Genomic DNA, 282,843 nt, shown 5'->3' with positions numbered 1-282,843 from the left:
GCCTGCCCACACAGAGCTTACGCGCTACGGGGAGAGATGGACCCTGGACAAGTAACTACAAGGGGGATGAAGAGGGGGATGAGACATGTAGACCAGGAAGCCTGGTCTGGATTAGGGGTGTAGGGAAGGCCCCAGGAAGAAATGAAATTTAGCCCGAGATCTAAAGGATCACAATGAAAACTAACACATGGATGACGGACTATGTCACATATATGTGATGGAAACCACTCTGAGGGCTTGACGTATTTAACTCATTTAATTCTCACAAAGATCCCAGGAACTACAATAGTGTTATGGTCCCATTTTAGAGATAAGGAAGCTGAGTACAGAAATGTTGACAAACAGGCCCAAGGTCACACAGCTTATAAGTGGAAAGGCCAGCATTCAAACGTGGCAGTCTGGCTGAGTCCACACTCTTATCACAGAATTAGTTGGGTAAAGGGGAAGGTGAGGCATACCACCTTAGGACAAGAGGTGAGGTTGGACATCAGGGCAGGGAATTTATCCTAAAATCAATGGGAAGCCACTGGTAGTTTTAAGTAGGAAATGAGCACGATGAGTTTGCATCAGAGGGATCAAAGTGGGAGGGAGGGGGAGAGAGCAATTAAGAGACTGTGAACACGGACCATGGTGGAGACAAGATGGCAGCTTGGACGAGGCTGGCAATGGTGAAGAAGAAGAAATGGGGTTGCATTAGATTTTATAAAAATCTGGAGGCAGAACCAATGGGACTGGCTCTTGGATGGGATGCAGGGACCAGGGGCTGGTGTCAGATTTCTGGACTGGACATGTGAGTTGGGGACACAGGAGGAGGGGGAGAGGCAGATCTGGGTGGAAGAAATGAGCTCAGCCTCTGACTTGCAGAGTCGGATAAAGGTGACCTTGGGACAGCCAAAGGACATATCAAGTAGGCAGTGGAGAGGCCACCTGGATCTGAGGAAAGGATCTGGGCAGGGGGAGTTGTCAGCACAAAGACAGTCTTTGAGAGGTGTGGGTGGATCCTGAGGGGATAGGGGAGCAGGGCATCTCAACAGTCTTTCTCAGAACTTCCTGGGGTGTGGTTAGAAATGCAGGTCAACTTCACTTCGTCCCATGGAGGCAAATTCCCTGGGTGGGGCCCGGGCCTTGCCTCCTTACCCGCTTTCTGGGCGACATTGAGCTGGAGGTCTTGAGGCCAGCTTGGTGAACAGCAACTCTGAAGACGTGAAAAAGAGTAGGAAGAGGTAGCTCTCGGTGATGGGGAGTTACCCCAGCTCACTCCTGCCCCCCCCCCAGTGGTTTGGATTTGCATCATTGATGAGATGTTGCATCTCAATCAGCCTGGGCAGGAGCATGATGGCTCTGTGACCTGACTGGCCTCCCTTCCCCTCGACCCTCCCACAGCATGGTTCTTCCCACCTCCTTCACCTTATAGCCTTCTGGCTCCTCAGGCCCTAAAGATAATGTCCGATCTGTGGAGCTTCTCCCAAGAGGTCACCTATAATCTGCTCCTAAGCTACCTCTCCAGTTTTCTTGCTCAGTCTTTCCTTCCTGCTACTTCCGCCCTTCTCCTCCTGCCCCCTGCCTCCCACCCATGCAACACTCCCCTTTTCCTGAGCACTTTCAATGTGGCCTTTGCACAGGCCGTTCCTTGCGCAGAGCATGTCCTTTTCTCCACCCCAGTCTCACCCATTCGTCCTGTCCTGCTCTGACGCTGGGTCTCCCAAAAGCTCCTTCATTCTGCTCCCCTCGTGCTGTAGGCCATAGCATTTGCCCTGGGCCTCCCCAGCAGGCCCCCAGCTTAGCCAGCCCCTGGGCACCGGGAAGGACATGCGGATCATCTCCGAACATGCCTATACACTTCCTGAGTGTAGGCGCATGTCTCTTTCAACCCTGCTTCTCCCTTACCAGGAGCTCTGTGCCTGGCACAGAGAAGATGCTCACAGGGCCTCCTGTGGATGGAAATGGGCTTCTAAAGCAGAGATTAGCATGAGTAAGTTTCTAGGGGGCTTGTTTAACCTGCCTGAGACTCAGGGCATATTCAAGGACTTTCAGATCATTGACGACAAGAACATAGATTATAAAGGATACTTTGCTGGTGGATGCTGATTTCCTTGGCCAAACTGATGGCAGGGCTGGAGTAGGCACTAAGAAGTTACAAGCCCCTCTTTGAACATGGCCTGCAGTTTGGGCCCAGGACCACCACTATTAGGCTCATTCCTATCTGATGGTACTCCATCCAAAGCTGTCACTTGGGCACATCTAGAAGTCAGGAACCCAGTCCCATCCCCCAGCATCTCTTCTTGTTCAGGCTGAGTGTCTTTCCCCCTCTGAGACAGGAGTGGGCTGGCTGAAAACCCCTCCCCCCAGGACAAAGTTGCCCTTTAGGGGAATGGGAATGAGTCTCTCCTATTGTCATGGGTCCAGTTTGGCCCTTCTACCTCTCTTGGCTCTGCTCTGGTTGCTCACGTGCTTTTTGAACCTGGTTCCTACAGTTAATTGTGAGCCTCAGAAGATCCTTAGGAAACTACCAATCTACTGTTTTCCAAATTCCACATCATTAGCAAGTTCCTGAAGGCTCACTAAGCCCCCCCCCTTCCCCTGCCCCATCTCTCCTTATTCCCGTTGGTTCAGAGAAGGCAAAAAGCCCCTCTGTCTAGAGCAGTCAGATTTGAGCACAGACTCCACTCAGCTCTCTATGAAACGCCCAGAAATCATCTCATCTCTCTGGGCCTCATTGTCCCCAATCATTTAATGAGGACGGCCACTATAGTCTTGCCTAACTTGCAGGATCCTTGAGATGGTTGAAATGACACCAGGGATGGGAAACTGAGGCTCAGTGGGAGAAGAAATCTGTAAAGGTCTTCCACGCCTTCATCTGCCAGTTCTGGGCCAGGCGCTGGGGATTCAGCTGGGAACAACTTGTTGGGGGAGATGACATTCTAGTAAACAATGAGACCAGTAAATGAACCAGATAATCACGATAAAGGAAATAAAGGGGTTTTCGAGAGTCAGGGCAAAGGTGGGGTGGGGTGGGGTGGGGGTCACTCTGGCAGAGACCTGGTTGTCGGGGGAGCCGTCTGGGGAGGCCCTGGAGGGTTGTCATAAGCCCAGCGGCGGCACAGCCGGGAGGCCCCCCTTGGCCCGTCCAGGGCGCTTCCCGGGGCCCCCGGCGGCGCGGTGGGCGCGAGTCTTTGTCTCCCTCATTTTCTCAGGAGCCTCCCCGACCCCCAGCGCTGTTCCCTCTTTGACCTCGAATAACTTGTTGGCTTCCCCAGGGCTTTGTTTCCCCGGGGGTCACCGCCATCCGGACGCCCGGCAGCCGCCCGGGGCCCTCGTGGGTCCCGCATCTGACACCCCCTCTGGCCCCCGCCCCCTACCCGCTCGGAGACAGGGGTCAAAGGCAGCCCGCGTCACGTGGTCGCCGAGCAGCACCGAATCGGCCGGGAGAGCCGAGGGAGAATCCGGGTGGAAGCCGAGAAATCCAGCCCCGATAGCGGCGCCCGGTCCCGCCCCGGCCCCCGCCCCGGGGCGCTCGCCGCACGCCCGCCGGCCTCCCGGGCCTCCGGAGCCGATCTCGGGCGGGCACCCACGCTCCATCACGGGATCGAACCCCGCTCCCACGGCCGCGATTCGGGGAGGTAGGCGCCGCGGCGGGCGAGGGGAAGGGGAGACGGGCCGGGGGCCCTGGGCGCGCGGGCTCGCCCCTCTGTGTCCGACCGGCCTGCGGGGCGCGGGGCAGCGCGCCCCAACTTCCAGTCTTCGGGGAGACCCCCACCTCCCCGCCGCGGGACCGCGAGGCGGCGGGGGGGGGGGACTGCGAGCTGCCCCAGCGCAGTGCCGGGGGCCGGGACTGGGGGCTGGGCACCGGGCGGGAGGGGGAGGGGGACAGCGGGCGGGAGGCTGAGCGGGCGGTGGCGGCGGCTGCGGCGTGGAGCGGGGGTGGGAGCGACGGGTGGCGGCCGGCGAGGGGTTAACCCCGGCCGGGGCCAGAGCCCGGCGGCGCCCGCACGGCCGGGGGGTGGGGGGACCCAGGCGTCCCGCGGCTCGCCGGGAGCGCCTCCTGCCCCGGGGGGCGCCCCAGCCTGGGCAGGTAAGAGGCTGGGAGGGCCGGGGCCAGCCAGTCCCCTGTCGCCGGGCCGGCGGGGCCCGAGCCGGGCGTGCAGGCCGCGCGGGGCCCAAGCGGCCGCCGGCGCAAGTTTAGTGCGGGCGGGCGCCGGGCGGGCGAGCCAAGTCTGCCGGGGCCCCGCGCACCGGGGTGGGAGGACAAAGGGGTGGGGGGCCGCGCGGGGGCCGGGGGCAGGCTAGGGTGCGGGCGAGGGCAGCGCGGCAGCTGTAGGTCACGGATAATGTCACTCACGAGGAATGCCCCCTCCCCCTCCCCTCCTCCCGAACAGGGGAAACTTTTGTCTGGCGAGGGAGGGGGGTTAGAGGCCGGGTCCCCGCTCGGGGCAGGGGAAGGCAGCCGGACCGGTTTTCTCGGGACTGTGCGCGGCCTGGTCTCTAACTCCCTTCCTCCCTCGGGTTCTCGGAGCGAGGAGACTCCGTTTTGAACGCTGCTCTTGAACACCCTGGGACGGGGTGAGGAGGGGGCGCCGGTGGACGCGTGGGCTCTGGGACAGGCCGGGAGTCTGGGGACTGGCCTCCTGGCTCTGCTTTCCCGGATTCGAGCACACGGGTCAACCAGGAGCCACGCCAGGCCCAGGAGATCCCGAACCCCACCCCCCGTCTAGCCCCAGCGCCGTGCTCCTCCCCGCCAACCCCCAGTCATTCAGAATGGCCTGCCCCCTGGTCTGAGGTGCAGACTGCCCTGGGTGTCTGTCACTTCCCGGCTCTGTGACCTTGGGCTGGTTCCTTACCTTCCCCTCACCTCAGTTTCCTTACCTGTAAAATGGGGAAAATATAGTATCTTCTAGAATAAGGGTGAAATGAGAACCTGTGGTACCTCAGTGAAGGGTGGCCTGTTTGTATTCAACAAGTATTTACTGCCTGTGTACTGTGTGCCAGGCACTGGGCCAGTTGCTTTACATACATTATTTTACTCAATTCTCCCCCGTTACTATTAACCGCATCTCATCAAGCGCGCAACTGAGGCACAGCACGGTGAAGGTCACACAGGTGGGAAGTGGTGGAGCTTGGATTTCGCTCTCCTCCCCCAGCCTGAGTCTCAGCTACAGAGCTCTAGAAGGTCCTGCTGTGACTGAGCTCACAGTGTCATTTTCAGTTCAAATTATGAGGACACTTGTCCGCTTTCCCCATTCCCCTTACCCCTAGGTGATGCTCCTTCTGCCTGGTACTGGTGAGGGTGAGATCTGGTGCCCTGGCCCTTGTTATTGCGGGCAGCTGGAGCAGAAGGGAAGTCCACTGGCTCCCGGGCCTGGAGCTCTGCGATGGTCCAACTTCTGTTGCTGGCTGGGTCCATGGCAGGAATGCTTTCCCAGTGCGGGTGGTGCAGGGAGGAGCCGGTCTCCCTGGCTCCAGCTAGGGACAGCTGGTGGCTTTGTCAACAGGCCTCTCTCCAGCACCCAGGGGACGGCAGAGCCTTTCATCTCCATTCAGACCAGGTCACTTTCGGATCAGCAGGGGGCAGAGGTAGGGCCAAGAAGTGGAGCCCTTGGGGCGACAGGAGACAGAAGGCCAAGGGGTTTATATCCCAGGTGTCCTCTTGTGTGAATCATCAGTAGGGTCCTTATTGATAAACTAGTGTGCTGTTCTAGGTACTCCAACCCCAAAAGTCCCTGAAGACAGGCATGGTGGGTGGACTTTGAACCAGTGTCAGGATTACAGAATCCTATTGGAAAATGAATGTGTGATGGGGTTTCTGAGCCTGGGACACGTGTAGGCCCGTGAGTGAATGTGTGGGGTGACCCAGACTCCCACTGGCTTTAATGCCCTGTGCTGGCCCAATCTTTTAGTTGGGGTACCATCTCATGACTGCCGATCAGGCTCTGACTGTGGGATGCCAGTAATTTTTTTTTTTAACAGAAAACAACTTGCTGGGTAATAAATGACATCTTAAAGCAATGGAGTGGGGTAGGTAACAAAAGTTCTTAGGAGATGTGAGTTCGTGCGTTACCGTTCTAGCTGCCCTGAGGGCTGTGCCAGCACTGTATCTGGGATTTGCAGGGTCTGTAGGCCTTTGCTAGACTTCACGAACAGGGGGCCCTCTTGGGCGGACAGATCACTGTTAGCCTGTAGGAACAAGAGTGGAAATTCCCCTACTAGCTGGACTTTGAGGGGACTCAGAAATGTGGGGCAATGAGTGGAGGGGCTGGATGGCTGAAAGGAGTCCTGAGGAATGGAGATGACCCGTGGCATGTGGCCAGCTGGTCCTTATCGTCATGATCACAACAGGAAGAGAGGCCTCAGGGAGAATCAACAGGTGAAGGGATGGAGCCAGGAAGCAAGAAAAGATGGATAGTGAACCTCTTGTCAACAAGGGGCATGCAAGAAACAGTTTTAAATCACAAGTTGAGGATGTGGTCAGTTATGGAACCATAGACTGGGGGTTGGCCCAGTGGCCAACTGAGAGACTCTGCATCTGAGAAACGTAGCAACGGTCTCTAGTCTCAGCAGCCCTGAGCTGTGTCTGCCCTGGGCTTTGGGTCTGCTCGACCTGTCTTCCATGCTTTGGGACCAAAGCCAGGCCTGCAAGTCCCTAGAGATTGGGCAGACTTCTGCTGGCTTGGAATTTGGTTTGGGGTATGGCTTGAAATATCTGAACTGTTTGGAGGACTTGGACGTGCTTTACGTGAAATGGAACATTAGGGTAATTTGTTAAATATGTATGGAAACTGTCTGCGGAGTGGGGTGATGGGGAAATGAAATGGGGTGAGGTGCTGCTTGTTTCTCAGTAGAGAGGCTGCTGGTCTGATGGGGGAGGGAAGATGAGGATCTGGATCTGTGATGGTAAAGAGGCAGGACGTGGTCAGTGATAGATGGGTTTTGGAAGGTCAGTAGAGGGGAAAAGCTCTTTTGGTTGTTAACGTCGGCAGGGCTTCCTGGGGGAGGAAGTGTTTGTGAGGATGCAGGCTAGGGGAAGGGGGGCAGTGGGAGGCAAGATTGGGTTGTGGGGTGTTTGCATCATCCTGCTCAGGAGTTTGGATTTTATTCTGTAGCTGGTGGAGAGGACAGAGGGTTGTAAAGCAGCTCGTTGAGTTGATGCCTGTTACTGTGTCTCGTGCCAGGCTCCTTACAGACGCTCCATCGAAATCTCACAATACCCCTGCAAAGTAGCTGCTGCCGCTGGGAACCCCCACCCCTGCCCCATTTTCAGATGGGGAAATGGAGGCTCAGAGGGGTTGAGTCACTTGCAGAGCTGTTTGGAACGCAGGCCGGAACTGTTTCTGCCATAGTGTGCTGTTCCTCTCAGAGGTCATTTGGCCAAAGATGATGGCAAGATGGGTGGCGTTGAGACCCGCTCAGAGGTGATGGTAAATTGTGGTCCAGCGGAGAGCTGACCAAAGCCTGACGCAGGCCATGGGGCTGAAGAAAGGAGGAGGAATCTGCAGGACTTAGTAGCTGCCTTGGGGATCGGGATCATTACGGGTGACCGAAGGTTTGGGGAAGGACCCTTAAGTGGCAGTGTCACCGCTTTGGAACCCCTGCAAGGCTCTCTGTGGGCAGAGGGCACAGCCTTGTCCTGTGCCTCCCGAGGCCAGAGACAGCACCAAGGGTGATAGGAGGCTGGGGAATAGGATGGGGGGAATAGGACGCCTGGGGAGGAGGGAAAGTCTCCATTGCTAAAGGTATGCAGTGAGATCGGAGAGGGGGAGAGGGTGCCGAGGGCGTGTACCAGAAGGGTCAGGCCTGGGTGACCGCTCTCAGTTCAGCTGGGGTGGTGCTGGGCCCACTTCCACCCCGTTTTTCTCATAGCTCTTCAGGGCTGCCCCTTCCCGTGCTTCTTGGGAAGTTCCCCATACTTGCCTGGCCTGCAGTGCTCTGCCTGGGAGAGTCCTTATCCCGTGGAATACACTCAGCACAGCTGACCTTCCAGGGGCCCCTCGGGACGTCTGGGTCAGCTGCCGGAGCCCAAGCTGCCGGGAACTGTGGTTTCACAGACGACTGGAACCTTCTGCTTTCCATTTCCCAGTCTGTGAAATGGGTTCAGTCTCTCTTTCCTCAAATGTGTGGAAAGAAGGCTGAATTATGAATCAGTCTGAATCAGTAGGAGTTGGAGGAGAGGGCTTGTGGGTTTGAAAGTGAGGAGTGGGAGGGCGTGGGTGGGGGCAGGACCGTCCCCCTCCTTCCCTGCAGTAAAGGTTAAAGCAGGGTCTCCTGGTCTGGGGTGGGGGGTCGTCATCAGCAGAGGCACTTTATCCTGCCTGAGGGGCTCTTAGAAAGTTCTGCCCTTCAACTTCAGCTTGGAGCCTTGGAGCCTGGTAGAAGGGATGGACAGGAATGTCTAGGACTGTGTGGCCTCTGGACCAGAGCCAGTCTGCCACCAAAGGAGACACAGAGGGGACCAAAGCTCTTTTCTAGATGGAGGGGAGTTTATATTAAGTTGCCTCCTAGCCCTTTCTATTTCTCCCTGTTCTATTTCTTGATACAGATTGGATTAATCTAACTTTAAAATATACATAGCAAAAGAGCATTTATTTATTTGAGGGCAAGGTCTGGGGAGTAGCCCACGATGTGACCCTGTGCCCCATCTCCATTCCCCCCTCAGCCCTCAAGAAGAACCTGCCTCTTTTCCTCCCCTGCGTGCGCCCGTCCCTTCCTGCCTGTGCATCTCTGCTCCTGGTGAGGATGTGGCCTGCCGGTCACGTCCCCTCATCACCCCCCGCCCCCAGTCCTCCCCAACCAGGGCCCAGCTCCAGTGTTACCTCTTCCATACAGTCATCCCCAATGCCACAGAGCTGGCATTACCTGCTCCCTGCTTTTACATGGGCAGAGCCTGTTATATGGTCCCCTCGCTGGGCCCTTGGCACACCTGGCTTTGAATTCTGACTTCTTAAGGACACGTCTCATTTCTTCTAGGCTCCATGCTTTGGAGGCAGGCCCTGCACGCGGGCCATTTCTATACAGTGGGGGTGGGTGGCATTGCAGAGTGGAGTCAAAAGTTGTGGGTTCGAATCCCAGCTCTGCCACCATTAGCTGTGAGATCTGGAGCAAATTACCTAAATCTTAAATCCCTTTTGGGCATTGGTTTTCTCAACTGCAAAATAAGGATAGGAATCGTCCTGTTTTGCTAAGAGAGTTGGACAGATCGATGCCTTACCCAGAGTAAGAGCCCCGTCAGTAAGAGCTCTTCAAGGATAATAGTGGGGATTATTATTGTTTATACCCAGGGGATGGTCTGTCCTTTCAGAGACGGAGGGAAGAATCCTTGGAGTTTGAGTTCCTGAACTTTCTGTTCTAGTAGCCTGAGGAGGCTTGTTCGGAAGAGGAAACCGAGGTCCAGAGAGTCAGGGCAATTTGTGTGGGGTGTGGGAGCTGGCATTCTTATCCAGGAAGCCCGACAGGGTTTCTTCTCTTACACCTGTTGTTCCTCTTCCCCCCTTTCATCAAGGTTGAGGTGCTCAAGTTTCGTAGGCCCAGTTTCCTCTCTGGTGGTCATGTGGAATGGTGGCCAAAACTCGTGTCAGATAAGTTGGCCTGGCTGGCAGATCCTGCGGCCATCCTCAAGAAGAGGGGCCCATACCCCAGATTGTGCACACCGTGCGCTGGAGCCTCCAGAGGCCTCCTGCCTAGGCTCCCTGTGGCCTGGGAACGGGGCTAGGATGATGGCAGGGAGAGGCGACCCTGGGGTAGGTCTTGAGGCAGCTGAGTAGGATACAGACAGAGCAGAGGCTGGAGCCGGATAGTCTGGGTTCAGACCCTTGCCGGGCCATCTCCGACCCGTGAGACCTTGGGCAAGCTCTTTAGTGTCTTCATCTGTACAACGGGGATAGTAATTGTCCCCATCGCGTAGCATTTAGAAAGATAGTGCAGGGAAAGCGCTTGAGTGCAGGCTCAGTCCGTGTTCGTTATGATTGTTGTTGTAGTTGGCGATGCTGTTTTTGCCCATGGAGCTCAGGTCATCCTCCCAGCCGCCGCAGGAGGGAGGCGCTAGTGTCACCGCCCTGTGAGATGGGGCGGCGAGGGCTTGGCGAAGCGGATGGCTCAGCCTGGGGAGGTGAAGACTCCGGGAGTGACCATCACAGGGCTGGTTTCGGAGGGGCTGCTCCGGCCAGCCGCCACTGACTTGTTCTGGGAGGCCCGGGAAGTGTGGAAACACTCAGAGCCAGCCAGGATGGAGGGGGTCGGATCTGGAGGTGTGGAGCACCTCCCAGCACTGGGAGACTCTGGCCTCCTGCACACCTGAGGCCTGGCTGTAAGAGGCAGGGCGGGGCTCCTCATCTCCCCTAGGCCGGCCATGGGTCGACCTGTCTGGGCAGGTCTTGGGTGGCGGGCGGGCAGCAGAGGTCTGCTGTAATGACTCAGTGGCAGCCACCTCTGGTCTGCGCTACCTGCCCAGGCAGAGGCCAGGTGAGGAGAAATGAGTGTCATCATCCCAGGGCCTTCACTCATGCTTCCCTCTCTGCCCAGATTCCCTTCCTCCTCTCCTTACGTCCAGGCAGCTCCTGCTCTTGCTTTCACAGTCGTCTTAGTGTCGCATACTCGTGAGAGCTCTTCCTGATTCACCTGCAGGTGAAGTCAGTGGCCCTCAAAGTTCCTATCTGGACTGGTGGCATCAGCATTACCTGGGAACTTGCCGAGGATGCAAATTATCTGGCCCCACCCCCGACCTACTGAATCAGAAACTGGGATCGATGGGGAAGGAGGGAATCCACAGTCTGTTTTAAGAAGCCTCCAAGTGACTCAGGTGCATGCTCAAGTTCAAGAAACACTTGGTTAGATCATTTTTTTTAAGATTATTTATTTATGTATTTGACAGAGAGAGAGAGAAAGTGAGCACGTGTAGGCAGAGAGGCAGGCAGAAGGAGAGGGAGAAGCAGGGAGCCCAATGCGGGGCTCGATCCCAGGACCCTGGGATCATGACCTGAGCCGAAGGCAGCTGCTTAACCGACTGAGCCACCCAGGCGCCCCTGGTTAGATAATTAAAAAAAAAAAAAATGCTTCTGTCCTTGGGCTCTCAGCGTACTTCGCCACCCTTGGCAAAGGTGGATGCCAGGAACAAGGCAGCTGTGTTCTGGGGCTGGAGTCAGGCAGAGTGTGGGTCCTGCTTCAGAGAAGCTGTGTGTGGGGGGGTGAGGGCACATGCATGTGTGTGCGATTGCCGTGGTCAGGCGTGGTCTGAGAGGGGTAAGGGGCCTTAACTGTCACCAGCCCTGCAGTGGTAAGCATCTCAGTAATTTTAATGACGATGATCATGTAATGGCCACTCAGCCTTTTTTGAGAGCTTATCAGTGCTTACTAGGCATAACCCTATAAAGCAGGCGCTATTACTGTCACCATTTTTTAGATGAAAATACTGAGGCCTTACAGCCATAAGGCGGTAGATCTAGGAATTCTACAGACTTCTGTAGGGCAGAAGCACAATCTCTTTGGAAGAAGGGAGGTGGGGGATTGTCTTGGAGTGTTTGTTTAGCTGGGGCAACGTAGATTGGTTTAAAGATGCAGCAATGTATATACTATCAAATGAGTGACTTAGGTTTTGGTGGAGGTGATAGGAGTGTGTTGGGGTGATTAGGGCTGAAGCCTCCACATTGGGGCCTTCACTGCAGACGCTGTCATTTTTCTTGTGGTCTGGACGGCCATTTGAGGGACACAGAGACTCACTCAGTGCTGAGTTCAGGATCCCACAGCTAGGGCAAGAGACAAAATCAGAGAGAGAAGAGTGGGTCTCCTCTGGTTCTAGCAGAAGGGGTGAGAATGGGGGTCAAGGTCAGAGCCCACTGTGTAGCCTGCTGTTCTTTTCCACCCCGGTGTCCCCAAGGAGCCCAGGAGCTGGAGGGCTTTCCTGACACAGTGTGGGAGCCTCTTCATTTCTCAGTGGGGAACCAAGGAGCGGGGACTTGCCCACGCAGGCCACACACGGTGTCATGATTGGGACCAGAACCCAGAGCTGTCTCTGTTCTGACCAGGGAAGGGTTTGTTTCCCGAACACTGTCCCTGCCCCCACCCCATCTCAAGCAGTCTGGGTAGCCATTGCCCTCAGGGTGGCCCAGAGCAATGCTGGGGGCAGAGACGGGTGTGTCCTGGGGAGAAAGCTGCCAAAGAGAGGCGGGGCAGCGTTCAAGGGAAGAACACCAAGAAGCCCAGACCCCAGACGGAAACCAAGTGTGTTTTCTAGGTCCTGAGAGGATATCTGGAACAATGGAAATAGGATGGGGGAAGTTGGACTATAAAAAGGGCTTCTTGATATCCTTTATAAAAAAAAAAGTGGTCTTTAGGTTTGACTTTTGTTTCTCTGAAGGATGTTTATGTAACTTCCTGAAAGCAGGATCCCAGGGCTCCGTGAAGTTTGTCATGCTGCTGTTTATATACTCCGGGCTTTGAGCTGGGAAGGACTTGATAGGGTGGGCTCCCCATTTCACAATTGGTGGAACTGAGGTTCTGAGAGGTGGGAGGGGCCTACGTAAGGTCCATGCAGTGAGACAGCAGAAGATTTGGCCCTGGAGCCTTGGAGTCTTCTGGTGCCTTGCAAAGGGGCTGTCGTCTTGACTTCCGACTGCCTGGGCTCTGGCTGGCCTGGAAGCTGGGCAGGGGCTATGGAGGGGTCCCCTTAGGAAACACTCAGAGCTATGGAGTTAGGACAAAGCCAGGGCTGGTGTATAGTGAGGTGGGCTCACGGGGGGCTGACTTGGGGGTTGGGCAAGAGGCTGGGCTGGTATGCTTAGTGATGCCACCCCCGTCCAGATGCTACGGCCCAGCTGTGCACCGTCTGCCCAGCAGCTGGGAGCTGTGAGTCACACCCAGTGGGTGCAGAGGCGAGGGCTATTGTATGTCGTGATTTCTCCGCTTCTCCCAGCCCTGAAGGGATGGCGAGGCCCTGAGCCCGGCTTCGTGCCCACGCCTATGAACTTAACCAGCTGTGAGTTTAGGCTTCATGTTTACAGATAGGAGGCATCCCGAAGGGCTTGGGGGAGTCCTCTTCCTCTGCCACCTCCTATATTTCTTGATCCTGTGTATCCTATGATCTTGACTCATCCGTTCTCACCAGTGCAGGAGTCTGTGTGCCCCTGAGATCATGCACCACCATGTGTCGGCATTCCTCTGCATTCTTTTTCTGCAGAGAGAGTCTGGAGGTTTCATCAGGTTGTCAGAGGACTCAGTGTCCCCCCAAGTGCTGACAGGAGGGCAGGAGGCCACGAGCCTGCACTGCAGCGAGCAGGTTGCTGACGAGGCCGCGAAGTCGGAGTATTCCAGGAGACGGTAGCCCGCGGCAGGAGAGCACCACGGTTCAGACTTTAGTCTCGCAGGCCGCTGTCGGGTTCTGAATCCTCCCCTTAGGAACTGTGTGATCTTGGATAAGTGGCTGTGTCCGTGCTTCCGTTTGCCTGTCTGTAAAATGGGACAAATAATCATAGTTATCGCATGGTGCTACTGGCTCTTAAGATAATCCGGGACGCCTGGATGGCTCAGTCGGTGAAGCGTTTACCTTCGGCTCGGGTCATGATCCCAGGGTCCTGGGATCGAGTCCCGCATCGGGCTCCTTGTTCAGCGGGGAGCCTGCTTCTCCCTCTGCCTGCTGCTCCCCCTGCTTGTGCTCTATCTCTCTCTCTCCCTCTGACAAATAAATAAGTAAAATCTTTTAAAAAATGCAGTTTTAAAAAAAATAAGGTAATCCATGTGAAGGACTTATCCCAGTGCCTGATACAAAGTAATCACTTGGTAAAACTGTGCTCTTATTATTAGTTCCAGCTCTGCCATCCTGTTAAATGCCTTCTGTCGGGATCCTAGTTTCCTCCTTTGGCTCTGTACTCTGTGTTGGGCTTTCCAGGAGCTGCGAGGCAAGGCGGGAGAGTAGGGGTAGACAGGGAGGGAGGAAGAACCCTCTCTGTGTTTCTGGGACTCTCTAGCCCAGGCCCTCCCTGGTGCCTTGAACGTGGCTTTGTCCTGAGGCAGGCTTATGTAACCAGCCAGGCCTGGCCAGGCAGGACACGATTCTTAACCTCGTTTTGTCCTCCATTGTCTCTTCCTCTGATGGAGCTGTTGCATTAGCTGACCTGTTCCTCAGGCTCCAGGGATGAAATCGAACCTGTGCTATGCTGCCGCCCCGTGATTGAATCTGGAGGCTTGCTGGGTAGGTGGCCCCTCCTCCTGCCACCTGGGGACAGACAGAGCTGATGCCTATTGCCTGCTTTGGGGACAGAGACAGGGACTCCTCTCGAGGGGGAGAGGCAGCCCGTGGGCTAGGGGGCCCTTGATCCATGGCTGCTGTGTTTCCAGCGGTGGTGCCTACCCTCCCCAGGATTCCCTCCCAGGAGTTCTCTCCCTATCCCGCAGCCCACACCCATCCTTCTCTCCCTGGGAGCCTGCCCGGGGACCTCAGCTACCGGGAAGTTGGCTTCCACTGAGCTTCACAGCATGTTCCGTGACACAGCATGTCCCTTTCAGGAAAGCAGAGGCCACAAACTGGCAGGCCACATCTGCCCCACGGGTGGTTCTGCTTAGCCCATGCCGAAAATTGAGCTGATTGCCAAGAGGAGATTTTACCGAAAAATCCCGATTTCTGGCTTTACTTCACAAATTTGGAAGATCAGAAAACCTGGAGCCTGAGTTCTTCGCATAGTCACCTGGTCTTTCTGGCCATGTAGGTGTTTGAGTTTGTAACCCTATCCTGGCGGCACAGCCTGCTTTCTCTCCTGTTTTATGTAGCGTTGTTCCTGGTCTGTCTGCTTTGTGAGCTCTCTAAGAATGGCGGAGGGTGGGGGGGCTGGCTCGACTCTGCTCAGAGCATTGTGCTCAGGCTCAGGGCCGTGTATACAGCAGGAGCAAATTAAATGTTTCTTTTATGAACGAAGGTGTGGCCGTGGTGGTGCTCCCCGCTAGCTGCAAAGGTTCCATTTAATCGAGGCCTCTGGATCAGCCTGCCCTGTGGCCCTCGAATCCTCCTCCCAGATAAGCTGTGGCTGCTTAGCCACTGACCCAGGCAGCTTCTTAAGGTGTGGATAAACAGTCACCGAAAGTGCTGTCCCCACGCTGCGATATCACCACGGAGGGGAACATTTCACCTGTAGCCGTCCCACGTTTCGCTCTCCCAGGTGGCTCAGAGGAGCTTGGGGGGAGAGAGAGGCAGGGATCAGCAGCCTTCAGACGGCACCAAGTCCAGACCTCTGCGTCCTGGAGGGACAAGAGAAAGGGAGGTGGCATCAGTTCACGTGTTTACTTGACTGGGCCCTCTTTCTAGCCTTTCTCTGCTTTATTCTGCTCCTAGAGTGCATGCTTTCTCCATCAGCTCCTTTGTCCAGCTGTCTGTCCGTCCAAGGTTTGTTTCATTCTCTCAGTTGAAATCCTGACCATCCCTAAGCTGTCTCCTCCTGGAAGAGGTCTTGGCTGAGAGGTTGCTGTTATTCTGGTTACAAGAAAAAGCTGGGAAGCTTATAAAAACTGCATGTAGATTTCTGTCCCTCATCTTTGGTTCCTTCAGTCTCAGGTAAAACCTCCCTCTCCCCAGAAGTTCAGACGTGGGATTCTGTAGCCGGGTTTTGAGGACCGTGTCTTAACTCATGAAGCCCAGGGCTGGTAGGGAGGACCCCTGGGTGGCAGCTATGCTGTGTGATGTCAACATGCCCCTTTCCCTCTCTGGGCTTCTCTTTTGCCCTCTGTGGGGTAACTACTGGGTTCTCTTTAGTAGTCGTGGCTGAAAGGGCCTTATGAGCCATCCTCGGAGAAGATGGCAGAGGGGATCGGCACAGGTGCCGGTGTCTGGCTGGGGGTGAGGCCCCCTGTCACTGGGCCAGGCCCAGAGAACTTTCACATATTTCAGGTCATCATGGGAAGAGGGAGGCCCAAGCTCTGGTTGTCAGGCCCCACAGGGAGGACCCGAGCCCAGGGAAGTTGAAGGTCTAGCCTGTGTGGCCCAGTGACCAGGCCACAGGCTGAGAGGTGCCTCGCTGTGTGGTCCTATGGCAGGCAACCCAAGGCTTCAAATGCAGGCCTGGATAAGCTATTACAGATGGGTAAACTGAGGTACCTAGAAGAAGGGCCTCTCCCAGTGTCGCACACAAGAGCATAGAAAGTCAGGCCCAGATTCAGGTCATCTTGACTCCCAGGCAAGGCTACACTCCTCTGTCCCCACCTCCCTCTGCAGGGTCAATGCCAGATCACCCAGCTGGGACAATGTCTGATTGTCTGTGTTGACCTCGGCTAGTGCCTGGAAAAGTGAAGCCACCATCATCACAGCCACCCTGGAGGCGTGAAACCGGTTGGGTGTGCAAATTATCCCTCAGGCATTCTCCATCCCATTTTTTTTTTTTGTTTTTCCTTAAACTGTCTCTGATGGGCCAGCCCCCTTGGTACCCGTTTCCGCCTGGCACTGGGCTTCGTGCTCTTCATTCTGAAAACAAAGCTTCCTTCTGATGGCCCTCCCGCTGCAACAGGAAAAGGGCAGGCGTGGCACTGGGCTGTCCTCCTCCGCCTCCTCTTGCTGGGAGCATGGGGCAACCTTTGTCAGATCCCGGACCCGGGACCCGGCCGTGCTGGGGGGCTGGGGGAGCGGGTAGCCCAGTCCCTGCTCCTGCTGGTGGCGGGATCCGCCCCTTGGGCCCAGCTGTCAAGGCCTCCCCCTTGACAAAAGGGTGGGCAAAGGTACCAGACAAGGACCAAGGTGCAGTCCTGCCCTGGTCCAAGCAGTCAGTTGTCCCAGGACAGGCTGGGGATTTGGCCAGGAACTGTTCATGTGACAATCATCAGGGTTTCAGCTGGCACAGGTGATCGGCCTGCAGGTGACACTGGTCTCTGGGGGCTACAGAAACCAAAAGATGTGTTCAGATGAGGGAGGCAATAAGCCCTCATTCAACAATGTCTTTTTCAAGCATTTACTTTGTTCAGGCACTTTTTCTTGTCCTGGGACATGGCAGTGAACAAAACAGACCAAGTCCCAGTGTTGGATGTGGGGCTGACGTTCTAGCCGTGGGGCAGAATAAACAAAGCAACAAATATTAGTTCAATACTGGCTACTCGTCAGGTGGCAGGAGGTGCCTGGAGGGAAAATAAAGCTTGGTTGGGGGTAAAAACAGTGGCTCGAGCAAGTGGCTCTGCTGTGTTGGGTGGTGGTGGAAAGTCTCTGGTGAGAGGGAGAGCAGGCCCCACGAGGGAGGGGGAAGCCACGGTGTATCTGGGGAAGAGCATTGCAGAGGGAACAGCAACACAAAGGCTTTGAGGCAGGAGGATGTGGGGCATGTTTGAGGGGCAGGAAGGAGGCTGGTGTGGCTGGGACAGAAGGAAGAGCCATCTTGGTGGGAGATGGGGCCAGAGGGAGCCTGGAGGGGCAGACTGCAGGGCCCTCTGGCTCCTCTTTGCTGTTTAGCGTGAGTAAAGGGGAAGCTGCCAAGGGGCTAGGGCTGAGGTCACACTCGCTTCCGTGCACATCTGGGAAGGATCGAGTGGGCCACTGCCTGAGAAGAAGCAGGTTGACCGGCCAGGAGGCTTCTGTAGTCACACGGGTGAAGAACGGCTCGGTGTGAGCACCGTGCGGGAGGCAACCAGGTCAGATTCTGGATCGATTTTACAGGATAAGCTGATGGATTAGGCTTGGGGTGTGAGAGGAAGAGGTTGTCTACAGCAAGGGCTCTGGCCTAAAGGACTAGAGGGACAGCGTTGTCATTTACTGAGACAGGGAAGGCTGCAGGACGAACAGGTTTGGGGAGAGACATGGAGATTTCAGGTCAGATGCATTAGGTTGGAGCATTGGCTGGAGTGGAGGGACACATGGGTAGAAGTTGGTCCTGGGCCTGCATACTCCTGTTGTCGAAGGGGCAATTTCCGCACAGGTATGAGGGGTACCGAACTCTGACAATCTCTTAAGAGCAAATGTTTCCTGGGCCCTTCCTGTTCTTTTCTCTTCGCAAACCTGCTTCTGCTTTTCCCCTCTGAGGAAGAAGGCAGATTCTGACGATTCACTGTCATGGTGGTCCCAGCCTTTCCGCCCAGCGTGCCTCCTATGGAAGGTGGAGGGGAGCCCCAGAGGCCTCAGGCCTCGTCCTGGCTCTGCTACCGGTAGGGAGAGCTTTCACTCTGTGCCTTGGTTTCCCCTCTTGTACACAGAAGGGTTGAGCTGGCCCCAGGGTTCTGAGGGTGGCTGGGTGTCCTTGAGGGTGCCGCATCGCACAGTGGTTTAGAACCCGGGCTTGGAGTACAGATAGGGGTGTGAATCCTTGCTCTGCCACTTGGCTGTGAGACTCTGGGCCAGTGATTGAATCTCTCTTAGCCTTAATTTTCTCATCCGTGAAAATGGGCCCACCATAGTACCTTGTCAGCGTTGCAGTGAGAGTTAAATGAGAACATCCACACAAAACGCTTAGCGAAGGCCCTGGCACATCTCATACTGTGTTAACACAGGCTCTTAGTACCAGTGACCTGGGTGGTGGGGCAGGGTAAGGGTTTTGCCTGGTGGCGGTAGGAGCCATGGAAGGTTACAAAGTAGGAGCATGTTATATGTGTGATTTGAGGGCAGCCACGAGTGTGGGGACTTGGCCTGAGTTGTCTTGGTGAGTCCCTGACCCCCTCCTACCTGCCAGAGTGAGAACTGAGGGCTGGCCCCACCGGACTTGCCTGCCCTTCCTCGGCTGAGGCCTTCACTGCCGGCGTGAGCAGCCTCCGCCTTGCCTAGGTCCCTGGGGGATGGAGTGGTCATTTCCCTTAAGTTCTCCTCAGGACCCCTTATCTGTACTTCCCAGTGGCGGACCTTAGCAAATGCGAACGTGGGGCTTTGAGGGGTGGGTGACACTGAGGGGACTTGAGTTACATGGAGGGCTCTGGACAGGGCTGATGGAGGGGGGGAGGGCAGGCCGGGAGTGGCATTCCACTGGGCACTTGACTGTGCCCTCGGTTCCTGGTCTAGGTCCAGGCTGGGTGGTGCTTGCTCCCTTGGAGCCGTGGAGAGGTTGACAACGGGCTGAGGAATGTGGCCCCCTCAAGACCCACACTTCACTGGTGCCCAGGCATGCCGGCTGAGCCCTGGGCTTCTGCAAGCCTGTGTCTCAGCAGTTGAGCCATGCCAGGACAGCCAAGGACATTTCAGAGACCCCAGGGCTCACAGCCAGGCTGTCACCAGGCATTGCTTGTTTTCCCAGGGTCCAAGCGTTTTTAGGGATGGAGGGGGCCTCTGGAGGTATTCCAGGGACTTTTCTTACAGTGGGTAAATTGAGATCCAGAGAAAGCAAGGCACTTGACCAAGGTCTCACCAGGCCGCCTCCCTACTATCTGTCACCTCCCTCTGTTCCCATGTCCTTTGCTTAAACTCCTGGCCTCCTGCCCGGATGTTTGTAACAGCCTCTGTCTTGTGGGCTCTCTGAGAGCTTTGTTTGTCTTCCTATTATCCTACTCTTGCCATAACCTGCCAGGCGCACATGCTGTTTGAGTGTGTCTGGTCTCCTTTCCCCTCGGGTCCCAGACAGAGCAGCCCAGCAGAGAGGTTCTGGGCTTCGGCCCCAGCCAGAGCCAGCACTGCCCCTTCCTAGCGTGGTGACCTGGGGCGAGGTACCCACGTTTCAGAGCCCCAGTGTGTCTGTGAAATGAAACCAGTAGTACTTCGTTTGTGAGTATGGCAAAATGAGATAGCATGTGACGCGCTGGATATAAACCGGCGGGAGTGAGCTCTCAGAAATGGTCACTGTTCTAAGTGCTGCTTACTGAAAGTCAAGGGCATGGAGCAGTCGACAAAGCTCTGGACCAGGCGGCAGAAGAGGTGGGCTCCAAGTTCACTCTCAAATACTGCCTCACTGTGTGCATTTGCGGATGTCACCCCATGCCCTGGGAACCCCGTTTTCCTCATTGGAGAAAGGTGGAAGAAATCACTGTTGTGTTTTTATGAGGTTGTCCTGTGATGCTGAAACGATGGCTGTGAGAAAGCTTTGCATTTGTGTAATGATTTAAAGATGGCAGGGCGGTGGCCGCGGTGTGCTGTTGGCCTTGAAGACACTGCAGCCGCGGTGGTGGACAGCTGGCTTGGCCGGAGCCTGGTCTGTCTGCAAATGCTCTGCGCCCACACGGGCTTCTCATCCCTGCCCGCGTGCTCCCGCCCTCCCCCCCCCCCAGCCTGCCTTTCACATTAGCCTCACCACTGCACACTCGGGGGTGTGGGAGGTGCAAAGACCCGCTGGCATCCTCCAGGCCCTAGTGGGTTTTGGGTTCTCTGTGGCTGATGCCATGGAATGTAGGATTACAGCCAGACACCGGTTCGAATCTCAGCAGAGCACTCGCCCTCTGGGAGCCTTAGCAAATTGCTCCCCTTCCGTGAGCCTCAGTTTCCATACTGGTAGGATGAAGCCCTAATGAAGTGGAGGCCAAGCTTCCAGCAAAGGGCCCAGCACATGGTTATACTGGGGGGTTGTATAGTGTGTTTTCTGCCTGGAGCTTGGGGACTGTTGGGTTTGTGGATGGTGGGGAGTGGGGGCCATTGTGCCCATTTCTGGGGACGAGCTGCAGAGGTCAGTTGCCCAGATTGGAGCCAGGAGGGCCTTTGGAGTCATCTGGAACTGTCCGTTTTGCTGGTGAACAAAGCAGGTCCTGGAAAGGAGCAGGTGCTTGGCTGAGGTCCCTGGCAGGTTAGAGGAGGACTGGGCCTGGGGTGAGGCACCTAGAGGTACACCGTAGGGAGCCCTCACTCTCAGGGGCCCCTGGGAGATGGTGCCCACTCTCAGCACTGGGCAGGTGCACAGCAACCCCTGAGAATGGGTGCCTCCAGCCCGTTTGTGCCTGCTGCCTCGCCAGCCTCACCCTCGCCCGGGCTAGGACTGCACCTCCAGTCTCCTGACTGCAGGAACTGATCCCCAAGCCTTGGAAGTGCAGAGACACCTGTGAGGCACCTTCTAGGCAGCTCACTGTGGCCTCTTGGGCCCCTTTAAAAGGAATCCGCAATAAGTAGGTCACCGGGTGCTTTTCACTCGGTCTGGGCTCTCTAGTTTCTGAGTTCCAGAGCAAGTGAGGCCCTCCCACCTGCCTGCCCCCCTCCTGCCCCTGTCCTACCAGCTGTGCCTCCATGTAAGCATGTGGGTGGGGGGCTCCTGTCGCAGTGGCAAGTCCCAGCAAGTCTAGAGGAACGAGGCCACTTTCATGCGTGCCCTGAGTGAAGCCTCCTTGGTCTCAGCAGGCCCGCGCTGTGCCCACCAGGCTTCCAGGAGATTAGGGAGAGTCTGCAGCTCTAAGCGACCCAAAGCTTTCCCTTCCTCTTTGTTGCCCCAGCACATCCGGCTTCCCTCCGCTCTGGCTACAGGGTCTGGAGCCTTTTCGGTTTCCCTAAGGCTTTCCTGTCCTGTGGGCAGCCTAGTCTGGGGATGTCCATCCGGGGCAGTTTCCCCATCACCCCTGCTGGGCCTGTTGGCTGGGCCTTAGGTGGCTGTGAAAAGGTAGCCAAGGCCTCTGCTCCCTCCAGGGATTCTCAGGCTTTACGAAGGGCTGGGAGGGTCCTGGGCCACCCTTGTGAGGGGACACGAGGGGACTTGGACAATCAGCCCAGTCTCCTTCCCCGGGCCCACACATATAAACACTCCATCTTTTTTCCCTACTGCAGCTCTCGGGGCCTGAAATCCTGCCATTATCGTGCTTTCCTTGGTGTCCTCTGAAAAGGCAAATCCCCTCGTAGGTGGACAGTGTCACATGTACGCTGTTGCAGAGTAAAGCCAAGCTAGCCTGGCCCCTTTCCAGCTGTGTGTGTGACCGTGGCCTAGTTGCTTCTCCTCTCTGGGCTACGTCAGGCCCTTTTTACCCAACACCTCAACACGCTGGCATGGCGTTTGCGCCTTCCACCCTCTGGCAGCCACCCTGCTCTTCCTCTGCCTGACCGGGCCCTGGGAAGGCCTCGCCAGCTGAGTCAGAGTGGGGCAGGGCCCAGAAGCCAATGTCACAAACCCTTTGACCACCAGCTGGCCCCGATGGAGGATATCAGGCCTTCTTCCTCTTCTTCTCAGGACACGTGGGGAAACTGAGGTCTGGAGGGGGAAGGGCCTGATTTGGATCACATGGGAAGCCAGGCAGAGTGGCTGCCAACGTGGGCTCCTCCAGTATGGGTGGCGTCTAAAGGGCCCAGCAGCCTGAGGGCCAGGGACATGGAAAGCACTTCCAGGCAGGGGCTCATGCCTGCTGTGGGGCCGAACCCAGCAGGACATCCTCTTCCCGAAGTCCGGGAGGGAGGGGCCGGTGGCCTCCAGCAAGGAACACGTTAGTGAGGGGCCTGGAGGCTTCCGCAGGGATCTCTGTTGGTGGCTCAGCTCAGGGTGCCCTAGGGCCACCCCTCCCTCTCTCCCTCTCTCCCTCTCTCCCTCCCTCCCTCCCTCCCTCCCTCCCTCCCTCCCTCCCTCCCTCCCTCCCAGGGAGGGGGCTGGCGCGAGAGTAATGCCATTTGTCCTAGCTCTGGGATTAGGTGCGGTCTTTAAGTGAGGAGTGTACAGCCATGAAGAGGACGGCCTGAAGGGAAGCGGAGCCCAGCGCTGCGGCCTGGAGGTCTGGTGGGTCTTGGCGTTCTCTCCCCGGCTGTCCCGTACCCTCCGACCATGGCCCCTAGGCCCGTCTCTCCTGTCCAGTCCTCCCAGGTCCATCTGGACGTGTGTGCCTGCAGTGCCCGCATGTTCACGGCCATGTGGGAGGGGGCCGGGGTGCAGGGGTGGGGGCGGCCTGGCCCCCAAGCCTGGCACTGGATCCTGTCTGCATTTAGGACCAGGGCCAGGTTCCTCAAGTGTCCCAGCCCCTGGGGCCGCCCCAGAAAGATGGCTCAGGGCTGACCGGGCAGATTCCTGGTGGAGTAGAAGGAGGTAGTGGCCGAGGGATGGGAAGGAAGGGCTCAGTTTCTTTCGTAGCTTCTCTTGAGCTGGACAAGTCCATGAACCCCCTGGAAGCCAACAGGTCTGAGAGTTGAAGATTTATTGCAAGGCCGTGGGGGGTGGCTGGAATGGTGAGGTCCCAGGGTGGTCAGGAGTCACATTCAGGACTTCGGTCCTGTCTACACTGTGAAAGCCAGGGCATGTCAAAGCCATGAGGACCCCTAGAAAGTTCTCATGTTCTTAATTTGCTGTATGGTGCGGACCGATCACGCCACCCTGAATTTGTTTGGAATGTGGTATCTGCCTGGGGGAGCTCCCTAAGAGCTTTTGTAGATTCTCAGAGGGTTCTGTAACTCCAGGAGGTCACAGCCTTCTGATCCAGTCCACACCCCTCCTTGTCCAGTCAAGGAAACAGAGGCTAGAAGTAGGGAAGGGTCTTGTCCAGCGGTGCAGAGGGAGCGAGTGGAGGGGCTGGGATGCTGATACGGACTCCAGGCCCACGTGGATTTTGGCTTTTGCATCTGTGAGATGGAGCGCCCCCCCCCCCAGGATGCCTGTTTCTTGGAATCTTTCAGGGGGCATCCGGTGACCTGGGGTGTTCAGGGTGTTCTGCTTCATTGGGAAGACATGGTGAATAAGTAGGTCATGATAGGACCTGGTGTGCACCAGACCCATGAGGCATGCTGGGCGCCGTTACCCTCCAAGTTCACTCTCGAAGTTGAGGTCTCTTGCTTCTTACCCGCACTCCTGCCTCTGTCTCTTCTTCCCTCACATGAGGCCTTTCCCTGGGGCCTGGAGGCAGCCCCCCCGCCTCACGTGGACACCTGCTTGTCAGAGATGACAGAGACCCCCCGGGACAAGGGAAGGTGAAGACCCTCTGGCTGAGGTCTTGCCTTGCTGGGAATCTGTGGTGTCCTTCTCCGACAGTGAGGGCTTTCCCATCCCTGGAGAAGTTGGGTCAGCCTGTGTTTAGGCAGCGGGAGCTGATGATCTGCGGGAAGCCTCTCTCTGGACATGCTCTAAGCCACAGAGCTGGGTTAAGAATGGTGTGGAACGCTAGACATGAGGACTATATAGGTGTTACAAACAGGGGCCCCAAGGTGGGCTGGCTTGGGGTAATCCTAAGCTCTGCCTCTGCCCAGCTGTGTGACCTTTAGTCAGTTCCTTACCCTCTCTGAGCCTGAGTTTCCCCATCTGTAAAGTGTACATATCATTGACCCCACCTTTCAGGGTGTGAGGGTTGGGTGTGACAGATGAGGGAAAGCTCTCAGCACAGTCCCAGTGTGGGGCTGGTGAGTTACCAGGAGCTCAGCCAGTGCTGGCTGCTGTCAGTGAGGGAGGTGATGCTATTTGCAAGGAAATATTCCATTCCTTCGGAGTGCCTACGATCTGAGCCTAAGAAAAAAAGGAATGGATTTGACTCTGTCATAGATGGATTTGGGGGTTGAGGGGAGCACGCCCTCTTTGGGGCAGCTTCATGGGCTAGTAAGAAGCATGCCGGGTGATGGGCCTGCCCACACCGGTCCGTGTTAGGAGCTTTGGTGGGACTGGAGGGCGGCTGGTCCTGACCTGTCTTGTTCCTCACTCTGCCCCTCCCCTAAGCTGTCTTGTCTGTTTGCTCGGTAAACCCTTTCTTCAGAGGTGGTGCAAAGGTGAACTCTCGCTCGGGCTCTGTTGGAGGAAAGACAAATTCTCAACAAGTGGGGTCTAAGTTCTTGAGGTTTTTCTGTCGAGCGTTCCCTGCTGGGGAACCCAGCGCAAATCCCAGGCGGGGAACCTGGGCGTGAACCCACACTTTATGCTTTGTTTGCGTGTTGACTGATGGACGATTCGTGAGTCTTCTTCCAAGACGGAGCGTGAGAGGCTGCTTTTGATGTTAAAACACACGTAAAATGGGTGAAAACAAAAACAGAAAGAGCACCATTCAGAGGGAGCAGAGAGTGGGATGTGCGGAGCAGTGGTGAGAGCCGTGCCGGGTGAGTGTGGGGGGGCCCCGTGTGGCTGAAAGCTGACGAGCCGGGTGGCCTGTGTGGGATCCCAGTCACCCCCTCGTCAGCTCTGTGCGCTGGGACAAGTCGCAGGCCGCCTCCGGGCCTCACTGTCCTTGTCTGTCACGTGAGGGGAAGGTGGGTCGTGGTGCTGTGGTAAGGGTTAATAGCGTGGAGTACAGACATATTTGTGTCTAATAAATGAAGGGTCATATTATTAATGCTGCTTGAAGATTTCTCATAGCAGATCCAAAAAGGGGAAGGTGATTGGCAGGGGCCTATCTCTCTTGAGCACCTGCCACGGGTAGGAGAGCGCTTCTGTTCTGGAGAGCTTTTGGTGAAGCTGGGGGACCAGCGTTGTGGGGGGAAGAGCAGCCGGCATCCTGCAGCATGCGCGCAGCATTGCATGGTGGGACACGAGCGGGGGAGCTCACCTGGGACTTTGAAATACAGCCATAGCCAGTGGAGCCCCACTCCGGGCTGAGGCTGGCTTTGGAGGAGGATGGGCGGTGTTTCAGTGGACAAGAAAATGGGCCCAGGTAGGTGGGGGTGGGGGCAGGGGGTCCTTTCCTCTCTCGGGGTCCCCGTGTCCCCATGTGCTCACTGAAGGGTGGGCGGCACACTCTGCAACCCCGAGACTCAGAGCCAGCCCGCCGGCAGTCCCTCGGTGGCAGCCGTGGGCTCCGGGGTGAGTGACGGGCAGCAGCTTGGCCCGCGGCCAGGCAGCACTGCGGGCCTGTGGGGGATGGGGTGTGCGGTGAATTCCAGCAGAGGAAGGGATTTGCTTCTGGTTCGGCCTCCCAGGGGTGTAATTGGGCTGGAGAGACTCCTGCACAGCTGGGAAGCAAATGTGGAGGATTTTCTCTGCGGCGCTGTACGTGGTGGGTGGGGCAGGCTGAGGCTGGGTGGCTGGTGGAGCTGGGTGGCTGTGGGGTGTGGTGGGGTGGTGGGTGGTGGTGTGATTGTTCTGGGGGTGTGACAGGCTGGGAGGAGCTGGGTCAGCTGTGGGGAGTGGCCCTGGAGTGGCCCTGGGATTGCCTGTGGGGCTACCAGCAGCCACCCCTCCTCCCCCAACCCCGGGAGCCCATTCACAGACTTTTGAAGCTGTTTGTGCCTGTGGCCCAGATGGCTGTGATGACACCACTTGAACATACCGGCACCACGTGAGTTGGCCTGGGCATTCGTGTGTGTGTGAATATGGGGATATGGGGACAGGGTCAGGAATGCCCCAGGCGGGAAATAAAATCTGGGTTCCGTGAGCTTGTGGGGCTTCAGGGACCTCCCTGTGTCTACCCTGCAGCAGCGTCACGCCCGAGACACAAAACCTTGGGGCCCCCCAAAAACCTACATCTTCAGTGTCCAGTGCAGAAGGAGGGGACTGGGAAAGGGCCATCTGCTTGTTCCCAACTTCCAGTATGCTCCCAAACCTCACCTCCTTTCTTCTCCTTCTGGATCCACTGTGAACTGGATCTGTGGTCTGGGGCCAGGTCCTTCCCCAGCCTCAGTTTCCAGATCTGTGAATTGGCTAATCATCGTATTAGCCTCTATCACTGTGTGCCCGGCCCCACGCTGTTCGCCACACATCCTCTCCTTTAGTTTTGGCAGCAACCCTGTGAGATAGTAAGTGGTATAAAGCCGGTTTTACACCTGGGGAAACCAAGGCTCAGAGAGGTTGAGGGATTTGCTCAAAGATCCCAAGGCTGGTAATTAATAGGGGCAAGGTTCAAGCCCAGGCAGGCTGGCTCCACTCGGAGCCCTTCACCGTAATGCCAGCAGCTAGCGCACCACTGCCTCTCAGATTGTTGGGATGTGGCAGAATGACACGTGAGCCCTTCGCGGGAGGTCTGGTGTGCACAGTAGACACCGAGGACTTGAGCGCTGCTGAGTAGTGCGCCACCCCAGGAAAGGCACCGGAAGCGCAGCCTCGGAGAGCTCTTGCTCTCCTCCCGGAGCCTACCTGTCCAGCCAGGGCCGGGCCGGACCCTCTCCCCAGTCCTGATTTCTAGACAGCTTGGTCTCTGGAAGGCCCCTGACCTCTGCCTCCTTTCTCTCTAGGTCCTAGAGAGGATTGTGGGGGAAGCAGAGCATTTTGGAGTGTGTGTGTGGGGGGGTGAGGGTAAGGAGTGACTTTCAACTCCAAAGCAGTGGCCACAGTTACCGTGGTATTTCCCGAAAGTGCAGCGTTGCCATGGCATCTCCATGACGACCAGAGCATCTCATTCATTATCCCCAGCACCTTGGCAGGGAGAGCTGGGCCTGGGGCTGGGAGAGCACAGTGGGAGCCTGGCTGAGGGCTCGAGGCCCTCAGAGGCTGAGGCCCCCTCCTGCGCTCCCCCATCGCAGCCAAGGTGTCCCTGCCGGGCCCTGGAGCTGCTTCTGTCTCCTGGGGTCTGGGTTCAAATTTCAGCTCTGCCACAGACTAGCTGTGTTGTGTTTGGGCAAGTGACTTAACCTCTCTGAACCCCTTTCTCCTCAACTATGAATGTAAATAACGACAGGAGTAGTTAAAAGGCTTAAATGAGGTAAGGTGTGTAGAAGTGCTAAACACAGTGCCAGGCTCATGATAAGTGCTTGAAACATGTAGCAGTAAAAATAACGATGATGATGAGCATATGGTATCACTGTTGCTGTTATTTTTATTATAGAACCCCCTTGGAGGGACTCCCCATGGAGGAATGAAAGACCAAATTTGAAGTTTCAGAAGGAAACCTATTTGAGTCAAGATTTAGCGGTTTCCCATGTGACTGTGGCAAGTCATTTCACTTTGGAGCCTCAGTCTCCTTATCTGTAAATTGGGAGTAATAACAGCTCATTATGATTCATTCATCTCCTGAGTACTCAATTAGGACCTATGCCTGCGGAGAGCGGTGGGGGCTTCCACGATGAATCAGACTTGCCCCTGCCCTTCGGGGCAGCCAGGCGTGTGGGGAAAGAGAAGGAATGAAATTAGTGTTTGTGGAGGGCTTCCGTGTGCCAGCGGCCAGGGGTCAGGCAGGGCCTGCCCCGCAGAGGTCTGTAAGCCCTGGTCCCACCCCGGGATCTGGAAGCTCCAGGGTGCAGAGTTGTGTATGCAAACACCTGAGTCTGCTCTGCATGGCCCTCACGCTCAGGTGCCCCCAGGGCCTGGGCAGGAAGCCAAGTGCAGGAAGGAGGTCGGCTATGGGACTGTGTTAGCCGGAGAGCACGTGCCCCAGCCGGTGGTGGCCTCTGGGGATGAGTGCCCAGTGTCAGCAGAACATGCTCCTTATAAAGAAAAGTTAGAAGTTCTAACTTTCATGTGAAATCTCCTGGTTTTGAAATATTGATAACAAATCTCAAATTTAAGAAAAATGCTGTGCAAGCCAAAGAATTCGGCCTGAGGGTCCTGGCTTTCCGGTTCCACCCTCTGGAGTGGGGATGGGGCCGGCAGAAGCCTGAGGAATGGGACTTGGGGGCAGGAAAGGGGGTGGTGCATGGGGATGACTTCAGAGAGGTGATGACATTGGAACTGGGGTCTTGAAGGATGAGTAAGTGTCCCAAGGGGGAGGGGGAGGCATTCCAGCAATGGGAACTTCATTAGCAAAGGCCTAGACGCATGACCAAGATTGGTGACTGGTTGGGCGAGGCTGGAGTTTAGGAAAAGTGCTGGCAATGTCGGCAGGACCCAGGCAGGCCCAGGGCAGCAGGGGAGGGGCGGGGGCGTCGAGGCTTAAGCCTTCAGCTGACCTGGAGGACTTTGTGGCTCCAAGGGGATTAGAAGCCCCCCAGTTCTCCATCCTTGAGCCACAGGGGCTCTGGAATGCAGGTGGGTGTGGAGGGTCTTGGATGGCTGGCTCCAGGCCTTCGAGGGGGTTGCGGTGGGGGGGCGGTGCTGGAGGCCCTCGTGCCAGCACGCTGGTGGCTGGCGCTTTATGCATGAAGCAGCATCTCTCCCTCCCCCAGCCCCCACCGCAGAGTATTTGGCCTTCTCTGGGGACAGGGGCTAGCTGGCCCACTCTCTTCCTCCCTTTACCCTCTCCTGGGCCTGGGCTGTGCCATGTCTTTCTCCCTGGCCCCTAACCATCTGGCCCCTTGCTCATCCATCCGGCTCCAGGGAAAGGCCAGGGCCTCTGAAAATGGGCATTTGGGCTTCTGAGGACTGGCTGTCAGAGACTTGAGAGAGAGCATGGAGCTGGCTTGGCCGTGCTTTGCGGGCTCAGTTCTTGCCCACACTGTGCCTATGCATGCACGGTGAGAGTGGCTGGCCCATGTTTGGTACTGGGTGCTAGGCATGGTCTGTGTGCTTTATACGTATCAACTCATTTAATTTTCACAACTATGGGAGCATGTCAAACTTCGCTGTTTTACAGATTAGGAAACTGGGAGCCCTGAGAAGTTAAATAACTTGCCCAAGGTCACACAGCTGGTGGGAGGTGGCGCGTGGGTGTGCATGAAGCTGCCTGCTTCCAGTCTACGTGTAACCATAAGGTTTTCTTACTGTAGAGCTTTAAGGTCCATGGGTGGGTTTGAGAGCACGGGGTCTGGACTCCTTGAAATTGTTACAAGATTTTCCAGCGTATAGGCATATTTTTTATGGGAAAATGTTGTCAGATTCCCACAGGGGTCTGTGACCCCCAGGTGCCTGAGACGGCTGGTTGCATCATTAGCACGTACACTGAAAGTCTCTTAATGCAATCGACCAAGGGCCAGTGATCACAGCACTCAGGCCTGCAGGGGAAGCATGGTTGGGTGGCCGAAGTGGCCAGGTGCCCCCAGGCGTGGCAGACTGGCAGGCATCATCCAGGCAGCTGTACCTCTCCACCCACTGTGCTCCAGTCCTGGCCCCAAGGCCGAGAGGTGGGGCTTGCTGTGGCCGCAGGGCAGACGGCTGCCCTTATCAGTGGGAAATGGGATGCAGTTGCAACCTGGAAATATACAGGACTGTCACCCCAGCCCTCCAGGCTCCGCCCAGGAAACCTGTTCCCTCTTGCCCTACTCTCAGCTAGAATTGCGAGGAGTCCCTGGAAAGCTCTGCACGGTCCCTTATCTCCAAGCTGAGGCATGTGCCCCTCCCTATTCCTACCCCAGGTCAACCCACCCTTGTTGTTCTGGTCAGTTCAGGTAACACTTCCTCCAGGAAGCCTTCCTTGATCCTCCCCCTCCAGGAGAGTTAAGTGCCCGAGTTCTCTCAAACATCCTGCCCCCACTATCACACTCGTCCCCCTGCATTGTAGGTGCCTGTTTTCTGGGTTGCCTTGGATTCCCCATGGTGCTGGCACATAGTAGGGACTGAATTGCAGAATATGGGAGGTGGAAGAGCCCCCCGAGATTGGTGCAAGCTCCTCTCTCACAGGCAGGAAGCCCAGAGAGGAGCTAGGGTGTGCTCCGAGTCACACAGCGTGTCATCGGCAGAACTGGCAGCCGCACTGGGGTCTGAGACATATCCTCATTTCACACTCCTGCCTCTTGCTTCTGAGCACATCTTTTAAAAACATCTTTTTTTATTTTCACAAACATAGTAAATGATTATTGTAGAAAATTTAGGAAACAAAAGGAAGAAAATAAAATAATTCGGAGATAATCATTGTTAACATTTTGGGGTTTTTTTGGTTTGGATTTAGTGCCAGTGTCTGGCTTACACATAACAATTTTTAACAGAAATGTGACCGTGCATACTTTTATAAATGTTTTCCACTTCAGCATCGTGTGTGACAATTAGATTTCTGTGTCAGTAAACGTCCTTCTTCCCCATCTTGTAGAAGTTGTAGGTGGCTGCCTGGGATTCTAGCTGGTGCTTGCAGCGTAAATGCTAAGGACAGTCCACTATTGTCGGGCATTTGCTATTATAAACAGCATTGGGATTCGGATTCTGGCCGGGAAATCATTACACACTTACTTCAGTGACCACCCTAGGATAGTAAGTTCCTAGAACTGCAGTTGTTGGGTCTCTGGTATGTGGCGCCAACACTCAGCGCACCAGATCGTCTTGGGCCTGGGAGGGATTTTCAAGATCTTCTCCCCTAAGCCTGGGTTGGAGGCCTCTGTTCGCTCCCTGGCTGTGCCCACCCAGACCCTCACACCTTCTGTCCCTGTCCCCATCCCTGTCTCTCTCCTGCTAGCTTTCAGCGGCTGCTTCCACTTGTGTGTAAGGGGACTGGGGGCTGCTATTTGGGGTGAGGAAATTGGAACTTTAGTGGGTGTGGGCGTGTGGTCTTCACGGACTTTCCAGTGAGACCAGTACAGGTGGCCTGCTCTGGGTGGGGGATGGGGCCGAAGGGGACCCAGGAGCCCCAAGTTCTGGCTGCCTGATGAGGCTGCTCAGCCCGTTCAGGGAGAGAAATGGGGGGGCTTGCACTGGAGGGGGGAGGAGACAGTGAGGATGTGGTGTTCAGCTGTGATTAGAATTCCACCTCTAGCTCCCAGGTCTTGCCAATGTTCATTTCACTTTGTCCTCCCTGCACCTGGAGTTGGCGTCGTCTAGCCTTAGACTCTGGTAATAACAATAAATAGCAGCCACTGTCGCAGACACCATATGATACACATTATACACATTAGGCTGAGGGACTTAAGCCCTGAGCCTCTTGTGAGGCAGGTACTGTTGTCAGCCCTGTTTCACAAGTAGGGAAACTGAGGCTCAGAGATTACAAAGCAGGTGTGAAGTCACGCAGCCAGGTCGGGCAGCAGCACCTGAGTTTGGGCCCACCGAGGTCGGGTCCTGTGTGTCCGCAGTCAGCAGACCCACACTCTGACTTCTCACCTCTGGCTCTCCTCTTCTCTCCACAGCCTTGGCCCCGGGGGCCCCACTGAGCGAGCGGCATGCGGCACCCCCGGGCCTGCCCAGTGTCCTTCGGCCCACTGCCCAGCCCCCCCAGGAGGCCCTGACGCCCTGGGGGCACTTCTGCTGTGCACAGGACCACGTGGGGGTTTGCCATGGTGACATAAAGGGGCACGGAGGAAGGAAGGAGCGCGACCGGCCTGCGGACCGTGCCCCTGGCTGGGAGGAAGGGCCGGGGGCCCGGATCCTCCCCTCCTGCTGCCCACCGAGGGCCGCGCTTGCTAAGTGTCTGTGAAACTGTTGGTCAGTGGACGACTCTGGTATCTCCTCCTGCGTGGGGCCTGGGGGTGGCCAGGGCAGGCGGGCCTCCGGCGGCCGAGGTCTCGGGGGCCAGGATGCCCGCCCTGGCGCGCCTCCGGAGGCTGTGTCGGCACGTGTCCCCGCAGGCTGTCCTTTTCCTGCTGTTCGTCTTCTGCCTGTTCAGCGTTTTTGTCTCGGCCTACTACCTGTATGGCTGGAAGCGGGGCCTGGAACCCTCGGCGGACGCCCCTGAGCCTGACTGTGGGGACCCGCCCCCGGTGGCCCCCAGCCGCCTGCTGCCGCTCAAGCCTATGCAGGCGGCCGCCCCGTCCCGCACGGACCCACTCGTGCTGGTGTTTGTGGAGAGCCTCTACTCCCAGCTGGGCCAGGAGGTCGTGGCCATCCTGGAGTCCAGCCGCTTCAAGTACCGCACGGAGATCGCACCGGGCAAGGGGGACATGCCCACACTCACCGACAAGGGCCGTGGCCGCTTCGCCCTCATCATTTATGAGAACATCCTCAAGTATGTCAATCTGGATGCCTGGAACCGGGAGCTGCTGGACAAGTACTGTGTGGCCTACGGTGTGGGCATCATCGGCTTCTTCAAGGTACGCAGGGCTTGGGCTCCCCAAGCAGTTCATAGCTCTGGTGGGTTTGAATCCCTTTTCTACACTCATGAGTGTCTGACTCCTCTCATCTGTAAAATGGGTACAATGGTAGCACCAACCTCCTAGGATGGTCCTGAAGGGTAAGTGGGTGAGTATATGTAAAGCGCTTGGAGCACACAGTGCCTGGTGTCTAATAAGTGCTTTTTAAATATTTAGGGGTGCCTGGGTGGCTCAGTCAGTTAAGCGTCTGCCTTCGGCTCAGATCATGATCCCAGGCTCCTGAGATTGAGCCCCACCTCGGGCTCCCTGCTCAGCGGGGAGTCTGCTGCTCCCTCTCCTTCTGCCCCTCCCCCTGCTTGTGCTCTTGCTGTCTCTCAAATAAATAAATAAAATCTTAAAAAAAATAAATATTAGCTTTTATTAGGAGCACATGGCAGGGGATTGCCTGGCACACAGCAGGCACTTGCCTAAAGGAAGCCCCGGGAACGGGTGTGAGGTAGGAGAGGCTTGGTCCCTTGAACGTCATGGCAGCCTTCCCAAGGGACGGGGTGTGCCCTCATTTTGCAGATGGGCAAAGCAAGGCTTAGGAGGGTTATGTATCTGAGGCTAGGTAGCCTGCAAGTGGGAGAGCCAGGATTTGAACTCAGATGTAGGCAGTCTGGGCTCTGGATCGTGTGCTCCTTCCCCTTGGCTCTGGTGGGCTGTGGCATTTAGACATCTCCTGCACAGAACCATTTTGCATTGGAGGAAAGAGGAGAAGGAAATCCCAACGGGCAGGTGAGCTGCTCTGGGCTCCGTGGGCACCCAGGATGACTGCTGGATCAGAGTCTTTGCTGACAGTGTCGTAGAGAAGCTGTCCGTGGGGATCAGCTGGATGGGGGAACGTAGAGGCTCTGGCCTCAGGATGGGCAGTAGGGACTGTACCGGTGTTTGGGGACATTTCGTTTCTTCGTTCAGCAAATATTTACTGTGTGCTGACTGTGTTCCAGGTCCTTTGCTAGGCACCGGGGACACAGTAGTAATCGGAGTGTGCCGGGTCACTGCTGTCATGGAGCTGACATTTCCGTGCAGTGGGGTGGGGTGGGTGACAGGCAGTGAACAAGTAAACATACCATGTGGCAAGGGGTGATAAGGACAAGAAGGAATAAAGCCGGGAAAGGGCACAGGGAGTGATGGGTATGGGCAGTTGCTGCTGTTTTTGATAGAATGGCCACTTTGACAAAGTGACTGGAAGGAAGGGAGACAAGGAGCCGCATAGCTCTCGGGACAAAGGGCTTTCCAGGCAGACGTGACAGTAAGTGCACGGATCCTAAAGCAGGTTCTTTTCTGGCATGAGCTGGGAGAGGAGCAGGAGTGGGTCAGAAGTGGCCCATGTCTGGCGGGGACCCTTGTGTCCCCAGGCATTCGTGGGCACCCCGGTGCCCCGGGCCCTGTGCTCAGTGTAGGGAGAAGCCTGGTCCAGATGAGGGGTTCCCACCGTGTATGCTTTCATGCATTAATGAAGCAGGATGCTCTGCCACCAGAAGAAGGTTTTATGGGCCAAGAAATTGAAGGCCCTTAGAAGTCCTGCAGTAGAGCAACCTGGTGAGATTTGTTCCCCAGCTGGCTTGATCACAAAGCCCTTTATTTCACAGAGCACCCTCTGGGAAATGCTGGCCTGGTTTCTGGCTCTTCAGTGGCATAACCTCAGACTGCCTCCATTGTCTGTTTTTTCTTTTCTCCTGGACTCTTCCATTCCCTGCCATGAACTTCATTAAGTTTGATTCAGAGCCCCAGGCCTGAAGATCATCACAATGGCTGACATTTATTGAGTGCTCACCCAGCACGGGCACTGTCCGTGTGCTTTGTGTAAAGAATGAACTCACCTGGCACCCACCAACCAGCCTTTAAGGGAGGTGGATATGATCCTGATTTAAGAGAACAGGAAACTGAGGCAAAGAGGGGTGAAGAAATGTGCCTCCACTCATCTCTCTAATAAGCGCAGATCCAGGGTTTGAACCCAGGAAGTCTGGCTGCAGAGGCGGTAGTAGTAACCACTGTGTGATGAGTCCAGGGCCTCAAATGCCGCTTACGTAATAGAATTTACATCAGCGCACAGCCCTCCTGTAGTCTCTGGGGACCAGGCCGTGGGCACAGTTGGTACACCAGAGTTTGGATCCTGTCTAGCCCCAATTCTTGGCTCCCAGGGAGCAGGGACAGGCTCACTGTCTCACTGCGGGGTCAGCGGAAATTCCAGTCTTCGTGCTCTTCCTACCATATTGCTTAAGACAAGACCCCTCCTTGGTCTTGAGCAGGGGTGTGTGTGTGTGTGTGTGTGTGTGTGTGTGTGTGTGTGTGTGTGTGTGTGTGTCTGTGACTTTCTGCTCAAACAGAGCCCTCTGGTGGTCACACTCCATCTTTGGCTCTTTCCGCAAGGCTGCATCAGCGCTGGGCTTTGGGTTTGTCAAACCCAGAGGGTTTATGGACTCCAGAGGGCTGGAGACACTCACTTTCCAATTCCCACAAGCGCTGGTTCCCAGATCAGTGTAAGAGCCGGGGCTGAAAAGTCCACACCCTGGTTCAAACCCTTCCGTCATTTATAAGCACAGTGATCTTGGGAAGGATCTTCAGCCCATCTGTAAAGTGGGGCCCATCACAGCACCTGCCTCACGGGGCCATGTTGAAGATGACAGTGGGCGGCACCCCGAGCCACCCAAGAAATGGCAGCTGTCTTGCTTTGTCATCTCCGTGTTCAGCAAACAAGCGGGTAGTCGCCTTTGTCTGTCTTGTGGCTCTGACCAATGTGCGCCCCTGTGCGGTCCGGGAGGGTGGGGGTGGGTCTTCATCTATAGCCCTGGTTCCTGCCGTTGTGACTCCAGGGGCCCTGGGGCTGGCCACATCCCGGCAGGGGACAGACAAGGGCTACCCAAGCCTGTTTTATTGCACACTTACTATGTGGCGGACACCAAACTCATTGCTTTGCAGGCCTTGTCGTGTGCTATTCTCACAACCACCCTGTGAAGTAGACGCTTGATTTTCAGGGAAGAAACAGGGTTGGAAAAGTGGAGGAGCTGTCTGGAATAACCACACTCATGCCTTGCAGCCCGGCCCCACACGAGCGTGTCAGCGCAAACAGACGGACAGATGAGGGGCCCAAGACCCCCAGAAGGGGTACCTTGGGAACCTTGGGGGTCCCAAAGTCACCCAGCTAGTAACTATCAGAGTCTGTATTAGGTCTCCCAATTCCCGGGTCAGGGCCCTTCCTCCCTCGACCTGTATGACTCCATTGGGAGATTTGATGTCTCCTGAGTGGGTCGTCAGTGCTGAGGAACAGGAGGGGTTCCCCTCAGGTGGGCGGAGGCCTACAGTAGGGGTCAGTCTCTGTGATGCTGAGGCCTCCTCGCCATTCCCTGCCGCAGTTGGCTCCTTTTCATTGCCCACTGGCTTTCTCCCTTCCTCCACGTCTCCCAGCTGGGCAGCTGGTTCTGCTGCCAGCGCCTGGCAGTCAGCTCAGGAACAGGGCTTCGAAATGGGATCCCCCAGGGCCTGAAATGTCGCTGGGCCCTACTGCTTTTGCCTGCACGTAGCCTACATAGTTCCCATCCTTGGGCAGTGCTGGGCGGAGCGGCCTCTCAGACAGGGCCTCTGCATTGGGACTCCAGAGTGGAGGCTGGCTCAGGACAGGGTGGGGCATTGGCAAGTATGGGTGTGTGTGAAGTGAACGAGGCCAGAGCTGTGCAGAGCCTTTGTGGGGATTAGAAACGAGCACTCCTGAGTGGCAGCTGTTAGCAGAAGACACCCTCTGGGCAAAGGCATGTCCACGTGGGGCACGTGGCTCAGTCGTCAGTGGAGTGTCCTTGTGCAGTGCTCACCTGGCCGGCTCTCCTGGGTGGCCCTGTGTAACCCCGCTACCGTCCTCTCCAGACCCATTGGGCGCCCTTGCTTTGCCCCACCCCAGTCATTCTCCTCACAGCAGCCAGATGGATCTTTTTAAAATGCATATTGGAACGTGTCATCCCTCTGTTTGAAGCCCTTTGATAGAGTCTTTGATGGCTTCCCGCAGCCCCTTCAAGCCTCCAGGGTCCCAGGTCTGGCCCCAGCCGACCTTTCTGCCCCATCTCCTCCTCTTCCTCTTCATCACTCTGCTGGCCTCTTGCCATACCTTGAGCCCTCTCTTCCCTCAGGGCCTTTGCCCTTGCTCTGCTTTGAATGGGGCCCCTCCTTTTCCCTAGTTGCTACTCAGTCTTTAAATCTTAGCCCCTTCTCTGGGAAGTCTTCCTTGAGTCAATTGACTATGGCCAGTTATTGAGTCTTCCAGAACTATGAACTTGCTCTGTGTAGCATATGCCCCATTGAAGTTTTGTATTTATTTCTGTGATTTTGATTGCTGTCTCTCTTCCCTACTTGACTTTAAGGTTCATGAGGTCAGGAGCCGTGTCTGTTTTTCCTCGCTGTATCCCTTGCACTTAACATAGTGAACAGCTGTGGAATGAACAAATGACACCTGTATTGAATAACTGTCGGGTGCCAGGTACTAGGGATCTGTCTTTTCCTTTTTATTCTTTTTAAAAATGCGGCTAACTCGTGGCTCGGTCCTTTAGGCATCCGACTCTTGATTTCCACTCAGGTCGTGATCTCAGGGTCGTGAGATCAAGCCCTGCATCTCTCTCCCTCTCCCTCTGCCCCTCTCCACCCTCCCAGATAAATAAAAATAAAAATCCAGTTAGCTCATCAAACATGTATTTGCTCCTTCTGGGTATCAAGCCTGTTTAGGGCATCAGGGATCCAAAGGTGGAAATGATAAAGCTCCTGCCGTCAAGCGGGCAGACTGGTGGGAGAGAGACCCTGAACAGATAAGGCCAAGGCCAAGGTGAAACGTGCTGCAAATGGGGCTCTAACCTGGATCCAGGGAGGCCAGTGCAAAGAAGAGGGTATTTGCATTGGGTTTTGAAGGATGAACAGGAGTTTGCCAGGTGAAGAAAACAGAATGGAACTGGCACAGGGACAAAGGCCAGTTGTACCATATCCAGAATCAGGTGGCTGGGGAGGGAGGGGGATGGTATGAAGGAGCGGGGGCTGTGAGTCTAGGAAAGAGGAGAAGGGGTGCTGTGGGTACTGTCTGCAGATCCCAGGGAGCTGGGCAGCACCGGGCCCTGGGAGGAGAAGGCAGACGGAGGGAGCTGGGTTCCTGGGAGGGGGTGGGCTTGGGGGTGTTAGGTGCATATGGAGGGTTGGGGACGCTCTGGGGCATCCCCAGCAGACACCTCCTGTTTGATCTCTTCTGCACTGGCATTCACCTAAGATTGCTCCCAAGGAAAGGATGGGGCAGCCAGAGCCAGTTGGGAGAGCCCAGGCAGGGAGCCTGGTGGCCAGGTGTGTGGCCTGCAGGGGGAGATCGTCTGCTGGTCACTGTGGCTCCTCCTGACCCTGTGTGACCAACCGAGGGCAGCCTCAGTGTCCTCCCCGATGAAGTGGGGATAACACAGGAACTGCCTCCTGCGGCTGGTATGGGGACTGCATGAGCGTTTGTGATGCCGCCGGCCCGTCCTGAGCACTTTGCAGGAGGAACACTCATCATCCTCTACCACCCCGTGAGGAACATTTTACAGCCAAGGAGACGGAGGCACAGAGAGGTTACATAACCTGCCCAAGGCCAGGCAGTCTGGTGGCAGAGTCTGGGCTCACAGCTGCTAGACTTTTCTCTGATTTTGGGCATTACATAGCCTCTCTGGGCCTTAGTTTCCTCATCTGTAAGATGGGCATGACAGTGATGCCTCTGTCGTGGGGTCACTGTGAGGATTAACAGCATCCCTGCATGCCAAGTGCTTGACCTGGGTTCCTGGCTTTGGTAATAGCGTGGTGCGCATGGTGCGTGTTTGCTGGAATATTGTTGGGACCAGCGCAACTGGGTTTGCACAGGACCAGGGATGTGATAAGGCCTCCGGGAACATTAGAGAATCCTGTTGACACTCCTGTTATCAGTCCCCACCTGAGATTGTGCCCGTTCCCCTGGGGCTTCTGGATCTGACAGCTCTTCTCCCTTCTCCCCGCCCGCCCCGCCCCGGCTACAGGCCAACGAGAACAGCCTGCTGAGCGCGCAGCTCAAGGGTTTCCCCCTGTTCCTGCACTCAAACCTGGGCCTGAAGGACTGCAGCATCAACCCCAAGTCCCCGCTGCTCTATGTGACGCGGCCCAGCGAGGTAGAGAAGGGCGTGCTGCCCGGCGAGGACTGGACCGTGTTCCAGTCCAACCACTCCACCTACGAACCTGTGTTGCTGGCCAAGACGCGCTCCTCCGAGTCCATCCCGCACCTGGGGGCGGACGCCGGCCTGCACGCGGCGCTGCACGCCACAGTGGTCCAGGACCTGGGCCTCCACGACGGCATTCAGCGAGTGCTGTTCGGCAACAACCTCAACTTCTGGCTGCACAAGCTCGTCTTCGTCGACGCCGTGGCCTTCCTCACGGGCAAGCGCCTCTCGCTGCCTCTGGACCGCTACATCCTGGTGGACATCGATGACATCTTCGTGGGCAAGGAGGGCACACGCATGAAAGTGGAGGACGTGAAGGTATGGCCCGGGGGGGGGGGGTGCCCGGCAGGCCGGGCGGGGCCTCGCCACCTTCGAACCTTGGGGTGCCCCATGGTGACTTCGCTGTCTGCCTCTCCCCAGTGCTGTGCCTGCCCCCCCCCCCCGCAGCCAGGTGGTTTTAGTAATTGTCTTACTAGATAAAAGCAGCACTGGAGATTACATTGAAGCATTGAAGATAGAAGAATTTTGGAGTGTGGAATTCAGAAATGTATCTGTGGGGAGAGAGAGACTGTGTCATTGAAGCCCAGGGATGGGAGCTGTGCAGGGTTACGTATCTGCCTTTTAATCCAGACGCGATTTTTCACTCTCAGAAATGTTTATGTCAGTACCAGAGCTCCCACGAAACTTTTAAAACAAGAATTAGAGCTTGAATCCTACACAGGCATATTTTAACTGAGGTCTGTATAAATAGTGGAATGCATGTGTTTATTTCAAAAAGTGTTTACCAAACTAAACTGCATGTAAAAGCGTTTTGCAGACCACTGAAATTTTACACTCATGCATCCCTACTGAAGAAAAGCCTACAATTGAAGGCCATTAAGCAAGCTTTCAAATGTACTTTTCATCTAGTCTCTATTTGACTCAAGGTTCTTTGCAAAGAAAACGACATCACTAGAGTAAGTGGGGAAATCAGTGCCGGTTGCCATAAATAGAGAGCAGGCGCAACAGTAGATCCAGGGAAAACAAAACCAGGGGATTAAATTCTGCAGAGAGACTGCTGCCTGATGACCCCGTCCTCCCTTAGGAGATTAGCAAGCGTTAGAACCTATTAGCACCAAATCCAGACCTCGCTTTGATGTTCCGGATGGCAAAAGAGACTTCTAAGAGGAGTGCTTTCCTCCCAAGTGAGTCCCCTTAGTGGGCGCTGTGTTCCCTGTCCTCCTGAGGTCACTGTTGGGGTTGGCCCTGGGGCCTGGGAGGGAGGCTGTGGGTCAGGAGTGAACGCTCTGCTCTTCCTTACACCTCCAGAGGAGAAGAGCCAGCAGATGGTGTTGGGGGCAGGCACCATGTGGGGAGTCAGGACCCGTTTGGCCCTACATTGACTGGAACTCGAGGGCGAGTCCCTTCCCATGTCTGAACCTCGGTGGTGAACTGACAGAGGAGCCGATGGGAAGTTTTCAGGCTGCTCCCCCACCCCCGGGGGTTTGCAGAGGGGCCTGTGCAGACGGGCCACGCTTTGAGCTGTCCCAGCTCGCATCTCCTGGGACAGGGCCGTGTTGCTTTGATCTGCTTTACACGTTGTGTTTGCTCCTGAGAGCTCACCTCCTGAAGGGCTGTCCCGTTGAAAGCAAGTGTTAGGATGATCCCCGTTGAGGTTTTCCAGCTCTGAGGCTTCGTGCGATGCCATAACCGACCTCTAACAGAGTAGACGGCTCTGTTTCTACTTAGGGCGCTCTCTACTGCATTAACCTTAGTGCTTGCTGCCTGTCCAGGTGAGTCCTTGAGACTGGTGCAGGGTTGGTCCTACAAGGAAACCAGGCTGCCAGGCTCACTGTGTCCCCCACGAGCCCTGAGGTTGCCCTCCTTGCTTCTTGTTTTCCCCACTTTTACAGTGAGAGGGATGAGAGCAGTCGGGAGCTATTTCTGTCGAAGAGTACTAATCGCGACACCCTCTTCCGCGCGCTCAGCTCCGTGCAGCCTGCCAAGTGCTTCGCCGGCCAGGGTCCCATTTGCCTTAAACATCCTTGTGAGTCTGAGAGGGCAGAAGTTTTCTCCCTCCCCCGTTCCTTAATCCCAGGCACAGGCTGCAGCTAAGCCTTTCTTTCAGAGACACGAACGTTGCCTCGTTACCGTGTACAGCGCTGGCTGCAGAGTGCCCTTTAAATCACACGGACAGCAGCTGCCTTTTCAGGGCTTGGCACGTCCCAGCTCTGTGCTTAGCCCTTTCTGTGTATGGCCTCAGCGGATCCTCATAGCAGCCCTGTGAGGGGGGGTATCATCATAAGTCCCATTTCACAGAGGAGGCCACTAAGGCTCAGAGAGGTGACGTAACTTGCCCAAGGCCACATGGCTAGAGCGTGTGTGTCTGTCAGATAGGGTCTGGCCTTGGTGAGATGCTGGTGGTGGCCCCAGGAGGGCCAGCACTGTCTGTTTGCAAAGGAGTCTGACAGCAGGCTCTTCTTGCAGGTGTCTTCGAGGCCTTGTGCTCTGTGTGTAGGGCGGGGGCTTTTGGAGTCCTGACTCCAGAGTACAAGTGTGTGTGTGTTCTATCAGCATCAGCCTCCCTTCGTTGGCTTGCCCAGTATGGGGTGTGCATGGCTGGGGACATTGCATGGCCGGGGGATGCAGTATGTCTTTGGAAAAGTCACGATCCTGTGACACCAGCCTTGTGCTCACTGGGAGAGACCCTCCACATTTGACAGGCGAAGAGCCGAGGCTCACAGTGGCAGTGACCATGGACACAGACATACCACCATTTTACAGTACTTACCAAAGTGTCTGGTGTTTCGACACGCGAGGTCTCATTCAGTCACCCCAAGAGAAATTATCTCCATTTCACACTTTGGGAAACGGAGGCCTAGGGCAGTCACAAAGCTTTCTCAAGGGCGCATAGCAGAGCCGGGCTAGCGTCGGGTCTTCTCTGGCCAGAGGCCCAGTGCAGGTGGCAGCTCAGGGCTGGCTTCATGGGTGTGGGACCCCACACTTAGAAGGGGCCTGTACAAGGTTAGTGCTGTGCCGTGGCCTTCTTGATAATTTAAATGATTTTGGAACAAGGGTCCCACATTTTTATTTTTTGCTGCACCCTACAAACTTCGTAGCTGGTCCTGCAACAGTAGGATTTTTCTGGGTCCTCACTGGGAAGAACAGGGAGCTCCCAGCTTCCCCCTCACCCGCTTCTTCCTCCTCTGCCTGTCCTAGGCCCTGTTTGATACGCAAAATGAACTACGCACACATATCCCAAACTTCACCTTCAACCTGGGCTACTCAGGGAAATTCTTCCACACAGGTAAGTGGGCCTGGCTCTGCCCCCACGAGCAACTTCCAGGGGCCCTTGGCTCTGGATCTGTGCAGTGCTGTGCCGCTGGGGCAGCAGGTGGGCTGACGGGCCCACATGAGGGCCACATTTGACCCTGGTGTCCTCCCCCTGATCCAGCAGCCCACAGAGCAGTTACAGCCCCCGGCAGAGGGCATGTGGGGACAGCAATGAGACAACGGGTCTCTCCTTGTCCTTCAGGCTGTGCTGTCTTTGGGGGCATCTTCTCCCTCTTGTCTCCCCCTTTCCTCTCTCTTTTGAAATTATTTGTCCTATGTCTGCTTAAAAAAGTAATTGGTTGAATTTTAAGAACACTGCAGGAATATATAGCATAGAAAGTGAGAATGCCCTATAATTGTTCCTGCCCGGAGATGGCCATTGCCATTTCATGTTCAAGTCTTAAGTGTCGAGGTTGAGGGTGTAGGTTGCATGGTTCATGCCTTCCCTCCTCGTTTGGGCTCTCCCAAGTTCCTCAGATGCTGCCCTTCTGGGCCGAGCAAGAGGGATAGACCCCTGAGCTGTCATCTGTAGTTACGGTTCCCTGTAGCTGCCTTCTGCTTGGGCCACTGCGTGGAGAGCCGCTCTTGAATTCTAGAAAAAACCCTAATACTCTGCAATTCTGGGGGGAGATTCTGCAGCATGGTCCCAAAGCCAACTAGGAGCAATACTGGGTTGTCTATGTGCATTTTTCATATTCTCGGCGCTCCGCATATCAGAGGTAGTTTGAGTTATAGTATGAGACAGGGTTAGATGTCCTGTATATATACAAAGAGCTTCTGAGATGGTTAAGTAAAAGACAGGTGACAAATGGCCCAATAGGAAGACAGAAAGCGGATCAGAGCAGGCCTGTCAGAGCTGGGAGAAGCCGTTGGGATCATTGCCTTTGAACATGGATTGCACACATGGGGCCCGAGGGCCCAGAGAGGAGGAGGACTTGTCCAAAGTCACCCCTTGAGCGAAGGCCACACTCTGGACTAGAACTCGGGGCCCTGGATGGGGCGCTGTCTGCTCCCATGCGGTGGTTGGGTAACTCTCACGAGCAGCTCCTGGGTGGGCTGTGTCTGCACACGCCCATCCCCGGGCACCAGCCCAGGTTGGAGAGCCCCATGGTGGCGGGGCTGGGCGGGGCTGGGTGGGGCTCAGCGGCCCGTGCTTTGGCTGCAGGTACAGATGCTGAGGACGCTGGGGACGATCTGCTGCTGTCGTATGTGAAGGAGTTCTGGTGGTTCCCCCACATGTGGAGCCACATGCAGCCCCACCTTTTCCACAACCAGTCGGTGTTGGCCGAGCAGATGGCTCTGAACAAGAAGTTCGCTGTCGTGAGTAAGATTCCCTACAGGGCAGAGCTGGGTGGGCCAGGGGCGGGGGGTCCGGATGGCTGGCCTCTCGCTGCGGTTTCGCAGTTCCGTCTGACGGCATTTTGCTAGTATCTTTACAGCCACTGTCTCTCTGAAGCCTCGCAGAGACCCCGAGAGGTGGTTATCGATACTCTCCCTTTTAGATAAGACACGGAAGCGCAGGGAGCCCACACCAGCTAGGAGGAGGGCCAGCCAGGACTTAAATCCAGGCCAGTTTATTTCCTGAGCCCAGGCTCTATCCTCAGGCCAGAGTGGGAGGCTCAGGAAAGCTGGAGCTGGTCCTCGGGAAGAGGGAATGAGGCCCAGGTACGGGCTCAGCCTGGGCCCACCAGCCAATCAGAGGCCAACACAGGCAGGAAGAGCCCCCGTCCTTGCTCCTCACTCCGGGGTGCCGGAGGGCATGAACCCCGGGCTGAGAGTTAAGAGTCCCCAAGCTTGATCACTCCCTCACTTCGAGACTCAGGGTCCATCCCTTTCCCTCCCTGGGCCTCAGTTTTCCCATCTATACCATGAGGGCGTGGACCCACTGCCCTGCCCTTCTAGCCTCTGATTTCTCTCTCCCATTCTGCAAAGGGGAAATGAGACCCAGTGGGGAAGGAACCCGTGCTCACCCTGGCCCGGCCCTCCTCTCCCCAGGAGCACGGCATCCCCACGGACATGGGCTATGCGGTGGCCCCCCACCACTCGGGCGTGTACCCCGTGCATGTGCAGCTGTATGAGGCCTGGAAGCAGGTGTGGAGCATCCGCGTCACCAGCACGGAGGAGTACCCCCACCTGAAGCCGGCCCGCTACCGCCGCGGCTTTATCCACAACGGCATCATGGTGAGCAGACCCCGCGGCCCGTGAGGCGCGTGTGCATGCACTGGGGCAGCGTGGCCTGCGTGAGCGGGTTAGGGGTTGCGGGCCAGGCTCGCCTGCCCCCTCTGGCATCCAAGGCTCATCATCCCAGGGAAGGTGGCCTGCTGGTCTGGCCCTTTCCTGAGCCCCTTTTCAGCTTTTGTGACGGGATCAGGGGCTGAAGAATTTTTAAAGAGGCCTCTGGTGAGGACTGGGAACAGGCCTCTGTCTTATTCATTTGCTTATTTAAACATTTTCAGTGAGCTTCTACTGTGTGTCTGACTCTGTTCTAGGCACCGGGGATACAGGAGTTTATAGAACGAATGAAAGTCCCTGCCCTTGTAGATGTGACGTTCTAGTGGCAGGAGACAGTGCACTCACAAATGTGTGACATGTGTAACATATGGTCAGATGGTGATGGGGCCATGGAGAAGAGTCAAGCGGGGAAGGGAGATTGGGAGTGCCAGAAGAGAGGAGAAGCTATTTTAAATAAGGCTAAGATTAGGAAGGGCCTTCCTAGGAATGAGGCATGCTGCTATGTGAGGAAAAGCATTCAAGGCAGAGAAAACAAGTGCAAAGGCCCTGAGGTGGGCTTGTGCTAGGTGTGTTTGAGGACCAACTAGGAGGCCAATATGGCTGGAGGGGAGCAAGTGAGGGGGAGATGAGGTCGGAGGGGTGGTGGGCCAGATCCTGTAGGTCCACAGAAGGTCATTGGATGGACGTTAGCTTTTTTTCTGAGATGGGAAGTTTTTGCATGGAGTGCTGTTGTGATCAGACTCATTTTTTAAAAGATTTCCCTTGTTCTGGCTGCCGTGAGTTTCGGAGACTGCAGGGGACAAAGTGGGAAGCTGGGAGACAGTTGGGAGGCCACTTCAGTCTTCAGACGAGAGAGTGGTGGTTCCATCGGGGTGCGACGTTGCGATGTGATCAGGTTCTGGACCTACTTAGAGGTCGAGCCGGCAGGATCTGCCGATGAGTTGGAGGCAGGGTGTGGGGGAGAGAGATGAGTCAGGATGACTCCAGGGTTTTTGGCCTGAGCCACTGGAAGGATGAACTGTCGACAATCCAGATGGGATTTGTGTGGGAAGGCCAGATTTATGCTTTCCTCTGTCCATCCGTCCATCTGTCCGTCCCTCCTTTCCTCCCTCCCTCTTCTCCCTCCCTCCCTCCACTGGCCTCCTCAATACCAGCCATTCATATTCTCTCTGGGGATGAGGTGGTGACCAGACAAGCAAGTTCCCTGCTCTCTCGGAGTGCAGTTTTATGAGAGGAGACCCAGAATCAACAGTTAAACCAGTATGTGATTGGGAGCCCTCCCAGGCAGGTTCTAACGCTGTGAGGGGGTTGCGAGGGTGACCGGGAGGACTGCTTTGCAGATCAGGGACCCTCGCTGGGCAAACATTCTCATTGCCTATCTCTGTTATTCTGGGGCCTGCTCATTTTGTTACAGAGGATAGTGGCGAAGCTTGTAAAATGGCAAGCAAGGCCCCGTGAGCTCCCTTGAGGGAGTGTTGCCGGCTGCAGGAGGTCCCTGGGGGAGAAGATCCCCAAGAGTGGGGGCTGTGTAGTCACACAAGAGGCTGCCTTTCTGAGGAGACACCCTGGCCCTTCTCCTGAGGAAGGGTCTTCTGCCGCCGTCTGTGCCTGCAGATGCCATTGCTCTCCCCTGCCCCTTCCCCAGGTCCTGCCGCGGCAGACCTGCGGCCTCTTCACGCACACCATCTTCTACAACGAGTACCCTGGTGGCTCCAGCGAGCTGGACAAGATTATCAACGGGGGCGAGCTCTTCCTCACCGTGCTCCTCAACCCTGTGAGTGCTCCATGGCCTTTGGCTGGGGGTGGGGGCCGCTGCCGGACAGCCTGTCTGCTGTCAGGGCTGGCTTTCCTGGGCCTGGGGAGGAGAGGGTGGCAGCCGGTAGGAGGGCCTGCAGTGGGGAAACCCGCTCTGCACCCCTGGCCCCGGCCCTGCTCTACTGTGTGACCTTGGGAAGGGAATCGAGTTGTCTTTCCCTTTTCCTTTGAGAATCTTGTACTTAGTGCAATCGTGTGAGCATTTTCGTCTGGGTTCTTTCCAGTCTTTGTGTGTGTGTGTAAATATGTGGATGGTATGTGCTAACATACAGAGTAAGTCACTAATCTATAAACCATACATGGATAGCTATTTTAAACTACATGTATTTTAAGCTATTCATCTGAGCTTTCTGACCCTCTCTTTCCTTATCTGTAAAATGGAAATAATCATCCACGCTTTAATACTATCGAGTAGATACCAAGTGGTGGTGTCATTCAGCTTTACGGGATAACCGAGCACTCCTTGTCCATGACACCCCACCAAGAAAATACAGAAGAACACCCGAGCGACTGCGCAGTGGGTCAGCTTCCCATTTCAGGGCTGTGATAGTTGGTGGCCAGTCAGACCTGGGTTCACCGGGCTGTGCCTGGGCCAAGGTCACACAGCGAGTCGGTTTACGGCCCCGGTGAACCTTGGACTGGTCACAGAGTGACTCCGCAGGCTGCGGCAAGACCGAAAGAGTCAGAAGTGGGGTGGCAGGGGGCTCAGCTGCTGACCAGCCCTGCCCCCCACCTCCCTTGCCCTGGAGCAGATCAGCATCTTCATGACGCACCTGTCCAACTACGGGAACGACCGCCTGGGCCTGTACACGTTCAAGCACCTGGTGCGCTTCCTGCACTCCTGGACCAGCCTCCGGCTGCAGACGCTGCCGCCCGTGCAGCTGGCGCAGAAGTACTTCCAGATCTTCTCCGAGGAGAAGGACCCGCTCTGGCAGGTGGCTGGACGGGTGGGGTGGTGGCCTGGGTGTCTTGTCGCAAAGGTGGAACCCCGCCACTCGAGGCACACATGCCAGACGTGGGCTCGGCCCTCACACCCTCTCAGTCTCTCTTGAGTACAGACTCAGGTGCACACTTGCTCCCCAGCATGGGCACGCTCGGTGGTTCTCACAGGCATGTATGTACACACCGCCCACGCAGACGTGCAGATGTGCACGCATGCGCACTCGCACGCACCTTCTGAAGAAGCATTACAAAACTGTCAGCAGAGTGTGGCTCGAGTGCAGATCAAGGCAAGTGCCTGGCCTGGGTAGACTTGCAGACAGTCCCATACGCCCCTTCTCACACTAGCAGGGTCTGTACCATGGGAGAGGGGACTGATGGGAGGGTTTGTGGGGGCAGTTCTTGGGGAAGTCTTCCCCGGGGGTTACCAAAATCTGGAAACAGAGCGAAGCTGGAATGGAAGAAGTCTCATAGTTCAGACCAGGGGCCCACAAGCCATGGCTCGTGAGCCAAATCTGGCCTGCTATCTGTTTTTGTAAATAAAGTTTTATTGAAACCCATCCCCACTCATTCTTGTATGTACTGTTTATGGCTGCTTTCATGCTGCAGCAACAGAGTTGAGTAGTTGAGACAGGGACCAGGTGGTACTCAAGCCTAAAGTAGTTCCTCAGCACTTACCAAAGATTTACTGACCTCTACAGACCGAGTTTGCTGACCCCTGGTCAGCTCGTCCAGGTAAATGCAGCAAGTGCTCGTGAGCTGCTGTCACGCGCCAAGCTCTGAGCTGAGCGTTTTGCTAGAACCAACCAGAAGTGGTCCCTGCCTGCTAGCAGCTCAGTGTCCTGAGGTGGGGATGTGACAAGGACACACACAGTGACTCTACCTGGCAGTGCTGTAAGAACCACGTATCCATGTGCAACGAGAGTCCGTTCATTGGGTTTGGGGCCTCCCCTAACATTCCTTCCACTGTTGTTTTAGGACCCCTGTGAGGACAAACGCCACAAAGACATCTGGTCCAAGGAGAAGACGTGTGACCGCTTCCCAAAGCTCCTCATCATTGGCCCCCAGAAAACAGGCAGGTCTCTCTGCTCTTGGCCAGCGTGCCCCACTGCCTGCTGTCTCAGCCCCAAAATTCTGGAGACCACCTTGCCCCAGTTCCATTCCTCAGTAATCTGTCCCCTCTTTCCCAGGAAGTGAGAGTGAAGTTGGGATGGACATGAACTGCCTGTCAGTATGGAAGTGGGGAGGGAGTGGGGGGTAGGCCTAAAATTTTCCTGTCTGTCCTGAACCACAGCCTCGGGGAGCTCTCTTCCTGGGAGTCTCTGAGTCTAGGCAGAGAAGCCCAGATCAGCTGTTCTGCACATTTGAGCAGTGCCAGGCAAAACTGGTTTAGTGCAAAGAGAACAGCAATCTATTAGTCATGTCTGCCAGAGGTGCAAGAGGGAGGAGCGGTGATGTGCTTGCTAAGTAATTGCCATCCACACACACTGTTAAGCATGCATGGGTACTCCCATTTTACAGATAAAAAACTTGAGGCTCAGAGAAGTGAAGTGACCTCCTCTGACACATTCAGTTAGGAAATGATAGGTCCAGGTCTTGAACCCTTATCTCTCCGACCCGCAAGGTTTATACTCTTTAGGAAACTCAACTCTATAGTCTCCTTCTCTTCCAAGATGTCTCATTATAGCATACAAACCATAGACGTACACGCAGGAAAGGAATGAACTCTCTAAAGGAGGGGGTACGTCCTGTACCGTCAAGTAGGACAGAGAGTGTGAGGGAAGGGCACCCAGAAGGAGAAGGCATTTGAGGCAAATCTCTTAGCCCCTCATGAATTTCACATCAACAGACAGCAGGGTCTGGAGCTCGTCCCACGTGTCGGAGGACAGAGGCCCAAACCTGGAAACCATCTAGTTCTGGGATTATGAGAAGACGCTAATGAACTGGGCATGGCTGCTGGAGTATAAGGGTGGGAAGGCTTCTGAGGCCAAGTTTTTGTTTAGTGTTTAGAATGCCGTGATAGATTAGTGATGTCTGCAATGGATGCAGGAGTTGGGGTGCCCATACGCGTGCCCTGTATTTGCTGTCCTGGCTTTGGTAAAATTCTTTTGTAGAAACCAAGCCCCAGAGAAGGCAAGGGACTTTCCCAGGATCTCTCAGTGAGTCACGGAGAGCTGGAGTCAGAACCCAGGATCCCAGACCCCGTCTCTGTGTTCAGGGCTGGGCCCTGGTCTCAGCCACCTTCCATCCCTGCAGGCACCACTGCCCTCTACCTGTTCCTGGGCATGCACCCCGACCTCAGCAGCAACTACCCCAGCTCAGAGACCTTCGAGGAGATCCAGTTTTTTAATGGCCACAACTATCACAAAGGCATCGACTGGTGAGTGGCCCTTGGTGTCCAGAGCTGGAGGGGAAAGGCTGTCGCGTTGTAGTCTGTCCCGGGGGAGGTCTGCTGTGCTCCCGGCAGGAGGTGGCGGGCACTTGCTCACAGGCAGCTGAAGTTCTGTAAACAGGGACAAAGCTCGGTGACCCTTGAGTCATGATGTTGGAGCCTTGCACAGGCGGGCCATTTGATGAGGAAGCCCTTTGCCCCTTTTCGTCACCGCCTGGGTTCAGAGACTGCTGAAGTGGGAGCCAGCCCCTCCCTCGCTTACAGGAAAACAACCCGAGTCCCAGAGAAGGATAGGGACTTGCCCAAGGTCCCAAGAGTTGGGGACAGGGCAGGGGCTAAAATCCAAGTGTTCTGACCCTGGGAGCTGGCTGAACTCTGCTTGCCTGACCCAGGAGCAGAAGGTGTTCTTGTGAGCCCTTCAGAGGGGGCTTGCTAGCCCCTGGGGAGTTGCCTGGGGAGGGGGTGGGAATTGTAGCTTCCTTCCAGAACCTATCACCGGAGCTGCGTGGGGATAGTTTTACACTCCAGTTATTGCAGTTTGCAACTTTCTGTACTATTGGCCTTTTCTTACCCTATACATGTGTTACTCTTATTATTTTCATGCCAGTGGTTTACCTGGGTGGATAGATTATGGCCCTTCTTCTGTTTGTTTCTTTCTGTACTTTTTCTCTCTTTTGTCTGTCTGTCGTCTGCCTACCTAGCTGCCTGCCTGTCTATCTCTGGTATGTGTACTCTCTTGTCTAAAACCCAGTGTAGCCAGCTGTGTCACTGGAAGTCGCCTTCTCTCAGGTTTTAGGGAGGTAATAAGGTGTGGCACCATACACTTAGCAACACTCCCAGCGGGGTCTGGGGCGGCACCCCATTACAAGTACCCCAGCAGCAGAGACACACATTAATATGTCTAGAGCAAAGTATTGCGAGCATTTACACTAAGATGAGTACGTCAGGTTTTGCTGCCAAATGGCTTTGCTTGAGGGGACATTTGAGGGGCAAAGCTTCTGTTTCCAGAGCTTTCTCAACTTAGGTGTTACAAACATTGGACTGTGGGTGTACAGATGCTATTTCATAAGGAAAATTCAGAAATACACTTGAAACTGATAACAACGCTATATGTCGACTAACCAGAATTTTAAAAAATAATAAATAAGAAAAAATAAATAAAATTCAGAAATAGGAGGGAGCTAGCAATTCCTCAGCCCCATTCCCAAGATTTTGATTTTGTAGGTAGGTGTAGGGTGGAGTGAGGAATCTCAGAAGCCCCAGGGTGGTTCGGATAAAGGGGTTTGTGGGACCTCCCTGGAGGAACCCTGTCTCCCAGGATACAGTAGGGATCCTACACCCTTACCTAAGGTGGGCCTGTGAGTTTTGTTTCCCACGAACCCCTGAAGTTGTACGTCTATTTTGTATGAGTAGGTGCCCCTGGGAGGCTCTGGAGTGTTCATTTAGCTTCCTGAGGTGTCCTCCATCCAGAGCTGGTCCCAAAGGGCTAGTGTGGGCATCCTTCTGGGTGGGATAGGGGAGGTTCTTCTGGAAAGCTGTCTGGCTGACGCAGGTGAGGCCAGGGAGGGGTGTGGCTGGCAGAAGGTGACACACTCCCCCTCTCTTTGTCTCCTGGTCCGCAGTGACAGGCTAGAAATGGCCATCCGAAGTCAGGAAAGAAACCCTGTACTTGGGAGGCAGGAGAGGGCATCCCTCGGGTCCATGCTGTCTCTTCCCAGGGTCCAGGGTGTCCCAGTCCCCCCTACCCCCAGAGGAGGTGAGTTAGGGCCCCATCACTTTAACTGGGAGCATCTTGTTTAAGATCCAAAGACACCCCCCCATCCCATGCTTTACAACCCATATCATTTCCGTAAGTCTTCCTATCCTCCTGACTCCAAGGTCCCCCCTGAAAAGGAATGAATTTGACGAAGGTTGACTGCCAGGCCATCTAGAATCCCTGCCAGAAGCAGGTCCTTGGGATCAGTGTGCCTGCTTGCTTTCTGAAGTTCTACCCCCAGCGACCCTCACCCTCTCATGCTGCACTCCCCAGGCCCCCTTGTCAGGAGTCTTGCCTGTGAGCTCTTCTCTCTGGGCTTCCTGCAGGTACATGGAGTTCTTCCCTATCCCCTCCAACACCACCTCTGACTTTTACTTTGAGAAAAGCGCCAACTACTTTGATTCGGAAGTGGCGCCCCGGCGGGCAGCTGCTCTGTTACCCAAGGCCAAGGTCCTGACCATCCTCATCAACCCAGCGGACCGGGCCTATTCCTGGTACCAGGTGAGCCGGGGCTGGGGTGGAGCCCTGGGTAGGGACATGGGGCTCTGTCCATCGCTCAGCTACTCGTACGTTCATTCAACAGATATTTCCTGAGCACCTACTATGTGCCAGCCCTAGGCTAGGCTTCTGGAATAGAGTAGTGAGTGAGAATAGAGTCCTGCCTCCATAGGGCTTCTAGCCTAGTGGAAGAGACAGGCAGAAATCGACGTTGCATCCCGGCCAACGGTTACCTGCCCACCCTGTAGTTTCACTGAGGGTCCCGCCTCTGATTCTGACACCAACAAGAGGTGGAGGCCGGTTCCACCTGGATGAAAGTGAGATTTGGTGAATACTAACTGGCCTCCTCACTGGACACGCACTGGGTGGGGTGGGGGTGGGGATTCAGAGAAGGATAAGGCATAGGACTCCCCATTCATAGGAGAGTATACAGACCCCTGATCAGGTAAAGAAGTTACCTGACTGTTGTTGTCTGTGCCAGAGAAGGTAGGACTCCTAATCCCCACTCGACTATGTAAGAACTAGAACTTTCTTTAACGTCAATGACCTGACTTAATTTCTTCTGAGCACCGTTCCACTAGGCTTACAGGAAAGCCTGGGCTCAGGCCTTCTGGGCAGTTTCTTCCCCTGCCTGCCAGTCTTCCTGGGATTCTGATCCAGTGCCAGAGTATGAAGGGAGCTCGTCTACCAGCTGGTCCAGGAAGACCTCCTCGGGCCAGGCCACGTTCAGCAGCTCCTGCCACCGTCTGAGCCTGTCCCTTCCTCTCTGGGGCATCGCTGCGTCGGCAGTGCCGGCAGGGGGCCGGGTACAGATGCTGCTTGCTCTCCGGTCCCCACAGACTGCCCTGTCTCTCACTGCCCACCCCGAGCTGTGTGTGAGGCTCCGTGCAGCTGTGGAGGCTCGAGAGAGTGAGCCCTGGTGGGCAGGCTCCCGGTCTCTGGATGCTGATGGCCCATGGCCTTGTCGCAGGTGGCTCAGACATGGCATTTCCCCCTTTCTGACTCTTTTCCTGCTGCCTTAGTCTGCTCGAGCAGCCATAACACAGTATCGCGGACTGGGGCTTAAACAACAGGAGCTTATTTCTTAGTGCTGGGGGCCAGAAGTACAGGATCAAGATGCCAGCAGATTCGGTTCCTGATGAGATCACTCCTCCTGGCTTTTCAACAGTTACTTTCTCACTGTGTCCTCACAAGGCAGAGAGGGAGAGTGGGAGAGAGAGTGCGTGAGAGAGTGGGAGTACCCGCTCTGTCTGGTGTCACTTCTTCTAAGGGCACTAACCTCATCGTGGTGGCCCCACCCTCATGACCTCATCTACCGCTAATTACCTCCCCAAGGCCTCACCTCCAAATGCCATTGTATTCTGGGTTAAGGCTTCAACATATGAACTTTGGGGAGGGGACACACACATTCAGTCCATAACACCTTCTATTTCTATGAAGGACAAATTCCTAGTTTAGTGTAAATGGCTCTTAAGTCCTCTGTAACGTTGCTAAGCTCTGTTTTCAACAGAGTGCAAGCCCTGGGCTCAGGACCTGTAACAGACGTTTGTACTTGGCCGGCATTTGAGAACATTGCTTTATTTTTATTGTATTTATGAGTGATTACCTTCTTTATGGGACAGCTGATTCTGGTATGTATTTATGGAAGCCGTAGTGAGTTTTATTTTGAAATAGCTTTATGTGAATAAGGAAGATGAGTCAGTGTAAATCAAAGTGTGTGGACCTCCTATGTGTATAGGAGGCTTCTGGATACGGGAGACATCAGAGAAGTGCCAGGCAGATGACCAACATTTGGAAACTCTGATCTAGTCCCACTCCTGTCTTGCAGAGATGGGAAAACTAGGGCTCTGAGAGGCCATGACTTCCCAGAGTCAAAGAGCAGTGAGAGGCAGAGCCAGGACTTGAACCCACGGCTGCTGGTTGCAGCCAGGGCTTGGGCCACTTCACAGCTGCTGAAGAGAGCCTCTTCCTTTGTGCCCACTGACCCTGCCCCCTTGCCTGCAGCACCAGCGAGCCCACGATGACCCAGTGGCCCTGAAGCACACCTTCCACGAGGTGATCACGGCTGGGCCTGACGCGTCCTTGAAGCTGCGGGCCCTCCAGCACCGCTGCCTGGTCCCCGGCTGGTACGCCACCCACATTGAGCGCTGGCTCAGCGCCTTTCATGCCAACCAGGTAGCTGCTGTCCCTGACCCTTGGGAGGGCACTCACAGTTCTGGCTTGTGGCAGCTAGTAGAGAGCCTCAAATCTTCTTTTGTCAGCCCTGGGGCCAGAAATGTCCTCACTGGCGAGCTAGACCTTTGGGGTCCTTGGAAGTTTCATTCTTGTTTATCCCAAGGCCGATGTGTGAAAATTCCCTAAGCTCTCGTCCTGTCACCAAGCTCGAGGTCCCTAAGGAGACCCCCAAAAGCCCTGGGGTAGGCTATCTTCCTGGGAGTGGTGTGGTGACGTAGGGAGAGCCTGGTCAGAGAGGTCAGAAAGGGCCAGATCACATGAGGCATTTAGGGAAATCCTTGGAGGGTTGAGGCAGGAGAGTAATGTTGGGCCAGAGGCTTGGAGAGAGGCAGAGAGGGGTACGGTGGGGTTATGAGGGGCAGCAGGAGTGGAGTGATAGCTTCATCTCTAGGACAAGGAGGCTGGCAGAGAGCAGGGAGTTAGACTGCAGAAGCCTGAGGTATGGGGACACCTGCCGCTCAGAAGTGGAAGAAGAGACAGAGACTATAGAGTGAAGAGTCCCCAATTTGTAACCATGGCTGCTGACTAGAAGACGGGGAACCTGTTTGACCCTGGAGTACACACAGGTTATCATCCTTCTCCCTTTTCTCTTTTCTCCAGATTCTGGTCTTAGATGGCAAACTGCTGCGAACAGAACCTGCCAAAGTGATGGACACAGTGCAAAAGTTCCTTGGGGTGACCAACACTATTGACTACCACAAAACCTTGGCGTGAGTGTTGCCTTGGCTTTTCAAAAAGGTGATATTCTGAGCAGGTACCTGGACCAAAAAGCCAAAGGCTTGAATGATTATGGAAGAGATTCAGATAAATTAGAGTTAGAAAGTGTGCATATTCCTGATGGCTGTTTAGCAGAAAAGCTAATATTAATATGATTTGAGTCATATTAATAAAGGTATCAACTCAAGGAAAAAGGAGGTGGTGAATATGTTCTACTCTGGTCAGTCCCATCCCTGGGGTTTTCTTTTCAGTCTGTGCTGAACATTTTCAGAATCAATAAAAACCGAAGTAAGTTAGACTAACATTAAGCAGCCCTAGTTCCCATAAGGGTTTCTTAGCATTAGATCACGATTTAAGTATAATTTCAGGAAAAGGAAACTACAAATATTGTCATGGCTAATAATCCCACTCACTCAGAATCTGGTACAAATGCACTGAGAACGCCCTCCCAAGACGCGTAGAGGCCAGCCTGTGTGGCAGGAGCTCAGGGCTGGGGAGTGGCGTCTCCTAGCGCCATGTTACAGACAAGTGACTCATGCAGCTGGATGGGGTGGGAGGGGGTTCTCAAGAGAGGTAGGAATAAAGACACCTTTCCTGGTTACCCTCTTGGGAAAGTCATGCAGCAAGAATGTTCCCTTCTCACTGTCGGGAGGTTAAAGGTGAAGAGAAGCAGTCAGTTTTGCAGTTTGTGCCTTGAGGCCAATAGGAGCAGCCACTGAAGGTGTTGGGCTCTTGGCAGCAGAGATGCCTGGGTTAGGAGACCCATTACTTCTTTAGCTGTGTGACCTTGGACAAGTGTCTTAGCGCCTTCAAACCTCCCTTTCCTCATCTGTACATTGGGGATAAAGGTTTTGACTCCTACCTCCCGAGGGTCACTGTGTTGCATGCAGTGTGCATGCGGGGCTCTTAGCTCAGCGCCTGGCACGTACTACTGTTCAGAAATCACCTTCATCATCATCATCTTCCTCCTTCCTGCCCGCCCTGGGACCCATTCAGAAATCCGGTCCCACACCTGCCGAATGGGAATTCTGTTTCTGGCTGTCCTCACGCCCGAGAAGCTCTGATGGTTCCTGATTGGGGGTGGGATTCTGATGCCACTGTGCCTCCCCTCCCCTCGGCAGCTTCAGAGCTCATCTGCCCCCCACCCCAAAACCCTCTGAAGGCCCAGCATGACTTCAAATCCTGAAGGCAGTCTTGCTCTGTCGTTTCTGAAGTTTACTCCAAAAGCCATAACTTCCCAGTGGTGGACATGCTGAAGGACAGCTGCAGACACTGCGTTTCTGGAAAAACAGGCAGTTCATTAAAACACACACCCAAAAAATGCCACTAAGCTTTTTCTTCCCTGTTTGGGTTCTTGGGTAGAAAAAGTTGCTCGGCCCTGAGGAGGAGCGTGCTCAGGAAAGGCTTCCCTGAACCCTGAAGGGTGGCACGCGTTCCTGTTCTGGGTTGCTGGAGGGCTCGGGCTGCCCTGCTGGGACAAGAGACTCCGAGCACGCGAGCTGCTCTCTGCTAGGAGGAAGGGGGCAGGTGTGTTTAGTGTAGCCCAGGGCCGGCAGAAGCAAATCCCAGCCCCGCACGTCTGTCTGTGGGTTCCAGAGTGTGCCTAGGGGAGTGGGTTTCATGGGCTAGGCTCTGCCACTCCTGGGGTTTGTGAACCTTAAGGTAGGGAGGGCACGGGCTGGGCCAGCTCCCATCCAGAGGCTTTCCCCACCTCCACAGGTTTGACCCAAAGAAAGGATTTTGGTGCCAACTGCTCGAAGGAGGGAAAACCAAGTGTCTGGGCAAAAGCAAGGGCCGGAAATACCCAGAGATGGACCTGGACGTAAGTGGACACGCTGCCCGTGGCAGCTGATCACCGCAGGGGTCCCTGACTGGCAGGGATCGTCTCTCCCCTTTACCCTGCACTCCGCACCTTAACGGCCTTGGCCATTCTTAGATGGTGTTCTTACAAGGAGGAAATAGAAGCTGGGACGTGGTGGGTTCGAAGCGATTTAGTCCAGTGAGTCTTTATTACCTTCTGCCTAACGTTGCGTGCTGCGGGCTTTGAGGCTGGATGAGACGTGTTCTTTGCCTTCAGGGGACTCCTAGTCTGGGAGGGGAATGAGTCACACACACCAGGAAGGATACAAGGCAGGGCACGCTTCATGGAGTAAGAGAGCTGCACAGGAGTGCCAGGGGGTCTCAGAACCAGAGATGCTACTTGGAGCCGGGAGGGGCCCTGGAGGGGAAGGACTCTGGGGCTGGGCCTGCGAGGACAGGGCAGCATTTGGCCCAAGGTGTGGACGGATAGGAGCCCTGGCGGGAGGGAATGGCTTGTCCAAAGGACAGAGGGCAAAGGTCACACGCATGACTTTCCGTCGTCCTGATTTTAATTCGTTCCTTCTTTTCTCCCTATCACAAGAATTTTGACCTTGTGTACTCTGTTTTGGTGTCCTGCCATCTAGCTTTCTTTGGAGGCTACCAACGAAGATGGTGAATAAACGATGGGTGTGTGGGTTGACGCTGACAGAGTGGTGGGGTTACAGAGGGGAGGGTCCCTCTTGAATCGGCACATCCCCAAGATCTGAACTCTCCTTCCTGTTGCAGTCCCGCACCTTCCTGAAGGACTATTATCGGGACCACAACATCGAGCTTTCCAAGCTGCTGTACAAGATGGGCCAGACACTGCCCACCTGGCTGCGGGAGGACCTCCAGAACACCAGGTAGCCGCGGCCACCGCAGCCAGACTGAACGTTTGTGACGGCCTGGACGGCCTGCCGCGTGCTGAGCCAGACTGACCTGCAGAGTGGGGAGCTGGGCCTGGGCTGGCCAAGCACTTCGAGCAATACTCAGCTGAGGCCCAGGCAGGGCCAGGAGAAGAGCCCAGGCAGGTCCACAAACGCCTCAGAGCATCCAGCGCTGGGTCTGTGGCCTACAGGACCTCCCTAGCCACCAGAGGTCCATTCCGTTCACGGCCTTCCGTGGGGAGGCCACTCCCTGTTGGTGGAAGGCCACTTCCTGGTGAGAGGGAGTCCGTGAGACTCCCTTTTCTGTCCCTCACTGTGTTCTACCAACCATGCCCTGCCCTTCATCCCATCACGCCCTGCCCTGGCAGGGTATCCCCTCAGTATTAGCTGCCATATTTTCCCTGTCCTCCAGACAAGAGGGAGAGGAGCCCAGCTGGGCCTTTTGCCAAACAGGGGAGAGAGACTGGATGCTTCCCTGACTGTTTTGAGCCAGGCACTTCAGAGGGTCAGCTGGGTACCCAGAGTCACTGGGCTGGATGTGGGGGTGGCCACCTCAAGAGAACGCTGAACCTCTACACACATTCTGGGTAATACCTTCACATCTCACTTTCCCTTTTGGGAAAAGAATTGCTGATTCCTACAGTATCCACCCAGTCCTCGGGGCCTCCTTCAGGACCCTGGGGCACTGCTATGCCATTTGGACCCAGAGACCCGGGCCTCCCTACCCGTTCCTCACCCTGGGATATGACGTGTGGTATTTCCTGTGGTAAAAGACTGAGGCGGTTCAGGAGTCTGCCAGTATACATGCCCCAATGTACATACGTTGTCCCCACGCCCAGCCCCAACCTTGGCCCCTGGCAGACACTGGGCAGAGTGGGTGAGACTGCCATCCATGGCTTTGCCCCAGCTACCTGTGGCCAAGGGCTCCTAGAGACCCCCTTAACCGCCCCCCCCAAATACTAAGAAGCTAAAGTATTTTAATATTTTGTTTTTTTTCTTGGTGCCAGAGTTTATACCCTGGGTGCTGGGGTCGCACTGTGTTATATATATATATAATGTGTATATATATATATATTATATTTTTTTTGGTTGGGTTTGTTTTTAATTCAGTCGTACAAAATGGTGGCAAGCCCCAGTGTCCTATCTCAGTGCTAGAGAATGAGATGGAAGGGAGGGGAGGGCGTGTCTTCGTGTGTCTGGGCCTCAGGGAGACAGTGTGGAGGTGCCCCTTGGAGAGGTCTGTGTTCCCTCCCCAAGTGTCGCGGCCTCCCTGGGGCCTCCTGCAGCTGAACAGAGGTGGTGAGATGCACAGGGAAGACCTACTCTCTCCAGGAAACCTGGCTTCAGGAAGCGCAGTGACCCTGGAGGAATTTTGGCCAAAGGAAACAGCAGGGCTGGGGTGGGAGGCCAGGGGGCTGAAGGCTGGCCTGTCCCCTCCCCCTCACATGGTGCTAGGTTGGGAGCTGCCCTGGGAGCCGGGCTGCCCGCCGGGACCCACAGAACTGTCTCCAGGCCCCCTGCAGACCACGGGATCTCGGGGCTGTTTTCTGGTTAGGGTCTGCTCCTACCCCCTTCTTTAACAATGTGAAGTGACTAAGGCTGGGTGTCTCTCCCCAGCCCCTCCCACTGCCAGTTCAGCTTCCAACCGACATCCAGAAAACCCTTTCTGGAGAGCCTTGTCTTGTTTGGAAGACTCTAGCATCTTGGGGCTGGAAGGGTCCTTTGATGGGTACGGAAACAGGTCCAGAAAGGCGAGGCGGCCTCCTTGGCCGATGTCTCAGAACTGGGCGCGAGCAGGGCCGAGAATTAAACCTGAGGCTCCTGATTCCGAGTCCAGTGCTCTTCTTCCAATGCCACACTGCCTCTGAGCCCATCCTGGGGACCCTACTCTGTGCCAGCTTCCTGTCCCTCCCTCATTCACACCCGTGGTCATTCCAGGATAGGGGACAAACCACTCCTTCCCAGCCAGGGTGCCTTTGAGCCTTCTCCGTTCCTGGTCTGCACGTGCAGTCCTGCCTTGCTCTCCCTGAGAGGTCCTCCCCCTGTCTGTGGGGGGGGGGGGCCAGGTCTGTCTGACCTCTCACCCTGACCCCTTTTCTCAAGTTCTTCACTGGCAGTGAGAAGAAAGGCGGATACTCAGCGTGATAGCTGCGTGTGGGTTCACTGTCTTCCGAGAGAAGCCTTCCAGTCATGCTTCTCATTGGGGCCTTTGAGCCTGGGAACCCAGTGTCAGGCCCACGGGGCGAGGAACAGAGTGTCTGGGGACGGGGTGGCGTGCCTGCTTGTGTGCTCCTGCAGACTTGCCAGTGCCGTGAACCACTCGCAGAAAGGGGCAGTGACTTCCATAGTGCAAGCCCCGGGCCTCCCACTTTGCGGCAGGGGGCTTGGGCTCCGTGGCCTGGGCCGACCTTTACAGCCCCCACGTGCGGAGATCCGCCCTCTGTGTCTGGACGCCTGCCCCCATCTCTGGGAGCTCAGAAGGACCCGTGGGCGGGCAGCTCCGTTTCTCTCTGCCTCAGGCAGGTTCAAGACCCCGTGGGACCCTGTGGGAGCAAGAGAAATAGTGGGAAATGTTGTCCAGGCCCTTCTGGAAGGCTGGGAACTTGACCTGTCACGTGTTCTGAGTCTGTCTGGTCCCTGCTGCTGCTTCCCTTCCCACTGATGAATCTTGCTGGAGGACCTGCTGCCAGGACGTGTAGACATTGGGGCGGGAGACAGACAGATCCTGCGAGGGGCTCTCAGCTGCCGAGCGCACAGATCCTGAGAGGGCAAATGAGAGGGCAGTGGGTACAACATCCCTGCATCTCGGCGTTCGCTCATTGTGTTTGGCCAGAGAGAGAGAAACAGAAAGAGAAACAGCTTAACTCCTGTAGGGGACTCCGCCCTCCGTTCTCCCATCCCTCCCCTGACCTTTGCCTGGGGCGGTGCAGGTGGGCCGGTCGCCTGCAGGGCCTCAGCCCCTCGGGTTCTGGAGCTGCCGGAGCTGCCGTAGCGCAGGCGTGTGGCTCTTGGAGGATGAGTCTGAAGTTCAGAGAGGGGCCTCTTTGGAGCCTGTGAGGAGGAGCAGCCGTCTGCTCCCGATGGGGGACAAGTAGGCTGACCCACAGACGCTGGCGGTCACCGTCGGGAGCAGGCCCCACCGGTTCGTGAGCGAAAGAGCAGGTGAAGACCTGTCGTACTGATCATTTTGTCACAAACGCCTCCTGCCCTCCCTCTAGGGTTAAAACGAACACTTTGCCGCATTTGATTTCTCACTCGTTCTCTCTGTACGTATATATTTTTTCCAAATTAGTTTAAACATAAGTCGCAAATATCATGAGACTTGACCAAAATGCCTCCCCCGCCTCCCCTGAGAGTTAGGACGTTGTCCTACGTATTGGTCTGTATCACACCCGAGACAACAGTGATTTCCCAAGAACATCTGCTTTACAATCCATGTTCGCTTTCCCCCCAGATAACTTTTACGCCTGGTTTTGGAATCAGGATCCGGTCAAGGCGTATACATGACATCTTGTATCTGCGGTTTTTGTTCAGTCTCTTCAATGCTGAGAAGCCCTCTCTCTGGTCGCTTTGGCTGTTAAATGATGTTGATGAGAGCAGGCCTGCTGTCCTGTCGAAGTCCCACATTCTGGATCTGTGTGACCATTTCCTCATGGTGTCACAGAATGTGTTCTTCTAGCCCCTGTCCTGTCAAGGCTGATTTCGGCTGTGTGGATTTCTGCCTTTTGTGCTGACTTGACAACTTCGCTGCAGCCTGAGATGCCCCTCTCCCGTTCCCTGTACCAAGTGCCAAACCAGCAGAAGGACTAGGTGGAGCTCCAGGAGCTCAGGGGAGGGCAAAGGAGGCAGCATTGCAGCTGGGCCTGGGCCCCTTTGGAAGGAGGAGGCTGGGCCCGTCCATGCTGGGCCTGCTGGGAAGGAGATGCCTCTGGCTCAGAAGAGCCTGTGCCGTCCCCTCTGATCCTGGCGATGGACCACAGGGCACCGAATAGCATTTCTCTCTCTCTCTCTCTCTCTCTCTCTCTCTCTGTTCTGTGGCCTCCTGGTTTTTACTTCCTGGAGGCCCATGGTCTGTGTGCACTGGAACAGAGCCAGGCCCCTGGGATGCACCAGGGAAGGGCCTAACTGGGGAACTGCCTCCCCCAAGCTGTGGTGTGAGGAGAAGAGCCCTGGGCTGGAGGCAGGAGATGTGAAATTTCATCCCAACTGGGTACATTTAGTAGCTACGTGACGGTTTCCCCCCCAGGGCCTCAACTTCCCCATTTATGGGATGAGCAGATGGGGCTGTTATAGCAGGGGTTTTCAAATGTCAAAGAAGAAAGCGGGTCTAGTCAAAGTGAGGATGGGGGGCCCAGACCCCTGCCCTCAGGGCAATGCTGGGTGCCTGGTTTGCAGCCCTGGGCCAGCTGCCCCCCAGGGCTCACCCTTGCCAGCTCAGACAGCCAGAGATTGTGGGGGGGGGGGCATGGGCTTTGTGAGGGGTCAATGTCAAGGGCCTGGGGAGACTCTGGCTGTGTTTTATCTTAATAAGTTCATCCCTCCCTCCCTCCTTCCTCTCTCTGGCCCTTGAGGAGAATGAAGGAGGAGAGGGTTTTCTCTGACCGTGCTAGCTGTTAATATCAGCAAGAGGGCTCCTTTTGTAATTTGTGCATGAAATTCATGTCATTTCCTGGGGAGAGGAGAGGGCTGACTGCAGAGGGTGGGGGGCACGCTAGGGGAGCAGACAGGTTTCCTTCCCTTGTGGGGGTGGGGAGAGGGGGGAAAGGGGGTGCTACCCAGCTCACCTGATCAGGGCTCTCGAACCAGCCGTTTTGGGTTGTGTTAAAAGTGGGAACCTTCCTCCATTAATGTACAATCTCGAACTAACTGCTAATAAAGTGGGGTTCTATTTGTACGCACTGGTCATGTCTGTCTGTCTCTGAACTTTAAGAAAGGCCCGCAGGGGAGGGTGGAGATGGGGAGGTTCGCACCACAGCAGGTGAGGCCACCACTGCGTAAGGTGGGAAAGTCATCTTGCTCTTTGATCCTCAGTTTCCCTCATCGGAGGGGTACGGAGGAAGCTGGACTCCGTTCAGTGGCTGTTCCTGGAGAGTTTGCAGCTCCCCAGGCTGCACTTGCAGAGCCAGCTCCGGCAGGTGTGGGGTAGGGGCCCAGCCATCCGCATTTCAGCCTCTCCACGCTGAGGCCCCACGCTTTGGGAAACCCTGGCTTTGCTTGACGAGTCCTGTGGGTTCTCATTAATTCAGAGAGTCCCACTGTCCGAGGAACCACAACTTTGGTTAAAACACGTCACTCTCCAGCCCTCCCAGCCTGATTGAGGGCTGAGCTTGAGATTTGCCAGGGAGGGGCAGAGCAGAGAGGCCCCGGTCCGCTGTCTGCAACACAGGCCTCCAGACCTGCACCCTCAGGACCCCCTGTGAAGCTTTAAAACAATGTACGGCCCTGGGCTCCCCGAAATGCAGTCTTTCAGAACCTCTGGGAGCGGGACCCAGCAAAGTGCACTTTAACAAACTCCCTGATACACAGGAAGATTCCGGAACACTGAACCGGGCCACGGAGTGCGAGCCAGAGAAGGTGCGCAGGAACGTGGACCGCGGCTGAGGGCCGTGCGAGGACACAGCTGGGAACACCAGTGCGCCAGCCCCCCCCCCCCCATGCACGGGGAGTGCTTGCAGAGACCTTCACGGTGCGTCAGCTGGGAGCCTGGGGCGGGTCCTGTGGTATCACCGACGCTACGTGGCTGGACACTGCGGTCATGGGAGCAGTTCCGGAAGGCGTGATACAGAAGGGTTCCTGTGCCAGTTAGGGGGTCCAGCCACATCAGAGATTTTTGAATTTTAAAATAGCTGGTATTTGTTTTTAAAAGAGAAAATTGGAAACCAGGTAAAGGCAGGCAGGGGTATTCTGGTTGGAGTGGGGTCAAGGTCTGGACTCTCACCAGCCAATTCCTCCTCTCTGTCCTCCATATTATCTTGGAACCCTAAAACTCCTTGAAACACAGTGTGAAAATCCATCCCAGCTGCTCTCAGAGGTCCCAAGAGTCTGCATTTCCTTTTTTTTTTTTAAGATTTTATTTATTTATTTGTTTGCTTATTTATTTATGAGAGAGAGCGAGAGAGAGCATAAGCCAAGAGGAAAGGCAGAGGGAGACACAGACTCCCCACTGAGCAGGGAGCCCGATGTGGGACTTGATCCCAGGGTCCTGGGATCATGACCTGAGCTGAAGGCAGATGCTTAACCGACTGAGCCACCCAGGTGTCCCAAGAGTCTGCATTTCTAATAGGTTGAGTGAATAAAGGCCCATGAGACTGTCCTCATCCCCTAATTGAGAGGAGCCCACTCAAGGAACCCGGTACTGCAGGAACAGTCCAGGCTCCAGAAGTAGGCCTCCGGCAGAGAAGCCATGGATCGTGTGCATGGGGCAGTGTGTTCCATAATAGCAAACTGCTGGGAACAACCTAGATGTCCATCCATGGGGGATCGGCTCCATAGCCGCCAGTGTAGCCACACGCTGGTACATGAGGATGCAGTCGAAAAGAATGAGCTCAGTCTTCACGTCCTGCCAGGGCGATCTCTCTGAGACTGACCTACAGTGCGACCATTATTGGAAGGAATGCTACGTAGGGTGTATTTTTCCCGGGAGTGTAGATACATACCTCTCACACCAAACTGATAACTGGTTACTTCTAGAGGAGGAAGAAGAGACCGGGAAGAGGGCAAAGGTTCAAAGGGGACTTCAGCTTTGGTTGCAACACTTTTTAAAAAAACAAAGGAATGAAAGTCTTGTGGAATGAAAGTCTTAATAAAAAACAACTAGAAATGGGTGATGCAGAAAGGGAGCTCTAGACACCGGACTGGTGTACGGATGACGCCATGAAGGCGGCACAGGTGTCCTTGACCCAGCTCCCGGGCTCCCATCAGAGCTTGGGGCCGTTGGCAGGGGGCAGGGGGAAGAATTCTCGCCTTGCCACAGCTGTCCTAAGCACTCGTCAAGGTCCCGAGCTGACTGTCTTGTGAGATCGTAGGCAAGTCTCCCCTCCCTCTCTGGCCCGCAGAGCCCAGCTCCCACATGCTGACAGTTGGGGGACTTAGAGCCTACATCGTCAGAATGGGACAACCTGACGTGGTATGAGACGGACCCAGCGGAGCGCCTGTGAGGTTTCTGACAAAAGCGTCACATGAATCCAGCCGGCAGATACATCTCCGTTGAGAGACAGTTTGCAAAATAACTGGCCCGAACTCTAAAAATGTCACAGTCGTGAAAGATAAAGGCTGAGAAATGGTTCCAAATTAAAGGAAAGTGAAGACATCTGGCAATCACATGTCATGTGTGACTCTGGAAGGGGTCCTGGACCAGGAAACGGTCAACTCTAAAGGACACCGGAGGGACCACTGGCAAAATGCGGATAAGGACTGTGTGGATTGAATAGTGTTGTATCAGTGTTAAATTTCCTCATTTTAATAATTGTACTATTATTTAAGAATGTAGAACTTTTCTTAAGTTCACGCTAGATATCTATGGGGTGAAAGGGAGGAAATGGAGCTTGAATTTGAACTTACCCAGTGCAGTCTAGAACTTGTCCAGCAAGGGGCAGTGTGCCCCCAGCTTCTTGCAGCTAGAGTCCCTGTGACCCTCTCCACAGAAGACTGGGCTGGTGGTTAATGGTGGGGGGGGGTAGTAATATTACAAATAGTACTATCAATCAATTAAATTATATGAATACTAAAAAGCATGTCTCACTGTCAGGCAGGCCCTCTGCTTGTCAAAGACTACCTCTTTTAATCCTTACAACGAACTCTCTGAGGTTAAGTATTAGTATCATTCCCATTATATAGAGGAGGGATCTGGGGTTCGGAAAGGTTAAGTAACTCCGCCAGGATCACACAACTGGGAGTCCTTGGCCTGGGAGACTCCACAGCCCGAAGCCCCCTGGGCTGTACTGTGCAGGTGATCGGGCATGGAGCAGGATGGGAGAATCTACCCTCCCCCACATTCTGTCTCCAGCCCCTGGCGGCTCTGGACCTCGGGTTCCCGAACACCCGTCTGAGCCCGACATGGCCACTTCTTGCCTCAGAATCAACTGAGCAGGTTTTTAAAGCAGATACCTGGCCATGTTGCTCCAGATTCTGCTGCAGGAACTCTGGGAAGGGCCCAGGAGTCTGTTTTACAAGTTCCCCAGGTGTTCTGTTCTGTAACTAGAGGCGGCCGAGCCTCGGTCACTTCAGTGCAGCGTGTTTTCTTCCTGCCCTCTACAGCGCCAGGCAGTGTGCTTCCGGGGCAGAACACACACGGATCCCCCCAGACAACTTCCCAAGAAACACTGTAAATTCCCTCTCCTTCAGGACTCTCCCTTCTCCTCCATTATGGCATTTTTGGAGGCTTATTTCCTCTGCCTGTCAAATCCACAGCCCTTAAATCTCTCTTCGTACAGGAAGTCTTCCTGGTTTGCCTCTACGTACTCTCTGATCACAGGTATCTGTAGATGGTCACTAAAAATATATATATAATATTAAAAATTAGCATACAAGAACACATAACATGATGTATTGGTTATATTGTAGATAATTTTATTATAGCATAAACATATGTTTATGTTATTAAATGGTATGTATTGTTATTATACTATATTAAGCGTATATTATAGGCGTTTAGTCCCAGTGTATACATTCAGGCCTGACATGGTAGAGCTAAGAAGGCCCATTTAGGGGGCTCCTGGGTGGCTCAGTCGGTTGAGCATCCGACTCTTCATTTTGGCTCAGGTCATGATCTCAGGGTGGTGAGATTGAGCCCCATGTCAAGCTCCACGTTGAGCCCCATGTTGGGCTTCATAGCGTGCAGTCTGCTTTCCCTCTCCCTCTGCTCCTCCTCTGCTCACGCTCTTCTCTCTCTCAAATAAATTAATTAATTGAATTTTTTAAAAAGAGAAGGCCCAATTAGTCTCTTGGTTCTTCTCTTCCCCATTTTACAGATAGGTAAATTGAGGCCGAGGGGCAGGTAATGGGACTCTGGTGACCTTGAAGATCCTTGGTCCCCATACTGCCTCTTCATGTGGCTATAAGCTCACCCAAGACTGACCCCCCAACTCTCTACCTGGCTTGTAGCAGCTTGTGGTCTAAGGAGGGGAGGCAGAGGGAAGTCGTCAGTGGCCAGCCCAGCCCCCATCCAGGCCCTCGTGTGAAGGAGGGCCAGGGCCATCTGCACAAGCTGGAGTCAGTTCCCCAGCTGTTTATGGGTCTTTGCCTCTGGTGTTTATAGTTCCGCCTTTGGGTCTGTGTTGCATCCCCACTAATTAGAACAATACTCCAGGAGGCGGCGCGGGGTGGGGGACCACTGACGGGGAGCGGCGGGCTGGACCTGTGCCCTGGCTTCTGCCTTGCCTCACTCCAACGAGGATTTCAGGCCTTTTTCAAGGACACAGAAGAGACAGCAAGATGGCATCAATTAAAATCAGGTGAGAGAACAGGCTGGTTTGGGGGGGGGGACAAAGTGGAGGCAAGACAAAGGCTAAGAAATGCAGGCAAAATTTGGGGCCAAATCCTTCCTTTTAAGAAAATATACCTTTTTAAAAAAATCACAAAAATGATGGATGTCCATCGAGGAAAATTGAGAACATACAGACACATGAGGAGAAAATTTTTAAAAATGTGTCCCACCACCGCTCATATTTTAGGACTTTGCCCTTCTGTCTGATGTGGGAGGTTGTTTTTGTAGAAATGAGAATATACTGACATTCTGTTTTGCAAACCTCTCTTTAATCCTAAAAGTTGTCAACGTTTTTGCGTGTTAGTAAACCTTTTTCTACTACATCGAATGATGTCATTTCCACTTTTATCATGATGCAAGATTGTTGTGAAAAAATCGGAATCACAAGAGAAGTGCACAAACGCCGAGGTGTAAGTGTCCCTCTTGGTCTGGTCCCTGGGGTGACTCTTCCAGCCCCTCGGTGGGACTCCTCCACACACGGGCCTATGCGCGCCGTGGAGGCTGATCCAAGTTTAGGTAAGTGATCCCCTCGCCCTGGACATGGAGGTTAGGCACCCCGCTGTGGCTGGAAGCCCAGGCGGCCAGTGCGTTTCCGGGAAACCTCCTGATACCAGAAGCAGATCATCTTCTCCCAGGGAATCTCCTCAGTGCGTCCGTTCCTGACGTCCTCAGGAACATGCTGGAAAACTCAGAAATGAGTTCCATGGGGCTGCTTCCTTGTGCGGTCATGTTTGTTTATGTATTTTTTTAATTGATACAAGGAATTCACATTTGCTGCAGAAATTTTTAACAATACAAAAAAGCCAACCTAAGAAAATGAAAATCACTCAACACAGCAATCAGCACTGCTGTGAGGAATCGTAAGCGCTCCTGTTTACCGGACGCTTGGTCTGTGCCAGTCTCACCGCGCTCAGGCCTAGCACGTATCAGAGGACCAGCGTCCTCCCCACCTGACAGATGACTCAAGTCCAGCATTTAGGTTTGCAGACTTGTCCGTTGTCTCCTGGCTACGGGGGGCCAAAGCTTGCCTTTGGACCCGGGCCTCCTTTCTTTTTTTTTTTTTTTTAAGATTTTATTTATTTATTTGACAGAGACAGCCAGCGAGAGAGAGAAAACACAAGCAGGGGGAGTGGGAGAGGAAGAAGCAGGCTCCTAGCGGAGGAGCCTGATGTGGGGCTCGATCCCAGAACGCCGGGATCACGCCCTGAGCCGAAGGCAAACGCCCAACGACTGTGCCACCCAGGTGCCCCTGGACCCGGGCCTTCTAGTCTCCGAGTCTGCGTCTTACCCTACAACCCTGCTTTGTTTACATATCTGCCTGGAGGCTGTTTTTCTCTTTCAACATTATGTTTCATAATCTGCTTTTTTCCTCCTAGTGATAAATGATGACCATCTTCTGGTGTCATTAGCAATTCTTCTCCATGGGCTTGAGTCTGTGAACGTACCACACTTCATTTAATAGTTGAAAACGTGCATTATTTTAGATTTTTAGTCTCCTAAACAAAGCCACACCGAACATTTTTGCCACTTGACTCTTGACGATGTCCACGGTGATTTCCACAGGGCTGCTTTCCCTAAGGGCCCTCCCTGACCCATCACACCAAAGGGCAAGGCGGTCGGGGTGACCGGGGAGCGCGCAGGGAGATGTGCGCACCCAGCTCCCGGCTTAGCTGGTGCTGCTTGAGAGGGACGTTCTGTCTGTACAGAAGACAGCGGGGAAGCCTTGTTCTTTAACCTGCGCTCCAGAGATGGCTTCTCAGTGGAACCACTAAAAGGCTAAGAGCTAGACATGAACCGCTTAGTGAATGACCCACACGTAGCCACGCTAGTGCGTTTCCCTTGAATCCATAGACAGTTGAATCAGAAAAGGAACAAGAGAAAACCAGTCTGAAAAAGTGCCGTCCCATCTCCAACGGACAGGACAGGGAGCATCTCCTTCCTCCGCAGAGACAGATTAGATTCTGTGATTTGGGGTCAATTCCAGAGACAGTCCATGAGGCCCTAGGGTTCTGCACCCAGAAACACGTGGGAGGATGCTCTGGAGCCCAGCGGGGCAGATTGGGCATCCTGGTGCACCGAGTGCTTGGCTGGGTTTTGGAGGGCTAGCTAGCCAGGGCCGGGGAGGACAGGGTCCCAGGCAGGTGAAATCATGGGCATAGCCTGGAGGTGAGAGACTGAGAGCCAAGGGCTGCCGAGTACCTGAGGGACCTTAGCCTGGAGAGCGGAGAATGAGGGGGGCGGGGTTGAGGAAGGGGGGCTGATGAAGCTGGAGGCTTTTGCAGGGTCCATGGGCCTTTGTCCAAGGGGTAAGGAGTCTGCACGTGACTGTCTGGTGGCAGGACCCGCATCCTGGTTCAGTACAAAGAAACATGATGAGTTTTTTGCCTCTCCCTGACACTTCCTCCCTCCCTCCATCCCCTCTTTTCTCAAAAGCCCCAGAGGCCTCTTCTCTGTGCCGGGCTCAGCCTGCTGGTGGGAGAGAGGTGGGGAGGAGGACATGGGTCCTTGGGACTGGGTCTGTGGAAGCTCTGTGGGTGAGGAAAGAGGCTGAGCAGGGTGGCCAGGGAGCGCTGCCGCCACCAGCCAGCCCTGTCCACTGGAGACCGGCAGAAAAAGAGCTCTCAGCTCCGCAGATGGGGGCCCGGTGCCAGCCACCCAGGCAGCCGCGGGGCAGAAGGCAAGAGCCTGGGCTCTGGGGCAGCATCGCGGGGCCTCACGCCCCAGCTGTGTGGCTGCAGCCTGGTTGCTTTCCCTTTCTGAGTCATAGTTTTCTTATGTGTGAAGTGGAAACATTAATAGAAGGAGGCAGAGGATGAAATGAGACCATGCACGGGACCCGCGGAGCGCAGCGCCCAGGAAGTGCTCAGTAGACACGAGCTCTGGCTGGGCTGGCTACCCTGAAGCGCTCCTGGCAAGAGAGGTGGGGCGCTGGCTCTGCCCCCCTCATGGAGCCGAGGCCTGCTTCTAAAGCTCCCTTTGGAAGGCCCCTCCGAAGTGTGGAGGGAGCTGGTGGAAGCCGTTGATTGCCGCCTTCCCCCTTGGCAAACGAAGTTGCCTGCTCTAAGCAGGGTCCTCTTCCTTCCCCATTAAATGGAGTTTGTGAGCCTCCTGCCCCCGCGTCCCCTGACAGGTCGGGCTGGACTCTAGGTAACAAAGTGCCCGCTGGGGGCGCTGGGCATCATGTCACGGAATCCTCACACCCCTCGAAGGGGGCTCATTCCTCCCCTTCCCCTGGAGCCCAGGCCTGGAGATGTCTGGTGAGTTGTGGGTGGCGGGGCCAGGACCCCACTCTTCCCTGTCTGACCACAGGCCCTGGCTCCTGAGGGCTGTGCTGTCCCAGACCCCAGCTCAAACCCTACCCGAGGTCCCCCCCGCAATCCCGCCTCCCCGAGGCTGTCCCACCTGGCTGTCCCGCGCGAGCTGAGCCCTGCGGAGCTCTCACAAGGCACCATTCATCCCGCAGGCTGCTGATTGAAACCATGTGTGGCGGAGCCGGCCAAGGTGGCGGCAGCTCCGGAAGCCGGGCCTGGCCCGGGGCCTGCGGGCCCTGCGAGGACTGGGGGAGGAGGTCCAGCCGACCGACAGGCCTGCCCGGCGGAGGGGAGCTCCAGGGCAGGACTGACCTCCGCCCCCACCGGTGCACACACCAGGGGGACCCTGACCCCTCGGCCCATACTGGGGACCTCGGAGGCAGAGAGGCCCCTTCCAGGTGAGGGGGGGTCCTGCGCCTGGATTGTCTCGGGGCCCTTTCCAAGGCTGTCCTTGGCAGGGTCGGCTACTAAGGAAGGTGCATGTGTGTGTGTGTGTTTGCACATGTGTGTGTGCACGCATGTGACCATGTGTAAGTGTGTTTCTGTGCGCTGAAATCTACGCAGGGCACCCTGAGCCCCGGGACTCATTGTCACTCGGGGATTTCTGCAGGGCAGTCTGGTGCAGTGATGAAGACCGTAGGCTCTGGAGCCTCACAGACCTGGGTTTGAGTTCCACTTCTCCTGCTTCCTAGCTGTGCGACCAAAGGCAAGTTGCTTAACCTCTCTAGCCCTTCTCATTCACCAAATGAGGACTAAGGCCTGGTCAGAGGGTCTGAGCAAAGACAGTGGTTGCGGTGGGGTTTTGGGTGTTCGTGGCTGTTTCTGCTGAGGCGCCGTCTCTAGGTTCCCAAAGTCATTCTGGCCCTAACTCCTGACTTCTGAGCTGCGGCCTGTCTGGGAGTTGGGAGCGTGCTAAGTGTGGGGTGTCTGTGTTTCCTCCGAGGCCTGAAGGCTCCAGTTAGTAGAGGTGAGCCGGGGAGTGTTGGATCCCCAGCTGGTGTGAGGTGCGGCCGAACTAACCGCCCCCTCCCAGGCCAAGAACAGAGCAGGACATTGTTCACGGGGCCGCCTCCCTGGCACTGAGGCCCCCACAGGAAGGGGTGTGCAGGCCAGGCTGTGGCCAGCACTGACCACAGTCTTGGCTGAGCCAGGACCCTTCAGGGGCCTGGTGTCCCAGAAGACGTTCTGGTTTCCCAAGGAATGTGCTTTCTACTGGGCAACTCAGGCCTTGTCCAGCCCGAGGCTGATGACCGAGACACTTTGAGGGCATTTGGTCCTGGCTGGGTGTCTCCCACTGGACGGCCTTGGGACATCCCCAGGGGTGGGACTAGCCCCAGAATAGGAGCTCCCTGGAGACAGGCGTCCCTGGCTGGGATCCACCCTGTGCTCCAAGGCATCCAGACCCTCCAATGTCCAACCCAAAAGAGCCTCGTCCCTCCTTACACAGGACAATGCTGAAACCAGGAGGAAGAGGGTGCCCGTGACACAGAGAGCATTCAGGTGCAGAAGGTCAGCATTCTCCTTGGTGGTGGACAGCTGAGGTAAGGGCAGTGAGAAGGTGGCTGTGGAGAGGAGGGGAGTCTGAACGGGTGTGGAACAGCCCTCCACTTCCTGGCTGAGCGACCAGGGCGGCCACCTGCCTCCGTGAGCCTCCACCTGCTTCTAAAGCAGAGAGAAGGAGCCTCCAGAGCGCTGTGCGGGCTGAGGACGAGCCGGTAGTGGGGCGGAACCGGGGGTGGGGAAGAGCCTGAGCTGGGAGCCACCTGTCTTCAAGCCCCAGCTCCTTCCCTCTCTGCCGCGTGACCTCGGACAAGTTGCTTGCTTTCTTTCCTTTCTTTTTTTTGGGGGGAGGGATTTATTTATTTACTATTTTAGAGAACAAGAGAGAGAGAGCATGACTGGGAGGGGCGGCGGGAGAGGGAGAGAGAATCTCAAGCAAAGCCCGACGTGGCGTTCGGTCTCACGACTCTGGGAACCTGACCTGAGCCGAAACCAAGAGTCAGATGCTCAACCAGCTGTCCCAGCTAGGCGCCCCAAGTCACTTTCTTCTAGAAAAAAGAGTTTTAAAAAAATCTTCCTCGTGGGACTGTTGGAGAAACGAATGCACGGACACGTAGCCATGGGCTTGACATCCCATTTGGCCCATGCTGTGTCGGTCAGTTTTATGGGCCAGCGCTAATCTGGGTGTTACCAGGAGGGTATCTTACAGATGTGGCTGTAGCCCATAATCAGCTGGCTTCTAGTGAGGACGGTTACCCTGGGTAATCTCCATGGGCCTCATCAAATCAGGTCGGAGGTCTTCAGAGCAGAGCCCACGGGTCCCTGAAGAAGAGATTCCACCTACCGTTTCCGTGTGTCCTTCCTGACAGTCTGTCCCACTGTATGCGGCAGGGTGCCCCAGAGAAACACAACCAATAGAACGTATGTGTGTCCGTGTATGTATACGTTCTACTGGTCAGGTACGGGTACGTACCCTCGAGGTGAGTTGGTAAGCTGCTGGTGTAGTTCCAGTTCGAGTCCCAAGGCCTGAGATCCAGGACAGCTGATGTTTCAGTTCACATCCAAGGGCCGGAAAAAGCCAATGTGTCTGTTCAAAGGCAGTCAGGCAGGAAGAATTCCCCCTTACACCCAGGAGGGTCAGGCTTTATGTTCTATTAGCCCTTCAACTGCTAGGATGAGGCCCACCCACATCAGGGAAGGGAATCTGCTTTCCTCAGTCTCCTGACTGAAATGTTAATCTCATTCAAAAACATTCTCAGGGAAATACCTGGAATAACGTTCCACCAGATATCTGGACACCCCATGGCCCAGATAAATTGACATAAAATGAACCATCACATACAGATTTCTGACTTGCCTAGCCAGTCCCTACAATTGTACAAGTCAGTTCCTTGCAATAAATCTCTTAATGTGTTCCTTACTGATTCTGTTTCTCTGGCTGAACCCTGACCGATACATATAGTAAGCTGAAATAAGAATAACGATCATTATTATTGTCATTCTCTCTGAGAAGTCCCCAGCAGTGGGCCTAAACAAAGTAAGCCCTTGGCAAACACTATGGGAGCAGAAGTCATCCCAGTTTCTTCCATGACTTCTAAGAGATCCAAGGAGCAAGGACAAGTCCCTTCCCAAGACCCCAGCATGGGCAGCTTCATCGCCCCCCACCTCGCAGCTTCCCAGACAACCAGGCTGGCATCTATGGGTGCCAAACCCACCGAAGAGGAACCAGTCACATAGCTCTAACACACACCTCCACTAAACACTTCACATATTAACTACTTTGATTCTCACAACAGCCCACTCCAGGGGCTAGTAGAATTCTTCCCATTCTATGGAAGAGTAAACTAAGTCACAGGGAAGCTCATTGTGCACCCAAGATCCCACAGCTGGGAAGCAAAGGAACGGGGGCCCAAGCTGAATCAGACTCTGTATCCTGCTGCTTTTATGACAGCTCTGAGCCTGCCGCTTCTAGAAACTGAAAGAGGTTTTGGTGTGACGGTAATGTTTTACGATTCCCCCCAGTTATAAGATGACAGTGTGGGTCTCCTTGAGCTTTGATCTCAGTTTGAGTTCCAGCTTTAACCCTTCAGTGTCTGATCCATCTATATATCCTGGGTATCTGGTACATAGTAGGTGCTTAATAGATGCTCATTGTTACATCTTTTTTCTGGGTCTCAGTTCTGTAGTGGGGATCATGATGTACTCCTTGAGCTTTCAGATAACCAATACGTCAACTTCCTTCTTTCTCATTTAATTTTTGCCACTTACCTTCAAAAAAAGGGCATCCAGATTGGAAAGAGGGAAGTAAAACTAATCTTTATTTATGGAGGATAAGACCTTGTACGTAGAAAACCCTAAGGAACCCACCAAAAAGCTATTAGACCTAATAAATGAGTTCATCAAGTTACAGGACACAAGAGCAATATACAAAAATCAGTTGTGTTTCTATACATCTGCAACGAGCAATCCAAAAATGAATTTGAGAAAACAGCTCTTTCACAATAGTACCAAAATAAATAAAATACATACAAATCAATTTATCAAAAGAAGTGCAAAACTTATCTCTGAAAACTACAAAACATTGTCGAAATAGACTGGGGAAGCTCTAAATAAATGGAAATATATATATTCGTGAATTGGAAGGCTCCATTAGTATTATCAAGATGGCAACACTCCCCAAACTAATCTACGGACCAACACAATCTCTATCAAAGCCCCAGCTGACTTCTTTGTACAAATGACAAGCTGATTCCAAAGTTCATATGGAATTTTAAGGGATCCAGAAGAGACAAAACAACCCTGAAAAAGAAGAATAAAGTAGGAGGACTCACATTTCCCAATTTCAAAGCTCACCATAGAACAACAGTGAGCAAGACAGTGTGGTACCAGCGCAAGGCTGGACATCTACATCAGTGGAATAGAATGGGGAGTCCAGAATTCAATCCACATCTCTGTGGCCAACTGATTTTCAACAAGGGTGCCAAGGCCATCTAATGGAGAAAGAATAGTACTTTCAGCAGGAAGAGAAGACCCGGGAAAGAGCTTGGGTTTGGAGATCAGGCAGACTCGGCCTTGCTATGTGATTCTGCGCAAGTGAGTTGACCTCTCTGAGCCTGTGTTTTTTCATTTGTTCACATGAGGATAATGAGAAATCGTTCATTTCCCAGATCTGGACACACAAAACCCCTACGTGAAGTGCTTACCTCGGATCTGGCCCCTTGTACAAACCCACAGGCAGATGGAAGTGTAGGGTGGGACATACCGGTGAGGGTCAGGGTCTGGTGTTCCTCCCAGGACCCCCTGGGGAACCCCTTTCCCCAGGAAAAGTCAGGGCTGGTGGGGTTTCCATCTGCAGACTGAGCTTGGCGGAGCTCTGTGGGTTGGTAATAAATAGACAGGAAAGGAGATTCCATTACACAGGAATGTCTGGGGAGGGGGCGGGGAAGGCATCGGCCCCCCTCCTAGCACCAGCCAGCCCCGCAGCCTTGATGGATGTGCCTCGCACCACAGCAGCAGGGCCTGGCGGAAGGAGGCCCCCTCCGCCGCCACTCACCCCTCCTGGAAGGAGGCCAGCAGCCAGATGTTCGTGGCCTTTGGGGAGCTGCGATGGGGGCGGGGAAGCCCGGCAGCAGGCGGGGGGGGGGGGGGGGCGGGGGGCAGCCGCCCAGACCTTGAGCCTCTACCTCCTTTTCCTCCGCACCTGGGCTCAGGTGGCTTCGGCTCTGCTGTTGACCTTTGGCTGTGGCCGTGTCTCCCTGGGCCTTGACTCTGCTCGGAGCTGGGGGTGGTGGGCCTCACCCACCCTGTCCTGCTGGGTGGGGCACGTCGCTGCCCAGAAAAGAGCTTTTGGCTCCAGAGAGGAAGATGTCTGACCTGCCTAAGGCTCCTGTGTTCTTCTGGTCAGAGCCAAGGTCCAAGAGGGGCCCCTGGATTTGTGGTCTGGGGAGTAGATCTGAAGGCAGAATCTGGGTGAGGAGGCGGTGTTCCACCAGCAGGTGCTAAGATCCACCCAAAGTTTATTGCCTCACAGGCCCCTCTCAAGAACCATGATCGGAACAGAGAGCACAGCGTCGTCTCTGGCCTTCTTTGATTTTAGCATTAAATACTTAATAATTAAAAGAAAACAAGAAAAAAATACATATGTAAGGAAAAACAACAACAACAAAGAGAACTAAACATTACCCCAAGATTCACCGTGTATGATGGGTTAACTGCTAACAGGGTGTAAATGCATCTGTATTTAAATATTCTGAATCTGTGGATATAAATATTCATGTATGCTTTTTTTTCAAATAAGCGGGCTCGCCATACACGTCTAGCCTTGTAACCTGCCTTCTTCTCCGCGCAGCACGCTGCGAACATCTGCCCACATTCAGAGATGTAGATCCCACGTCAACCTTGTTGCTCCTTTTCATTATACAGCTGCCCCGTGTCATTACCTTTTGGGACAATTTTCAGACTTTCCCTAAAATGGACAACGCAGCACTGAATCTCTCTGTGCCTCCACCTTTGTTCACATGTAGATGATTCCCGTATGATACATCCCAGGAAGTAAAATCAGTGGGGTTGAAGAATGTCGTATGGGGCTTTGAGGGACATATGACCAAACTGAGCCTGAACCAATTTGACTCGCACACGGGAGCCCTCCCTCCCCCAGCTCCGCTCATGCGCTTCACCCTGGAGCCTGCCTGCCGTGGCCACCCTGCCCTGGCCCCACCTTTGGAGGAAGGTGGTTGGTACCCCACAGGGACACCTGGCTGGGACTGCAGGCACCCGGGGACACATCTTTCCCCGATATTTTCTAGAGGACCCCAAGGAGTGGGGAAGTCCTGGACTGGAACTGAGGAGACCTTGGATAAATCCCGTCTGGTCCTCACTTTGCCCATCTACAAACTGGGGGAGCTGGCATCACGGTTCTCTCCAGTTCATAGGGACCATGACCGACCGATAGTGCCTCTTCTAAAATCCCACCGAGTGGGCAGGAACTTCCGTGACTGGCGTGGGGACTGTGGCGGGCACTAATCTGTGTGGGGACAGGCCTGCTTACCACTGGGCAGCCGCCGGAAGACCTGGCTTGGGTGAGTGGCACAGCCTCGGAGCCACAGAGCCTCCGCCTCCTTGGGTCCCTGGGGAGAAGGATGTGTGACCATGCAGCCCACTGAGTTGTGACCTGTGGGAGAAGTGTTGGGGGAGGGGACTGGGCTTGGAGGTGACCCTTCAAGGGTTTCCGGCACCCGAGAATCCCATGAACTGCATGGAACCAGCACCTTTCTTGGCATTCACACGTACACACCTGTTCAACTTCCCATGCAAACCCACACGTCAGCTACTCCCGACAACATTCCAGCATTCTCTTCCCTTTCACACAGCCCCCGCCCCAAACTGAAGCCTGCCCTCGGCCTCATACACACTTGGTCACAGTCGGATACGCAGTACTAATAACAGGATCACAATAATTGTAAGAGCACATTTATTGAGCCTTTCCTAGGTGCTGGGCCCTTCCCACGCACCATTTAAGGCCCCCAGGAGCAGGGCCGATCATGAGCTCTGGGGCCCAGAGGAGGTGAGGTCACTTGCCTAAGGTCACAGAGGTGGTGAGCAGAGAGGCCTGCCCTGGGCACAAAGGGGCCCCTCTCCCGCACTCGTGCTCGCCTGCAGACACACCCAGGCCCACTCGGGCTCCCGGCCACTGCGTTCCTGCCCTGGTTGCGGCGGCCACTGAGGGAGCGCTTGCCGCCTGCGTCCCTCCAACCTCACCCAGCCCTTGGTACACAGTTGGACAGACCAGGCTTGTCCAGACTCAGGCGGCTGGAGACACAGTGAGGCCAGGCTGTAAACCACCGTCTTGGTTTCTCACGGACAACCGGAGCTTTCCCCAGACCCATGTTTCTGAACTGGAAGGGGTGGCACCCTCCCTTCCTCGATCGCCCCTCTCCACCCCTTCATCCCCCTCTTTCTCCCCCTTTGCCCTCTCAAGCCAACCTTGAGGACCTACTTCCTTGGGCCTAGCACCGAGGTTAACACTGGGCCTCGGTGGGGAGAGTAGCCCAGGCTCCCACGCTCGAGGGAGCAACAGCTAAGCCGTCCTGTGAGGCCCAGAGGGCCGGCTTGCTCAAGGTGACCCGAGGAGTGGCTGGCAGAGCCAGGCCTAACAGCCCAATCTCCTACGCCAAGGCCAGGGCTTTTCTTGGGGAGACAAGCTCAGGTCCTCCACGCGAGTAATGGCTGTTCTGTACTCTGTGTGCGTGGCTCGGACGTGGAACCCTACAGGACGTGGAATTCTACGGAGCAGCGTGAACATAACCGTAGCGCCATTGGCTACAGTTCGTGCCGTGGGCACCAGGCATTTTATACGCCTTCTCTTCTTTACTCCTCTTGATAACCCAATCAGGTAGGTACTATTATTATCACCTTCCCCCAGTTTGCAGGTAAGGAAACCAAGACTCACAGCTAGTCAGAACTCAAACTCAGGGGCGCCCGGGTGGCTCAGTTGTTAAGTGTCTGCCTTTGGCTCAGGGCGTGATCCCGGCATTCTGGGATCGAGCCCCACATCAGGCTCTTCCACTGGGAGCCTGCTTCTTCCTCTCGCACTCCCCCTGCTTGTGCTCCCTGTCTCGCTGGCTGTCTCTCTCTCTCTCTGTCAAATAAATAAATAAAATCTTAAAAAAAAAAAAAAAAAACTCAAACCCAGGCCTGTTTCTCCAAAACCCGAGCTCTCCTGTGAGGCCACACTGCCTTGGATGAAGAAGGGACTAAAGCACCCCACACGGGAAGGCTTTGGCAAGCTGGGCTTGTAAAAGGATGGGAGGAAAGAGGGGAGCATCCTGGGAGTTGGGTGCAGCTTAAACCTATGAGCCCCAGCACCAACAAGAGGACAGACCACTCTGAGGGGAGCCAGGTAAGCTCTTGAAACCCCTCTGGTCCTTTCTGGAAGGAGGGACTAATGGGTGGATGTGGCCCCACAGCTCTGGTCCAGAATGCTCTCGAGGACTGTGCGGGGTTGGCCCCAGAGAAGCCACAGGAAACCTTGAGCCGGGCAAAGTTCTCCTTGGCGTCATTAACCAGGTGCCATGGAAGGAGGAGCCAAGAGGTCCCTAGTGACTGTGCCATCCCAGGAGAGGGACACCGGCAGGGCAGGTGCAGGAACCAGACCCCGACCATCCTCGGGACCATGGGCATCGAGCTCCCCGGCGAATGGGGCAACTGCAGGCCGGTGCACCGGGCAGGCAGGTGAGTCCCGGGCAGAGGCTGGCAAAGGGAGGAGGGAGACGGGGGGCCCCACTCTGTCTCTGTCTAGGGTAGGAAAGGCAGCTGAGACCAGCTTTATGACATGTTCAGTCATGTCCCCAAACCATAGGAGTTAGAATCCAGCGCACTGTAGCAGGAGCAGGGAATGATTATGTCAGGAACCTCCGAACACACAACCCTCCCCTTTCCATTCCGCTTTCTGGTTCACCGCCGCCTCCTCCTGCCGCCCTCAGCTCAGGTGACCCCTCCTGAGGGAAGCCACCCCGATATCTACCCTCCAGCTCCTACCACACACCAGAGGTGCAGTCAAACTCCTTTGGAATGGCCCTTCTAGAACCGGGGCTTTGCCTAGCATAGTTTGTAATTATGTTCTCATTTGTGGGATTATTTGATGGCTATTGGGCCCCTTCTAGCTGTGAGCGCCGAGAGGGCGGGAGATGAGTCATTCACAGTCACCGGTGTCCGCAGGCCCCGGAGTAGAGTAAAATCCAAGAGCCATTTGTTGAATGCATGAGTGAGTGCGCGGGGAGGGGTGTGTGTGCGGGTGCGTGTGTGTGGATGGACAGATGGGTAGGTGAGTGGAAGGGTGAGTGTATGGACGGAGGTGTTCACGAATGCATGTTGGGTGGGTAAGTAGGTGGAGGGTGGGGGGGGGACAGCGCGAGTGAAAGGATGGCTGGGTAGAGCTTTGGAGTGTTAGACTGTAAGAATATTAATAATCATGAAACTCTAGGTTGCTGAAGTCCTACTTTTAAAAATTGCATTATCCTGTTCGAATAGAACGGCTCGACATCCTAGTTAGAAGGGGCAGTTACAGAGCTCAGCTCCCTCTTATAAGAGATGAGCAGACACTCAGAAAAGTGATGTAGATTCATCCGAGACCACGCAGCAAATTAGGTGACCCCCAGACCCTGCTTCCTAACCATTGTGCAAAGCAGCTTCTGGGGAAGGGGGGCGCTCAAAGTCTTGTGGTCCAGTCCTTTCTCTCCCATGGTTTCTGTGTGACCCGGGACAAGTCATTAGGCCTCCATTTCTTCTTTAGAAGAAGAGGTTACAAAATCTAGGGTTTTCTTTGCATTCTTGGGAAGGCCAGCCTCACTGGACTTTGCCAGATGTGGGTACAGATACCCTCGCACACCTTTCTCAAAGGCTAGTGGAGCTGTCAGAGTGGATGCCAGGCCCCTGGGGTGGAGGGCTGGTGAGGCTTCAGATTTCGAGTGCGAAGGCCAGCCTCCATCTCCCTCGTGAGCCAGCCTGGCCCTCAGCTGTGTCTCTGGGCCTGGTTCTGCACTCTCGGGTGTGCCCCAGGGAGGCGGCTATAGGGCCCTCAGTGAGTTTCTGGCTCCACATCCCTTGGCTGGAACTCCTTCACCTGCCTGGACACCTGTAATCCCAGCGCCTGAACCTGGGGAGGGGTGTGTTTAGTCGGGAGAACCCCTTCGGGGGCAGCCTTGGGCTGTTTGTTCCCAGCCTCGAGGAAAAGGGGTGTTACGTGTTGGCAAGGAAGGGAGGGAGCTTTGTGGTGGCCCTGGAAGAAAGTAGAGGTTAAGTGTACCCAGAGGCCCCAGACACAAGACTGTGGGAGTCAGAAGAGGAGGGGATTCTGGTGTGTGTGTGTGTGTGTGTGTGTGTGTGTGTGTGTGTGTGTGTGTATCAGAGACAGAGCTAGAGACAGGCAACGGCCCCATGGCCGAGGTATGGGGTGGGGTGCGGGAAGGGGGCAAAGGACAGAAGAGGAGGCTGGGGTGGCAGTCACAGGGACTCCTGGGGCCATAAAGTCAGGCTAAGTGAGGCCTTTGGACTTTATCCCCTAGAAAGTAGGGAAACTTTTTTTTTTTTTGTTAAGGCTTTCACATTTTTTTGGACACTAAAAAAATTCATGTTGCATGTTCATTGCAAAAAAAAAAAAATCAAATGGTACAACCGAATGCTCAGTAAAATCTACATTTCCCTTCCCCCTCCCCCAAGTTCCCTCCCTAGAAGTGACCCTTTTTGCTAGGTCTTTTATATCCTCCGAGAGATAGTCCACGCTACATTTATTCAATGTATCCATCCCTCCTTTTGACCCAGTGGAAGCCTATGGCACACACCGTTTTGTTACAATGTATGCGTTGCAGGTCGTTTCTGAGCGCGGAGTTCACTGCAGAGCAGTGTGTGGACACTCTGCACTTCATGACCCCGTCCCTACTGATGAACAGTGACATTTTTTCAGGGCCTTTGGTGCCGCAGACAATCCTGGGATGAATAGACCCTTGGGCGTCCACCTTTGAGCTCTCGGGCTGGCACAGTCCTAGAAGTGGTCGTGCAGGGTGGAAGGGAAGCAGCCCTCGGCACTCCGTCCACAGCACCAAGCTGCCCTCCGCGAGTTTTGACCAGGAGTTAACAGGCTTCCAAGGTCTGGTTGTTTCCGAGGGAGGGGGCGGAAAGAGCAGGCTATGTGATTATGAGACTCGCAGTCTCAAGGTCGAGGGGGTGCTAAAGGATCCTCAAGTGAGGGTTTCTTGGGAGCCCCTGCGAACTCCGGGCCCTGAGGCTCCCTGCAATGCCTCATGGAACCTGGGAGGAGGGGGCCCCGGTGGATGTGTTCCTTTGCTGTGGGGGAGGCCCCCAGGCCCATGGCCAGGTCCGGGACTCGCATCCCCCATGGGGGCCGCGAGCAGCCTGGTGGAGGGAGGACAGGCTGTCGGCAGCTGTGAGGGGCCTGAGTTCAGCCAAAACCCGTGCAGAGGGCGGCCAAGAGTCTCTTCTTTTCATTTCTCCAAGTCTTGTGCTTTGGGCTGGGGCACAGTGTCATCCTCATGTTTCCTATTACTTTACAAGACTCCCATCAAAGCGCCAGGCCAGCCGTGTGGGCCCTTTGATGTCTGGGCCGAGCCTGCCTCCGCCTTGGGGGAGAAGCGTCTTTGCTGAGGATCAAGAGGGGAGTCAGGCTGAGACGGTCCCCAGGCCTTCCCCACCTGACGTGCTCCCCCGGCTCCAGTCCCGCTGGGACCACAGGCTCCTGGAGGGGGAGTGGAGAAGCCATCCTGCCTGGCCCAGGTCCCTGTGATAGAGCCCAGGAGGGAACCAGAGGCCCAGAGGGGGCAAGGGGCGACCCCAGGCCGCACAGTGAATTGGCGAAGTGCCCCCTCTCCGATGCTGTCCAGACTCGGGGTTGGGGGGAGGCCGTGAAGGGGATTTCTCCTGTGATTGAGTGAACCTGGCAGCCTTTTTGATCTCTCAGCTCCCCCACCTCGTTTCCTAGAACCCTCCTGGTGCCAACAGGCTACAGCTGAGGCGGGAGGGGCAGTTCCCCTGGGAGGGTTCAAATCCTGGGCTCAGACCCTGGGAGCTGTGTGACCTATTTTAAGTTACTTAACTCCTCTGAGCTTCAACTTTCTCCTCTGTAAAACAGGGTGATGACATTCCCACCTCAGAGGGTCCTTGTGAGGGGAACTGAGAAGATTCCTGCAAGTACTTAGCATAGCGTTTAAGAGTCTTGAGAAGAATAGCTCCTACCACGGTTGTTGTTGGTGATGGGGATGAATAAGGCGAGGGGAAGGGGTTTCTAAGCAAAGGGGGCTTGTGTGGAGTAGCCCTGCTGATATAGGGCCCCACTCCTGTCCAGTCGGGCTCAAAGCCTGGGCTGGGGCCATCCCTGCCTCTAGGGACTGAGATCCTTCTACGCTTCTCCCCTCACTCCCCACCTCTGATTTCGAGCCTCCTCATCTGAGCCTCAGCTGAAGGGTGTGGGGGTGGATGGAAACACCGTGCCAGGCGTGGGGTGGGGCACCGATGGGGCCTGGGCCAGGAGGCTCAAGAGGCAGGGGAGGGGCGTCTGGGAGGATGTGGCCCTGCAGTCCTCGCTCCTGGAGGCAGCCAGGGTGGGAAAGGGGGGGTTGGTTTCCTGGCAAAGCTGAAAAGCTTTGGATTTGACTTGGAAACACATTGAGAAGTCCCTGGCGGCTCCCTCCTCAGAAACAGCCTCTCTGAAGTTGAGCCCAGGCTGGGGAGGCTGGTTCGTATAAAGGGGCTCGGGGGACCTCAGTGATAGAGGACAGGCTGAAGCTTCTCCCCAAGAATTGTGACACATGCCCCCTCTACTGAGCCTCCCTGGGGTTCTGGAGACTTCTAGGAGACAGGGGACAGGAAGTAAGGGACCCTGCCCTAGGAGCTCACAGGTGGGGAAGGGGGTAAGCACCTTCTCGGCTAGTCCCTTGGGCTCTACCTTCCTGGTCTTTTGTCATATCTGTGTTTAGCCTGTGACTTCACTTATCTAACATTTTTCTTTAAATTAACTCCTTTTTAAAACTTGAATACATTTCTTTAGAAAGGAACTTTCTGTTGCTATTGTCAATGCAAGACTTCTATCCCTTGCCATGCAGAGTAACCATATTAAATCAAATAAAAGCAAAACAATGTTGTTCAGTTCTAGCTAGTCTGAGACGTGCTCTCTCTTTGATAAAAACAAACGAGATTAGCCGATGTGAGAGAAAGACAGGCTGGCACCCAACTAAGACCGCCTCCTTGATCAGAGCTGTCAGACAAAATACAGGATGCCCGGTTAAATTTAAATTTCAGATAAACAATGAATACTATTTTCATATAAGTATATCCTACATGTTGCATAGGTTTTACTTATACTGAAAGAAATTTGTTGTTTATCTGAAATTCAAATTTGACTGGGAATCCTGTATTTTTATTCACTAAATTTGGCAACTCTTTCCTTGATGAATGAAAGACAGCTTTTAAAGGAATAACTTTCTCCCTGCTAGGAGATTAGATGTTTCTATGCAGGATCCCTGTGCCACCGAAAATAATCTTGAGAAAAGCTGTTCTGATTCCAGGTGGAATGAGAGCAAGCCACAAGCACACCAGCTTGGGGATTTGGAGGTGGGGAAGAGCAATGCCCTTGGGGGAAATTCTGAGAGGCTCCATGAGGAAGAGGGAGCTGTGGGGTCTGGGTCCTAGTCAGGGACCAGTGGATGCCGTTCTGCACACCCTTCCCTCACTGACCCCCAGGGCTGGAGGGACAGAGGACACTCTGCAGGGGTGCAGTCTTAACCCTGCTCGCAGACGACAGAGGGGCATGTGTTTCAGTAGCTGTGGCTTGGGAGCATGAGTGACTGTGTGTTTGCTCAAATCACACCCTCTCAGGACACAAAAGGGCTTTTGAGGGAGTCTCCAACACCTCCCCCAGCCCCTTGCCTTGCCCCAGATGGGAATCTGAAACTGACTTGCATTTCTCCAGTAACGGGGTGCTCACTACCTCCTAAGATAGCTCTTTCTGTTGTTAGGCAGTGCTGACAGTGAGAAAGCCCTTCCTTAGCCTTGAACAGAAACCTGCCTTTCCGCAGAGTCTCTGCAGATTCACTTCGGCCCTCTGAACAAAGTGGTCCCCTCCGGCCCAGGACAGTCCTTCAGAGATCGATCAGTCATGAGGCTAGACCCATTTCTTTGAACTCTACCTCTGACAGCTTAATTTCTGACTTCCTCATTGGCAGGGAAGCGGGTTAGGGCCGGGGATGGGGACACTGCTTGGGGTGGCCCTGGCTTGTGTACTATTCTTAGTCAGGGAGCAGGGAAGAGGTTGCGGGGGGCGGGGGGTGCACACGCTGGGAGCAGAGGTGAGGATAGAACCGGGATGGGAGGGAAGTGTCCTTCTTGTAGAGGCTCAGCTTGCAGGAATTGCAGGAAGAGCCCTGGACCCCTGTGGTCTGTCCCTGCTCAGCCCCTAATTCGCTATGTGGCTTCAGGCGAGCCCCCTCTCCTTTCTGGGCCTTCGCTCTGCTTTATACACCAGGAGCACTTGATCTGTTCTTACAGGTAAAAAGGCTGTGCCTGTTCTGATTGATCGGTGCTCTGCCCCCTGGGGTTCCGTGAGGGAAGGGTTTTAGGCAGTGCCAGGTTCAGTGGGGAAAAGGGCAGCGCCTGGACCACACAGTGGCAGTCTGGGAGCTGCGCCTCCAGGGGGCCCGCAGGCTCTGGCCCTGCTGGCTCTGGAAGGATAAAGCAGGACAGAACAAGGTGATCGTGAAGTCAGCTATGGGGGCGGGGCGGTCCCTGCTGGGAGCCAGGAGGCACCCTGCGTGGGTAAGCTGGCCCCTGCGTTACTCCAGGCCGCAGATTTGCACGTGTGTTAGCCCACACCCTGCCACCCAGACGGCCGGAGGACAGAGGTGCTCTGTGGAGTCCTGTGAGCAGGCCAAGACTCACGGCCTGAGGGGGTGGGGAGGGGTGGGGGTTGGGGGGTGGGGGGGGGAGGCTGGCTGGGCGGGGCTGGGGTGCAGATGGGGCTTCTCTGCCAGGGGGAAGGTCTTTAGGAAACAAAAACACAAGTCAGAGCTGGGGCCTGGCGGCAACACAAAGGGGCTTTCTCCCTGTCCCTGCCCTTCAGGGCCGGCAGGCTGAGTGAGGGAAAGCTCAGACGGCTCATAGTCCTCCAGCTGGGCAGGGTCTCCAAAAACCAACACGTCTGCCCCCTGGCCTTCGGACGGGCTGTCCTCACAGACGGCACATGGCCAGAGAAGGGGGTCCTGCCGCTTCCCCAGCTCTCTCCTTTGGCCCCTGTTTCTATCTCGCTGTGTGACTTTGTCCCTGCCCATCTCTCTGGGCCTCAGTTTCCCCAGCCGCGCGAGGAAGGACCAGGAGAGATGGTCTCGCTGAGCCCTCCAGGCCCCACATTTGCAGCCTCCTGAGTTGTCAACAATAAGAAGCTCTTACAGTTTACAGAGCACTTTCCTATGTCCCGCTAAGTTTACCTCCCAACAGCCTGGTGGTGAGTGAGGTGGGCGTGGTGGGCACCACCCCTCCAATTTTTTTCAGATGCCAAAACGGAGGCTCAGAGAGAGGAAGGGGTCCTCCAAGTTCACACTGTGAGGTAGTGGCTAAGCCAGGCTCTCGTGGCCGCGTCCAGACCTCCATCCACTGCCCTGGTGTTTTGCACACTCCTGGAATGCGGTGGGGGGCGGGGGGCATGGGCCAGAGCAGGCGCGATCGCCTCCCTTGCCTGTTTTCCACGTGGGTTTCTGTGTAGGAAGTACTCCGTGGGAACAATATCTGTATCTAAAGAGGAATGAAAACCTCGTGCGCTCCTTGGGTTCCTCAGGTGTGAGCTGAGAAGGACCCCTTCCCAGCTGCACGAGCTCTCGGTTGCATAGCTTCACCTGGGGTTCAGGCAAGAGCGTCACGTGTCTAATGGAAATGAAGGGGATTTGTATGTTTTTTTAAAAGAAAGTTTTATTTACATTTAATTAAATAAACATATAGTGTATTATTAGTTTCGGAGGTAGAATTTAGAGATTCATCGGTTGCATATAACACCCAGTGCTCATTCCCTCAAGTGTCCTCCTTAATGCTCATCACCCAGTGACCCCATTCCCCCACCCGCCTCCCTGCACGTTTTTGTTGTTGCTGTTGTTGCTGTGTTATCAGAGACATTTAACATGTGATGGTGTTTGGGTGGAGGTTAGAAATTTTCACAACGCGTAGAACCGCAAAGTATGAAGATGTTAGTATCACCAAATATTCACGATGGAAGGATCTTTAGAAACCATCTGGTCCATCCATGCCTCCCTGCCCTTTACTGAAGGGGCACTGAGGTCCAGAAAGAGGAAGGTATTTGGCCCAGGTCACCCTGCCTCAGTGGCAGAGACAGGACTAGAACTTGGGTCTCCTGACTTTCCCCACAGTTTCACCACAAGCCACTCTGGGGAGGGGAAGGAGAAGAGGGGGCTAGGGGCCTGGGGACAGTCAGACAAGAGGTATGTGGGGTCCAGCCGCCTGCTGATAAGAGACCTACAATGCCATTCCAAAGGGATATTTTATCAAGATGTCATTTTTCCCACTGTACACGATTTTCTTTCTCGCGCAGACTAGGCTGGCCTTTGCGATAAGGCGCCTAGACATGTTCACACTAAGGCAGCCAAAACATGAGGCAGGAGGAAAAAAATTCCCTTCTTAATCTGCCCCCCCCCAGCCCACTACACCCCCCTCATTTCCTTTCATTCTCTGCAAGTTCTCATGCCCCCCCCAACCAACCCACCCGGCTGGCTGGCCTCTTCCTGCTTTCCAGTAAGCCAGCCCAAAGGAGCCAGGAAGGTATGCGGCCCTGAGGAGGTCAAAGGAGAGAAGTATGGAGGGGCTTCCCCTGGGAGAAGAGGTGCAGGCCACAGACTCTCCCACCACCAGCAAGGGCCAGGCGGGGTGCAGGGGGCATGTTGTTTACGGGCTTGTGCCTGGAGCCTTCTCCCTCCCTATCCCCCAATCCCTGCAATGAAACACAGAACTCTCTGGTTGGGGGTTTAAGATGGAGGCGACTACAGGTTTCCCCACCTGCAGATTCCCCACTTCATGACCCCAGTTCCTGACCTCCTGATCCAAGGGCTGATGGGAAACTCTGGGGAAGAGGCTACTTTGCTTCCTTCCATCCATCTAAAAACTCCCAGACTTAAGAAATCTGGCCAGACAGGAGATCTAGGACCAACCAGCCACTGCTGGACCAGAGTCTTCTCCTCTATAGGCTCTCCACGCCTCAGTTTCCTATCTACCCACTAAGGGAGGGGTTTAGATTCATATCCTGGCACTGAAATTCTACTTCTGGCTCTTTCACAAGACGATGTTCTAGCCCAGGCCTTCCGGATGCTTGGCAAGTTGGCTGCATGGCCCCCATGTATCAGTACCCCGCCCCTGCTCTGCTCAGGAAGTCTGCCCCGCCCTCCACATCTGGATGGAATTTACCCCCCAAAGCAACTCAATTACCGGTGATCTGATCAGGACGGCTCATGTGTCAGAGGGGGCCCTGGTGAAGGTTGCTCTGCCCGAGATGAGGGTTCCTGGATATGTGGCCCACCCTTCTCACAGCCTGGAGTGCCCTCCTGGGGCCGCAGGGAGGACAGGGCCTGGTGAGCAGTGTCTTGCTGAGCAGGGGGTTGGCGATGCGGAAGGAAATACCACCTCTTGCTCTGTCTCAGGCCCCCTGTCCATTTAAGACCTGAATCAGCACAGAGAGGCTGGAAGGTGGAGCAAGATGGTGTTCGAGTTTTAGACCAACTGGTCTGGCTCGGTGCTCAGCCATGGAATCTGCAAGGATGGTAGCCCTTATGACTCCTCCTTACGTTCCACTCCCCAGCAGGGAGCCTGGATGGTAAATGCTGGTGCTGACTTGCAGGGCTGCAGTAGCAAGGGTCAGCCATGGAGTGCTGTGGCATCGGATGCCCCCCTTGGGAAATTCAAGTGATCCCTGCTGTCTTCCTGTGGCTTCTGCGAAGTTGGCGAGTGGGGAGCAATGGGCTTTGGGGTTTCCTGTTTCTTCAAGTCTGCATTGAAAAAATCTCATGCTGAGCCCATTGCTAAAGAACTGTGTTCCTGGACATCAAGCCACCCCACCCCTCACCGTCCACATACACAGGAGGGTCACTGAGCCCAAGAGGTCCGGGCTGGAGTGAGCTGTGCCCATCAGTTTAGTGACCTGCCCGGAGTCAGGGGCCACCAGATTGCCCGAAGGATAGGAAACAGAGCGAGTCACGCTTATCCGTAGCGGAATCATGCCTATGCGCGCCTACTGCCCTCCAGGTGACCCCCCATGGTCATGGGCTCCACGTGAGCTGGGCTGGGCTTGCCAGGCTGGGGGAGTAGTGCGCACATGCGCACACACCCACGCCCCCCTCCTGGCATCGCCGAATCTCAGCAGGACTGCTCCAGCGTTCAAGACAGCAAATACTCACTACTGCCGATTCAGAACAAAGCACTGCGCTCTGCTGTGCGGGGAATGAAGCGTCTGAGGCCAAATGTCGCTCCCCCAGGGGCTCCCACTGTCGATGGGGATAGAAAACACTGACCAGAGAGCCAGTTACGAGCATGAGTGGAGCCGGGCGGGCAGGCCAGGCTTGAATACCAGCTCTGCCGCGGACACGCGGGGGCTTCGGGCAAACCGCTCAGCCTCCCGACCAGCCTCAGAGCAAGCAGGCCATGCGTGCTACACGCCAGCGTGGTACCTGGCACAGAGTCAAGTGCTCCACGAACGGCTGCTTTATTATGTCCTATAAAATAATTAGCATTACGACAATAACCTCTCACTTCCCTGGAAACCCTCCTACCTTGCAGAACCCAGCCAAGAACTCATATGAAGCTGCCCTTCTAAAAAGTCCTCTGAAGGGCACGGGTGGCTCAGTCGGTTAAGCGTCTGCCTTCGGCTCAGGTCGTGATCCTGGGGTCCCGGGATGGAGTCCCGTGATGTGACGGGGCTCCCTGCTCAGTGGGGAGTCTGCTTCTCCCTCTGCCCCTCCCCCTGTTAGTGCTCTCTCTTTTTCTCTCTGTCTCAAATAAATAAATAAAATCTTTTTGGAAAAATTTAAAAAGGTCTCGGAGCTGTCACCCATGGAGTAGCAAGTCCGTGCACCAAAGCTCAGGGGGCTTTCTCCTCAGTAAGCTGATGACAGAGGTGAGGGTGATGCTAGTTTAGATGGCTGGGGGACGGGAAGGCTTCCCGAGGCCTGAGGGTGCCGGGCTGACATAGGTAGAGAGTCTGGATTGGGAAAGAGTCGGGAGGCTGAGGTGGGGACTGGGTTCCCAGGAGTCTAACTCATTGGCTGCCCTGGGGCAGTGGGAAGGGCAGTGGGGTCACTGTGGGGGGTGGCAAGATGCAAGGCCTCCTTCAGGAAGCTGACTCGGGAGGGCTAACGCAGGTTCCGGTGAGCGACACCGGCTGGCAAGGAGGCCAGTCAGGGCCCGTTGGAACCCAGACAGGATTTAATGCCAGGATCCATCCACAGCGTGAAATTCCAGACAGGAAAATCACCACGTACTTGGTAAAGCCCCGCTTCACATCCTTCATATCACATGATCTTCATAATTCAGCGAAATGGTTACCTCCACCTTGCAAGGAAAGTCGAGTCCCTAAAGAAGGGACCTCCCCTCACGGTTAGTGGCACAATGAGGCCAAGAGCCCAGGCCTCTAGCTCCTGCATCAATGCCCCCTTGCTGTGAAGGGTTTGAGGGGCCTCTGCCTGCCTACGCTTATTAAGTGTAGAGGCTTTCGAGAACAGCAGAGCTCTGTAGTCTTGAGACCAGGGTTGGGGCCAGGTGACGAGTGAGCCCCTGGGGGTTACAAGCACTGACTCTGGAGCCAGGGAATCCTGGTTGGAGGCTCAGCCCCATTACTTACCAGCAGTGTGGCCTGGAGAAGCATCTGAACCTCTCTGGGCCTTAGTTTCCCCTCAATGTGGAGCTGTCCGCCTCAGGGGATGCTCTTTCTCTTTCATGAGCCCTGGGAGGGAGTAGGCTTGTCTCACAGTAAATGTCACAGCCCCCACACCTGGCACGGGGCTCAGAGGACCATAGAAACTCAGTCAATGTCATCGCAATCAATCGTTCGTTTTATTATGGGCACTTCCTCTGTGTCAAGCGCCGCGTAAAGTACTCAACTAAATGGATGGTGAGACCGTTGGTGAGAAGGGACTGAACTCTAACAGGCGTGGGGAGCAGAGGCCACTGCTGGGGGTGAATAAACATCAGTTGGAGGGGGCACTGTAGAACAGGAGGAAGGGGCCCTGACTTGGGGGGAGCTGGGGAATAGCTCACCAGCAAAGCATGCCAACAAGCACAGGGTCTGAAAACCCCGTTCAATTTCCCACTCGGCTGTCATCTTACCATGTGACTCTGGCCAAGGCCCAGCCCTCTCTAGGCCTCCGTTTTTCCTCGGGGAGAACAGATGGAGGGCACAAGGGACTGGGAACTGAGCTGTCAGGGAGGGAGTCTCCCTCACCTGAGGCCTCAAGGCCTGTTGGGATCTGCCGACCTGAAGGGGATTTCCTGGGGCCGGCCCAGTTCCCAGCCCTGCTGACGTCTCCGTCTCCGCTGGATGCGTGCCCAGCGTTGGGGGGGGGGGGGGTGCCCAGAGCAGCACTCCAGTGGGAAAGGCAGGCAGGCACGCTCCCAGCCCATACCTTGTCCCTCCTTCTGGGGCCCTGGGGTCTCCCCACCCCCAACCCAAGATAGGGAAGTGGGGGATCCCTTCTATTGAAAGAAGAAGGCACTGCCCCTTGGCTCAAGATCCTGATTTGCTGTGTGACCTCAGGCAAGTCCCTGCCCCTTTCTGGGCCTTGGTGCCCTTTCTCAGAAATGACAAGGCAAAGATTTCTAAGGTTTTTTGGAACTCTGACACTCTGGGATCTTGCTGGGAGTTGGGGGGAGGGGGGTCCTGGGAAAGAGAACTGGGGTGGAGGCTGGATTCCAGGGGCTTGCATCGCTGCTCTGAGGTGGAAGGTAGAGGGGTTGCAGGGAGGGTGGTGGGAGAAAAGGAGCCCCAAGGCCTCCAGGCGGCTGTAAGAGGGACAAGGAGAGCCTGAGGTTTTGGAAACATATTTATTTTTAAGTGTCCGGTGTCACCGGGGGCTTTCTCTTTGGGTTTTGAAATGTTTCAGAAGTCAGCACTCTGCGTGTGCGTGTTTGCCGAGTGGAATATGGACTGTATTTATTCTTCCTTTAGCCGGAGCCCTTAAAAATATAGACGGCTAATGTCTTCAGTATGTATGAAATATCCCATATGCTCGGAAACAAAAGGGGCTCTGTTATTAAAGTTTCATTTCCACACGCCCCCTCCCCTCCCTCCCGCCCGCCCCCCTGACACCCTGCCCTCCTTCCATCCCGCTCAGCCTGCTCCGTGACAGAGCGAGAGCGAGGACGCAGGCGGGCAGTCGTGGCCGGAGCCCCGGGCATAGCTGGTGCCTGCACGAGTCGGTGCGGATTCTGGATCCAGGTGAGGGGGAGACCGTGGGAGAGGAGAGCGGGGTCCTCCAGGGGAGAGGGCCCTCTGGGGTCCCCGGGATGGCCCGTGGAGGAGCGGGGGTCAAGGTGGCCCTTCCTGTGGGCGCCTGTGGGGCCGAGGCCCTGGCAGGGCCCGGCCGTCTGGGACGGAAATGCCCGCTCTGCTGCTAACTGGAACCACATGTGTCTCCCAGGCAGCGGGACAGAGACGCCGCCAAGCCTGGGGCTGGGGACTGGGGGGTGGGGTGTGGGGGGCAGGGAGGAGGCAGGCTGGCCCCGCTGTGTGCCCAGGGTGGGTGGTGGGGTCAGAAGGCTTGGGGGCATTTGCATCTATACAAATGAGAGCATGTCAAGAAGGGTGTGCGCGAATGTTTGAGTCTGTGTGTGTGCATGTTGCCCGGATGAGTGTGTGTGTATGTGTGTGTGTGTGTGTGTGTGTGAGCATGTCTGTAGGGCGGTGTGGCCCCGTTCACAGGGCCAGACTGGCCTCCCTCTTGGCCTCCTGTGGCCAGAGTCCTGGACAGACTCCTACCTTTCTCCCGGCGCCTGGGAGCCTGCTGGCTGCCTCCTGGAGGGGTCCTCTGGGGTGAGGAGGCACCCGGCTGAGTTGGTGCGCGTCCTTCTATGCAGGGACACCCCTGTGGCCACCATCCTCTTTCCTTTAAAGAAAGAAAGCCCAGTTCAGTCTCTCTCACCCGCAAACCTCTGCCTATTTCCCAGAGAGAAAGGCGGAGGCACAGAGCAAGGGGTCGTTAGTGGCCTCTTCTCTCACGTCTGTTGTCATCTTTTTCAGAGGGCTCACTTCCAGGAGCATGGCATCGTCACTGTAGCCCTGGAAGGGGAGGAAAGCAAGCCCAAGAGAGGGGACAGCTTTCCACAGCATCAGGGAGACGGTAGTGGGGGCTGGCAGCTCCACAAGGGGTCAGAGGAAAACTGGGACAAGGGCCAGGCCTCAGGGAAGAGGCCGGAGGCTGTCCTCCGATGCTGTGGCCAATGAGGGCACCTGGGGGCCCCGGCGACCTGAGTCCTGGGTCTTCTCTCCCTAAAGAGTGAGACTTGCTGGGAGCAGGGCTCTGGGTTCTGGTGGTGGCCCCATGGCTACCTTGCTGTGGATGTTGGACAGGTCTCTTCACTTCCCTGGGCCTCAGTTTCCCCATCCCTACAACGGCAAGTTTGGGCCAAAACAGTATTTCCCCAAGTGCGGAATGTGCCTCCCTGCCGGCTCATGAGATGATGCCGCGTGGACTACTCGTTTTCATTTTAACAAGGCTTGTGTGTTATTTTCACCTACATGAGGGAAAAATACATAAAAATACCTTAGATAAAAGTATAAACTAGCCAATGAATGAAGACAAGGAGCTGCTAGAAGGTTCCTGGGGTTCTGTCCATTCTGGCAACAGGCTTTCTTGGTGCTTCTCCCATTTTAGATGTCTAGAAGAATGCTGGTTCGGGTGGTCTAGGACCCAGTCGGATCTGCTTGTAAACCCCTTTTGGCCCCACAAATTAGCAGTTTTATAATTCTGTGATTAGAGTGAAAAGCCCAGTTGTCACGCACACACACACACACACACACACACACACAGGCACACACTGTGTGTGCGTCCTTCTGTGTGTGTGTGTGTGTGTGTGAAGGCACAGGGGATGGAATTGGCAGAGCTGGGGAAAAAGATCAACCCATCCCAAGGTCGGGGCTGGGTGCCCAAGGTCAAAGGCAGGGAATTTGGGAAAGAGATTGTTCCCTGACTGACATTTTCAAGTGTTTTATCCGGCCTCAGCCTTGCTTTGAATCACTGGGCTGGGCGGGTAGGCGAGGGGCCACCCTGGCTTCAGCCTTCCTGCCATTCAGCCTTGGCTCCCTGGCTACGTGGCTGTGTTTTATGTGCCAACCCAGGACTGCCCCCAGGAGGGGTGCCCTGGGGGGATGCAGGGGGTGTGGGGAGCCCCTGGGTAGAGCCCCTCGATCACTTCTCCAGGCTGGGGTGCTTCGAGCTAGTGTCATTACGGATGTGCCCCCGCATAGCCCCTCCTGCTCCTTGCTGGTGCTGTTATTGTGACTCGTGACAATGACTGTTTGTCCATGGACCTTGGTGATTTGTCTCATCACTGAGTCTAGACAAGCGCGACCCTGTCCGGCTATAGGCACAGCTTTGGTGACTGTCCTTTCTTGTCTCATCCTGCAGCAGGCAGAGGGCACCACACGTCGGCTCAAGGATGTGGACAGCACCTTTGGGTGGGGAAAGATTCAGGACCCCTTCTTGGGGAGGCAGCAGGTGCAGAGGAAGGAGCCCAGGGGACGTTCCTTGCACTCCCAGGGCCTCAGTGTCCACACCAGCCTCAGGAGGCATTGTCCTCAGCAAGGCTGCAGTCACTCCCCAGCTCTGTCTGGGGATGGAGCAACACCCATCTACTTCTAGGGGGTTCTTGTTCCTCTAGAAGGTCGGGAGTTTTAGGGTTGGGCTCCCTGGAGCAGGAGTGGGCCACACAGAGTTGTCCACACTCCTTAGGACCAGGTTCCCTTGTGGCCTGGACCGGCTGTTTCGAATCCTGGAGAAGCAGCTGACCAGGGTCAGGGGCACAGTCCTGCTTTCGGAACTTATCACATTCCAGGTGGCCTTCAGTGGCCTTGTGGGTCTTGCGGAACTACCATCAGCTACACCCAAGGCCAAGGGCAAACAGAAGCCCACTTATGATGCACTGGGCAGCTTTATGGGCATCGTTATAGAGAGATCTGCCTTGCCAGGGAGTGGATCTGCTTTGTTGGGAGGAATGGGTTGTAAAGAACAACCCTTCCTAAGGTAACATTGCCATTTAGAAGACGAAACTGTTCACGCGACCAGCGTCCACTGAAACACAGAACCCCTGCTGTGTGAAGCGGTGGGTTCCCACGGAGGCGGAGGATTCTAGTTAAACCTAGCCCCAGGGATGCCCTGGGTGCTCCACTTCCTTAGTTTCACCTCAACTTCTGGAGGCAGAGTGTGGAGAAGCAGCGAGGGACTGTCCCTGCGGAGTCACACCCAGGCCTCCCGGTGATGATACCGGCTTCAGGCAAAGGGAAAAGCCGGCATTTGCTGTGGGGTTAGGAAAGCAGAGGAGGAAGAGAAGTGGTCTTGTGGACCGGCACTCCGCCCCTGCTGCAGCTGAGGGATCTGCCGGGTCGCTGCTCCTCTCTCAGCCCTGCTTTCCTGATCTGTAAAATGGGTTGTCACCGACCTGAGATGACACAGAAGCCCCTGCACCCGCTGTGCCTGGCGCCTGAGACACAGCCGCTCAACACAAGAGGACGGTGTCGCCACGGCCTCATGGAGGACGGGGCGGGACTGCCAGTGACTGCGGAGATCCCCCACTCTTTCCGAGCCTCAGACTCCAGGCACAGCCCTGTCGGTATTGGCTCTGTAACTTCGAGCAGGCGCCTGACCTCTCTGAGTCTCAGTTTCCCTGTCCGTGAAACCGGGGCAGGGACAGCCCCTGCCTTGTAGGGTGTCTGTGGGGGTTCAGTGAGCCAACCCGGCATGTAGTAAGTGCGTCGTGACCACCGCCCCAGCTGAATGGGGACCTGGAGGCCTGAGACCTGGGCCTGGCAGGTCTCAGAATGTTCCCAAATAGTCACTCTTGTCCCTGGGCAGGGCCACGGCCTTTATAGGTAGTAAAGCTGGGTGGCCGGAAGCTCAGGGAGCCCCAGGACGGCTTCTCCCTAGGGACTGGCCTTGGATCGAGCCACAGACACTACCAAAAACTCCTCCTGGGGGAAGGCTGCGCCCCATCCCGGGCAGCGGGAGGGCGCAACAGTGCTCGTAGTAGCAGGGCCAGCAGGATGGTGGGGAGCCTTCCTCCAGGAGGGAGCGGGAAGACTGAGAACCCCTTCAGAGAGGGAAGGGGCCTGTGTGGGGCTGTAGCAGGGAAGCAGGGGCTAGAAAACCTTGTGAGGAGGGGGAAGGGGAGGGCCCTGTGCCTACCCTGCCAGGGCCTCCCTCCAGCTCTGCTCCCTGGAAGCAGGAACCAGTTAAAGGGGAACCGGAAAGGAGAGAAAGAAAGCAAACAGAGTCAGAGAAAAGCCTGGAGCTTGGAGCACTGTTTGGTCTGGCGGAGCCAGCTCCTGGGCCACTCACAGCAGCACTGCACATGGACTCCACAGGCGCCCCACACACGTGCACACACACGCACACACACAAGCACACACACATACACATAAGCACACACACATGAACACACACGCAGATACAGACACACATACACAGCTGCACACAGGCATGCAGACACGCACAGATATACACACAGAAACACACACATGCGTATAGTCACACAGACATACACACATGCACACAAGACAGACATACGCACACATGCACACACGTGGTGCGGCAGCTCGAGCCAGAGGGCAGGTGCTGAGATGGAGGGTTTCTGGAACCCCTGGCTCAGCCCTTCGCTGCAACCACAGTAACACGTACCGTGTACTTACTGGTGAGCTCGAAGCCCTTTACTTACATGAACTGGTTTAAAGCCTCACAGCAGCCCCGTGAGGTGGGCACTGTCATTAGCCCTGGTTTGCATATGGAAAAACAGACTCAGAGAGGCAAAGTAACTCAGCCAACGTCATGCAGTTTTTCCAGCGACCCCCCCAAAGCGGGCACCCAGAGCACAGGCCCATCGGCGGAGCGCTGCCCCGCGCTGTCTCTGCGGGCGTGAGGCCCCGGCTCTGTGCCAGGCGCCGCGTTCAGCACTTCGGCCCCCACTGCCCCTGCCGTGTGAAGCAGCGACCTGAGGTTGCCCCTTTCTCAGGCGCAGGGGAGGGAAGTGCCCTGCCCGTGGCCACGGAGAGCAGGAGTGGGCTGGGTGTCTGTGTGTGCTGAGCCAGGCTTCAGGGGAGAGGGGAGGCGGGGGGTCAGGGAGGGACAAACCACCGCATCTGCAGTCAGCCGCCGCCTCCTCCTTCGGCATCTTCTGCCACAGCTCCCTTTCCCCCACTGGCCCGACCCCAGCGACTGTACCTCTCTCCCCTAGACCTGCGCGTCCCGCGCCCCACGCCCCACGCCCCACGCTCGTTCAGCCAGCCAGCCATCGCCTCGATAAGCGTGCTCTGAGTTTCCTTAATAATAGCTTTGGATAACTGTTGACAAAACATGTTTCCCTTCCATTATTTTATGTTATCCTGTATGTGCGTGTATGTGCTGGCGGTGGGGGGGAGGGGCTGTCCGTGGTGATTATGATTTTCTTTTAACTTGACTCCACCACTCATAGAGAATCCTTTCCACAGAGGGTCAAACTAACTAAAACACGGATCAGAATCCTCCACTGGGCTCAAAGTGTCAGCAGCGCAGGTCCGGGGTGTGGGAGGTGTGCTGTGATAGTAGCAGGTAGTAAGTGAGGCCTTTGGGATCCACGGGGACAACACGACCCAGCAGAGGCACCACTGTTGAAAGAAATAGGAAAAAAGGCTAATGGCGGCACTGATAATGATAGAATGCCCGAAGCGAAGGCGGTGACGGTCTTGCCATCGGCTGTACTGGTCTGGTTTTTCTGGAATATGGGGGTCGGTTCACTTCTGAGAATCTGACAGACGGGGCTGACAGTAGAGGAAGGTGAACAGGGTAGGAAGGGGTCAGAAAATTCTTTCCTGGGTGGAATGGTTGAAGGGACTGAGGTTTAGCTTGAGGGAAGGACTAGAAAAGAGGGTTCAGGTAGTTCCATCACGTTCAGACGATGGGATTACGATCAGTGGAGTGGTGTGGAGGGAGCTCCGGGAAGACAGGTTTCACCTCCACAGAAAGGGGCACTCAACATGGAAGGAATGAACTTCCCCTGGGGAATGTGAGGCCCCGGACTCAGAGGGGAACAAGCCGTGGCTGGGGGCACTGAGGGAAACGGAATTCAAGAATCAGGCTCCCTTCCAGTTCCAATATTCGGCCACTGTACACCAGTGTCTCCTGACTTTGGCTCCTCCCACAGGTGGTGCTGAAGACGAGGGGTCCCGGGGTGGGGGGGAGCTGGGTATGTTCCCTCAGCCAGGTGTGTCCATGGCCTCTGCCGCTCCCCCACCCACGGCCCTCCAGGACCAAGACACAGAAGCTTGAATGGGGTAGATCCAAGACTTACCAGAGTCGAAGGAACATCTTGGCAAGCATCTTGTCCAACCTCCTCACTTTATGGAGGGATAAACTGAGGCAAGAGACGAGAAAAGGCTTGCCTGAAGACTTCTAGGAGATGGCAGATCCTAACTCTACCTTGAACCCGGGTCTCCAACCCTGGGTGCCGGCTTCCCTGCCCTGCCAGGTGGTTGATGGACTGACAGTCCGATTCCTCCATCAGAGAAAGTTTCCAGGTGGAACAGTCCACTCCTTTTCCACACCCCACAGTGTCCCTCATTTGAGATCTACTCGGAGCGCATTTAGTGAGCACCTACTGGGTGCCAGGCACATGGTCCCAGGGATGAGAGCTGCCGCACTAGAGCCGAAGGCTTCCCTCTATCATTTACAGAGTGCTTCTCGCCATCTGCAATTACCTGCGTACTTATTCGTCTCCTGGTTTATTGTCTGTCTTCCCTGTCCTACCAGGCCCTGCCCTCAATATTTCCAAGTCCAGGAGTGACTTGTCCTGTCTGTACTCCCAGCTCCCAAAGCAGCCCTGGCTCATAGCACGTGCTCCAAAACTGCTTGCTGAATGAATGAGTGAGTGAAAGAAAGAATGAATGAATGAATGAACGAACGGTAAGCAAAACTGACAACCCTGTGGCACCGAAATGATGACCAACAGTTCCTGAGCTCATCCGTATGCCCGGCATGGTGCCCAGTGCTTCTCCCACAGCAAGTCCTAGAAGGTGGTTCTGTCATTGGCCCCATTTTACAGATGGAGAAATGGAGGCTTGGAGCGCTTAGGTAGCTGCTCATGGCCCTTGTCACCTCCCACCTGGTATTATAAATATCCAAGCTCCTGCCTCAGGCTGGACTGCTTGTAGTCAGGAAGCACGTCTGCTTTACCTTCGTTTTCCCCCACAGTGTCCTGCAGGACGCTGGCTCCCAGGGCACCTCTAAGTGTTTATTATATTCCGTTGGGTTGAATGAAAATTTGGGAAAGGAAAGGATATGGTGGAGCAAAGCGGTGTCAGAGCCAGGAGCCGCCTTCAAAGACCATGTCAGCCAGTGCCTCCCCCACCCACATTCAATTTTCTGACCGCCTCTGGAGCAGCCTGCCAAGGAGTACCCCAGTCTCTGCCTGGTTACCGCCAGTGACAGGAAGCTCGGCACCTATCGAGGCATGAGATAATCCAAGGAGATCACTTAGCCGAGGGCCAGATGGTCCCCTGATGGCTGATTTTTAATGGGTTCTTTGTCCGTGCCAGGACACTAAGTCCACACCAAAGTCCCAAGAGGTAATTATGATTATTATCCTAATTTGACAGAGAAGGAAACTGAGGCACAGTTATAGAACTTGCCCAAGGTCTCCCAGCTGGTAAGTGGCAGAGTATAGAATAGGATTCAAACCCCAGGACGGCGGCACTGGAGAGTATGTCCTCCTGACCTCCGTGCTGCACTGTTTACTGAAATAATTCAAACACAAACGTAATTTTAAATTTTCTAGCAACTGCGCTACACAAGTAAAAAGCAACAGGTGGGGAAAAAAGAACTCAGGGAATTTGTTTTAATAACACGTTTATTGAAGTCCACAATAGCCATCACTTTAACATGTAATAAATCTTTAAAAAGTTATCAATGAGACATTTTACATTCTTCTCTGGGTACAAAATCTTTGAAATCTGGTGGTATCCTTCACTGATAGTGCGTCTCAATGGGAACTTGCCGCATCCCAAGGGCTGGGGAGCGCGGGCGGCTAGCGGCCCCTGGATTGGAGAGCGTAGCTCTCTGCTGGACTGTCAGGTGCTTATGTGGTGTATGCTAGGGCACGGGAAGAATCCAATACAAGTGGGCCACGGTTATGCTTATTTTTACTCCTGATTTTCATTGGTGGTGGTCCAGGGCATAGCTGGGCTGTGGCCCCAAGCCCTTGGCATAAGCACTCATATCTCTATTCTTAATCTGAGTCTTCCAAGTCGGCAGCTTGCTGTCTCCCAGGCTAAGCCAAGCTTCATGGATCCTTGGCCTGTGGGTTGAGAAGAGCCAGCCTGACTCTTTCTGGGAGGGGAGGGAGAGGCCTGGCTGAGGCCTGTTCATCTCCCAGCTGGCCAGCTGCATACCAAATGGCGTGAGGCCTCCTTGGGGTGTATACACTGTGTCCGTCTGCTCCAGACCATGTGGGGTGTCCAAGAGCACATCTGGAAGGGAGAGGGCGAAGACCCTTCTTCCGTGGTCCCTCGAGGCAGCATCTCCTGCACACTTTAGGCAGACCGGGCCTTTAAATAGAACAAACAAACAAAACTCCCCACCACTGGCCCCTTCTCTCTCTTCGTTCCTGGACAGTGGCTGAGTGCTTGCCAAGAGGCAGACAATGTGAGCCAGTGGTTCCCAACCCTGTCTGCATGTTGGAATCACCTGGGAAATTTCCAGATACACTGGGGCCCGGGTCCTACCTCCATAGGTTGTAACTGAATTGGCCTGGGGTGTGGCCGGGGCTTTGGCGTGTGTAAGAAGTCCTTTGGGGATTCTAACATGCAGACAGGTTTGGCAACCACGGTGCTAACCCTTCGGGGAACAAGCTAGCCTTATAGTAGCTATGCTGTATGCGTAGTTATGGTTCCCACTTTACAGATGGAAAAATGGAGGCTCACAGAGGTAAGATAGAGCACTGGCCTGAGTTCAACCAGCCAGGAAACAGGCAGAGCAGGGATTTCACTAGCCATGGTCGTACGTAAGCAGTGGTGTGCTGATAAATGTTAACAATTGGGTCTCTGGGGTGGGGGCAGGGGAAAGCCTGATTCGTAGCATGTGCCCATCTCTGCGGTATAACAACTCCCACCACGGCCAACTTCGAGCTATTGAAGTTATGTCACCAAGTGTGACTTGGGAAGGGATTCCCACGGCCAGCTGTCGGGTCAGTGCGGCAGGCTTCAGCACCGGATCGGGCCCCGCTGCCTGGGGAGGAGTCCTGTTGAGGGGGAGGTAGATATGGGGAGTCGTTGCCTGAATTTTTAGTCATAGAACTCTTTCTCAACTGAAATTTTTGAGAACCCCAATATATAGCAAGATAAAAAGCAGCATGTTGTAAGGAGAAGCTTATTTTATGAACTTAAATCATAATACATGGTCAGACTGGGAGAGCGGCGGGGCAGGGTGAGGGGTATTCATGAGCAAGGACAGTAGGTGGCGTGAGGGGCAGCCTCTACTCAGAGCCTGGAGCCTTGTGCTCCATGCCCACCTCAGACCCTCACTGCCCTGTGGCCTTGGGCAAGTCTCTGCCAACCTCCGCCGCCCCCCGCCCCCGCCCCGGGGCCTCAGTTCTCTTGTGTTTCCAGGAGACTGGACTGCACGCAGGACCCTTGGGGTGTGGTTTCCCAGGCCGGCCTTGACCCTGCGGCATCCCCCACCTGACCCCAGACAGCCTTGGCCTTGTATTTATTATAGCCATGACTTCAGTCTCTCCGGTTCTGCCGAAGCTGGCTCCCTGGCCCACATATTTATAAACCCAGCAGCGCAGAAATAGATGTGACGTGCATGGGACTTGGCTGATTTTGTGAGCAGGCTGGATTTGGCGAGTCCATTTGGAACGGGCTCGAGTCCTCCAGCATCCTGGGTGCTGGGATTCACGGGCAATCCACGGCAGGAAAGCCACTTGGAGCTCCCAAGCTCAGCCCTATAATTGTGTGGTAGGGGGTCACTGAGGCCCGGGAGTGGAGGGATGTGGCCCAGGTCACAGAGGGCATGGCAGAGCCAAGGCCAGAATGAAGGTTCTTTGCATTGACCCTCAGGGAGCCCCCAAGTGGCCAGCTCAGGTCCCAGGCCCTGTCAAGTCCTGGCTAGTTGTTTTTCTGCTCTGGGACCATGGGCAGACTTATCCTCCTGGCCTCCATTCCCCCCATCTGTTAAATGGGGATAGTAGTAGGTGCCTGATTCATAAAGTTATTGGGGGGAACAAATAAGATCATAATTGATAGACTGTATGAATTCAGTGCCCAGTACATAGTCAATATGCAATAAATGGTAACTTTTGTTCTGATTATATTCCCAGTCACTCCTAAACAGAAATAATGATTTCGATAGCTGCATCTTATAAAGTACTCACACACGTTACCTGATTTAATCTTCACAACATGTGAAGATTATGACATCAATATTGTTATCCTCCGTTCATGTTTTACATGGAGGAGACACTCTCAAATTAATGAACTTGGAAAAGAAGGTTTTCAAAGAGATAATGTTAATATGCAAAATCATATTTTTATATCCAGGATTATAAAAATACTCAACCCTAAACGATAGATTTGTTTGTAGTGGAAGATGAAATGAACAATTGCATAATCAGAATATTAGCATAAGAAGTAAATCTCCCAGAGGTTTGCGGGGCTTATGTTCCCGAGTTTGCCACCTAATGTTGATTTTATGTATTTATAATTGCATATGAGAATTTAACGTCATTGTGAGCTTGAAATACATATGCCATAAAAACACAGAATGGCATCTGTCAAGGTTTTTCATATTAATATCCCTGTTTTCTCTGTCCTCCTAATACACAGCAGTCCTTGCTTCCCTTTCCTGCTTAATTATTTTTCCATTGTACTTATCACCATCTGACATGCTTTCTTATTTATTTATTATCCATCCACCCCAACTAACATGTGAGCTTCACGTGGGCAGGGCTTTTTTTTCTTTTTTGTTCAGTGTGTACCACCAGGGCTTAAAATAGCCGATGGCACATCGCTGGCATTCAGTGAGTACGTGTCGAATGAATGAAGGAACAAATGAATGACTGAGTCGCCATTCTACCAAGAAGGCAACTGAAATCCGGTGAGATGATGTGACTGGTCCGTTTACCCAGCTATTGTGAGGCTGAACTGAGGTCCGGCTGACACTCATCTCTCCTGAGACCACCCAGCATGCCCAGCTTGGGGGGCTCTTCCCAGCCCCTCACCCCTCACCAAGGGATGGTTTCCTGATGCCTCCAGAGCTCCCCCCAGCTTCACATGATGCTCCCCTGGCACTGGCTTCTTCCGCCCCAGGAGGTGGACGGGAATGGAGGGGAGGAGGGAAGTAGGGAGGAAGGAGGAGAGGTCGGAGCAGGCTGGGCAGCCAGGGCAGTGATGGCTGGAGGCTGAGGCAGGAAGGAAGGAGGACAGGATTGGCCAGTCTGTCCTGCAGCCCTGGAGGGAGGGGTCAGTAATGTGTGGTCATGCTTCCATATCCTTCTAGAACTGACTTCACTCACTGGTAAATGCCGGGACAGGCAAGTCCAGGGAGGATTCAGGGATTGTTTCAATCTTGGCGGTTTCTACCCCCACCAACCATTCTGCCCAAGGCCTTTTTCTGCTGGGGAAACTGAGGCCCACTGTAAGGAAGTGACTCTTCCGAGAACGTATAGCAAGATAATTGTGAATGCTGAGCTTCCTCATGCTCCATGTTCTAGAGGTTAGAGGGGCTTGGGATTCCCCCTTTGGAACCATAAGGAAGAAAGCCCCTCACCGTGGCACCCACCGCCTCGTTGGGAGAGAAGCTGTAAAGGCAGGAACATAGCCTCAGCTCAGATTCTTGAGGGTAATAGAAGCTCTTTCCAGTGACAGGGGGAACCCAGCCTCGGACAGGCACACTGCCCCCCCCACTCCTGATGCTGAGGTGGTCAGGCAGGGGTGCGGTGGGCAGAGGTACTTCTGACTGACTCCTTTCCCCACGGGAACCCCATTTTTGCCCCTAGGCTCTGTATATAGTTAAGGCCTCAGTCACCCTACATTCATTACTCCACTCGATAAATATTTATTGAGTGACTACTATGTGCCAGGCAATGTACCAGGTGTTGGAGATAATCTCCTCCCTCTCTCCTTTCCCTCCTCCCATCCTTCCCTCTCATTCACTCAGTCGTTCATTCATTCATTCGTTCATTCGGTAACTAGTTACAGTACTAAGGCAGTAGAGCCTATGGGTAAGAGTGCTGTTTGGAGCTAGGCTGGCAGGATATGAACCCTGACTCAGCCACTTACTAGCTGTGTGAGCTTGGCGAGTCACGCAAGCCCGACTTCCCTATCTGTAAAGTGGGATAATAATAGCACCTTCTTTATAGGGTTGTGATGAGGATCGAATGACTTACTGCACACTAAGTGTCTGGAACAGCACCTGACATAGTAAACACTTCATAAACATCAGCTATTATCATTGTTACTGTTATTATGTGCCTGGCACTGTGCCAGGTGTTGAGGAAATTGCTCCAAAATGTTCCTCTGGCAGGGATCCCTGCACGCCAGCCCTCATTTCAGCTTCCCACCTTCTCCTCCCGGCCCCACCCCTAAGACCTGGGCCTTGCAGTGGCTCCCCTTGTCCTATCACCTCTCGAGCCAGGAGGAGAGAGTCCAGGCAGCTGAAGCCTGTCACGATTTTGTCTTTCAGCCCTTACTTCCCTCTGCCCTGCCACACACGCCCTAGCCTCAGCCTATCCAGGCCATCGTGTTTCTCCAGATTCACCCCCAAATGGTCCTGCCTTCTTGCCTGCACTGGGCCTTGATGGACGGAGTACCTTCCGTCCATCAGAATGCCAAGCACTTCCTGTCAAGGTCCTTCAAATCCAGCTGAAGCGTCATCATCCCCAGGAAGCCCTCCTTCCTTCCCCTCAGCCAAGAATCATGAGACCTGCCTTTGAATCTGCATTTCCCTTTGTTTGCAACTGTTTTTTTTTATTCTGTGAGCGATGGGGAGCCATGAGGGGTCCTTGAGCAAGCAAGCAACATATTCAAAGCCGCACTTTAGACGAATGGAGTAGACCGGGTAGAGGGTGGAGATGGGAAGAGACTGCAAGTGGGGAGGCCGGGTACGGAGGCTTCTGGGGCAAAAGGGCCTTCAGAGGAATGAGGGTCTAGTCTTTCTGGGCGGCTTCTCCCCTCTCTGTCTACTTCCGTCTCCCCACAGGAGAATCAGATCCTGTGACTTTCCCCACCTCACTAAGTCAGTGGGGGGTCAAAACTGGGACCCCATGCCCTGTCCCCTTGCAATGCACCTACTTAAGCCTGATCTTCACCACCCCTCACTCCGTCTCCCTTCCCCTGGGGCAGGTTGTGGGCCCTGCGGATGGGAGTCAGGGAGGCCGGACTGGGCTGTACTCTTACCCGGCTCGACATTCATCCCCAGAGCCCAGCAGCTGAGCCGCACACTCTGCTCCCTCATTCCTTGTGGACGGAAGGAATGAGCCTGTGTTTTTCAATGAATCCCTACGTCAACCCTTTGAAGTAGGCCCCATTTTAACCCATTCAGCTGGAGAACCCGAAGTTCAGGAATATGAAGAAACTTGCCCAGGGTCAGTCAGCCACTGAATGGCAGAGTCAGAATTTGAACCCAGATCAGATTCCAAAACCAGTGTCCTTCCACCATCACGTAGAGAACAGCAGAAGGAACATGAGGCTCCCAAGGCCATGATCCCTGGGCCCACCCTCGGGAGATCTGGGCAGGCCCCCAGACTCATGCACAAGGACTATAGAGCACCAGACCCTCAGCTCAGCTCAGCTCGGTACCTGGAGGTCAGGGGAGGGAGGAGGGAAAGCTGACCCCTCAGGGTGGAACAGGGTAGCTGGAGGCAGGTGCCTGGGGGCCTGGGTCCTAATGCCAGGCTTGCATCTGCCTTGCTGGACAACCTGGGAGAGACCTCCCAGGCTCTGGGCTCAGAGTTGTCCTCTCTGAGAAGAGGACAACAGGGTTGTGCCTTCTGTGTCAGCCCTGCCTGCCAAGGCTCTGTGCCCTTGGAGCCTGCGGTCAGATGAGGGATGTGGAGCCAGAATTAGAGGACCCCCCACCCCCCGCTCCTGTTTCTGCTGAGGTTGGAGCAGGCTCTCTCCTGCTCATATTGGAGATGTGACCCCACAGGCAGGCCCCCTGTGGGGTTCCTGGAGTTAGTCTGCAACCACTGAGAGCAGAGGGTAAGAGCACAGAGCCCAGCAACTGGACTCACGTCCTGCTCCACCGCTCAGCACTGCTGTGCCTCTGGATTTGGAATTTCTCTCTCCTTGCCTCAGTTTCCTCATCTGTAGGCAGCACACACACACCTGCCCCCAGGAGCACTGGGTAAAGGGCTTGGGCGCACACTAGCGGATGCTCAGTAAGGGGCAGCTGCCATTCCCGTTGTGGGTCCTGAGCACCCTGCCCCTGCCCCGGGCTCCTGAGCTTAGTGGGTGTTCCAGGGCTCAGGCCGCAAGGGGCCTGCTCAGACCCCCCAGCTGGGTTGGGAGTCCTCCCTCCTCGGAGGGGGGGAGACTTGCATTGGAGTGCTCCTGCCAACCCCTCCCTCCTGGCTTGGCAGCGTGAAGACAAAGCCGGCCAAAAATATTTGTGTGGGTGGCGGAAAGTTAACTCTTCCGCTTCTCTCTTCTTTCCTGGAAACCGTGGCCACCGTCAAATACAGCAAAACAGAAGCAGAGAGAGCGAGGCGAGGCCCCTGTGGGGCGTCAGAGGGAGCCCTGCCCCCCACGCCCACTGCTGCCTGTTGCCATCTGGCTCTGTGATGGTGTGGGTGGCAGTGGTGGTGGCGGGTGGTGGGGAGTGGGCCTCCAAGGGCTTAGAATCACGGCATCCTGCAACGCCAGGGTTGGATGGGCCCTGCGGCCTTGTCGGTCTCAACCCCCCCATTGTGCCTTTGGGCAAACGGACTCAGGGTCACACACGGCACCTGCCCAAGGTCGCACGGCCAGTTAGGTCTTGTGGAAATTCTACTGGCTCTTGATGAGATTCTCAGATTCTGTGACACTCTGGGGTGGAAATCCGGCAGCAGCTGGTGAGTGAGAAAAAGCACAGAGAGGAGAGAGGCGCTAGAGCCATCTCTTCTGTGTCTCTGTATCCGTCCTCACGGTCAAGGTGGCAGAGCTGGGTTCAGATGCAGCCCTGCCGCTCACTAGCTGTGCGACTTAGCCACAAGTCCCTTTGCCTGTCTGAGCCTCAGTTTCCTCACTTCTGAAATGGGTAACACAGTACCTCTCTCGAAGCGTTGTTGTGACAATTTATTCTGACAACCTAAGTGCATAACCCAGTGTGGAACAGGTGTTCAGTATTGCGAGTGCCCATTCTTCTCTGGGCAGAAGGTTGGCTTCTTTCTGCTCATTTCCCTGCCACCGAGGCTGCTGTAACAGGTGCCTGCTATCTCTGTGATCCTGACGCTTGTTTGCCTTTCCCTGGTTGGCGCTGATTTGCCCCAGGGCCTGGTAACGCACTTATCTTTCCTCTTGCCTACCACACTCTCCTGGCACAGCTCCAACAGAAGCCGAGGCCTTGACCCAGCTTGCTGGGGTGGGGGATGGGAGGGCCTGACCCCACCTGGGGGGTGGAGGAGTGACCTCCAGGTTAAGTACCGCGGCAGGCGAGGTCAGTGTAAGCCCTGAGGTCACTAGTGTCCCCAGACTTTCATCACAGGATTCTCACTAGTCATGGCCAGCCTGTGTGTGTGTGTGTGTGTGTGTGTGTGTGTGTGTGTGTGTGTGTCTTGGGGGGTGGTTCTTCCCTCCCCATTTCCCAATAGGATGAGATTCAGAGAGTGCATCCTTGCCAGAGTTATGGAGCTAAGCGGTGGTGGAATCTGTTAGCCAAGATCTATAAATCCCAGGGTTTCCTCTCCATGTACATGGCCACTAGCCCTGTCTTAAGCTCTCTCTGCCCATCCTGGGGCAACTTGTCCACCTCCTCCCTGGGCCTCCGCACATGATTTTCAAGACTTGGTCTCCAGCCTGGAGCTCTCCCCTGCTCTCCAGGCCCCTACGTGGAGCTGACCACACTCCTGTCCCTTGGAAGCCCCCAGTCAAACTCATCTCCTTCTCCTCTGGACACCTTCTCCTTCCCCTGTACTCCTGATCTCTATTAACAAAATCACCCTGTCACCAGAGTGACAAACCTGCCTGCAGCCTAGACTCCTCCCTCTTCCTCCACACCCACTCTCCATCTGCCTCCCAGCCCAGCCAGTTCTTCCGCCCAAGTTCCTCTCCCACGCATCCTCTCCCTGCATCCCGCATACCCTATGGGAAGCCTCGTCCCCTCTCTGAAATCATCATCATTGTTAACATTTATAAATAATCTTACCGTTATGATTACGGTTCTTGTTATCATTCACAGCTCCCCCCACCAGACTGTAAGTCTTCAGGAAGCCAGAGTACCATATCTTCTCTATCCCCATTGTATTCCCACTAGCTTGTATGGTGTCTGCCATGCAAGGAAAGCTCGAGACATTTTCGTGTAATAAAAGAATAGCCAACATGTATTAAATGACGTCTCAGAAACCATCCTGAGTCCTCTGCATGCATTTTCTCACATTGGAGATATTACCGTTCCTATTTTACACATGGGGAAGCTGAGGTTCAGAGAGGCCATGTGACTTGCTGCCAGCTCCACAGGCGGCAGGGCTAGGGGTCTCGCTCAAAGCCTGGGCACAAAAGCTCACCGCTGCCCTGTCCCCCTTGGGTGGGGGGTGTCCTCAGGGTGTCCCTGGCCCCAGCCTCGCGTCCTCTGCTCCATTGTTCCTGTGATTCCTGTGGTGTATGTACCTTTGCTGGCGTGTGAGGGAATTCTTTCTAGGCGGTGCCCAGTTAAGTATTTTTTAAATAACTAGATATTTATTTAATGTGTATTAGGGGGGAAACGACTTAGCACAACATACTTGCGGTTTTCCTGCAATTATTGCTTAAGATAAGCCTGAAGTAATAGAAGTGAGTTATTTAAAGTTCATTTAGGGAAAAATATTAAGCAAATAAGGTGTCAGGTGGCATAAGGATATGGTGGAAATTTGGGATGTTGAATGACTGAAGCTTGGGACTTTCCCATGGGTGTGTGAGACCCGTACCCCAAATCCCAGCCAGTTCTCAGGGCCCCCTCAGGGTGGGCAGGTCTCAGAATCTCAGCCTAGAACACCCAGCAGACTGTCTCATGTGCTGTTTCTTTTCTCCCGGGCAGGTAGGTCATCTTGAAGGAGGGCCTCATAGACCAGACACAGGTTGAAAGAAGGGCCTGGGGGTCTACCACACACCCAGCCCAGGAGGGCCCCACGGTTGCACCTTGCCCCAGCTCTGGGACTTGGCTGAGGAAGACAAAACTGCAGAGAGCCAGAGAAGAGACCCCCAAGAGGAGCAAAGACCAGCGCTCACTCAGGTGGTGGCCTGGCCCCAGCTTCTCTGCATCACTAAGGAGAGGCAGCGCCATGCTGGGTCCCCACCTCCCACCTCCACCCCGTGGACTCAGCGAAGACAGGCCTACCCCCTGCAACTTCCGGATCCCTGATGGGAGCTACAGGTGTCTGGCCTTGGAGGCTGAGGAGAGCAGTGGCGAGGAGGGCCTGCAGGGAGAGGCCGGGCTCATGAACTTGGAGGAGGACAAGGTGGCCAGCAGGAGTGGGGACAACTTGGCCTGCAGAGCCACCCAAGGGGCACCAGAGCTGCCCAAGGCCCTGGGCATCCAGGCACCCAGCTGCTCCAGGGCAGCCCGAGGGGAGCCCCAGCATGATAGCAGGACCAGCCAGGACTGGGACATGGTGAAGGCTCAGCAGGTGATGTCCCCCAGCCCCCGCCCCAGCGCTGGGCCCACGGTTGCCCAGAAACCAGGTAAGCTCACACCCCTTTTCTCTTGGACTGCCGGAGTCCGCCGGGGCCCCCACAGGTCTCCTGACCATACTTTCCCATGGTACATAACGGCCCCCACAGTCCCACGGACACGCCCCAATTAACAGCTGTGAGGAGACGGCTGGCGGGGGTGGGGGGTGGGGTGGGGGGAGGGGTTGCTGGGAGTTCCGTGCAGTTCCAGCTGTGCCACGTCTATGCCAGCTCTTTTCTCTGCTGAAGAGGGCACGTGAGAAGTCCGCGAGAGAAAGCCCTGTGAGCATGCTTGGCTAAACAGAAGTCCACCTCTCACTCTTGTTTGCCCTTAATCATCCGTGGCAACAAATGGCCTTGGATTCCAGGCAATGACAGGGCAGGACTGCCTCACTGAACATACAGAGTGCCGGCTGCTCGAGGGTGCTGGGGACACAGCCCTGGGCAAAGCAGATGAGGTTCCTGCCCTCGGGTTTTCGAGGTACAGCCTGAAGCCTCTGATCCGGTCTGACCTCTTAATTTTACAGGTGGAAAAACTGAGGCCCCGAGTGGGGAAGAGACTGCTCCAGGGTTCTCGGCCTACTGGTGCCTGAGCTGGGCCACATTCCTCCCCCAGGCCCCAGTTTCCCATCTGTTAGAGACTGAGGGAGGCAGGATCTATGTCACCTGGGCTGCAGGGAGGACCCAACGACAGCTTATAGGGAAGAGCTCAGGGTGCACTGCCAGGGAGGGAGGGAGGGAGGAAGGAGGAAGGAAGGAAGGAAGGAAGGAAGGAAGGAAGGAAGGAAGGAAGAGAGGGAGGGAGGGGGGGAAGGGAAGGGAGGGGGGAATGACGGAAGGGAGGGAGGAAGGAAAGGAGGGAGGGAGATGGTTTCCCTGCAGGCTCCAGGGACAGCAGAGCAGGGCAGGACAGGGAAACCCACACTGAATCACCTTCATTGCCCGGGCCCATGGAAACGCTGAAGTGGGTCCAGATGGGGAGGACGTGAGCGCAGCCATGCTTGCTGAGGCAGGAGCCGCTGCCAGCAGATGCTGGGGGCACAGGGCACATGGGGGACACAGGCCTGGGAGGGCTAATGCGTCAGGAAACTGGAGGAACACCTTGTTTCTCTGCAGGCATGGCTGCCGCCCTGGCTGACATCCCGTCGGCCGTCCCACCCACTCTCCTTTCTGAAATAATTCTCACCAGACTCTGACCACCCCCCATGGCCAGCATTGCCCCCCCCCCCGAAAGCACACACACTGCCCCACTCCCCCACACTTTCACACAGCGGGGAGCTGGGCAGGATCCAGCAGATGCCTTCAATGCATCAAGCGCAAGGAGAAGGAGGACCCCAGGAGGGCCCAGCAGCCTTGAACTTGGAGATGGGCCCTCATACCAGAGTCAGCCCAAACTCAGGTCCCCAGGAGGCTTCAAGCCCCGGGACCTGCTCCCTTCCCACTCACAGACCCTGGCTGAGGGTCAGGAGCCACGGTGCTGGTTCTGGACCTGATACCAACTGGCCGCACCCCAGCTAATGGCTTTCCCTTGCTGAGTTTCAGTTTCCTCATTCGTGGGAAAAAAAAATTAAATAGGAGCCCCCTCTGCCTCACAGAGATATTGTGAGGCTGCAATGATCATAAATTAGGGTAGTGTTTTGGAAATTTTAGAGGGATCACGTGATGGACATTAATAATAATTAAAACGATCATCACCGACTCAGCAGTATGAAAGCTATTATTTAAGTAAGCCCTTATGTGCCAAGCCCACTGGGCTAAGAGCTTTACGTGTATCATTTCACTTAACCTCATAGCAATCGCCATGAGGGACATACTATGATTATCTCTGTTACACGGATGAGAAGATTGAGGCTCAAAGAACATAAATGACTTGTCTAAGACTCCTGACTAGTTAGCTGCTACGCCATGATTCAACCCGGGTTTTCTGAATATGGGGCTGTGTTCTTAGCCACCACCGTATTCTGGAGTTACAAGGGGACAGTGCTGTCTGTGACCTCCTGGAGTGGAAGAGACCATGAGTGAAGGGAGGAGAGGGGCCACCTCGAATGAATCCTGTTGGCTCCTTACACAGAGCTAGGTCATTTTGTAGTATCCCATCCTCGCCGATCTCACTATATAGCCTTTCAAGGCAGGTATTAATCTCCCCATTTTACAGGTGACACAACTGAGGTTCAGAGACCTAGGTCCCTTGCCCAAAGTCACATAGTCAATGTGGGAGCTGAGACTACGACCATGTTCTTCTTCCTCGCAGTCTGGCTCCTTTCTTCCTTTAATGTCCAGCCAGATAGCCTCCAGTTCTGTCCTGAACATTTCTAGGGACGAAGGGGGCAGGAGTGGCCTCAGGACGATGTCTCAGGGAGGTCTTCTCGGAGGCGGAAGCGGGAAGGAAGCTGGGTCTTGCAGGAGGGGAGAAATCCGGGTGGTCTTGGGTCAGAGCCCACTCTGGCCTTTCTGCTCCCCCGGGAAAGGGAGCGGCCAGAGTGCCTTCTCTCTGCCTGGAGACCCGGAGGGAAGAGGCCTGTGGAGCTGCCAGGTTATTAGCGGATTAGGGCTTCCTTTCAATGCTTCCTCCCAGGACCGCCAAAGGATTATAAGCACCTTCAGACAATTACACCCATCCTTCCGCAATTACACCTGCCTCTCATGAGTGCCCCCCAGCAATTTTAAGGATGGGTCATGGCATCTTCTGCCTTGGGCACCCACCACCTGGGATGGGTGGGTACTGGTGCCCTTTCTCTAAAGCCTGAGTACCAGCTGAGCAGGGCAGAGCGGGGTCCTCGGCAGGCTGGAGGGGCAACGGGTGCAGAGAGATGAGGTGGGCAGCAGTCTGTGGCTCAAGTTTCCTGCCATCAGCAGAGAATATATGTGGGCAGGGAAGTGTCGGGTAGGGCTCATGATCGGACCTCCACCAGCAGTAGCCGGTCCACAGCTCCCCGAGAGAGCCAGGAACTGCTGCTACAGTCCTCGCCACAAAGTCTCAGCTGCTCATAACCGGCAGGGCTGGCTGAGATTATTGTGGAGATAATCTTGAGGAGACTCTGAAGCCCAGAGATGGCAAGCAGCCTGTCCAAGGTCACACAGTACGTTGGTGCGAAGCTAGAGCTGGAACCCAGGGCTTTTGCCCCCCCCCGCCCCGCCCCGTTCAGCTGCCACATACTGTCCTAATTGCTTTGTACGGGCTACTTCATTTCGTCCTCCAAACAACCCTATGAAGTTCATACTTTTCTTATCTCTGCTTCACCGATGAGGAAACGAAGGCACAAGGAGTTTAAGGGACTCGGCGCCAGTCTCAGGCCTGTGGGTGGTGGAGCAGAGATTTGAACCCTAGGAGGTCTGGGCCCATGCTTTCAACCACCTTCTGTGCTGCCTTGTCTCCATGGAAACGAGGCAGCAGGCTGTGTTCTTCCACCCACCTAGGGCTGGAAAAAGGTTGTTCAAGCTCTGGAGGATGGTGGAGGATTCTGCCAAGCCATATTTCACCACCCCCCCAGCCTTGGATACACTTAGGGAGACCTGGGATCCGCCGCTGAGCCAGCCCCCCCTGCATCTGTGGCCTGGGGAGAGCTACCTTCCCTCCTCTCCAGGCCATTTGCTATTGGGAGTCCAGGGTATCTAAGGACTTGGAGGCCTTTCCAACTCTAATGGACATGGCTCTAAGCCTCTAAGGTGGGGGTGTGGGTGTGGATCTGGCTTGTCAGTTGCACCCTGCCCTTGGCCATGACTGTACTGTTGAGGCAGAGGAGCCCCTGGCCATGGTAAGAGCTGACAGGGGTCACTGGGTTGAGGCCAAGGCCCCTGCTCTTTAGGCCTGTGGGAGAGAGGGTAGACAGGGCAGGAGGCTGGGCCGGATGCCAGCCACACCCCCTCTCACTTCCACCCTCCACAGGGACCAGAAAGGAGGGCAAGGCACACGGGCTCACACGTACCTCATGCATGCACTCACACACATGCTCTCACCCCCCAAATGGGGCGTATATGGACACGGCAAATCCATACCCTGTTCTTGGGCAAATGTGCACATGTATATACTCACATCTGCACACGCGTGCACACGTGGGCCCGCCCTCAGACACCTACATATCCACGCGTGGGGCGTACCTAGTACACCCTCCCACACACACCGCCCTCACTCGGGCGTGCCTACCTTTCCCCTGTGGACACATGTATCGGATTTGCACACACAGCTACAGTCGCACCTGGAAACGTGCAAGCACACATATGCCCTTCCTTACATACAGGTTAAAAGCATGTTCTTTTCTCCATTTTCTTTTGCTCACATACCTACACTTTAAATCTCTCCTGTACGCACACCTTCTCTCCTACAGGCATATCCACTCTTGCACACCCGCTGTCACACACCTACATACAGACTGAACCACTTTCTGTCCTCCTTCCTCTTCCCCATCTCTTTCTCTCTCATACCCACCCACACAGTAATTCTAGCTTCTCTCCTCCCTCCCTCTCTCTCTCTCTCTCACCCACACAGTTTGTTTCCTGGTTTCCCACAAGCTGGGCTATAGCCACTTTTCTAGCACATGTACTCTTCAGCAGGCAGTCACTTACCTGGTGCCAATCCCCAGGACCCCTCCAGGTTTCCCACCTCCACTTGAGACAGCCCCAGCACAAGAGCCGCCGCAGGGCCAGAGGAATTCTCTGCAGACCCTGAGGCCCACCAGAGAGATGGGAGCAGCCAGGGAGGGTTTGCCCCTCTGTCATCTGACCTCTGCACGCTGAGCCCACCCACTGGGGACAGGGGATGCCCAAACCCAGGCCACCTGCAGCTCTGGGTGGGGTGGGCTCACATCAGCACACTTCTAACTTCCTCTAGCCACAATCTAAACACAGAACCTTGATATGAAACACAAATGAAAGTGGAACCACCCTGGGTGAGGGGTGGGGTACTTGGAACCCAGGGAAACTTTGGTGAAAACCCAGGCCAACGTTTTTCCAAGGGTAGTTTTGCTTCAAAATTGGTGGGAGTGTGATGGGTGCTTGCTCTCAGTACTGTTCCCAAGCCCACCGCCTCCTCACCGCTGGGAGGGTGTGCTGGAAGGTGTGCATCTGGACTAACAGCATCCCCACTTGACTCGTGCACACTGACCACGGCCGAGGGGCTCTGCTGAGCTCAATCTGAATGGCATTTAGTTCAATGAAAAGATGGGGAACTGAAACCCAGGAGCCACACAGCGTCCCTGCCCTGGCTGCTGCTGACCCACCCGTTAGCCCGGGGAGGGCCCCAGGCCAGGGGGGGAGGTGGCAACCTTCCTCAGTCCCCATTTGCCTGAGTCCTACCGCGGTAGACAGTTATTGTAGTCACCAGGGCTGAGAAGGGGGAGGGAAGATGGGCCTGAGGGGTACAGCATCTGGGTCTGAAAGGAAAGGGGCTGGGGAGGTGGGGACAGTTATGTTATGTCAGTTATGGGGCCAGAATCACAAAGATTGAAAAGGTTGGAGGGATAGAGAAAAGATGGGGAGACGGGAAGAACTGGGTGAAATGAAAGCAGAGGGATTTAGGGACCGACCTCGAGATACAAAAAAGGGGGAGGAAACAGAGAGACACAACGAGGCAGCAGAGTGCGGCATAAGGGAGGAAAGCCGGAGAAAAGGGGGACCGCCGGGATCCCGGGGCCGAGCCCGCAGGGGAGGGAGTCGCCCCTCCGGGGGCTGGGCGGGGCGGCGGGCGGGGCGGCGCTAGGGCCCCGGGGAGCGGGCGGCAGGAGTGCGGCTCGCCCGCCCGCCCAGCCCTCCCGGCTCCCGGCTCCGGGTCCCAGAGCAGCCCGCTAGGAGGTGGTGGCGGCGGCGGCGACGCGGAGGGGACGCCCGGGGCGGAGCGGGGACCGCGGGGGTCTCGGGGCGGGGCGCACTGACGGACGCGGCCAGGTGCGCAGAGGCGGCGGCGCCCGTGAGCTCAGGGACCGCGCGCGGCGGCAGGAGGTGAGTGAGGGGCGCTGGCGGGGCAGGGGTGCTGGCGCCCGGCGAGCCTCACCCCTTCCCACCTGTGCGGTTCCCCGCGCCTCCCACCTGGAGGTGGCACATCCAGGCTCCAGTCCCCGCGCACAGGGTGACCTTGGCCGAGTCGCTGCTACACTGTGGACCTCAGTTTCCCCATCTGTACCGTGGCGGGGGGGGGTGCTGGAGAAATCTGGAATCTCTGGAGCAGCCCCGGAGCGGGAGGACGCCCCCGAAGCTACTTCCCGGGGCTGCGCGGGGGCTCCGGCCCTCAAGCCCCAACCCGCGAGCACCTCGGGGGCGGGGGCAGCAGGGTCTGACGGGTGGGACCCGCCGGAGGGGTCTGCGGACCCCAGCCGGCTCCGGGAAAAGCGGGCTGGGCGCGTGCCGGGTTGACCAACATGGGCGCCCGTGGGGTAGCAGAACGGCGTGTGCTGGCCTCGCGTCCCCCTTGCCGCGGGCGGGGCGGCGGCGCCGGGCTGTGGCGGGGAGGGCGAGGCATGCAGGACGCGGGACCTTCCGACCGCGGGGACCACCGTCCGAGGCCCCCTTGGGAAATCGAGGCTCTTCCTGAGCGCCTACGGACAGAGGAGGAACTGTCTTAAGGGCTGTACAGCAGATACTCACAACACCCCGACCACTACCCCGGTTGCCAAGGTGAGAGCCCATGGAGGTGGAGTGAGGGGAGGGTGGGGCTCCTTCGGAACCCCTACACTGCAGAATCAGGGGCTCCAGCCAGCCCCTGACAAGACCTCTCTGAGGACTCTGGGGAAAGGTTCTCCTTTTCCCTCTTCCCCCACCCCAAGTTATGGGCTTACTCTGGATTGGGACAGGGACCCCCTGAGTCCCCTGTCTGGGTTGTCTACAAGGAACAAGAGTGAGCAGGGAAGCACCAGACACCCCATTCCCCGCCCTATCCTGAGTGACAAGCGGGACTGCAATAAACCAGCTTGCTGTGTGATCTGGAGGCAAGCCCTGTCCTCTCTGGCTCCCAATGAGAGGTGGGCAGAGTGACCCCTGAGGGGACAACTGCATTGGAGACAGCAGGGACCAGCTGGGTGAAGGGACAGTCCGAAGGTGCCCCACCCCTGTCATGTTGCAGGGTGTGGGATGAGATCAGATGCTGATCGGAGGGACTAGGGTATGCTGGGTAAGGGACTGGGAGTCTTGCTGGTGCCCACCAGTCTGTCACCATCCCCACGCCCGCCCCTGTCCTGTGTCAGGGGACAGAGCCACAAACAAACCTCCGTATTACCTCAGGCAGTGGGATGGGGCTCCTCGAGGGAGTTGAAAATGCCATTTGGTCCCCTGCTTGTGTCTCTATGTGAGACCTTGGTTTGGCTCTTCCTTCTCTCTGGTCCTCAGTTTTGCCATCTGTACAACAAGGGGAATGGACTAGAATCCCTCTAGTTTGATATTCAGAGAACTTCCGAAAGGCAAGTTTTTTGTTGACCTGCTGCCCCAGCTCCCACTTTTTTCAGGGTGGCCCCCACTTTGCAGGCCGTGGGCTAGCTCCCCCCATCTCCCAAACTAGCACCTAAATTAAGCCGTGGTTGGAATCAGCATTTATGGTTAAAATAAGACCTCTAACCCCTGCCCTCTCTTGTTGGCTGTTGCCCTTCCCCTAAGGTGAAAAAAAGGACACAACCCTGTGGCATTCAGGTGCCCGCTTCCTACTTGATCCCCAGTCTCTTTGGTCAGCATTTTATCTAATCTCCCCATTCTGCAGTTGGGGAGACTGAGGCTGGGGAGGGCATGAGATCTGCTCAGGGTAGTTTTGTGAGTAGAAGGCAGCAGAACCCCCTTTCCTTAGGACAGAGCAGCTCCTTCATAAGGGGGAGGGGGCAAGTGGCCGAGGAGCATCTGGAGGAATGGGAGAAGCACAGGAGGAAACTTTTCAATGTGTCCTTTTCCCCCTGGTCGTGCCCTATCTCCGTAGTTGACACCTGTCACCCTGAGCCTAGGAGGTGGACAGGGCAAGGGTCAGTACACTCCCTCCACCTGCCAGCACTGCCATCCCATGGGCTCTACACACCTGCAGGTCTAGGGGCCTGGCCTGGGAGGCACCTTTTCCTTCGGGGCAGCTCCCAGGCTTCCAGACATGAGCTCATCAGAGCTGCTGATGCCAGGAAGGGAGGGACCGAGGGGGGAAGCAGGCAGGGCTGCCCGGCTTGGGGCGCTGCAGGCCCCCGGGGAAGTGGAAGGGCGCCTCCATTGTGGAGGGTTTGTAGGCTCTGGCCCCCACTGTTGTGTGGAGGCAGGACAAGCTGGGCCAGCAGAGGGTCAACGGGTGTGGGGGTGGGGATGGCCAAGTGCCCAGGGCTGCAGGGCAGGGACCTGGGTGTTAAGCCGTTCTCTGCTGCTTGCTTGCTATGTGACCTTGGGTGAATCCCTTGCTCTTTATGGACCTCAGTGTCCCTGGCTAGCTACAGGATGAGGTGGGTCCTTAGGCACCAGGGTTGCAAGAGTGAACAAGACAGATGGGTCCCTGTCCTCGAGGAGCTTGCATTTTGATTGGAGAGATAGACAAGAAAAAGGATGGCAAAGAAATAAACAAGATATTTTCAGATAGATAAAAAATATATATATAAAAGCCATCCTGCTAAGACGGAGAACAATTGGAAGGGGCTACTTTGTGTTGGTGGTGAGGGAAGTCCCCTCTCACTCCAGTGGAGTGGACACCTGAATATTATTTGAAGGAGCGGTCATGGCTGGCTTCATGGAGGAGGCATGTCCAGGACCTGGGTCTAGAAGAATGGGAGGGATTTGGTTGGGAAGAAGGGTGTTTCAAAGAACAATAAATGATTTAAACTAGGAGCTGGGGTGGGGGTACAGGTGGGGGTAGCCACTGGCTGTGGATTATGAAAATGCCTTTATCCCCCGTGGCTTCAGTCTGCAGAACCAAAGGAGCCCCAGGCCTGTGATCGGTCAGAGTGGCTGGGCGCTGCTGCGTTAGGCCTGTGTGCATGTGAGCTCATAGTCCTTTGTGAACTGTCCCCGGACACTGGGGCTCAATGGCTACCCAGTGTGGCCAGAGGAGGAATCAATGTGGGGACAGCCTCCAGGCCCTGTCATTCCAGAGGCTTACAAAAGCCCTCTCTCTCCAGAATGAAATCTTTACCAACTGGCCACCGCCTGAAATCCCACCATCCTAGCTTCATCTTTTCCACTCGGTGAAGCAGCATAGTATAGGACTGTGGCAACCCTCTCCTCCACCCTCTCCTCCCCTGCCCAGCCTCCCAGAGCCGCTGCAGGTGAAGCAAAGTTCAGGCTACTCCTGTGTGACCCGCCTCCTGCTAACCCGCAGATTCTGGGGCTGGACCCCTGGGTTCTCCTCCTGGCTAGCTGGGAGATCTGAGGTGTCTTATATAACCTCTCTGGGCTTGCGTTTCTTCATCTATAAATAGAAACAATAATAAACCCTATCTTTACTGTTGTTTTGAAATGAAATGATGATAAATGCTAAAAAAGATACTATCGGTTCTTAAATAGTATTGTCATGTTTTGACTCTGCTAAAACAGCAAGCCTTTGAAGAGATGGACCCCAGCTCAAAACTCACATCTCAGTATAAGCTGCTTTTTGATGTTTGGCCAGGAACAACTTTTGATGGCGGGAGGATGGGCACAGCACAGTGGAAAAGGGCCTGGACCGTACTTCTGGAACAAATACTTGAACCTCCAGTCTTAGCTAACTGGCTGGTGGTCTTGGACAAATCATTTGTTTCCCCTGGGGCTCAGGCTTCGGTTCTGAGCTGCGATGAAATGGGGTAGGAAGGACGTGAGGGGATCGTGGGAGTTAAAGAGCTCAGGGGACACCAAAAACATGGGGCCAGCAGAGGGGCTAGGAAGGGGCAGGCTGAATGAGCCCCACAGACAGGAGAGGAGGCTGACCTGAGACTCACACATCTAATCTTCTGGAATAAAATCTCTTGGAGACTAAAAATGTTCGATAGATAAAAACCAAAGTTCTTGGGGAAAAAGTTAATATTTATTGTTACTTACTCTGTGCCAAGGGTATCTTAAGTTCTTTACATGTCAATAAGTCCATGAAGTAAGTGCTATTATTATCAACACTTTACAGATGGGAAACTGAGGCACAGAGAGGTTAAGTGAGCTTCCCAAAGTCATACAGCTGGTAAGTGGCCAGATTCAAACCCAGGCAGTTTGGCTCCAGAGCCTGTGAGCTTAACTTCTACACAATCTCTTCTACTTTAGATGGAATGCCAGAGGCTCAGAGAGGTCAGGCCACCTGCTTAAGAACACACAGCATTCCTTTTGATCCCCCTCATCTCTGTCCCTCAGGTCCTGGAAAGAGGAACCTGAGGTCTGGGGTCTGGGGTTTTGAGGTTGGCCCCTGAGCCAGCTCAGCTCTTTTCTCCCCACCCCCCTCCTCCCCTGGGAGTAGGTCAGGGAGGATCAAGTGTACCCTTGGAGGGCCATGGGCACAGAGGCTCTGCCAGGCCCTGGCGAGTGGGTGTGTCCTGGAGCTTGAGTGGATCCCAAGAGCTTGAGTTATAATGAACTCCTGTGGAGTCTGGCAGGCCTCCCCTCACCGTACGGATGGGGAAAACGGAGGTTGAAGGGTCCAGGGACCAGCCCAAGGTCACACAGGTAGGAGGGGCTCTTCCTCGCCAGCCCGCCTGTCCTGCCTTTAGGGATGCTTAGTATTTGTGGGCTCCATGGAGCGATGGCACTTGGGGACCCTCCCCCTGGTCCCCAAGGTGGCCCTGGTCTCAGCCAGGACATGATTCCTGATACGGGGCCCTTTGGGAGGGTACATGGAGTTGGGGGGAGGGTGCTGATTAAAAAATAGACTGTCACGCGCACGGGGAACAAGCATGCCACCACCCAGCAGGCGCCAGTTGGCTCCCCCAGGCCCAGCTGCCAGGCCCCGCTCAGGCCTCCCGCTGGGGGCTCCGCCCACCCCACCCTGGCACTGGGCCTGAGGCTGAATGCTCTCCCTCCTCCACCCCTGCCCAGCCTCCAGGCAGATGGCGCTCTCACTGAGCCTGGGTGGGCCTGAAGCTCAGCCGTAGGCTTTAAGCTCTGCCAGTGGGATCTGGCGTCAGCACAAGACACTGGCTGTGTGGCCTTGAGGGAGGCTCTTTCCCTCTCTGGGCCTCAAACACACCAGAGTAATGCTACCAATGAAGGCTCTTGACAGCTTCCAAAGTCTTTGCCAGATTCCATCGCTCATTTCAACCCAACAGGCAGCACTAGAGACCCACCACCTCCGAGAGCCATGTGCCCTGCGAAGCCCACTCAGCTGGAGAGTAGCAGAGCAGAGGACTGGACCAGGGAATCTTGCAAACCCCAGTCCCGTACAACTTCTTCAGGGTGAGCAGGGCCAGAAAACACAGAGGTGGGGAGACTTTGCAATAGTGATGTGAGTCGTGCTTTTATCCATTTATTCCTGCACTCAGCCGACAAAGGTTTACTGAGCCCCAGCCATGGCCTTGCACAGAGGCAGGGACAGAGCAGAGGAATGACAGCCAAGATCCCTGCCCTTCAGGGCTGCTTACTGTCGTCAGTCAGGGCAGACTGACGCTTAGAAAAATATGATGGAATTACAGATCTAATGAGAGTGTGGAGGAGAGGCAGAGGAATGCGACCTCCGAGGGCAGGCAGCCCTCCCTGAGATCCAGAAACAGACCTGAAGGGTGAGAAGTGTGGTCAGAAAGGGGACAACCCAGGGGGTAAGGAAGAAAGCATCTAGGCTTTCTGAGCAGCAGCTGATGCCAAGGCCCTGGGGTGAGGAGGTGCTTGGGCCCTGTCTGAGTACTTGAAGGAGGGCCAGCATGGCTGGAGGGTAGGGCGGTGAGGCACCATGGTGGGGGGGGGGGGCGGCTGCAGCGGGGGCACAGGGGCAGCGGCGAGGGTCATGCAGGGCCTGGAGCCTGGGAAGGGGTTTGTGGCCCATCCTGGGAAGGAGGGGTGGCTCTCAGGGCTGGTCTGGGAGGCTGGTCTTGCCTTCTCTCGTCTTTCCCTTGGATTTGCACCCTGATAGAGCTGCCACGGGGTCCTTGCACACTCCTCCAGCCTCCTTACCCAATGTCTGGGTCTTGTTTGCAGCTTAATGCCCACCTGATTCACCCTGCCTTCCAGGAGGTTCTGGTGGTCCATCAGGCCCGAAATGCAGGCTGGTGAGGCCATGTTCTTAGCCACTCACTCGGCTGAGTGCCTCTGTTCCAGATAATTCTTACTTCCTTTTATTCCTGTGAGAGCCTGTGGACGCAAGGAGGTTTGGCCGATGGCTAAATAAAGGCCTGCCCCTGGACTGCCTGCCCCTGCCTGTCATTGCCGCCTGTCCCCTGTCCCACTCCAAGCACCGCCATTCGACTCCAGAGCCCCTCAGGGCCAAACCCTAGGAGGAGTTGGGGGGCCTGTGTTCTGAGTCCAGCTCCGCTGTACGCTCTTGGGCACATCCCTTCTCCTCTCTGGGCCTCAGCCTCTCCGTCTGTAGTGCAGGGAAGTACCCCAGTTTTCTGTGCTCAGTGTGCGGCCCGCGGACGCTCTATCGGCATCACCGGGAATTACAATCACATTATGTGTGAGAGTTTGAGAGGCCCTGCTCTAGGTCAGTCACTTAAACTTAAACATTTTTTAAAATTAAAAGCTATAGAATTTTCCTCTCTCTCTGAAGTTTTACATATGAAGCACATAAGGGGGAACCACCCACTGTATATTTATTCATCGCAGGAATAGGGAGGGGAAGGAGTGTGGAGGGGTGGTTGAGGCCTGGCCGTATTAGGGCATCAGAAGGGAGGAGGAAAAGATAACAGGAAGAAGGTGGTGGGGGGGGTGCCCCACCTTCTCAGGCTTCTTCCTTTTCCCTGGAGAGCTCCTGACCAGGTGCCTCGAAGAGCCTTTTCAGCCCTGACATCCAGGGTCCTTTGTGTCCCGGCTTTAGAAAGATGGGCTGGGAGGGAGGGCACTTGCCCATCAACAGCCTAGCAGCCTCGTTCCCTGCTTGTCCCCATCTTGGTGTCCTGTTCTCTTCCCTGTGGAATTCCTGAAAGGGTAGCCGCTGCTATTCTTAGCGTGACAGGATAGTGAGGAGAGAACATGCTAGTACATTATTTATGCCTCTGAGTCAACAGGATCACATCCAGAGCTCCAAGAGCACCACCCTCCCCGGATGGCCATCATTGTCACTGTCTTGGCAGATGGGGGGAGGCACTTCCCATGACCCATAATGCGCCCCTCTTGGACCTGACCATTCCTCCTCAGAGCCTCCAGCCCCCTGGCCGGGAAGTGGGTCATGAAATAGAACGGTAAGCTAGGACTAGGGCAGAGTTGCTCTGGAGACATCATTCATTTCTGTGCTCATTCAGCACGTATTTATTGAGCACATACTACTCGTGGGAGGGGTGGGTACTCTGGTGAATGAGACAGAATCCCTGCCTTCCAGAAGCTCCCGCTTGAGCCTGTGAGTTCATGGTGCTGTGTCCTCGCAAAAGCATCTGTGCCCAGGCCTGATGAGGGGTGCTTTGCACCTCCAAGACCTAGTCCTCACAATTGCCCTGCAGGGTAGGGATTAGGAGACCCCTTTATGAAGGGGGATGCTGGGCATGGCATTTATAAGATGTTCTCAAGGTAGTGATGTGCTCAGCTGGCATTTGGACTCAGGTTGATGGGAACAGAAGGACCGCTTCGGATCAAATGGTAGCACGTAACGTTAGGAATTTGGGGAGCCCCCGCGTGCCCAGTGAGAGGGACATTATGGCTAGAAGGAACTTAACTGTGTGCGGTTGTCCTGATCTCAGTGAACCCTGAGTTACTGGAGAAGCCATGCGTGTCCAGAGTTTTTGTAAGCCTGCAGGGGAAGGACAGGTACACCGTGGGCCAGAAGTCAGAACCATTTGGGATGAGGTGATAAGGCCACAGGGTGGCAGCTCTCATGAAGCGGAGCTGGGGTCCCTGGCTGGCTCTGGCCGCTGAAGACTTGCGTTCCAGGAGATCCCAGGCAGACCCCTTGGTCTCTCTCTGCTTCAGTTGTCTAGTCTGTAATATAGCGTAGCAACCCCTGCTCTGCTTCCGTCTCTGATGGATGCGAAGGTGCTGGTAAAACTGTAAAAGTGTGCATGGCCAAGGGATGGCCTGTTACGTAAATAAATATATTTTAAGTGTATTTTTTGTTAACACTGTGTGGTCTTACTATATACCAAACTATGTTCCAGCTTTTTCCCATACGATAACTCACTTATAAACACATTAATAAAATCATGCACTCCAAAGCCCAAGGGGTCCCCAACTTGGCAATGCTCCAGAACCCCTCAGGGGGACTGTTAAGGTGGATAATCTGTGATCTGGGGCTGGAGTGGAGCCCAGGAATGTGCATGTGGGACACACTTCCTGAGAGACCCTAGAGCACCTGCAGGTTTCTGCTCTGGCCAGAGAGGGGATGGGATTTGCTCCAGGCCTCACGAGGAGCTGGGGACCAGACTGAAACTAAAAGCCAGACCTCCTGCTCCCTGTCGGGCCCTTTGCTCCTCCTGTCAGCTGCTCCGCACCGCCCCCTCACCCCCCAGCAACCTGAAGGGATGAAGCCAGGGACGAGGATTGTGACATGCAGTGGCGTGGGGGGCAGCTGGTAACATTTACAGTGCCGCGCGAGGCATTTTACGTGGCTTTTCCATTTAATGGCAGTATGGGTGGAAAAGGGGCATTCTTCACAAGGACAAAACCCACCGGCACATTTGAGTATCACGTGGTAGATTTTTACATAACCTTGGAAAGAGGAACCCATGACCGAGGGGCAGCGAGGCTGGAGAGGGGAACTTGAAGTCAGACCCGCAGCGCCCTTAGCCCTCAACGCTCTGCAGTCGCATGTGCCCTCCAGGCAAGAGCTGTCTGGGGGCTCAGTTCCCTGCAGACAGGGGGGGCTGGCGGGAGAGAGCCGCGCTGCCCTCCCACCAGCTGTGCGCCTGCTGCCTGTGCGTCTGGGCCCGACGGCCACCGAGGACCTATGTGTGTCCTTGCCTACGTGCGGGTGCCAGTGCACACACATTCGCGCGAAGGTTCTGCCCCCTCCGTGGGTGTGCAGGCAAGCCGCGTGCACTGCAGGTGTGAAGCAGGCAGCGCCTCCGTGTGCTGGTGTGCGGAGGTCCCGCTGCAGACCAGGCTCTCGCCAGCATCCAGAAGCTACTGAGAGCGCCTGCGTGTTGCAGGGTGTGTGTGCATGTGCACGTGTGTGTGTGTGTGTGTGCTCACACAAATGACCACAATGCAGGGGGATCCCTGAAGGGCAGCGGGAGGAGGGCCGTTAGAGAACTTGGTGTCTTCATCGTGCCCTCCCCCTGCACCTTACGTCGCCATCCTCAGACCTGCCAGGTGCGAGCCTGCCTCAGGACCTTAACACCAGCTGTCCCCGCCGCCTGGCCTCTCTTCTCCTGGACATGCACGGGCCTCACTCCCTCGCCCGCTTCACTTCTTGACTCAGGTGTGACTTCTCAGGGACTTTGATTACCGTATTTACCTTTGCAGACCCCCCCCCCCATGCAGTCAGTATGTGTCTCGTCCCTGCTTTATCTCTTTCTCTAACATTTACCTTCTGACTTACTGGTGTGGTTACTCATATACTTATTATCTTGCTCGCCTACTAGAAGGCAAGCCGGGGTCTGTGTTACTCTTCATGGCTGCGAACAGTGCCTGGCCCTTAGCTGGGGTGCAGAAAATATCGGGTGAATGAATGAGTCCATGCTCCACCCACACTTCCTTCTTTCCTTGGAAGTGTCTCACTCTCATTACTGAAATACCTGCTTTTCCTGAAGCCGTACTGTCCTTCACAGGCTTGACGTGCTCCTTATGCCCCTTTGCCACTACACATGTGACACCTACCTAACCATGACGATTGCAGGTCTCGGGGTCCCCCTCAGATCCTTCGGCTTCCACTAGAGGTGTGGGGGCACCATACTCTAGGAATCGCTGTTCCAGTCCAATCCCTTCTTTGAACACTTGGACAAACTGAAGCCCAAAGACGGTCAGGAACTAGTCCAATGCCTCACCCAAATTGTGACAGGAGCTGGGGCCAGATCCCCTGGCCTGTAGTCCTCTGTTCTCTGGCAGTGTGAGGGGCAAGGGGCGGGCGGGGCTGGGTGGTCCAGCCTCTCCTCTGGCAGCACACTCCTCCTGCTGGGGGGGAGCCAGACAGGCCTGGTCACTGGGGAATGGCATGTGGGCATGGCAGGGTCGGCAGCCTCCAGCACGCCCCAGGCCACGGTGCCCTCCCGGCTGCAGGGCCGTGCACCAGGAGGTGGGAGCCAGCCTTGGCTGAACCTTCCCTCCTCGGACTCTTAGGCCTGGGGTCACTCTCTAGGGGCCTGGACACGCACATCTAGCAAGGGCCAGACCTGGGGTTCAAACCTGGTTTTCTCTGCTACAGCAGGTTGGCTAGAGATTGACGCTGGGGTGCCCTTGTGGAGAGGATGCTGGGAGAGGAGGGGTCTGAGAGTAGGGGAAGTTGGGCTGTGCCGGTGAGCAGAAGAGCGAGACCAGACCCAGAGAGGGCCAGGGAAGGGAGGAAGAGAGACAGACAGGCAGAGCCTGAGCCCCGCAGAGTTATGCAGAGGTGGGTTGGTGCGAACGGCTGAGTTAGGTCCCCCTCAGGCGTGTGCGGTACTTGATACCGTGGAAACCATTTCTGCGTCTCATTTCTGCAGCAGTGACTCTGCAAAGCAGATATGATCATGCCTGTTTCACTGATGAGGAAGTCGAGACCCAGAGAGGTGGGGTGGTTTTCTAAAGGTAGCTGGCGAGTGGTACAGGACGCCTGGCTGAGCAGGGCATGGGAGGAGAGCAGGCCGCGCCCCTGGCCGGACTTGGACTTGGTCGAGGAAGGCTTTCTGGGAAGGGCCGGCGGGCTGAGCGGATGTGGGAGTGAGAGGCAGCCGTGGAGACCTCACACCACCAACTGGCCAGATAACCTTGGCAAATCCCCAAAACCTTTCTGAGCCTGTTTTCCCATCTGTCAAATGGGTATAACGGCACCCCCAGGCCCCAGCTTGCGAAGAGAAAATGAAACAGCATCATAACATCCTGATGATACTTAAACCGAATGCCTGGAACTTACGAAGTTCCCAGGAAGCTGCAGTCTGAGTGATAAAAGTGCAGTGTGTCCCGCCCTGACACGTTTGCCCTCCGCAGTCACCTGCCCTGGCCAAGGAAGGGATTCCCAGAGCCTTCTGTGGGCAGATGTGAGCATGCCTGAGACCTGAGAGTTGGCATGGCCCGGGGAGCCACCAGGGGAGGCAGGCGAGCAAGCCTCCGCGACCGGCAGCCTCCAGGGTCAGACAGCCTCCAGGGCCCGGCAGCGGCAGCGGGTCCACCCCGGCTCCCCGCGCTGTTTACCCCGGGCAGGGACTCCGCCGAGCCCGCCGTCATTATCATTCCTGCTGCGTTCTTTCTCCCCGGCTATTTATTTTTCTGTGAGGAAGGAATGTGGGGAATTTACCACAGGGCGCTGGCCTTCACTTTCGCTGCCTGGCCTCTTCTCTGAGAGGGAAGCGGCCCAGACAGATGGTGGAGGAGGCGAAGGCGAAGGCGGAGCAGGGTCCGGGCCGAATCCAGGGCCCGCCGGTGGGGCGCTTATGTACCCATCCAGAGGGCCCGGGCAGGTAGCACGGTGCCGCTGGTCCCCGGGTGGGCGCTGTGTAAGGTCCACAGCTCCGGTGGAACTTTCCCTGGAATACCCCATTCACCGTCCAACTCCGGGCCAGCCCAATGGCAGTGTCCCTCTCCAAGGTGCCTTCCTCCGCAGCTGGGTGGTGGAGAGGAGTGGGGTGAGGATTGCCTTGAGCCTTCCCGCCCCTTTGGGGCTGGCCCTGGTGCTTGGAATGCCTCCACAGCTCTATCTTTCAAGATCTTGAGCATATGCTACCCCCTCCAGGAAGCCTTCCGGGATTCCTTCATCCTAATTAATCTCTCTTTTAGGCTTTTTATTGTCTCAGTGCTTCATGGAATATTCTACCTCTTAGGTCTAACACTGTGATTTGAGGTTTCATATCGCTCTTCACCCACAGACATGTTGCTGCCTCCCTCCTTCCTTCTCCCCACTTCTTCCAGGAAGTACCCTCTAGAGCTCTGATCTAGAATCTGGATGAATCTGAGAGCTAGAGGTATCTAGAAGTAGTCTCCCAGGACGAATGGTGGGGCAAACTGTGAAAGTGGATTTGCATGTGGGGGGGCTGGTCCTTCAGTCGTTAATTTCCTCCACACTTAGTGAACAGTGCGGCCTCTGCTGGGTGTAGGGGCATTTAGAGAGGATGGAGACCTGCTCTGGCCCCAGGTTGCTACAGGGCCCAGAGAAAGGGCTGCATCTTTGTGGAGGGCCCAGCGCGCCAGGCCCTGGGCTGGGAGCGGGAGACCCAGAGATGGACTCGGTCCACCCACGGCCCTGGCACAGGCAGTTCAGGGGAAGCCGTCTCTCCCCACGCTGGCTCACCACCTTTCAACTCCTGGAGGAAACATTCCGTCTGGAAGGGCAGGGTGTGGCGGTCCCTTCTGTACTCCCGAGGCTCCCAGGGCTGGGGTGATGGAGGCTGGTGCAACAGGAGAGGACTGGCTGGGCAGGCCTGGCTTACCAGGGCTGGACCGGGAAGCGGGAGCCCGCATCTGAGCTTGGTGCTCTGTGAACCCATCCTTTCCAGTGCACCGGGGGCTGAGCCTGCCTCTGTCTGGGTCACCATGTTCAAGTCCCTGAAACTCTAATTGTAGGTTAGTGTTTAGGCCAGTAGAGCAGGCAGGAAAGAGGTGGTGGCTCCTGGTCCTTGGCAGAGAAGGCCCTGCAGCCAGGTCTAGCAGTGAACAGTGCTTGTGGCCTAAGGGGATAGCTGCCAGCTAGGGCCCACAGAGCCCTCTTCTTAGGTTCCCCCCAACCCACCCACCCTGCCTGCAGGATCACAACCCGCTTCCAGCTCAGAGATACCAGGAGTTGGGCCAGGCCTGCTTCCCCTCAGGCTCCTGAACTTTCTCAGTCTGTTGTTTCCTCTGACCCCCTTCTGCTCTGAGGCCCCCCGGGGCCAAGCTTGAGCAGGTGTGGAGCCCTGATCTCAGGAGTCTGGATGGATTGATGAGGGCTTCCTGGAAGAAGTGGCAGTGGGCTGGGCCTGGAACAGTGGGTGGGGAAAATGAGCTCTTCAGAAGGAGGGGGCCCAGGCTTGGAATCCACTCCCAGCTCCAGTTCTGCTCTGCCTGCCCCTTGCTGGCTGTGAGACCTGAGGTGAGCTCTCTAATTCTGTGGGTCTCTTTTTCCTCAACACAGGCCACGGAGCCTCTCTTATGAGCTGCTGTGAGGTTTCAGTGAGAAAACACATGCCCACCCCTTCGCTCAGCAGCAGCTGGTGCTCCTCACATGTTGGCTATTGTCATCCCTATTGACTTCATTGTTATTCTTCAAGCACGCGTGGAAGGTGTGGGGGGCAGGGGAGAATACAGAAGGGAAGCCTTTGAGGCCCCAGGGCTGGGGGGGGGGCTCCTGCAGTCTGGGGGGGGGAATAGACCTAGATTATGATTGCTACAGAACGAGACCTTGGGGGGAGGCAGTGTGGCCCCTGGGATGGGTCCTGGACGGGGCACTGGGCCACCCTGTTTGAATTCCAACTGTGCCCCTGCCTAGCTGGGCCGCCTCGAGCAAGTCACTTCACCCCTCTGAGCCCGTGTCTCCTTAACACGGAGATGAGGGTACTGCTGACCACAGGGGTTGCAATTAATGAAGCAAGGACCTGGCATGCGGTGAGCATGCCCTGGAGGGTTGTTCTCACTCCTGTGAATAATACGCAGAGTGATGAGGGCATTATGAAGCGGAGCGGAGGGCGAGGCTTTTCGGAGGGAGTGGTGGCATTCGAGTTAGGTGGGATGGCTGGGGTATGGAGAAAGGATGGGAGGCAGAGGCGGGTTCCAGGTAGAGGGGTCAGGTGCAGACCACACAGGGGAGGTGGCGGATGGGAAGCACGAGCCATTGGATTTTCCCTGGCCGCTGCTGAGGGCACAGAGAGCAGGTCAGCAAGCTCTCAGGCAGGCTCTGGCATGAGGGGCCCTGAATGCCAGGATGAGGACTTGCTGTTTGATCTTCCACATCCTGGGGAGGCAGGAGAGAGGAGTGAGCGCAGCCAGGCAGAGGAAGATGAATCTGGCAGCATGGGGCGGGTAGATTGGCGGAGGAGAGACTGGGGGCGGAGAGGCCATTTAAAAAGCTGTTGCAAAATCGGTTTTCCTGATAAAGAGCTGGGCTGAGTCATCTGTGGAGGAGAGAAGTCACATCCAGCTCCTCCGTTGCCTTCGAAGTGGGATTTTCCTCTCTTTGTCAGCGGGGCAGTTGGCTGCCTTTCCCGGAGGCTTTGAGAACCGAGGCCGGCTCAGCATCCAGGGGGAAGCTGGGCTGCAGGGAGGACCCAGCTGGAGTGAGTAAGAGGAGCACTCGGCAGTGCCTTTGTGCTTTGGGGTGTGTGGCTTAGGGCATACGGCGTCCCTCTCTGATCTCAGTTCCCCTCTGGGCATCAAGAGAAGAGGCATGTGATGACTTCTGCCAGCCTGTTAGTGGCAAGCCTGGCGCTAGGTCTGGGGCTCCCCATTTCTGTTCTTATGCATCTCCCAGGTCCTGGCAGTCCTCCTCACCTTAGTACGAATTATTCTCCTCCCAAGAGGAGGGCTGGCGGCCTGCCGAGATTCAGTCAGGTTGCACTCGCTGGGACTTTGGCATGGATGGAGAACTCCCTAGGGAATAGAGGCTGTGTCATTTCCTCCTTGTGGCCGGGAGGATATGGGGCAGGGGCTGGCAAGGCGGCCAGGCCATTACTCAGGCCCAGTTCATCTTCCTGCCCCCCAGCCGAGCCAGAGGTTGTGCAGCGGCCAGCCATTGGTTCCTTCCTGACCCCAGCAGGGGGGCAGTTTACCCAGCCTGTTTACCTGTCCCACTGCCAAGACTCCCAGGCGGCCACAATGGGCTGCCTCCAGCCAGTCTGTATTCCCACCTCTGGCTCCCTGGCCCACTCCACCCTATGTGGGGCCTGGGTACTCCCATTGACGGCAGCCGTGTGAAGAAGCATTTCCTTGAATTCTCTCCCTGTCCTGACCTTCTGCTCTGGCCTCCCTTCCCCTGCCCCACCTCCTTCCTTCAGATCCTCCATCCAGACAGGCCTGATGGTCAGCAGGCCAGGCAACTGCCTACAGAGGTGATAGGGGTGAGAGAAAGGGCTTATCCCTGCCTAAGCACAACTGGAACTCAGGTCTCCTGACTCCCGATACCATGCTCTTTCCACTCCACTGGTCTTTCATCTCCTGGCAGTCATTTCTACCTCAGTAAGAATGAGTTCTAGTAACTCTTCTCCTGAGAGGAAGAAGGGAGAGAATGCATGGGTTGTTGTAGGCAGCCGACAGGGGAGAGGGCACTGCTGGGGACATGGACCATGAGATGAAGAAGCAGGCCGCACTGCAGCGCCTCGTCCAAGAGCTCCGGAGCCTCTCTTGGTGTCCCACCCCCCAAAGTCTGGGTCTAGAAGGCAGAATGGTTAAGAAATGAGACTCAGCAACCAGACTCAGAGTTTTGAATCCCAGCTCTGCTACTTGCAAGTTGTATGGCCTTGGACAGGTGTCTCTGAGTTCCAGTTTCATCTGCAAACTGGGGAAAGTAATAGTGCTGACCCGTCAGAGTTTGGGGGAAGAGCTAAGTAGGACGATACGTGTCCAGTGCGCGGCCCCTGGGCCATAGTGGGGGCCGCACGATTGCTGCAGCCATTGTGGTCCTCATTCTGACAGCTGCACTTGGGGCTTCTTGCCCCCCCTTAGGGAGTTACCCCTGTTGGACCCAGGTCTCCTGACCCCGGGCAGCTCTTCCTGGTGTCTACCCTCACCCCTTGCTCTCCTGAAGGCCTGTCTTCAGAGCTGCCGATCCATTGTCCAGAGTGGGTCCTTCAAGGGCCAGCACCCCGCCCTGAGAAGAGGGGACATCATGGCTGACACAGGCACAGGCCGCAGCCATGCAGATGGGGGGCTCAGTTGAGGTTCCTGTCCCCCGTGGCCCTCGGCCCCTGGCATCAGGGAGCCCCATCTTGGTCCTGGCCGGCTGGGGCATGGCCAGGGGCACGGCCAGGGGCACCCCAGTTCCTGAGTCTGCGGGATGTTGTGTGGAACCACCTCCCTTTGTGCCCTGAAGTGCGGGATTCTGGGGGGCCTGTGGCTGGCACAACCCCCCCTTCTCTCAGCTTTGTTTGTGCAGGGTGGCAGAAATCGGCTGGATCGCTGGCAGGGTCTTGCCCAAGCCTCCTGCCGGATTCCTTTTCCGTGGAGTCACTGCGGGCTGGGGGTGGGGGCCCGGGAGCTCCCTCAGAGGCAGGGCTCTCTCACCCCTCGGCTTTTTCCACTGCCCTCGTCTTGTCCCAGAACAGCAGTGTGTGTGTGTGGGGGGGGGTGAGTTCCAAGCCCAGCTGGGGGTCAGCAGACAGGGTCCTGGCCTGAGGCCTACCCTGCCACCCTTTCCCTCTCTCAGCCTCCCAGGCCCGCTTAGCCCCCGAGGGCCCTTCATGCTCTGACATTTTGGGCATTTTCGAAACCCATGGCCTTTAGAACCAGTCTGGGAATAGGATGGAAGCAGAGAAGTAAGGAGAAAAACAGGCAAGTGCAGAGACGTTGGGAGGTCAGGACTATTCAAACCCTGAAGCACTTTCCGTGAGCCTCACGCTGTGGGAACATGTTAGCCAGAAAGCTTGGTGTTTCTGGAGTCAGGGAGAGCCAAGCGTGAGCCTGCTCCACTACTTTCTGGCAACTCACTTTACCTCTCCGAGCTTGGTTTTCTCATCACTACAAAGTGGATAACAGTACATGCTTCGTGGCGTTGTTGTGGAAATTAAATAAGATAATATATATAATCAGCGTTAGCAATTGTGTCATAAGAAACACTGGTGGGACGACGGATGTGTATCCTGACCGTGGCCCACGGGGACGTGATTTGTGTCTGTGAATCTCTGCAGGGCTCTCAAGTTGCAAAGAAAAAGCTTTTTGTCTACGTGGCAGTAGAAGTTGGGAGTTAGTGTAAGGAGTGACTTTATAGCAAAGGAGCGTTCATCAGCAGAAGGCAGCTCTTTAGGGTAGTGAGCTCCCCATCAGTGGAGTGTGCAAACAGAGACTTGTAACTCAGGGGCGTGGCTTAGGACACAGGAATTACGTGGGCAGTCGGACCCAGTGCCGCCATCCCCGAGACTCGGAGGCTCTGTGGTTTGGGGCAGTAATCCCTGCCTCTCCATAACGCTGGCATGACCTTAAGAGAGTCACATTCCCTCTCAGGATCCTGCTCTTGGGAGTGAATCTCCTTTGCCAGGAGAAGCTCTGACCCCTTCCAGGGAGTAGAGTAGGGTCACCACTGAACGGCTCCTCCCAGGGTGGCCTGAGCCCTCTGCCCTGTCCCCCGGGCTTGATGACAGTGGGAGCTGCTGGCATTCATGACCTCACTGCAGCCTCTCGGCCCTAACGTCAGGGCTTTTATCTCTTCTTCTCAGTTAAGGAAACTGGCTCCGAGAGGTGTGGTGACTTGCCAAGGTCACACAAGTAGCAAACGGCAGGGCCCGGATTCCGGCCAGGAGTCCCGGTTTCTAAGCAGAGCAGAGGAGGCGAACATCACAGGAGCCCAGCAACCTCTCAGGGCCCTCCTGTATGGCCAGCTCGCCCCTCCCTGAGATCCTACCCCCAGGCAGCAGCCTGGCCAAACCTGCAAATCCTTTGTCTTTCATAGTTGGGGTGATCCAGGCAGGAGAGGAGCCCTAGCAGGAGGTGCACGGGGTGTCAGGGTGCACGGGGCAGGCTCTTCTGGACAGGTGGGCGCAGGTGTGTGTGGGGGAGGGGTGCCAGATCCTGATGGGAGGAGGAGAGAAGGAGGTGGGGACCAGAGAGCTCTGTGTGGGCCTCCCTGCTGACTCCCTGGGCCTCAGTTTCCTCATCTATACAATGGGGGTAGTGGTCAAATAGCTCCTCTGTAAGGGCCCTTCCAGCTCTGGGAGTCCATGAGTTCTGAGCCTCGCTGGCAGGATGCCTGGAAAGACTGTCCCTGGAGACCCATTCAGCCTGTCATGGCCAGTGCTAATGAGGGCATGGTAGGAGGGAGGGCAGGGTCAGATTCCTCAAGAACTAATTAGCTTCCCACAGTAGGGAGGGGCGGGGGGAAGATGACAGAGGGAGGAATTTTCCCAGCCACTGACGGAGCTGTTAACTGTGGCCACAAGCTCTCTTACCCATCTGTCCACTGGTCCTTTTGTTCATTCATTGTTCAGTAAGCATCAGTTGAGCACCAGCGGTGTGCCAGCTGGGCACTGGGGATGTAAAGAGAAGTGGTTGCCTACAGTGAATTTGCAGATTAACAGGGGCCTGACCGTAGCCTAATCACCGACCTCAGGCCCCGGACTCCACAGCCCTAGATTGAGCCTGCCCCCCACCACTGACTGGCTCCTGTACATTCCAGAGGGACCTTTTGGGACAAGTGGGCAACTTAGGCATGGGTTGTGAACCCAGAGAGAACTGGTTTTGACCCCAGTCTCCGCTCTTTGCTGTGTGACTGTGGTGAGTTACTTACAAAGCCTCCGGACCTCTTTTTCTGCTTCTGTGAAACAGGGACAGGTAATGTTTGTCTCCCAGTGTTGTTGTGAGGACAACATCAAGTAATGCAGTGTTCCAGTAGAGTTGCTGCTGAGATTAGCCCAATGCCTTACTCTCATGATATTCAACTATGAGAATTTTAAAATGATTATTTAGATAAAAGTGAGAAGAACCTCTGCAAGAAGAGACTGGTCGCAGTTGTTACTGATTTGTGGTGGGGGTGCTCAGGGGTGGAGGGACATTTTTTTACTGAATACTTTGGGTTTTTTTAATTTTTGAATTTTAGACCATGTGAATGCATTACCTATTCTAAAAAGCGGAAGTGTTACTGTTAGTGTTAGCAAAGATTATACTGTGAGTCTGAAAGTGTAAAGGGCCCTAAGACAGGCACATAAGAAAGTGTCCTAGGGGTTCATTCTTGCATCCAGTAATGCCTACTGAGTGCCCACTCTATGCCAGGCACAATTCTAGGGGCAAGGGACAGAATGATGACCAGGTCAAACAAGGTCATTGCCCCCTTAGAACTTGTATTCTAGGTGGGGCGACTGATGATTAGAAGAAAACAGTTATTCCAAATTATGGTGAATGCCATGAAGAAAATAAAGAGATGGGAGAGGAGAGGGGAGGACTGATTATAGAAGAAGACCCCTCCAGAGAGGGAACATTCAAGCGAGTCCCACATGGCAAGAAGGAACCAACATGGAATGCCACCTGGGAAAAGATCATTCCAAGCAGAGAAAAGAGCAAGTGCAAAGGCCCTGGGGCAGAAACAAACTTGGTATTTTCAAGGAATTGAAAGAATGCCAGCGGGGCAGGGCCTAGTGAGTGGAAAAGGGCGGTAGGGGATGAGTCAGGGATGCAGTGGGCCTCTACTGCTAGGGTGAGGTGTTTTTGCTGAGTTTGATAAAGAGCCAAATGAGGGGCCGGTTCATCCTGAAAGGGTAATCGGGAGGTTTTACATAGGTGGTGGCATTTGAGTCGGGCCACGACTGTTGGGTCAGGGATCTTTATGAGGAGACGGGATTCCAGGACACAGTGAGTAAAGATCAAATTCCAGAGGGAGAGCTCATCAGTAGGGGGGACACGGTGGCCGTCTGTCTGTCTGTCTCTGTACCCCTGACTCTGCATTCCCATTCGCTAACTGGACCTCTGTCCCCCTCTACAGCATTGGGCCAGAGCACCAGCATCGAGAGAGATCTGAAAGAGGCCAAGGCCCGGAGCCGGCAGATCGCAGCCCAGCTGACCACCCCTCCCAGCTCCAACTCCCGCGGGGTCCAGCTCTTCAACAGGCGCCGGCAGAGGGTGAACGAGTTCACCTTGGAGAACCACGGCCGGAGGGGACAGAAGCCCAGCCAGGAGTCCCTCAGGGTGCCCCCTGCCAGCCCCACGGGCTATGCCTCAGGGCTCAGCTTGAGTCCCACCTTACTCCCTGAACCAGGCCCTCCAAGGAACGCCGACAGCCAGAGCCCTGACATAGGGGTCCCTGCTCGCAGCATGGAGGGATGCTCAGAGAAGGCCAGCCTGCTGCGGCACTTGGAGAAGGTGGCCAGCGAGGAGGAAGAGGTACCGCTGGTGGTGTATTTGAAGGAGAACGCAGCCCTGCTGACGGCCAATGGGCTGCACCTGTCCCAAAACCGAGAAGCCCAGCAGAGCCCAGCAAGCCCACCGACGGCTGAGGTCCACAGCCCCGCTGCAGATGTCAACCAGAACCTTTCTTCCCCCCCCGCCGCCCTCATCACACCAGCCTCTAACAGCAACCACAGCCCGCCGGCCGCAGCCATCAACCAGAACCCGCCGGCACCTGTCACTCCGCAGAGCCTGCCGCTTTCAAACAGCCAGCAGCCCTCAGAGGCCCAGCTCCCTCCCAATGGCTCCGTGTCAGATTCCAAACCCGGCGCCCTGTGTTCCGGCGGGCAGCCTCCGGAGCCAGCCGCGGAGGTGAGGTCCAGCACGCTTCTCATTGACAAGGTGTCCACTCCACCTAGCACCACCAACACCTTCTCCAGAGAAATGACTCCGCTCTCCAGCTCCGGGACCCCAGCCCCAGATTTCATGTCCAGCTCCCTGCTCATCGATGTACAGCCCAGCGCCCCAGCGGCGTCAGCAGAGCAAGAGACGTCCGGGTGGGCAGCCACGCCCACGCCCGCCAAGCTGTACAGCGAGGTCCACTTCACACTGGCCAAGCCCCCATCAGTGGTCAACAGGACCGCCAGACCCTTCGGGATCCAGGCGCCAGGGAGCACCAGCCAGATGGAGCGGAGCCCCATGGTAGAGAGACGACATCTCGGGGAGAAGGCCCTGGCTCCCCAGCCCCCCAGCATGGCAGACAGGAGCCCTCGGCCACAGAGACACGTGATGTCCCATAGCCCCATGGTGGAAAGGAGGTCTGTGGCACAGCGAAGCCCTGCCTTGGAGAGGCGGCCCTTGGGGAACTTCACCCCACCCCCCACCTATGCCGAGACCTTGTCCACGGCTCCCCTGGCTTCCCGGGTTAGGTCTCCTCCCTCCTACTCTGCCCTTTACCCCAGCTCCGACCCCAAGCCTTCTCATCTGAAGGGCCAGGCAGTTCCTGCCAGCAAGACGGGCATTTTGGAGGAGTCGATGGCCCGCAGGGGCAGCCGGAAATCCATGTTCACCTTCGTGGAGAAGCCCAAGGTGACCCCGAATCCAGACCTGCTGGATCTGGTACAGACGGCCGATGAGAAGCGGAGGCAGAGGGACCAGGGGGAGGCAGGTGTGGAGGAGGAGCCCTTCGCGCTGGGGGCCGAGGCCTCCAACTTTCAGCAGGAGTCAGCACCCCGGGACAGGGCCAGCCCTGCGGCGGCAGAAGAGATCCTCCCGGAGTGGGCCTCGTGCCTCAAGTCACCGCGCATCCAGGCCAAGCCGAAGCCCAAACCCAACCAGAACCTGTCCGAGGCCTCGGGGAAGGGGGCTGAGCTCTACGCCCGCCGCCAGTCCCGGATGGAGAAGTACGTCATCGAGTCCTCGGGCCACACCGAACTGGCCCGCTGCCCTTCGCCCACCATGTCCCTGCCTTCATCCTGGAAATATTCCACCAATGCTCCTGGCAGCTTCCGAGTGGCATCCCGGAGCCCAGCTCGGACCCCGCCCGCCTCCCTCTACCATGGCTACCTGCCTGAGAATGGGGTCCTGCGCCCCGAGCCCACCAAGCAGCCTGCCTACCAGCTGCGGCCCTCGCTCTTCGTCCTCTCGCCCATCAAGGAGCCTGTCAAGCCCTCGCCGAGAGCCGCCTCTCCCGCCAAGCCGAGCTCCCTGGACTTGGTGCCCAGCCTCCCCAAAGGGGCCCTCCCGGCGTCCCCGGCCCTGCCTCGGCCCTCCCGCTCCTCACCGGGCCTCTACACCGCCCCCGGCCAGGACGGCCTCCAGCCCACCGCAGTGAGCCCGACCTACAGCAGTGATATCTCCCCCGTGTCGCCCTCCAGGGCGTGGTCTCCCCGCGCCAAGCAGGCCCCCAGGCCCTCCTTCTCCACCCGGAATGCTGGGATCGAGGCTCAGGTGTGGAAGCCTTCCTTCTGCTTCAAGTAAAGGACCCCACAGGGATCCCACTGCCTGGCAGGATCCCCTCTCTGAGGGTTGGATGGAGAGCAGATGTGGCTGGAAGTGGCACCGAGCTGAGGGTCAGGAGTATGGGGACTCGGGGCGCAAAGGCTCATGCTGCCACCAGCTAGCTTTGTGACTCTGGGCAAGTCACCTCCGCTCTCTGGGCTGCAGCTGCCACAAGGGTCATTAGACTCCATGTCTGAGGGATTTGCCTTCTGATACTGGGTCGGGGGGAGGGTCACGAAGACAGGACTCCCTTGGCAGGCCGAAGTCAGGCTGGGGGGCTTCCTCAGGCCTTTGTGAGCTCTAGGGATGCCAGCGTCTTGCTGGGAAATGGCCTAGAAGGGGACCCTAACGTGGGCTTCTGGAACACACAGAGCCGGCCAGTGCCTCCGTGCAGCCAGCCAGCCAAGGGTCCGCCTCCTCAGCTGCCCCAGCTCCTGGCATCCTTCTGCCTGTCACTGGCTTCCTACCTGCACTGGTCTGTCTCCTCCACCTCTGCCTTCTGGACGCCGTTTCCTCTCCGCTTCTTCAGAGAGCTTTGCCTCGGCCGCCACGTGTTCTCCTCTCATGGGTTCTGCTGCTGGATGAGGATTTAGCCCGCCACTGCTGTCTGACGCTTTCCTTCCTGCCCCTCTGCTCCCCTGCCTCCCTGTCCTCTCCAAACACCTGGCTCCACGTTAGGGACCAGACCTCGGTCCTGGTTCCACCTGGCTCGCCCTCCACTTGCTGGGGCTTGTGAGGTCCCAAGGAGTCCCCGAGAGAAGGAGGGCCCTGTGGAAGGATGTGCAGGTGTGGGTGTGCAGGGAGAGAGGCCCCTGGCAGTGTATCCATCGGCTAGTCTGGCTTCAACCTCAGCCAAGTTCTCCCCACTAAAAGCAGCTATCTCTGCGCAGTGGAGGGGGCCACGGGGAGAGAGGCTGGAGAGGAGGGTCTCGTCCCATCCCAGCCTCCCTCTTTGATGTGTGAGTCTGGCCAAGTCACTTTCCCTTTCTGGGCCTCAGTTTTCTTATTTATACAGTCAGTGCCCTTCTAGCTACGGCTGTCTGTGAGGATGAAGAGGATAGGCTGGTGCTTTGGGAGAAAGGCCTTGTAAGTGATAAGACAGTCCCCTGGGAAGAGAGGGGGGAGGCAATGGGCTGTTGCCATAGAACCATTGGAGATGAGAGGTCTGTGAGGGCGTCCTGGGGCGGGTGTGGCTGGAACAAGCGCTGGCAGGAGGCCAGGGGATCAGAAGCCCAGGCTGGGAGGGCGCAGGCTCAGGATGGCCTGGAGACGGGAGGAGCATAGGAAGCCAGGGCGGGAGCACAGCAGCTTGGTGGGATGGAGGAGGAGACCTCAAGGTTTGGAGGAAAAGGCTGGGATATAAGAGATCTGGAATCCAGCGGCTTAATTCCGTATGTATGCTTGGGTCTCAGTTTCCCCGTACAGTGAGGGCGTTGAGTCAGGTAGCGTGAGATCCTCACCACCTCTGACATGTTTGATGTGACGCAGCCCCCAAACCAGGCTTTGTGGGGAGGGGGCGGTGAGAGAATACAGACGCAAGAGGAAGAATTCAGATGGAAGCCTCCCAAGGCTGGGGGCCGAGCACCACCCACTTTCTCTTCCCCAGCCCTATTTCTGGGCTCCCCAGCGGGGCGAGGGGTGGTGGAGGCGGTGCCCATGCTGGGCTGAGCCTGCAGTTTTCGTGAGCTCTGGGCTCGTCTCCATGGGAACAGGGGGTGCCTTCCTAGTGAGTTCATTCTGCCCGGAACTTGGGGGCATGCGTGGGGGAGCCGTAAGTACACGCAGCTTCTTCATGCCAGGCACCTCCCAGGACAGAGTGAAGCCCCCACCCCAGACCCCTGATCCCTTCCACCCCTGAGGGCCAGCAGTGGACGAGCCCACCCTCCATCCTGCAGCTCCTGCGGCCAGGCTGGCCGAGCTCTTCGCCCAACTTTGTTTTCTCTCCTGTTCTCAATACACTCAGCCTCAAATCTGTCTTGCTTCTTTCTTTCTTCCGCGCTCCCTGCCTGGTGGTGCGGGCTCTCCCACTGTCTCCCTGATTCCGGCCTGGGAAGGGGGGTAGGACTCCGCCGCTACGGTGTGTGAATGTGTGGTGTGTGTCTGCGTGCTGTTTGCCACTGCTGTGCGTCTCATCTGCCATGGGTACAGGTGTGTGACGGCCTGGAAGCGAGGGCTGCCTTCTCTATTCCCTGGGTCAGCACTTAGGGAGCCATACTCCTGTGGAAATCGTTCTGTTTTCTCCTTCCTCCAGAGTTTGGCGAAAAAGCCCATAGAGCATGGGGAAAACCCACAGCCCCTTAAAGTCCGGGTTTGTTTGAATTCTTGAAAAGTGGAATGTAAATGCCTTTAGCCAGTGGGTATGCTCTCTAGTTCGTTCCCTCAGGCCCCCTCCCCCTCTCCCTATTATCTTTATCTGGCAATTTCCCATATTCGTCACCTCCGGGCTCCTGAAAACAGTTTCTGCCCCTGGTGGAGAGGAACAAACTGCCATCAAGAGTCACAAGTGGGTTGTAGTCCCAGATCTGCACCTGACTCCTTGTGTGACCTTAGACAACCCCTTCTCACCTCTGGGCCTCAGTTTCCCTTGCATACAAGGAAAGGATCGCAGAAGGCTATCTGGGAGCTAGCTCCATTTGGTCTTGGATAGTTCCTGTCTGACTGCTCTGCCCAAGCCTTCACCCCACGCACGTGCCCTGCAATGGGGCTGGTGCTGGGTTAAGTGGGCGCTGCTTTCTGAATTTTCACCCCTGTGCACTTCCAGGGAGTTCTGGCTTATATAAGACATTGAGAGCTTTGTCAGAAAGTGAACAGTCCTGATTTCTCACAGCTTTTTTGTGTTGTGCACCCCACCTCCCCCACTGCACACACAGAGTCAGTACCCAGACATGGCAGTTCCGATGAGGTCAGGCTCTGGCCCACCTCCAAATGATGAGGAGCTGCTTACCACTGCCCAACATTCCAACCCAGGCTTGGGAAGTCAATTCTGTTACTCCTTCCACTGGCTGGCCCCAGCCTTCCCCTCGTGGCCACCAAGGGCAGAGACAACCCTCAGAGATTTCTGACAGGTATCATAATTCCTCCTGCCCCAGCCTGCCCTTTTCCTAGCTGCAGAGCCCCGGTCCTTGTGCCCCCACACTTGTTGATGGGCTGGGATCATGAACTCTTGGCCCCATTTCCCACAGCTGGGCTGACTGAAAGCTTCCTGGGATGTGTCAGAGAGAGCAGTCCCCAGTGTCTCTGGCTCACGTATACACAACTCTGATCCTGGGAGTGAAGAGGGGTGGATCCTATACTGAGCTTTAACTTTTCAAATTGATGACTGGGGTCTTGGATGTCCCCAGGAGGTCCCTAAGGCTCCCTCCAGCATTACCATCCCATTAAAATCTCCTATCCAGACTGCTGTTTAAGGGACCCCATTCTGAGTCAGCGCATCGAGTAGCTGTTGCCCTGAATGGAGACAACATAACACTTCCCTGCTTTCTTTTGATTGGGAGAAATCAGATTCTGATTGGATGAGAGGCTGACCGGCTTGACTGTGGCTGATTACTGATTGGATGAAAGAATGGATCTCATGAATGGTTCTAGATTTTGATTGGGTAGGAGACGCTGAATGGACTGGCTAGTTCTGGACGCTGAGGAATGACTGCTGATGAATCTGGATTGGATTGAAGGCTGAGTGGAATGGTTTACTGCTGGAATCTGATTGGATGAAGAGTTGGAGGGTTTAGCAGATACAAGCTGGGCATGATTCTCAAGCTCTGCACTTTCAAACCAGTTCTCCATTCTGCTTTAGCATGGCGTAGCCTTTGAGCCGGAGGTAGTCACACACACACACACACACACACACACACACACACACACACACACACTATATCCTGGTGGGGCAGAACACACGAGATAGTTATTTACACCTCTGAACTTCATTTTCAGCCTTGTAAAATGGGTGTGATAATGCTAGCCACCTCATCAGCATGTTGTGAGGATCTAATGAGAGAGAAAGGATGACATGGAAATCTGTAGAGGGGAAAGTCCCTAAATAGGTAGGAACCGGGTAGAGTAGTGTATCGCAGAGCAGTGCTTTATCACCTCGAAGATGTTCACCAACTCGGCTTCACCGAAGCCACACTCCCTACCCCATGCTGGCAAGAAGTCCTATTAGGGGACTGTGCTGCCTGGGGCACAAGGACCCAACTACATTTTGTGCTCCCATCTGTCAGTGGGAACTTCCTCTCTGCTCAGAGTATGCAAGGAAAAATTAGGAGGTGACCATGGCAACATGGCAAAGGGGGTTGGGGCTAAGAGGGCCTTTCCCTAAGTGCTTAGTAATAATGATCAATATTTTTGTTTTAAATTTTTATTTATTTATTTTTAAAGATTTTATTTATTTGAGAGAGAGAGAGGGAGCACAAGCAGGGGGAGCAGCAGAGGGAGAAGGAGAAGCAGGTTCCCTGCTGAGCAGGGAGCCCCACACCGGGCTAGATCCCAGGACCCTAGGATCATGACCTAAGCCAAAGGCAGACACTTAACCTACTGAGCCACCCAGGCACCCCTCGTTTAAAATTTTTAAAATAGATAATACATCCATATCTTTCAAAAACCTAAACTAATATAAAAAGTAATACATGAAAGCTTTATTCCCACTCCTGTGGCTGCATACCTTGCCCTGTTGGCCCCATTTCCCAACAGCGACCCACTTTGGTTCGTTTCCTGTGTAGCCTTCCAGTATTTCTTTATGCTAAGGAACATCTCCTCCGGGGACTCTTTGAATACATGTAATATTCTTTTATATGAGTCATCTCCTTTAATCCTCACAACAGCCCCATAGAGTACGTGCTGATATTATACCCCCATTTCACAGAGGCTTCCGGTTGCTTCGGTTGCTGAAACAACTTGCCCAAGTTCGTTCAGTAAGCAGCCCGGTCTGTCTCGGAAGCGAGCGTTCTTAACCACCAGTCGCCTGTCTCCCTGTTAAGCGCAGGAGCGGGCAGCAGGGGCTTTTTCAAGCATGTGCTGAGGGCGGGGGCACCCTGCGTTCTACTGCGGGGGGGCACTACTTCCCTGACTTGGGTCGCCGCCCTCCCGACTCTGAACAATGACAAAGCAGACGCAGTCCCTCCCGAAACCCCGGTCCAGACGACCCCAGCACTAACGCCTGCCCCGCCCCCTGTGCTCTCTCCCCAGGACCGCCGGGAGAGCCTGCCCACCTCCCCGCCCTGGACGCCGGGCGCCTCCCGGCCCCCCAGCAGCCTGGACGGCTGGGTGAGCCCGGGGCCGTGGGAGCCAGGCCGGGCGAGCAGCATGAGCAGCCCCCCGCCGCTCCCGCCGCCGCCGCCCATGTCTCCCTCGTGGAGCGAGCGCTCGGTATCCCCGCTGCGACCCGAAGCCGAGGCGCGGCCTCCCAGCCGCCAGCTGCAGGCCCTCCTGGCGCGAAACATCATCAACGCGGCCCGGCGCAAGAGCGCCTCCCCGCGGCCGGCGGGCGCCGAGAGCCTGCGGCCCTTCTCCCCGCCCGGGGCGCAGCCGCCGCCGCCGCCGCCGCGCCTGCGCTCGCCGCAGCCCGCCCGGCCCGGCCCCGCCGCCGGCCCCGGGGCCACGTTCTCCCCGATCCCGCGGAGCCCGCTGCCCGCCGGGCCCTCGCCCTGCGCCAGCCCCCGGAGTCCGCTGCCCGCGACGCCCAGGCCCTTCCCCTACCGCCGCTCGCCCACGGACTCCGACGTGTCCCTCGACTCCGAGGACTCCGGGGCTAAGTCGCCCGGCATCCTCGGCTACAACATCTGTCCCCGCGGGTGGAACGGCAGCCTGAGGCTCAAGCGTGGCAGCCTCCCCGCGGAGGCCTCCTGCACCACCTAAAGCCGCCCCCGCCCCCGCTCCCGCTCCATCCCCACCCCGGGAGGGTTGAGCCAGAGGAAGAGTTGTGGGGCTTGGTACATCCCAGCATCACGTTGGGGAGGGGGGGGGGGTGCGGCTGAGATCTGGCCGCTTTGGACAAGGGGTCAGGGGAGGAGTGCTCTGGGCTTGGGGCTGGGGTAGTGATCCAAGCTTGGCTTCTAGCCCTTATTCTATCATTCAGTCATTGTGTGACCCTGGGCACGACCCTTCCTCAGTCCGACCCTCAGCTTTACCATCTGTTTAATGAGACTTTGGCCAAGGCCATCTTCACAAGTCTAAATTTCCCCTCCCCTCCCATCAATACACATACACACATGCGTGCGCACACCTGCCTTGAAAGAGTCAGGGTGTTGTGTATATGGACCCCTAGACTCGCTCCAGTTCAGGGTTCCATACTCCTCCCTCCCTTCCTGGCTCTGTGCTCTGGAGTCTGGCAAACGAGGGGTGTATTCACAAGCTCCTAGGCCCAAGTTCCCTGTCCCCGCCCTGGCTTGACCATCCGCCTCCCTGGCACCAAGTCCCAGGCAGGAGCAGCTGTTTTCCACCCCTTCCCAGACAAGCTCTATTTTTACCATGGTGACCTTTAGAGAGGTCTCCCAGGCCAGCTCAAGGTGCCCCGCTGGCTCCTCGGGAGATGAGACGTGGAAAGATTCCTCCTCCCAGATCCCTCTCATGCTTTTCCTGCCCCCGCTCACACTGCCGAGGCCTCTTATCTGCGGCCAGAGGGGAGAGCTGGAAGGTGATGACTTACATCCCCAGCCCCAGGACTTGGGCCTCCGGGAATGCTAAAAAAGGTGCCCCCAACCCATCTATCTCTTCGGGGCCCTTTCATGGCAGGTTCCAGGCTCAACACTGAGCTGGGGAGAGAAGAGTTGATATGGGGCTATCTGCTCTCCTGTGACTTTACCTGATGGCCCTGAGTTGAGGTTGCCCACTTGGAAAAGGGGAGGCAAGAGTTCCTTGTTATGGGAGGTATTCAGGCAGTAGCCTGGATGCATAGAGGAGATTCTAGTAGGAAGTGGATTGGCTCAGATGACCTCTGAGGGCTCTTCTAGTCCTGACATACATTGCATGGGGTTAGGAAGGGAGGCGGATGGTGGTGGAGGATTGGCTGGGCAGAATTTGGGGAGAGATGAGCATGGGTGGGTGAGTGAGGGCTTAGACTAGAGTCTGCCTCTGTTTCTGGTTCCTTAGGAAATACCCCATGCTTCAGTTAGGCCCCAGTATCCACATCATACCCAGATGAGTGGGCACTGTTCTGCCCCATCTCTTTCCCGTTACACTCTGGTCTAGCTGGTGTCTGGTGCCCAATGACCTTGAGGAGCCTGGCTGCAGGCTCTGGCCTGTCACTCAGACCTCGGTGGTCCTCATTCCAATCCCCAGGAGGGACATGGGAGGAATGTGGCTAAATTCTGTGGTTTCCAGAGTTGGCTGGTGGTGCCCTCTAGAGGTTCAGAATATCAGCTTCAGGATACTAAGTGCAGAAGAGGGTGGGGTGGGGCGCGGGCATCGGCTGAGGATTAGAGATGTAGGAGAAAGGATACCAAGGATGTTGCTAACAGTGAGGGACCGAGTGTGATTTGAGCTGACTCACCCATCAGGTGATGTTAGACCTGGAACCCCTAAGTAAGGCTAGGGAAAGCTGGGGTTAGGGTGGGAGAGAATCAGTGGGGGTCTTTGGAATTAAGGAGTGATACCAGAGGGTGCCTAGGGCCTAAGGATGGGGAACACAGGCCCTGACAGTGGGAAAATAAGAGAGTGTTCCTGCTTGGTCAATGATGAGTTGACCACATTTACTGAAGTCCTCACCTGCTTCAGGGTTCCTTGTAGCATGGAAGACTGGGGCTAAGGGCCGCTTTCACAGAAGAGATGCTATTAGGCCACTGGTTGATGCTGTAGCCTAGAAAATCCACTTCTGCCTGCATTTCCCCCAAAGAGCCAGCAGGAGACAGCCCTGGAATGCTGCAGTTCTGCCTGGCTGCTCTCCCTGTCACGGCTTTCTCCCCCCATCCTCTCCTCTAGCCCACTAGACCCTGCCTGTGTTCTGTCTCTTGCCTCCTGTAGAATTCATCTCTGGCCCTCAATAAATGCTTCCTGCATCCTTCCGCCTCCTGTGTCATTTTCAGCTGCGTCTAAAGCTCCTCCCTTCTCCCCATGGAACAGTCCGAGGGGTTCCGCGGGGCTTGAGAAGGTTTGACACAGTTGGGATGGGAGCTTGGGGCATAGCAACCATGGAGGGGCACAGAACATGGAACCATGTTCCATGGGGAACAACGGAGCAACTCCAGGCATAGATGAGGCCCCAGGATTGAAGCCCCGACCCTGCCTTCTACTAGCTGGGTGGCCCTGAGCGAGCCCACTGCGTATCCAGCCTCAGCTTCCCTATCTGTGCAGAGTGAGTTGGGCTAGGGAATGTTTCAGGGCGGTTTGCCCTGGTCCTCACCACAAGCCACTGTCGCCGGAGCAGGCAGGGCCAAGCTGGGACAGGGCCCAGTGCTGTGGGGCGGTTTCCTCGTGGCAGGTGGGGGCTCCATGCAGGAGGAGAAGCCCGTACAAGGGGTCCTATCTGAGTCCAGGTAACCCTAGTGAGCTCGGGACCCAGACTATCAGGTGAGGACACCCCCTCATCTGATGGCCTTGTCCTTTGTCCAGAGAAGGGGATTGTGGCCCTACTCCCAGGTGAGGCCAAGCCTGCCCTGGAAACATCCCTCACCTTCCTCTCTAAAAGCTCAGGCCCAGCAGAGGCTGGGCACAGGAACCTAAGGGGCAGAACGTGGAGCTCCTGGGGTCCTCAGAGCGCAGGCTTCTTCCTAAGGGCATGTCGGAAACACGCCCTGGGACAGTCTGTCCCGACATACGGGTGCAGGTTCTGTCCGCCCTGGACCCAGCACCTTCCTGCCAGCCCCACCCTTCCCTGCAAGTGAGCCAGACTTGATCTTCAGCCAGAACCCCCCCCCCCCAGCACACATCCCCTCGCCTGCTGGTGATTCCATCCCTGACACCTCACATCACGTTCATCCCAAACTGAGCTCAGTAGCCGCCCCCACCCCAATCTGTTCCTCCTTTACCTTCCTCAGTCACTCAAGCCAGAGCGGCCTTTCCTGCACCCCCACATCTAATCTCTGAGCAGCACCTTGTGATTCCCCAGCCACCCCTCAGGTCCTTCTCCTCCTCTCCATGGCCTCTGCCCCTGGTCCGTACAGCCTCCCCATCTCTCACCCGACCACAGCCAAATCTTCCTGCCTCCCGTCTGGCCCCCTCCAACTCATTTTTCACCTGGCAGCCCAGAGATATATTTGGAAAATGCCAATCTGACCACTCCGTTCCACCCCTTTAAACTCTTCAACAGCCCTTTATAAAGCACACTTCCCTCTCGAAAAGCCTGCTGTGATCTGGCCCACCTGTCCGGCCTCCTCTCTCAGCCCCACCCTGCCCATCTCCGCTCTGTGGGCAAGTTCTGGCTCCGCTCGCAGAGCCCCTACCATCGCTACACACAGCGCGGCCTCTGCCCGCAACGCCTGTGCCCCTCTGCCCGGTGAGCTCCCACTAGCCTTCCAGGCCCAGATCAAATGTCTCCTCTGAGAACCACCTTCCCCCTCCCCCCATCCGCAGACAGAGCTGGTGGCACCCTCCCCTGGGTACTCCCAGAGCATTTCCCATCATGCACCGCAAAGGCTTATTTACGGGTCTGACTTAGGCCTGGCTGAACTCCTTGAGGACAGAGCCCTGCCTTATTTATCTTCTGTCCGTAGAGACTCAGTGTGAGAAGGTGGAGGGCGGGGGCAGGGGGGGAAGCAGAAGGAAGAAAGAGAGGCAGGAAAAAAAGAGGAAAGAAGAAATGAACAAGTCAAGCAAGGATATCAGGGGAAAATTCATTGATTCATGCATCCGTCCATCCATTCATTCATTCAACAAATACCTATTGAATTCCTATCAGGCCCCGTTCTAGGCACTAAGGATACAATTAGCAAGCTCAAGTGACTGGCAACTGACCCTCAGCGTTTCCAGGTGACTCTGCTGTGTGTGTGTGTGTGTGTGTCTGTGTGTGTGTGTGTGTGTGTCTGTGTGTCCATGTGTGTGCGAGCCCTTCTGTCTGCAAGGGCCTGCTGCCGGGGCACCTGTCTTCCCCGGGGCCTGGTGCTTTTAGCATCTGTCCCAGGATCCTGTTGCAGCCCGAAATAAGGCTGTGAGCCACAACAAGGCAGGAACGATTCTTGATTCCCGTCAGCTGAGGCCGGAGCTGGCTGCAAGGGCGCCCCCCCGCTCAGACTCCACCGAGGACCGCTAGCACCTACGTGACTACTCCGCTCTCAGCTTCCCGACAGCAGTGTTAATCTTGGGGGTCTGACATTCCCTCCTGCCCACTGTGGTCCCTCCACTCAGGTACCAGGATGCTAGGGGAGCTTGAGGAGCTATGGGGTGTGGGCAGAGGAGATGAGCCAGCTGCCAAAGCCCTAGTCCCCAAGCAGAGGAAGGGCCCTGCCAAGGGTCGGGGGAGCCTGGGGCCTCAAGGAAGCCTGTGCCTGATTTGGGACGGGAGGGAGCTGAGCTCTAGGTCACTCTAGGTTAACTGCGGAGGGGTGGCTGGGATTCAAGGTGGAAAGAAGCAATGGCTCTGCGTAGGACTTCAAGGTCTTTAGGCTGCAGAGGGAAGCAGGGCCCCTGATGGTAAGACGAGGGCACGTCCCAATGTCTGTGCATGTCTGTAAGGTCAGTGTTTCTCAAGAAACAGACCCGTGCACTGTGGACTCCTGAGCGGTCGCGGTTGGAACATTCTCTGTCAACTCAGGGTCCTCACCCCAAATGCAAGCAGACATGCTCAGATCTGGTACAGTTTGCGGGGTGGGGGACTGTGGAGCTAGCCCGACCTCCTTATGTTCCAGAGGCACGAGAGGAACTTAGGCACCAAGCTGGAGAGCTACTTGTTCACATTACGGGGGAAGAGGGACATGGATTAGACTCCTGTTTGCCCAACTCAGTGCCCACTGACCAGGGGCCATGTGTGGATGTGGGGTATAAACGTTTTTTCTAAAGGAAAGTGTGTAGAAAAATCTGGAAGCAAAGCACAGGGGTAGTCTGTCAGGAGGCTCAAAGGCTCTGCCTTCTCTCCTGAGGGCAAGTTGGGGAATCCGGACTTGGAACCTACAGGGTTCTCTAGGGCTCTGGACCTCATTTCATTTGTAAATCTCCTCCAAGATCGCTGGAAAGGGCCATGAGGTGCAAATAGAGAAGTAGGTAGAGAAGGGGTGAGGGAGAGCACCCTGTAAGTCGGCTGAGGGATGGGGCTTAGGGAAGGGGGTGATGGGTCTCTCAGCTTCCTTGGACCAGCCTGTGCCCTCAAGCCTCAGAGCCAAGTACTGGGGACAGAAGGACAGGACCAGCCTTGTAGATCCCAGTGTGGCCCCAGCCTAACAGCACATCCGTACCCCCCTCTCCGTGACTTAAACCTCTTTCAGCCTCTGATTAGAGCTCATCTACGCCAGTGGATGAGTCATCTGAGACCCCCACCTCCCCAACCCCTCGTGGCCCAGGGATTGCCCCCCGAAGAAAGAGTGCCTCCCTGGCTACATGGGAAGCAGATTTGTGTGGCCTCTAACACCTCCCTTGCCTTCCGGACCTCATTCTCCTCCTCTGCAACCAGAGACCCCAGAGCCCTGTCCAGCTCAGACTGCCCTTCCCTGAGACTAGGGGGGGCCAAGGCAGTTCAGTGCTGAGGCTAGGTGGATGAGGGACTGGGAGGGTGTCTGGCGAGGGATGGAGGGGGGCTGGCCCATTTGCAGGCATCTCTCTTCCACAGGATGATCCCTAAGGAGCAGAAGGGGCCAGCGATGGCTGCCGTGGGGGACCTCAGTGGACCAGGTAAGGTGGACTCAGCCCTTGTGCGTTCCTCAGACTCCATCCTTTCCTGGTACCCAAGTGTAGATAGGGCCTGTTGGCCTGGGGCCTGGGCAAACAGGTGTGAGGTCCAGGCCAGCCCTGAGGGAGCATTGTGGAATCTGCCACTTGGGTTGGGAAGCTTCCCGAAGTATTGGGGGGGGCCTTGCCCTGATGCCCACATGCCCAGAGGCTGAGACTGAATGCCTTACACTGCGCCCTGGGCCTAACTAAGTCCTTACCTCAGCCCCAGATTGAGCACTGACGGCTCTCATCCCAGTTCCTGCCCTAACTGTGGCCCCAAGCTCCCCCAGCACTTGCCCTTGCTTCCTGTCACCGTGGGCCTCCCGGAGACCCCGTGGCAGGAGACAATTGTCGGGGGAGGGTGGGGACAGGCTGGCCAGAGCAGGCTCCCCTGTGTGACTCAGACCATTTCACTTAAAAGTTGGCTCGCCCAATGAAGAAATCAGCTAAAATGCATGTTTATCACCAATAAAAGACCCCTCCGGAACTCTCGGCATAATTGTGGAGTCTGTTAATTTGGCCCTACTTCAGAGCATTGCAAGTATTTTATTTTTTTTTTAATTTAAAAGATTTATTTATTTATTTATTTATTTATTTATTTGAGAGGGTGATAGAGAGAGTGTGCACACAGAGGCAGAGGGAGAAGCAGACTCCCCAGTGAGTGTGGAGCCTGACGTGGGGCTCGATCCCAGGACCCCAAGAACATGACCTGAGCTGAAGGCAGATGCTTAACTGACTGAGCCACCCAGGCTTGAAATGGGGATTTCAAGTATTTTAAGACAAATTCGACTAGGTCAGGGCTCTCGTCCCACAGTGTGAATGATAGTGAGCGGTGCTGTTGGCTGGGAAATGCAGATTCCCAGCAGCCACCCCCAGGATCCCGATTCGGTGGACCAGGGGACGAGGCCAGACATGCGCCTTTGAGACAAGTGCCCGGGCTTCCAGAGCACGTGGACAGAGACCCGCGTTCCGACAAACCGTGCTGTAAGGACGCCGCTGCGGTTTTGCCCCATGCAACTTCTAAGTGTTTCGTCCTCTTCTATGACTGTATGCCGGAGTGGTCCTAACCTATTTTGTGCGTCCTTGCCTCCTTTGGTGGCATCAAGTTTCTTTCTTTCTTTTTTTTTTTTAATTTCGTGATTTCGGGTGCTCACATCCGCCACCTCGTGAGGTATTGGGGCTCTAACTAGAAGAAGCAGGCAATGCGCTCTCTCTCCCTTGGCTAAGTCATTAATTAACTACAGTCGTCCAGATGTGGGCACATATCATTTATGCCAGACCGGAAACACATGAACGGTTGGCCGTTGCTAGGGTATTAAGATAATTTTGAAACTAAAGAAAAATAGAAAGAAAAAGCCTCTCATGGTCTTACCGTGAAAAGACAGCCACTGTAAGGTAATAATAACACCAACGCCGTTATTATGCACTTACTGTGTGTCAGAGCCTGTGCTAAGAGCGTCAGTGCTTCAGGTTACAAAACCCTCGCAGCTCTGTCAGTTAGATATTGTCGCCCCGTTTTGCTGTCGAGAAAGCCGAGGTTCAGAGGAGCTAGGTGGCCACGTATCTAATAGCTGGTGGAGCTGAGACTGGACTCCAGATCTCTCTGTCTCCAGATCTGTTTCTTTACGACACGGTTGCACAAATAATACATCCCGTTTTAAGATATTCAGACAAAACAGACATGAATGACTTTGAAAGCGAAAGTTCCTCATATTGGGACCATCTGGAGATAACCACTGTTAACATATTTGTGTAAACCCATCTTCTGTTCATATATAAACATATTTATACAAACGCATATACATGTAGGCTAAGTACTCTACGCTGTGTTCTTCAGCTTCCTTTTTTTTTTTTTTTCACTTAGCAGCCTACCACAGACTTCTTTCCATCCCGGTACGATCTATCTCGCTGCCCCCTCCTCTTGCTCCCCAGCATGTAATGCATTAAGTATATTGATACATGCACACTTTACTGGTGGTCACGCCGGTTCACCTCAGGCGGGACCCTTAGGAGCAGAGCTCGGATTCTCAGACAAGTGACTTATTGAGGTCACGCCCCCAAGAACAGGGAAAGGACGGAAGCAGGATAGGGCAGGGGGAATTGCTAGGCAAGGATGTGGGCTCAGCTGTCAGCCCAGGTTCAGTCTGATCCCGTGGGGACTTCAGCAAGGGGGCCGTGAGCACTTCCGCTCTGCGGGGCAGCGCTCTGCAGAAGGGGGCAGTGGTGACCTGAGCCACTGACGAAGGGCATCTGGGCAGCACCCCCCAACACTGATGCGTGGGTTTCACAATCTGAAACCTCGGTGTGGTCAACAGCCTTCTATCTCTATCTTCAGGCATGTTTATTCAACTTTTCTCCCGAAGAATGAATGCCTAGAAATAGAACTGTTTCATCCAATAGATTTTACCTATAACTTTTTTTTTTTTAAATATTGAGCTCAATTCATCTTGTCGTATTTGACAATATGATGCCAGGGGACTTTTGATTATGTATTGAGATATAAATAGTCTTTCATGCTCTTAGTATGCAATATCTTTTTCTTGTTAAAAAAAAATAGTGCAATTTTCAGCCCTTCTCTTCCTACATCCTATACATAGTCACAACTGATATTCGGCATGTCTCCAGGCAGATTTTTCAATGTATGCATAAACATATAGTACTTACTTTTTTTTAAATAAATGAGTGGGATCTTAGAATACAATTCTTCTGAAACCTACTTGCCCCCTCTTAACCTGCAATGGAATCTCTTTCTGTTCCTAACATGTAGGAGGTCCTCTCTCTATATTTGCTGAAAGAATTAAAAAACCCATCAGCCTCCTTTTTTAAAAGCCTGTTTTGGATTCCATTGAATGGAATAAATCACAGCACCTGCAAGGCCCCCCACCCCATGCTGCCTGGCAGCCCCGTCCATCTCCCTGTCCCCTATGACTCACTTAGACCCTAGTGGCAACCTCTGTCCCCAAACTCCCAATGCCTCCTCCCCCATCCTCCTTCTCAGCTGATGACCTTGCTTCCTATTGCACTGAGAAGAGTGAAGGAACCAAAAGAACAGCTCTGCAAGCTCCCTCCTCCACATCGGGCCCTGTGCTCACATTCTCGGTTTTCCTTCCCCCTGTGAAGGATGACCTCTCCCGGTCACCCCCCACCCCCCCGCCCAAGGACATTCTTCCAGTCGGTCTGCCCTGTCTCTATTGCATTGTCAAAATGTCCCATCAGCTAGAAAACATGCTTTTATTTCTCCCTCTTAAAAACAAACCTTCATCTCTTCATTCTACCACTGCCTCGGTCCTCAGAGCACAACCCCTCAAAGCTGTTGTTTGTATTTTCTCGCCTCCTCTCTCTTGCTAACATTTTATTAAGCTCATTTCCAAACACACAAAAATAGAGAGTGCAAATCCCCATGGCCCTGCTTTCGTTCCCAGAGTCCAGAGCAAACCCCGAAGAGCCTGTCATTTCATTCCCTCCATACTCCAGGATGCACCAAAAATAATAAAGAGGACATTTCCTTACACGCCACAAAGATGTTAGCACCCTGAACAAAATGAGCGATTTTGATTTAATACCAGCTAATAACCAGTCCCACAGTTACCTTTCTCCGATTTTCTAGTTCAGGCTAATGAGGCTCCAAGGACCGCTGTTTATTTGGTGGCCACGTCTCTCCAACCTCCTTGAATCTGCAAGCCCCACTCCTGCCCCACCCTTTTTTTTTTTTTTTCCAGGTCATTCACTCCTATAAAGAACCCAGGCCAGCTGCCCTATAAAAGATCTCACATTCTAGATTTGGTTCACTGCTTCCTCGAGGTGTGGATAGAATGTTCCTCTGTCCATTTTCTCTTTAACACTTTCCAATCAGGTTTTCACACCCAAACACTCCACAGAAACTACTTTCGTGAAGACGGCCAGCAACAACGCCCCGACCCGAAGGAGGGTGGTCAGTGTTCGGCTCCGTGAGCACTCCGTCTTCCCGAAACGCTCTTATCACTCGGTTTCCAGGGCACCACCCTCCGGCTTTCCTCCTGCCTCACTGGGCGCCCCTTCCCAGGCTCCGTGGCTGCTTCCTCACCTCTTGGGTCTGGATGCCGGCGGCCCGGGCTCAGGCTTCGGATCTCTTTCCCCTCACACCCCCGGTGATCTCATCCAGCCTCCCGGCGCTAAACCCCATTTATAGAGCTGGAACACGAACCTCCGGGTAGCCGATGTTGGAGGTGGACGGCTCTGGCCATGCTGTCCACACATATTCTTTTCCTACCGGTGTCCTCACCCCTCTGTCACCCCTTTCCCCCCAAAGCCTCCCCTTGCTGTGGGTATTTTGCCGGCAAGGGAAACACAAAGGATAGGGATGGGTCCCCAAACTATTAAGGACAGCCGTCAGCCCTGGAAACCCTCTACATGGCTATCGCGATGAGTCCTAACTCTGAGAAACGAGGTAAAGGTAATTGTCTTCATCAAACAACAAACAGTAAATACCATTTGTAAGTTCACGATGCCCCAGTTTTTAGCTCACGTGAGTTTCTCCTGTGAGTGCTAGCTCCCATATCTGGCCCCCTCCTCCTTGGATTCTCCGCTCGGACCTCTGCAAGCCTCTTCAAACCTTATAAGCCCAATTCTGTAGGCAATTAGGGGAATCTGAATGTGGATTAAACATTATATAAAACAAACCAAAAAAATGTGTCCACTTGCACAGGTGGAGATCTTTAACTGATAAAAGCAAGTTACAAAGCAAGTGTAACTATGACTTCGTTTTGGCTGAAAACTCATACATGCGTATATAGGCTTTTTCTTATAGGATTTATTTTATTTTAGGGAGAGAGAGAGAGCACGTGAGCAGGGGGAACTGGGGTGGGCAGGGACTCGTTCAGCACACATCTAGCTGTGCGTGGATCCCAGGTGGGGCTTGACCCCAGGACCCTGAGATCATGACCTGAGCTGAAATCAAAAGTCAGACACTTAACTGAGCCACCCCGGCGCCCCTCATACATGAATATATAGTCTTTGAAAAAGATATGAATGGATATACACTAAGGTGTTAAAAGTGGCAACCTCTGGGTGATAGAAATGGTATTTTTCTCTTTTCCCCTTAAATCTGTATTTTCTAACTTCCTTCAGTGTATATGTATGTATATATATATATATATGCTATTTATATAATAATAAAAGTTTATTTTAAAATTGAAAGAACACATGTCTAACACTGAGCTCCTGCTCTTTCCCCATCTCATCCTCCCTCTGCCCTCCCCATCTCAGTGAGTGGCTGCTCCCAGGACGAGGACGGAGTGGCTCAGGCCAGAAACCTCCCCTCCTCCCCTGGCAGAGCTCACACCCGTGGCTTACTGTTAGAAGATTAATCTAGAATCTGACCATTTCTCACGACTCCCACCACTATGGGCAAAGAACTGCAGAGGAAATTCATGGAATAAATACAAATGGCCAAAGACATCTGAAATGGAGCTCAGTTTCACTGAGTGTCAAACACATGCAAATTAAACTCTGAGGTCTCATTTCTGGCCCCCAGGGAGGCAAAGATGCCACAGGATGGTGCCACCCAGCGTCAGCAAACGCAGGGAGAAAGCGGCATCCTCATGCACCCTGGAGAGTGCTCGGAGGAGGTCGCCCTTAGAGGCCGGCAGCCCCGAGTGTCCCGGGGGTTTGGTGGTAAGAGCTCACTCTGGCCTCTCCGGGCAGAACCCTTGCTGGACCTGGGCAAGAAGCTGAGCGTGCCCCAGGACTTGATGATGGAGGAGCTGTCGCTGCGCAACAACAGAGGGTCCCTCCTCTTCCAGAAGAGGCAGCGCCGTGTGCAGAGGTTCACCTTTGAGTTTCCAGCCAGCCCGCGGGTGGTGAGTTAGCCCCCGTTGTGCTTACAGGGGAACTGAGGCCCGGAGAGGGCCAGGGGCTAGCCTAAAGTTGAACAGCGAGCCAGATGAGGACGTCTGGCCCCTGGGGAATCCCTCCAGCTCCAGCTGGAAAGGCGGTGATGTTCCCATCAGATGGAGGCCCTGACTTGCCCTGTGATCCTAGAGAAGTGGTATCTCTCGAGGCATGTCTCCCCAGAGACAAAACTTACAGTGGAATGGGCCGGGCGAGCTGTGGGGGAAGGGGTTCTGGCTCCTACAGAAAGTGCTCTGGGCTGAATTTGCAGTGAGCAGGATTTAGGTTAGACTTGAGCTTTACCTAAGACAGAAAACACAGAACTCTTTCTCTTCTTGCCCCTAGAAGAAGGAAAAGGCCAGAAAAACGGTCTGCTGGTAGAGACAGGAATGGCTTATCCTCAGGCTTCAAAACATCAGCAGGTGGTTGCAGTGACTTGGAATGAACTTGGGGCCACTCCACTCGTACTCCAATTTCTGGACTAAACGGGGTGGCTGAGAGGGGACGATGTGGCAGAGTGGAGAAGAGTAAAGACAACGAAACACCTACCCTTGCTAGCCAAGCACTTCACATGTGTCATCTCGTTTAACGCTCATAGAGCCTTATAAGCTAGACGTTATCAACACTACTCCCATTTTATAGATAAGGAAACTGAGACTTAGGACGGTTATCTGCCCAAGGTCAGTATTAGAATAGCACCTAACATACAGAGAGCATTTCTCTGTCCCAGGCACTGCGATTAGCACCCTATGCTATTAATTCAACCCCTCAACGTCCCTGGGATGTGGGCACTAAGATTATGCACCCCCCTTTTTGGTGGAGGGAAAACCCTGGCCCCTGGCTGTACTGAGCCTCCCTGCGGTCTGTTTGTCCCCACAGATCGTGGATGGAAGCACCAAGGGGAAGGTGACAGGATCGAAGGTGACAGGAACAGCAGAGCTGGGGACGGTAAGCGTTCTGGGAGCCCCTGCAAGAGGGGAAGCTGGGGGGAGGGGGCAGTCCGCTCTGTGCGGTAGTCCATGGCCTCTGAGCACCCGCCCCTGTGCCCAGGTTGCCAACGGCCTCGAGGTGCAGAACTGCCGCTCTGAGCTCCACACCTTCCCAGCCTCATCCGGGGGCCCCGAGGACGCCCAGTCTGCAGCCTTCCCCGCAGAGCGTGCCCGCAGCCCCAGCGCCCTGGCACCTGGTGAGTGCCTCCCAGGTCCTGGGACCGGGGCTGGGGGACCAGAGCCCCGGAGTGCTCCACCATGGGGCAGGAACCAGCACCCAGAGAGCAGCTAGTCTACCTCCCCCACCCCCCTGCACCCCACCACAGACCTAACACAAGCCCAGAGAGGTGCAGCGATGCCCCCAAGATCACACACTGAGCCAGAGCGTACGCCCCAACTCTCAATTCCCCTGTCCCAGCCCTCTTTGCTTCCAGGGGTGGGGAAGGATCGGTCCCTTTGCTGCAGCAACTCTGGCATTATATTCACCCCTCCCCCATCCCAGCTCCAGGCTTCCCTCCCCCAACCGTATCTGTGGGGTGGGCAGGAGTGGGGGCTGAGGGAGAAAAGAACCCAGCCGCCCCCCCCACCCGCCGCCTGCCTGCTCCCCCATGAGCCTTGCTCCATCTGCAGGCTATGCCGAGCCACTGAAAGGCGTCCCACCAGAGAAGTTCAACCACACAGCCATCCCCAAGGGCTACCGCTGCCCTTGGCAGGAGTTCATCAGCTACCGGGACTACCAGAGCCATGGCAGAAGTCACACCCCCAGCCTTTTCCAGTATCGAAATTTCAACAAGTAAGGTGGTGGGGGGGCAGCTTGGGGAGACATTGCTAGGGTGTGCAGGTGCCTGTCCCAACACAGCAGTGGCTGCATTTCCTGAGCCCGTTCACGTGCCAAGCTCTATCGAACACTTACACGTCGACTGAGCTCTTGTTAGGACTGAATAGAACTCTTGCCCCGGCACATAGTAGGTGCTCAGGAAGTGTACGGGGAATGAATGGGTGACTGTGCCACACATCTTGTTGGTTTCTCCGCACAACGGGGTGGGGAGGCGCCGCAGCTTTTCCTATTCTGCCGGGGAAGGCACCCGCCCAGGAACATCGACCACCCGCCCACAGTCTCGAAGCAAGGAAGCGGCGGGTGTGGGATCCACGTCTGTGCCTGTCCGACTCCAGAGCCCGGTTTCTTGCTTCCTCCCTGTTGTGTGCCGTCTCTTTGACGCGTGTTCCTCCCTGGGTGGGGCCCCGATCTCACTAGTCCTAGATCAGCTCAGCCTTTTTCTCACTTTCCTCAAAGGTCTGGAAGAGGCCTAGAGATGGCTTTGAGGAGCATTGAAGTAGGGATTTGCAGTGAAACACTGGACGCCAGGCGTGAGAGCTGCAGAGGAGCGGCCTGTACTATTTAGAGCATGGGGCCTCAATGTGGCCTCACATGCAGACTCCTTGCCAGACCTTGGGCAAGTGACTTGACCTCTCTGAGCCTCTATTTCCCCATCTGTAAGATGAGACTATTACAGTATCTACTTTGTAAGATTGTTGTGAGGATGGCATGAGAAGCAGTAGGCAAAGTTTCTAGCAAGTAATAAGCTCTCAAAAAGCAGTAGCCGTTAGTATTAGTCTTGGTAGTAGGATTAGTTACAGGCTGAAATAATGGTTGCCAAAGCTAATAGGGAGAACTGGAGACAGATACATTTAGTGTTCTTCCCCAGGGGTCCAAAGACAAATCAGAGGAGTCAAGACAGGAGCCTGGCACAGGAGGAAGGTCTTGGACGGGGGGGGTGCATTTCACTGCAGTGGGCTTCCTCAGTCTGATGCTGTTTCTGAAAAATGCTCCTCTGGCTTGGGCTGCTTTAAGTGAGAACAAGGAGGGTCCGCAGGCAGAGGCCATGGTCCAGCTCTTCTGGTACTTACTCTGACCCCATGCGAGACTGTCTGACAACTGGGGGTGATCAGCCCTGAGAAGAGACTTCTCAGAAGGGAGGGAACTCCCTCAAACAGCTGAGAGTCAGGGAGGGCCCTGACGGGAAGAACCGTGCCCGACAGGAACCCTGGGAGCCACGGGCCATTGGCAGGCATTCTGGGGTCTCTGCCAGGAGAGACTGTGTTCTCTCTCCTCCTGGGGCCCTCAGCCCCTACCTGCCCAGCTGTTTGAAACCCTCAGCAGACATTCCGTCCTGGGGGCCGGCTTCCAGGCTGGCCCCATCCATCTCACACTGCAGCTAGGACAGGAGGAAGCACATTCCCATCTGCAGAAGGAGGGCCTCAGGGGGCCCTGAGCCCAGGCCCTCCTTTAAGACAGAAGAGCCAACTGAGGCCGAGACGGGGGTGAGCAGCAGTGTTAGCGGCCAAGCTGCGCTAAGGACCCAGGGCTCTGGGCTTGCAGTCAAGGGCTGGACCGTGAGGCCTGTGCCGCTTGGAAACTGCCCAGCCGACTCCCGCTGGGCCTGGCTGTTGCCGCCACAGCTGGGGTGGTCCGGGCAGACCCGCTCTCCTGGCTGGAGCCCAGGCCCTGGCCCGAGGCCTGCCTTTCTACCCCAGGGGCAAGCACTCCCCCATTCCCACCGCTCCCAGGCTTCGAGGAAAACACTACATGAGCAACGCTTTTTAAGGTTTCTTAAGATGAAAAAATAGTTTTAAAATAACATACTTACATTCTCTTACACACACACACACACACACACACACACACACAACTACAAATAAAGAGAGGGCCCTTTGTTCAGCCTCCTCCAATCCCAGTTTCCTTCCCAAATTCCCAAAAGTAACACTGTGGTCCGGCTGGTGTGTATGTTTTCAGATCATTCTCTCCCAGCATGCTCCAGTCCTATAGTGGATGGCATTGTGTTACGTGTATGTGTGCGTTTTAATACTTTGTATCTCATTCTGTAACTTGCTTGCCTTTTTGACCTTTTGAAATCTGTCCTACTTAATACACACAGACCTTTCCATTCCCTTTAAGCTGCTGGACGGTACCCCACCATGCGAATACACCACATCTGTCTTGTCTGTGTCTCTGCCAGTGGACATCCGGGCGGTTTCTGGTTTGTCACCACTCACTGCTCATACCCGTGTCTTCGTGCGTGCGTGCGTGCACGTGCTTCCCTAAGCCCTGTGCTTACAGGTGCAATCGCTGGTTCCCACAGTTTGCCCATTTTTAGATTAAGAAGATCCCGCAACTTGTCCAACGTAGCAGTTGTCCAATTTACCCTCCGACCAGCAGTCTTGGAGTGAAACTGCCCCACCATCTCACCGATTCTGTCCCATTGTCAAATTATTTCCTCTCACCAATCTTATGGGTGAGAAGTGGCGTGTCTCTGTTATCATTTGCATTTCCTGATTCTCGGTGCTCTTTCTAACCCTCTCTTCCCTCTCCGGTCTGGGGTATATTGTTCTGAGGGGAGATGAGGAGAGGAAGGAAAAACCTCATTTCAGCTCTACTGCTTTCTGGCGCTTACTCAAGGGGAACCTAGAGTTTTCCCTAGGAACAGCCAATTCTAGCTTTGAAAATGTCATTCCTATCTCCAAGCACCAAGCCATCCCCACTAGAGGCAGACCGGGGAATGGGCAGAGCTGGAGAAACCTGTTAAAGATAATATAAAGCCTTGCCATATAGGTGGGGAAACAGGCCCAGAGGGAGGCAGGGAGGGGGCCCCACATGGTGACCCGCCTGTCAGTGCTCTGCCATCCCGTGCTCTCCCACACAGCCCACCTCTCCTGCTGCTCTTCTCTCCCCAGGACCCCGGTGCCCTTTGGAGGACCCCTGGTGGGGGAGACCGTTCCCAGGGCAGGCACCCCCTTTGTCCCGGAGCTCATCAGTGGCTTGGAACTCCTTCGCCTCAGACCCAGCTTCAACAGAGTGGCGCAGGGCTGGGTCCGCAACCTCCCCGAGTCCGAGGAGCTGTAGCCTCAGCCTGAATATTCAATTCCCCTGTCTCGGTGTTCGGGTAACATCTTGGAGTCAAGACTTCTAGACAGCACTTCACAGTTCGTGAAGGGTCTTCACACACAAAACCTTATTGCAAATGGCCTCAAAGGCCACAAAGTTCAGTAGTCCCCAAATGGGGTGTGTTTCAAAATTTCTGGGGGATGATGTTTTGCATACAGATTTCTGGCCTGCCCCTGACTTGCAGCACTCAAACCCCCTGACTTGGGGAATTTCTATTAGTAGCCAACACTCCCAGGTGATTCCAGTGAAACTTGTTCATGGTTTGAGTCTTTAGGCATCCACGCCACCAGTGAATTCACACCCATGCCTCCACTCTTCCCTGCTCGTGGACTCTAGCTTACACTCCCGACAGGGAGCTTGCTAGCAGCCCATTTACCTGTGGATAACTCTGACAATTAGAAACTTTTTCCTTTCATTGAGATGCAGCTTTAAACATTTGCTAAGTGCGGACTGTGCGCTGGCCGCCCTGCCAGCCCCGGGGACAGCGTGCGGCGAGTGGCCCGGGCCCTGGCCTAGGGGAAGACAGGACGGTAGGCAAGACAGATCTGTAAAGCAGTAGATGGCGTTCATTTTCCCCGCAGCACACTGACAGCAGAGGAAGAAAGTGCCGTGAGCAGGATGTGTCCCCTGGGGATGGGGTGGGACTCCGGGAAGCTTCTCAGAGACTTTGAGCAGGACCCCAGAGGAGGAGTGAGAGCCACCGAGGGCAGTGGGAGTGACGGAGGGCGTTCCTGCTGAGTGGACCAGCATGTGCAAAGTGTGGAGTTATGCACAGGAGGAGGTGTTCTAGAGAAAGGGGGGAGGGCTGTGTTAGAGGCGTCAGTGAGGGCCAGCACTGTGGGGGCTTTACTAAGGAGATGAGGGCAGATTTTAAGCTGGGGAGTGATGGGTCTTGCTATGTGGGGCACAGATCGGTGAGGACTAAGGCCAGAAGCCAGGAAGCCTTCAGGGAACAAGGTCTAGACTAGGGAAATGGCCATGGGATGGAAAGAAGGGGCACCCTCTGTGCACCTTACAGGTCAGGTGCAATGTGGGGCCCCTGTAAAGTCTCCTTCTTTCTTTTCTTCTTCCACTCACCGTCCTGTGCAAGCCTCAGGGTTAATCTTGTCCTAGTCTCCACAGCGCTAGTTCAGGGCTGTATCCAGCTCACTAGGAAAAGGAGAGAAAGGAATGCCTCCTTAGCTCAACTGACAATGAGGACAATGACAATGATGGTGGTGGCGGCTGCTTTTTATTGGGTGCTTCAGTGCTTGGGCTGGTGGCAGATTCTCTACAATCCTATTTCTTATTTTCAGTTCAACCCCAAGGGAAAGGTATTGTCCCATTTTACAGATGTGGATATCCAGGCTCAAAAGATGTGGCTTGTCCAGGGACAGAGCCAAAATGGGAATGTCCAATTCCAGTGGCTGTCCCTTTTCACCTCACTGGGTGCCCAGGCCAATGCCCACTCGCTCTGGAACCATCTAAGCATGGTGTCCTGCCTTAGGGCTTAGAGGTGAAAAGTGTAGGTTGGGAAGTCAGACTGGATGGGATGGGCTCAAACTGCTACTGCTAGCCGTGTGAACTTGAGCAAGTCATTTCTCACCGGTAGCCTCCATCTCTCCACCTGTGAGATGAGGACAAGGCCAGAAGGCCCTGGGTAGGGCTGTTGTGAGCACAGTGATGGACACATACCTAAGAAGACTTCGGTCATTATTAGACTTCATGCAGCTACTGCTCTTGACTGGAAAAGATGTTCTTGCTCTTGAGAAGCTGGCTGCAAGATGTCATCAGGGTCGGTAAAACTTAAGCTGGAAGGAAAGCCTCTGATTACTGTAGGGCTCCCTGTGGACGTGGACATGGAATTACCTCCCTCTGCCTCCTCCCTGACTCCCTCTCTTGGGGAGATGAGAAGGGGAGAAATCCAGCCAGTTCTCAGGGTGCCTGGGATAGCGGTTACATTTTCCTTTTGTTCTGGACTTTCACTGCACCCCACACCATCTCGAGGGCCAGCAGAGTATTAGACTTGCCTGCCATTGGTGTGTTGTCTTGAATTGAGGGGCTGCTGTTGAAAGCCATGTCTGCATGAGCTGAAAAGCAACCATGAAAGTGTCTGACACATAGAGGAGAGGATCTGGACTACCTCGGATTGGCTCTACTGTGTTCTGGACGGCGATGGCTGCCACGAGCTACAGGAGAGGAGAGCCTGCTGCACCCGAAAGCAAATCCACATTTTTTCTTCTGATAATGTGACTTTCACTGATGTTGTTAAAAAAAAAAAAAAGGAATGCTTATTACCTAAAAAACAAGTAAAATGTGGAAAGATTGGCCCACATAGCTCCTCCCAGGCTCGTAGACTTCCCAGCCCCCTGCACTCTGCCTCATCCCCACGTATGGGAGGTAACCGTGCGTGACCTTCTAGAACTCTAGAATTGTTTGAATAAATATTTGTGTGTATAAATGCATAGGTACAAAAATATGTCTTTGTTTAATGGGCTCCTACTGTATGTGCTATTCTGTATTTTGCATATGTATTCAACAATAAGTGAAATACGGATCCTGAAAATGCAGGCCAGTAACCTTTCACGTAACTTGTGGGCCTAGCGAGCCCTTCATATAAAATCCAATTCTTTGCCTGTTCATAGAAAATTCTATGCTTTTGGCCGTTCTGTTCCTTACCTAAATGAAATCATACAGTGATATGGAAACGAAAAGGACCGAGAGCAGCCAGGACGTTGGGAGAGCAGACATGAGCTATGGCAGCGATGAGCGGAGATGAGCTGGGTTCCACGTAGCGGCGTGGACGCAGCGGACACAATCGGCAGGCAAAGGAAGGCGGACACAAACGTGTGTGTGTGCTGTTGCAGGGAAGGGTTTGTGCAGAAGTCGGGACGGGGTTAGCTGTGGGAGGGAGGAAAGGCTGGTGATTGTGAAGGGATACAATGCTTCTGGGGAAAGCGGGACAATTTCCGTTGCTGGGCTCGGGTGACTGTTACACAGGTGTTCACGCTAGAATAATTACCTTCGGTTGTATATCTGTATTTTACACACTTGTTCTGTACATGTGTTATATTTCACCAAACAATCCCTCCTTTTAAAAAGTGGATGGACAAATCAGTAAGGTGAAGAGACAGTATGAGAGAGAAATTAAAAAGACATGGAGAATACAATGAGAGTGTCTGACAGTACTGATAGGAATTCCAGAAGATGCTTTAAAATGACTGGGTTTTCTCCAGATTTGATAAAAGACATAAATTCACACCATCCTCACCCCGTCATGGGAAGGGATATTAATCCACACTTAAGAACCACTGTATTGAGGGGCGCCTGGGTGGCTCAGCCAGTTGAGCCGTTTAGCATCTGCCTTCAGCTCAGGTCATGATCCCCGGGTCCTGGGACCCAGCCCCACATCGGGCTCCCTCCCTCAGGGGGGAGTCTGCCTCTCCCTCTCACCCCTCGCCCTGCCCTTCTTCCCTCCCCCACTCGAGCTAGCACTCACGTTCTCTTTTTCTCTCTCAAATAAAACCTTAAAAAAAAAAAAAAAAGAATCACTGTATTGAAATTGTGGAACTCCAAAGTCACAGAGAAATTTCAAGAAAGTTGAAATCACCTACAAATTACCCAGATGAAAAAGCTAGATTACTTATAAAAGAATGACATTTAAAATGACAGCAATAATAGAAAAATATCTTCAGGGGCAACTGGGTGGCTCAGCCATAGACGTCTGCCTTCGGCTCAGGTCATGATCCCAGGGTCCTGGGATCGAGCCCCGCATCGGGCTCTCTGCTCAGCGGGAAGCCTGCTTCTCCCTCTCACACTCCCCTTGCTTGTGTTCCCTCTCTCGCCATCTCTCTCTGTTAAATAAAAAAATAAAATCTTAAAAAAAAAAAAAGAAAACTATCTTCAAGAAGTGAGAGCAAAATAAACTCATTTTCAGACAAATAAGTAGTATGAGAATTTCCCACTAACTTTAGGAAGGATCCAGAAAAAAAGTATAGCCTCTAAGAAGCAATGGTGAGCACAGAGATCAGTTCAATAGCTGGCGGGAAGGGTTAAAAAGAAGCAATTAAAGGGACATGAATTAAAGTTATAAATACGTTTAAATATATCAGTTGTCATAATAAATGTAAATGTATACAACTCACCAACTTAAAGACACAGCTCTATGCTTTTCACAAATAGCACTTCTGAAAATATGACATGGAGGCAAACTAAAGCAATGGAAAAGGATAAAGCAGTTAGACGTTGTCCCAAAGAAATGAGATCTAGTCATAGGAACATCAGACAGGGAGACCTCCTGGCAAAAAGCATTATTGTGATAAAGAGGACCCTTACAGAATGATAAGTCCATAGGCATAGTGGAAGATTCAACACGGTTCTTTCAATTATTGATCAGTCATCAGACCGGGTGAGGATATAGGAAATTTGTGCAATAAAATGAAAATGTGGAATCCTGCACTACCAAATTAGAGAATACTCATTATTTTCAACTGCTATGAAACACTTCACAAAATGAACACACAAAATTTAAAACTTCTGTGCATCAAAGAATCCTTTTTTTTATTATGTTCAGTTGGCCAGCATATAGTACATCATTAGTTTCTGATGTAGTGCTCAACGATTCATTAGTTGCGAATAACACCCAGGCTCATCACCACACGTGCCCTCCTTTATACCCATCACCTGGTTACCCCATCCCCCCTTTATACCCATCACCCGGTTACCCCATCACCCGGTTACCCCAAACCCTCAGTTTGGTTCCCAGAGACCACAGTCTCTCATGGTTTGTCTCCCTGTCTGATTTCTTCTTCAGTTTTCCCTCCTTCCCTTAAGGTCCTCCACACTATTCCTTATGTTCCACATATCAGTGAAACCATGTAATTGTCTTTCTCTGCTTGACTTACTTCACTTAGCATAATCCCCTCCAGCTCCATCCATGTCGATGCAGATGCTGGGTATTCGTCCTTTCTGATGGCTGAGTAATATTCCATTGTATATATGGTCCACATCTTCTTTATCCGTTTGTGTGTTGAAGGGCATCTCGGCTTCTTCCACAGTTTGGCTATTGTGGACAATGCTGCTATGAACACTGGGGTGCATGTGGCCCTTCTTTTCACTACATCTGTATCTTTGGGGTAAATACCCAGTAGTGCAATTGCTGGGTCATAGGGTAGCTCTATTTTTAACGTCTTGAGGAAACTCCACACTGTTTTCCAGAGTGGCTGTACCAGCTTGCATTCCCATCAACAGTGTAAGATCAAGACAGTGAAAAGACAATCTACAGAATAAAAGATTATAACTCAGAGAATAAAGTAAATATCCATGAGTTCATAGTGATGTAAACAAATTATTGAATAAACAAATAAATGGGGGAGAAAAGACAAACCTTCTTTCTTCCTCACAAAAGACTTCCGAATAATGTATGTAGAAACTTCCTCTTCAGGAGATGAAATGTAATTCCCATCCTATTGATTATAGACTGGACTTACTGACTTGCTTCCAAAAAATAGAACATAGAAAGGGAAAAACAGTAAATTTATGGAGAGACCTGGAAGACATCACCTTAACCAAGTGATCAAGGTTAATATCATCAATGATATTCAAATGCCTGACATAACATGATAAGAAGGGCACTTCCCCTGGAGATATGTTCCCCAAATCCATAATCCCAGGCTAATCATGAGAAAACATCAGACAAATTCAAGTCGAGAGACAGTCAACAAAATAGCTTACCAGTACTCTTTGGTAATGTGATAGACTGTGTTGGATTCTGGAACAGAAAAGGGCTATTAGTGGGGAAAAAATGGTGAAATGCAAATAAAGACTTTAATTAATAGTATTATATGAATGTTGATTTCCTAGTTTTGACAAAAATACCATGGCTATGTTAGACTTTAATATCAGGGGAAGCTGGGTGAACAGTAACAACTCTCTGGGCATCTTTGCAACTTTTCTGTAAATCTCAAGTTATTCCAAAATAAAGTTTAAAACTAAAGAAAAAAAAAATCCCCACAAAGAAAACTCCAGGCCCAGATGGCTTCACCAGTGAATTGTATCAAATATTTAAGAAACAAATAATAGCAATGTTACACAAACTCTTTCAGAATATAGAGGAAGACGTAACATTTCCAAAGATATTTGATAAGAGCAGAAGAAGTCGGACAAAGGCATTACAGAAAATTCACAATCAATACTTCTCATGAACATAAACACAAAAAACCAAGTGATATATATATTTATATAATATATAAATAATTCATAAATATAAAGATATATGATATATAAATACATATATAAAAGACACTGTGTTGGGTCATAGGGCTTCAAATGGCGAAGGCAGTGAAAAGGCACAAATTTCTTGCTGTAGGATAAACCAGTTCTAGGGACGTAACGCACAGCATGGTGATTATAGCTAACAATACCGTACTGCATATTTGAAAGTTGTTAAGAGATAGATCTGAAAAGTTCTCATCACAAGAAAAAAATGTAACTCTGTGAGCTGACGGATGTGAACTAGACTTTTTTCGGTTATTATTTTGCTCTACACACAAGTATCAAATCACGTTGTACAACTTAAGCTAATCCAATGTTATGTGCCAATTACATCTCAGTAAGAGTGGGAAAAAAATAAATTTTTTTTAAAAGAAATAAATTATGACTAAGTTAGGCTTATCCCAGAAATGCAAGGTTGCTTTGACGTTTAAAAATCAGTGTATCAGAGAAAGACAAATACCATATAATCTCACTCATATGTGGAATTTAAGAAACAAAACAGATGAACATAGTGGAAGAGGGGAAAAAAAGAGAGAGGGAAGCAAACCGTAAGAGACTCTTAACTATAGACTCTTTTTTTTTTTTTAATAATTTTTTATTAGGTTATGTTAGTCACCATACAGTACATCCTTAGTTTTTGATGTAGCGTTCCATGATTCATTGTTTGCTTATAACACCCAGTGCTCCATGCAATACGTGCCCTCCTTAATACCCATCAGCGGCCTATCCCAATCCCCCACCCTCCTCCCCTCTGAAGCCCTCAGTTTGTTTCCCAGAGTCCATAGTCTCTCGTGGTTCATTCCCCCTTCTGTTTACCCCCCTTCATTCTTCCCTTCCAACTGAATTTTCTAGCTTTATTTTTTTTTATTTTAATGTTTTTTAATTATATTATGTTAGTCACCGTATAGTACATCCCCGGTTTTCGATGTAAGGCTCGATGCTTCATTACTTGCGTATAACACCCAGTGCACCATGCAATACGTGCCCTCCTTACTACCCATCACCAGTCTATCCCATTCCCCCACCCCCTCCCCTCTGTAGCCCTCAGTTTGTTTCTCATAGTCCATAGTCTCTCATGCTTCATTCCCCCTTCTGATTACCCCCCTTTCTTTATCCCTTTCTTCCCCTACCGATCATTCTAGTTCTTATATTCCATAGATGAGAGAAATCATATGATAATTGTCTTTCTCTGCTTGACTTATTTCACTTAGCATTATCTCCTCAATGCCGTCCATGTTGTAGCAAATGTTGAGAACTCGTTCTTTCTGATAGCTGAGTAATATTCCATTGTATATATGGACCACAACTTCTTAATCCAGTCATCTGTTGAAGGGCATCTCAGTTCCTTCCATGATTTGGCTATTGTGGACATTGCTGCTATGAACATTGGGGTGCATATAGCCCTTCTCTTCACTCCGTCTGTATCTTTGGGGTAAACACCCAGTAGTGCAATGGCTGGATCATAGGGTAGCTCAATTTTTAACTTTTTAAGGGACCGCCACACTGTTTTCCAGAGTGGCTGTACCAACTTGCATTCCCACCAACAATGTAGGAGGGATCCCCTTTCTCCACATCCTCTCCAGCAATTGTTGTTTCTTGCCTTTTAACTATAGACTCTTAACAAACTGAGGGTTGCTGGTGGGAGGTGGGTGGGGGAGGAGCTAGATGGGGGATGGGTAGTAAGGAGGGCACTTGTGATGAGCGCTGGGTGCTGTATGTAAGTGATAAAGCTCTGAATTCTACTCCAGAAACCAATATTGCACTATGTGTTAACTAACTAGAATTTAAATAAAAACTTAAAAAAAAAACGACCAATGTAATTTGCCATGTTAACATAGTGAAAGAGAAAACCATATGAGGCACAAAAAGTGACAAAGTTCAACACCAGTTTATGGTGAAAATTCTCAGAGAATTCAGAAGGTAGTTTCTTCAGTCTGATAAAAGGCAGCTACAAAAAAAAATCTATAGCTAATATCATACTTCATGGTGAAATATGAAGGCATCTCCCCAAGACTGGGAACGAGACAAAGAGTCTCTCACCAGTTCTATTTAATGTATTATTCAAGGTCCCAGCCAGTTCAGGGAGGCAAGACAAAGAAATAAAGGGCATAAAGATTAGGAATAAATAGGGGCACCTGGGTGGCTCAGTCCTTAAGCGTCTGCTTCGGCTCAGGACGTGATCCCGGAGTCCTAGAATCGAGCCTCACATCAGGCTCCTCCACTGGGAGCCTGCTTCTTCCTCTCCCACTCCCCCTGCTTGTGTTCCCTCTCTTGCTGGCTGTCTCTCTCTGTCAAATAAATAAACAAAATCTTAAAAAAAAAAAAAAGATTGGGAATAAATAAGTAAACTAGTCTCTATCTGCAGGTGGTATTATCATTAGAATCTATAAAGCAAGGACTGGAAATACTGAGTGAAGTTAGCAAGGTCACAGGATATGGGGTGGAATACACGAAAGTCAATTATATTTTTATATATCAGCTGCAACAATTAGAAGGTAAATTTTTTAAAAGTTCCGTTTACAATAGGAACAAATCACAGAATTCTCAGTAATAACAAATGTCATGCAAGACCTGTATTCTGAAAGTATAAAATACTTCTGAGAGAAATTACAGAAGACTTGGTGCAATGGAGACATATACCATGTTCATCAATTGGGCGACTCAATAGTGTCAGGGTGTCAGATCTTCTCCAACTGATCTACAGATTCAACACAATTCCAATCCTAGCCTTATGTTTTTGTAGAAATTGACAAACTGATTTTAAAATGTATATGGAAATGTGAAAGACCTAACAAAGGAAAATCTTTTCATCAAACAAGAAATGAAGTCATTGGGATGGGCTTGAATCCAATCTGACTGGTGTCTTGATATAAAAGGGGAAATTTGGAAACCGAGACATATACACAGGGAGAACACCATGTGGAAATGAAGGCAGACATGGGGGTGATATTTCTATAAGTCAAGGAATGCCAAAGCTTTCTGGCAAACACCAGAAGCTAGGAGAGGGACCTGGAACACAGTCTCACAGCCTCAGAAAGAATCAACCCTGCCAATACCTTGATCTTGGATATCTAACCTCTAGAAAGAGGAGACACTAAATTTCTGTTGGTTAAGCCACCCAGTTTATGATACTCTGTTACAGCAACCTTGGCAAACTGATACAAATTTTGGTACGCTGGACAATAAACAGACTTCATTAAATGAGAAATCTCTGCTCATCAAGAAAATTTTGCTCATCATCTGAGCATTAGGAAAGTTAATAGGCAGATTCGAAGGATGTATTTGCAAACATATGCCTGACAGAGGACTAGTATCTAGAATATATATGTATATATTTTAACTCCTATAACTGGTTAATAAAAAGAGAGCCAATAACTACTTGAAAAGGTGCTCAACTTATTTGCCAAAATGGAAATGCAAACGGGAACCACAATGAAATACTACGACACGCCCGGCAGAAAGACTTCTACATCACATTTTGGTGATGCTGTAGAGCAACTGGAACTCTTGGTGGTCGGAAGGTAAAATGGTACCACCACCTTGGGAAAAGGTCTCCCAGTTTCTTTTAAAACTAAACAGGCATCAGCCCTGTGATCCAGGAATTCCACTCTATTCAAGAGAAATAAAAACATATATTCACCAAAAAAAAGGTGTACAAGGATATCCATAGCAGCTTCAATTCATGATAGCAAAAAGTTGATAGGTAAGTGATGGTATAATCATATCATGGAATGCTACTCAACAATCAAAAGGAATTATACACAACATCACGGATGAGCCTTCAAAGCATCGTGTTGTTGGAAAGAAGCCGAGTACAAAGAGTTCACAATGCATGATTCCATGTATATAAAGTTCTAAAAATGAGCAAAACTAATCTATGGTGAAAAAATCAGAACAGCAGTTGCCTCTGGAGATTGGTGAGGGGTGGGTATTGACTGGGGAGAACAGGAGACATTTTTCTGGAATGATGGTAACGTTCTACATCTTGCCCGGGATTGGGGTCACATAGATGGATACGATGTTAAAATTCTTGAATAGCATCCTCAAGATCTGTGCATTTCAATCTATGTAAATTTTACCTGGAAAATTTATAAATATTGAACTCTGGTTAATTATATAAACGCTTAAGTGCTTCAAGGTGAAGTATACTGATGTCTTCAATTTACTCTGAAATGCGTAAAAAATAGACTGATGGATGCGTAAAGGAATACAGATATGTGATGAAGCAAACATGGCCAAATGTTAACTGTGGATCCAGTGAGTGGATATAGGACTGCTCACGGTAAAAATTCATTCAACCTTCCTGTATGTTAGAAAATTTTTATAATAAAATGTTAACGGAGAATACGAAGACTGGAGGATCTCTGGGGAGGATAACTTTTTCTAATCTTAGAAAGCCATTCTGTCCTACACTAGTGTTTCTCAGAGGGTGGTCTTTGCCTCGCCAACGTACTTAGACCCACCGAAGGAACTCCCCTGCTGAAGTTTAGGAACTGATGTTCTGTATCCCTGTCCTGCAGGATTTCACTCCACGCCCAGAACTTCCAATGCTACTTCATCACCAATTCCCAAATCTTGATCTTTCTTAAGCTCCAATTCCCTTTGGGCTGGGAATTGCCACCAGTCTCATAGGTAACTTAAACTTACCAAACCCCACATTGGACTCATTTCCCTACCCCTACTTCCCAATCTCACTCTCTTCCCCTACCCATCACTCTGTCAGGAAAAGGCACCCTTCTGTCCATTTGAGCAGAACCATGAGCAAACCAGAGACCTGAGGGGTCATTCTCGACTCCTCTTTCACTTCCATTTACTTCAGGTTGACATTACGGTGGCTCACTGACCTGGCTTCTAAAACATCTGTCACACCACTCTTTGCCCCACGAGCTGCCTCAGTTCAGCTGTCATGATGCTGTACCTTCCTGAGCCTTTTCCTTGAGGGCAGGACCTCAAAATACTGCGGGCAGCGAGAAGGGCTAGGAGGTGAGGCATTATGACAAGCAGACAGAGGTTAAGTAACGTGCCCAAGGGCAGACAGCTGGGAGGTGCTGAAGTGAGAATCTGAATGCAGTTACCTGGCTGGAGTCTATTTAAACCATTACCCAGTATAAACAAAAATGGGGTTTTTCTTTTTTTGTGAGAGTCAACTCTCACAACTAGGTCTCTGTTACTAGAGAACACTAGCTGCTGTAACAGATAAACCCCCAGGTCTCAATAGCTTGCTATCACAAAAATTCCTCCCCTCACAATGCTCTCTGTTCAAAGCAGGGATGGAGAACCCAGGCTCCTTCCATTGTGAGTCTGCCGTCTTCATCATTCTCTGGTGTGTTTAGCCAAGCGGTGAAAGAGCTCATAGGATTAAGTGAGATGTTTTTACAGACCTGGTCTGGGAATGGCAAAGGTTACTTTTCATCAAGTATGCCCCCAGCTGTGTGCCCTAGAGGAAAAGGAAATGGAGTTAAGTACCTAAGAGTTTTTGTCAAAATCTAATTGCTCTTAATTCTGATTTACTCAAGAAAGATTGAGCATCGTTTCTGTACTTCAATTTATGCTGGCATATTATGCTTTTCAAAAACTATATACCCATAGCTGGACAGTGCACAAAATTTAGTATCTCCTCCTTCTCAAAAAGGCAAGACTATATAATTGGAGTCACAGATTTACATATGTATATATATGTACAGATATAAATAAACTTGGCAATTATTAACACTGTATGTAATCCACATCTTATTCACAAATTGGCTAAAAACCTTTTACATGTTCAAAAGTAGACCAAAAACAAACACAAACTGAACCCCACCCAAAATGGTGTCAAAATACTTGGAAGTACCCTCGTTGATTCACATTTGGTATTACTAGAAATTAAATTTTCTAAATCCTTCTGGATTTTTAAAACTTAAAAAAAATCTTAATAAACAAAAAACCAAAACAAAACAAAATCGAAGACGAAGCCCTCTAGAGGGGAAAAAAATTCTCCAGAGCAGCTAAAAATGGGTATTTTACGGGTTATGTCCATCCCTTAAGTATACATTTTAGGTAAGTGACACAGAATCGGCTTCCGGAAAACTGGAATTTCAGGTAACTTTTGCTTGTTTCCCCTTAAAATGACCGGTATAATACGGCAGTGACTTTTTAAAGCTACCACGCATCAGCCACCACATGGCAGGTTCTGCATGGAATGCCCTCTGTGCGTAATCTTATTTCAACCTCATACCCGTAAGCACTTACTAAAAAGGCTTGGGCCTTTTTCCCATCATAGAATGGATATACAGATAAAAATCAAAACAGTCTAAAGCCAAAAATTTACTGGTTTCTAACCTCTACTGACCTCAAGGTGAGCTACCAGAGGATAAAGAAAACAAAAATCTAGAAATAAGCCTATGACAACGTTTGGAAAATTGACCCGTTTTAATTTCTTAAAAACAAAAAACACAACACAACATCCGATTATTTTTACCATCTACAATTCAGTTATATCCAAACATTCTAAGACCAAACAGAGGCCCCCCGGCCAGAAGCGGGGGCTGCAGACGAGACGCTGAAGACACACGAAGGTGAATGCTAGAGGTGACAGCCCCAGCGGGTCACAGGCCTTCCAACACGCGCTGGGGCCTTTCGGCTCACAGTTTGTTCACGTGTTTTACAGGAAGCTCTTTGAAGTAATTTCATCCCAGACACCAGATTTCTTCAATGATACACAGCTCCATGACATTCATGTTTCCATCCAATTGACAAGAATACAGAGCAATTTTTGTATTTGTCTTGTTTTGGTAGCGCAGAGAAGTAAAACTATCCGCCAGATTCCTTTAGTAATAAATGAGGAAAGGAGAGGTAAGAAAAGATCTGGGCTGTGCTGGGTGCTGGTTTCTACTTGTCTCTTCAATGTTGACTTCTGAAGTTAAATCACACTCATGCCACTACAATGATTAGTACTAGTAATCTTTTTGCAGATGATAAAAAGGAAAAATACCCAATGGACATAAAAATGGTCAAAAAGATTTTTCTGCAGGTCAATTTTTCCCCCCCAAAAAAGATACAAAATGAACATATAATTGGGATGGTAACTCCGTTAGACATTCCAATTCACCCAGTTGCTCGTTCGCCATGAAAGTCAGGAGAACAGGCACTAAGTGTGATTAGTAATGTTATAGTAGTAACCAGATGTGTTAATGGCAGCTTATTTGAGGTCCATCAATCCTTGGAATATGTGTAGGGAAGCATGGCTGTCGTTCTCCGACTGCCCACATCTGAACACATTCAGCTACCATGGAAACTACAAAGGAAGGAAAAATATATTTATTCCAAGATTCATGTACTGGGATTTTTAAGCGCCCTTTCTTCTGTAAAGCCCCGGAGTGGCGATAATGTGCTAGGGACTGCTGTGTTTCCCAGCATGAGCGCCCATCCTCTGAGGGTCCTGAGAAGGATAGTGGATTGGTCCTGGAGCCCTCATGAAAGGAGGGGGTGGTCCCATTGGGTGGAACATATGTGGCCCAAAACCTGCAGATGGGAGAGGACAAATTTGTTAGGCTTGCAGTTTCCTTAACAACCTTTCAAACCTCTGAATCTTCCTAAGGTCAAAACCACCTACACAGAAATCAAATTGACAAGGGGCTTCAGAAAATGTCAGTTCACAGACTTGCTGAGGACGTCTACCTGTAGTACTTCCTTGGGTTTAGAAACCTGTTCCCTCACACCAGGTTAAAAGAAAACTCCAGGTTAAAAAGAAAACGGGACCCAAGGTATCTGCTGGTATGTCATCTGAATCTTTGATGTCTATCGAACACGCCACCCGTCGGACAGGATTCAGTCAGGATTTGGGCGGGGAGGAAGAAATCAGGCGGAGGCAAACCCTGTCACCACCATCAATACTTTAGCGTAGAATGGAGGGTGTTCAGAAACCAGGACTTCATTAAAGAGGATGGGGACTCTGCCACAGGAGAACCGGCCACTTGTGATTCACCTATACGCTTCGCGTGGTCACTGACAGCTTCCAGAGCAGCGTGATACAAAGTGCTGGTCCTGTGAACTGTTTATTACAGCCCCCCCACCCCCAAAGATAAAGCCATATGTAACTTGAGCCAAAATTTAACTTAATTACAAGACCAAGCACACTGTTTAGTTCATCTGACACACTTTTTGTAACAAGACTTTCTTAATGAATTTACATCCTGGCACAGCTCTGTATCTTATAGACAGGTAATGAATGCTTTGTACAATGACACACACATCTACTTTACGCAGTGACACTCTAGGACATGTTAGGATTTAGTTTGGAACAGGGGACAAATTGATGATAGATCACTACAATCCAGTAATTCCCATTCTGATTATACTCAGATCTTTAGAACACTGGCAACTTTCCTCTCCTTGGCAGGCCAGGAAAAAAAATCAAAGATCAGGGACCCTAACAAATCCGGTTTACTTGCAGACCTCTATAGAGGAAACTCAAAGGATTTAGACATGACAATGAGGTGTGAAGACGGACTCTCACACGGATTTTTCTGAGCTAAGTGAGACCTATTTTCTGAGAACGACGGACGTTACCTGGGGGTGGGGGCGGGGCAATACCAGGGGGTGGTGGCAGTGCGATGTTCACTACAGCGGGAGGACCACTCGGGGGGAGGTTGAAGTAGTTGGCAGAGGCTTCTTCTTCTGCTGCAGGAGGAGGAGGAAGAGCTGGAGAACAGAAAAGAGCCAACAGTCAGAGGGAAGACAACCGCGCAACACTGTTTCCCCTCTTGTAAGTCCTGGGCTCCTGCTGGGAGAAAAGGGCTGCTGCAGGAGCAAGACCCAGCCAGCTGGTCTCTCCTCACAGGGAGGAACGTCAGGACAGTGTGAGCATCTGAAGTCAGCAAGCTACTGGGTGGGCAGGAAGTCTGCATTCACCTCCTGGCAGTCCTGGAACGGGCTCCAGCTTGATCCCAGAGTCTGTGGTTCCGTCCTTCTCTTTTTCTTTTCCTCTGGCTGCTTGGGACCTGGGGGACACACACAATGTCAGCACTTGGTCCCACCCTCTCTCACACCTCTGCTTCTCACATTTCTTAGTCAAGCAGAGATCCTTCGCTCCTTGCCTCCTCTTCAGCAAACACTCCTTCCCCATAAAGGCCACAGGGCAGAGTGGATACAAGCAAATGTTTTAAAGCCAGAAAGACCTGGATCCAAAACCTGCTGGGAATGTTGTACGGACGAGAAGAGGCTACCTCTGCGTGTCTGGCGTAGTGCTGACGTAGCACACCGGAAGCACCCCGTCCCGGGCACTGCTGCTCTTAGTGATCTCCTTCCTGCTTCTAAGCCAGAAACCTGTCCTCCCTTTGAACCTTCAGGGTATTTCACCTGCGTCTCTCTTACACAATCATCACTTTCAAACTTGAATTAGCTTTTCTTCTCCCTTGGACAACCGGCCTCTGGAGGGCGGACAGTCTAGGTCTGATGCATCTATGAACTCTCAAATCCACTTTTCATACCCTGGCATCACTTGGGTCTATAATAGCTGGTCATAAAAAACACGAACCTTCAAAGGAGTAGATTACTACCATCGAAACCTTGAATGAATTTCCAGAGCAGGAGCTTCCCAATGTCCACAAAATTGAAGTGTTAGAAAATGAAAAATTCTTTTCAACAGTCCTACTGATTTAAATCTATTCACCAAAAACATATTAGTCCCCAGATGATGGAACACTTCCTTGAAAATCTCAATAAAGATGTTTGACAAGAGTCTAATTCTCACCTTCCCCATTTCACGTTGAGTCTACGGCCATTGACGATCAGCTTATTGAAGGACTTCTCCGCAGCCACCTCTGCAGCCTGCCGCGTGGCAAACTGGATGAACGCACACTGCTGTCTTTGCACAACGGTGATCGTCCGGATTTCCCCAAACTGGTAGAAGTGATTTCTGAAGGGATACAAGCAGATAAACAGGAGAGTTAATGAGAGGCTCCCAGGAGGTTGTGATGGATCACTCACTCTTCCGCTGACTCACGAGGCAGGTGGCCCCATGGTTATCTGTCTAACCACCTGCAGGCAGTCCCCCCCATACCCTGCCCTACTGTGGGTGCTACTTACTGAGAGAAAGAAAAATAAAGAGTAAATAAAGGTTTACAAACGTCTCAGAGGTTTTTCCCACGGAGGAAAAAGGGCTTCAGCAGGTTCCTTAAGGACCTAAGCCCTACATAAGGGTCTGGCAAACTAGAGCCTCCACGGCCCATGAACCAAGATCATCTAAAAAAAATTTTTTAAGATGGTAAAACAACAACGACAACGATGATGATGATGATGATGACGATGATGACTAAACAAAAGGGAGAAGAGGAGGAGCAGGGAAACGTCTGCCAACTACGGGGACAGTCCAGCTCCCTTAGAGCAGGTTTAATGGAGAAGGCTACGGAGGGCACGTTATACACTTATGGGAGATTCTTCTTCATTTATCTCTTTGCAAGAGGTAATTTCCATCACTATCTATCCAGATGTCTCATCTAGCCAAGCAAAATACAAGCCAAGGATAATACAAATACATCAAACACAAATCTCTTTAAAAAGCCAACAGTTTAAACCGTAAGAGTTTTATAATTGCTAGCTTCTCCCTCCTTGACGTAATTAATCATAGCTGGCTATGTGCCATATTTTAAAAATTCTTATTGGCTACTAGGTCAAACAGAATCTCATGTAGGGGCTCCTGGGTGGCTCAGTCAGTTAAGCATCCGACTCTTGATTTAGGCTCAGGTCATGATCTCAAGGTTGTGAGACTGAGCCCCGTATCAGTGACATGCTGAGTGTGGAGCCTGCTTAAGAGTCTCTCTCTCCCACTCTGCCCCTCAACGCCCTGCTCCCCACTCACGTGCCCTCAAAAAAGAAAGAAAGAAAAAATCTCACGTAATCATTACTATATGCAAGGATCAAGTAGGCACTGTTGATGAACATTACTACTCTGGCATCAGAAAGGATAATTTTATAAAAATTCCAGTCAGCATGATGCTAACTATAGAGTGGCTAAAGAAAAATGTACTTTGTACAGAATTATCATGCTTGACTGTGTTTTTGCCAAAAAAGTATTCCAGGGCAGTTAAAAGCAGAAAGAGCTCATAAAATTTTATCTACAAACCTTAGATCAGTCTCAGTAATGGTATCGCCCAGGCCACCAACATACAGCGTGGTGATAGTCTTATCCTCTGGTGGGTCCAGACGAGGCATTGTTGAAGCCCGCTTTAGAAGTTTATCTGCCACAGGGTCATTGATACCATAATATCGGTCTTTGATGTTCTGATCGGCAAGGGGGTCATCTGGATCTGTTGGCTTCTCATGTCTATGGTTCAGGAAAGAACAGTGCATAAAGGTGAAACAAAGGAAAAAAATTTACAGGTATCACCCAACAGTAACTACAGACACATACCCAGAAATGCCTTTTGAACTAGAAACCACAGCCATACCAAAACGTAATTATCATGACAGAGCTAATACCAAAGGATTGACTGTATCACACAAAGACCTGCCAGCCTCCTAAAAGCCATTTAAATGGCCATCTAAGGTAACAGAGTTTCTTTATCAAGAAATGTTTTTGGCACAATCTGCTCCAAAACAAAAAGTAACCAAAATATGGTTACCCTTCTCTAGGTCAATGGTTCTTAATGTATCTGAGGTCTTGCATTCCACTGAGAATCTCATTAAAGCTATGGACCAGCCCCAGAAAAAAGCATACATAATTTTTTTTCTGTGGATGTGGGGTTAACCAACCCCAAGTCAAGAACTCCTAGTCCAGATGCTTGGCGGTCTTGACTGAAACATACTCACACATCCTTCAGAGACCTGGCCTTCATTGGACTTCAATGATACACTGAGATTCAAGCTAGTTATACCATGACAGTGATGACTTGCTTCTCAGGTGGAAACCTTTAGAGTCAACATCTGTATTATACGGCATAACAACTTGGTTTCCCAAGGCCTGGTTATGAGTAGAAGTCCCATTATAAATAAAAACAATTTCAACAAGCTCTTCTAAATGTAACAGCCCTAAGACATCTATCATACTAGTTGTATAAACTTGTTGATTTTAAATCAGAAATAGTTTAAACTAGCACCTCCCATTTCTTAAATAACTAATTATCTGAAAGTCAATAATGCAAGTGTAATTCAGCTCTTGCCTGTATGGACACTCCTCTCCTCTCTTGCATTCTCCTTTTACCCAGAAGGAGCAGATGTGGGGTCGGTTCCTCTTGTAGTACGGTGTGGTCCGGGCCAGCTTCAGCAACATGTCACTGGTGGATGTGGCTTTCCCCAACATGCCAACTGGCCGCGTCCCATCAGAGTTAGAAATCTATAGAGGGATGGCAAGTTCCAAAGATAAACTGTAGAGACTGTGTCAAACCACTAGGATTCTGCCAAATATAAAATTACATCAAGAAAGTGGCAGCGTACTTCTCTCTCCATATTCTGTGTGTAATACTCTTTGTTGACATCTGACTTTGGCATGTCATCTTTAAAAGACAATCCTGCATCACGAACCTGGATGGGCAGGCCTAGTACAAAGGAAAAGAGGAAAAAACCTCAAGACATATCTAAAAACAAATCCATACTGAACCTACACACAAATACAACATCATCATTGCCTTCTCCAGCTTCCTAGGTATCGGAAGCTTTATTTTTATTCAAAAATCTTTACTACCATCAGGCCAAAACTACCACAGAGCATTCTATGAAACTGTCCACATCCCTGAGCTGTCATGAAATTTGAAATCAATGTTTTAGAACATATTTTAGATGAACAACATTTGGTTACAGTCAGACTTGACCTGTAATTAATAAATAAAAGCTTAAATAATAAATAATAGCTTTTACTAGAACAGCGTTTATTTAAAATAAATGTAAAAAATGCCTTTTTAAAAAAGATTTATTTATTTATTTGACACAGAGAGAGAGAGAGGGAAAAGTAGAGCACAGTGGACACTCCAAAGTGGGGTCAGAACCAGAGATGGGGTGAGAAATGGGAAACAAAAAGATTGCTTTGTCGTCTAGGTCACCTGCATGCTTTCAGATCTGTTCGACAGGGCAGACGTACCGTACTCCAGGTCCAAGAGGCAGGTCTGACAGACATTCTTCAATTTACTGCAGGTTTGGCACACTTCAGTTTTCTTAAAACGCATGCGGACCCCGGGGCACCAGCGAAACACTGTGAATGGCCTGGCACAGATCTGGAAAACAAAATAAGAGCCACAGAGTATTAATGGTGCTGATCTGGACACTAAGGCCAGGAGATTTAATAACAACGGGAGATTGAAAGAAAAGATCCTTTGAATCTAGGGTTTAAAAGAGATCTTAGCAATCATGCAGTCTAAATACCATCTGATGTTTCAATTCCCTTTATAACACCCTTCCCTTAGGAGTTAAAAAATTCACATAGTACAGAAATGAAATACTCAAAAGTCGAAGTCCTCCCCACACTAGAAGTAACCACCACTAATAACATCACCATTAATCTTTTTGGGGGGCAATGGGGAGGGCCATATACTCCTTTAAGAATCTTATGACAGCTATGACCTTCCTCCTCTCCTAAAATCCTCATGTTTATTGTCAGATAACACTCAGTATGTCATCTCAGGGGGTTCAAAGCCCATCCATCCACAGACACCAGGTTAAGAACCTCTACATTAAAGGGCTGACTTTCTTACCTCTCACACTAAACAGTTAACAGTCAAAGAGTATATAAATGATATATGAAAGTCTGTGTAGCATTGACTTTTATTGGAGAACCTCAAAGCCCAGCAAATTGAAAAGGAAAATAAAATTAAATCATTATTCTTTAAGAGATATACTTACTTTACATTCCTTCCCATACTTTTCTTTGGTCTGAAACAGAAAAAATAGAAAAGAGCAACTTACAAAAAGACAAAAACTAGATGTCTGCCTCTTCCCTAAAGACAACCCAAGAAATGTGTCTGGTGAGCCCCAGCATCCTAATGAAGTAATGGTGGTGGTTGGGGGGGGGGGACCACCTACTGGAGGTGGGGAAGAGGAGATATATTCTAACCAGCTACTATGAATTATAATCTCTTAAGAATCTTATGGATCTAACTCCAAGTAAATATGTATCTTTCCACTGCCACAATTCTTAGGCTCACTTCTGGCTCCCAAGTTCTCTCCTAAGAATTAAAATTCCTAACAGTTTCCACAGTCCCCAAATCACGGAGGACATAGCTCTGGCCAGCCCATTTTACAAAGGTTAGTCAGGGGTAACTACTGTATACAGAGTATCTGCACAGTCAATCAAGATCTCTGAGATGGATCACAACACAGCCCTATTCTAATTAAATGTTAATTACTGATTATTTTACCCTCATTTATAAGGATGTGGTTACCTTACACTAAAGAGACTACAAGATGCAGTGGCCGAAAGGCATTTGATTAGGACAGCTACTATCTAATCCTGGTTCTCCTCCTACCTTTCTAAGGTTCCTGGAGTCAGCATATCTGAATTTAAATCCAAGCTCCACTCCTTACTTGCCATATTGAAAAGACATAACTGTCTCTGCCTCTGGTTAACAGACCTAACTGCGAGGTAAATAAATGCTCAAGAAATATTAGCTGTTATATTACGACTCCTACATCTCAGGACTGTCCCTGAGTTCCAAAGACAGAATAAGCATGACAGTCCTCTGCAAATCGTCCTATGCTTTGGGTTAGTAAAGGAGCATCAATACTTCGGCTTGGCTAAGAGAAGCATTTCACGGACAGCGTGCAAATACCACAACACTGACAGAACCCGAATAACTCCCGTTTCACACGCGATCACTCACCATTCGGATATATGGGTTTTCTCCAAGACACGTCTGGCACAGAATGGGGAAGTCCTGGTGAAAATGGGAAATCTGGTTGAGAGCCAGTGTCCGAAGACCCTGCCATCTCAGCCACACTCGTGGGGACGGGGGGAGGGGAGGCGAGGAGCGAGGGTGGGGGACAGGGTAGGGCAGGAACCCGAGGTCCAGCACGGGCCCGGTCGCGGGAGGGGGCGCTGTCTGCACTTCCGGCAGGTGGAGGGAGAAAAGAGCAGCTCGAAGTGAGTGGAGAAGGCAGGGGTGGGAAGCGGGCTGGTCCGGGACCCTGGCTAAGCCCCCCTCCCTCCAAGCCCGGAGGAGGAGGGCCGCCCTCCAGTCTCCCGCTCTGGCCGAGCTAGGCCGCAGCGCTGGCTCCTGCCCGGAATTCCCTCGGCCGCTCCACAGCCACGGCCCTGCCTGTCCGAAGGAGGCCCGGCTCCGCCGCCTCTCTCTGTCCTCCTCCGGCAGGCGCACTCACCGCATCCTCCCAGTTCTGCCTGTTGTAGGTGTTGGAACCCAGAGAGGTCGCCATCTTGAGAGCGTCTGGAGGCAGCGGTGGCTTCCGAGTTGGGAAAGAAGACCGCCACAATCCCGTCAGGCCCCGAGGCTGGCTCCCGGCCGTTGACGTCTTATTTATGCGTCTTGGGCGCCCTTGGGGGCGGCCCTTGTGCGTCATGACGTCACCTGGAATTTCTTCGCTTAACAATTGGGAGTGCTAGTGGGTTGTAACCTGGTGCTCTCCGAGTGTTAGTCCCTGCTTGGGAAGAAGAGCCACAAGTACAGTTGATGTATTTTAAAAAAGAAGCGAAAAAATAAAGAAACAAGTAAGGAATGAGGGACTGGGATTAAAACGGCGTAAACTCCCATGGAGCGCTTATTATGCCTAACGCTGGGCGAACGTCTTGTACCAGTATCTTAATTCTCCCAATTTCTCTGTAAAGTTGCCAGCTTTAGCAAGCAGAAACACAGAACGTCTAGTTAAAGTTGAAATTCAGATAAACAACCATATTTTAGTATAAAAATGTCCAAACATATTTATACTAAAAAATGACTCGTTTATCTGAAAGTCAAATGTAGCTGGATGTCCTGTATTTTATCTGGCAGCCACTACCCTCTAGGCAAGTATGATTGTCTTTTTTTTTTTTTTTTTTAAATAGAAAAGGAAACAAGTTTAGAGAAATTAAGTAACTTGCTGCTTCTGGTTGTGTAACTAATAAATGGTGAAGCCACAAATCCATATTGTTAACATGTATCAGTAATTTGTTCCTTTCTATTGCTGAGAATTCTAATGTATGGATGTACCAGGGGGATTTCAAAAATCCATATGCCAGGTGATAGACATTTGAGTTGTTCCAGATTTCAGTGAATATAAATAAAGCCATTATAAACATTCACATACATGTTGTATGGACATACGTTTTCATTTGTAAATACAAAGGAGTGGGATTACTTGATCAAATGGTAAGTATATATTTTCCTGTATGAGAAAGTTCTTGGATTTATCTGAGCTTCTTGAATCTATGGTTTGTTATCTTGAAAAAAAGATTTTATTTTATTTTTTCCTAGTGGGGGGAGGGGTGGAGGGAGAGAGAATCTTAAGCAAGCTTCGTGCCCAGCACAGAGCCGGAAGCAGGGCTTGATCTCACAACCCTGAGATCAAGACCTGAGCTGAAGTCAAGAGTCAGAAGCTTAACCAACTGAGCCACTCAGGCACCCCCCTTTTTTTATTTTTAAGTAAACTTTATGCCCAGACTGGGGCTGGAACCTGGGACCCCAGGATCAAGAGTCGCATACTCTACTGACTGAGCCAGCGCGGGGCCCCTATGTTTTTTTTTTTTTTTAATCTTTTGTTATGTTTTGCAAATCCTTTTTTTTTAAGTTTTTAAAATTGTTTAAGTAATCGTTACACCCTACATGGGGCTCAAAATCACAACCCTGAGATCTAGAGTCACATGCTCTTCCGACTGAGCCAGCCAGGCACCCCTGTTTTGCAAACTCTCAGACATCATTTCTTTAAATATTCTTCTGCCTAGTTTCTTCTCCATCTGGGACTCCAGTTATACATGTTGGATATTGTTCCATAGATCTTGAATACTGTGTGGTTTCACTCTTTTTGCGGGGGGGGGGGTCCGGTTTGGATAATTTCTATTGACCTATCTCTAAGTTTCCTGATTATTTCCTCAGCTATGATGAGTCTACTGATGAGACCATAGAGGATATATATTACGCATGTTTTCGACTAGATTTTTCAATATATTAATTAGAGTTTAAGTCCCCGGCTGATAGTTCCAACATCTGGGTCATATCTGTATATGGTCTTATTGTTTTGTCTATGAAAAATTAGTTGTTTTTTCTTCTTTGTGTAACTCAAATTTTTTATTGAATGCCAGTCATTGCTTATGTAACAGTAGACTGAGGTAGACAGTATTAATACTTGGAAATGGGCAGATCAGGTCTGTCAGGCTATTTGTGTGGGATTTGGTTCAATCCAGTCAGGAACTGAGCTGGGTTTGGGTTTTGTTGTTGCTATGGTTGCTTTCAGTGCATTACAGATTTCACATCCTCTAGCATTATTTTGTGCTTTAGGATGGGGCTGAAGAACTTTTCTCAAGCATTCATATTTCATCCTTAGCTTTCAGCTGTTCTGCACACCTGAACCATAGTGGTAAGTCTCTATGGCCTTGCCTATCCCCCCAGCAGCTGTTATTTGTTATTAGCTCCTTGCTAGGCTGGTAGTTGGGGATGGGTTGGGGCTTCTTTGTTTGGGTTCAGCCTCAGTCTTTAGTAGGTCCTTTGTGGCCAGGCCTTGGAAATGGATTTTTCTCAACATTCTTGCCCCTCCTGTCTGTGGCAGCCAAACCATGACTTGTGTTTGTAGCTGGCCTTGTGGGGGAGAGTTTCCTGTCCTTCTCGCAGTGGTAGAATTCTAATGGTGTTGGTTGGTATGGAATCCTGGGGCTTAGGACTGAATCTTGTCCCCCAACTCCAAGAGTAGAGGTTTTTTCTTACCAGATCCCAGCAGCAGTGGGTCTTTACCTGTGCCCTGGGGAGACACGATTTTCTGTTCCTCCCTGAGTGGCTTAGGCCTTTTTTGCTCCTTATGAGGGAAGAGCCTGGGCAGGAGGATGCAAGCTCTCCTGCCTTTCCCACAGTAGCAGCAGATCTCTCCTGCATGCCTCCAAACGAAGGAAGCTCTGTAGAGCCCCAGCATCCTCCCCTCCCGGCAGGTCTTTCTCATCAATACCTGGTGGGGATTTTGGAAAGAGCTTGTGAGTGCATGCAAGCTCCCTTAGTGTCTTAGGCTCCCAGGGATCTTACACTGTCATGTTAGCCCAAGTTTGACCTTTTTAACAGTTCTTTAAGGTTTTCGTTCATTTCCTCTTATTGCTCACATCATGATCAACACTTCTTCCTCTCATGCTGTGCTACAGGTGAGCCAGTCTACAAGTCTGATCTCTCCTTGGAAGGGTCTGTCCCTCTGTGAAATTCAGGCTATTTGGCTGCTCTCCCACATCAGCTCTCTGATAGATCCAATAAAATCTATGATTTTATCATCTATCCACCTTTTCTCAGTGGGGAGTGACACTCTTTCCAGATACCTGTATCATAGGCAGAAGTGCACTTCTGAGTGACCTCATTTTAAATACAGTTTAAGAGGAACACTTTTATCACTTCTGTAAATGAAAATTAGTATCACATGTTTAGATGTAGCCTTAAAAACAAGTACAGTGAAAATGAAACAGTATTTTTTTAGTAAGCAGCTACTGTTGGCTGCCAAAGGCTCTGAACTAGATGCCTAGGTTTTAAAAAAAGAGGATGTGTTAGATGTTACAAACATGAGCATTGATACTTTTTCCCTAACAGAAAGGGCTAAAAAGGATGAGGAAACTATTTTCACTGGCTGATTCCATATTATTTACTTTCATTTAATACTTAAAGCATTATCTTGTGTAGATGCCTCACACTGTGAAATATATTTCACTATATGTCCCTGATCGCCAGAAAATGAGGATAAACAAAGTTAAGTATTGCCACTGAGCAAGCTACTCAGCTCTGAGTTTTGTTTCTTTGTCCAGGCTGCTCTTTCAATGGAGTAAAGGGGAGACAGATGATATAGGGGCCTGAATTTGAATCTGAAAGAGTCTGCAATCCAGTAACTGGGCTACACAAATACAAAACCCCATAAAGGAAGAGGTAAATGCCCCGGAGAGATACAGTGCTGTGGATCAAAGTCATGTCTAGATGGAAGTAAGGGAGAGATGGGAAGGGAGAGCAGGGAAGTAATTCTGGAGAAGGTACAGAAATAAGGAAGAATATTCTAGGTAGAGAAAACACCAGAACAAGAAAGCTCAAAGCAAATGAGGTATTTGGCTTATGATAAAAAAGAGGCTTATGTGGATTAAAAAAAAAAAAAAAAGGCACCTGGGTGGCTCAGTGGGTTAAGCATCTGCCTAAGGCTCAGGTCATGATCCCAGAGTCCCAGGATCAAGCCCCACATCGGGCTCGAGAGTCTGCTTCTCCCTCTGCCCCTCACCTGGCTTGTGCTCGCTCTCTCAAATAAATAAAATCTTAAAAAAAATAATAAAGCTAAAAGATCAATAGCTACATACCTAAGGGAAAGGGTGACATTAATTTATTTAACAAATATTGGGTGCTTACTATTTGTCACGTATTCTAGCCTCTGCAGATACAGCAACTTAAAAAAAAAAAAAAAAAGAGACAAAATCCCTGCACTGTAGAGCTTATGTTCTAGTGTGATGTGTCAGAAAATAAAGTATATATTATGCTGGTGTTTAGTGCTATGGAAAAAAAAAAGGAACACAGCCAAGGAGGATAGGGAATATGCTTAGGGGAGGGCAGTTTTTAAACCACAAAATAGGGTGGTCAGGGAAAGCCTCCTAAGAAGGAAGTATTTGAGCAAAGGCCTGACTGTGATGAGGTTGTGAGTTACACAGGTATCTGGGAGGAGTATTCTAAGCAGATGGAAGAGCTGGTGCAAAGGCCCTGAGACAACGCCTGCCAGGGTAACTCAAGAATAGCAGAGACTTGTGTGGCTCGGGTGGGTGGAGCATGAAGTAATGGATGAATTCTGGGAGGCAGCAGTGGGGGGTGGGTTTCATATCATGTAGGACCTCATTAGCCATTGTAAGGAGTTTGTATTTGTCTTGCTCTCGAGCAAGCTAAAAAGCCTGAGTTCGAAGTGGAAAAATGCCTTATTCATTCTGGCTGCTGTGTTGAACATTGACTAAAGGGTGGGGTTAGGGCCAGGGTAATGGTGGAGAGGGTGTGAAGTGGTCACAGTTTGAAGATGGAGCTGATAGGATTTGCTGACTTATTGCACATGGCATGTGAAGAGTCAAGGTTGATGCAAGGTTTTTGTTGTGAGCAACTGAAAGGATACAGTTGCCATTTAGCTAAGGGTGAATGCAGGAGAGGCAGATGTGGTGAGAGAAAGTCTATTGTGGTTTTGAGCTTTCAGACTAGTCTAGAGTTGGTATGTAAATTTATTTGAGAGAGACAGAGAGTGCACTCAGGGGAAGGGGCAGAGGGAGAGAGAGAGAGAGACTTAAACAGGTTCTGCACTGGACGTGATCTCATGTGGGGCTTGATCTCATGCCCCTGAGATCGTGACCTGAGCCGAAATCAAGAGTCCATCCCGTAACTGACTGAGCTACCAAGTGCCCCGGTATGTAAATTGAATAGATGGTCTGAAAACGGTGAGATCACTAAGAGTGAGCAGAGAGAAAAGTGTAAGAAATGAGACTCTGCACACTCCTTATGGAAGAAAAGTTGCCACTGACGTAGAAGCAAAACCAGGAGCTTTGTGTTCTGGAAACCAAGAAAGGTTTTCAAGAAGGCAGAGATCAGCTGCCAGATGCTACTGAAAGATTAAGCAGACAAGGACTGAGAATCAGCCACGTATTTAACAGTGTGGATTGCTGAACTTGAGAGCAATTTCAGTGTGATGTGCTGAGTGGCCGCCTAAGCGGAACGGGTTCAGGTGAGAAGAGGAGAGCTACTCAAGGGTTTTGAAGGAGTTTTGCTGTAAAGGCAGTAGAGAAATGGGGTGGCAGCTGAAGAGGGGCGTAAGGTCATTTTCTAAGCTGAGACAAATCCTAGCACGCTGATGGAAAGACGGAGAGCAGAGGGAGAACTGCTGAAATGATATCCTTGAACAGGTGAGAGGATGCGAACAGCTGTGCTAGGTGGTGGGGCCAGCGCCAGACAGGAGCGTCAACAGTTCATCTATAGTACCAGGAGGGAAGGAAGAGTTCCAGGAGAACAGGGGAAGGGGGAGAAGAGGCTACCTGTCACGGGTGCGCCATTTCAGATATCTGAAAAGAGATCTTTGGGAGCAATGACCCGGGGTAAAAGCTGATAGAGACCTAACAACATAACATTTATATAATGGTTCTGTGAATATGTTTATATGGAGCCCAAGCCATCATCTACCTCTATGTTATAGTGAACTAACTTGACAGGAGGTTTCTGCTTAGTTCATTTAAAGAAATGGAAGAGGGAGCATGCCCCACCGACTCTCTACTAACTCTCTTCGCTCCAAGCCAGTCTTCTGACTCTGAGCCACGCTATTTCATTCAGCCCTCATGAAAGCAAATGAAAGACACACTCAAGCTTTGTCTGCTTTATTTCACTACGTTAAGCTATAAGGCAAAACAGGAACCTGTAATTCATAAAGATCAAGGAGTGCCTCTCATTCCCAAAAGGGACCAAAAAGGATGTTTCTTCACAAATATGCATGACATTTATTTAGCTCATGACACCTATAAGCCCTCTGAACAAAAGAAACCTCAGTGGGCTAATTAAATCACACATGGAAATTAACTGAGCTTTATGTTTCCGAAACTGTAGTTTCTAGTGCTAACGACGTCCCACTCGCCTGCAGTGGTGCACACGGCCTATGCACTAACAATCCTGCGCCGGATCTAATGTAAAAAAGCAACGAATAAAATTCTGAATTCACCAGCTGCAGGTGTTGACTCGTTTCTACTGATACACAGAATACTGGCTTGCACTGAAAACCATTTTGAGGAAACATTAAAACAATGTCTCTGTTATTCTTCAAGTTAATTTGGCTTCTGAAGAAAAAAAGATTCTATGATCAAAAGTATTTTTGTGTTTCTGTGTCACATGGGGCTGATGAGACCCATTACTTCAACACTATTACTCTGGGGAACAAATACTAGCTACATGCCATAAACGCACAATATACAAGAGTGTGTAGTCTGCAAATGTGTAAACACAGGAAGCCATTTTCTCCTTCGGCATCCGGGTCCTCCACTGGCAATGTGGAGCAATGGCTTCGAGTAGGCTCTAGTAGGTAGTGAAATAAAAACCAACACTCTGTGGGATCACAAAAAATTAAACTATTTCTCTAGTCTGCAAATTTGTCATTACACAAGTCCCTGTCCCACCCTCCTAAGAGGCTAAAAACCTTACTTATTATTGTCATCATATTAGAGATATGTGTATTTTTTTCTTATACTGCAGCATATATATTACTCTGTGGAATATTGTTTCATAAAGTCAGCTTGACCTTTCCAGTACAATTTAGTGTCTTTCAAAGGCTTCCTAAATATTTTTATCTTCCAGAGGGAGCTAATAAGTTACTATGTCCTGTCTGTATTCTAGATTACTATGTATCTTTTTTTTTTTTTTTTAAACTAAAGGCTTGAACTTAAAAACAAAACCAGGATAAACAGGAAATTTCTCTTTTCCCCAAAAATGTTGGCCACTTGCTAACAATACATTTACAGAAAATGTGGTGCAGATGGTGGTCTACTTGGTCAAGTCTCATTTTAGAAAACGTCACAGAAATTAAGGTTAGCAAGCCAATTCCAGGATAACAAAAGAAAACAGCATGTGTGCTGTCAGCAAGTATTCTGGGCCACTAGCTGAACTATTTTATGGTTTACAGTCAAAACGCCCTTATTTGACACACCATATGATAAAAGTCTTCAACTCAGGAAGGGGAAAGGTTCTTTATCTCAATATCCAGTCTGCGATTCAAGAGATTGTAAATGCTATTTTTTTCCCCTTCAAATCAATGGAAAGAACATTAGTTGGGATCATGCTAAAAATCTGACCTTTAAAATGTTTTCTGCATTCCAGAAGTGAACTTGTCTACCAAGTTTTCTTTGGCCTCTTTCCAGGTGCCAAGTATTTAGAACAACTTATTGAGTTAAAAAGGCAGAGCAGAGGGGAGGGGGAGGGAGTAAGATATAGAAGGGCTACCTCCGGATGACAACGTTAACCTTACCAGGACATTGTGGCAACATTTAAAATGAATGGAATTCGCCACCCCCTTGACATGACATGTGATTGCTTGCTTCTCCAATTCTTAAAAGAAAAAGTTCCATATTCTAATGAAAAAAAATTTTAAGAGCACCCGATAAATATGCATCCTGTATTTACTTAGAAGAGGGCAAATGAGAGCGCCTTAAGAATCTCACGGGTTTTCCCAAACACCACACAACTAAAGACAATGTGACAATTCTTATTTTTCTGTCCAGTGGAAACCTCAGCAAGATGGGAGCCATGATGGCAAGTGAAGGGATATGTTTAGACTGCCAGATTATAGCTACATGGAATGCAGATAGCAGCTGAGACCAATGCTGGATCGTTAACAGCAGGTCTGCCTTGCGGTTATCATCTTATCTGTGAGATTGTGATCCTTTTTGAGATCAGACTGGGAGATAGTATGGTCAATTTCTCAGGTGGTAAATCTAATGCCCCTCCAAAGAACAGCCATCCCCTTTCTTGGGAGGGAACTATGCTGTTGTTATTCGACGTGCAGGGTTCAGTGAGGAAGACAGATTTACTGGTATTAACAGAAGTGAGAGCGAGAGGAACAGCAGTTAGCCTGTGTTCCTACTGCCCTGCCAGTGCCCCCACCCTCCCAGGAACAGGATTCAGTAGTGCATGGGTACATCATTACGAACAAGGCTTAATGAAGCAGCGGCTTCCACATTTTAACGTGGGCTCATGGTGTCCTTTGCCCCACCAGTGGCACCTTTAAGGAAGAAGCGGGCCCAAGCTGAGTTCCACATGCTGGGTAAGCCAGATGACTTCTGTGCCCTGGTCACTTTCTTCGATGGGACGGATGGGGGCCGCCAGGTTTTTAAAATCATGCTTCATTTTAAAGCACACGGTCACTTCGCCCTCCTCACGTTGTGGGGTCACTTTGATGAAAATACCCACTTTGTTGGCCTTTCTGAAGGCTATAATGCTATGGAAAAAATAAGTACAGTATTAGGCAGGTCACAAGTCAGCCAAGCCACTAAAACTTACATTTTCTCTGATGACAAGTTATGACCACCATCTCGTTTATTAGCAATAAAGAGTTCCTTCAGCAAAATGTCAATCTTTTTAATATTACAAAAGTAAAATACAGTCCTAAAAAATTCAAATGGGAAAAAGTAAGTCTTCCCTTATTTTCCCCTTCAACACACAGGGAAAAACTACAAACACTTGGTTCTTAACCTACTAGATATTTTTCTATGAGTTTACACTGCTTTTTTAACCGACACAAAAGGGACACACTATTTATTCTGTTAACTTGGTTTTTTTCCACGCAGTTTATCACAAACACCTTTCCATGCTGGTATGTATAGATCTTCTCTATGTGATAATGTTTCTCTAGGATACAGACTGATAGTAACTCAGGGCTTTAAAGGAATTTCTGGAACACCATAAAATTAGTGTTTTTGTAAATAAGCTCTGTAAATTAGAAATTTTTAGAATAGAAAATTAATCTCTTTAAAGAGTTGAGATTTCCATTTTGATTTTCTCTGACATGCACCTGAAGTTTGTGCTTTAATAACTTAGCTTCAAACAAAAAGTCAAAGGGCAATGAAACAGAATTTGATCTACTATTCAAATAATACTCTAAGAAAAGTTACTGGATTTAAACATTTACATAGTATTATATAGTATTAATTTCCAAATATCTGAAAGTCCTAAAAGTGCAATGTGAAGTATAATTAATTCAATTTTTTATTAATTCTATCAGGTAATCTAATTAGAATTTGATATCTCAGATCTTTCCAGCAGGTGACCTTGGTTTAACAAATTTCTATACTGAATTAATGTCATTTAAGGATCCACATAAAGCAAGGATTACAGAGAATGCATTCTGTATTGTATTAACCCAATGCATTTTGTACTGTAGTAAATAACTAAACCCTTGATTTGTAGGATTCATTAAAAAAAAAAAAAAAACTCAGTTAAAAATAGTAAAAAGGGGGGCGCCTGGGTGGCACAGCAGTTAAGCGTCTGCCTTCGGCTCAGGGTGTGATCCCGGCGTTCTGGGATCGAGCCCCACATCAGGCTCCTCTGCTATGAGCCTGCTTCTTCCTCTCCCACTCCCCCTGCTTGTGTTCCCTCTCTCCCTGGCTGTCTCTATCTCTGTCGAATAAATAAATAAAAATCTTTAAAAAAAAATAGTAAAAAGGAAGAAGTCAGTGTCTTTCTAGCCTAATTTCCCAGGCAACCACCGATCTCTGGGAAGCTTTAAAAAAAAAGCAGATTTCTCCCCCTAGACCTGCCAAAGAGACTCTCTGGGGTGGGGCCTGGGACTCTATAGAGCAAAACAAAACGCAACACCTGCCCTGGTGCTTTCTGAAGTTGAGTCTGGCAATCACTGCACTAACTCATCTTTGCCCTTTATTTTTTCCACCATCCCACGTTATTTCTTCTTCCTAATGTCTTGCTGAGGGAGCTTTGGATCATTCTGTTGAGAAAACCTTACGTGCTCCTTGTGCCAGTAAACGAAGCTATTCTTTTCAGCTCCAAGCCCACCCTCTATATCTTGCTTTGTGACACAGGATTCTGCTGTCCATGTCTCTGCTTTGTAGGCTGGCTCCCTGTCAGGCTCATGTCAAATGAAGGAGCTCTAAAGGAGACTAGGAACCTGGAGGGGGAAGGGGCTTGCTCCTGCCCAAGAACTGCCTGTGTGTGTGGTTCCTGCGAGCCTCTCTCCAGCAGTGCTTCTTCACCCAGGAAGGGGCAGTACCCACTGCGGTTTTAGACTGGATCCTGACTGATGTATCCTCACCCAGGGAAAAGTTTGGTTTTTCACTTCTCAGTTATTAGGTAAGAGAAAGTCAAATCTATTACTCAAAGGGGAGGCGGGGAGACGTAAGTGGACGATAAAACTACAGGGAGAGAATACTGTATCCTGTCCACAACTATGAAAAATCATGCACTTGAAAATTTTTATTAACAGGGGAAAATATTTACTATTTAAATGGAAACAAAGATTAGAAACTGCTTACAAAATGACTCAATGATGGAAGAAATATATGGAAGGACAAACACCAAAATGTTAATGGTGCTTATCTTTGGCAGTGGGATTTTATTTTCTTCTCCATAGTTTAAAAAATATTCTGCAAGTTTCTGCAGTAATTATTTTTACAAACAGGAAGAAAAAATCATCTTAAAAAAATCAAGATAAGAAAATTGGGATCTGTAAGTGGGCCTCCTATATTAGCCAACTGTGGTATGTTGGGGGGGGGTGGTCACTAAGAGATCACTCACTCAGGATCGTCCTGAAAGTCCTGGGGTTCTGCCAACTCGTCATACTCCGCTGCAGCATCCTTGCCAGCTAAAATGAGCTCCTTGGGAGGCACCACCACCTGGAAAGTAAAACAGAGAGGGTCGCCTCGGAATGGGTCAATGTGCTACAGGACACTCACTCAACAGAATACAATGCAGTAGTACACCGACCCAAACATACAGAAATAGCTTCAAGTTTCAAGAAACAGTATTATTTCACTTATACAGAGTTTAGAAACATGCTGTTTAGGAACACAGACATTTCTAGGGAAAGCCTCAACTTTGTTATGTCAGAGGTCAGCAGATAACAATGTCAACCACGTTTGTAATTATGGATACAAATGAGGCTGCGGAGGTATAAAGAGAAAGAAAGGGAGCAAGTCTACAGGCTGGGTGTGTACATCAGGAACAGATTTCTGTCTCATGGGAACAGGCTATTAGTGTTACTAAAAAGAGCAAGGACAGATTAGTGTCCACTCTCTTTGAAAGTGACGCTAATAAAGTGAAATCATTAAAAAGCAGAAGGAAAAAAAGAAAAAGGGGGTAAAGAAATTCTCTGCTAATAAGTATTCTTTGAGTAACAACTAATTAAAGATATAGGCATCATTTTTATCAATTTTTGTTCTGAGTATCCTGCTGAATTATGAGTCAGTAATAGATTGCCCACTGAGTAAAGTTCTTGATCTAAGATTTCAAATACTAGATGAATCGCCAAGTAGCAAAATTAAGAAAAGGCCATATTTTCTTCATTCAACTAATATTTACTGCAAGTCAAAATCACCTGTTTTAATAGTTAGTGCTATGTGTACTGTATCTAAGTGGAGGGCATCTAGAGGAGGCAAGCCAGCGTTTAAAAGGACATCTTATTTCCTAGGAGTCTTGAAGCCTAAGTATGTCTTAGAGAGGTGTGGGTATGTACATCAGGGAATGGCACTCTAGGTAGAAAGAATGGCATCTGGAATTCTCCAGCACAGAAGTTCATAACCATTGCATCTGCTTGGATTATATGCATTAATATGTATGATTTGGAGGATGCTAGATTTGGGGATCTGAGGAAGGTCATCCTGGAAGAACAGACAGACAGGGGACCATTGAGAACCTCTTCTGCTATGCTGAGGAATTTGGATTTCCTCCCTAAGTCAGAGGGATGCCAAATGACCAGTAAGCCATAACCAAAGTTAGATTCAGAAAAGATCACTCTGGTGGCAAGACAGATGATAGGCTGGAATGGAAGCAGGGGTGGATTCCAAACAGGTCAGCAAGGACGTCACTGACACAGTCCAGGTAAGAAAAGATGAGACCTTCAAACAGGGCAGTGGCAGTGTGATTGTTCATAAAGTAAAACAAAATAAAACAAAACTCAGGAGGTGAAATCAAAAGAACGTGATGACTGCCTGGATGTGGAAATGGAAGACAGCATGGAGTCCCTTAAGCCAGGTCAAAAGGCCCCTCCAGGAAAAGTCAGGGTCCCTCAGGATGAGGCAAAATGCTCCTACCTTAGCAGTGCTGTTGATATTATCCGGGTCCCCCTCGTCGCACTCCAGCAGCGTCACGTGGGTGAGGTTCTCCACTGGATTCGTAAGCGTCAGGAGGACCTGGCTCTCCTGGGGAACAGGACAAGCCTCTCTCAGACATGTTCACTACTGCCACCTAGGTCCACTTTCTTAGTGCACCGAGCATTTCACAAAACCATCACCTCCTGCCCTGCCCCCCATTACTCCTGAGCAGTAACACGCACCAACACCTCTACATCACCACATTCCCTAAGTGCTCGTGGACTCCTGTTCTATTTCTGATGTATTAGGCTACACATGCTCTGGAGTTACTTAATTTACATGAGGAAATGGGGCAGATACCAAAGAAAGGGCCAGGTACTAGATTCAGAAATTCTGAGGACAGTACATTATCTAAGTGATTAAAGTTTACAACTCTTGCTCCATCCAGTCCTCCATTTAAGGACTCCTGAGCAATAACTTAGTCTGCCTAGTCTGAAAGTCCTCATAAATAAAGTATGAGAGCCACAGGGTTGCCAGTCATAGAAAAAATCATTCATTAGGACCCTAAAAGACTTGTAAGATTTCTTCATAATTTGCCCTTGTTTGGTACTTTCTTGAGATTAGTGAAATCTTTCAGATGAGCATGGACTCCATACATGTCTTCATAAGCAGCGTGAAAGGAAAGAACTAAAGTAGCTGTTCCAGAATATTCTACAACTCATGGTGGGGGTGAGGGAGCACAGATAAGGAACTCAAAGAAGAGAGGGGCTGTGATAAAGAAGAAATCGGTTGGTTCCTGGTATCTGATACACGCACAGACATGGGATGTGGAGAGTCTCCTGGCTGGAGAAGAGCTAAAGATGTCTGTGGGGTAAAACATCTTCTTTCTTTCCCCACCCATGATTCCGTCTTTACATAATGTGCAGGCTGCTCCTTCTACATGTATGTCAAAGATGCTGTTGCCAAGAATCCCAGCTTAAGGAATAAAAAATCCCAATCCCTTTCTGATGTCAAACTTTCCTTTCTATCCCTTGCTCCCGAATCTCATGTTAAATACACACAGCCACCCACATACACATACACACACATCTCTGATCAATCCTCTGTCTTCCTATTAAGCAAAGTACTAACCTTCATGTAGCGAAGGTTGGGAATTGACATGATTCTCACTTCTGGGATATAATTGCTATGTGTGAATAAAAAATATATTAATGTTCACTGAAGTCTTTTAAAATTATTGTTACTTTGTTTTTAAGCGATTTCAGCAAAAATTTCTTCAATTAAAACATGTCACAGAAAAAGAATTTTTATGAATCATACCATCACAGTAAGAACTTAAGACATGAAACCAACTAGTAATGAGTTCTTTCTGAAATCGTATGTACACTTCTTTTTAGAGCCTATATATCTGTGTGCATCATGATATCTTCCTTATACATTTGCTAGATACATTTTTTGAGATTTTATTAATCCATTTTTGTAAATCTAAAAGGCAACTGCTTACAGGACCCATGACTGACTTAGTAACACACTGCAGAGGTAGAAACACACTACCACATACTTTTATAAAGCACTACGTGCCAGGCAATGTTTTGAAAACTTTAAATTTAACTTATGCAATATTCACCGTGACTGCATGAGACAGGTGTTATCATCATCACCCCTATTACAGAGATGAAGAAACTCGGCTTGGGAGAAGTAACTTGCTGGTGAGTGGCCAGGATTCAAATTCAGGCAGTGTACCTCCAGGGTTCTTCCCCTTAACCACTATGTTTTGCTGCCTCTTTAAGTAAGACAAGAGAATACTACACTCACATGTGCTTAGTTTGAACTCAGAATCATCCAGGGTCAAATCCCAGCTTAGTGTTTACATACCTATTCTTTCCTCCAAAGTGAATAGACCAGCATTTCTCAACATTTTTGACTGGTGGAAGGACTTATTTTTAATTGCTGCACAATATTCTACAACCCGAGTGTACCTCAATCAACTATTTGTTAATGGTTAATCAGCTTGACACTGAAACGGTTTCTAGCTTTTTGCCATTAAAATGTTACAATACACATCCTTACATATGTATCTTTAGATACGGTGGTTTTGTTTCAACAGAATAGATTCCTAAGACAGTACTCCTGGTTTGGTCTATATAATTTTGTCTTGATATTCCAGACCACTCTCCAAAAAGATTCTAGCAATCCACAAGCCTAGCAGCAATGTATGCAAATATGTTTCCCTGCATTCTCATGAGCACTAAATGCTCTTTATTATTTTAAACTCTTCCTATCAAGTCTCAGCATCTTTCCATGTATTCACTGACCATTTGAAATTCCTCTTCTCTAAGCTGCCAGTTCAAATCCTTTGTCCCACTCCCATTTTTATCTTTCCAATCGGTGGGAATTCTGTCTTCCAGGGACATTAAATTTTTATCTGTCATGGAGTAGCAAATATTCTTTCCTGCTCTATTGTCCGTCTCAGGATTCTGTTGTCAATTTTTTTTTTTTTTTTTACATCTCATGTTTGTTTGTTTGTTTGTTTGTTTTTGCTAAGGGCCAGCTATCTATTTTCTTTAGTGGTTTCTGCGTTTCCTGCCTTACTTAGTTCCCTTTAAGCATTTCTTGCCCTGAAGTCAAGACAACATTTTAATTTTTCAAAATATTTTTGTTTGGTAAGTGGTTTTCATACACAAAATTCCCTTCTATTAACAAGTCCCAGGGAATTAACACTAATAATCACTTTTATCCCACTCAATGACTGTTATCAGAACATAAGATGAACATTGTTGTAGGGATACTCTTTGATTTGCTATACTTGGTTATTTTTTACTTTAATAATTTGGATCATTACCAAAATTAGGTATTTTATAATTTGTAATCAATGACCAGTGACTCTCTGTCCAAAAATCAACTAACAATCACCGCCCAGACCACACCATCACTGTGTCCCTGACGTAAACACCCTTGATTCTCGGTCTATAATTTGTCTTAAACTTCATGGTATGCAACTCGAAACCTAAACAGAAGAAACAGCAAGATTATTCTGATGCAGGATTTCTTTTCTTTTTTTTCTAAGCCCAGAGTAAATACATTTCGTGTTGAAAAAAGTCAAAGAACAGTAACTAAAACACCAATCCCAAAATACTCACACAGCAACCAGTTGGATTTTGAATTTGATAGATGTTGGATTAAATTCTGGCTTGCTCAAATTATGTTCACATTTCTAAAAAGAAAAAATTGTAACATGTATCAGAGGAAAACACGAACATACCCTGCTGGATCCACACAGTGCTAAATTCAAAAGGACAGCATTTACTCCAGTTTTGTTTTATTCTGCTGCAAGACCACATTTTTTTTTTTTAAGATTATTTATTTGACAGAGATAGAGACAGCCAGCAAGAGAGGGAACACAAGCAGGGGGAGTGGAAGAGGAAGAAGCAGGCTCCTAGCGGAGGAGCCAGATGTGGGGCTCGATCCCATAACGCCGGGCTCACGCCCTGAGCCGAAGGCAGATGCTTAACGACTGAGCCACCCAGGCGCCCCAAGACCACACATGTTGTGAAATAGTATGTATGCTACTGATGGCCAAAATTTGCAAAAGATGATGTTTTGGACTTCTCTGGACATAAGCAAGCACACTATCAAATAGTATTGTACTTCTGCGGTGCTTAGTAACCACTGAAATAGTAACTAACACATACTGAGTACATACCAGGGGTGTCAAACGATGTGCTCCTTAGTTTAAGTGGATTTAAACATCACATCGACTTTATAAGGCAAGTGTAGGTACCAAAACTATTATTGTCCCCATTTTACACATGATGAAAATGGGGCACAAAAAGGGCAAGTAATCTGTACAACTCCACAGAGCCAATAAGAATTAAAGCTGGTCAGGGTGCCTGGGTGGCTCAGTCAGTTAAGTGTCCAACTCTTGGTTTTGGCACAGAGGTCATGATCTTGGGATTGTGAGACCGAGCTCTGAGTCAGGCTCCACACTCAGCTGGGCCTCTGTTTGAGAGTCTCTCCCTCTGCCTCCAACTCATGCTCTCGTGCCCTCTCTAAAATAAATAATTATTAAAAAAAAAAAAAAAAGAATTGAAGCTGGGATTTAAATCCAAGTAGTGTGGGGGCGCCTGGGTGGTGCAGTCATTAAGCGTCTGCCTTCGGCTCAGGGCGTGATCCCAGCATTCTGGGATCGAGCCCCACATCAGGCTCCTCTGCTAGGAGCCTGCTTCTTCCTCTCCCACTCCCCCTGCTTGTGTTCCCTCTCTTGCTGGCTGTCTCTGTCAAATAAATAAATAAAAATCTTAAAAAAAAAAAAAATAAATCCAAGTAGTGTGATTTCAGATCCCATGCTTTAAAAACAGTAACAATTTTTACTTTCTTGAACGGGTACTACATACACCTGGTTAAAAAAATTTCTTAACAGTACAACACAGGTACAGTGTAAAGGTACCCATTCCTTGTCCCCTTCTCCTCCTCCCCAGAGCCCAATCAGTATCTCATGTGTTTTCTCACAAACAGCTTGCGCACATCCAAGTACATACACACATCGTCTTTTTTACAGTAACATAAAAGGGAGCATTTTATATACTCTTCTGCCCTTTGCTTTTTTACTTACGATCTTGGAACTCCATACCAGCACACACAGAGCCACCTCTGTGCCCTACCATCATCATTTCTGTAACTTATTCAACCATACCCAAATTGATGGATGTCTAGGATATTTCCAAGATTTTGCTACGGTAAATAACACAGCAATGAGTATTCTTGTACATCAGTCATTTCCCACATGTGTTAACTTTTGCTAATCTGGTAACTATCAAATGGTATCTCACTGTGGTTTTAACAGACATTTCTCTGATTACTGTAGAGTATCTTTCATATTTACTGGCTTTTGGGATCTCCTCTGACATGACTTGTAGGTTACTATTTACTGGGTATTCATATACTGGAATATCTTTACCTTACTGATCTGCTAAAGTTCGTTACGTGTTCTGGACACTAATCCTTTAATTATATATCTTACAAATTACTTTTCCCAGGCTATGGCCTATCTTTTCATTACTATGGGATTTCTTTGGAGTGCAGGTATAAGTTTTAATGTGTCAACAATAAATTATTGTCCTTATAGTTTGTGCTGATTTGTCTTATTTATGGAATACTCCCCTACCCAGAAGTCAAAGATTTTCTTCTGTTTCCTTCTATAAGTTTTGCTCCTCATACTTGCTCATTGAAGTTTCTAATGTTCCAGGGCACCTGGGTGGTTCAGTTGGCTAAGTATGTGCCTTCGGCTCAGGTCATGATCTCAGGGTCCTGGGACTGAACCTTGCACTCGCTGCTCAGTGGGGGGTCTGCTTCTCCCTCTCCCACTCCCTCTCCCCCTCCCTCCGCTTATGCACTCTTCTCTCTAATAAATAAAAATTATCTTTAAAAAAAATATAAAGTTTCTAATGTTCCTGAAATTGACTTTCGTGTATGGTGTGAAACACAGACCCAATTTTATTTTTATGTAATTATTTGACCTAGCAAAATTTAACAGGCTATTCTTTACCCAAAGATCTGCAATGCTGTATTTAGTAAATACCAAGTTCCCTCACACCCATGAGTCTGTTTCTGCTTTCTCTATTCTGTTCCAAGTCTATTAATCTACATATATGTATACTGAAAAAATGTTTTATGTTTATACACACACATTTTAATTTTCCTTCCCCCCTTCCCTTACACAAAAAGCTGTGTACTTGCCACACACCATGCTTTTTGCATTTAAAAATATACCCCGTATTAGTACATTCTATTTTAGTGACAGCACTCACTGCATGGATGTACCACAATATGCATATTTTGGTTTGTATTTGTGGAGGTTTATCCACCCTGAAGATAGATGGATCTATAGGCAACTGCTTATTTACTTTTGGTTTATATGGTGTATTACACAGTCAACATGAATTTTGTATAGAGTTTTATTAATTTACATATTAAAATTTATTATAATTAATCTCCTTAAAGGAACTGACTTTCGGTTTTATTGCTCCTTTCTATTTTACAGTGGTTCTTAATTCATTAGTATCCTCTTCCTTCAAGTTACTTTGTACTTCCTTTGCTGTTCTTTTTCTAACTTCTTGAAATGGCTGCTGAAATCACTCATCTTTTATTTCTTTTCTAATATATAGATTTACTTCTAAGCATGGCCTTAGTTGTGTCCTACAAATTTTGCTCTACAGGAATGACTAATTCCTAACTTAACTGCATTATGATCAAATAATATACCTAATAATGTCATCTTTTGAACAATGCTGAGACTGACTTTATGACCAGTATACAGTTAATTTTTATACATGCTCTGTGTGTACTTGGAAAGATGTATATTCTGCAGATATTGGGTACATGTTTGTTCTCTCAGTTACCAAGAGAAGCACGTTAAATTTCCCCAAATCATTTGTCTATTAATGTAATTTTCTCAAATGTTTATGTATTTTGAGTCTACATTATTTACAGCATACAATTTTAGAACTGTTACATTTTCTTTGTGAATTATTTCCTTTATGAATTATCCCTCCATTTAAAAATTTAGTATTTACACAATCCATCTTTCCCATCTATCTTCACTTCCAACCTTTCTGAATTCTGTTTATGTTTCTTGTGATTAGCATGTAATGAGTAGCTGCATTTTGTTGGGTTTTCTTATTTAGTCTTTTAACAGAAGCACTTAGTTCACTGGCGCAGTGAGATATCTGGCTATAAATCTATCTCATTACATGCTTTCTCTTTGAACCACTGGTTTTGTCCTTTTCCCTCTTTTCTTTTTGTACATAGCCTTTATCAAGTCGAGAAAGTTCTGTATTCCTGTTTTTGAGTCCTATTTTTTTTTTTATCATGAATAGGTATTGGATTTTGTCAAATGCCTTTTCTGCACCTATCAATAAGATCATGTGTTTTTTTTTTTTTTTTAAATTCTGTTGATGTGATGGATTACACTAATTTTCAAATGTTGAACCAGCCTTGCCTCCCAGGTATAAATCCCACTTGGTCATGGTGTATAATTCTTTTAATACTTTTTTGGATTTGATTTGTTAGTATTTTGTTGAGAATTTCTGCATCTATGTTCATGAGAGATACTGCTTTGTAGTTTTCTTGTAATGTTTGCCTGCTTGGTACCAGGGTAATGCTGGCCTCATAAAATGAATTAGGAAGTATTCCTTTGCTTCTATCTTCTAAAAGACATTATAAGAATTGGTATAATTATGTGGTAGAATTCACCCATGAACACAAGTGAGCATGGGACTTTCTGTTTTGGAAGATTATTAATTATTGATTCAATTTCTTATTTAATACATATAGGTCTATTCAGATCATACTTTTCTTCTTGTGTGAATTTTGGCAGATTGGGTCTTTCAAAAAATAGTCCACTTTATCTAGGTTATCAAATTTGTGGGCATACAGTTGTTCACAGTGTATCTTTATTATCCTTTAATTTTTATAGATCTCTTTTTCATTTCTGACTAGTAAAACATGCCCTCTTTTTTCCTAGGAGGCCTGAAGAGAGGCTTATCAATTTTATTGGTCTTTTCAACAAAACTTTTGGTTTTGTTGATTTTCTCAATTTGAGTTCCTATTTTCAATTTCATTGATCTCTGCTTGAAATTTCTTTTTTTTAAGATTTATTTATTTTAGAGCGAGTGAGCAAGCAGAAATGTGTTGTTTAATCTCCACATACTTGAAGACTTTCTGGTTTTCTAGAACACTTTCTAGGTTTCTCTTACTTTCTAGTTTAATCCTACAGCGGTCTGAGAGTAGAAATTGTATGATTTCTGTTCTTTTAAATTTAAGGGTCTTTTTTGTTTGTTTTTTATGGTCCAGAAATGTAGACTGCCTTGGTGAATGTTCCAGGTAAGCTTGAGAAAAATGTGTATTCTGCTGTTGGTAGATCAAGCAGTCTACAAATGCCAATTTTATCTAGAGATCAATGGTGTTGAGTTTAGCTATGTCCTTATTGATTTTCTACCTGCTGGATCTGTCCATTTCTAAGAAGGGGGTGATGAAGTCTCCAACTATGAGAGTGGATTCATCTATTTCTCCTCGCAGCTCTATCAGTTTTTGCCTCACGTAGTTTGGCATTATTGTTAGGCATACACACGTTAAGAATTGCTACGCCTTCCTGGAAAATTAACCCCTTTATCATTATCTGATGCCCTACTTTATCCCTGTTAACTTTACTATGAAATCTGCTCTATCTGAAACTAATATAGCTACTCTTGCTCTCCAGTGCGTACTGTCAGCATGGTATATCTGTTTCCATCTGTTTACTTTTAATCTATATGTGTCTTTATACTTAAAGTGAGTTTTTCCTTCCTTTTTATTTATTTTTAAATATTTGTTGAGTATAGTTGATACACAACGTTACATTAGTTTCAGGTGTACAACATAGTGATTCAACATTCCTATATGCTATGCTATGCTCACAAGTGTAGCTGCCATCTGTCACCGTACAACGCTATTACAATATCATTTAACTATATTCCTATGCTAAGCCTTTTACTCCTATCATTTATTCATTCCATAACTAGAAGCCTGTATCTTTTTTTAGAAAGCTTTTTCATTAGAGAAATTTTCTAACATATGCAAAATACAAAGTAGTATTAGAAATTCGTAGGTGCATGTGACCTAGCTTTAATAATTAGCAGCTTGTTAGCAACAATGGCCAATCTTGTTTCATCTATACTCTCACCCATTCACCATGCCTATTTTGAAACAAACATCAGACATCATGTCATTTCATCCATAACTATTTTGGTATATATCTATAAAAGATAAAGATATTTTAAAAAATAATAATATTATTATCCCTAAAAACATGAAAAGTTCTTTTAATAGCATCAAAAATCCAGCTAGTGTTTAAATTTCTCCAATGGTTTCATAAATGTTTCTTCCGTTCCTCCCTCCCTCCCTGGGCCCTTTCTTCTTAGGTTTTGTTGGAATTGGGATTTAAATGAAGTCTACACACCGTGTTTGGTTGATATGCCTCTCAGGTCTCTTCTAACCTAGCGCTGTGTTGTTAACAGTAGCCACTAGTCACATGTGGTTATTTAATTAGCAAAAATGAAAGATTTAGAACCTCAGTGCAGTGTCACATTTCAAGTGCTGAACAGCAACATGTGGCTAATGGCTACCATGTTGGGCTGTGCATACACAGAACACTCCCCTCACCAGAGAAAGTTCTGAATAGCACTGATCTAAAAGGTTTTTTTTTTTTTTTTTGGTTTTCTTTTACAATTTATTTATTGAAGAAACTCAGTTGTTTGTTTTATAAATTCATAAAGGCTGCATTTTGCTCATGTTTCTTCTTTCTTGCTTTCTTTCAAATTATTTTTTTTACTACTCCTCTTTGTTTCCTCTCTACCAGCCTAGAAGTTATATATTCTTTCACTATTCTTTTAGGGGTTAGTGCTATGAACTTATTAACCTTCAAGTACTTCAGTTTCCACATGAATAGAACAGGGGTAACAACAGTACCTACATCTCATAGTTGTGAGGATTTTTATCTTGAAAGCATTAAAATGGTGCCTGGACACCAAGTAGATTCTCTAAAAGCATTTTTCATATTTATTACATTCCAGAAGTTTCGATATTGGCCAGATACCAATGTTTAATTTATTTCTGCTTTTCTCTTGTACAAATGGTAACTCTACAGAAAGGAATGATTACCCGACAGCGCAGGGACCGTTTGATCAGAAGATGTTTGTGACGAGGATAGAGCTGTGAAGCACAGACTGGCTGGAAGTCGGGCTGCAAGAGGCGCTGCTGAAGGGTGGTCACTAGGATGAAAGGCAGAAACCAGGCTTAGTTTATAATGACTCGATCAAAATCAGACTTATATGAGATAATCGCATGAAACCACACTTCCTTTGTGAATAGGTCTTCAAAAAACCACAACAGAGAAATCTGACATTTTAAAGTTCTTCAAATGATTATACGTATTTCATTTGTTACTTCATTTATTTCGCTACCGACAACATGATGCCATTAAAAATCTCAAAACTCAGGGCATATTAGTAATAAAAGCAGAATTAGATGTAAAATAGAAACGAAGCAAAATAATGTAAAATATTACCCTCTGTTAAATTTACTGGTCTTGTATAGTAATCTTCAGGCAGAGGCTCCACTTCGTCCACAGCCTGAGCTGGCTCAATCTTTATCTCTTTCTGGTCCTCCCCCTCTTTAAGGCTAAAAGAGAAAAAGCATGCATTTCTCAAAGGTCCACCTGGTCATCTTCAAAGTCCATGATATCAGTAACTGAAGTATTCTGCTATTGTAGCACATTCTTTCTCTGTTCAGGTCTTTTCTAAGCATGACAATCTTCTTCCCCAGTAGCAACTGTTTTATGTCACATTCTTTCAATATTCATTTTGATACCTGCTTTTCTCCTCAAAGCCACTTAATGTCCAAACTTACGACAGTCCGGCAAGGGTACTGATGGTTGCACCAGCTCGTGGTCGCTGAAGCCTGGTTCCAAGACCATATTTGTCCTAAACGGAGTTCAGAAATTCCAATTACAAATCCCATGTTTATACATTTTATTTATCAAAAAAAAGCTTTTTGGGTAGGACAGCATGAGAAGCTCAGGGAAATAAGCAAAAAAAAAAAAAAAAAAAGCTAATTTGAAAGCTCCTTTTAAAGAAAGTAATTTGTAACCCCATATCATCTTATTTTTAAAATAATAATAAAAGCACCAAACATGGAGACTGAAACTACATTAGTAGAGTAAAACTGAACTAAATGTGATTTTTTTAAAAACTATTAATCTAAAAATATCTAAGCGATGACTTAGACCAGAACTATGTGGAGTGTCTAAGACGCATGATGAATGTCTTCTTGGAACACCAGTGATCATCTGCTAACTTCTTCAGGGTTAGCAAGAATCATAAAAGAGAACTTACCACTACATGAATAGTGTGTTGCTGTAGGCCCCCAAATAGCAGCAGGTTGCAACAGAGACAAAAAAATGCAGCATAAGACAGAAGCAAACTCATACAGCAGGCAGGTTATAAGGGAAGCTGGAAGAACAATGCCTTTAATTCGAATTCCTCTCCTACATACGCTAGTGCATATGCTGATCATACCACTGGGCTGTTCTGCAAATTTCATTTAGACTTCACTGAAGTCTCTAGCAAGTGTAGGTGCTTTGCATGTTTTAATGTTTTATTAACTTCTAAACTAAATATTTTTATATGGACCTCACCAATCCTTAGGGTTTCAGTGGCTTAACTAATTCTCATGCAGAAGCAGTATGACAAGTTACATTTCCTCAACGGTCAATCTAACCCACAGGACTGTTGTGAGGATTAAATATGTGAAAAGTCCTTATTAGAACAGTGCCTGACACATCACTGTCCTTCAATGACTGTTATTTATTCGATGTCAACCTGCTCGGCCCTAAGCAAGCATACAGAAAAGAAACTGTTCTATGAGAGCAAATAAAACTTGGGGAACAATAACAAAAGCTCCCAAATCCTAATCTTTTGCTTCTGGATTGGTAGCACACAAACTACTAGAGAATGACTTCCGTGAAGAATTCCTGTCAATGACACTGGCGTATATTACTATTTATCAGCCACGCAAAATGCACTGTGTAAGAGTCCGTGTTCTTCACACTGGAGAACTATAGGAAGGTGCCAGAAATAATCATCTGAGCTGGGAACCCAATACTATAGGATGTCAAAGGTGGCCTATCTGGGTTATATGAATAAAATCTAACACTTGCCCATCTTCTTCTGACTTGCTGTTTAAGAGTTCTGTGGTACCTACAAAATGAAACACTAGCCCTAGGGAATAATCAGAAGAGAGAGGGCAGTGATGCAAAAAGGAACATGAATGCCCTTAAAACTCAAAGAACTCAAATAGAGTGAATGATATGGCAAAAGCCTAACTGCTGGACTTAAATACCTATGATTTGAGAAACCTTTCTCTGCTACCCATCATTCAGGAATCTAAGGTCAGTGGCCACTTTCTGAAATGGTCACTGTTCTCAAGGCACACGGGTCTTGATCAATGAGCTACACACTCCTTTTTGTACCAAGTTCTCACCGAAAAAGCCAAAGGCATATAGTTTCTACGCCGTGCCAGTTTCTTGCGATCTCGCTCAACCTTCTCTTTCTGAGCAAGCTGCTGGTAATATTCAATCAGTTTGTTCATCTGTAAGAAATCAAAGACGCAATAATTGTTTTCATGAAAAAGCTAACAGGAAATATGCAAAATTAATTAACGACAAAACTGGACACATAATGAACAGAGTAAAGACAAATTACTACGGTGGGCAAATCTGCCCTTTTCTTCAAAGAGAATTTCTCTTCATTACTTTTCTCTGAATTATCTGCAGAATTAAAATGGAACCTTTAAGTTTAACAATAGGAAGAAATGGGCAATGAAAAGGCATGGAAATTTCATGCCCTCTTTTCACTCCCCTTTTACTTCATTACTTATTTCCCCTAACAACTGCTCCCATTTTTTCTGCATGCCTCACGCCTATCTATTTCTAGGAATGTGACATCTCATACTCTGTCTTTTCTCCCTCTCATAAATTTTCATTTTTAAAATATGTTTTAATCCTAAAAGCAATATATGTTAATTGTGAAAACTTCAAACAATATTAAACAGAAAGAATAAAAAGCAACACTTCTCTTTTATCTCTTGTGCCCAAGTCCACTCTTTTCCTCACTAAAGGTATCTGCAATTATCAGCTTAGATATCTTTCTTACACACAGACATGGGTATGAAATTATCTTTTGCACATATTAAAACAAAAACCCTGTGTATAGATATATAGCTTTTATATGTCTGAAAATAACTATTTTTCATATAGGGGAAAAATATATTATTTTATAACTTTTATTTCACTAAAAACAAACACACTGTTCTCTTTTTCTGATTCACAGACAGCCTGACTACAGAATTAAAGTTACAGCTAGGTTTCTCTATTAACCTAAGCCAGATTAGAAAATACAGCCATTGTGATTTAATGTCTTAGAGAAGCACTTTCTGTAACAGACACCAAAATACACATCACAGATTCCTAAGCATGTCATATCCACTGATAAAATGGAAGATCTTCAGTCTTTTTCTCTTAGTTCATCCTCTGATGACGCTTTACTTACCCGTTGTGTGTGAGGATTTTCAGGTTCCTGCCAACCACCACTAGCTGCAAAACAAAGAAACATTAAACAAATTTTCATAATTTAATATTTTTATTTTCATAAAACACATCATCTGCAGGCCACAAAATGAAATTTAAAAACATAAAATCACAGAACTTCTAAGAAATAGTCCTATGAGTTACGTAGACCAGAACACTCAGAAAGAAATTTTCATTAAAAATAATGATGTTGACAAAGATAACCACCCCCATCACAACTACCACACACATGGCTTCTGTGCCAGTCATTTGAAATGTATTACATTTCATTTTATACAATAACCCTCTGACATGGGGATTCTTATTATTAGTCTCATTTTACAAGTGAGGAACTTGAGGCTCAGGGAGGTTAAATAACTTGCCCGAAGTCACAGAGATAGTAAGTGGTGAAGCTGGAATTCAAGCTCAAGCAGTCCGACTCTTAAGACCCTGCTCTGATCTATAACACTGCAATTTCTATGTTCTATGACCTTGATTCAGAGAAGAATTTCTTACAGCACAAATCACAATGGAAAAGATTATTCCAGAAAGCTAAAAGTAAAACCATAATGAATACAGCTCACTCCCGAATAACATGGGTTTGAACTGTGTGGGTCTGCTTATATGTGGACTTTTTTTCAATAAATACAATACAGCACTGTAACCATATTTTTAAATTTCTTTTCTAGCTTACTATATTATGAAACTACATATATACAATACATATAATATACAAAATACATGTTCATCAACTGTTTATGTTATCAGTAAGGCTTCCAGTCAACAGTACATTGACTACTGATTAGTACTTAAGGTTTTGGGAGTCAAAAGTTACATGCAGATTCTCGACTGCACAAAAGGGGTTCAACACATCTAACCTCTGCATTGTTCAAGGGTCAACTGTATATCTCAATAAAGCTAACCAAAAAAAGGGGAAAGAGTAAACTATAATGAGATACCATTTTACAACCATCAGTTCGGAAAAATTTGAAAGAAGTCCCACAGTACTACAGCCGCCAAGGATCTGGAGCAAGGGGTAGTCTACTCTTAATTACTAGTGGGAGCAAAAACTGGGTAAGCCATTTTGGAGAGCTGAAGATGCAGACAACTTAAAACAAGCAATTTTACTTTCAATTATGCAGAGAAACCTTTACTCTTAGACTTAGGAAATACAAACAAGAATATTTCTAAAAGCACTGTTGTCAAAAGCAAAAAAATGAAGGGGTAAATAAATGTCCATCAAGAAGAGACAGTAAGTAAACTGTGCTAAGTCATGGATAAATCAACTATGTATCACGAACATAATGTCGATGAGGAAAGTTGTAGCAGGATACATATATGGTACGTCTCCATTTGTTTCATATTGAAAAAACATTTGTTAGTGGCCAAAGACATGTGGAGAAGTATAAAGACATGCATGGACACAGACAAACACTGAATTCAGGACTGGGATGATTACTTCTCTAAGAGGCTGAGAAAAGGGGATATAGTGGGGATATGCTACACAAGGGACTTAAACTGTTCTGGTTATGTTTAATTTCTGACGCTGGGTGATAAATACATGAATGTGTATTATCTGTGTAAGTAAAAATAACCTTTTTTCAAAACGAAAAGGATGCTTGCTGAAGGTGACACCACACCTTCTTGCAAGAAATGGCAACAATATCCTTTAGTATGATATTCATATTTTAAAAGTTGCCTTACTTAAGACAATCATGAAAAATAATTATGTGAAAGAAATGTTTTAGTTGTACTATTTTGAAAAATCTAGATGTTTTACCTAATTGCTTTAGAACTGGTAATGTATTCTGAAGAGCAATTTGGGAGACATAATGATCTCATTTCTCTGCACATTACAGACACAATGGCTTACTTATAAATAAACAAATAGTTCTAAAGTGGTTTCAGAGCTTCTCAGACACCAATGACATCATGAAAGAAAAAATTATCTGTACTCTTTAAGAGCTCCTAGTATTCAATTATTATTGTCAAGATACCCTAGAGGAGATAGATTTCTAGAAGTAAATACAGGTCTTAAGCTCTGAAATATAAAATTCTCCAACCTTAATGGCTCATAATCTTAAAAAGCATAAAACACTCTCTTAAGAGTAACAGTGAGAAATCTATTTGGACTTCGGGGCTTTGTTTCTTTACCTTGACAACAAGAGACAAAAATACAAACACAGAAAAATACACTTCAAAAAAAAAATACACTTCAATTCACTGAGGCATACATACTCTGCCACTTTGAGGTTGTTTTTCATATTCAACTTACAACAATCATACGCAAACTCAAACAATTTACTTGCTACACTGATATTAAAACACAAATATTTACTGACAATCTAAAGATGCTATAGAATCTTTCTAATAAATATCACTTTTCAGGGAATATCTGTCCACCAATGAGCAACAAACAAGAGCTCAAGCATTGTAAACCAAAGAGCAAATGCAACAGAATCAAGGATTAAATTTTTAAGAACAGAGTTTAATCTAAAGAAATCTGACCCATATTTACTTCCAAATTGTATAAAAATCTATAAGAAGTTTTTACTTAAAGACTATCTTCATTTTAGTTATGTCAACTGACATAATGGGTTCATTACGGGCTTCATCATAGACTAGCAAGTAAGCTGAAATTTTAAAGATTTTATTTACTTATTTGAGAGAGAGAGCTAGCACGAGCAGGGGGGAGGTGCAGAGGGAGAGGGAAAAGAAGACTCCCCACTGAGCAGGAAGCCTGATGTGGGGCTTGATCCCAGAACCCTGGGATCAGGACCTCAGCCACAGGCAGATGCCCAACCAACTGAGCTACTCAGGCAGTACCCAAATTGGGAATTCTTACCAAGTCTAAAAAGTTTCAGAAAATTGAATGAAATTTCAGAAAGAAATAAGACAATGGGGAGTTAGCAATGCCACTGTTTTTATAAAAAATAAATAGCAATGCAATATTTTGAACAGACCATACAGATTTTCTACTCTCTGATGTTAACCATGGAGTACAGGAAATGTAAAAATAAAGAAGTTTCCTTTAATAAAGGTAAGTGCAATCTCCACTCTGAAATACTCAAATGATGGAAAGGTAATTAGTGCTTTAGGTGGTCTTTAGGTCAAAACACACAGTTTTTCTATTTTACTGGTAAACGTTTTGTGAAAATACATGTATCTTTGAGCATGTGTTTAATGCTCCAGGATACTTGGATATGGAAATGCTGGGCAGAAGAATAAAAGCAATTTATTTTCAATAAACGATGAAGGGGTTTTTAAGAGTACACTATCATGATGAACCCTGAGTAATGCACAGAATTGTTGAATCACTATATTGCACACTTGAAACTAATGTTAACACTGTATGTTAACTCTACTGGAATTAAAATAAATAAATAAAATGCCATTTATTTTGTTAAAATAAAACCAAATATAAATAGGGACACTTTGGGGCACCCGGGTGGCTCAATCAAGTTAAACGTCCAACTCTTGATCTCAGCTTGAGTCCTGATCTTAGGGTCTTGAGTTCAAGCCCCATATCTGGGGGGGAAAAATGGCGGGGGGAGCACTTGGGTGGTACAGTCAGCTAAGTGTCTGACTCTTGGTTTCAGCTCAGGTCGTGATCTCAGTCGTGAGATCAAGCCCCAAGTTGGACTCCACACTCAGCAAGGAGTTGGCTTGAGATTCTCTTTCCCTTTGCCCCTCCCACTCATGTTCTCTCTCTGTCTCTCTCAAATAAATAAAATCTTTAAAAAAAAAAATAGGGGTGCCTGGCTGGCTCAGTGGGAGGAGCTTGTGACTCGATCTCGGGCTGTGAGTTCAAGCCCCATGTTGGCTGCAGAGCTCCCTTAAATAAATATACTTTAAAAATAAATAAATAAATATAAATAAAACAATAAATTTTATCAAATTGCTCTCCAAGGTAGCAGTATATGAAAGAACTCTTTTGCCATATTCTTGCCAACACTTGGTATTACCAGATCTAAAAAATTTGCCAAATCAATGAAGTTTTCATTTGCATTAATAGTACAAGGCAATTTATGGACACTCGAAGTGTTGAAATAAAAAGAAAGGGCTAAAAAAATATCAGGGGAGGGAAACAAAAGCTTGAGTTATAACTTTACTAAAGGTTAAGGTCTTTCCATGGAATCTGCAAGGTTTGGAGGAGTTTGGAGTCAAGACAAAGATCATTTTAACTCGACCGTGGGCCCTTCCGTGTACACATTTTGGTTATTCATCATTTTAATTTCCACTTCTGAGAGCTGCTCTTCTTATCCTTTGCCTTTGGGGCTTCTTTCTTGATTTATCAGGGTTCTTCATTTTTGATTATTTATCTGTAGTCTGTTATATATGATCCAAATATTTTTCTTAGTTTGTCAGTTTTATCTTTTAAATCTGTTCATGGTGTCTTTCATCATCAGGAGTGTTTATGTTTTATGAAAAGCATTAATATTTTGATTCTAAAAAAGTGTCGGGTTTAACAACGCTATTTTACCAACTCTAAGAAAACTAAATAGTTTACCCAGTCTTAGATGAAACATTATAGTCCATAAATGTGAGAATTTGGAAACACGGAAGATTTAGCTCTGAATTTAGCTCCTCCCTTCCAACAGGTAACAGAAATAATCATCTGTGGGCAATTATAACACGGCCAATTTCACAAAATCTCACACTGAAGTCCACCTGACTCACCCACAGATTTGTCTGCCATGCCTACATCTCTAGATGTCCAGCGACAAAATCCACAGGCTAGGTAATAGGCCTTCTTCATGGTGGTCTTGGCAGGGTCATCTGGAAGCTGTGTGGAGATGCTTGTTGCCCGAGTGGAGAGAGTGTGCATACAGCCAGGACAATCAAAGCAGTTGGCACACCTATAACACAACACAACTGTTCATTCGACAAATATTTATCAAGCTCCTGCTATATGCTGCACATTGTTCTAGGTGTCAGGAATTCGAGAGGGAACTATAAGGGAAGGCTGTCTCTCAACTAAAAAGACATAAAAAAGTATTAAAATCTTGTTTTAAAATTTAAAAGATATTATATGTCCACTTATTTTTTTAAAAAATGCAATCATCATCAAAGTTCCTGAAGAATTAGAGCCTGACCCAATCCTACTCCAGAGGAAATCACTGTTAAACAGTCTGGATTTAACTATTTCAGTCTCTTTTTAGGTTTGTACAGACCACGAAGATTTCGGAGGAAGAGAGAGGTCACCGCTTATGCCTTTAGAGCAGTGGCACAATGAAAACTCAAGAGGCGACAATACAATAGGCTGTGATACTGGGTTTGGAAAACAACTGCTTGTTTGCCATGCCAGAGAGCTGACACAGAAACCAATCAATGCCATCAAACTGCATCGGTCTAGGAGCAGTGCCTTGCCAGGGCTTTCTGTTCTCTCCTTAGGCACTACTCTTCCTAGTGCTCAGCCAACATTTCCCCTTCAGGGGTCCCTGTGCCTTGTTGCTTGTAACTTTTTCACCATCTTAGATTATCAAGATTCCACTTCTAGTCCTGGACTTACTCTGAAGCTCTGTTCTACAACTCTAATTATCTGCGATATTTTGCCATCTGGAAACCATCCTCATATAAGGATAATACGGTATCTACCTACTGTTCACTGTTCACTGATATTTTGAGGATTAAATGATAAAATTAATGTGTGGAGAGCATACAAAACAAAACCGTGTCTGGCTTATCAGGAGCTATTTCTTGGGTTCAGCAAAGAAAAGTCATAGTGGTTCACATCCATAGAGGTATAAGGGTATGACTGGTGGCAAAGGACTTTCACACTAAGCTAAAAACCAAATGGCACCCAGTGGCAATGAGCACACCTACTACCCAGATCGTGGTTTTTAATACCATTTTCCAATAAAAGGAACCAGGGCTCCTTGGAGAAATGGCTAATTCAAGGACTGAGGCAGAGTCCTGGGGTGAGCCTGGAATATCCTGTAGGACCAAAAACTTAAAAAATGCTCAAATGAATGAACAACCCACCCCCACCTCCCAGTTCATGCAATGATAGGGGTACATCAAAGGGATACAGGAGTCTACTGAAAGGGCTCCCAATTGTCAAAGCTGGAACAATCTGAGCAAAAAAAATAAAGTGGTACTGGATTATATCCTAAGGTATAAAATCAATATTTGTGCTTTAAATAAATGATTAAATAAACAAAAAGGGGAGGAGATAAATATCTGCCATTCAAAAGAATTCCAAATAATTTAAGCAGAGAACTCTCACAGAGGGGGAACATAACTCCCAGCTATTTAAGTGTCGGCTCTAAGAGTGTTTTCCTTGCAAAGAGTACAGTATAAAAAGGGAGAAAAAAAGAGTACTCTACATCGGAGAAACCTGACAAACACTACCTCAAGCCAGATCATCGAGGCTAACATCAACAGTGATAAGTTCTATTGACAGTATGTACCCTTGGTGGGATGTAATGAAAGACGCACTTTACCTCTGTGGTTTTCCTCCCCATAACGCATTTCCCCAGCTGACAAGAAAAGCATCAGATAAATTCCATTGGAGGGACATTCTACAAAATATCTTACCAGTACTCCTCAACACTTTTCAGGTCCTCAAAACCAAGGAAAGTTTAAGAAAATGTCACAGCAAGAGAAGCCTGAAGAGACATGACTATTAAATATAACATGGGTCTCCTAAATAGAATCCAAGAACAGAAAAAGGAGTTAGGGAAAAACTGAGGAAATCTGAATAAAATGAAGTACTTATTTAATAATAAAGTATCAATGTTGTTCATTAATTGAGGTAAATATACTACGCTCACGCAAGATGTTAACAATAGGGGAGACTGTATGAAGTACACAGAACTCTCTGTACCATCTTCACAGTAATTCTTAAGTCTAAAACTGTTCTAAAATAGAAGATTTAAAAAAATCAAAGGACATTTCATCTTTGGCAAAGGTGATGCTAAAAAATGAAAACCAGCTAGTTAAAAATGAGTTAATTTCATTTGTTTTCTTACCAGCTATTAAAAAAATAGTTGAGGAAAACAGAAAAAAACAGATCCCAGTCTTACCTGTTCTTTTTTAGTTTGGCTTCAGCTGATGGCATATTTTCTAAGCAACTAGGACAATAATGGGAGTCCACCTAGAAAGAAACAAGAAATCAAAAATCAGAGGAAAAGGCACTCAGTCTAGCTTGTATATACATCTATGCCAAATAGTGAATTCTAAAATATATTGCAGCAAAAAGTGAGAAGCCACTGATATACCAAAGGACCTAGACTGTTTTCAGCTTAGGTTTTATTCTTCAACCATGTTTTTTCTTATCTTCTGTATTTCCTAAAACCCTTCCGTTTTTTCCTTTCTGATCTTTCCTGTTCCCTTTCATCAGGATTTTATGTAATTGATGTGTTAAAAGTTGTCTGTGGAAAAGTAGAACTCTATGATAATCTAATGACAGACTAATAAATAAAATAACCCAATTTGTGAAGCTGTGATCAAATATCCTTCCACTCTTTTACACTGTTTAGCTTTAATGGACTGTAATAACTTGACCACACTTAAATTGTTAAGGGAGACTTAAAAAGTTTTCTCATTACTAAAGTATTACATGTTCACAAAAGCATAAATTAACATTTACAAAATCAGCTTTAGCCAACTGATTAGAGATTTTTTTTTTTAAAGATTTTATTTATTTATTCGACAGAGATAGAGACAGCCAGCGAGAGAGGGAACACAAGCAGGGGGAGTGCGAGAGGAAGAAGCAGGCTCATAGCGGGAGAGCCTGATGTGGGGCTCGGTCCCATAACGCCGGGATCACGCCCTGAGCCGAAGGCAGACGCTTAACCGCTGTGCCACCCAAGTGCCCCTGATTAGAGATTTTTAAATGGCAAATTAAACTACTAAGCTAGCAAGATAGTCTTATTGTATTTAACTCAAAAACACAGAAGAAAATTAAATTCACTGTATTTTTTAAGTTCTGAATAATTATTTTCTTTAACGTAGGCATATCCTATTTGACAATTCTAGAACTCTAATCACCTACAGATATAAAGACAGATGTATATGAATATAAATACTATGACAGAGAGGCGCCTGGGTGGTGCAGTCGTTAAGCGTCTGCCTTTGGCTCAGGGCATGATCCTAGCATTCTGGGTTCGAGCCCCACATCAGGCTTCTCCACTAGGAGCCTGCTTCTTCTTCTCCCACTCCCCCTGCTTGTGTTCCCTCTCTCGCTGGCTGTCTCTCTCCGTCAAATAAATAAATAAAATCTTAAAAAAAATACTATGATAGAAACTGGCTTCTTTTTTCATCATCTGCTATACACAGGACCACCTTTGAAAAAGTCACTGCTCAAATTATCTCCAGGAACATAAAACACAGTATCACTAACTAACATTTGCACTTACTCATCATAAAAGGCAAAATATAATTTGTTCCTTCTTGTGGCTCTTTTCAAATTATGCCTGTCCCTTCATGTGCAGCTCCAATCCCATGTTCACCATTAGAACTTTCTGGACTCCTCCAGCCCTCACTAGCCTCATCCTTCCCCAAACCCTAAATGGCCTCCACTTCACAGGTGGAGGTACACACGAGTCCGTAAAAGATGCAGTCTAAGACAGAATGTCCTAGCTCAAGATATCATCAGGAATCATGGAGCCTGAGCTCTCTAATGACCAAGTGGGAATCTAATCCAATAAATTCTGGAGGTATAGGTGGAGCTGGAACAGGAAAGCATCTAAAAGAGAAAGGACCTGCTAAAGAGATAGACACAAGAGAAAATGCGAATGGAGAAAAAATACAAGAAATATCATGTATATAATATGGCATTGATTTTTCTCTTGTATTACTTAATTGCTTTCTGGGACTACTCTTACTATTATGAAAAATACACCCAATAAAATTATTATTAATGTGTAAAATGGCTTATAGTATAAGACACGTTTTCATATGCATTTTTAACAGCCCAGGGATCTTCAATGAAGTTCCCTGAATCATGTTTCAAATCCTGATTTGAAAGGCTGCTGAGTTTCAAATCCTGGTCCTCCTTGCCACTCCCAAATTTTTGGCTGTGTGACCTAGGGCAAACACTGTGTCTGTTGCTTTAACTATAGTTCTTTTTTTAAAAAGGTATCCATTCTATTGGCCTGTAGGATCATTAAAGGAATTTACATAAACCACAGAGCATATAGAAAGCACTGAATAAGCGTAACTGTTACCAGCAGCTTTCCCTTAACTAGACTGTGAGTCGCTCAACAACAGGATTTATGTTTTACTCGTCTTTTAATCCCCAAAGCTTACTGAACGACCAAGATGTGTCAAGTGCTGTAGAAGCTTGGGGATTTTGTTATTTGGTACATTTCTTTCTTTCTTCTTCTTCTTCTTCTTCTTCTTCTTCTTCTTCTTCTTCTTCTTCTTCTTCTTTTTTTTTAATGGGGTGGGGTGTTTTACGTTATGAGCAATCCCACTTCCAACGCCCACTTGTGCCTGAGAAGGACAGCACCATAGCCTCTGGAGAAGCGCCACAAGCTTCTTAGGACAGGCCTTATTCTAAGCGCTTTTCATCCAACTCGCCCGAACCCAATCTCTTCCCAGCTACACGCCTTGGCCTGAGCCAGAAAGCACAGCAAGGCCCAGTTTCTGGCCAAAAACTTCCAGGATGGGAGGGGCATGAATGAGAATGCCTGTGGGCTCCACCCTACAATCAGTCACGGAAAGACGGCATATCGCCCCTCAAGTGGCCTGAATAATCACCCCCCCCATTTTCCTCCCCAGCCCACCCAACTGCCACCCCACCCCCCCAGGAAACGGCCAGGGTCCCTAAAGTCAGGTTTGTCCTATCCGAGGGCGCTATAGAACCAAAGGTCCGCTCAGCCCCACCCAAGGCCGCTCCTTCTTTCCAAATGACAAATTATAAGCAAATTAAATCGCCAGCAAATCTGAGTGACGGAAGACATGGCCAATCAGCAAGCTAGGAAAATGACTACCCGCCAGTAGCGGTGACTAGGACGAACCCTTCCCCCCTCCTCCCCCAACACACACACACACTCTTCACGGGACGACTGCATTACCTCGTGAGACACACATTCCAGCGACCGCAGCTCGCTACAATAGCGGCAGAAATAAAGCTGTGACAGTGGCGCCCGAACCTTCTTTTCTCCCTGGACTAGGTAGAGAACCCGCTCCGATTGCAGCAAGGACGCCATCTTGGAGGGGGAGGAGTCAACGACTCTCTCGCCGCGTCACGTGACCCAAGAGCCTGCGTTTGCCTCGCCGCTTTTCCTACGTCTTTCGTCGGAGGCTGCGTAAGATTTCCAACCCCGTGGGGCCTGGCGCCGGGCCCAAGTCGCAGTGCGCGTGCGCAGCTGGAGATCCCCTGTTTCTCCCCCAGCGTTTGAGTGAGCGTGTGCTGGCTGGACGAAGTCCGACCTTTCTGTTATTAAGCACGCAATCACAGATCAAATCCAGGCAGGCCAGTGCTCTCCTTTTCCTTGTTTCTTCCAGAAAGAAAGATTGCTCTTTTGTTTTATTTACAACTGCCTCTCCTGCCCTCACCTTCCAGGCCGACTTCCAGAAGGTAGATGGAGGGTCTCATGGACAGAGTGCCTTGGGAACTGGAAAGTGAATAGTCACACCAGCACTTTCTTTTGACTGTCTTGCCACTGACCTGTAGGAAATCTTCACAGACATTATCTCGTTTGCACTTTGACTGTTGAGTTCCTCCACGCAGAAGCCATGTCTCATTCATTTCCAGGTTTCCAGTGCTTAGAATTAGGACTAAGTCTGTACTATGGGCATTCAGTAACTTCTGGTTAATGGAGGAATTAAATCATTGAGTGAACAGTGTTGCTAGGTGTCATTTACATTTTTTCTAGTGCATAACCTAAGGGTTAGATATATAAAATTACCACCTATAACCGGCCTAGCAGAGACTGGAGCCCAGGTTACCTGCCACCAGCTCTGTTCTCCTCTCATTGTACTAAGGTATTATTTACCTGTCTGACATTGGAGTTGGTGATTGAAAATGGAACTGAATATTAATACTAGCTAGCATCTTTTGAATACTTACTGAATGCAAGACGCTGTGACAAAACTTTGCATACATTGTCTCATTTAATTTTCATAAAAACTCCAAAAGGCAGGTACTATCATTTTTATTTTGCACTGAGGGAAACAGGCTCAGCGAATGACAATGACTTGTCTAAGATTTCATAAATAGCAGCAGAACCCTGTTCTGTCTGACTCCAGAGCTTGCATGCATTACTCCTATGCGTACTGCCTCTAGCATATTTCCCCCCCCAGCTTTATTGAGGTATAATTGACAACTTAAAATTATATATACTTAAGGTGTACACTTCGATAATTTGATATACGTTGTGAAATAATGAACTCAAACACGCTAATTAACATATCCATCACCTCACAGTTACCATTTTCTTTTTTTCTCTTTCTTCCTTTTCTTTTTTCTGATGACACTTAAGATCTACCCTCTTAGCAAATTTCAAGGATATAATGTATAATATTGTTAACTATGGTCACATTGTTACACGTTCAATCTCCAGAAGTTATTCGTCTTGCATAACTGAAATTTTGTACCCCTTGACCAACATTTCTTCATTTCCTTCTCCCACCAGACCTTGGAAACAACCATTCTCTCTGCTTCTATGAGTTTGATTATTTTAGACTCCATATATAAGTGAAATAATGCAGTATTATCTTTCTGGGTCTGGCTTATTTCACTTAGGATAATGTTCTCCAGGTTCATCCTGTTGCTACAAATGGCAGGAGATATATATTTATATATTTATGTTTATATTATACTTATATTTCAGTTATTGTGTATATATTTGTATATTACATTTTCTTTATTAATCTGTTGACATTTACATTGTTTCCATATCTTGGCTATTGTGAATAATGCTGAAATGATCGTGGGAGTGCAGCAATCTCTTTAGGATTCTGATTTCATTTCTTTTGGCTATAGACCCAGAAGTGGGACTACTGGATCATAAGATAGTTCTATTTTTAATTTTTTGAGGAACCTCCATATTGCTTTCCATAATGACTGTACCAGTTTACATTCTCACAACAGTGTACAACAGTTCTCTTTTCTCCACATCCTCAGTAACACTTGTTATCTTTTATCTGATAATGGCCATTCTACCAAGTGTGAGGCGGTAGCTCATTGTGGTTTTGATCTGCATTTCCCTGATGATGAGTGATGTTGAGCATCTTTTCATATATCTAGTAGTCATTTGTATGTTTTCTCTAGAGATATATCTATTCCGGTCCTTTGCCCATTTGAAAATTGGGGTATTTATTTATTTATTTTGCTATATATTTTGGATATTAACTCCTTATCAAATATATGATTTGCAAATATTTTCTTCCATTCTGTAGGTTGCCTTTTCATTCTGTTGATTGTGTTTTTTGCTATGCAAAAGGTTTTTATTTTTTTTAAAGATTTTATTTATTTCTTTGACAGAGAGTGAGAGAGCACAAGCAGGGGGACTGGCAGAGGGAGAGGGAGAAGCAGGCTCCACAAGCCGGATGCAGGGCTCCATCCCAGGATCCTGGGTTCACAACCTGAGCCGAAAGCAGACACTCAATCCACTGAGCCACCCAGGTGCCCCTGCTATGCAAAAGGTTTTTAGTTTGATGGAATCCCACTTGTCTATGTTTGCTCTTGTTGCCCAGAGCCTGCAGGTAGAGAGAGGCTACAGACTTGAGCTGACTTCACATGAAACATACCTTTTGGAGCACTGCTTTTGAACAATTCAATTCAGTGGACAATTATCTGGTCCCTATGTGGCAGGTACTGGGGAGGGAACCAGAGATTAATGAGATAGTTCCTGCCCTCAGAGGGCTCAGAGTCTAGGCCCTAGAGCAGTGTTTCTCAAGTGTGGCCCTGGATCACCTACACTGAGAATTACCATTATAAATGTAGATTCCAGGCCCTTATCAAGACCCAAATCAGGGGACGACTGGGTGGCTCAGTTGGTTAAGCCTCTGCCTTCAGCTCAGGTCATGATCCCAGGGTCCTAGGATGGAGTCCCGCATCAGGCTCCTTGCTGGGCGGGGAGCCTGCTTCTCTCCCTGCCTGCTGCTCCCTCTGCCTGCCACTCTCCCTGCTTGCGTTCTCTCTCTCTCTTTCTCTCTCTGACAAATAAATAAATAAATAAAATCTTTAAAAAGAAAAAAAGACCCAAGTTAGAATTTTTGGGGGTGGGGTCCAGAAATCTAAATCTCTGTTAAGCTTCCAGGTAAATCTCATGGCCACAAAATTGGAGAACCACTGTTTTTTTGTAATCACTTGTTTAATTTCCTGTCTTTGGCCCCAGGACTGAGCATGGCAAGCCTGGTCTCTGCTGCTTTCTGAGCATTGGTAGCACTGCCTTGCAGGTATCAAATGTTCCCTGCCCCCTGTGCTGTAGAATATGACAAGTCTCCAATGGCAGAAAACTAAAGCATCCTGCCTATCTCTTGCCTGGCCTCTCTCCCCACCTCCGGGGGCTGGATTCTATTCTCCGTGATTCTGGTTCCACAGAGCCCTACCTGTCAGTCTCTGAAAATTAGACCTCACTTTGGAGATCTATGTTCCAGGGCCAACTCCATTCCCTGGGCCCAGGTCCTCCCCAAACCTTTGTCTCCTTTGAACTATATGATTGCTACATGAATACCTTCTTGGGATCCCTCTGGAAATTCACCTGGCAAACCTGGAGGTGTGAAAGAGTGAACATTCTATGGGACAATCATTGATCAAGGTAGGGTGGGAACCTGTGAATAAATGCCCCCCTCTTCTTTGCCCTAGACATTCTCAGTGTATCTTTAGAGGGTACCAGCAGGATCAAGCCCTAGTTGCATACAGTGGTGACCAGCTTGATAATGTGCCCTTGTACTAACCTTTCTTTCAACTGGTTGACTTTTCCCAGCTCCCTGCCTGCAAGCTCTGTTGTCCAAGGGGAGTTGAGGTTAAGATAGGGACCCACAAGTGAAGCTGCCGGATAACTGGTAACCACATTTAATATTTATTGGCTTTGAGCCCTTGTGAAAAGACCAGACCAGTTTATACTCTCACCATAAGTATCTGAGACTCCCATTTCCCCACCGTTTTGCCAACATAGAATATTATCAAATATGGGTGAATAATTTTACACTTTCTAGCTATGTGATTTTTTTTTTAAGATTTTATTTATTTATTTGACAGGGAGAGGACAAGCAGGGTGAGTGGCAGGCAGAGGGAGAAGCAGGCTCCCCGCTGAGCAGGGACCCCCCCCCCCAAATGTGGGGCTTGATCCCAGGACCCTGAGATCATGACCTGAGCTGAAGGCAGATGCTCAACTGACTAAGCCACCCCGGAGTCCCTAGCTATGTGATTTAGAAAAAACCAGTTTCACTTCCGAGTCTTGTTTCATAACCCATAGAATGGGAAGAATGATTCCTGTTTTGGTGAAAATAGAAAATCACCATGGCTGAGAAAACACTCTGTAAGCTATGTAGTACCAGGCGAATGTAAGAAACGGTCCCTAATTATTCCAAATATGAAAAACCTGAAAGGGTTTTCCTTCCTCTAAAGAATCCTTCAGAGTAAATTCACAATAACAACTAAAAAACCTGGAGTTAGTCACAATGTGGTCGAATGGGATCTTGCAGAGAGGGCCTGAAAGTGAGCCCCCACATCAAAGATTCAGGGTCCCCTGCAGGGTAAGAATCCTGGAGGGCTAGTCTGACCAGTGCTGGCCCTCTGCCGGGGCCACCCTTCTTGTTTGGGTTTCCTGCTAGAAAACTGCATTAACCACAGGTTTCCCTGTGTTGAGTCTGCACACTCATCTAGAAGCCATAGAAAGTGAACAAAGGGGAAAGGAAAAAAGCCCCCCCCCCCCCGTTTCTTCCAACCTGTGTTGCCCCTGCCCCCGCCGAGGGGTGCTGCCCGGGAAATGTGATGGTGGTGCTGGCTCCGGCTTATTTCCCCAGTGGAAACATGGCAGAGGGCTGCAGCTATGCCTTCGTTCTGGGAGCGTGGCCACAGACTCGACTTGGAATTGTTTTTCCAGAGCTTCTTACCTTGCCTCGTATCCCTGCCTCTCCTATTGTAGCTAAACCCTTACTCTCACCTAGAGGCCCCGGCCCAAAACCTGGGGACTTCCTGGGTGGCTCTTGCCTTTCGATCCTCCCTCCGGCATAGCTCAGCCACCTGCCTCTCTTCATTCTCACAGCCGCTGCCTTCGTTCGGATTCACCAGTTTTCTCTTGGGTGTGTCGCAGCCTCCTGACTGTTCCTTGGTTTGCTCTCCACCCTGAGCCAGAGCGATGTTTCTGAAAGCTGTATTTTGATCTCGATCCTTTTTTGTTATTCAGCTCTCTCCAGTGGCTCTCCCGACACCTACAGGAGACGCCCGCAAACTCTTGGGATAGCATATAAGGTCCCCCAGGCCCTGGGGCCTGCCCACCTCTTCAGCCTCATTTTCCAAACCCCTCCTACTTACACTCAAGGCCTATCTGACTCTTGCTGAGCCACCAACAAGAATGTGCAGTGTCCTTGTGTACCGTCATGCTTCTGCACGTGCAGTCCCCGCCACCAGGTATAACCTTCATTTGCTTGCTGTTTCAAGGTTCATTTCCTCAGTGAAACCTTGTCTGAACTTACAAAGAGAGACTTGGACATGCTCGCCTTTGTCCCACAGCTGTGTCCTGTTAGAGCAACTGACATACTGCCTTGTCTTTGTTTTCTTAGCAAATCTGTCTTCCCTTCTAGACCATGGCCTGGCAAAGGGCCTGGCCCAGAAGAGAGACTCAATAAATTCTGTTTGATGACATGCATCTGGGACTATTTATGACATGCACAAATTGCTAAATCTGCTCACATTGCCTGATAGAAACGTATTGTTCACCAGTCACCTGACACACGTGTACAGCAAGGCTATGCGGCAGGTGCTATCACTATGAACTCAGTCTTGCGGGTGAGGAAGCAGGCTCAGAGAAGTTAAGACTCTTGCCCAAGGTCACGCCAATAGGAAGTGGATGAACCCAGATCACCTAACTTCCTACTCTACCATCTTACAGATGACGCTATAGCCTATGCTTTGGCAAACTTGTTCTGTAAAGGGCTGGATCGCAAATATTTTGGGCTTTGCAGGCCAAGAGGTAAAATCGAGGATATTATGTAACTATATAACAAGAGAGAAAACTTCTGTTCCATCTCTCTGGATTGCCCATTGCAGGATGGTCAGCATGTGCTGCCCCAAATTGGAGACCTTCTCCCAGCAAAGAAGGAGAAAGGCCAGTGTCAAGGGGGGGTGGGTGAAAGGGTACAGGAGAGAGAGATACTGCCATCATGCTCAATTTCACTTTCTTCCCCAGTGACCTGTATCTAGGCACCCTTCTTTCCTCCCAGGAGAGCCTGGCCATCTCAACTGGGGCAGACTGAGATTCCTCTGCTCAGTGACTGGCAGTCACCAGTAGCAGAATCCCCTGTGCAGGTGGCTATCAGCATGGGCCCCGGGCAGCAGCAAGGCACAGGCACTGGCCTGTGAGGGAAAGAGGGGCACAGGACAATGCCTGGCTTGGTTGCCAAAGCTTACAGTGCCAGCCTGCCTCAGTGGTACCTGCAGGCGTCACAGAGATAGGCAATAGCCATGGGTTGGAGTTTGCTGTCTCTTGCCTATGATAGCATTTTGGTGTGATAGACTGGATGACTTAGAATTGTCACATACCGGAAAGATCCTACTTTAATCCCTGCATCTTCTGGATGGTGAAAACAAATACAGAGGAAGAAATATGCCACAGGTTTTCTGATTCCTGATACAGTATCCCATTTTCTTTTTTCTTTTTTTTTTTTTTAAGATTTTATTTATTTGAGATAGAGCAAGAGTGAGCAAGAGAGTGAGAGAGAGCAGCAGAGGTGGGAAGGGGAAGAGGGAGAACGAGAAGCAGGCTTCCCACTCAGCAGAGAGCCTGAGGCAGGGCTCGATCCCAGGACCATGGGATCATGACCTGAGCCAAAAGCAGACACTTAACCAGCTGAGCCACCCAGGTGCCCCAGTATTACATTTTCTCATTTCATAAATGAACTTCCCTGCTTCGTGCCACATCTGTTAATTCATATCCACAGCTGAGTAAGAAACCAGTTGCTTCTCTAACAACACTTAAAAAACAAGAAGGGGTGCCTGGGTGGCTCTGTTGATTAAGTGTCTGCCTTCAGTTCAGGATCCGGGGATTGAGCCCGCCTCAGGCTCCCCAGGGAGTCTGTTTTCCCCTCTCCCTCTGCCCCTCCCCGCTGCTTGTGCATGCTTGTGCTTTCTCTCTCTCTCAAATAAAATCTTCAAAAAAAAAAAAAAGAAGGAAGAAAGCAAATGTAAGAGTAAGTGGGATGCTAACGGATAGTCTGTTCAATTTTGCCTTGGAAGTTTGCTGGGATGGCATCCTTCCCATTTAAGGCATGTGAGTTTCACATCTCTAGAGCGCTCTCCCCTTGGCTTCCACAGGCCTTTCCCAAGCACACCTCAAGCCAAAGCAAAGCCTGTCCCCCGCACTCTCCCTTCTCTGGGCTTAGCAGACCAAAGGAAAGCTGATGTCAGTTCTGTGGCCCCACAGAACACTTCCTCTGTGCTCTCCAGAGGATGCGGAGACATGAGCTGGGTGTCCTCTTTCAGCTAGAGGATGCACAGGGCGACCTCGGGCTGACCACTGCAGCTGTTACCCAACTGCTGCTAGTGCTTGAGGCAGACCTCTGGCCTCTGAAGTGCTGGCTCGTAAGGGACAGACAGCTCACGGCCATGCACTCCACTCATTTCCTCCTCCCGCTTGCTTGCCAGCTCGCCCCTCGGAACTCACAATTAGCTCTAGAGACTGTAGCTCTCATGAAATAAGGGTAAACGCCTGGAACAGTAAAGCCAGAAGTGACCTTAAATTAAATTATTTAGTCCACCCTCCTTACTGTAAAGATGAGCTAAAGCCAGCCCAGAAAAGGGAAGGGACTTGGGAAGACCCCAGAGGAAGTTAGAGGTGAAACTAGGGTTCAAACACAGGTCTTCATTCCAAGTTTATTGCCTTCATTATACTTGGCTGGACCTCCATCTCTACACAGTTCACCGCCTACCTCCAAACTTGGCTTCTAGAAGACCACCAGTGTATTGATTGTTGATTTGACTAAAATAATGTCAAAGATTGAATTTCTGCCCAACTCAGTGCCAGACACACAGCAGGCACTCCATAAGCATTTGTTGAATAGATGAATACTACCTTCAGCTGTCTGCAGCTTGCAAGCAGATGGAAGTCAGTGAATTAAAAAATATATATTTTCCTGGGGCGCCTGGGTGGCTCAGTCGTTAAGCATCTGCCTTTGGCTCAGGGCGTGATCCCGGCATTCTGGGATCGAGCCCCACATCAGGCTCCTCCGCTATGAGCCTGCTTCTTCCTCTCCCACTCCCCCTGCTTGTGTTCCCTCTCTCGCTGGCTGTCTCTATCTCTGTCAAATAAATAAATAAAATCTTTAAAAATATATATATATATATATATTTTTCCTTTTTATCTTTAAGCAATTCCTTCTTTTAGAAGGTAAAGAAAGAAGGGGGGGCACCTCGGTGGCTCAGTTGGTTAAGTGTCTACCTTCAACTCAGGTCATGATCCCAGGGTCTGGGATTGAGCCCCAGGTCAGGCTCTCTGCTCAGTGGAGAGCCTGCTTCTCCTTCTCCTTCTTCTGCCTGCTGCTCCCCCTGCTTATGCTTTCTCTCTCTGTGTCAAATAAATAAATAAAATCTTAAAAAAGAAAGAAAGGAAGGAAAGAAAGAAAGAATGAAAGAAAGAGAAAAAACAAATGGGGGAAGGGAGGCAGAATGCAATTTTAAATAGAGTGGTAAGGGTAGGCCTGGTGAGAAGTTACATTTGAACAAATATTTGGAGGAGGTAGGAAGCAGGCTGGTGGCTATCTGCGGGAAGAGCCTTCCAAGCAGAGGACAGCCGCTCTAGGGCCTGAGGAACAGCAAGGAAGCAGAGGGGCTGTTAAAGAGTGAGCAAGGGGATGAAGTTGAGGAAATGAAATCTCAGAGGTAAGGGGAGGGTGCAGCTCATGTACGATCTTGAAGGACATTTTAAGGACATTGTATTTTTGCCTTTTGTCTTTTTGCTCTGAAGGCAGCAGGGAGTCATTGCAGGATTTCAAGCAGAGCAGTGACATGATCTAACTTACATTTTACAAGGGTCACTCTGGATGCTATTTTGAGGATGGGCTATAGAAAGACGAAGATAGAACAAGGGGTCAGTTTGGAGATGACTGCAGTAATCCAGGCGGGATGTGACCATGCCATGGACCAGAAATTCTGACTCTATTTTGAAGGTAGAGCCTACAGGGTTTCCCGATGCCCAGCCCGGGCATGTCATGCACACAGACTGCCATATGAAGGGTGGCTTCGAGTTATGCCTCACAGATGCCCATGTCAGGTCAGGGAAAAATCCATTTCATGGTTTGGCTGAATTCAGCCACTGGGAGTTTCTTTCTTTATCAGGATGATCTGTTTCTTCTTTCTGAGGTCAAAATAAAAACATCATGGAAAGGATCAGATGCTTTTATGTTTAAAAAAGGGGGATGAAACCAACTTGTCCGGTCTCTAGTTTACTTTGTTCCAAATCACAAAGCATGATGATTACCACACAGGAAAGCCTATTTCACAAGAGGCCCAGAGAAAGAGCCCGGCCGTTGCTAAACACATTCATCAGACGCTCAGAGCTCCAGCGGGGGTTGAGAAGGCGACGCTGGTGTGGGAGAGCCCAGCCCCTTTGGAATGGTGTCAAGGGCTCCGCCAAACAAGCCTTATACTTTGCTGTGAAGGTAAAACAAGTGAATGAACGCTCAAGTGGGTAGAGCAAAGAGCATATTACGTTGCTAGTACGTATTTGTTACTAGGCCACCAAAATTAGTCTAATTCCTTCATTGACACATGGGGAAACAGGTTCAGACAGAGGAAGTGGTTGGTCTGCAGTGAAACGGGGTCTCTAGCTTACCGAATGAGCACTGAGCGATTTCTTTTATTGCTTCGGTGATTGGGATTTCCAGTCTTGCCCACACTCCCATCTGTGCCTCTTGTTCGCCTCGTACAATTCATTGCTGGGGAGCCCTTTTAGATGCAGAGCTGTCGGTGTTTCATCTGAGACTCTTTCTGCCCTCACAGGGAAGCTTTTCTGTTTCTGTTTGTTTTTAGAGTCCACCTGTAGGACGTTCCAGGACATACCTGTAAGTGAAGAGATCGTAAGGTAATTGTCTTCCTCTATCTGACTTATTTCACTTCACAAACACCCATGAAGTCCATCCATGTTGTCACGAATGACAAGGTTTCATTTGTCTCATGGATGAATAGTATCCATACCACAATTTCTTTATCTGTTCATCCATTGATGGACACTTAGGTTTCCATATCTTGGCTATCGTATACAAACCTGCAATGAACATGGCAGTGCACGCCTATTTTTGAGTTAGTGTTTCTGTTTAAAAGTGGGAATGGAGGGGCGCCTGGGTGGCTCAGTCGTTAGGCGTCTGCCTTCGGCTCAGGGCGTGATCCCGGCGTTATGGGATCGAGCTCCACATTAGGCTCCTCCGCTATGAGCCTGCTTCTTCCTCTCCCACCCCCCCGCTTGTGTTCCCTCTCTCGCTGGCTGTCTCTATCTCTGTCGAATAAATAAATAAATAAAAATCTTTAAAAAAAAAAGTGGGAATGGAGCAGAGCGTAATCACAAGGAATACTGCAGCACCCCAGGGCTAGTAAAGCAGGGTGCTGTTTATGGCCTGAGGTCTGAAGGGGTAAGGAGAGGGAGTACTTACTGCAACCTGGAGTCAGAGAGAGCGATGTGAAGAGGGCCCCCTGACAGGAGCTGGGATCTTTGGGTCCGGGACAGAGCCAGGCATTGGCATGCCCAGGGCGGAAGGTAGAATGCAAAATGCCTCAGCTCCTACAGCCACTCCCCCCTTAGCTGGACCCAACAGGAAGTCAGACATCAAGGAAACCTATCTTAGTTCGGCTTCCCTCCAAAGCAGACTATGAGATGAAGGTTTAAGTGAAATCATCTGTGGAGGGGTTCAGGGAACACTAGTAGAGGAGTGAGGAACTGATACAGGAAGAGGAGGCAGCCAGTAAGACTGTGTTGTTAAGGGGCACCTGGGTGGCTTAGTCAGCCATCGGCTCAGGTCATGATCCCAGGGTCCTGGCATCGAGCCCCGCTTCATGCTCCCTGCTCAGCAAGGAGCCTGCTTCTCCCTCTGCCTGCTGCTCCCCCTGCTTGTGCTCTCTCTTTCTCTGTCAAATAAATAAAAATAAAATCTTAGACAAACAAAAAGAAGACTGGGTTGTTAAACCAGCAGTCCGGGGTGGGGATGACTGGAGCTTAGTCCCACAGAGAAACTCTGGGGAACAATGTGAACACGCGCCTCAAAACACCTCCATCAGAGGTTGAAGGAGTCAGGTGTTTATGCCTCTACCAGCATCTTTGGCCGAGGGCTGCTCCTGGGGATGCGTGTGAATTCCTAGGTACTTTGGGATTGCCAAGCTGGCAGGCTGGGCTTGGTGGGAAGAGCCCTCAGCCACATGGGAGCAGGTGCTGGCAGCTGAGAGCCTGGGGCGAACTGAGCTGGGGGAGCTCAGGGCATTGACAGTGTCCCACTGATGTGGGCTACATGGATGTGGGCCACAGCCCATACAGATGCACGGTCCATGCATGTCGCAGGATGGAGGCGTGTGTGGAGGGTGATTCCAGAGGGACAAATAAAACTTAGATGCATATTTAAAGTAAATAAGTAGGGGCGCCTGGCTGGCTCAGTCGGAAGACCATTGACACTTAATCTCGGGGTCATGAGTTCGAGCCCCACGTTGGGTGTAGAGATGATAAGCGAATAAATAAATAAAAGCTTAGAAAGGATTCAGGGTTAAAGACAAAAAAATAAACTAACTGAGTAATATTTACCAATACTCTCTAAAATTTAATAGCACTGTTTAGGTTTCAAAAGATTTTTTCCTCTTGATGCTCCCAATTCCTGTCCTCCAGCCTCTATCATAGTCATGCATCTACCGGTCTGACTGCGCTCGTCCATCGTGCATCGTGCCTCAGCTGGGGCAGGAATTATTCCTTCCATGGAGCAGAGAACAGAGGCACGACAGGGCAGCTCTCGGGGAGTAGGAGGCAGTTAGCTGGGAGACATTAGGAACGGTCCTGCCGCTTCCTGGCTGAGTAATCTTAGGCAAGTCAGCATGCCCCCTTTGGGGCTCTGTTTCCCCATGTGTAAAATGGAGGTTAATAATGTTTGCACCACAGAATTTCTGCAAGGACTCAGTGCATGTAAAATCCTTGCTACATGGCAAATGCTAAAGAAGTGTTCTTTAATCTTTTGGGGGAAAAAAATAAAGACAAAGGCTTTTATTTTATATATTTTTTTCTTCTTTTTTGAAAAAGATTATTTATTTATTTATTTATTTATTTATTTATTTATTTGAGAGAGAGGGAGGGAGAGGGAGAAGCGAGCTCCCCTCCTGAGCCAGAGCGTACTCGGGGCTCCATCCCAGCACTCCAGGATTACGACCTGAGCCAAAGGCAGACACTTAACCCACTGAGCCACCCAGGTGCCCCGATTTTTTTTTCCTTAAGACCACATTTACTTCAAAAATTATACTGGTTGGGAGTGCCTGGGTGGCTCAGTCAGGTAAGCAGCCAACTCTTGGTTTCGGCTCAGGTCCTGATCTCAGGGTGGGAGAGGGAGCCCTACGTGGGGCTCAGCGCAGAGTCGGCTTGGGATTCTCACTCCCTCTCCCTCCACCCCTCCCACTCGTGCTCTCTCTCTAAAATAAATAAATAAATCTTTAAAAGATTTTAAAAATTATACTGTCTGGACTATGATATCTGCCGGTAATAGGCATTCTCTTCCCTCTCAGCTACATGATGATGATAATTGAACACTTTGGAATTAAGCCAGGAGAGTGAGCGCAGATAATTACAACCCCGCTCATGAGACCACGTGACCATCGCTCCACCTGAAAACTGTTATGTGAAAGCCTTCCGTCTCCATTTCTTCCTTCCTGTCCGCTCAGCAACTTGTTTTCGTCTCAAATGCCACAGGTTTGGAAAATCCCATCATTTTACCTTCTTGCCTCATCACTAGTTCAATGAGGTCTTTCGACTACGATTAAAAAAAGGTTGTAATAAAAATAAAAATCCCTGCATCTAGATTTTAGGTTAAAGGCACATTTCTTTTGAAAGTTAGCAAGCCAGTGGGGGCTTCCCCAAAGAGTAAGAGGGCATTTTGCCCAAGGATCTGTACAGTGGAAATGCTCTTGGGAATTGTTCCAAGGAGAGAGGGGAAGGGAGAGAACAGTCATCTCAGGAGTCCTGCTGCCCAGTGCCTGACTTTGGGGGAAGAACTGAGCTGTTGAGGAACCTGTAAACAGGGAGGTGATGTCTGAGCTGCACATTTCCATAAGCGGAACAAGGTGGATTATTTTGCAAGGATATGCTTGTAACTCAAAACTGTAGTGATCTTAAGATTCTAAGTCTTAGCTTTGAAAGGATATTGGAAGTGCAAGTGACTTCAAAGAATATCTAATTCAACTCCCTTCTTTTCACTTTTGGGGCCAAAAGACATCGAGAAGGATGGGGACACACTGAAGGTCACATGGCAAACTAGCGCTAGAGCCAGCACAAGGAGCCACGGTTTAGAACTGTTTGGTGCCCGTTTAGTGCCCTTTCCATCGTGCCCATGATGCACTCACTTCCCCCTGTCTCACCAGCCCCCCACCATTCCAGTGGTGTCCTCTGCAATATCTTCCTGCTTGCATGCCTCCACTGTTAAGGAGCTCAACACACACACACACACACACACACACACACACACACACACACACACACACACCCATCCGACTGGTTCTGTTTCTTTGGAGAGCCATGACTAATACAGTAAGTTTTCAAGCATCCAACTGCCTTTAGGCACAACCTCAGAACCAGAAAGAGAAGTCTTTGTTGACCTCTCCTCTTCCTCTCCACATCCTGTCCTGTATTCATCCCACAGAGAGCATTATTCTGCACCAGGTGCTGGTGATACAATGGCAACTATCGCAACCAATACTGCAACCTGGGAACTGAGGGCCTTGATTAAATCAGACCCCACCCCAAATCGTTAGTGCAGTGACATAGCGTTTTGGCTCTGTAGTCAGACAGTCCTGGGCTCATATTCTGGCTTTGACAATGACCGGCTGGTGACCTTGGGAAGCTGCTCAGCCTTCCTGAGCCTCAGTTTAGTTTCCCCAAATGTGAAAGAGGGGTTTGCTTAAATGATCTTTAATTGTGGACGTGCAGCGTCTTAATTTATTGAAAATGCAGGAAGAGAAGAATTGTCAATAGTATCAATCAACTAACAAGATGGCAAAGAATGCTGCAGCAAGACTGAGGAATGAGATGCAGAATTAGTTAATGCTCTGGAGGGCAATAAAACATCTACTTCAGGACCTGGAAAAAACCATGCCTGACTCTGTGCTCCATACATATCATGTAGACAAATGGGTAATGCTTACCAGTCACATGCTCCCTTGCATTCATGATTTCACTTGATCCTACTTCATCCTAACTAAAACCCCTTGAGCAAGGCATTGCTATCCACATTTTGTAGAAGGGGAAACTGAGGCTCGTAGACATTAAATACTGGGCCCAAGCTCACACAGTTAGTCACTGCCAGAATCAGGATTCAAACTCACTTTTTAAAATCTCTAAACTACATGAGCACACACCTCCTTTTGCTTGGGGATTTGGGGCATTTGGGAAGGACGGCACGAGTTTAAGGAGTCTGGGATCTGTTTCCAGCACAGTGTTCTCTCCAAATAGTTTCTCAAGGAATAATTTTGAAAATGTTTAAAATATATTTTCTATACATACCTATAGTGAGCGTGCCTCCAAGTTTTACTTAGGTGTTTAGTGAAGGAACTGGCAGGATGAGAAAGAATGCTGGAATAAGACTGAGGAGTTCGATGCAAAATTGGTTAATGCCCTTGAGGGTAACAAAAACACAACTTTTGGGGCCATCTTTGCTAACAGATAGAATCATTTGCATCTCTATGGGACAAACCAAACAAATAGATTTGTACCTTATCAAACTTCCTACAAGTTAGCATCTAACTTTACTGAGTTGTAAGATGTCCAGACCATTAATTAACAGTAAACAGTAAACGACACAAGGGTACGCGTCCCTAGAGAGGCGGGCGATCTTTAGGCAGGCTTGTGAAGCCATGCTCTTGTTTGATGTTAACAAGACATCTAGTCATCCTTTTGGTTTGTTTCCAAGTTCTGGATCATTTTTCTTATCACCCCACCTTTATGATCGCAAACTTCAAAAATTATCTATGATCATAAAAATGGCTGATTTCATTATATTCATGGGTTATTTGACCTGTCTTGTTTGCACAGAAGACTCATTGCTGTGTGGTCAGCAAATGTGGAACATGTGGTGCTGAAGAAATACCACAGCCGAGAGAATTAACTTCTGTTTGGAGACCTCACAAAGAACTAGGATTGAGTTTTCAACACCCACTATCCTTCCTAAGATACATTCTCACCTTGACTGAGATATAAATCCCACAGCATACAATTCATTCAAGTATACGATCCATTGGCTTTTAGTATGTTCACGGGGTTGTGCAACGATCATCGCAATCAATTTCAGAAGATTTTCATCACCCCAGAGAGAAATCCCACACTCTTTAGGTACGACCCTCCGTCCCTCCTCACCACCCCAGCCCTAGGATATCACTAAGCTGCTTTCCACCTCTACTGACTTGTCTGTTTCTGATATTTCATATAAAGGGAATATATAGTACATGGTCCTTTGTGCCTTGCTTCCTCTACGTAGCATACTGTTTTTTCTTTCCTTTTCTTTTCTTTTCTTTTCTTTTCTTTTCTTTTCTTTCCTTTCCTTTCCTTTCCTTTCCTTTCCTTTCCTTTCCTTTCCTTTCCTTTCCTTTCCTTTCCTTTCCTTTTCTTCTTCTTCTTCTTCTTCTTCTTCTTCTTCTTCTTCTTCTTCTTCTTCTTCTTCTTCTTTAGAGAGGGAGAGAAAGAGAGAGAGAAGAGAGAGGGGGCAGGGGCAGAGGGAGCGAGAATGAGAGAGAATCTCAAGCAGGCTCCACTCCCGGCACGGAGCCTGATGTGGGGCTCGATCTCATGACCCTGAGATCATGACCTGAGCCAAGTCAAGAGTCAGATCCTTAACTGACTGAGCCACCCAGGTGCCCCTAGCACACTGTTTTCAAGGATCATGAACTGTGCATCAGTACTTCAGTTTTTTTAATTGCTGAGTAATATTCCACTGCTTGGTCATAAAGTTTTAGTCCTGTTTTCTTCTAAGAGTTTTACAATTTTAACTCTTTCATTTATATCTTTGATCCATTTTGAGTTTATTTTTGTATAAGGTGTAATGTATTCTTTATTCTGTGGCACCTGGATACCCAATCGTCCCAGCATCATTTGTTGAAGAGACTGTTCTTTCCCCACTTAATTGTTTTGGCAGCTTCTCGAAAATCCATTGGCCATAAATGTGAGGGTTTACTTCTGGATTCTCAATTATTTTCCCATTGATCTATGTACCTACATTATTCCAGCACGACACTGTTGAATATTGTAGCTCTGTAAGTTTTGAAATTGGGAAGTAGAATCCTTCAACTTTGTTCTTTTTAAGATTGTTTGGACTACTTATGACCCTTTGCATTTTCATATGAATTTCATTTATAAGCTTGTCCATTTCTTTCTTTTTTTTAAAAAGATTTTATTTATTTATTTGACAGAGATAGAGACAGCCAGCGAGAGAGGGAACACAAGCAGGGGGAGTGGGAGAGGAAGAAGCAGGCTTGCAGCAGTGGAGCCTGATGTGGGGCTCGATCCCAGGACGCCGGGATCACGCACTGAGCCGAAGGCAGACGCTTAACGACTGAGCCACCCAGGCGCCCCTAAGCTTGTACATTTCTGCAAAAAAAAAAAGGCAATTGGGATTTTGATCGAAATTATATTGAATCTGTGTCTATTGAGATGGGGTCATGTCATTTTTTCTCTTTATTCTCTTGATATGGTATATTAATAGTTGATTTTTGTATGTTAAACCAAGTTTGAGTTTCTGGGGTTAATCCCACATGCTCATGGTATACAATCTTTTTTATTTATTTCTGAATTAAGTCTGTTGGTAGTTTGTTGAAGATTTTTGTGACTGTAAGAGACACTGGTCTGTAGTTTTCTTGTGCTGTCTTTGTCTTGTTTTGGTATCGAGGTAATACTGGCCTCATAGAATGAGTTGGGAAGTATTCATTTCTCTTATGTGCATTGGAAGAGTTTGTGAAGAAGTGGTACTAATTCTTCTTTAATATTTGGTAGAATTCACCAGTGAAACCATCTGTTCCTGGGCTTTCCCTTTTAGAGTTGTTTTGTTTTGTTTTGTTGTTGTTGTTATTGTTTTGTTTTTCGATATATATATATTTGGGTTACCAATTCAATCTCTACTTGTTATGGGCCGACTCAGGTTTTCTATTCTCCTCAATTTAGTTTGGGTTTATGTTTTTCTTTTTTCTTTTTTTTTTTAAGATTTTATTTATTTATTTGAGAGAGAGAGAGAGAGCACAAGAAGGGGGAGCAGCAGCCCGAGGGGGAGAAGCAGGGTCCCCACTGAGCAGGGAGCCCAAACTGGGACTCGATCCCGGGACCCCGAGATCATGACCCGAGCCAAAGACAGACGCTTAACTGAGCCCCACAGTTTATGTTTTCCTAGGAATTTGTCCATTCCATCTAAGTTATCTAATTTGTCGACAAAGAGTTGCTCGTGGTATTTCCTTGTAATTATTTTTGTTTCTGGAAGGTCAGTAGTAATGACCCCTCTTCTATTCCTGACCCTAGTCATTTGATTTTTTGTTTTTCTTCTTTAGTTTAAGCTAAACGTTTGTCAATCTTGTTGATCTTTTCAAAGAAGCAACTTTTGGTTATTGATTTTCTTAATTATTGTTCTATCCTCTATGTCATTAATATCCATTCTAATTCTTACCATTTCCTTCCTTTTCTTGCTTTTGGTTTAGTTTGCCCTTCTTTTTCCAGTGTCTTTTTTTTTTTAAAGATTATTTATTTATTTATTTGACAGAGACAGCCGGCGAGAGAGGGAACACAAGCAGGGGGAGTGGGAGAGGAAGAAGCAGGCTCATAGCAGAGGAGCCTGATGTGGGGCTCGATCCCGGGACTCCAGGATCACGCCCTGAGCCGAAGGCAGACGCTTAACCGCTGTGCCACCCAGGCGCCCCTTTTTCCAGTGTCTTAACTGGTAGTTTAGGTTGTTCATGGGAGATCTTTCTTCTTGTTTAATGTAGGTGTTTATACCTACACATTTTCCTCTATCGGCTACTTTAGTTACATTTCTTAGGCTTTTGAATGTTACATCTTCATTTTCATGCATCTTAAAGGGTTTTCTAATTTCTTCTGTGATTTCTTCTTTGATACACTGGTCATTTAGTACTATGCTGTTTAATTTCCACATATTTGTTAATATCCCAAATTTCTTATTGTTACTCATTTCCAATCACACACTGTCCTGATTAGAGAACATGCTTCATAAGATTGCAGTCAATTTAAATTTATTGAGACTTATGTTATGGCCTGAAATCTGGTCTAATATTCTGTGTGCATGTAAGAAGAATGGGTATTCACCTGTCGTTGGGTTGATCTGCCTTTTGGATCATGTGAATAATGCTGTTCAATTCTTCTATTTCCTTGTTAATCTTCTGTCCAGTTGTCTATCCAATATTGATAGTGAGGTATGAGAGTCCCTGAAAATTATTATCACATTGTCTCTTTCTCCCCTTAATTCTTTTTTTTTTTAATATTTTATTTATTTATTTAACACAGATAGAGACAGCCAGCGAGAGAGGGAACACAGCAGGGGAGTGGGAGAGGAAGAAGCAGGCTCCCAGCGGAGGAGCCTGATGTGGGGCTCGATCCCGTAACGCTGGGATCACGCCCTGAGCCGAAGGCAGATGCCCAACCGCTGTGCCACCCAGGCGCCCCTCTCCCCTTAATTCTATCGACCTTTACGGTGTGTGTGTGTTGCTAGGTGCATATATGTTTATAATTTCCTCACAGATTGACGCACTTATCATTATAAAATGTGCCTCCTCGTTTCTAGTAACATTTTGTTTAAAAACCTGTTTGTTTCCTGTAAGCAATACAGCCACTCCAGCCTTCTTACGGTTGCTGTTTGCTTTGAGTCATATATCTTTTCTGTCCTTTTACTTTCAATCTGATCGGGTCTTTGAACCGGAAGTGTGCCTCTTGTACATAGCATATAGTTGGATACTGTTTTTAGTTTATTTAGCCTGAAAATCTCTGCCTTTTGATTGGACTGCGTCCGTCACTCATTCACACTTAATATTATCGTCAGTGGATTGAATTTACATCTGCCATTTCATTCACTGTTTTTATAGCTCATACGCATTTTTTGTTTTTATTCCTTCTTTGCTGCTTTCTTTTGTATCAAGTGGGCGTTTTCTAGTGTTAATATTTTAATTATTCAATGATTGACGTCTTTGCTCATCTATTCCAACATCAGAAAACCAAAGCTAAAAAATTAATTTCTATCAGGCTCTGCTTGCAGTCCCTAAAAGTAGGAGACTTCATCTTTTCTCAAGGTCCCCAACATTTGCTAAGGTTGGTGACTGGCCAGCAAATGAACTTTCTCACTATCTTAGCAGCATAATGTCGGGACCCTGTGAGACATGGAAGAGGCTCAGCAGCCCAGTTTCCTGGGAGGTCACTGTACACACAGGAAGTATAACTCTTCTTCCTTACTGGTTACATGATCATAGCCAATTCAATAAAATTGTTTCTCAAATATAAAACCCCTTAGATGGCTTTGTTTCATAATAGATTTGTCCAATTACATCCTGGTAGAGAGGAGGGCAGTTTCTTTCAATCTTTACAAATAAATTCCATGGCTAGGGACTCAGTCAAGTTCTCACTCTTGAATGCTGAGGGATCAGTGGGAACAAGATATCATTTAAAAATATTTCCTTTTAGTTTGCATAAGCATAACCAGACAAATTGAGCCTTACAGATAGATCGAGAAGAAAGCAGAAAAGAAAAAAAAAAAAGGGAAAAAGGACTTCCTTATAAGCACGTCAAATCCAAAGCATTAAAAACAATCCAATAATATTCTAAAACAAATAACCACTATTCTATTCTTCTCATGAACTTATTTGGCTCATGTGATTGATTCTTGACTCACAAACTTTGGCTCAACAGTGTATTCCATAAAGTTGTTTGTTTCTGGACTAAAAAGAGTCTGAGCAATCCTGATTCAGTCCTATGGTTCAAACTATAGATAGCTACGTGTGGTCACAGTTTCAACTTATGCTGAGAAGCCTGGCCCTGTAAATCTATTCCAGTAACGAGTACCTGGTACAATCTTTCTCACCAAGTTGCTGGGACTGTCCTTTGTTGAAGATGCCTTAGCCGTAGCAGGGGACTTCAGGTAAACATGTAAAGAAAGCAAAAACCACTTGTTGTCCATTAGACTGAAGCCTCTGTTAACTTACTAGACGAGACAACCATATCAGAATAGAGGAGAGTAAAATCCTATTGGGTTATTGTTTTTGTCCATGTTTCCTCAACAGTGTACTGTGGACAAGGGTACACAGACAAATCCACTTTTATTTTTTTACTTTTTATTTTTTTTAGAGAGGGAAGGGTCAGAGAGAAGGAGAGGGAGAATCCTAAGCAGGCTCCATGCCCAGCGCAGAGCCTGACAAGGGGCTCAATCTCACAACCCTGAGATCACGACCTGAGCCGAAATAAAGAGTTGGACGTTCAACCCACTGAGCCACCCGGGCACCCCCAGACAAATCTACTTTTAAAAATAAACATGGGGAAGTTAGAATGTACTTTTTTGATTGGACAGCTTATCCCATTTTGTGGGCTTAGTGTATAAGGTATATCCTAGAACAGTAGTGAGCCAATTAAGACATAGGGAGCATTTCAAACATACCTAACTAATTCTACCTGCTGTCCCTCCTGATTGTGAATGACACATCATGGGTTACAAGGTGAGAGATCCAGCCTTTGGTATTTTACCTATCTAGGAAGCACCAAAGATGTTTGATATGTAAAAACACATTACATTTTTATAAACTATCGAACTGATCTTGGGAAGGTAATGTTAAAAAGAATTTTCAAAGGAGAATCATCCCTAGCTTAAGACAGAAGCATAGATGCCTGGGAATGATGAATGGTTGTAGCTTGGCTGCCTGTTAATCAGAGTGACAATACACTAGTTAAATAAACATAACCATAGGTATAATTATAAGGAACTTTAGCTATTTAAGAAATGAGGAACTTCTGTTGTTTTGTTTTTAAGTGATTGAGGGCATGACAAAGCACAAAACACAGAAAAGTTATGCTGCTCAGATATATAATATCTGCTATTTCTGTACAGATTGTACAGAAATTAAAAATAACTTTCACTATCTCTTATTTTTTTAAGATTTTTTTTTAATTTACTTATTTGAAAGAGAGAGAGAGATTGAGCGCGAGCAGGGGGAGGGGTCGAGGGAGAAGACGACTCCGTGGTGAGCAGGGAGCCAGACAGACGTGTATGGGGCTTGATCCCAGGACGTCGGTATTATGACCTGAGCTGAAGGCAGGTGCTTAACCAACTGGGCCACCCAGGCGCCCCTCACTATCTCTTGTTAAGAAGAAACTGAGGCTATGAGTGCAGTCTGACTGCGACTTGTCACCCCATTGATCACCAGGGTTGATCTGGCTGATCTGGCTGGCTACGTGGGTGTCCCCTTCCTCCCACACCACTCCTGTGCGGCCCTCCTGAAGCTGAGCGGAGTGGAAGAGGATGACTTTCTCCCATAGAGAAGGACCATTCTTGGTCAAGGATATATGAGAAGCTTCAGTACCCTGCTAGAACCTCCAAACAAGCTCTTAAGGTCCATTTCTGGGGCACATAGGGTAGTCAAACTTCCAAAAATCCAGACACATCCGAACAAGTGCTACATGTAGCAGTCTGCCTTTCTAAGGGGGAAAAAACAGAAGTACAAACTGAATATTCCACACTAGTTTGCCATTTTAATATAGAGATAAACAAAACCAAATTCTACTCTCACGTTAATGCCAGAAAGACCTTTTTAAAAAGTCTTATGAGTAAGCCCATTACAACAGTGGCGATTTTGTCAAAATTTTAACATATTTCACTGCTTCCTTCAAGACTCATTATTTGCAGGTATTATAAAGCAACGGAACAAAGTTTTCTTGTCATCAAACTTCTACAACTTACCCATTCAAAATTTGTCTCTTGCTAATCTTTCACATTCTGGTACAGTTTTTTACTTCAAGATGAAATTGCTCTTTTTCCCTTGATAACAAAACTGCACTCATAATCTTATGCTATATTTGTATTTCTTTACTACTTCCATTCTTAAGATAGTCTCAACGGGCCATATAAGTTACAATGTTTTTTAGGTTTGTATATTTATCTGAAGAGAATTGGTATTGTTACAGACAAAATTTTTCTTCTTGAAAAATGATATGTTCATACATTTGTTCATATCTTATTTTGTGTATTTTAAAAATATTTTTTTAGTCTTCATCATACTGAATAAAATAGGATCCTGCCCATTTCTCTTTTTTCCTGCTTTATGGAGATATAATTGACATTTAACATTGTATGAGTCTAAGGTGTACGACATGTTAATATGATACATTTATAAATAGCAAAACGATTACTGCCGCGGTATTAGCTACCACTTCCTTCCCATCGCATAGTCACCTCTTCTTTTTTTGTGGGGAGAACATTGAGATCTACTCTCTTAGCACATAAATCACATCCTTTAAGCAATGTAACTACCTTCTATTTCCTCAAGTAGATAATAGTAGGCAAGTACCTGAGTAAGGTTTGAAAGATACAACCATTTAGCAGACCAGCAAAGCAAGCATTGTAAACGCTCTTACAGCCACACACATCCCATTTGCATTTCTTAAAGTGGCAAAATTGAATGTATACATTAATATACCCCAAAGGCTTATCCACTCTCAACCATATAAAAGTAGGAGGCATAGGAGTGTGTGTGTGTGTGTGTGTGTGTGTGTGCGTGTGCGCATGCATACCACGCTTGGTGAGGAATGTTTTTGTGTTCTATCTTCCTTACAAATTATCCAGGCAATAATTTAAGATCAGTCTAAATTCTTAGAGTGTAATGAAAGACCTTGGAAATTACATTTAAGTTGATATATTATAGAGTAATATAATCATTGATAATACAAACAATTCAGGAAATTCAGATTAACTACAATCTCCATGATCAAACATAAAATGTGCTCCATCACCATTACGTCATCTCATTTTATATTCTTCACGGTTTCACAAATTGATATCACTTCGCTTTTTTTTTAAATTTATTTATCTGATAGAGAGAGACAGTGAGAGAGGGAACACAAGCAAGGAGAGTGGGAGAGGGAGAAGCAGGCTTCCGGCCAAGCAGGGAGCCCGATGTGGGGCTCCATCCCAGGACCCCGGGATCATGACTTGAGCCGAAGGCAGACGCTTAAGGGCTGAGCCACCCAGGCGCCCCATCACTTTGCTTTTTTATTTGTTTGCTTATTTATGGTGAACAGTTCCCCCACTATATGTCAAACAATAAAGAAAGAGAATTAGTCTTCCTTGGTACCTAGAACATGTATGAGACTTTCAATGAATAGTTTTGAATAAAGAAATACATGAATGAAATCTTTACACACAATAATTGTATCAGATGGAAGGAATAGGTCTCATTTTACTATTTTACAAGGGAGGAACTGAGGCATTTATGGTCATTTAGCTACTTAGAGAGACTCGGAATTTTGGTTTCCTGACTTCCAATCCAACACACCACATTACTCCCCAAAACTAAATAAATGTACTTGTGCAAGTGCAAAATATACAAAAAAGAGAATTCTTGCATAGGTGTGATTCAATGAGAGGGTTTCTGAGATGAATTGTATCCTGGTGGGGGCCCCCTTTAGGCAGGATTTTGGTAGAATGCTGTTAGGCTACAACTCCTTTTATTCAAATTCCCTCCGTATTACTTTTTTTTTTCTTTTTAATTCCTGATGGTTTTCCCTTCGGAATACCTGTAATTGAGGACCAGGGAAGTGAAATGTAAGTTGTTCCCTGGGTTTTGCTGCTACAAAGCCTGGCACTGAAATCGGCTATTTTTTCCCCTCCTCCTACCCCAACCCAGCATCCATTATTCTTCTCTTCCAAAGCCCTCTCAGCAAAATCAACCCAAGTGAGACAGAGTTAATGTAGTATGTTTCCCACAGGTTGTTATTCAATTTTCTCTTCGACTGGCTTTTTGGGTGCCAGGGCAAATCATTATTAAAGAGATACTGATAGGCTGTGAACTGGGAAAGGCAGAGTGAGTCTTGGTAGTGCCGGCTCCAGCCCTGGGGTTCTGCATTCTCCCAGATGGAAGCCAGCATTCACACCCCGCGCAGGGAGTTACCAGGTGTCCATCCAGACACCTACTCCTACTCCTTCCACTAACCAGGGAACATTTTCTATTAAATTGACTTTGTTCTCCTTTAGCTCCCCCTGCCCCATGGAGAGTTTTGTATTAAACTATTCAGAATTGTGTGGTCCTTGTTTGTAAGATTCCACACGTCTCTTTTTTGGTTAGAACATGTTGTTGGGTGACATTTCCCAGAATTTTTGTCAAATCATTTCTCATGTCAATCCCCTTCATCCTCATTGTTTCCCCTCTAAAAAACTGGCATCTGGTAGTGATGATTTCGATGTCATTTCTGCTGACCTCATCCCCGACTCACAGAAGACAGTAGGGGTAAGTTCAGCCCCCACACCATATCCGATTTAGGCCTGGGAAGGCAGTATAGTTCTTACTAAATCTATTGGCAAAGGAAGAAACTGACACACAGTTGGGCTCCAAGACTCCTCAAGGTCACACTGATGGTCAAGGCCTGAGCTCCTGTGTTTTAGAGCAAGACTGAAGAGCGCTCGACTGCGAATTAAACAGTGTGGATACCAAGAAGGGACGCGAGTCCCTGTCCCCGGTGCATCGCAGAGGCGGCAGGAGATCGCACAGCTGCACTGTCCTGCGTGGAAGCTGGGCCGGGCACAGGCAGGGCGCGGAGTCCTCTCAGAAGCAGCTCTCCCGGGCCCAGGAGTACCTTGGATCGGGCCATTCCACTGTTGTCACAAAAATGAACAGGATGCTCAGAGGCGTGCCACAGCAGACAACCAACCAGCTTCCCACTGGCGTCTAAGTCCGTCCTCGCGGCAAGGCTGGGACACAGGTGTTATTAGCCTCACTTGGCGAAGCCGCTTGTCAAGGATCCTGCACTCAGTACACTGCAAAGCAGGAGCTGAGAGTCTCGGCCCCGCCGCCCAAGCCCATCGGCCAGACTTCGGCCGGAGAGGAGTTTGGAGGATCGCTTGCGGTCGACCCGACCCTCCCGGTCCACGGTAAGGAGCACGGCGCCCCGACGGCCGAAGCGATCGCCCGGGCCCGCACGCGAGCGCGTGGCGGGGGCCGGAGGGGAAGCCAGGGCCCCCGGGCTTCTCCTGGGGCTGGGGCGGCCGCGGGGTCGGTGGGGGCGGGGCGCGGCGGCGGCGGCGGCCGGGGGCCCGGGCTTTCCGGGGGCGGTCCCTGGCGGCCGCGCATTCCAGCGCCGCCGAGCGCAGCCCCGGGGCCGAGCCGCGCGTCCCGGCCGCTCCAGCGCGCTCCCGCCGCCGCCGCGGGCTCCGAGGGCCCGGCACGTGCGGCGTCCAGACCCCGGGGCTGGGCTCCCCCCGCCGTGGCGCCCGCGCTCCCCGCCAACCCCGCGAGCCCGCAGAAGCTCTCGCGCCGTCCCTTGCCCCGAGCCTCCCGCAGACTCGGCGCTATCCGGCTGCGGCGGGGATCACGGGCTTTCCGGAGAAGCAGCTCTGCGGATCCTGGGGTGAGTGGGGCCATCGGGTGTCGCGCGTGGGGCTCCGTTCTCCTGTGGTCCCTACCGCAGCGTCCTCCCAACTGTCCTCCTCTCCTTCCCCGTCTTCTGCCTCCTTCCTCCCCCGTCATCCCTCCTGCGTTCGCTTTTTCTGCTTCTCTCAGTCCCGAAGTTGCAGCCACCTTCTCGGCCGATCTGGGGCCTCCTGGGAGCCGCAGCTCCGGTGGATGAGCCCAGCCCCGCGGCCGGCGGCTTCTCTCAAAGCCCCGCGTGGGAAGAGGCGCCAGGAGTTTGGAGTGGGGTGGGTTCCCTTGGGCCGACACCAGCAGTTTCCCCATCCTGTCTCCCGGCCCTGTTTCTCCATCTGTGAAAGGGAGAAGATATTCTTTGCGTACAGAAATCGAATGAGAGAGCGGGTGTGCAGAGTTACCAGGGAGAGAAGCCTTCCTTCCAAGCTTCCTCCTCCTCCTCCCCCTGCCTCCTTACTTAGGACTTGGCTGTTCCAGTCGTGGGTTCTCTTGCACCCCTGCTCTCTCCACCCCTCCACAAATTCCTTGAGGGGAGAGACTGTCTCTCCAAGCCTCATCTCCGAGGCCTCCTCAGCACTTGGCCCAGGGCCCTGGCAAGTAGGTGTTCAGTACTGTTCAGGGCCTGGAAGAAGGAGAGGTCAACCGTTCACATCTGCACAACTGTGGGGGTTGCTATTTTGAGCGGTCAGGCTGGCCTCCTCTTCCTGCAGGTCCACCCTTTCTTCCTGGCCGGCCCTGGTCCTGTGGGGGTGGGGGGTGGGGGGTGAAGGCTCAGGAGTCTCTCATTTCTCTGTAGATTCCTCAAAGCTCTTGGCAATAGTAGTGAAAGCTGCTCAGACGTTGAAGTCTCAAGGAGCCCTTGAACAGCTGCTAAGACCCGCAGCACCACTGCAGTGGGGAGCTAGGAAGGCTGGCAAATGCCTGAATGGGTTTGAGGCTGGAGATGGGGTGGGAAGGACAGTTCTCCGGAAGTCAGGAGACACTCGGAGGTACCTCGATGAGGCATTCTCCCCCTCTTGACCTCGCTCTCCACATCTGTAAAATGAAGTGGTGATGGAACAGGTGGGCGCCTACCGTGGAGCGTGATGCGCCCTTTGGGTTACGTAGGCAGCCGTCAGTCCTGTGAGCGCGTGCAAGACAGCCCCGCTGAGCCTCAGGACATCATGTGCTCTGCAGCAATGACCGAAAAAGCTGAGGAGAAGCACTTCTCCACTGCAGCGGGACCTCCTGTTTCCAGCTGTCCTGGGGTCATGAGTCATGCCATGGAGGTTACAAGTCATGCTCATCAAGTGTTCCAAACAGTGACCTCTCAGGGCGTCAGAACTGTAGGCTGCACCGCATGGAAGGTCTGGGGATTCCTTGTCTCTGGCGTAGCCTAAAAATCACCGAGCTGGGGTGAGGAGTTGGAGACATAAACCAAATGAGACACTTTGGGGGCCTCATGTGGTTGGGTCACATACGGGGCCCAGGGGGTAAGTGGCAGTCTCAGTTTCAGGTGCTTTCCTAGCTGTATTCTGATCTTTCTTTAAAAAAAAAAAATGCGCTTCTGTTTCCTCTCTGTGGCTAAACTACAAATAAATATGGAAATGTCTCCAAGGAAAGAGAATCTTTATCTTGATTGTTCTTACACTGCCACTGTTGGCAGTGGAATCAAAGATAGACACGTGTACTCACACTCACAGTTTATAGGAGTAAATGCTGGTATTACCACACCCTGCAGACACCTGCCCTAATGGGCCAGACAAGCCAAATGATGTAATAATGATCATACTTGAGGGGCGCCTGGGTGGCTCAGCTGGCCCGGTGTCCGACACTTGATCTCAGTTCAGGTCTTGATCTCAGGGTCGTGAGTTCAAGCCCCATGTTGAGCCTACTTAAAAAAAAAAAAATCATACTTGACGTTTATGAGTGCTGACTATGACCCGGGTATTATTCTAAGCATTTTACATGTGTTAATTCATTTAGTCTTTACCACAATCCTATGAGGTAGGGACCACCAATCTGTCCATTTTACAGTTGAGGAGACTGAGGTCCCAAGAAAATAGGGAACTCACCTGTGATCACAGGACGCTGCAGTTTGCCCCCAGGCAGTTTGGTTTCAGGGCCTATGTCCTGAACCTCACCAGAATTATGGGGATCTGGGTTCAGGTCTTGCTTCTTCACTTACTTGCAGGGTGACCTAGGGGATGGTAAGTAAGAATTTGACAGCCACTGGACTAGTAAATCACTAGGGACCCTAGTATCCTTCCAACTCACTAGGGAAACAGAATGGTGTACATCCCGGAGAAAAGCTCAGAGGTAGCCAGGAAGGGGAACAGGCCAGAACTCTCCCTGGCTGGCACGGCGGACACCAGCAAGCCGGGTTCCACAGCTGCACTGTGTGCTCTGTGTTGCTTACTGGTGCGTACCTCTAGTCTCCTTATTTTATCGATTGGAGTCCGACTGGCCGATTGGACATGCGAATTGCTGGTGACCGACTACCTAGGATCAGAGAGAATGAAACGGAGGAGAGAGAAGGAAAGACAGAGAAAACTAAACTCCCCAAATCAGTTTCAAGGACCGGTGACCTATCGGTGGCCTACCTGTCACCAGTCCTAATCCCCTGCCCCAGGCAGGCATTGATAATCGGGACTTTGCACCTCGCAATCTGTGCAAGGCTAGGGAGTCCTTCACTCAGTGCTCTGGACAGCGTCTACCAGTTGATCAGGAAGAAGCTTTTTTTCTTGCGCTCCCAGATTTTCCACTTCGTTCATCTGTTGGGGGATGATGGTCCAGGAAGTAACAACTGGCAAAACGGGAGGCTTTTTTTTTTTTTTTTTTTGAGTGTCCGGGGTGGGATTTTAGGAAACACCTTGGGACTTTGAACATTCATCTTCTCCACCCCTTGCTCCTTTCTATTTTTTTCTTTAGTGGCGTTCAACCCAAGACCATCCCGGACCTAGGGCAGGGCTCTAGGGGAGGTAGGATGTCAGGGGAGCAGAGTGAGACTTGGAGAGCCAGCCGGACCCTTGGAGATCACCTTGACCACCCTTTCCCATTGCCTGACAGAAGGAGGCCTGGTTTGAAGGAGGGACTTACTCAGGATCACACAGTGCGGTCATTTTCTAATGCTGTAACAAATTGTACCACCAATTTAGTGGCTTCAAAAAATCAATTTTTTTGTATTACAGTTCTACAGGTCATAAGTCAGGTGTGGGTCTTTCTAGAAGAAAATCAAGGCATCAGTAGGCTGAGTTTCTGTCTGGAGTCTTTAGGGGAGGATGGGTTCCCTGCTAATTTGAGTTGTTGGCAGCATGCAGTTCCTGTGGCTGTAGGACCAAGGTCCCCGGTTCCTCGCTGGCTGTCACCTGGGGGCCATTCCCTGCTTCTACAGGGCCGCTGCACTCCTTGGCTCATAGCCAGCTTCCTCTGTCTTCAACGTAAGCAACGGCGAGTCAGGTCCTTCTCCTGCCATATTTCTCTGACCCTCCTGCCTTCCTCTTCGCATTTAGGGACTCGTGTCATTAGCCTGGGCCCCCTTGGTGGTCCAAGATAATCTGATCTCAGAGTCTTTAAATCACATCTGCAGAGTTCCTTCGCCTCTGTTTTCATGACTCTGCCCTCTGAGTCATGCTTCCTTTTCCATAATCACGGTTCCAGAGACCAGGACATGGACATCTTTGAGGGGCCACTGTTCTGCCTGCTGTGTGCATTTTAGGAGATTGACTTGTTCCCGATCACATAGCTGGGTAGGGGATTCACACCCCTCCGGTGCCCTCGCAGGTCTATCACTAACTGCGCCCCCCTACCAGCCCACCACCATGGAGAGTCTCCTTTGTTGGCCCAGCACACAGCAGGCGCTTAGTCACTGGCAAATAACCGTGATGGATGGTAGAGGCTTAAGCAGGATGCTGTGGATTTGGCCTGGGCTTCGCTGCTGGCTCTCTGTTGGTCTCTAAGACTCTGTGATTGGCTGGGTCTGGTGGGTACGTGCAGTCTTGAATAGCTCTGGCTCTTTTCTGATCTCTTTGAAATATCCTGGTGTTTTTCCATTTTTCCAGCCTCAGAAGAGCAGATAGAAACTCAGGCAGGGAACACGTCTTTGGACTGTTAAGAATTTTGATGGAGACGGAAGGCAATTGGGGTAAAATGAGAACAGAGCGCTCCTCAGGGACCTCGAGTGATTGGAGAAAAGTCCTCTGATTTGATTCATTTCACATTTTTGATAGTTGTGTGTCCTGCCCATCCCTTCCTCTGGCCCCTGTCTTTGGAATAGAAGTCCCTAGTGAGATGGCTTGGCTTGGTAAATGCATGAGGCTATTACAGAAGGGGAAAAGAACTGTCTCCGAGGGTGAATGTGAGGTGGGGATGCCCCCACCCCCCAAAGTAGGCCTGGGAAATCCCCTCCCTTTTTATCAGCTCTCTGTTCTGAGAACAGAGAAGGAACAGTTCCTACTGTGGATAGCAACTCCCCCACCCCTGCACTCACCTCAATGCTCAGCTCTGGAGTACAGGGAGTCCTAGGGAACGTTATTCTGAAAGGTCAGTCCTCCTCTCTCCTCTGCTTGGTATGTACAGCCTAGCCTGGGAAAGGAGGAGGCCCTCATAATCCTTCCTGAATGTACAGAGAGCCCAGAGAATGATCAAGTCAGAGAATGCATTTTGTTTTAGAGATGGGATTCTGACTTTTAAGATCGTGGGGGTGAGGGTCCTTTCTGGACAGCTAAGTTCCAACTAAGCTCAAATCTATAAAGTTCTCCCGTCTGTCCATATTCATTCCCTCGCCCGTCTTGTGTTTATTGGGCACTTACTGTTTGCCAGGGCCGTGTGAGCAGTGCCGGGGGTACGGCAGGGAATAGGAGGCAAGCCTTCTGCTCTCCCTTTGCTTGCATTTGAGTGGGAAAGATGGCCAATAAAAACACACATACAAGGAAACAAACAAGCTAATTTCAGATTGTGAAAAGTGTCTGAAGACGTCTTTAAAGCAAGGTCTGAGATGAAGAACGGCGGCTGGATGAGCGAAGTGATTTAACAAGGTGAATCTGGAAAGGCTTTTCCAAAGAGGTGACATTCAAGTTGAGATCCTGGACCCTGAGACACTGGTTGTTGAAAAGGACGATCTGTGGGGAAGAGCATTCTAAGAAGAGGGAACAGCAAGCACCAAAGTCTTGGAGTGGGATCAGGTCATTAGCTACCCCAGGCGAGTAAGTGGCCAGTGGGGCCTTTTCTCGGGACTCGACTTGCTTTCTCTGTCTGGCCTAGATGCTCCATTCTTCTCAGATGATTGCACCAGCTCCTGCTGAGGGTAGAGCCTTAGGAAGGGGTCCTATAAGCGGAGTGATGCTGGTAAGCCCCCGAGTCTGCTCCCTGGGTGGGAACGGTCAGTCTCCTTCTTCCCATTTGGCAGGTTGCCCGAAGACATGGCCCCAGCGTCAGTGACTCAGAGCTGGGGCTCGCCGCCTCCTCTCTGGGGTGCCCACGGTATCTGCTCAGAGCTCTGGCAGTGCCGGCCTGAGGCCACACCTGCAGGAAGCCACCTGCCTCCGTCTGCTTTTTCTCCCACTTTGGGATAATTAAGCTTGCCAGCCAACAGGAAGTCATTTATTTTATTGCCTTCTTCCTCAGGGAGCTCCTTGGTGGTCAAACCGGTTGGATAACCACGGGCAATCCCTCAGAAGTTAGCTGCTCGCTGCAGCTCAGACGTGCAGGGTGTGCTTTGCCTGGGGGACCTCAAAGCCGGGACAGGCTCTCCAAGGCTGTCTGCGTAGGAAACTATCCCTGTGGTTTCCTCGATCGGCCTCGGAGCAGTCATGGTACCAGACTAATGGTGGGGCCTCTGAACGCTCTGGATTTAGGAGCTATGCTCGGCTGACCACGGACGAAGCCCTCACCGTGTACCCGGCATGGTCCGAAGTCAGCGCTTCGCGTGCATTCGCTCATTCAAGTCCCACGCGTCCCAGTGAAGGAGCCACTACCGTTGGCTACCCTGTTCCCATTTTACAAATGAAACAGAAGCTTAGAAAGGTTGAGCCTCTCCCCAAAGCCACAAGGATGACATATGCTCCTGCACAGCCTGTGTCTTACCACCTCGGGGCTTTGTTGATGTATCCGTTCTATTCATCCTGCCTTTCTCTTTATTTTTTTTCCTTTTGAACACCTGCTTCTCTTCAAGGCCTGTATCAAAGTCCCCCTTCTTTTTGAAGGATTCTGTTTTACTTAAACAAAAACGAAGGAAGAGGAATATTTTTTGAGCATCTATTATGTTTCAGGACTATATACATATTGTCTCGCTTTATTCTCACAAAAGTAGGGTGCGATGCAGCGCTCTTAGTGTCCCTTTTCTAAAGATGAGAAGACTGAGGTTTAGAGATTTTAAGTAACTTGCCCCAAGTCTCACCTCTGATGAGGATGGAAAGCAGGATTCAGATCAAGATTGTCTTACCTGCAGTCTTTCTCTTTCTCTTTCCACTTCCTTCCTTTTCTCCGAGAGCATGTGGTTTGCACCTTCAATGTGGGAGTGCTTGGCCTTGTACCGCAACTAGCAATTGTACGTGATGTCTTCTTCCGGCAGAAGAGGGCGAGCTTCTTAGGGGCACCCAGCTCCACGTCTCCCCCTCTCCTCGATGCCCAGTGTGAGGCACTGCGCCGTCCGGGTTTACTGAATTGCTACCCCCGTCTCATGCCCGGACTGGAGGAATCCGTCAGGTTCATCAGCCACGTCGTCGGTTGATTCAAAAAAAATTCATTAATTTGGACTAAGCCTCTGTCATCTTTGTGGATAAAGTGAAGACGTGTGCCAAGTCAGGGATGCTAACAGATTCTCACTGAGGGTTCGGGAGGGCTATTTGCTGAGGCGGGGGAGTCCCTACAGCCGGAAATTATTGGTCATGGCACGAACATTTATGGAGTGCCTGTCGTGGGTCAGAATACGGCCAAGTAGTCTGTGTGACCCTCTCATGGAATTCTACTCACCCTACAAGGCAGATACTATTATTTGCCCATTTTTGGTTTTGTGTTTTCAGCCGAGTCAATGGAAGCATGAGGAAGTTTAATAACTTACCTGAGATAGGTCAGCTGGAAAACGGAGCCGTATTGAAGCCCAAGCCAACTGGCCTCTGAGCCCGGGCTCCTAACACCGTCGTGTGGGTGTGGAGGAGAGAATTCCCTGCTGTTGCCAAGCATTCCCTCCGTTCCGATGCACTCGCATTGCCCTACCAGCGTCCAGGAGTTCGGGGAGCTGTTGATTTAAGAAATGTGTAGTCAGTACCCCTACCACTGAGTAGAGGGGGGCGTTCTGCGAGGAGGATGAGCTGTGCTGGGTGAAGTCCGGGCCGCGGCAGAGCTGGAACCCAGCACGTTGTCCGGTCCTCCATCCCAGATGCGGGGCGCTTTTCCCCACCTTGGTGGGATCTCCCATGACTGGCAAGATGCCAGCGTCTCTTCCTCTTCCCTGATGGTCTCGCGGTGAGGAATACTAAGTTACAGGCTTAGTCATTACCTCATCACTAGATTCGTTTGCGTTTGGACCTTGAATCAAAGGGATGGAATTGCATTCACCAGTGGTTCTGCCAGCACTTATTTTTGGTTAAGGGGTGTGTGTGGGGGGGCTGGAAAACCGTCTTATATGTCCCACCTACTGTGACGTGGCCTCGGGCTCTGGGCCTCAAGGCCTCCATGGCTTTTACACAGTAAAGAGGTAGAATCAAGAAGCCTGGCTGGCTGTCATTCTTCTATCAGTTTGTTCCCTACCGCTGCTTCCTCCAGCCGGACTCCTTACTTTCTCGCAGCTCCCATCTCAAACAGGAGAGCGATGGCATTTGAAAAGAGCATGCAGATCAGGAGGCCTGAGCGCTCCCCTTGGTTCTGCTCGTCACTTGCCGTGTGACCTTGGGCAAGTCATTTCCTTCACCCGTAAAATGGAAGGCAGGCTGTGTAGTTTCAGCTAGATAGTGTGTAAATTCTGTGTAGATTTCTAGAATGCCATCACTTTGGAGAGAGTTCTTCTCCACAGAACGAACCCAGTACAAAATAGTATTGCTGTATTAGTTTTCTGTTGTGGCCGTAACAACTTAGCACAGATTTGGTGGCTTAAAAACACACTCACTGATCTCATAGTTTCCCTGGGTTCAAACACAGCCTTGCTGGGTCCTTACAAAACTTCCGTCAAGGTATCAGCCAAGTTGCATTTGCATGGGGAGGATCAATTAGGAAAGACTCTGCCGGCAAGCTCACTCAGGTTGTTGGCAGATTTGTTTCTTGGAACTCAAGGCCAGCAGAGCAGTCTCTTCGACCTCAGGGAAACGTCAGCCCTCTTTTAAAGGACTTTCCCCTGATGAGGTCAGGCCCACCCAGGACGATCTTTTTGTTTACTTTAAAGTCGGGGCATCTGGAACCTTAACTACATCTGCAGAATCCCTTCACGCTTGTTATGTGACCTAACCTAATCCCAAGGGTAGCACCAGGGAACAGAGATTATGGGGGTCATTTTAGAGTTCTGCTTACCACAATGGCTTTATAGAAATAGCCTCTTTACAGTTCTGACGGGAACATACTAGAGCCAACTCTCTGTTTTGTGAGTTAGGTCAATGACTTAACATATGAAATCGGTTCTAAAAACTACTTGTTCTTGCACTAAAACTATTCTGCTTTGACCTTGTTTTTTAAATGCTGTATATTGTGTTTCCTTTTATTCCCATGTAATTATCCTCAAAGCTATTTTCTTCTAATACCATTAAATGAATTTCTATTACTACATAATTGGGAATTTTATATATATGTAAAATATAGTATAGTATATATTCCCATTATATAATATATTTTATATTAAATTTAATATTATATATTAAACATATTAATACACAAAAATTATTCCCAGAGGAAAAAATTTAAATGTTAACTTTTTATATTTAATTAGTTTTGGTGCTTCCTATTTGAAATCATATATTATAGAAAACTATTAATTTAAGAAATCTTCTCTGTCCTTAGCTGATTTTAAAAAACTTTTTGTTCTATTGGTATTCAAGAGAGTTGTGTTGAACTCCCACACTGTACCTGTGGCTTCATTTATTTCTCCTTATAATTCTGAAATTAGGTACAGAAAAATTACAAATCATTTAATCTTTTGGTATCTCTAGTTACACTTTTTGCCTAAGGGTCTACTTTCTCTGACAGTAAGATAGCCCTACTAGCTTACACGATTGGATGGTATTTGTGTCCTTTCACTTTAAACCTTCCTGAATCTCCATGTGTCTTTTGTAAAAAATGTATATTTATATACATTTTAAATTTATGTGTACATATATATATGCCAATCACTTTTGTTTGTTTAAGTTTAAATCTAGTATCTTTCTATGTGCTTTCTTTTTTTTTAAATATTTTTTTATTATATTATGTTAGTCACCATACAGTACATCCCCGGTTTCCGATGTAAAGTTCGATGATTCATTAGTTGCGTATAACACCCAGTGCACCATGCAATACGTGCCCTCCTTACTACCCATGTGCTTTCTATTTGCCCCACCTGTTCTATTTTTCCCTCCTTCCCTTTTCTCTGAAAGTTATGTACTCTTACTACTTTTAAATGGCCTTCCTACAGATTACAATATACACCCTTGACTTAAAAAAGTCTAATATTATTTGGTTCTTCTGACCTTCCCAGACAATGCAAGAAAACCAGAATACTTTAATTCTATTTCTTCTACTATTTATTTGCTATTGTTATTGTACATTTTGTACAAAAAATGTACATATTGTACATTTTTAAATCTGTTTTTGTCTGAAAATGTCTTATTTCATCTTTTTTTTTAAGATTTTATTTTATTATTTATTCGACGGAGATAGAGACATCCAGCAAGAGAGGGAACACAAGCAGGGGGAGTGGGAGAGGAAGAAGCAGGCTCACAGCAGAGGAGCCTGATGTGGGGCTCGATCCCAGAATGCCGGGATCACGCCCTGAGCCGAAGGCAGACGCTTAACCTCTGTGCCACCCAGGCGCCCCAAATGTCTTATTTCATCTTAATTCTTGGCAGTTATTTTTTGTGGTGCTTTAAAGATATTCTGCTGTTTTCCAGATTCCATTTTTTCTGTTGAGAAGTTAGATATCAGTCTAATTGGTTTTCATTTGAAGATAATGTCTTTTTTTCTCTTTATCTATGGCTTTTAGCAGATTTATTATAATGTGCTCTTCTTTCCTTCTGCTTCATTCTAAGTGTTTTTTTTTTCTTTTTGATCTATCCTCTGGTTTGCTAATTCTTCTTTCTTCTATGTCTCATCAGCTGTTAAGCCTATTTGTTGAATTTTTATTTCTATCATTGTATTTTTCGGTTCTAGAATTTCTGTTCAGTTCTTAAAAAAAAATCTCTCGTGTTCTTTCTTATAGTTTCCAGTTCTCTGTCAAAATTCTCAATCTCCTTGAACAGAGTAAGCAAGGTTATTTAAAGGGTGTGTCTGAGGGACAGCTCCAATATCTGGAGCCCCTGTAGATCTTTTTCTGTTGTCTGTTGTTTCTGATGGTTCTGTTCTTGTCATCTTGCCTTTCAGTCCTATTTATTTTTGGTTTTGCGTTAGACATTATATTTCAGTAAAACAAAAATTGAAGCCTGTGGTGATGTTAGCTCCTCTAGAGGGGTGTAGGTTTGCTTCTGCCAGGCCCCTGGAGGTACTAGCAATGTGAAACAACCTTAATTCAATTTCAGGGGCTGTGATGACTGAAACCTGGGTTGCAGTCTCTGGGGTTGGAATACTCTAGATCACTCTTAGCACAGAGTGCTCTTTGAAGTCCAGCCTCAGAATGCAGGGGTTTTATTTTCCCCGTCTTGGCAGTCTGGAGATCCTGGAGTCTGTCAGAACCCTTGCTTAGTTTCCATCCTCCACTCGGCGAAATGCTCCTTCAAATGCCAGGCTCACCTCCCTAGATTTCTATCTGCTCCCAGATCTTAGCCCGGTAATTCCTCATTATTTTGGTACTTCTTAGTGCCTTCAGGCAGTTTTTTGGTCCAGTTTTTCTAGTTGTTCTCAGTAGGAGGTTTGGTCAAAATGATCTAGTTTGCCATCACCAGAAGCTGAAGTCCTGATTTTTGTAGACAGCATACCTTTTCTGAATTCTCTAAATCCCGAATGCCTTTGGCCAAAAGCAATGAGTCTGACCTAGACTTAGGAAAGAGCTGTGGATCTGGCATATTCCATGCTCTTACTCCTGAGTCTGTGTGGAGGCTTTGGAGATGAATATAGGGTCAGGAGATCCGAGTTTTAACGTCAGTTAGCTTTACGATCACTAGCCAGTTAACCTCTCTTGGCTTTCATTTCCACATCTGTAAAATAATATATCCAGCACAGGGTTATTGGGAAGGTTAAGTAAGTTAATGTGTGGGGTGAGGCCTCACACAGTACTTAGTACTTGGTACTTGTTAAGTGCTGGCTTGTCTGATCCTGTATTTGAGGAAATAAGAGGAGGAGTTACTTAACTCCTCTGTGCTTCTTGGAGCTGAGTTATATATTCTGAGCAAATAACAGTAATTCCTAAGTAAGTATCTTGTATATAATAAGTACTTGATGAATGAATGAATGAATGAATGAATGGACAAACATCCCGGACAGAGTTACTTGTCCTGATGGTGCTCAACCAAAACTAACATTACTTTGTCAGAGGGTGAGAACCGCTACCCTAGTCTCATGAGTCTCGTGATTGAGAGGAGGATAGACAGCACAGATCCGTCCCCTTGAGTTCAGTTATTCAGTATAGACTTGCAGGAAATTTTAATTTATGAAATTCATATATATTTTTGTTGGCACTAGGAAATTTGCCATATGATAGAATTGGCTTGAACGATGATTCTTTTTTTTTTTTTCCCGTAAAAGATTTTCAGTTGCTTATGAAAACTGGCCTCTCACTGGGCTGCTGGGGTAGGGCCCAGATGGCATCAGTGGCTGGTGATACCAGTGGCTTCTTTGCTTGTCAGCCCAGAGTGATGTTAACACAGCTTCTTAGACAAACTTATATTGAACATATGTCAACGTTTATTTATTCATTTAATGAGGTCATTAGGAGATAAAGTATGCCAGTTTAAATTGACAGGAGTTTAGGCCTGACTGCTGTTTCACCTCCCATGGTCATAAAAACATCACATTTTTATCTCTGATAAGGTTAAACTTGTGATATGAATGGTTGGGGCCACAGTCTGATATGACCCATTAATCAGAAATAACAAGTAGTGTATCTGCAAAGCAAATGATAAGCAGCTGATCAATGGTTATTAATTAGATGTGCAAAGCAGCAGGGTTTTATGCACTCACAGGGAGCCATGCACCCGGATGCCAGATAGAGGTCAAACAGAAGTCAGCTAGCAGAAGCCGAGAGTCCTGCTTTTTCTCAAGGAGAACTTTCCAGCGTGCCATTAAAGATGCTGAACACGCGGTTTATGTAGTTCTTATTTTGGGGACAAGACTTTTCTTTCATGGTGGGGAGAGGTGTCCCATGGGAAGGAACAGCCCTTCGGAGGACGCGTTTGAAGACAGAAGGCTGAGACAAGGAGCGAGAGCTCCCTGTGCGCTCGGACGCCTGGCCACGTTCACGGCCAGCCTTAGAGCCCTGGAACAGTAGTCTCGCTGAGAGGGCCCTTGGAGAACATCACAACCTGTGGTTTCCAGACTGTTTTCAGAAGCCCAGGGAGTCAAGGGGAAGCTGAACAGCTGTGCTGTACCAAGCCAACAGGCTGTGTTAAGCAGGGACACCAAAATAACACCTGGGAAAATTAGTTTTATGTGTTATGCTTTAATATTGCTTTTAGTTTGGGTTGTATGTGGGAAGGGAGTGAGCACCCTAAACTCTAGTGCTTGGGGCCTCTAAGGATATTTATCTAGCCTTGCTGGCTGGCGCCCCAACACCCCTCCTTTGCCTCCTGCCTGGCATTCTAGAGCAGCTCTGCTTTTATCTGTTCTTGTGATCAGGATTTCAAATAATGCCACGTGCGAAAGAGTACAATCTAGAGTGCAGGTGACACAGAAAGTTTCATTTATTCATCTACTTGTTCTGTTCTGTTTTGTGTTGCTTAGGCAGTGACTTGATTGGATTTCTGTCTTTCAGTGTTTATTCTGGAAGAAGGTGGGGTTGAAGGCAGGGAAAGACCTCCGGACCTCCGTTTTGCCATCTGTGAAATAAGGCTGGCTGTAGCTTCTGTGATTCGTGATTGTGAAGGAGCCCTGAAGCCCGAGTTCCTGTAAATGACAGGTTTTCCATATGAAAGTCAGCCAGGGAAATTATTCCTGGCATTCGGAGGCACGGAAACTGTTTGATGTTAATGGGTTTACCAGAAAGGGCTTTCGTGGGGTTCTTTTGGCCCGGGGCAAGCTAGCTGTTGATGTAATCAGGAGACCACAAAGAATGATTTCTGCCGCCTCTGTCCTTCCTTAGCAGTACACGTCTCCTGTGACTCATGCTTCTGTGTCTTGGACTTGGGAGTAAGTGATCCCATTTCTAAAGCTGAGGCAGGGCCAGCCTCTGCCTCTCCCTCTTCGGCAGGCCCCAGCCTGATAATCCCGGTCTCCTGGGGAGCCTTGCCAGAGGCTTCTCCTTCATCCTGGACCTTGCCCAGGTCTGACCAGACTGGCTCCAGAGCACCTGGGAATCGGTTGCCAAATCACAGTGCTGGAGAGAGTCCTAGCAGCCTTAGAGATCGCAAGTCCAGGGGTTCCCAGAGCTGGCTGCATGTTAGGAAAAACAGGCCCTTCCTGTCCCCTCTTGAGTCTAATTCAGGAAGTCTACAATGGGACCCAGAAATTAGTGTTGTTGTTTTTTTTAATACTGTCCTAAGATGGTTCTCACTTGGCACAGTATAGGGCATTTGGTGGCCACTGATCTAGGCTCATACTTGAATTTTCTTGGACTATTTTGCCCTCAATCCAGTTGACTTAAGAAAATTCAGTGTAAGACGTGCTCATGTTTAGAAAATTCAAACAGCATGAAAACATGAAGAATGAAAAGCAAAAGCTTCTCCCACTCCTAGTCCGGCCCCCAGGTAATCACTATTTAACACTTTCTTTGGATTCTGCTCATAAATGATTTTACATTTATGCATTGTCCCCTATCTACTTAATTCTACAAAATCTGAGCCAGAGGAATAATCCTATACACATTATTCTGTACTGTACTTCCTCCCCTCCCCCGCTTAAAATATTCGGAACTCACTGTAGATCATCGTTCTTTTTAGTAATAACCATTAAATACGTTAATATTTGTAACACACTTGGAACAAAACTTGGTGAGTAGGAAGCACTGTATGTTTGTTAAATGAATGAATGGGGTCAGCTGCATGGTATACCCATGTATGGATATACGATATTTTACTATTATGGAAACGTTGCATTGGTTGCTGTAACAAACGAGGCAGAAATGAACATCTTTTGTGTCTGTATCTTGGGGGCTTTGCCCTGGATATGGCCGTCAGCACCTTACTTAATGGGGCAACAGTGGGCATGGAGCCAAAGGCATTAGAAAGGAAAAGTTACTGGTTAGGACAAAGCAGGGCACCGGACTGGAATTGGAAATTGTGTCTGGGACCTGGGATCACAGAAATACAGATCTCAGATCTAGAAGGAACCACAGGAGAGTGTTGGTTGTGACCTGGTGCCCTCCGGGCAGGGAATCGGTTACGTCTGTGGTTCCCAGGTTGTACGCAGCCCTGGGAGCCACAGTGAACTCATTGGAAACGTGTGTGGGGGTGCTGAGAGAACTGTAACATTTTTGACATCCGTCAGACACCGTGGAAACTACTAGCTCCACAAAGTTTACAGTTTAACAGTAACCTTACTACGTTCCCTTTGGTGATGCTCTATTTCGTGAAGCTGAGTTTTGGGTGGCTGCCGGCAGGTGGTGCGTACAAATGACGGTGGGTGGGAAGTGGGAAGTGGGCGTGGTCGAATCTGACCCCAGAGTCTGCAACGTGCAGTGCTGAACCACGACCCGTTAGTAAGTAACTGGTAAAGAATGAAATGAAAATATTTTCTTCTTTCAATTTGTGTGTACGTGGGTTTTTTTTGTTTGTTTGTTTGTTTTTTTTTTTTTTGTTGTTGTTTTTGTTTTCCAGACAGTTACTAATCCGGTAGGACATAAATGCTTACTGATTGTTTGAAGCTAACTACATAATAACTGGAACTGCTAGGTATTTCTTTGGGCCCGCAGAGCTGTGAAAAAATTACTAAGACACTAAGGGTGCTGTGAGTTGAAAAAGTCTGGGAACAACCGATTTATATCTTATCCATCAGGACTCTTTTAGCTGTGAAGTGAGAGAAGCCAGACTGACTCTGGCTTAAAGGCAGGGAATTATTCCCTTCTGTGTCTGGGGTGTCCGGGGTTGCAGCTGGCGTCAGACTGCGTGGGGTTCAGGTCCTGAAGCCTCCCTTTCTCCTTCCATCTCTAAGATGGGCTATCTACACGTGGGTGAGGCAGCCCTCCACCTGTCCTTTCCAGACTCACATCCTTTTGGTGTAGCAGTCGCTAGCAGAAAGAATCATCTTTCCCAATAGCTTGTGCATAAAAGCCCTGGGAGGACTTTGGCTGCCCTGGCCTGGGTCGCTTGCCCAGCCCTGACTATGATTAGTGATGGCCAAGCCTAGAGCACACGTCCACCCCTAAACCACACGAAATAGGTAGGTTCTCCACAGAAAAGAGCAGGTTTTGTTGCTAGGACAATGGGAGAAGGGGCACAGGACCAAAAACAATTAATTTTCCATTTTAACAGATGAGGGGCCAGACTGGTAGTGTGAGAGTTTAATAGTGAAACACGGAGGCTCTGGAGTCCCGCCCGTCTGGCTTCACTTCCTTGGGCCAATTAACTACATCTGTAAAGGCTTTACAGTCCTCATCTGTAAAACGGAAATAACTGAAGATAAAGTCCAAGAAATACAAAAGGCTGACAGTAATAGTCCCCACGTCACGGGGGTGGTGATCGAAGGGAGGGCTAAGTGAGTTAATACACAGAAAGTGCCTAGCACAGGGCCTGGCACAGAGGAAGTCCTCAGTAAGTGAGCCCATTATTCTTATTATTGGTCAGGTAACCTCAAGAGCACACAGGTGGTAAGTGACCCAAGCTTCTGACTCCCGGAGAGGGTGCGAGATAGTGACTTCCTCTTTCCTGTCTGTCGCAGAGTGAAGCAGCATGGACGCCGTCAGCCAGGTCCCAATGGAAGCCGCGCTCCCCAAGCACATCCTGGATATCTGGGTCATTGTCCTTATCATCCTGGCCACCATTGTCATCATGACCTCCCTGTTGCTGTGCCCGGCCACTGCGGTCATTATCTATCGCATGCGGACTCATCCTGTCCTCAATGGGGCCGTCTGAGATCAGTCTTCTAAGAGGGCCAGGGGAGTGATGTGGACGGCGTCCCCTCCTCCAGCCTCGTCCTTCTTGGAAAAGCAGCAGGAGGGGCTTTGGAGTGTGGACTCTGGAGCTTGCCATGTGAGAGGAGACCGGGGTTCTTGTTTGGACTTTGCCGCCGGCCAGCTGCGTGAGATCAGGCAAGGGACCTCGGTCTGTGGGTTCCAGGTTCCTTCTCTTTTAAATGGGGATCGTGATCCCTGCCCTTCCTACCTCATAGGGTTGCAAGAACCAATGACTTGGCAGAGGTTAAAGCTGTTCGTGATTGTGAGCAGGAAGGCCACCACAGATACACAGGTGTTATTGCTAAATGCTGAGAAGTTTCGAAGAACCAAAGCGCCCACCTGATTGCTGACGATGGCCTTCACGGTGGTGAGGAAGATGCTGGGGACAGAGCAGCCTTCGCCGGTGCTCCCCAGGTCAGACCAAGCAAAGGCACCATGTCCTCATTCCACGGGCCGGCAGCACTTTGGCTCAGTCATTTTCTTTGTGGTGCCACTCCCTCAAGTTATGTAATTTGGAGGGAACAGAGCGGGGCAGGGGGAGGGAGATGGGAGGAACTTCCCAGGACCTTCTCTGTGCCAGGATGTCTACCGCTATAACAATCTAGGGGAGGCCCTGCCATTTCTTGGCCATGCCAAGGGACCTGGGGTGATGGGCTTCTTTCTGCACTGGGGTCTCCTTGCTTTGACACTCAAGCAATGTTGGAAAACACAGGGTGGCCGAGTGGCCTGGGCAGCTTTCAGGATCTCCAGCCCCAACCCACTTGTGTGCCCCACACCTGAGGAGCTCTGTCCCCCCACCCCAGCACCCGCTGTAACCAGCTCCATGGTGTAAGGTGAATGATCTTCATTCCCCCCCACCAGCACTGCAGCCAGTCTAAGCTACAGATTTGAAGAGGTGTTCCCAGGACTCTTGGAACTAACTCAAAACAATAATGGTTATTTTAGATGTTATGATCTATATTTATAGAGAGAGATTTCTGGACCACTCAAGCTCCTTGACCAAAATCAGGAACATCTTGGGATATATTAAATTATGTAAGAAGATAGCACAGATATCACGATATTGTGTGGAAGTGATGCTTTTACTTTGGTCTGAATTCATTGATGTATACGACCAATTTCCAATAAAGTGCTAGAATGAGCACGTCTGATGTCTTTCTTTAGAGAGCACTTTTACTAAGCTCAGGAATTCGGGTAAAAGGATCCCACTGAATTTATGGGCCTTAGGGACAGTTTGAATGTAAGAACTGAAAGGGAAAGAGAAGAATCCAGTCGACTTCTGGTGTTCCAGCTTCGGCAAGTGGGTAGTTGTGCAGTTTACATAGACATAGGATGCAGAGGGAAGAACGATAAATTTCGTATCAGACCTGTTGAGTTCGAGGCGCTTGTGATACTCAGGCGGACGCTTTCAGGATGCAACTGGAATCCTGAAATCCTTTCTTTGGGAAAGATTTTATGGCTGGAGGGGATTATCTGCATCCGGTAGGTTTGCCACACAAGTGGACAGGACGACCCAGGAAGAGTACTCAGACTGCGGCAATGAGGTGCCAAATGCAGAACTTGGCAGACCACATAGGAGTGGAAGGGGGATGGGCTGGGGGAGACAAAGCGAGGAGATGGAAAAGGTCATGTGCTAAGAGGTGATGTGAGGGGGATGCGATCATATTGTGCGAGTTAAGGAATGAGTTGGAGGAGAGGAAGTAGAGACAGAATGGACAAGTCTTTCCAGGAATAGGACTGTAGACTAGAGGTAAGGGAGGAGGGCTTGGGAAGAATGATCAAGGGGGATAGACATATGGGATAAGATTCTGATCAGTTTGCTCAGCATCTATCCCAACTTGGGCCTTTCTTTTCTTTTCCCCTAATATGCCTTCCTGGGTGACAGAGGCTCGAAAGTGAAAACTGACAATGAACAGGAACACTACATTTCCCTACCGAAACTATAGCCAGAGATTCAGACGTGATTCAGGTTTTGCTAATCAGATGTACATCTGTGAGGCTTCCGTGTGGGACCTGGTTAGGCTGGGACAGGACCTCAGGGTGCGAAGCCTCCACGGTCCCATGGTCGGTCCATAGCTATGGGCATAAGACAGAGCCAAGAATTCTGCGTTTTTAACACAGTGCCCTGTCGTTTGAGAAGCATAGTACTGAAGTATCAGGGAACTTTGTTTCACTGGGACAGCTGTCCTGAACTTAAACCTCCTAATTGCTTGCTGGAGGGAAAACTTGGAACATTTGTAGTGGATAAGCATAGGATCAGTCTTGTGCACTTCAAGCCTACGAGAAGCAGCACACTGGGAGCTGCTGGATGTGGGGCGTAGGCTGCGTGTGCACCCCCTAGCCCTTCCCAGTCTGATTCCGGGTGTGTAAAGGGGAAGGTATCCAGATTAAGTGAGAAAATCATTCTATGATTTTAGGATGGAGTGTAAATAAAAGACTTTTAGGCAGTCCACCAGATGGCGATACAGCTCTTCTTTTTCAAGCAGAGTAGTTGGCTCACAGAAGTTTCCAGCCAATCCTATCCCGTTCCTAGTAGCTCAACATTTTGTTTTTCGGTTCTGGTTTCAGTGACTCTGAAGGTGACTTAGGATCATCCACTCCAACCTCTCCTAAGATAAAGGAATCCCCTCTCGAATGAGAGGGTTGCCACGTGTGGCCTGCTCAGTATTTCCCAGGCTTGTTCGAGATCACCTACGACAGGTTCACCCAGCGGCAATTTATTTATAAATGTGGCTCCCAGGGACCTGCTTCACACTTACTGAGAATCCCGGGAAAAGGTCTTGCGTATCTGTTTTGCAAAAACAAGCTCCCTGGGTGATCAGTGAGCAGGTTAAACGTGGAGAACCACATGCTGGTGGAAAGGAATCCATTTCTTGTCGAAACCACTCCTTGATAGCTGTTGTATTGAAATTCTTCCTTCAGTGAGAGAGAAGTCAGGCCGTGGGATGCTGGCTCTGCCTCTTGGGGCCACCCTGAAGAGATCAACTTCCTTTTCCTTGGGATAACTTCTGAGCATTTTTTAAAAAGATTTATTTATTTATTTTAGAAGGAATGGGGCTGGGAGGGGCAGAGAGAGAGGGAGAGAAAGAATGTCAAGCAGACTCCTGCTGAGTGCAGAGCCCGTTGTGGGGCTCAATCTCACAACTCTGAGACAGTGACCTGAGCTGAAATCAAGAGTCCATTGCGTAACCAGCTGAGCCACCCAGGTGCCCACTTCTGAGCATTCTGAGTGAAGATTGCTGTCGTGACTTACCTCAGCCCGCCATTTTGCCTGGGTGGGGAATTCACACTTTGCATTACCTGGTGGCTCTCACCCTCCGTCCCTCCTCTGCTAGGAGAGCCAGGGCCTGAAGAATCCTGGCTTCAGTATGCACTGGTTTTCTGACTGTGGGCAAGTTAACAAACTCTTTGAGTTTTAATTTCCTCATCTGTGAAGTAGGCATAGAAGTAACTCTAGCTACCTCACAGTTTTGTTCTGAGGATTAAATGCGGTCAGAGCTGCAAGGTGAGGTGGTGAAATACGGCAACTGCTCAGTACATGGGGTCTGTTACTGATGAGTCCCATTTTCTTCATCTGTACAATGGTGATGACGGTTACTTCTGAGTGCGGAGAGGATTCAATGAAATAAATGAGATCAAAAAGTAAAGAATTTGGCCAGTGCCTGACTCATGGGAGTCTCTCAATAATGGTAACTATAAGATGGCCAATAATGCAAAAATACCAAAGGCCTAATGGGGCTGGATCCTTAGATGGCCAGTTAAAGTAGTGAGATTGGCCGAAAACTTCCCTGCTGACATCCTGTAGGACTGCCACTAAATTCATGGAGGGCCTCAAACAAGTGTAAAAGTCGTATCTCTTCATATTAATCTCCCTTTAGAATTTTTTTTTTAATTTTTATTTATTTATTTGAGAGACAGAGAGAGCACAGAGGGAGAGGGAGAAGCAGACTCCCCGCTGAGCAGAGAACCTGATGCAGGGCTTGATCCCAGGACCCCGAGATCATGACCTGAGCCGAAGGCAGACGCTTGGCTGAGCCACCCAGGTGCCCCTAGAAATTATTTCATAACGTAGTCACCATTATTTAAGAAAACACAAAGTTTTCCACTTTATATTTTAATCCTTCACAGAAGTTGCTTTCTACACTTTTGAGTAAAAAAAATTTAAAAACCTTTCAGTAAGATAAAACTTTAATCAGGCCTTACATGATTCTTGCTAAAGAGAGAATGAAAAGAGGATTGTGATGTGAAATGATGATAATAATAAAATTTCGAAATCCTTAATTCCCAAAGTCAAAGCAACTTCTAAATTGTCCAGATCACACAAAGAATTTAATTGAGGTGTACGAGAGGCTCTTCAATTCCATAAAGATTTACATGCTAGAAAAAAGTTTTTGGGGATGCCTGAGTGGCTCAGTCAGTTAAGCATCTGCCTTTGGCTCAGGTCATGATCCCGGGGTCCTGGGATGGAACCCCATGTCGGGCTCCCTGCTCAGTGGGGAGTCGGCTTCTCCTTCTCCCTCTGTCCCCCCCCACTGCTCATGCGCACGCGCGCTCTCTCTCGCTCACTATCTCAAATAAATAAAATCTTTTTTTGAAAAAAGTTTGTGTTGGCAGGTTCTAGTAACATTGTTAAAATCCAAAAAGTTTTCATGTGCATTTAAATTTGGACAGCTATTTACACAGTGAATTGTTTATATGGACAAACTTCCGGTCAAGCAGACTGAATTCCATGTGGCGCCACCACCATGTTCTGTGGAAAACAGCTGTCTCATCGTCTCACTGCCCTCATTTGTAAAAGAGGAGATCATGTTTTTCTCTGTGGTGCCACTGAGATTAAGCAAGACACTGTATCTAAAATATTTACACAGACCCAGGCTTGCAGTAAGTACTCAGTGCTTCCATGTCACCTAAACGTGGAGGAGGACCGTTAGCTCTGTCTTTTATATACAGATACGGGTGGGGCAAGTCTGCTGGATTGATTTCACCCAAACAACCGAGGAAACATTCCCAGGGCACCTGCAGGAGAGGGACAAGAGTGAAAGACACCAGCAGGGTGTTCGCAAATTCAGTTCCGACACTCTCCAACCAGACAGAGAGCGTCAGACCCCACAGGTAAAGGGTTCAGTCCCACAGAACTGCTCTCCACTTCACAAGCCAGTTGCAAGCCCAGGTTGTTAACCTGTGCTTCTGACCTATGGCTACAAATTGGAGGCTCCAACAACCGCTCTCCTACTCAGGGGACCAATGTCAAGTCCAGGTTGTTAGCTGTACTTCTGACTGGCCATAAATTAGAGGTTCTCACAACCTCCTCCTTGGGTTCCATTAATTTGCTAGAGCAGCTCATGGAACTCAGAAAAACCCGTTTACTCTCTAAGTTACTGATTTATTACAAGGGATACTGAAGGATACGAATGAATCAATAGCCAGACGGAGACATACATAGGCTGAGGGCCTGAAGAAAGGAGCTTCTATCCTTGTGGAGGTTGGGGCCTGGCACTGTGGCACATGGAAATTCTCTGAACCCCCCTCCTTTTAGGTTTTTATGAAGGCTTCATTACGTAGGCATAGTTGATTAAATCATTGGCCATTGGTGATCGATTCAACCTCCAGCCTTTCTCCCCTCCCTGGAAATTGGGGGTGGGGACTGAAGGTTCCACTCCTGTATTTATGGTTGGTTTCCCTGTCCAGCCACGGGGCAACCAGCCCTATGCTTACATGCCTCCCACAAGTCACCTCACTAACGTAAATCGAGTTGTGGTAGAAAGGAGCTTGCGATGAATAACAAGACCCCCATTTCACCTTTATGGCTCTGAAGCAATTTCAGGAACTGAAGCCAAGAGACCAAATATGACAAAAGATGCTCCTATTGCTCTTATCCCTCAGGAAATTCCCAGGAGCTGTAAGCTGGGAACTGTGGACAATAAACAAATATATATGAGACATGTATTTTGGTTGTCTGAATGACCAAATATATATATTTCTTATAAGTCACAATATCACAACAGCTAAACAGTCTAAGGAGAAATTAGGAAATGACATAAAAAACTAATTCAAATAACTATTATCCTCATATTCTATTTATATATTTTTCTTAAAATTATTTTACTTTAAAGATCAAGTTTTCCCTCTCACATTTGTGTCTTAGTGACATTAACAAAAAAACCCCAAATTATAATATGACTGTACAATAAAAGTTTAGCAGTGGTTGGAACTCAGGTGTTAATGAAATGAAACACAGACAAACGCAGAGAGAAAAAAACACATAGTTTTCACCAAAAAATGGTTTTCATATCAACAACAAATTTCATAACCACGATATGAAGACTACATTCATTATGAACTTCTGAGTTGCTATCAGTGACATTAGAATTTCCCTTACTGGAGTTCTATATCCTTCTATTTGCCTTTACTCAAGATTTGTACTTCAGGAAATATTTAAAATTTTGTTGTTATTTTGTTAGGAAAAAAATATGAATGTTCCTGTCTCACTGTACATAGCAAATGTTTGTGTTGTGTGTGATAAATAATTGATATTTACTCTAAAAATGAAGATATTTTGTGTTCTAGAAATTGAACAGCAATTGGCCAAAGAATGATTTGTGGACTCTCTGGACATCAGGCTGGTAGATCACTCTTATTTTTCTCTTTTCCTATTTAGTACTAAATTATTTTAAATTTATGGGAAGCTAAGGTAAATGAACCATAACTTCTCATTTTGTCACGAGGAACATGACACTTACAAGTGACTATTATTCTCAATGTACTGATTTGAATGGTGACCCCGAAAAGATAAGTCCACTTCCTAATTCCTGGAACCTGTGAACGTGCATTTATTTGAGGAAAAGGTCTTCATTGATGTCATTAAGTTAGGGACTTTGAGATGAGAAAAGATCATCTTGGATTATCTGGGGGGCGGGGGGCATAACACTGAGTTCCAAGGACCCTGGGATCATGACCTGAGGCAAAGGCAGACGCTTAACTGACTGAGCGCCCCCTGAATTGAATTTTTAAAATGGAATAGTAATTAACTAGATGGAGACAAGAGGGAGGGGCATTCTAGGCAAAAGCAGCAGCAAGTCTGAAGGCACTGATGTATCCTATATCATGGAGTGCTTGAACAAAAAGTTCTTACTACCTTTAGGCTGAGTTGGAAAAAAGCACATGAAACCGTGTGAGCAGTAAGGACAGAAAGTTGGGTAGCATCCATAGTACCGAGTACTCCATTTTCTAAGTCACAGAGCTCTGGTTTTAGTCTTTAAATCAGAGACCATTTATTAAGTGACATCCGAGCTCGGTGAAATTTGGGCAGCTGCTCGTCTGTCCAGCATTGTCAGGCCACCCAGGTTGTCAAGAGGTGCTTAAATCTGGGAGGTAAATAAACTATAATTTTTTAAATATTGGTAACAAATTAAAGTAATATATCAATTATTAAGAGATCCAAACCAAACTTTATTTCTGTGAGGCGGTAGGGGCCATTGTAAAGCTTACATTTTTAGATAATTACCTGGGGTGCAGCATGGAAGGTACAGTTATTGGGTGGCTAGAGTGGCTGGAGGTCAGTCAGTGAGGCAAGTATGCTGTCATCCTGTAAGGAGATCGGGGCCAGTGGGAATGGGGAGGTGGAGACAGTGTATGACTGGAAATAACTTGTTGGTTTATTGCCCTGGACTGGAGAAAGAAGAGGACATGGAGAATAAATCCTAAGATTCTGGATTATTTAGTTAGTTGGGTAAAGGTATGATACACTGAGATGAGGAATAAAAGCAGAGTTTGGTGGAAAATGAGTTCAGTTGTAGAAATTTTGAATCTCTGGTGGCTTTCACGAATCTGATCAGAGATGTCCAGGGTGTACTGAAGATTTATGTGTGGATCTTATTAAAGAGATCTAGACTAAGAATAATATAATATGTTATATTTTGTATATTACATTTTAAAAATTTCTACAGGAACTACATATACTTAAGTGTTTGTTACATGAAAAGAAAAGAGAGCCTAGGCCAGAGCTATGTAAAACCTGACTTTTTTGGAACATGTAGAGTTCCAGAAGCATTACATGAAAAAAAAAAGACTAAAAATGATAGATGAAAATCAAGTGAGAGTTGATACACAAAATCCAATGATGGATTGATCTTTAAGGAGGTATAAATGTCAAATATCTAATACAGATTAAGTAATATATAAAGACAATACCCATTGGTTTTGACACTACTAAGATACTTGGTGAATGTAGAATATTTTTAAATATTCCAATTAAGAATGTAAAAGGGTTTTATAACATCCGGTGGGAAAAAGACAGTCTCTTCAATAAATGGTGCTGGGAAAATTGGACAGCTACATGCAAAAGAATGAAACTTGACCACTATCTCACACCATAAACAAAAATAAACTCCAAATGGATGAAAGACCTCGATGTGAGACAGGAATCCATCAAAATTCTAGAGGAGAACATAGGCAGCAACCTCTACGACATCGGCCAAAGCAACCTTTTTCATGATACATCCCCAAAGGCAAGAGAAACAAAAGATAAAATGAATTTATGGGACTTCATCAAGATTAAAAGTTTCTGCATAGCCAAGGAAACAGTCAGAAAAACTAAGAGGCAGCCCACGGAATGGGAGAATATATTTGCAAATGACACTACAGATAAAGGACTGGTATCCAAGATCTACAAAGAACTTCTCAAACTCAATACACGAGAAACAAATAAACAAATCAAAAAATGGGCAGAAGATATGAACAGATACTTTTCCAATGAAGACATACAAATGGCTAACAGACACATGAAAAAATGTTCAAAATCATTAGCCATCAAGGAAATTCAAATCAAAACCACACTGAGATACCACCTTACGCCAGTTAGAATGGCAAAAATAGACAAGGCAAGAAACAACAATTGTTGGAGAGGATGTGGAGAAAGGGGATCCCTCCTACATTGTTGGTGGGAATGCAAGTTGGTACAGCCACTCTGGAAAACAGTGTGGAGGTCCCTTAAAAAGTTAAAAATTGAGCTACCCTATGATCCGGCCATTGCACTACTGGGTATTTACCCCAAAGATACAGACGTAGTAAGGAGAAGGGCCATATGCACCCCAATGTTCATAGCAGCAATGTCCACAATAGCTAAATCGTGGAAGGAGCCGAGATGCCCTTCAACAGATGACTGGATTAAGAAGTTGTGGTCCATATATACAATGGAATATTACTCAGCTATCAGAAAGAACGAGTTCTCAACATTTGCTACAACATGGACGGCACTGGAGGAGATAATGCTAAGTGAAATCAGTCAAGCAGAGAAAGACAACTATCATATGATTTCTCTCATCTATGGAACATAAGAACTAGGAAGATCGGTAGGGGAAGAAAGGGATAAAGAAAGGGGGGTAATCAGAAGGGGGAGTGAAACATGAGAGACTATGGACTATGAGAAACAAACTGAGGGCCTCAGAGGGGAGGGGGGTGGGGGAATGGGATAGACCGGTGATGGGTAGTAAGGAGGGCACGTATTGCATGGCGTACTGGGTGTTATACACAACTAATGAATCATTGAGCCTTACATCGGAAACCGGGGATGTACTGTATGGTGACTAACATAATATAATAAAAAATCATTTAAAAAAAAAGAATGTAAAAGGGTTTTAGGAGATGTGGAATTCTCTAAATCCATAGAACAATGTGAAAATTGCATCTTAAGGAAAAAGGAAATTATCCTAAAGGATATATGGTCTACAAAAACAATAAATTGGTAAATACGTAGAAATATCTAACCGAAAGCTCTGTGTATAACAGTGGTAGTAACATCTAAGTACAAAAGACTAAATCTACAGAATGGAAAGGGAAGGGGAAAATGCTGAGTAATGGTTTTAAATTAAATATCTTAAGAATGCGTGCCAAGATTTCAAGGGTAACCAATCAAAATTATAGTGTATAAATTACAAATCAGAAAGAGAGAGAAGTAGAGTAAGAGAATAAACTAATACAATAAAGAAATGTACTCACAGCAATAAATGTAAAATGGTTAAATGGTAAAACCTCACATATTTAAAAGATACCAAAAGGCCAGTGTATTAAAATTAATTAGTAAGACATGAATGGTCAGATTGGATTTTTAAAACCTTGAACTTTACGCTATTTACCATAATGGCACCCAAAACATACAGACATAGCCTGAAAGTAGAAGGACAGAAAAATATGTGTCACCAAAAAACTAGCCTAAACCAAAAAACTGGTATGACTATATTATATTGTGAAAAAGAGTTTAAGATGAAACACATCGTCAGGCAGAGGAGAGTAAGTATATAATGACAAAAAATTCAATTCCTTTAGAAGATACAGCACGTCTAAACATACATGTACCTAATAAGATAGCTCTACAGTTGATGATGAGCAAAATAATAGAATCACAGAGAGAAGTGGAAATGGGATATTTAAGCATGTCTTCCAATTACTGACAAGCCAAAAAGACTGGAACTACACAAACTTATCTTGGTCTAATTAGACATATAGACATACCTTGTACCTAGCATAAAGAAAGGCTATATGGCACATCCACAAAAATTGCTTCTGTACTAAGTCATAAACTTGTCTTCACAAATGTCAAGAGCAGGCACAATTACAGATCATGCTTGTTGGCCACAACACAATTAGAAGTTAGTAACAAAAAAGATGGATAAAATCTCTAATGTATTTGCAAATTAAATGCACGTTTATAAATAACCCATGGATCACAGAAAATGTCATATCAATTAAAATACTAATAAATTAATGATAGTGAATAAACCATGTACCAAAAATTTTTGGTTTTGTATATTTTGATTTATTCTTATAGGTTCTTATATTAGGAATGGAGACTGCAGGATAACAGTGAGTCCAGATAAAGAAGGTAAGAAACATGCAACAAAATTATGCCAGATAAAATGGGGGAAGGTACTAACTATGAGTAGAATGGTTAAATTAGAAAACAAAGGTAAAATGGAAAGAACCAAGAGAGTCAAAAGATGGTTCTTGGAAAAGAGAATTAAAATAAGCACGTAACGACCAATCTAGTATATATTAAAACATAATAAGGTAATATCACGAAATGATTTATATTGATCATTTGACAGATGAAATCAATGTTTCCAGGAAAATACAACCTACTAAAATATATCAAAAATAAATAATCTAAATAATCCCATAAAAATTAATGCAATTGCAAAAATAGTTACTATTTTCCCTTACGGGAAACACCAAGTAAAGAGAGTTTCAAAGGCAATTCTCCAACAGCTCCAGCCCTCCTGAAAATCTCTGAACATTGAAAGAGAGGGAACTACATTCCAATTCTGTGCAGCTAATTTAACTTGATAACAAAGTCAGATGAAGACAAGAAAGACACATTAGAACATTTTTTTTACCCGTGAATGTGCATAAAAGAATTTAAAACAAAATATTGGCACAATGAATCCAGCAGTCATTAGATTATTTTTTTCATTGGAAAATTTATAAAAGTTTCTCATCACATTAACCAATTAAAGAAGCATAAAATGCACGAACATCTCAATAAATATAGAAAAAGTGTTTGGTAAATTCAGCATCCATTCTAATTAAACAAGAAACCACAAAAATACCTTGTAATCATTGGAAATGGAAGACAACCTCCTTAACCTTCTAATGATACCTACAGAAAACTTACGAATCAACATTATTCAAAATAAGGGAATGACGAAAGCTTTTATTATGAGAGAAATATAAGGGAAAGTATTTGTACTATTATTTTTCTATTTGACATTTATATTAGAAGTCAAAATCTGTTCTACTGGAGAAGTAAAGGCAAAGATCAGGACAATCAGAAATGCAACTGCCATTATATAGGGATAATATAATGGTCTGCATATGAAACACAAGATAATTTTCATAAAAATTGTTAGAAATATGAACTAATCAGCTACTTTTTAAAAAAGATTTTCTTTATTTATTTTAGAGAGAGCACTCACGCAGAAGCAGGGGAGGGGGAGAGAGGGAGGGAGAGGGACAAGCAGACTCCACGCTGAGTGGGGAGCCCTTGGCCAGCTCGATCTCACCACCCTGAGATCATGACCTGAGCCGAAACCAAGAGTTGAACACTCAACCGACTGAGTCATCCGGGCGCCCCTTATCCAGCTACTTTTTTAAAATCTTTTTTGTTAACCATTCAGAAAAAGCATATAGCAAATGCACAGTGTAATTAACCAAAGTAAGAATACTCATGTAGATACAAATCAAAACGCAGATCAATGTCAGCATCCCAGGATCCCCCTCTCAGCTTCACTCTTTTCTGAAGACCATCAGATTTAACAAGAGTGTGGGTGATTATATAGGTGAAGAAACATCCCTGACGCAATATATGAGATTCTGAACTGTTTCTAATATTGAAGCACCGAGAAAGGTGGAGCAGTTCATCCTGAAAGAATCATTAGGTCAAGAATTCATCATTGATCATGGGGTGATAGAGGGGATAGTGATTTATAAGAAAAAGGTCAGAATTGATATAAATTGCCATAGCAAGAAGAGTGAGAGAGAACACCAATACTTCCCAGCCTCTTTGGCTAAACCTGCACACCGTCCGGATGAATAAAATTACTTCATTTCAAAGGAAGCCATTTGCATGAAAAGAAAATAAGGGGTTTAAGAAATTTGGTCAATATTTTGGAATATGTAGCACCTTAGAAAACATAAGACCAATCTAAGCGGGCATTAGAGATTATGTTTGTATGCATGCCAAGAAGTTAACTCTTTACCATTTGTTATAAACATCGCAATATACATATTAACTTTTTTTTTTAGGTTTTCGTTTTTTTAGGAATGTCTACACCCAACTTTCGGCTTGAATTTACAACCCTGAGATCAAGAGTTGCATGCGCCACTGACTGAGCCAGTGAGGCGCCCCGGCACTAACTTTTATATCACTAAATCATTCCTCGTGATGCAATTGAGCATTTACTAACGGCGCAATATTTAGATTTTTAGACCCTCCCATACATGTACCCAACATTTGGATGCTTTGTCTTAGGTTCCTTTTTTACCATCCACATTTACTACCTGTATTTTATTCTTGGTTCAGAAAAGGTAACTTTTTTCTCCATCAGCTTTATTGAGATATAATTGACATATAACGATGTGTAAGTTTAGGGGCACAATGTGATGATTTAATGCATGTATATAATGAGAAATAATTACCACAATAAGGTTAGGTAACCCTTCCTTTTACCTCACATAATTCCCATTTTGTTGTGGCGGTGGTGGTGAGAACATTTAAGATCTACTCTCGCCGCAACTTTCAAGTATACAACACTCTATTGTTAACTATAGTCACCATGCTGTACATTAGATCCCCAGAACTTATTCCTCTTATGACTGGAAGTGGGTACCCTTTGATCAAAGCCTCCTCATCTCTTGTACACCAAGTCCTTGGCAGTCACCAATCTACTCTTTGTTTCTAGGAGTTTGGCTTTTTTAGACTCCACATATAAGTGACAGCATATTTTTCTTTCTCTGACTTATTTCACTTAGCATAATGCTCTCAAAGTCCATCTTTATTGTTGAAAATGGCAGGATTTTCTTTTTTTTTTTAATGACTGAATAATAGTCCATTGTATCTGTGTGTGTGTGCACATGTGTATATAATCACATTTCTTTTTTCCATAGAAAAGCAATTTTATTAATAAAGAAATGATAAATCACAATATTCTAAAGCAACAGACCACAAATACTGAAATGCATGAATTACTATACAAAATAACACTTCCATGTTTCTTTAAGTATAGACTATATCGATAAAATTGTTGTGTCTAATTCCTTTCCTTCATTATATTTAACATGATCCTCTGACTAATCACATTTTCTTTATCCATTCATATATTGATGAACACTTAGGTCGTTTCCATGTCTCGGTTGTTGTGAATAATGTTGCCTGAATACGAGGTTGCAGATTATCTCTGCAAGAGAGTGATTTCATTTTCTTCAGATAAATACCCAGAAGTGGGATGGCTGGTAGTTCTATTTTTTATTTTTTCTTAATTTCAAAAAATATTTTAAAAAGTTGTTGAGGAACCTTCATCCTGTCTTCCACAGCGGCTGCACTCATTCGCATTCCCACCAACAGTGTGTGAGGGTTCCCTTTGTCTCCCCGCCAGCACTTGTTAGTTCTCGTCCTTTTGACGACAGCCATTCCGCCAGGTGTGAGGTGGTAGCTCAGTGTGGTTCTGATTTGCATTTCCCTGATGATGAGTGATGGAGAGCAACCTTTCATGGGTCTGTTGGCCATTTGCATATTTTCTTTGGAAAAATGTCTACTCAGTTCCTCTGCCCATTTTTAAATCAGATTATCTGTGCTTTTTTTCACCTTTGAGTTCTAGGAGTTCCTTATATATTTTGGAAATTAAGCCTTATCAAATATACGGCTTGAAATATTGCCCCATTCCAAAGGTTGCCTTTTCACTTTGTTGATTGTGGTAACTTTTTTCCTTATGTATTGCATACATTTTCACATTTTTTCTATTCCAATCTTTTCCCCCTCATCTGAATCAATATTCAGATCCTTCCTCAACACTACTCTCCAATTTCTGTTCAGACTCTTGTCTCTGAATGTTCTCAGAGCTGTGGTCCTGGATTCAGAAAAACTGCTCCAGAGGGGGAGTCCTTCTGCTGCTTTGACTGTGTCCCATGTCCACTGGGGACTTTTGCAATGAGACAAGTAAGATTCTAGAGAAATCTGATCCTTTGGCCACCAATATAATAGAATTAGAGTGGGTGAAGAGTCGTCTTTAGTTTATTGGTTCAACTCTTCCTGGCATATAGAACAGCTCAGGGGAGAGAGTGACAACCTGGGATATTGAACTTGAGAAATGTAAGATACATGATATGAGAAGATAGAATTAAGTTTTACTCTTTGGCATCGTCTATACCAGAACAATCTTAAAATGTGGGGAAGTTCTTGGGGCGCCTGGGTGGCTTGGTCAGTTGAGCATCCGACTCTATGTTGGCTCAGGTCATGATCTCAGGGTCGTGAGAGCGAGCCCCGCAGGGCTCCGCGCTGGGCACGTAGCCTGCTTAAGATTCTCTCTCCCTCTCCTTCTGCCCCTCCCCCCAGTCGTGGGTGCCTGCTCTCTCTCTCAAATAAATAAATAAATCTTTTTTAAAAAGGTGGGGAAGTTGTCCTGTTTCCCAACTCCCAATGAGTAGACAGCAGTAATATGCTACCAAATCAGTTCATTAATCTTTTGTTGAGGACTAACTTTATAAAGGATTAGGCATCTCTCTCATGACAATTACCCTACAAATCATTAGAGACTGAAGGACCTTAAATGGAATGGAAGATCTAAGTATGGATTTAGATAGGGAACTGGGGAGAGAATGTAGGACAACAACTCCCTGAAAATGGAAGGCGGTCTCAGATAATTATGATGTAGAAAAAGTACATAACACCAAAAATTGTAGCCTGGGGACACCAAAGACCATCTTCTTTGGGCTCAACTTTTTGGCGAGACAAATTCTCCTGGTGGCTTTGGGCTCGACCTAAAGTGTATCTAGTTGGGGGTGGGACGAGAGGAGAAGAAGTAAACTTGGGGGATTATGACATTCAATGTCAGTTCATCAGTTGCTACAAATGTACCCCACTGGCGGGGAGTGTTGAAAATGGGGGAGGTTATGCACGTGTGCGAGCAGGGAGAAATTTCTCTATTTTCCTCTAACTTTTGCTTTGAACATAGAACTACTCTAAAAAATATAAAGTCTCACAAAAGACAAACAAAAAACCAAACTACCACTCTTCCCCTCATTTATGTGTTCAGAAGTCTGGAGTCACTGAGGCCTTAGGCACCCGGGCACAGTGGCTCACCTATGCAATGCTTAGTGAGTGTGATACACTGTGGGAGCCAGTTTACTGACGTTCTGATTAGATTCCCACAATGACTTATGAGCTGAGTATTATTGTACAGAAAATAGAAGTTTAGTTCTAGCTTACACAAACTGAATACCTCTTATGTGCCAGACATGTTGCTTTTCACACTGTCTTATTCAATCCTCATCACCACTTATGAGATCATCGAGTCTACTATTTTCCTCATTCACTGTTGAAAAATTTGAAACTCGGAGCATGTAAGTAACGCGCCCAAGTACATGCAACTAGGAAGCAGTGGTATCAGGATCGCAAAGCCCCAGGCTCTAAGCACTAGCTACACGGTTGCTTGGAAAATGTGGGAATGGCAGCAATATACAAAGAGAAAACTACAACAATGCAGAAAATGGTACAAGAACAGAAAACTGGGAAAGAGGGTAAGATTAAATATGGGAAAACAGTGCTAGTTATCTTCGTCTATTTTTGAGTTCTAGAGGGGAGAGGAGACACGCTCCATGTGGCATCAGAGAGCAGAGTAAGCTGGGGTGAACGGGAGTAAATTTTTGTTTAAAGAACTTTTTTTTTTTTTAAGGTTTTGTTTTTAAGTAATCTCTACACCCAACGTGGGGGTCAAACTTACAAGCCTGAGATCAAGAGTCACATATGCTCTACTGACCAAGCCAACCAGGCACCCCCTAAGTACTTTTAAGTGCAAGAGTTCCCTAACATCTCTAAGGGCAGCTTTGGTAGGAGGTGTTTTCACGTGTGTGGGGTAACGCTCGTGGGTAACACTCCAGTCAGGTGTGGAAAGGATATGAGGAGTCAGAACTAGGTACGTTTTTTGAATTCCCTTGGAACTCTCAGTTTTGATTCCAGGACTCTGATACTAGAAACCTGAATGCATTTGTCAAGAAAGTTGTGAACTTCTAGGGGCGCCCGGGTGGCACAGCGGTTAAGCGTCTGCTTTCGGCTCAGGGTGTGATCCCGGCGTTACGGGATTGAGCCCCACATCAGGCTCCTCCGCTATGAGCCTGCTTCTTCCTCTCCACTCCCCCTGCTTGTGTTTCCTCTCTCTGGCTGTCTCTATCTCTGTCAAATAAATAAATAAAATCTTAAAAAAAAAAAAAAAAGAACGTTGTGAACTTCTATAGAGCAAACCTGGAGCAAATGGGAAAATGTTCCATTGGAAAAAAAGAGCCACATTGCCACCTGGTGATCATAACAATTACTCTCTTTTACTCCCTGGTTTTTGAGTGTTTGAAATAAAACCCACTAATATCCATCAGTAATTAAGATATAAAAGTTTCCTTAATCTGTTGACAACATTTTTTCTCCAATGCATTTATTTATAAGTAACAATTTTTTTGTATCTACAGCCCCATAAAATTATCTGGTAATTTCTTTGCAATAATTTCCTAAGAAAGGAGATGTTGTACCAAAGAGTATTAGTTCATTTTGAAGTTTTTGACATGCATTTCCCAGCTGTCCTTCCCAGAAACGTTGTGCCAACATGCCATTCCACCAGCATTTTATAAGGACACGTTATTCTCTGCACCCTCACCAATTCTGCAGAAAATCTTTAAGCTATTTCGTCGCCTATTTGAGTTTATTTGTATGGGGGTAGATACCCTCTTCTCTAAAGTTTGTAGTTTTTGAATACTAGTTATGTCGAATATTCAAATACGCATTTTGTAAATTTGGTTTTTCTTTTCTGTTTGTCTTTTAGCCTGCCCATCTTTACTTGTTGATTTGTAAGCACTCTTTATAAAATACAAAAGTAATACTTGATTTTAAAAACATGGAACACCATCATAGGCCAGGCATAGTGCTAGTAAAGCATATACGTGAAAATAGTTCAGATTCTGTAGGGGAGTTTTCCTCTCCTCTCCCTCTTCTTGACATGCAGTCACCAAAAATACTAACTGCCTATGTGTTCGGCACTGTACTGAGTGCTGGTGATACATCCATGCCTCATCACCTGACCGTTCCCTTTTATACACTATAGGAAAGAACTGTGGTGCCTTTATCAAACTGTGAAACTTTACAGTGGTTCCAGGAATCTAAGAGACAAGATTTGTACTGGAAGATCAGGACTTCGATTCAGACTCTCAAACAAAATGTGCCAGTTATGTGCCAGTTATTGCCCACAGTGAGAGATTTACCTAAGTGTGTGAAAAACCACCCATCTCAACATGGGCTGCCATCCTCGTGCACGTTGGCGGGTCAAGCACGGTAGCTCCCACGTGCGGTACAACGGTGAGGCAAGTACTGCGCTTGTCACTTCCGATGCGTTATGTTTAACCTCTACTGCAAGTCTGAGTTGTGATTTTTGTTCCCATGTAAGTCATGTAAGGTTGGAGTAGTTCCCGGTAAACTAGGGTGGTTTTTGCTGGTAGTGGAGGGGTCCGACCTGGACACAGTAAGGAGGTTTGTTGAGGGTAATAGAAAGAAAATGAAGCCAGATAGAAATTCTGGCTCCAAAAAAGAGTCCACGTGTGACTCTCTCTCCATTGCAAGAGGGGGGAAAAGGTACAGAATGAGAGCTTCAGAAAATTTCACTTCAAAAGCCATCAAAGGTGATTTATAGCCTTCATAAAAGATAATCTCTTTGACAAATTTTTTGATTTTTTTCTGCCTAAATTCAGAGTATTTTTTAAATTGAACTTATGATTAAATAGGGCACAATAAGCTAATGTTTGCCTCTTTCCATGCTCAAAATACCACTGATATGAAATAAGAAATAAAAAAATAGGAATAAATCTTTAGAAGGATGAGAAGACAGAAAAAGTATCCCATAGAGATTACAAAGTTCACATAAAGGTATTATGAACTACTTTATGACAATATATATGACGACTTAGATGAAATGTACTAATACCTAAAAAAAAAATTTGCCAAAACTGATCCATGAAAACACAGAAAATCTGAGCAGATCTATTTACGAAAGTAATTGAGGGACTCCTGGGTGGCTCAGTTGATTAAACAACTGCCTTTGGCTCAGAGCCTGATCCTAGGGCCCTGGGATCCAGCCCCATGTCGGCTCCCTGCTCGGTGGGGAGTCTGCTTCTCCCTCTCCTTCTCCTCTCCTCCCTGCTCCTGCTCTCTCTCTCTCTCAATAAATAAATAAAATATTTTTAAAAATAAAGTAATTGAATAAAAAATTAAAAACCATCCCATAAAAGAAAGCTACAGGTCCAGATGACTTTCATGAGAAATTCTTCTAAACATTTAAGAAAGAAATAAAAATTCCCACAAATTCTTCCAGAGAATATAAAAAAGATGGTATACTCTCCACCTCATTTTATAAGGGCTGCATAACTTTGATGCCCAAACCTGGTGAGGACATTATAAGAAATGAAAATTATAATAAACCATGTTAACAAATGGAATCCATTTCTATCTATCTATCATCTATCCATCCATCCGTCTTTATATCTATCCATCCATCGATCCCTCTATCCATCTTATCTCATCTCGCCTTATCTAATGGTATATCACAACTGTATTAACTTTATTTTCAGAATGTAATGTTGATTAACTTTTGAAAACAAATTATTGAAAACCACCACACTGTAAGACACAAAGGAGAAAAAGCATATGATAATCTCAAAATGTACAGAAAGTGCATTTGAGAAGGACTCTGAGTGCACGTATTTATTTGGAAGATGAGCCCCCGAGACACAAGTGAGAAAAGTGGGCCAGTGAGACGAGGGTGGAAGGAAAGCTAAGAGGAGTGCGCTAGTGAGTGGGTTGCCATGCGGAATTGGACACACTCACTAGGGACTCTGAATGATTGGGAAAAAAACGCCTCAGAATCATACTAGCAGAGGACAGGGTGCTGGACCATTTATCCCCCGACTGTTGCTCCCTGCACTTCCGGGATGCTCCTCCCAGCAGCGGATCGAGCTCCCAGGGTGCTTGAGAAAGCTTTCAGGCAGAAGAAAGAGATCAGCCTCTTGATGTGGAAAGCGTCCAGGGAAAATATCTATTGTGGTTACTGCTGAACTCAGGAGGACCAAGGAAATACGGGGCAGGGCATCAAAAACCCACGCTACAGAATCCAAGAAGATAATGTAAGAGACAGGAAGATATCATGCACAAAAATTGGTTAAAAATTTTAAGAGGTAACTATTTTTTCCTTGTCAAAAATACATACAAATGTCGATCTAAATTATTAGAAAACATTGATTTGAAAGGTCGTAGGGAGTAGCAGATGCAGCTCCTACTTTTTTGGCCAGATATGGAAATATATCAGCTTTAGAAATCATGTTATTAATAAAAGAGTGGTTAAGATGGATACAAAGCATATTGTATAAACAGTACTACTGTTTTTTACCTGTGATTTTAAAAAACTAATTCTCACAACGGCCCAAATTGTTATGATTGCGGTTATCTTCTCATTTTACTGTTAAGAAAATGAAACTTATAAAGGTTCAGAAACGTGCCTAGGTCACGCCTAGTAAGTAGCAGAACTAGGAGATGCTCTCACACAGCCTGACTCCAGAACCGGCGCTTTTATCCACAATGCTATACTACGGTTTGATGTTAAAAAATTAAAACTACACAACAGCTAAGTGAAATAGAAAACATATTAACATAATAGAGCTAAACAAAATATACCATTGATTCCACTGAGTGTGAACAGATATTCTAATTAGAAGTCAAGAGTATTAGGGGCGCCTGGGTGGCTCAGTGGGTTAAGAGTCTGACTTTTGATTCTGGCTCAGGTCATAATCCTATGGGTCTGATCTCGGGGTCGTGAGATCAAGTCCCATGTCGGGCTCCATGCTGGGTGTGGAGCCTGCTTAAGATTTTCACTCTCTCCCTCTCCCTCTGCCCCACCCTCCCGTTCAGGCTCTCTCTCTCTCTCTCTCACTCTCTCTCGAGGAAAAAAAAAGAAGTCAAGAGTGTCAGATTGGATAAAATACTCAACTACATGTTCTTTATATGAGACACGACTTCAATACCAAGCCAACTAAAGGCGGAAATTAAATGGTTGGGGGAGGGAAAGCACCATATAATATCTATCAATGGAAAGCTTGGATCACTATGCTAAAAAAATTAGTCAAAGTAGACATTATAGAATAAAGAATTACTAGACATAGAAACTTTAGAATTATAAGAAGTTCAGTTTACCAGGAATATGTAACATTACTTCAGTCTAAATATCAGCAACCAATACACAGCGGCATGCTTCTCTGTTGTGCGACAATGCGCTCATTTCCGTTTCTAAATGAATAGTGTAAAGAGGATAAAATATACCCCCTGGTCGGAAGGAGATTCTTTATGTCTTGAAGTAAAGGCAAGGCATTCTATTATGTGAACTCTGTGCCCCAGTTTAAGTTCTATGGCTCTGTGACTCCGCGTTTCCACGCGGTCGAGTCTCTGTGTCAATCCACAAGTCAGCTGCTGAGGCAGTAAATGTCATTCTCACAATCCTGTCCGGAACCTGCTGTGGCAGGGGTGGACTTGTGTGGGCCCTCGTGTGGGAGAATGCACCTGCGGGGTGCCAGGCTGAACAACTAGGCAGAAGAGGACTTAACAGCATCTTTGTTTTGTCCAGAGCACTGGCATATCCTAATCTAAGCAGCAAAATTAAAATAGGCTTTGAGAAGTTGCAGAAGATCTGTACATGTCCCTGTGGCTTGACTCAGGAAACCTCGCGTGAGAGGTGCAATCAGTTATGAATGAGATGACGTGAAACGTTGAGGACAGGGCACAATGATTGTCCTTTTGTTAACCAAATGTGATTTTTTTTTTAAGTGCTTGACAAAGATACTGCTGATAAATCAATGGAACCTGATGCAGCTCTCTACAACCCATCTGGCTGGGCAGAGTGCAGTCAGGGTCGCTCAGATTGAGTCAGCTTTACAGATGGAGGGTTCAGTGCGGCCCTCGGGGGCGGTGTGCAGAGCCGTGGCCAAAGGACGCCATTCACCCTTGAGATCTGGCTCCCCCTGTGTTGGCACCCCTCTGTGTTCCTTTCTGCCCCCTTTTGCCTCTCCGTCTCTACTTCACCCCTCTCTGCTGCTAAGTTTCAGTCAACTGCAAGGGCGACCACCAGGGAGGCGTGTGGAGTGAGGGCAGAGTGAGGCTTCTGGGTCCTGCATTACGCAGTCTGCCCTGCTTCTCCCACATCCTGGAATGGAAGGCCCTGAGAACTCTGCATCAGGGTAGCAGGCTCTGGCCCCAGCTCTGCCCTTCACTGGCTGTTTGACCGCATCACCAAGGAGCTTCATTTTCCCCACATATGGAACCGTAAAAGACCCAGAACAGTCAAAGCAATCTTGAGAAAGAAGAACAAAGCTGGAGGCATCATTCTCCTGATTTCAAACCACATTACAAAGCTATAGTAATCAAAACAGTAGTATTGGCATAAAAACAGACACAAAGATCAACGGAACAGAATAGAGAGCCCGAATAAGCGTAGGCATATATGGTCAATTAACTTATGACAATGGAACCAAAATATACAACAGGGAAAGGACAGTCTTTTCAATAAATGCTGTTGGGAAAACCGGACAGCTGTATGCAAAAGAATGAAACTAGAGCACTGTCTTACCCCATACCCAGAAATAATCTCAAATGGATTAAATACTTGAATGTCAGACCCCAAACCATAAAACTCCTAGAAGAGAGCATAGGCTGTAAGCTCCTTGACATTGGTCTTAGTGATGATTTATTTAGATTTGACACCAAAAGCAAAGGCAACAAAATCAAAAATAAATAAGCAGGACTACATCAGCTAGAAAGTTTCTACGCAGCAAAGGAGACCACCAACAAAATGAAAAGGCAACCTACTAACTGGGAGAAAATATTTGCATGTCATATATCTGATAAAGAGTTAATATCCTAGTCACACTTTGTCCTTCTTTTCTCAGGAAACTTTTATCCATGGTTTCTAGTGTGACTTAACAGAAAATTCTGTGTATGCACTAGTTTATCTAATTTACATCATAGGAAGCAGCAGAGTGCAGGGAAAACATAGATTCTGGAATGACATTCCCTACTTGGAATCCTGACACTGCTACTAATTGTGTGAGTTTGGTAAGTACTAATCCCCTCTGGGCCTCTGTTCCTGTGGTGGACAGGCTCTAAAATGGCCCCCCATGATTACCACTGCCTGCTCTTCACAGATTATATAATCCCATCCTTTTGTGTAACTTGCTACTAACCAATAGAAGCAATGATGAGGGGATATCACTTCCATGACTTTCATCTTGCTGGAAAACTCTCTCTCTCTCTGGCTTTGAGAAGAGAGTTGACATGTTGGAGAGGCTCATGTGGCCAGTAGCTGAGGGTGGCAGCCGGCCAATAGCCAGCAAGGGACAGAGGCCCACAGTCCCAGAGCCCTTAGGGAACTAAATCCAGCAACCACATATATAAGCCTGGAAGCAGATCCTTCCCCAGTCAGATCTTCCGACGGGTCCTTGGAACTGGGTGACACCTTGACTGTAGCCCTGAAGAGACCA

The 282,843-nt window shown here is 49.7% G+C and overlaps 6 protein-coding genes and 1 long non-coding RNA gene across 25 annotated transcripts; 4 read left to right on the top strand and 3 right to left on the bottom strand.

Annotated features, from left to right (window-relative positions):
• The first annotated feature begins 3,402 nt into the window (after positions 1 to 3,402).
• Positions 3,403 to 62,219, top strand: NDST1 (N-deacetylase and N-sulfotransferase 1). 7 transcript variants are annotated; one of them, XM_087867854.1, is made up of 16 exons: positions 14,077 to 14,170; positions 14,485 to 14,680; positions 31,577 to 32,476; positions 38,527 to 39,021; positions 41,902 to 41,989; positions 43,181 to 43,335; positions 44,011 to 44,196; positions 45,893 to 46,021; positions 46,815 to 46,997; positions 47,980 to 48,076; positions 49,258 to 49,381; positions 51,476 to 51,650; positions 53,652 to 53,822; positions 54,483 to 54,592; positions 56,319 to 56,421; positions 57,186 to 62,219. In XM_087867854.1, exons 3-16 carry the CDS (start codon positions 31,964 to 31,966, stop codon positions 57,303 to 57,305), a joined length of 2,649 nt encoding a protein of 882 aa, XP_087723980.1. In that variant the 5' UTR covers positions 14,077 to 14,170; positions 14,485 to 14,680; positions 31,577 to 31,963; the 3' UTR covers positions 57,306 to 62,219. The 7 variants fall into 7 exon arrangements, with proteins under 7 accessions (XP_045671204.2, XP_045671207.2, XP_087723980.1 ...); XM_045815248.2 differs by lacking the exons at positions 14,077 to 14,170; positions 14,485 to 14,680 and adding an exon at positions 3,403 to 3,620; XM_045815251.2 differs by lacking the exons at positions 14,077 to 14,170; positions 14,485 to 14,680 and adding an exon at positions 3,923 to 4,072.
• A 46,625-nt stretch (positions 62,220 to 108,844) lies between these two features.
• Positions 108,845 to 145,332, top strand: SYNPO (synaptopodin). Of its 5 annotated transcripts, none has more exons than XM_045815280.2 (3): positions 108,845 to 109,259; positions 134,941 to 137,291; positions 142,524 to 145,332. In XM_045815280.2, exons 1-3 carry the CDS (start codon positions 108,860 to 108,862, stop codon positions 143,190 to 143,192), a joined length of 3,420 nt encoding a protein of 1,139 aa, XP_045671236.2. In that variant the 5' UTR covers positions 108,845 to 108,859; the 3' UTR covers positions 143,193 to 145,332. The 5 variants fall into 5 exon arrangements, 4 of the variants coding, with proteins under 4 accessions (XP_045671236.2, XP_045671237.2, XP_045671238.1 ...); XM_045815281.2 differs by lacking the exon at positions 108,845 to 109,259 and adding an exon at positions 120,420 to 120,533; XM_045815282.2 differs by lacking the exon at positions 108,845 to 109,259 and adding an exon at positions 129,407 to 129,595.
• A 1,620-nt stretch (positions 145,333 to 146,952) lies between these two features.
• Positions 146,953 to 162,373, top strand: MYOZ3 (myozenin 3). 3 transcript variants are annotated; one of them, XM_045815333.2, is made up of 8 exons: positions 146,953 to 147,239; positions 147,460 to 147,614; positions 149,029 to 149,090; positions 154,812 to 154,966; positions 155,877 to 155,945; positions 156,048 to 156,183; positions 156,617 to 156,779; positions 159,719 to 162,373. In XM_045815333.2, exons 3-8 carry the CDS (start codon positions 149,030 to 149,032, stop codon positions 159,885 to 159,887), a joined length of 753 nt encoding a protein of 250 aa, XP_045671289.2. In that variant the 5' UTR covers positions 146,953 to 147,239; positions 147,460 to 147,614; position 149,029; the 3' UTR covers positions 159,888 to 162,373. The 3 variants fall into 3 exon arrangements, with proteins under 3 accessions (XP_045671289.2, XP_045671290.2, XP_087723978.1); XM_045815334.2 differs by lacking the exon at positions 147,460 to 147,614; XM_087867852.1 differs by lacking the exons at positions 146,953 to 147,239; positions 147,460 to 147,614 and adding an exon at positions 147,825 to 147,899.
• Positions 162,374 to 166,754: 4,381 nt separating this feature from the next.
• Positions 166,755 to 181,625, bottom strand: RBM22 (RNA binding motif protein 22). Of its 2 annotated transcripts, XR_015726856.1 has the most exons (12): positions 181,467 to 181,625; positions 180,971 to 181,024; positions 179,994 to 180,023; positions 179,236 to 179,368; positions 178,596 to 178,696; positions 178,322 to 178,494; positions 177,286 to 177,486; positions 175,915 to 176,079; positions 175,074 to 175,162; positions 174,732 to 174,863; positions 171,563 to 173,684; positions 166,755 to 168,469 (listed from the first exon to the last, which is right to left on the bottom strand). XR_015726856.1 is itself a non-coding variant. In XM_045815314.2 (11 exons), the coding sequence occupies exons 1-11, from the start codon at positions 181,518 to 181,520 to the stop codon at positions 173,554 to 173,556; spliced, it is 1,263 nt and encodes a 420-aa protein (XP_045671270.1). In that variant the 5' UTR covers positions 181,521 to 181,625; the 3' UTR covers positions 166,755 to 173,553. The 2 variants fall into 2 exon arrangements, 1 of the variants encoding a protein (XP_045671270.1); XM_045815314.2 differs by having other exon boundaries at positions 166,755 to 173,684.
• Positions 181,626 to 187,616: 5,991 nt separating this feature from the next.
• On the bottom strand, positions 187,617 to 217,413 carry DCTN4 (dynactin subunit 4). The gene is made up of 13 exons (XM_045815278.2): positions 217,243 to 217,413; positions 214,246 to 214,316; positions 211,898 to 212,076; positions 207,201 to 207,244; positions 206,134 to 206,241; positions 204,502 to 204,575; positions 204,161 to 204,273; positions 203,755 to 203,864; positions 197,199 to 197,272; positions 195,190 to 195,244; positions 194,059 to 194,166; positions 192,545 to 192,642; positions 187,617 to 190,235 (listed from the first exon to the last, which is right to left on the bottom strand). Exons 1-13 carry the CDS (start codon positions 217,375 to 217,377, stop codon positions 190,022 to 190,024), a joined length of 1,383 nt encoding a protein of 460 aa, XP_045671234.1. The 5' UTR covers positions 217,378 to 217,413; the 3' UTR covers positions 187,617 to 190,021.
• Positions 217,414 to 226,857: 9,444 nt separating this feature from the next.
• On the bottom strand, positions 226,858 to 228,199 carry LOC123803668 (uncharacterized). The gene is made up of 3 exons (XR_006782939.2): positions 227,984 to 228,199; positions 227,170 to 227,396; positions 226,858 to 226,988 (listed from the first exon to the last, which is right to left on the bottom strand). It is a non-coding gene; the product is annotated as an uncharacterized LOC123803668 (long non-coding RNA).
• On the top strand, positions 226,888 to 260,662 carry SMIM3 (small integral membrane protein 3). Of its 6 annotated transcripts, XR_006782936.2 has the most exons (5): positions 226,888 to 226,996; positions 227,367 to 227,418; positions 230,082 to 230,265; positions 232,600 to 232,896; positions 233,970 to 239,401. XR_006782936.2 is itself a non-coding variant. In XM_045815316.2 (4 exons), the coding sequence occupies exon 4, from the start codon at positions 259,298 to 259,300 to the stop codon at positions 259,478 to 259,480; it is 183 nt and encodes a 60-aa protein (XP_045671272.1). In that variant the 5' UTR covers positions 226,888 to 226,996; positions 227,367 to 227,418; positions 230,082 to 230,265; positions 259,287 to 259,297; the 3' UTR covers positions 259,481 to 260,662. The 6 variants fall into 6 exon arrangements, 3 of the variants coding, with proteins under 3 accessions (XP_045671272.1, XP_045671273.1, XP_045671271.1); XR_015726854.1 differs by lacking the exon at positions 233,970 to 239,401 and having other exon boundaries at positions 232,600 to 232,951; XM_045815316.2 differs by lacking the exons at positions 232,600 to 232,896; positions 233,970 to 239,401 and adding an exon at positions 259,287 to 260,662.
• Positions 260,663 to 282,843: the final 22,181 nt, after the last annotated feature.

Source organism: Ursus americanus, chromosome 15 (genome assembly GCF_024610735.1).
Source record: "Ursus americanus isolate L20-20 chromosome 15, mUrsAme1.1.p, whole genome shotgun sequence".
In the NCBI taxonomy this organism is placed as follows: domain Eukaryota; kingdom Metazoa; phylum Chordata; class Mammalia; order Carnivora; family Ursidae; genus Ursus; species Ursus americanus.
This window is presented reverse-complemented; position numbering and strand designations above follow the sequence as displayed.

Bases quoted from the DNA above. Each gene is read 5' to 3' on its own strand.
- DCTN4 (XM_045815278.2), bottom strand. From the start codon at position 217,377: ATGGCGTCCTTGCTGCAATCGGAGCGGGTTCTCTACCTAGTCCAGGGA. The intron at 204,274-204,501 runs GTAAGTTTGGAC...TTTCTCTTTTAG, and splicing joins AGTACCCTTGCCGGACTGTC to CCTTAAAGAGGGGGAGGACC. The intron at 192,643-194,058 runs GTAGGAGCATTT...TTTACTTTCCAG, and splicing joins ATATCAACAGCACTGCTAAG to GTGGTGGTGCCTCCCAAGGA.
- SYNPO (XM_045815280.2), top strand. From the start codon at position 108,860: ATGCTGGGTCCCCACCTCCCACCTCCACCCCGTGGACTCAGCGAAGAC. The intron at 109,260-134,940 runs GTAAGCTCACAC...CCCCCTCTACAG, and splicing joins CACGGTTGCCCAGAAACCAG to CATTGGGCCAGAGCACCAGC. The intron at 137,292-142,523 runs GTGTGGAAGCCT...CTCTCTCCCCAG, and splicing joins ATGCTGGGATCGAGGCTCAG to GACCGCCGGGAGAGCCTGCC.
- SMIM3 (XM_045815316.2), top strand. From the start codon at position 259,298: ATGGACGCCGTCAGCCAGGTCCCAATGGAAGCCGCGCTCCCCAAGCAC.
- RBM22 (XM_045815314.2), bottom strand. From the start codon at position 181,520: ATGGCGACCTCTCTGGGTTCCAACACCTACAACAGGCAGAACTGGGAG. The intron at 178,697-179,235 runs GTACGTCTGCCC...CCTTTGTACTAG, and splicing joins CCTCTTGGACCTGGAGTACG to GCCTGCCCATCCAGGTTCGT. The intron at 175,163-175,914 runs GTGAGAATTAGA...TGTGTCCCCCAG, and splicing joins CTCAACGTGAAATGGGGAAG to GTCCCAAGCAGCCAGAGGAA.
- MYOZ3 (XM_045815334.2), top strand. From the start codon at position 149,030: ATGATCCCTAAGGAGCAGAAGGGGCCAGCGATGGCTGCCGTGGGGGAC. The intron at 156,184-156,616 runs GTGAGTGCCTCC...CTCCATCTGCAG, and splicing joins CCCCAGCGCCCTGGCACCTG to GCTATGCCGAGCCACTGAAA. The intron at 156,780-159,718 runs GTAAGGTGGTGG...TTCTCTCCCCAG, and splicing joins CAGTATCGAAATTTCAACAA to GACCCCGGTGCCCTTTGGAG.
- NDST1 (XM_045815248.2), top strand. From the start codon at position 31,964: ATGCCCGCCCTGGCGCGCCTCCGGAGGCTGTGTCGGCACGTGTCCCCG. The intron at 43,336-44,010 runs GTGAGTAAGATT...TCCTCTCCCCAG, and splicing joins TGAACAAGAAGTTCGCTGTC to GAGCACGGCATCCCCACGGA. The intron at 51,651-53,651 runs GTGAGCCGGGGC...CCTTGCCTGCAG, and splicing joins GGGCCTATTCCTGGTACCAG to CACCAGCGAGCCCACGATGA.